The sequence below is a fragment of the Bactrocera neohumeralis genome, chromosome 4, assembly GCF_024586455.1.
Source record: "Bactrocera neohumeralis isolate Rockhampton chromosome 4, APGP_CSIRO_Bneo_wtdbg2-racon-allhic-juicebox.fasta_v2, whole genome shotgun sequence".
NCBI classification, from domain to species: Eukaryota; Metazoa; Arthropoda; class Insecta; order Diptera; family Tephritidae; genus Bactrocera; species Bactrocera neohumeralis.
The window spans coordinates 1,086,190-1,337,418 of record NC_065921.1 but is presented as its reverse complement, the minus strand read 5'-3'; the positions used below and the strand labels follow the sequence as shown (position 1 = coordinate 1,337,418).

The 251,229-nt window shown below is 40.7% G+C and overlaps 2 protein-coding genes across 3 annotated transcripts; one reads left to right on the top strand and one right to left on the bottom strand.

The window, feature by feature from the left end:
* The first annotated feature begins 11,821 nt into the window (after positions 1–11,821).
* On the top strand, positions 11,822–223,982 carry LOC126755419 (uncharacterized). The gene is given in 22 exon segments (XM_050467971.1): positions 11,822–12,143; positions 31,332–32,170; positions 50,675–50,782; positions 50,893–52,995; positions 58,262–58,453; positions 72,357–72,465; positions 72,724–72,829; positions 73,773–73,889; positions 74,769–75,014; positions 77,692–77,877; positions 78,164–78,289; positions 78,380–78,526; positions 166,257–166,402; positions 182,244–182,368; positions 182,460–182,615; positions 186,062–186,256; positions 189,052–189,384; positions 206,593–206,811; positions 210,352–210,485; positions 210,904–210,999; positions 215,295–215,489; positions 215,572–223,982. Coding segments are annotated over 19 exon segments (6,999 nt in total). The 5' UTR covers positions 11,822–12,143; positions 31,332–32,170; positions 50,675–50,782; positions 50,893–51,416; the 3' UTR covers positions 218,164–223,982.
* Positions 223,983–225,225: 1,243 nt separating this feature from the next.
* LOC126755422 (uncharacterized) lies at positions 225,226–250,926 on the bottom strand. Of its 2 annotated transcripts, none has more exons than XM_050467976.1 (5): positions 249,714–250,926; positions 234,316–234,773; positions 227,654–227,874; positions 227,032–227,579; positions 225,226–226,329 (listed from the first exon to the last, which is right to left on the bottom strand). In XM_050467976.1, the coding sequence occupies exons 1-5, from the start codon at positions 249,988–249,990 to the stop codon at positions 225,869–225,871; spliced, it is 1,965 nt and encodes a 654-aa protein (XP_050323933.1). In that variant the 5' UTR covers positions 249,991–250,926; the 3' UTR covers positions 225,226–225,868. The 2 variants fall into 2 exon arrangements, with proteins under 2 accessions (XP_050323933.1, XP_050323934.1); XM_050467977.1 differs by having other exon boundaries at positions 225,226–226,278; positions 249,714–250,924.
* Between the last annotated feature and the right edge of the window lie 303 nt (positions 250,927–251,229).

The following is a 251,229-nucleotide window of genomic DNA, read 5'->3' as shown; positions in this document are numbered from 1 at the left end:
ACTTTCTGCATTATTTAGAAATATTTTTTTATCTTTACTGCGATATTCGCGACATCTACACAAATATTTCGACAAATAGACGTACATCTCATACACATGCAGAAATAACGGCAGCATTGTAATTATCTCATTTGGATCCTTGGCCTCGCATGGCTCCTGTTCAGAGCGAATAAGCATTTCAATGACATCGTTAATGACTTGCCGAAGAAATCACAGCCGAGCTAACGTGTAAACAATGGCTAACATCTATTTATGCATGCCGAGGATTATCAAACTGCTGGTTTATAATTACTTAAAGCTCCTTAACTGTTAATTAGATAAAACATAAGTAATTGTGTGGGAATCCGTTATTATTCCCTACCATTGCTAATGTATAACGCTTGCAGTGTAATATACTGTTATTAAGTCATCACTGCGCATTAAGTCCGCCTGGACACGCTGCCACAGGATGAAACTTTCTTCTCTTCCTCTCCAATATAGGCGATGACATTACAAATTTCGTATGTTGTTAACTCAGTTTAATGTCACAAGTAGTGCTGCATTAAGGAGCTTTAAACTTTGCGTCTTAATTGCATACAAATATTTGAACTTTTCAAAAGCTATAAATACGTGACAGAGAAACGATGTTAAAAACGAGTTAGATATCAACACGCGAGTCGTGTATCGCTTGTCAAGTGTTTTAGTTCGGAGCGAATGATTGCGAGGTAAGAAAATTGAGGGTGGAATATCTGGAAATCTAAATTTTGGAGATCCACTTTCAATTATAATCCGTCAGTGAATGTCGGGGTCTGCTGCAAGGATGAAGTTGTCCAACCTAGAGCTATACATTTTGGAGATCCACTTTCAAATATATCATGATCCGTCAGTGAATGTGGGGGACTGCCACAAGGACGAAATTTTAAAACCTAGCTCACGAAAGCTTACTCAATTCCAGTGGAGCAAATCCAGTTACACGTTCTACTTAAGTCAGTAGTCCGATTGCCACTAATGCTACTTTCAACCTTCCTAATGCACATACTTACATACTGATGAGTCGCTTTACAACTCACATCCAGGTAGGTGTTCGTGGGAAAGTTTACTGCCAACAACGACGAAACCATTCATTATCATTAACTCAACTAGCGCCAAAAATAACCTTTTTCGAAGAACAGGCAGAGGTGTTGTGTTATATCAAGGACTTGCCAAGAAGTCGCTTTCATAAATTGTCGTTGTTGGTTCAGCGACGCATCACTATCACCACTGGCTGTGTGATTTTCTCAAGCACCTGCCTTCCCTTCCTCTATTCAACACTGTTTGCTCACCTCCCGCTTTTACGCCTGTGGTCATCTCTCGTCCTTTGTCACTTGACCCGCATGCTTGGCTGGCTGGTTGGTTGCTCTGTTCGGACAAATGCTCGCTCGCTCAACTAACCGGCCACTATGGCGACATGGCAATCAGCGTTGCGTGGCTGTTCACTTTGTTGCGCTGACGCTGAGACACGACTTGCATTTTGCAAGTGTACAAACGAATTGATTTACCTTACAGCCATCTCTACATAGCGCTCTTAACAGTGGGTAAGATGGTTTTAGAGGTTTCGAAAACTGAAATTTTAATGAATATTTTCCAAAAAGACTTTAGGCAATGCAATCCAATTGCTTTTCCGAATTGCTGTGTTCTCTATAGATTAGCAATGTCTTTACGATTGAAGTTGGACTCACCGGTATCGCCGGTATCTTATAAACTCCACGTAAGACCTAAATATTAGCTCGGCTATTCTGTTTTAAGAAGTATCTCCGAAACTCATTCACTGTGGCAACTTCGTCCCCGTTGCATTCGCTTATTTTCACTGCAGTGTAACGGTACTGCAGGTGTTTAGTACTTTCTTACGCTGACATCGCAGCAACACAGCGCACTAACTGTACAACTGCAGCTGTAAGCAACGAAGGGGGAACTAAATTGTAGTGTTTAACAAGTGAGTTAACCGGCACTGCCCTCCGTCGTGTTGATATTGCGAAGGGGTCTGCGAGCAGTTCGTGTGTTTGCGTTGTAATTATGGCGGCAATAACGGCGACATTAACAATGCAACAACAGCAGAAGCAACAAATCTGTAGTCTTTAATAATGTGTCATGGTATTGTTGTTGTGGAAGCTGCAAAAACAATCGAAAACCCGTGCACTTTGCGTGTTTTGTTTTTGTTGTGTTAATTTTTTGAGTTTTCTGCGTTCTTTTAAGGAGAACTCACGTTGCAAGGATGTTGTTGCTCTTGTTCTTGTGCATGCTCCTATCACCGCTTGCACCGACGACTGTACTTATTTTCGAGAGCTCCGCTTCGCTTCGTGGGCTGACGGCTTGTTGTCGTCGCTCGCTTTTAGTTGCTCTGGAAAATTTAATTTAATTGTTTTGCGCACTTTCTGATGGCGCGCCCATATGTGTGTGAGTGTGTGTGTGGGTGTGTGACTGCGCGTCAAATTAGTCAACATTTTAGTTTTATGAGAGTGCAATTATTATTAAATTAAATTTTACTGCAATGTCTGCAATTATTTTAGAAAGTGAAAGCAAATTACTGCTAAAACAACTCGCTTGCGACGATCTGCGGAAATTTCTATTTCAAAAATTAAATTCGCTGTTATTAATTTAGTAATTAATGGAAGGATGGTCAACGGAATGTTTTACCCAATTCACAAACAGGAGGACCCCACAATATGCGCCTTTTATAGTGGGGCAACAAACTGATTAGACCTTATCAGTGTAGCTTTAGACTTGGAAAATCAATTATCGATTAGATTTTCATCACGTGCCAATTCTTGGACACACCACCACTCCTTGTCGATTTGAAAGCCGTCTTCGACAGCACGAAGAGAAACTGCCACTATGCCGCTATTTATGCACTTGATATTTCCACAAAGCTTTTGGCCTCAACAATGGATAAGACAGTGAAGCAAATGGGTTTGGTGGTGAACGAGGGCAGGACGAAATATCTCCTGTCATCAAACAATCATCATCGCATTCGCGGCTTGGCTCGTACGGCACTGTTGATCGTCATAACTTTGAAGACATACATAATTTCGCCTATCTTGGAATCAGCACCAACAACAATATCAGTCTTGAGATCAACGCAAAATCACTCTTGCCAGCAGCGAAAAGAAGAAATGACTAGAACGCTGTTGTTAAGTCGGCTATAGCCTCGTAAGCGGTGTCTACACCACTAATGAAGAAAAAGAAGGTTATTAATTACTTTGCGGAACAATAAAACTATCAGCAACTGCTCAAATAGTCTCATTTCACGAGCTGCTAATAAATAACTTAGAAGTATCAAATTTAACTATAAAGAAGATGCAACGGGTTACACAAAACTTAGCCTAGACTACATCCACACCTACCTATCAAAAAACACCATTTGAATCTTCCTCCCGGTAATTTAATACCATATACTTATGCATATGTCAGTGAATATATGAAATATTTTAAGGGAATTATGAATATGTGATTTGGAGCTAAAAATTGATCAAAGCCTTTCACAACTCTCTCTGGCTCCACTGATATGATTAATGTCCATATAGGCGAATTTATGTAAATATTAGTTATAGTAAGAGATTTTATTCCGTAAAATTTTGTTTAATGGAAATTAAAAGATTATTTTCCGAATTTGTGACATTAGTAACCTCGAAGAGTGTACGCATGCCTTGAGCATCTTTGACTTCACGTCGAACACATTTTCTCAGTAACATTTACATTTCGAAATTTAAATCGAAATAACATATGTATACTATATACATATAATATGACTTAAGGTGAATATGTAATTTCATTTTAGTGAGCATTTGTTGCCACATCCACCCGCTTCTGCATCCAGCTTCAACCGAACCATGCAGCCATAACTTAGAGAAAGAGAGTAGAAAACACCAAACCAAACCGTAACCCATTAATCATAGAAGACAAGATGTGCCCATATTTTTAAACCTCGCGAACCGAACTGGATGCAATCTGTTTGCATGTCACGTGCCCAATCGCAGTGCTTTTATTGATTTTTGCAGATCTCGCGAATTATGTGTTTTTGATTGGCGATAAATGACAGCCATGTTCCATTGTTTACGCACGGAAGATTCAACTCGACGGCAGCTAAGCTCTTTAATAGCAATTTAATACATTTCAACTTCAAAAGGGTTAATCAGTTCTGAGGCTTCAATTATTTCAAACACATTCGTCAGTTGTTTGCAAGAAATCGGTATATTGATGGCAACGTAGAAGCTTTAGAAACCTTTTTGCACTTTTAGCAGAACAATTATAAATATATTCGCATTTAAATTTTTCGCCTGAATCTGCTGGATGGAGAACCGTTATTAAGTCGCTGTGTCATTAGTATTTAGTTTTATTGATTTTCGTTTTTTCGTAATTTAAAAACCATTAATAAAAACCCAGCAATTAAAGTTCTATTAATTTGGTGTGTCGCATTACACACACACCTGCACCCGTAGTACATACAAACTCATGGCAACATTCAAACACGCATTTTCTGGTTTGTTTTGCGGCGTGGCTCGAAAAATTATTTGCAAATAGTCGCTGGCAGCTTTAAGGGGGATTATGTTCATAGGTATTTGTGCACTGAATATATATTCGCGCTTTTTGGTCGTGTTTATGCGAAGTTGTGTCTGAAACAGAAGTTATTATGAGCAACTGCGAGTGAAATGCAAATGTTGAGGCGAATCACTGGGTGTTTCCAACAACTCAACAATTTTGCGATGCATTTCGCTTTTTAAATATTTCATTGTATTTAGCCGACTTAAGGCGAAATTAAAAGATAAAACTCGGACACGTAAAATTTCTCACAACAAAGGGATTGCAGGGAATATTTTTTTATGAAGAAGCAGCACATTTGTTTTAATTTTATTTTTAAAGTAAATTCATTCATTTTATTTGCCAGCCATCGCCAAAAACGAGGCATTTAAAGGTTCTTCAAGAGCTCAACACAAAGCTCAGTAAACAATACAGGAACCAGCGCGAAGGGAGGGGGGTGCAGACCAGTTTGTTGCTCGGACGCGCTTGGCCCTGAAATGAGGTTGAGCAGATAAATTAGTTCAGTAAATTATGTATGCATTTATGCAGCGGCAGCAGCGAGAGGCGTTGAAGGGGAAAAGTTAATGCGAGGAGATAATCACGCGCATTAAATATGCATATAGTTGAGAAGTGTAAATAAAAGTGACCAAAAACTCCAAGTAGAATATGTATGTGTGTATGTATTGCAGTGATCGCTCACAGTATTGTTTGTGGTGTAAATAAGTTTTTTTTTGCATTAAATTTGCGGGTTTTCGTTCGAACTGCAAGCATACCCACGAACAACACTGTGGCGCTGCTGCGCCCGGGCGTATGAGTTACTTCGCGAACAACGCAAGTTGCCACCCTAATTCGATTTGTTTGCCACAAGAATTTGCATAATTTCGCTGAAACTCAATTTCGTATGCACAAATGCATTTACCCTTTGAGTTTCAGCCTTTGTCATGCACATTTCCTTCCAAGCGAAACGAAAGCCCTTTTATTAACCAAAATTTAATTATTTTAATTGCTTGTTATCAAAGTATGTCTCACTATGTAGATCTGCATTTCTGAGAAAGAATTTTTTGTGTATTAGTTTGTAACTTCCTAACACAAAAAAGAGCACTGACTGCAGATGGAAATCGCGGATTGGTTACTCCGCTGTCAGCGGATGAATTAGCAGCTTGTCAAACCTTTAAGCAGTGAAATAGTCGAAAGCCGACAAAGCAAAGAATTCAAGTGGTAAGTAAACTGCGTCAGTCAACTCCAAAAAGCTTCTTGTGTGGGGCTGTAGCGAAGCGATAAAAGCACCGTAGCATCTTATGACGTGGCAATTGTGTAAGTCTGCGAGTGCGTATTGGTTACGTAAGGCATGTTTGCTTAGGCAGAGCACTCGGTGTGTTATCGAGGCAACTACATTCGTGCGAACTTCTTGGGCTGGACCTGCATAGCAAAGTGGCAGTCAATGGAAGCTGAAATTTCTCACACACACTCGTTGAGCCACTTCACTGGTACAACGACAGCAGTAATTACCGGAAAACAGCCCTCTTTGTCCATTTATTACTAACGCCTTCATTGGCTTGCTCTTGCGAATTTCTCATGCTGGGCACGTAGCAAGAAGCACTAGCCATCGAAGAGGTATGTATGGACGCATATATTTGGATAGCGAAGAATAAGCGGCTGGAGCAGCGATACGCTTCCGTCGCATTGTGGGCAAAGTAAATAATTTACTAAGCATTTAACAACGTCAACACATTCCAATCCAGTCGCGCAAATTCATAAACCTTTGCTGCCTGCGGTTCAGTTCCTTAGCCCGCTTGACTTACGGTTATTGTAGCAGCTGCTGGTGTGTGTGTGTATTTTGGTTTGTTGGCTCAACAGCTCGTCAGTCTCAGCTTGCTTTCCCACGCCAGCGCATTCCTCTCGAAATCGTCGACATTCCTTAACGGTAATCGGTTGTCTCGGGCGTGAGAAAATTGGCAAATAAAACTTTGGTTTCAACATCAATATTTATTGTGATGGCAATTTTCGGCATTTCAGTGTTGAGAAGCGGCCAACATACATAAACATCGTATGAAGGAGGGGAAATTGCACATATTCGAACTATTTTCACATCAGAGTGGTATTACATGTGGGTCAGTGGATTGATAAAAGAAAGCGAAAACGAAATTATAAAAGTTCGACAATCAATGTTAAACTGCAGACCCTTTACCTGCCAGCCCGATCGCCGATGAGGGTTTTAAGTTTGATAAATTAAATTTGTGGTTTTTACTGTCCTGAAAACGGTCCTGAAGTATATTCGATGAATATTGCCGAGTTGACAGCCCGGGTCAGCTCCGGTGACTTACACTTCACTCTCGTGGGAAGGAAAATTTGTCTTCGAATTTGAGGTTTGGTGGTTAAAGAAGTCTAGCGGAATATTTTTGTAGTATCTTTTAGATTACTTTTGTAATTTTAATTTCAGAAATCCCAAGGGGACAGCCAACATCGCCCGATAATGTTCCGATGACGTGCGCTGATAGCCGGAGCTGGTAATGCTGGTGTTGCACGCTCAGATACAAACACGTTTCGGGCATATTCACCTATATTTACGGATGTATGAATTTCTAAACGCATGCGCTGCACTCACCGAAGTGCTTAAGTTGCTGCAGCTCCTCACTCTTGAAGCACATATCTGTTTTGATGACAATGGGAGAAGGGTATGTCTGCTGAGGTGCTTTGTGGCAGTAGCATGCGTCGCTGTAGACACGAGAAACATAACTTTTGCCATCCGGAAGAATGTGGAGCGCCATTCACTGGATAAGTGGGTAAGTGTGTTGCGGCATTGTCAATGACCTCAGCGCCTGTGAACACTGTGCTATATAATTACGACATCTGTGCGCTCTTGAGCGTGCTTGTTCATGTGTCGTGTTCTGCTTTCATACCTGAAAGCATTCAAAGATATGCTTCGCATTATGGCAGCTTCGCGGGCAATGAATTGGATGAAGCGTTGCTTGGGGGGTGTCGCCAGTGAATGAGTTCAGCAATTTGGCTGTCAGAACTGTCGCCTCACTGCGCGCTTGTGTCGCCTTACTCTGCTCCCAGGCAATAACATTGAACGTAGCAAGCGCAGATAAGTGCGTTTGAAAATTAATGAAGGCAACAGTTCAGTTGATTTACTCTTGAGCGACGTTGGTACTGACGCATGAACTCACCAATAAGGGCGCCGTTTATTTTGTAGACACATGCAATCTATCTATCTTTCTATAAATTTACCGCGGTGTATGGAAAAACCTTTCAGCCTCAAAACGTTACACTTTAGATGTCAGGCAAAGTTTACAAAAATTTTACAAACTCTCGCTTAGAATATTTATTCTGGTAAAATAATCTTGGTTTTCCTTTTGAAAATCCGTGGATATTGGGTTTCGTAAACAGTTAATCATCACTAAATAACTGCGAGAGAAGCGCGGGTTCTTGGAAGATTACAATGCCCAACAAATATTAAGCGACCGCAAGTCGTTAGAAAATTGCATCGTCAAATCAGCTATCAGCTGCCCACACATTAGTAGAGGTTTGGCCAGGTTTAGGATACCTCTCAGCATTCAGTAGACCAACCCAGAAAGGAACTATTTTTTCCGGTAAGTCTAAAATACTTTTTCCGATTATAAAAGTAAAAAATAGATTAATTTTATTTTTTAATAAACTCCATTAAATATTACGACCTCTTCTTTAACGGAAATGACAAACACATCACAATATCGATCTAGAGGGTTTCCGACTTCTCGATTTTGCATTCGAAGTTGTCCCAATAGCTTGACTTTTCGGTCTTTAAGTTCATCGCTCAACACTTATGCCGCCATCATTAATAACGCACACGTCAAAACGCGCACTTACACATGCACACATTACCGAAAAATGTGTGTCTTCAGTCATTTCCGTTTTCATGGAACTTTTCACATTACTTCTGACGTGAAAACTCGCAACAGCACATACAGATACACGCACGAATTTACCTGTATATATAGAAGCGCTATGATATGCATGTATGCACGTGTTTACCGAAACATTAATGAGAATACTTATATGCCTCATTATCGAGGACGGTTATGAAAATGTTCAGGGGTCGTTGTGAATGCTTTACAAACATACACACCTGTGCTGGGGTGTGTGTGTGTGTTATAATTACGACATCATGACAGCTCATAATTTTATCATAAGGCGGTAGGAAACGAGATATGCATGTATGTGTGTCGGTTGGTGCGTAAGAATTCCTACAAGCACAAATGGGATCGATCGAGGCGACTGCACACACATAAGTGCTATGACAGCGCATGGAGAGGAAACTATTAGGTTGAACGAACAACGAACTTTTGGATCACACAGGTTTGTGTGTACGTGTGTATGAATTTTATGTCGTAAACAAGGTTCGAAGTTTACGGTTAATGAAACTGAAGTCAAATAGAGTTTTGCTTCTTTCCAAAAAGGTGATTTGGTGACTGGGAAGGATAGTGTTGCATAGGGAAACATTGGGGCTCCCCGCGCGGTAATTATACAGTAGCTTTTGAGTCCAACAGGGCAGGAATGAGACTTTTTCACACGAGAGTAACAAAAATGTGGAGAGAATTTCGAATTACTTATTAATATATGTACATAGCTTACACACGATGACTGCGACCCGATTTCGAAATGTTGTTGCTTAGATTAAGGCGAGCTTGGGGGAGTCAGAAAGCAATAATTAAAATCTTTTATTAATAACATATCCTCAAATATATGCTTTATACTAAGAACAAATTGCTTTATCGATTTCTCATATACATAACTATACTTGCACATGCCCGTGAGACATTCACAAAAGTTGACTATTAATTTATTTGTAAATTGCCTAAGATGTCCATTAATGTACAAGCAATATGGAGACCCCAGTTGGCTTGTGCTGAGAATTCACCAGCGTCACCTGAACAGTCTTTAAATATGCAAATGAATGCAATCAACGCTCAATGCATCCATTTAAAGGCAACACTGTCAGTGTCCACAGCAGGTATAGCGGTATTGAGCTGGCAGTGACGTATACGCAGCGTAGTCCACACACGGGAGATCGATTGTCTTGTGCAACCAACTGTGCCCCATTGCCTTGTCGGCCTTTGTGGATGGGCATTTGCATTTTAAATGCAGCAAATCGACTTCCGACCTCAATGCTAATATATCATGCTGATATCAATGTCCAAGCGAACAAATAAAATGCCACCAAAGGGGTGACACAGATTGTTTTGGCGCTCTGCTGTTGAACGGAAATGCAATTGTTGCGCCAGAAAGAGCCCTAGCTGCAGTGGCTTCCTATTGGTTGCTTATAATTCTCTCAAATTGGTCAATTTCAAAAAATGCGAAAGTCTATGAGCTATTTATTTATTTGGAAATTGAGGATGAGTTGGGATGAAACTTGGTTTTACCTCTCACACATTTCTCACGTGATTTAAAGTGTAATAAAACAAAGCAATTCCAATTTTCTCAATGCATTGAAATTCCTAAAGATTATAAAAAAGTAAATATATTTATAAAATATTCAGTATTTAAAAATGTTTCTTTGATTCTTTTGGTGAAATTTCATTACGAAATATTTCCGCTCTGTTGGCTTACCGATCCCGTAATGGACTAGTAAAACTGATCTATCAACAACTGTTTAGTTTTCTTTGACGAAGAGCTTCAGCGATGGACAAATGGCTTAAATATTTGTTTGGATTAAAACTTTTACTAGAACCATTCTGCTCAAAAATATTTTCGAAATCGCGGACGAAGCGATCTGCTTTCATATAAAACTGTATTTATTTTTATCGCCACTAAATTATAGTGCCCACACACAGCTTACTCACTTATTCCTCACACACATCAAGGCAAGCCTCACTTGCGTTTTCGAAGTAGCAAAGTAGAAAAGCAATTGTTCAAGTTCAATTAATTTGATTTGATTGACGGCGACACCACCACAGACCATTTACGCACATAAGTACACACATACATATATAAGCTTACACACACATGCGAACATTACTTTGCTAGAACTGGCATTGTTAGGTCGGCATATAACTCATACGCCATGGCGCACAACTTGAGTAAAAGAAAATAATAGTGTTTAATAAGCTAACAGCTTTCCATTAAGTTTCATTTGACTGGGACTTAACTATTCATTTACAACTACATATTCCTTTTTATGCATTTCCTACTAAAGCTTCTTATAGAAAAGCAACGGCTCTCAAAGGTGGCCTAATGTAGGACTTTGTTGTCATTTTGGGACAGTAATATTTCTGTCCAGGCATTGGAATAAATAATTTACGCATTGAGAGCCAATACAATTTTTTACTATTCTACAGGGTAGGGAACTGTATTTAGCATGTCTTCCGAAAATTTATGATATAATTGGTGCACTTTGTTGCTAACAAGCTCATCTGTTGTAAGCTGGTGTCATATTTATATATGCGAAAGTCTAGGTAAAGCAAAAAGTTTTATGTGCGAGTCATCCTTCCCTTAACTTGAGAAGAGAAAGACATTCGCAATTCATTTCTTATTGATATGTTAAATATAGAGTGACTAGTTCATGTTCGAGAAAACGGACATGGTTGCATTGTCTCAGCTCGTCACGCTGATCAGTTATACATACATATATATAACCCACAAATCTTCGACATTTTCTTCTGGGTGTTACAAACTTCCTAGCAAACTCAATATACGCCGTTCAGGGTCTTCCGATATTTACCTAATTAACAGCTATTTAAATTTCAACGCATAATCGGAAGTCGCCGAAAATTCGCATGGAAAAATTCTTGGTAAAGATACAATATTTTCCTAACATTTGGTCCACTGTGCCACCATAAATACTAACATATGCGTACTTAACCGTATAGATGAATGTTTATGGACATCCAGGTCTGAAGACGCAAGGGCATAGACACACATGAGCACAAATGTGTGCCATCGCATGAGCGCCCCAGTAACACAGAGACAGACAGTGTGGCCCAAAAGCACCCACTTCCCCCATTCAAAGCGAGAAACGTAAACAAGTGGGGAGCACGTTCGCTCTCTGAACGGGCGCGCACTCAGAGCCGCAGAGAGGCGACAACCACTTGCTTGATTCTGGCGACCGCCAGCTGATTTGCCCAGGCCCGCCGCATAGCTAGAGGGCCGGGCAGCACGAGCGGGAAACTGCAAGAATTTGCCGTTCACTCCGAAATCGACTCCGAAAGCGAGCACGACTGCCACAAGTGTCCGTGCGTGGCGTCGGTTGTGCTTGCCAGCGACTATTGCGCCGCCACCGGATTCTTGCGTTTAGTAGGGATTTCGACGCGTTACTGCACGGACGTATGTCGCGGCAGTTGGACGACGACGACGGTGACGACGCTGAGTAGTGAAAGAGACAGAATATATCAGAAGTTGTGCTGTTTTTCGTTTTTATGAAATTCACTCGGCCTCGTCTTTGACTTCGTCACAGCAGTCACATTTGAGCGCCAGTGTTAGTGACAGTTCGGTTGAATGTTGAACGTTGACGGTGGCGGCGAGGCTATGAGGTTGTGCTGTTGACATTTGGTATCGAGGCAGTAAACTGTGAAAGGGTACAAAGTCACAACGCGGCGAAGTCGTTAAAAGTAGAGTACAAATTAATCTAGCAAGTATGTATGCGTGCGCATGTGTGCGTGCGTTCGCCGTTTGTGGCCAAGTGTGTTCGTGTACGCGCGCGTTGAAGCGGCTAAAGGAATACGGGAAACCAGAAATATTTGAAGAATTCACAAAAAAATGCATTCGCGTTGCATTCAATGTTCGCGTTCGTGTTTCTTCTGCCCCCCCCCCCTCGCGTGCGAAGCAGTGACTCGTGCGTTGCGTGGCGGAAATAAGTGGAGTGAAATTGCATTGGCAGCGGCGGCGATGTTGTTGCATGTATGGCAATTTGATGAAGTATGCGGCATGTGGGAAGTGGCATATGCGGCCGGGGTTCACGTGTGCGCCCCTCTGTCCGCGCACGCCTGCCTCTGCACGAGATGGTGAACAGTAGCTAGAGTCTTTCCGATTCTTTATGACCTTTAACATGTTGCAGTGGCATTTGTTGCAATATTGTATTTACAGAACACGCATGTGTGGCACAAATCAAGTGGCAATGTGTGCAAATGTAATCGGAATAGTCGCACTGCGTGTGGAATGTACAAATATGCATTTTCATGTACGTAAATTTTAGGGCATTTATTATGCACTCACACACACGCACGCACGCACGAGTTAAAGTGCCCCTGTGTGTGCGCTTTTTAATGCCACAATCGCATGCAGCACGTACATGGCCAACATACTGCCGCATAAATATGTATTTGTGTGTGTGTACAGCAAGTGAGCTTGAAATGGCAAAGGAGCTGAGTGCCATTGCGTTAAATCCGAGCGCAGACGAAAAGCTGATTGAAATTGTAATTACAGGAAGAAGCTTATTCTGAATTTGCTTATAACTAAGAGCTGCAACGAAAATGGCGTCGTTTCAAGGGGCCAATGCTCAATGGCATACAATTGACTTAAGAGGCAAAAGAAAAGCCTTAATTCAAATGAGTGCGACTTGGTCTCTTCGAATGTGTATGAGGCTAAGGATAAAATTGCTGAGGTTCAACTGACTGTGACATTTGACACGAAAGTGACCTAACTTGTGCTTGAAAGTCAGAAGACTTGAGTTGGTACTGAAAAAACACTCTTCAAAGAGTGGCACACGTTTACACATTTATTTCCATTTATTATCAAAAAAAGCTAAAATAAATGCAGACATAGCAGGAAGGGCATACACTGCTCGAGGGTACTTTTCGGACTGAAATTCGGGTATTCACTGTTATAAATCTATATTTAAATTTTATAGTTTTCGCAAAGCAAAATCTTTTTCCAAATCACAGCTTTATTTGAAATGAATGACGGTTGCCGACCAAAATATTTGCTTATTTATTTATTAGTATAAATATAAAAAAAAATAAGTTGAAGTTTGATTAGAAATACGAAAAGACTTTTTCGACTACTCAATATGTTTTTTTTCCGAACCCCTTTGGACCACAGTAGTGCTGGGGGATATGAATAGACCTATCAAATAATCCTAGATACACTTTAAAAAGCGTTAACGGTATTTTTCCTGAAATAACCTTGAAGGGAACTAGCGAGTTCAGATTTCAGCAGTTATGTGTTGTGTTCCCTGTTAAAGAGCAGTAAAAAATGCAAACTCTCTTACGATTTCGAACTCAAAATGTTAAAAAAAAGTTCTTTATTCGATCCACACGCCGTCTGAAAAATGTCTTTGTCATAAAATGCATAAGAACGGCGAAAGAGAACAAAATAATTATTTTAATTTTAATTTGAAAAAAGAAAAAATCTGAGAAACTCAAAACTATCCGATAATATGTTTTTGAAATTGAGAACGGTGTGAATCGGTTAAGTTCCCACAAACATTAAATTTTAAATTGCCACACGCAATAAATAATCCAGAAAAGAAATGCTAAGAGCCATAGCAACCAACGGTTTATCAAGAAATCGCGAGCAGAACAATTTGTGACAGAAGACATTTTAATGAACAACAACAAAAATAATTGCTTGAAAATTTGTGTGACAATCAATTTTTCAGCTGCTCGGCAAAGCAATTGAACCAGAAGAGCCAATGGAAATTTGGAAATAAACGGACTTTCGCTATAAGCTCACATAAGTATGTATCTATGGCTGCATTTAGTTTGTGGAAAATGGATTAAGGGATATTTGTATTACTCTGAGCGTGATGCTGTGTTTTCGACGAAGCAACTATAAGCATAAAACTCGCAATATTCGACGAAACACCCCGTGTAGCTGTACATATGCAGGCGCGCTCACCTGTTGAAGCTGCTTGGGGCCTACTGTGGGTCAGTACCAGTCTCTTCGGTAAGTGGAAATCGCTTGTGTGTTTTTTATTGCTGCTTAATTAGTTTGTGATGATAAGCTATTCTGTTTAGGCCAACCGCAAATAAAAACGCTATGCAAATACAGTTCTGTATGTATGAAAGAACAAATGGCCGAGCAAATATTTTGAGAGATGGAAAACGTTCGCTCATAAAAAGTGAATCGCCCCACCTAAAGAGTTGATGATAAATGAATTTATATACATACATATATGCGTACCTACATAAACATATATACATACATATATAAAAATGTATATACATATGTATATATATATATATATATATATGAGTGTGTTGTGTGTACATACTATATGCATCGTTAGCCATGAATGTCAGCGCTACTGTAAACATAATAAATGGGCAGGGATCCATTAGCATTCCCTCAATCACTAAGCCAATGAGTCCCGCAGGCAGGGCGTGTACGTCATTTCAATGTTTCGAAACAAAAAAGAAGGCTTTTTTCTTGCTTTCCCTTGCTTATTTACTTTCGTATTGAGTTTTTCGTGTGTTGGCCTCTTTGCTTTTCTATGAAAAAATTGCTTACATTTGTGAAATTATGCTAATTACTCGTGAACAGCGGTTGCACGAGGCATATGAGCACCGAAAGGCTTCTTATTTAAATATTTAGATTTTCGCGCAGAAGTAATATTTTACCAGACGTAACTTAACATTTTCTTCTAAAAGAAAAAAATAAATGAAAAAGGCTATATTCTTGAAGATTGAGGTTTTCTTTCTACATATATGCTTATATGATATAATATAAACATGCTCTTCCATTTTGTGTGGCTTTCCAAGCTCTGTTTTAATCCAAATTCAAAAGGAATGCCTATTCTTGTATGCACCGAACCTTAAATACTGTATGTCAATAATATTGAGCAATATATGAAACTATGTTGCCTACATTTAGGCGCATTTATAATATGCTGGGGATAAAAACTTCGAAGTGAAATAAATATATATTTTTTTGCGCTGAAACAAAACGTATTATATGCTCCATACAAAATCGGCCTGATAATATTATCGGCGATCTGCTGATAGTAGGTTCGTTCTTGTTGGTTGTGTTATCTACACATAAAACTTTAATGGACGCTGTTATCACTCATATTACAAATAAAACTATCAACATCGGTAAAAGCGTTTGAACACATTGCATGCCTTAATCTGTAGATGAAGTTGATATGACCGCATCACATCAGTGTTGGATCGCAACCATAATCATAGTAGCCTTATCAATAACGAAGTGTATGCAGGAATGCCTGATTCCTCGTCATTGAAATTGGTGTAAAATTCTCTAATTAAACGCAATGAAGTGAGAGCCATGCCGAATGAAAATCGGATGAAAAAGAAACTTCACTCCAATTACAATCTTGTCAGATTGGTCTGTAGCGTTTGATGTGCACACTCCGCAGATTATTCGTCGAGCAGCAGTCAGAACTTCCATTCCACAAGGATATCCTTGCAATTCGCATCACGTTCCTTGGTGGAATCAACGTCTTGCATTGAACAAGACGGCGAAGTTGAATCGCAGCTGGAATGTAAGTGGAATTTTTTTATTAGTCCTTACTACCCTTCCGCTCTTTTCTTATTTACCTTATGTGCTCGCTTAATTCCGAAAGAAAAGCGCTGTTATTTTGCCTTTCAGAATTTTTATTATGTTCATTAAAAGGAATACTTTAGTATGGAAGAAATGCATGTCGCACAACTCCACCGACCCACCGACCCTTATGTTGGTATTGACATTACAATGGCTTGGAGGCCAATGACCGCGTGGCCCAAAACGGCACAACAGAATGCAATGAACCGAGCAAAGCGAACTGGGTGATCCGTGAGGCGGTGCAATGACAGATTTCCCCCTTCAATGCCATCATATCACGCAGAGTATCTCAGTGCAGGGCGCCCTTTTGTTAGACTCAAGTTTTCTTTATTGATTTTATATTTATTGTGTTGGCTTAATGTGCGTTGCTAAGGCAAAGCGGTGTTGCTCTTTTAAATCACAGCTTTTATTCTCCATCGCAAGGGTCGCCAATTCATTTGTTCGTGCGCTCCATTTGTCCTTCACCTCAAAATGTGGAAAAAGGTTCACTCAAGTCTCAAAATAATTGACTTGACTGTGAGGTCAGGGAGAATTCAAAAGAATTCGGCACTACAAGGTGCGTGGAACGTTGACAATATTTCATTACAGTTCAGCCACATCTAAATTCCGTCATTAAGTGGGTATTCAATGAATGGAGTTTTGGTCATTTTTGATATTTCTAGCATTTTGTGAGAAGGAAATCAAACAGTATATTTCTCAAATATTTTCATAAAATGATTGGTAACTTTTAGTGATGAAAACGGATCTTCAGGAATGAAAAAAATACTAAGGAGCCAAAATGATATGAAATTCATTTATCTTTGCCTTTTCTTTCAAGTTGTTGTTGCCATTCACACTTTAAAGAATGTCGCCTTCCTTGACATTTGATAAACTTGAACCTATAAATTCGGTACTGATTTTACGGTAAACAGATTTAAAAAACTATAAAGGTGTTTCGAGATTTTCAAAGGCAGATTAGCGAATTGGCGTGCAAATTTATGCGACCGCCTCTACATCAGATAAAATATAACAGCGTTGTGATAATCTTTGAAAGTGGAAAGCGGAAAGGAAATATAAGACCAATGCAGCATGCATAGCTTTAGGCGTTTAGCACTTAAGAGCCGTCCATACCGCACCGCTGTGTCGAAGAGGTGCCACTGTGAACAATGAACGTGAATACGCCGTGCAGCTAATCCTGCCGCCAATTTGCGGTGCACGTGCACAAGTGCGAAAAACACGAAAAGCACGAACCAGCGAACAGGCGAGGCATTGATGGAAAGCGCGCCCAAAACTATGCAACTTAAACTAAGCTACAAATGTCTTCATATATAAGCCTCTACGGCCCGGTGTTTCGCCGTTGCTACGGGTGTGGTCCGAGGGGTGGTGGCATAAGCACAAGAAAACTGAAAGCGCACTGAGGGCAAATTACTAAAAATAAAGGCATGAAAGGAAAGAGAGCAAAATAAAACAGTGTTAACTACAGAAACAACAACAAAAGCGTTCATTTATGTTAGATGAGTGTTGCGACATAGAAAAAGAGCACAACAAAAGGCAACAATGTAGTTACGTATACCTGGGGTAAGCGTGTAGCGCATTCATTGTAGTACTCTGTGGGCTGGCAGCGTTTCCTTTCTGTCTCGTCTGGTTTCTTGCACTTTGCAATTGTGCTTTCCTTTCGCTGCTCCCACCATTCATCAACCAAATTAGGTCGAAAATTGGCATTGCCCGCACTGCCATCGTCAAAGTGCCACCGGATGACCGGTGGTCAGAGAGGAGAGTGATTTGAGCAATGCATGAATGAGGTACGAAAAACGCTGTTAAAACGCCGCTGAACTGCGGTCACTTCAACGAGGGGGGACGGGTGGACAATGGTAGGTGCTTAGCTATTCCGGTGGGGGAGAGATAAGTATTGTATTTTTAGACCTTCAAATACAATGTGTATGCACTTGTATGTATGTTGCATGCAGTGGCGCTATAAGGTCATCGCATTGTCGAATTGCAAATAAAGAGAGGGAGAATTCTAATTTCTTGAATTGTCCAACTGAGTTTATTGTTCGCAAAATTGATTTGAATTGTGGAATTGTACTCTTGTTTACAAAAATAGAAATTGAAACAAAAAAATTAAAGAAATATTAAATTTGTAGATATCAGCAAATACCGTTATAAAATATGGTACTTTGTTCTAAAAAAGTCATGAACAAACTTCTAAGAGGAGTAGAAGCTGTGCGTTTTGGGTTTCCGGGTTGTTGATTCCACCAATATCGTGATTTTGCTCCTGGTGGAGCTGTTAGAAGTTACCGTAGTGCGGATGAGGCTGGTGAGACTACATATATTCCGCCACTTTTCTCAGCTATATATCTTTCCTCCATGTTTTCAGCAGGGCCGCAGGGCACCACAGTATGCCAACTGAGCTTTTTCGCATTGCCGTGTTGAGAGCAATGAATAACATGCATATAATATACGCAGCCGGGGACAAGTATGCACCGATTGTTTCCCAGTCGAGGCTCATAAAATTGCTAAAGATTAATGACCAGTCTGCATTTAAGCGACATAAGTTGAGGTTAAATCGAAGTGTTTTATTACCCTGCAGAGGTGCCTCCGAACATTTCAAAATAGTGGGAAGGGAAACCGCTGTCCAGGCACCATTGTTTGCCACTTTGCCATTAAATGGTCATAAAATTCGACCTGAGCGATAATGTTATGCAAATATCCTTTGAAAGCGAGGACGGTGGCTTGAGTAAGGTGCTCAGTGTGCCCGTTCATACAGCGCTAGTTACGTATTTGTCCATGTGGACAGTATGTTGCGAAGATTTGTACTCTGATCCGTAGCACGTAAGCTGACAAATGACCCAAAAAGCAGACATCAATGCTCAACAGCGAGCCGAGGGCGATTAGTGGTCGTAAATGCAGTAGCCGAAAGCAGCGGCAGAGGCATGAACAGGAAGAAAGGGGTGGGGCCAGCAGCCGCTTAGCACAGTTTCGACAGACTGGTGACAATTGGTGGCTAATTCTATTATTCAGCTTAGCCGCAGACTCAATTGTATTCCCGCACAACAACAACTGCTTGAGCATCCTTTACAGTGCCGTTGGTGGTGAAACTGTTGCCACGTCAATTATTCTTTTGGTAAGATGCGAGGAACACAAAGAATACAAAGAATTAGTTAAGTTATTTCGGAGAAATTTCAGCGAACTCGTTGTTTTTGCTTTAATTACTTTTGCAGCTAAGCCAAAAGTTTCTGCGGCTAAGCGATTTGCGTGCGGTCAGTGGCAGCTGTCAATACACAGTGGTTGCTATTATTGTTGCCACACACAAAACACATCTGCTCGTGAAGGCAGTCAGTGTCAGCGACCGCAGCGTGCCTTCAGGGAGACACGACAAAGACACAGTCGAATTAGCAGCCAGCTCTCGCCTTCCGCCTCGTGCGCCCATTTACTCGTCGTACATATGTAATTGCTTAATGAAGCGCGGATTTTCTTGTTCCAGCAGGCGGTCGCTGTGGGGAAGAAAATGCAGTGGCACGCGATTTGCGATTTTTATACGGAATCATTAGGACTTTCAGAGGAAATGTTAATGAATTTGAACGACGCCGTTAATGCGATTATAATCACAGTACGGTCGTACGATCATGATGAATTATGGGATTGCTTATGTAAAGATAACTGTTATGGTTATTATGGTAATTATTGTGCTTTCAGCAAAAAGATAAAACAATTGATGATAAGCACAAACTACACGAAGTGTAAGGACTCTGACTTCTTCACGAAGAATTTTGCGAATTCCAAATACGAAAACCTCGAGAAAAGCATTTTTAATACAGCACTGGTTTGCTCACCACGTGGTTTATTGTTGATGTGGAGGGAAAGATGTCATCGGAACTCATATCTTCTATTTTGCTGCCTTAGACATCACCACGCGTTTATAGCCGAAAGCACACAACAGCCTCGGGCGAGTTTATCCGAGGCTGTTAATTCTTTTTCATTGGAGGCGTTTTTACGTGGCGGGTACTAAACCAAGCGCACATTCTCGGGAGGAATGGTTCGCCTTCTCAGTTTATATCGCCTTCAAACGGATGTTCTTTGGCTAACCAGAGGGTACTCGGTCTTAGACCGGAAGTCGTGAGCTGCTTGACCCATGTGTAAAAGAATCGTTTTTGGCCACTCCCAAGTACATGGCACTCAGAGAACTTTCCTCACTTGCGTGAACTTCTACACATGACTCCATATTCCATCAGGACTCATACGGCTCAACAATTTAATGGTGTGTTACATCAAAAATACATCTGACCATTGTCTTCCTGCTTACGAATCATTTATTACGATTGCAAATGGCAGCCATTTACGTGGAAGTGCATCTCGGTATTTTTTGACAAAATGCTTTGCGAAAATAAGTTTTTGAAAATTTCCAGAAACTTCAAAATTCCTTATCTTATGCTTTAGGGTAGAAACCCGAATCGGAATCTTAGCAGCGGAAGTTTTTTAAATTCAATATGTGTTTTTACGCATAGTAGTCATGTGACCTTATTTGAGCATGCACACTGTTGTGAAATGGCCTTGCAATAACTAAAATTTATTTTGTTTTCATTCAAATCGTTGATAGGCCTTAGAGCCTACTGAAGCTAATTTCAACAAGCTTTCCGCTGGTGAGCCTTATTTATTTGTGTAATACCTTCTTAGTTAAATGGAGTATGCTGTTGGGCAACCCAAGAGGGTAGACAGTTAAATGCCGACACCTATTGCACCACTAATCCCACACATTTCGCACGTAAATTAGTTATTCAAGGTTATTTACGGTCGGTGCGTGTGTGTGGATACAATCCGCTTCAATTTATGTTTAAGTAAGGGGGTACAGTACGGAATGTGGCTCCCTCCTCATAGGGAACCTGATGATGTTTTTATGCCCAACTGGATATAATTTATGATATACGAGCACAATGCTCGCTAACGGGACAACAATCTTCCGAGAACCTCGCATTTGCATTGCAGTTGTAATTCACTATCGCGAGGAAGATAATGTGCTTTTATTACCGTTATAACTGTTCAAATGAGTGTAATTGTTGCTTCTGTCATTTTAATAGCGCACAGTTACACGTTAAATTTACTTTTAATTACCGCCATAGGCTATAACGGACCTGCCGCAGGTAAGCGCCATTATTTCGGGAGTTGGGGCCCATTTTGTTGTGTTTAGGTACATAAAAATGGGGTCCACAACTATCAGCTGTGTCGGAGGTAATAAATTACATTTCTATGTCCCAGCTTGAAAGTGTTGAATAGCAGAGCTTCAAGAATGGAAAAAAATCTAAATATAAATCAAGAGTAAAGGGTTGGCGTTTTTAGAGATCTTGTTTTTTTCTACTTTATTCTTCGTTTTTTTCCCTCATTCCCTTCTGCGCATAATCCATCGAAACAATTGCTCAGTGACATCTTGAATCGAATCATTACTATTTGGCGTTGACTACAGGGTTGGCAACCCCCTGAGGGTGCAATTAGCAACAAAGGGGGGCCCACAGGTCTATGCCTTTGAGGCGAATAAATTTGCCACTTAACAAAGCTTTTAACGATTACTTTTGCGTGTTCGTGCGTACGGTGCTGCCGATGTCAGTGACGCTTATGAATACTGCTAGATCGGTGTGTTGACAAACTGAGCTCCACTTGGCTCCCCTCACATTATTACACTTTTGGCTTTTTCCAAAGTTCATGTGTACAGTTAAATGCACAAACTCTCCCGATGCGAGCGACTTGCATTAAATGTGCTGGTTGGCTTTTGCATGCCGTAAAGGAAACTTTCATGAATAAACTACGAAGTTGTCTGTTTCATGCGTTTGACAGGAATGTTATTGCAAGACATTGATACAGGCAAGCCATATATATATTATTACTTATACATATGCACATAAGTGATAGGTCGTCGTTTCATTGGGTGGCGAAACTCGTTAATTTCAACAATTATTTTATGTACAACGGTAATTAAAACTACAACATCAAGTGTGTGCCTTGTGCGACTGATTATCACTCATTCTGTCACTTTTCTCCAGTGAGTATGTCAGTAGTCCTGCAAGTTAGTCCACAAATGCAATACATGGTATATAAGCCCTTATGTTTGTCTCATATATTTATGGAAGGGGTCGACATTGTATGCCCTGCAGTGCGCTCCCGATGGGATCGTAAAAATGTCACTTCCTTTTGTTAGACTTTATTAAAGTTTCAGCAACTGCAAAGCAACAACCCACAACTCTAATGTGCTCGTGCATGTGTGTGCGTGTTTGTGTGTGTGAGTAATAAATAATGAATGCTGCTAGATAATTAAGTATGAGACCGTCTGGTATGTTTTATCGCCGCCGTGTTAACGGGAATTACAATTTTGTTATGCAAATTAAGTTGACACCACAAATAAACCGGTTAATTAAAGATATTGGCTGTTTGGACTGATTACATCGCATTAATTAACTTTATTAATAAAATACATTAAAAGAGTCATAATACAAAGAGTTGAAGAACCGCAGAAAGCCTCAAAGGGCAGCAAAGAAGAGTAAAACTTTGCGAAAGAGTTTGACACGCAAAACTTTGAAGTCACATGATCTAAGGCATTTCATAATTAAAACCAACATAATTACCTAATTTTTGAGTGCCAACACCCCTGTCTGTTAGTGCGAGGGTCGTGAAATTATCATAGTGAAAACATCACACAGAATTGTCCGTTAAAAATAGATGACGTACAAGCAGCTGTCAACAGTTGAACGGAGAATTGAAATGTCATAAGTTGACAAGGGCAAAACAAGAGAGAGTGACAGGGGTCCAAAATGAAACAGAAATAACATCGATAATAAAGAGATGAAACTCGAAGCGCCAGGAAGTGTGCTTTTAAACAGAAATCCAAAATTATTTAATTGCCAATGTACGCTGTTACTGTGTGAGCAATGGCTCTTTATGTTATGGGAAGGTCAAAAGTATTTTAGAAGGACAATATCAAAGAACTGGGCATAAATGCAGTCACTTGTTGTTTTTTGTCTGAACGATATGTACCTTGTATATAAATTGCAATCCTCATGTCAGTCTCATGCTGATTTTTATTAGCAGACTGGAGGTGAAAACCGGCTAGAAAATCCTGTTTCGCCTCTAATAATCTAAAAGTAAGCCGTTTTTCCCCCTCTAGTGTCCGAATAAAGACCTGTAAGTAACAGAGTTATTGTGTTCTGGGATCTCACAGCTTTTCCATATTATTGGATATGTACTGGTGATTACTGACAGGGTTGATCCGGAAAGTAATAGGACTGAGACGATTTAAAAAAATGTATGGAGCCAATCGATACTTTACAACCCTTCAAAATAGGCTTCTTCTGCGTCGATGCGGCGCTGATTGCCAAGCATTGAAGGCGTCACGGAAGGAATACTAGGGGGAATAGCCTTGAGAGCCGAGGTGCACGCTGCTTGGATCCCATCTGTCGTCTCAAAATGCTTGCCATTCGTCGACCTTCTCAGGCAAGGAAACAAATAAAAAACCCGGGGGCCCACATCTGAGCTGTAGGGCGGCTGCGGAAGCATTGGTCGGTGCTCGCACGGAAGAAAATCAGTCCTATTACTTTCCGGACAAACCCTGTAAGTGTTAAATGAGTTGAAGTTAAAAAGTACTCCAATATCTAATTCTTCTTGATCTGCTGTTCAGTGGAGTTCTTTTAATATTGTAACTCTGAAACAATTTCGATCTCGCACCACCTTTTTATAACGGACGCTTTATTTGAGGTAACGAACAATAAATTGGTTTTCTTGTTTTGAAGAAAGTAGAAGTGCCACAAGTCTAATCCCAACCCTTTACTCTTTTCTTCACTTTCTCCCTACAGTAGTAATTTGTTTGTATGTCGGCTGTGAGCTGTCCGTCACCCGCATTGATCGGTTGTACCATAAATGCTTTGATTTCGCCCCTGCGGTGTTCATTGCCTTGCCCGATGGGTGTTGTTGTTTTCGTACGCACCGACCCGAGCACTTGGGTGGCCATTTCATTAACTTTTCGGTATTGTTATGCACTGCCCCGAAATAATACGAAAAAAACGTATTTTAAACATAGAAAGAAATGCCAATGCCAGGCGGGCGGCGATTGCGTCAATGCCAAGCGCCCAATTATGGAAGCGTGCCTCTGATGGTTATTTGTTTCTGGTGTGCCTTTATGTTGTGGCATATACTTTCGCACTTGAGTGTGCGCACGTTTGGGTGGCATTGACGTGTACGGGGGCCAAAAGAAAAGAATCGTAATTTAAAGACGCTTTATTTGAATCAATCAGTCAAATCCAAATAAATTGAGTGCTGTTTACAAAACGGTGTATTTTACGGAACAAATTTCCACCAAAATAGTTTAGACGGTAGCACACAACCTCATTTTACACCTCATTAAACACACCACCGTGAGCTCTGAAATTTTTCTTTATTTCTCTTGCTTTTTCGACCGATTTCGGTGGCATCCAGTTGTGCAACATGAAAGTGTACAAAATGCTAAAATTGTGGCATTAATTCAAGGGCAATTGTTTATGATTAGAAATTCTTGGCTAGTCCGTTAAGTCAATATGCAGCAGAGCAGACCTACAACTAATCTTAATCAATTTTAGCACCGAGTGCTGTGTGTTTATATGTTAGTGTTGTATTTACATAAGTTCGCTCGTTTTAGTTGTGGCACAAACAGAATGAGCAGTAAAATCTAAACTGTAATTACCATAATTCTTTGGCTAATATAAACAGTGGTGGCCGCAGACCCATTTGCTCTGTGGTGGAATTTAAATATTCCCATGTTATTGTTGTTTACCGCGAAGAAAATGTTTACGCGGAATTGTGTTTTATCTGAAATACGCGGTAAAGCAAAAACTATTCATGCGCTATAGCGGGTCATGGGTTTCTTGCCAATATATCCACTAATAGTCGGTTTGGAATAACAAATTAGGAGCTAATTGCTGTTTGCTTTGTACAATACCTTAATGGATGCTGTAATTTGGAATTTCTTTGAACAATTGTAAATATGTCTGGCACACAAAAACACGGCAATTAAAAGAATATACCGCGAGAATCGTCTTATTGATGGACGGCGCTTATGGAAATTTTTTTTAAATTTCGTGGGCGATCCTAACAGGGATTTCACTTAAACAGCCTAGAACATCGGTCCGTTGTGGTACCTAAAAACTCTTATGTACTGTATCATAAGATATGTATATAGAAATCCACACATTTTCTTGATCCTCTCACAAGTTTGTTGAGACTGGTAATATCAGATGCGGCTCTGTCTTCCGGTTCGTCCAAGGAAATATTATCGAGATGTTTCAGCCTCAGTCTTTTAAAGACTGGATAATAGAAGTCAAAGTGCATGAATGTTTCCACCTCACCCTCCTCCGTCCAACTTTGACAACTAGCATTCGAAAAAATTTCAAGCCTTACCGCATGAATGCCTATTAAGATCTTAAGGAGGCCTACCATTGCGGCAAGATGAACTTTTCTCAGGGAAAGTAGGTCGGTAGACCTATTGCGTTCTACTCGAGATCAAAAGAGTCTGCTAAGTGCAAGCAAGATTCATTGGTCCAGTGCTATAACGAAAGACGCCAATGAGGATCCAACTCCGTCCCATTCCGATGTGAACGGGACTGGCTTCACTGCTTAGCTCATTGCTTTTGCCTTTGCGGGCACCCGGTCTGATGATGAAGTAGCTTGATGCTATTTTTAGTGAGGACAGACACTCCTGGACTAGCTTTGAATGCACAATTTGGCCGATCTGCTGTCGGAGTATATGCTCACCTCCCTAAAAGAAGCTGTACTTCATAGGTATACGTCTACCTGCTAGCCACTTCTGCCTGAAAATACTACAGTGGTCCGGTAGCCGAAAGCTAAGATTGACTGAGACCTGCGTACAGAAAACTCCCCCTCCAACCTCCATCCGTGAAAAAGCTTACTGCTCCTCATCTCCACCGATTTTTCCCCATACACATATCCCTCGCCGGAATGTGAGCAGTGAATAAGCCTTTGTCCTTACAGTTCAGTGATCCAATTTTGCAGAGATGCAATTAAAGAAGGATACAATTTCGACATGTTCTTATTTGGAACCCTTTATACTCGTATACTTCGAATTTTATATTGATTATTAGACATTTTTAGTAATACCTTCAAAATAGGCGGGTGCATGCCCATAATTGCTCTTGTGGAAATGTTCCTTAGTTCTTTCAGCGTATTTATTGTGTAGCAATCATTTGAATATGACGTGCGATGGGTGCGTTTCGAAATTAGCAAAAATACTCTCTGGGTGACTAGTTCTATATTTTGTCTCTTTTGTGATATCTCTTTCGTATAAAAATCAAGCCCAAGGTGGCCTCATTTACCAATAGCTGAGAGCCCACCATTATTTCAATGTGAAAATGAAAAGTTCTTATCCACACAAAGCATACTCCTGGTGGCCTGTTGCAGTGCCATACTGCCACACTGCCGCACTGCCAAGTGGCACGGCCGCTTTGTTACTTAAGCCATTTGTATTGAAGGCTTAAACGCATTTGCTCGAAGGTTAAAAAGCTGCGGTGGCACATTGTGACACTTAAAGCCAACATTGTTGTTGTGGCGGCTAGTGTCTTGCAACATTACTTGGTGGCTATAAAGGCCACCATGCTGTCGCATGTTGTCGCTTGTTGCAAGTTAGTTATGTCTATGCAACGTAATAAGTGTTGACTTTTATGTGCTGCCACACTGTGGAATGCTGTGAATAAATATGTTGCAACTTGTGTTGCTAATGAAAATAATATTTTTCAACAATACAATGGTGCGCGCGGGTGCCCGCAAGTGCTGTGCCGAAGGTGTTGGCGGTAAGTAACGAGCATAATGCAACTAGAAGTAGCTACACCCATAAAGCTGCCGACACAAGGGCAGCGCGGCGAATGAGCAGGAAGTGCAATACGGAAGGAATAAAAATATAAATAAAAGTTATAGCAGGGTAAAATGTGGTCCTTGCAGTTGTTGTAGTTGTTGTGGATGTGCCAACTGCCATGAAGTTGCTAAGAAATATCTCTTACAATACGTTTTGTGGCATGCAACATGCAGAAATGTAATAACAAGATGCACATAGATTTATGGCGCAATGACGGTAGCTTCAACTGAATTGTTTCTTCTTCTTCTCACGCTTCTTCTTCTCATGCTTCTTCTGCTCAATGCTGATAAATCAGGAATAAGTTCTCGCAGTTTTATTGGAAAAATTCCTTTGGTGGCAAAAGTTTATGTATTTACAGCTCTAATGGCGACAGAAGGGTACAATTCTATTTCAGGGTCCAGAATCTGGGTAAAAGACGCTCTCCGTTGGACTGTACCAATTACTAGCTATGCTTTGGGATTGAAGTTGGATACTGATTTAGTGAATATTTAGGATTTGTAAACTATTTCTTTTACTTGCAAAGGCAGAGTAAAGGAAAATATTCTTCCTAACATAACGATTTGTACGACAAATTCATTTTAAATACATAAGATCTCTTACAAAATGTTCTGGGCGACACAAATTTTCGACGTTGCAGCATTGTAGCTAATTCATTCCTATTTATTGCATTATTTAGGAAGCCTTAATGCCCGAGCAGAAGATTTGCTTATTATTAGGAAACATATGTATCTAACGCCCCGAAAGAAAAAAATTTATAATAGAGTCAGGCGGAAAAGAAATGGCGGAACTGAAAATATGTGCTTAAAATTCACATTATTTACCAAACCCTTTTTATCATTTAATAGTCCGATTCTGCTTACCATTTTACTTACCGAAAAGAGCAGATGTAAATTAAAAGCGCTTGAGATTCAGGTAGATTACCCGGTTCTTTACTAAAATTTTGTATCAGCCGAGCTGCGGTCTGTTAGTTCAATAATGCTTAGTTTTGTGATTTAAATCCGTGGGTGTGATTTTAAGGGTTCAGAGTTGCAGAGATCGTACCAGCTGCTATCATGGTCAACACAATAGGTATGGTTTCCCTAGAGGGTATATTAAAAATTTATGGTTTATTTAAACTTTAAGTATTTTGCATTATGTAGATGACATTTCATTGTTTCGCTGTCAGTAGGAGAGGGCAATGAAAACATGAATAAATGAGCGCATATTTTCTACACACTCGTACAATATATAACTGCATATGAATATATAAGTACATTTATGAGTAATGATAAATTCCTGCCTTGGTTGTCTGCAAAATGTCGACAACATACTTTATACAATTTATTCGATTGTATTTTCTGTTTTTGCTAGCTTTTCCCTTTATCTTGATTTGTTGCTCAGGTGGCTTAGATAAAATGATATGCAAATGACACGGCCGATTTTTGAGTACTGACTGAGTGGGGACTTTTCAAGTTCGAGGCACTTGTGTGGATAACTCAAAGTTATGTTTGGCAATGCCTAGGGCCTTTTATTTTTAAATTTCTATAGCTCACAGGCATTTTATGGCAACGCTTTGACATTAGACTCGTATTCCTCAGAATTGAACACTGTACAAAAGTGCCCATTGCGAAGAAGTTCTAACTCTCATTGGCGAAGTAGTACGAACTTCTAAACCTGATTTCCCATGAAATTCGCGTTTTCTTGTATTTATCTCGTAAATGATAAACTTGTAGGAAATTTTAAAAAATCTATGAAAATTCCGTACAGCCTTACTTAAGAAGCAGAATATCTCGAGAAGTTTTAATGATAGCTATTTTGTGTTCGGGACCTTTCTTGTAGAAAATAAAATTTAAATGAACCTAAAACATAAATTTCCTACTAGGAGGTATTGTCTGTTTGATTCGGTCGAAAAAAATCAAAAAATTGAAAAACTGCCGGTGTTTTAAAAAATTTTTGAATTTCGGCTGAAATTTTGGTCATTTATGGCCTGCCTAAAATCAATTTTTGCTTAGAACTTGTAGGTCATTGTATGTAGAGGTAGTATATACAGAACATCCAGAAAAATTCTGATAGCAATCGCTCAAGTAAATTTGAAAAATGTAGTTTTGAGAAAAAGGATAGAAAGGAAACTCAAAAACTATAACTCAAAGATAATTTGAGATATCGATTTGAAATGTTATTTTTAAAAGTATACCATATCAAATGAAAAAATTAGAAAAAAGCAGTCGATTCTTTTTTTATTTTACACCAGGTGTTCACCTTAATGCAGAATCTCAAACGAAGCTTTAATTTTAAACTAATATCATTCCATATATCAATTTCTTAATTTTTTCTTTTCTATGAGTGTTACCCATTGTAACCCTTTCATTGTTTTATATTTCAGATACGATTTGCTCTTTTCCAATCGTCCCAAAGTACGAGCGAGTGACAGAAACATCGCTGCCAAGGCGAAGGCGAACGCACAGCTAAGACTATGATTCTAAAAATAGTCCCAGAAGCAAACGACAACCATGAGTACAACAAACAAACAAACAACAACACTAAAAGCAAAATGACAATAACAAAACAGAAGACGCCGGCAACAACAACGGGAGAGATAATGATGGAGAGAGCACTTGAAAAGTGTTGAAGAGAATTGCAACCACAACAATAACAAGTACACATGAAAAAGCAAGTCAATAATGCATAATGGGAATTGGATGATTGAATTTGAGTGCGCGGCTAAGAAATATGCGGCAAATGCGACAATTCGCGAAAAACAGCTGCTTTGCGGAGTGAAGGCGCCCAGAGAGTGCTGGCTAAATATAGGCCAGGCGCACGTTGCGACAGTCGTTAATGCGCGATTCGGTTGGTTGTGACATCAAAAGCAACAACAACAACAAAGCGAAAAAACTACAACCAACCAAGTGCCAACAAGAATTACTAAAATAAACGCTCGAAGACGCTTTGAGTTAATTATGTGACGTCATAGTGACGAGCGAGTGCAACGTCACAAGCGTCAAGGCGTCAAAGCAAAGTCAAAAGCCATAGGAAATCATAAACACATAAGCAAGGCATGAGAATGAGACGGCGAAGCTTACTACTTCGCCCGCAGTGGCCGCTACCCCTGTTGCACATAATGCTGCATGTCTGCACATATGTGTGTGTCAGCACCCGCGGAGGGGGTGGTACCAAGGTGGTGCAGTCAAAAATCTTGTGAGAGCAAAAACTGACAACAGTGAAATAAGAAATCGACAGCTGCGCGCCCAGATAATCTCAGTAAACCGACCCGAAGTGCAAATTTCAATAAGCACTTACTCATATACAGCGATATACATGTGTGTGTGTGCGTGTGTTTGCTGTTTGCGTGCTTTTGCGGGAAATTGAGAAAATTGTCAACGAAAATTGTCAAAATGCTTTTCAACTGGCTCAGTCTAATTTCGCTGCTGAGATCACTTGGAACGAACGAACGAGCGAACGCGACCAGCGCGAATGAGCTGCGACAACAATAACAAACAAAAACAAAAACATAAAATAAATAATAATAACCAAAGTGAGGTAGCGGAGATAGCAACGCGGCACGGGTCTTGAATCGAAAAGAGTTTTTCCTTCACACAACCGTTATTTGTGGTGAAAATTGATAAAAAAAATGTTGAGGATATGCTTTGGTGAATTTCACAAAAGTAATCAATGGTCTTTGACTGGTTGAGAAAAAAAGTCAATTGACAAATTGTTATATAAATCAGCCGAAAAGTTAAGAAAAACTCACTGCAAGCTATTTTAAGGAAGTGGCTCGGTGCAAAGTGGAAAATGTGAAGAATTTATTATTTTCTGACTAAACTTATTGAAAAGTGAAAATTTTTCCTCGGCGGGTAACGCTACTCTTATAAATAATGGTTTATTAAAATTAAGACTGGAAAAAGCTAATGTGTATAAGAAATCTGAAATATTAAGTGAAATAATGCTCGGGAATAAGAAGATCTTGTTTGCATATATTTTTTTCCTGTAATTTATTCCTTCAATGTCAGGGACAGACCTGTTAAATGAGTTCAGGCACTATTAATTACTTTGCTTTTGGATTTCTTCAGCTTTAGTAAAGAAGTGTAGGTAACTGGGAATTGCTGGCTTTCTTAGAGGGCAAATATTTACAAAATTGGTATTTTAAAGCTGTAAATTAGTTGCTTTATTTTTGAAATTCACCCATCGAAGTCTCCGGACCTAAATTAGCAGCTTTTATACTGAATATCACCAGGTTTACAGATTCTGTAGAAAATATTGTTACTCCGTAAATTTTTGGTAGGCTTTTGCGGGAATGATCTCCAAAGATATCACCCCGCAAGATTGCAGTCTGCTCTTTTGGACTTCATGAGCGCTACTCCCTCTGCATAGCCACGCAAAACGACCAACCGCACAGCCTTTAGCAATGGGCTCCCACGATTCCGCGCGCACCGCGAACGCGTCAATGAGCTGCTGAAGTGCTAAAGACATTTTTTATGCCTTTCACTAGCGTAAAAGGTGAAAATTGCTGAAATTTTCGTTTTGCGAAAAATAAGAATTTTTCAAAGTCAACGAGAGAAGAGCAGAAAGTGCTTTTCAGAAAAAAAAGAAAAAATAGAAATTAAAATAAATAAGTGTGAAAAATGTGAGTGCAAAATTAAGATGGACTAAAAATTTGCCAAGCATTAAAAAGCGCGTTGAGTGGCGAGCAGTATTTCGTTTTCGACGCAACTTTGAGTTTGTGTTTTGTGTATGTTTTGCAAATAAATCAACTTGAAGTGTATGATAAGTGTTGGCAGGCAGACAACAACAACAACAAAAGCAAAAGCCGTTGTACCAAGTCGACAGCGTCCTTTGCGGCGGAACGTGTGTGCAAGCGTGTGTGTGGGGCAGCGGCAGCCGGCAGCGGCGCTAGCAGTGGATCCAGACGCCAGGCACTTAAGCAGCGAGACGAATGTGCAGAAGATGGCAATAAATCAATGGAAGTAGGAAGCGCAAAAGCGAAAAGTGGTTAGTGTTGTGAAAATAGTTTCGGAAAGCAAAAATACGACATTGGTATTCGAAATACCGTTACATAAAAAGTTAGAAAACGACGAGCGAAATATAAATTATTTGATTAACTCGCTCCGTGCGCTTCGTCTTCTTCCTTAACTCCCTCCTCTGCTGGCCGCCCAGCGCTTTGTTGGCGTACGTGTGTTTGTCGCCTAAATGTGTCGCTCAGCTGTCTGCTCCACAAGAACAACAAGAACAACAACAACAAATACATACGAAATCATCTGCCACTGCGACATTGACGTCAGCTCCGCGAAAGTCGTGCAGTTTTAAAAAAACATTTCACTGGATTAAATGGTGAGTGAGCGCTTTGTTTGTGCACGGGGGGGACGCAAGGGGAAAGCAGCAATGCTTAAGAAAATGTGTGGACGATTTGTTGGTAAAGCAGCGGACTCTGGGGAATTATACAGCACTGTGTGGTGAAACATTGGAAACTAATAAATTATATATTTCTCCGCTTTATATATGTGTGTATGTGTGTTTGAGTGTTTGTGTGCAGTTTGCTGGTTATTGTCACTTACAGCTGTCGCCGCTGACAGAAATGGCTATTTAATACATAAAACGAAGATAGGGACGCCTGGTCCCTTCATGCACATGTGTGTGTGTGTGTGTGTTTATTGAAAAGTAATTCATGCTTCTGGGTTCATTTAACTTTCACAACTAAATTTATGTTTGTATTGCACGCCCAGCATCTTCTTTATGCTTTATTTACTGTGGGCTTTCCTACAACAGAAATTCGAAATTAAATTTGTTTTGCTGTGCTCAAAAGGGGTGAGAGGGGTGAGAGGGGTTCCTTGGGTAATTTAGTAGCAAACTTTTATATAAGTAATCGAGGCTGTTGTCTAAAAAATAGAAACATTTCAAGTTTCGGACGGGTTTGCATTATTGATGAGTTCATGTGGAAATTGAGGTTATTTATCTGATTTATTATTCCAGAGAAAAGGTAACCCCAATTAAATAAGTGTTTTTCTTTTTTTGTTCTATTTTTCAAGTCTTCAAACTTACACTGTACAATCTGAAATGAATTGGTTGAATCCCGTCGGCCACCGCTTCAGTCGAAGTGCGTTTTCTTTAAAGAATCACAAGATTTTTTAGTGCGTTTCTGTGACGGTTTTCCCTTTCTGCGTAAATATACTTTGCAACCTGTTAGGATTTATGCATTCAACCATTCCTTTGCAAAATTGCAAATATTCTCCGTTACTATTTCTTTTTTTTATATATACTAACAGCTGTGATTTCACGCCTCTACATCGCCCCAACCATTAACTAGCGTCGGCAATGAGAGCTGATCAAATCATCACTGGAAAGAGGCATATAAAAATGTCGTAAACTTTTCTCGTAAAAGAGTTGTAAAATGTTAAATTTATTTCTAAATAATGCAGATACTCGTACATAACGGTGCTCCATTTTGTCAATTTCATTTTATATTCCTTTTTGATATTTCAAACTAATTGATATCTATTATCGTACTATCATTAAATATTTAATCCAAAAAGCAGTCTTGTCTGCCACATAAATATGATCAATCAAATATCTCTTCATTTTGAAAGATGCTTGATTCCCTAGGAATTGGCTCTCCTCCTAAGCCGTGTTATAAATTATCCAATGTCTGTTTCCAATGAAATCAAATGCTGTAAGACGTAAAATTTTCTGCCGATATTTAAGAGCCACCTTAATGTGTTTCCAATTCTATATGCTCCAAATTGCCTTCATACACAAATTTGTCGCTAAAAATTTATTAGACACACATTCACACAGCAAAGTATACTAAAGTGCCTATAAATACGTGCTCATGCATTTTGCACCTCTTCATGCAATGGCTTTATGCATGCCAGTCGCATGCACACACTCACTATCGTTGAGGCATTTCCATACCGCAAATTAGCCACCTGGGCGTATGAGTAATATTTGTGTGACAAATACTTTGATTCTCGCGGATTGACGCTTGATGACGCATTCGAGTGCATATTGCTGAAATAACCAATCAGAGAGAATGATAATGGCGGCATTAAGTCACTATTCCGAAACAATTTCACGCAAACCTGTGGAAGTCTTTGGCGTTTAGTCTATTACATAATACATTGGGCTTATCGATTGAATATCGATTATTATCGACTATTTCGGGTGTTGAGGTGAATTTAGTAAAATCTAAGAAACTTTTTTTAGTAAGAATCAACATGTCTACCTCTTTTCCATGGTAAAATGTAATAACTTTTGGTTTTTTGTTTACACTCCTATCTCCTCACATGCATAGAGGCACGTGATGTGCGAGTTCACATCCACGAGAATACGAAATAAATACCACTCACGGCAACTTTCAGAGCACTCGGAGAATGTTTGCTGTTTTGAGTAGATAAGTTAACATTTCTAATTCGTGGGAAAGCGTTGTGGTAGAACTATGTTTGCCTTCCGATATAACTGCGGTGGCCTCTGCTGTGCTGTGTGGGCAACTGGAATTAAAAGTTGGCAGGGGTGGCTTCAACTTGGCTTCAAAATGCGCAAAAATTGCGGTTAGTGGTCGAGACAAAACTGATAAATATTTTTGTTTTTATATAGTGTAACGGAACATATTTCTCAACAGGCGTTGCAGGTGAATGCTCATTTATAAAATCAACTACTTGTTAATGAAGCTCAAGTTTCCTACATTTTTCGCCCAATTTCTCAACTAATTCTGTGGATCGTGGAACTGCTGCATCTAAATCTGAATATAGAAGTTTCAAGGCTCCCCAAACTATCTCTAAAGCCTTTTCCAAATACTTATAATATGAAATTAAAAAACCAAGTGGACTTGCGTTTTACGACGCCAGATTCGAAACTAGTTTTTAGATTTAATCTCATTTGATGTGGACGTAGTAAGAACATAATGGGATTTCTTTGGATTACTTCAGTTTGAAGTGTTTAGATGGTGAGGTGACTTAACCACTACAGTACCTATTTCTCCATTAGGCCGGCTTCAGATCTGTTCTAATTCCTTCCCAGAAATCGAAAGGCGCCTTTTCAGAATAAATTCGAACCAAGGGATAATTCTGTAGTTGTGAACGATGTGCTTCAGAACGAAATTTGGCATTTTTACAAATGTACGGAATTCAATATCATTGTCACGGCAACAAATCACTAGTTCTAACTCAAGGGCAATGTTGGCAACAAGAGCATTGTAAAATTCGAAAAGTGCATTGTGTTTTCGAACATTTTTCTCATTTGATGCATGTTCTTGTTACAGTTGTTGGTGTTCACAAAAACAAAAATAAATTAACGCAGAATTTAACAAAGACGATGTAAATATGCACATATAATACACGATGCTTACAAGTCTCACAATACTATATACATTCAACCAAAAATATAGGCCTGTTTTAGTCAAAAATTCTGAAAAGCTAAAATAATACTGAAATATCCGAATAACATATTGGGTAGTCGCAAAAGTCTTTTCGTATTTTGTCAATAAACATCGTTGCAGTCGTATATCTCCAGTGCCACCAATCACATTGTGTCACACCATATAAGTGAAGTTTACGGAGACGATGGTGTATCAGTTCGTGTAATACAACAATGGTTCGCTAGCTTTCGTTCTAGAAATTTCGATGCGAAAGATGCACCTCGCTCTGGTCGACCTATCGTTGGAAAAGTCGATGAAATTATGGAAAATATTGACCAGGACCGCCACATAAGCAGCCATGACTTCGCTAAGGAACTTAACGTTCACCATTAAACGGGTTTGAACCATTTAAAACAGGCTGGCGACAAAAATAATCTCGTTGTTTGGTTACCACATGAATTCTTTGTGAAAATATTAATGGACCGAATTATCATCTCCAATTCTTTGCTGAAACGAAATGAAATCGAATAATTTCTGAAGTGAATGGTAACAGCAGACGAAAATTAGATCAAATACGACCATAATGTGCGAAACAGATCATGGTCCAAGCGTGCTGAAGCTCAACAAATGTTCTCAAAGCCTGGATTAACGTCTCGAAAGGTTATGCTGAGTAAATGGTGGGGTTGGAAGGGCATCCTCCACTATGAGCTGCCCCAGCCTGGTCGAAAGATTGATTCTACATTTTATATAGCCCTGACCTTGCACCATCGGTTTATGGGTTGTTCTCAGGACAGTTAAGTCTATTTAGACGGAAGACAACCCAGTCGAGAATTATCAACGTGGCAGCAATCAAAATTATTTGTAATAATACAACAACATGAGAAACTAAAAGAATATGCGGAAATTTATGTTTTTTCCATTTGCCTTTACTTTTTTGACCTCAGATGTCGATCTTTGTTTTCCAGGCTCGCAGATAATAAAACTTTTAAATTAAATTTTTGTAGTATCGAGAAATCAATTATGAAACATAACTGCAAATACAGAACAGAAATTCATGTATTTATGTATACTCATATAAGCGCTTGGCCCGGCGACAACATCAATTATTAAGCACATACAATGTGTTCGCCGCCAGTGTACGAGACATAAACGTGCGCAATGCCAGCGTGGACATGAGGAGAAAGCAAATTACACTGCATTATTAATGATGTGATGTGCGTCAATGCAGAAGAAGGCTGGCTGTCTTCAATATTTGTACAATCAATAGCAACTGAGCTACAAGCAGACAATGAAAACCTCATTGTTGACATTGTTATTATTGTGTTTGTTGTTGTTAAACATTTTGCTGCTCATTTCCTCACGCCATCGGATTTTGTGATTGTTTTTCTGTAGCTGAGTGCGTGTGAAGTCGTCGCTGGCACTTGTGGTGTCCAATCGACCAATCGAAGCTCGCAGCAGGTACAGGATAAATACTTGTTATATAAGTAAATACGTGTAAAGGAGAACATGTGAATGTTATGGTGGTGTGTCTTTTTGTCACAGCTTCGATATCTCGTCAATATGTGTTTAATAGCGACGGGGTCTTGCAATTTCAAAGCGCACCGAAATGTTTAACAGCAATTTTCTTTGTTTAAAGTCTTGTTGTTTGCTGCGTACACGAATATTTCAGTAATTTATGATTGTAGCACTCCCTAGTACCATAGCGCGAAGAAGAGTCGAAAGCATTCATCGAATTTCCTGGCTGCCCATTCACCGCCAAGAAACGGCGAGACGAAGCTCTTGCCAAATCACTTGCCCTCTTGCCAAAAATGCGACCGACCCGCACAGCAGTGCGGAAAGTCCCAAGAAGAGCCAATACAATTTAACAATCGACATGCCGCACTCACTTAAACATATTTGTGCGAGTGCAGAAGGCGAAGAGAAATATGCAAAACCAAAGCGGACGCCAAAAGTCTGAAATTATGGCGGCCTTTCAAGTGCATTGCCAAGGTCCACAAGCGCTTACACATGTAAGTGAGCACATAAGAGCCTTACAAATTAGGCGCACGCGAGTGCGGGTACTTGCGGTTGAATGAATGACTGGGAGGCGCGCCATGGCTCATGCCAAAGAAATTCAGCCTTGTTTCCCGTTTTATTGCCATTGGTGCTAAGCAGTTCTAAGGCAATTCGTTAATAAATGTTCGCGTTGAGTGTTGGTTTGTGCGCTGCGTGGCCCATGGCTGCATTCAAGCATGTTGTAAGATATTTTTGTTATGTGCAAAATGTCGGTGCGACGCCGAATTTGGCGTTCTTGGCGCGCTTCATGGCGTGCGACTAGTTTCTTTGTCTTGCTTTCTGTATTGTTTGCGAATGCGAGCGAGTGAGTTTCCTCCAAGGAGAGTTGGAACAATATTATTCATGACCAAGCATATCAATAATGATTTCCACATTTTATGATTATCTAATAATTACATTTGATAGCTTAAGCATGCAATTGACTTGAAGAGTGTTACGAGAATAGTATTTAGTTATTATACTGAGGACGTAAGTACCAGCGGCATATAAACCACGGTTCCACAACTCTTTGATAAAAAGTTCGTGCTAAAAGCGGTGACAATTTCATTTCCAAAATCCGAAAAAGCTCCGAACTGCCGTGCGCCTTTAAACTCCTCGAAAGGAGCGAAAAGTCGCCAATTTCATCAAATCATCAAATCCGATGGATGACATGTGATGGCTGTGTATGTGTGGGGATTGTGATATCGTAAAAAATGCTTTTCGTTCGCTTGCGCGCCATTAAAATTCGCAGAACGTATTTGTATTAAAATGTTGTGGCCGTGATTCGCAAACACCCGTTCACTGTTTAAGTGAAACTGCATGAAAAAATACTCGCAGACTGAAGCTGATGGCAAAAAGCGACTTTTTCATGTGATACTTTATCGATGCTGTCACTGTAGGAGTAATTGGGGATGACGCTTGACAAACACGATGATAAGTGCAGTCTCATAACGGAACTGCAGCGTCACACAGCCACCCACTTCCCCACATACGCTTCGTTGCCTGCTTCTGTCCTGGTTGCAGCTGCCGGCGTGTCAAGGTAGCTTCATCTCTCTCTGTGTGTGTGTCTGTGAGTGGCTGTAATTTTTATTCTGCCCTCACTTTTTTGTATCTCAATCCCCTGGCGTCGACTTTGCACCAGTTACTTTTATCTGCAATGTCTTTATTGTATTTGTTAACTGCTGATTCTGAAAGGTCTGAGCTTGACTTGTCAATTTGCATTTCATGTTTGTTTTTGTTTCTGTTGTACTGAATTCTGCCTGACTGGCAGCGCAGGCGAGAGAGACCGGAGCCTTAAACTGAATCAGTAGAGTGGCGGACAAAGTTCGAGGGAAGAAAATGCGAGTTTTAAGTGCGAGTACCTAATTCTTCTAATTCACTGTTTTGCCGCTTTTCAACATACGCATAAGCCGTTATAATCGCAACGTTAAATGCGTGCGTCCCTCCCCTCTCACAATTATTTTCCGTGTGGTTTAATAAAAAGGAAGATCAGAGGATCAGAGTCTCTTCAAGGCTTAAAGAAACCACAAAGCTATGCAATTCGCCAAGAATGCCTGGCACATTTGTTGCTGTAAAAATATGACAGCATTAAACTTTGCACTTAGTTGTCCTTAAGTGTGGGTCTCTGTATTTGTGCTTGTAAACAAATTCTTTGTTCTTGCCTTTTGAAACCTTTTCCGTTTCCAAGTGGTAGTAAGTCACTCCTTCAACGAATACTGGTTAAGACTTTTGAGGTTTTTAATTTTGTTAATGTCTCGAAGTTTATTCACAGCGAAAACTTTTCCGTTCATCATCCGACCTGAATGTGGAACTAATTTGGCGTGAAATTATTCGCATTACGCACTTTGCCGCATTGAAATAATGAGAGTTGACTAAGAACTTTAACGGGTGTAATTGAAGTAAATTAATTACAGTTGATGCATTATTTTTGAAAAAGGTTATTCTTTCTTTAAATAGACAAAATGAAATAACCATTTCATAGGTTACCCAACGAAGCCGAGCCGAGCGTATTTTACCATTTATGCAACACGGAAATTGGGCTTTGAGCATCCAATCTGCGGATACTCTAAGTTTTCTTGACTCTCTTCCACAAAGAATTGATGAATTAGTGCTTCGATGCAGTATAACTCCGAATTAATCAAATATTACAGAATTTACAATTTTTCTCTCACAACATGTGCTTCTTTCACTTATAATTTATCTTAGCTACACTATTTTTGTCTTCATATTTCTTCTATTAAAAATTTGATGAGTAATCACCAAAGGCATGTATTGCCAATTTTGTGCAAACTCTCGACTTCCTAGGCACATAATTCTCTCAGCGAGCGCTGAGGCGGAGCAGAAGAAAATTGTGGCGGAGTTCAAAAGGCATTCATGTTACACATACGAAATTGCATGGGGATATTGAGACTGAACGTTGGTTGTACTTGCAACATTGTCGATAAAAGATAAGGCAACTAGAATTAAACAGTTATGCATGGGTCTCTGTAGAGTTCAAGTATTATTATAAGAGATTCTTGGCTCAGCGTTGAGATATTTCCTAGTGCCTATAACCAGCTGATTTTATTGTTGCATATTTATATTTGACTATTTCTAGGTGATATATATGTTTCTTGTGCTACTCTTCTGCTTTGGTTTCGCTCGCCAGTGTTCTTGCCATATCTTTTGCCAAATAAATACCAGCCAAATGGCGAATATGTGAAAAGAGGCTCAGGTCTCAGAAAGCCATTTTCGGTTGTAAGTGCAGCAATAAAAGACGCTCAACCCTCAAACCTTGTTCCGACAGCCTAACCTCAAGGCAAGATAGGCACAATTTTGCATACGAGCTCGTATTGCAATCAACGGTCTGTGCGCTTATGAATATTGCAATGCAGTAACAGCGTGAGGATAAAGGGTCATATGTTGCATGCAACACACATTCTTTGCCCGCTTCCTTAAGTGCGTGTGTGTATGTAGTTACACTTGTTTTTGGCAGAATCAAAGCGGATGCATGATTTGCATGAAATGCTCTTGGACTTGGCGAAGTGAAATGTGGCAGCGGTGCTCATGTGAGTGTACATATGTGTGCGTGTGGTGCGCCACTGAAATGAGTAAGCATCTTTGGCTTACGGCCAGTTGTGCGCGCATTCGTGTAAACAGCGAACATCATTGCCCAACCCCTGTCCTCCCCCCCGCCCATCGTTGGCTTTGCACCGCCAGCGATACCTTGATTGCGCCACAGCATGGCAGAGGCCAACGGCGATGAATAACTGAATTGTTTGTATTTGTAATTGATTTGTACACAAACAAGCGGGAAGAAACCACTTGTGGCGGGATGCCCCCGCTCCTCTAGCGCAAAAGCGCAAAAGCGCAACGCCACTAACGCTGAGACATTGCCACGGCCGTGTGCATTGCCACTGCCACGCCAGCGAGCGCGCCGTGAAGCGATGCGTGGCGAGCAGGCGATGAGACAGTCGCGCGGCCCAGGGCCTCTGTCGGCGAGCGCGTGCATTTTGCTGTGCGACTGCAGTACACTCATGCGGCCACGTGTGGCATCCTGCTGGCTTACAAATATTTCGAATTAAACGCACTTAACACATACCTAATGACGGAAATTTATGCAGGCATTTATTTGTTTGTTCATTTGTTCACGCGAATTAATCAGCGCAAATATTTATTTATCCATTTTCACTCGTTTATTCTTGTTTACCCATGAATGTAGATGCCCGCGTGCGGTGTGTGTGTGTGTTAAATCATTTGCTTTACTCTATCGTCGCTGAGAGCGTCGGCGTTTAATTTATATTCATTTGCGGGAATTTTATATCGCCAAGCGAAAAAAAGCTTTTGATGCGCAAATCAATTTTAATTTATTTAATTAATTTATGGCATTGCCAGGCTCGATATTTCGTTAAATATGCAAAACGTACGGGTAACACATACACACACTTACACACACATATGTATATGAGCAATGAAATGAGCTATAAAATGTGTTTTCAATTACATTCGAGCGAATACCTTAGTGCATTGCTGGAGTGAAAAGGTTGAATGAGCTAAATTTGCAGATTAATTTGTCAGCATTTATAAATATAAATATAAAACTTTGTATTTAATGCTCTAATATTGGGGTCGTCGAAAAAGTCTTTTCGTATTTTGTTCATAGATGTCCTTCCAACGCTGGAAGGTATGTGTTATATCATATAGTGTTGGAAAGGTGAGACTTTACGCTTCATTTAACCAAAAAAACTTAAATTCGAAGAAGTAGAAAAAAGTTACAGTTGTTCAAAAATGAGTGGAAATAATGCAGAAATTCGCAATATTTTGAATTTTTTGTATAAAAAAGGAAGAATGCCACGCAAGCCACCAATGAAATTTGTGAAGTTTACGGAGACGATGCTGTATTAGTACGTGTAGCACAACAATGGTTCGCTCGCTTCCGTTCTGGAAATTTTGAAATTTCGATTTACACTGATGGAATATTTTCTCTAGCGGAAAAATGGCAAAAAGTGGTAAAACTAATTAATTCTGTAAAATTCAGATAAACTCAAAATAATTTTTATTCTACAAAGCTTTTGACATCATCGAATAACCTTAAAGTACATATATAGTATATCGCATATAAGCGATTCGATTCAGCCATGTCTGTCTATTTGCACCATATGTACGCAAAGCACTTCTTTAGTTGTTCAAATATCGATCTGAACTGCGGATATCGGACCATACAAAGTGACCGATATAAATCAAGATCTTTGTAAAGAAATATTTTTTTTACAAGAGATCTTCACGAATTTTGGCATCGAATATTTTCTGGGGCAATATAGCTGTCATACAAACTGATAAAATTAAGTTCTAGTAGGGAAGGCGTTTTTGTTTGACAAAGTTTTTTGCCAAACTCGGCACGGAGTATAGACCAAGGTAACGGTAAAATCTTGTTCAGTTGAGATCTTCTTCTTTACTGCTTACTCAGTCCAAAGTAGCACCTGTTGGCAAGAGATATTCTGCGTTGGATTTCGAGGCTGACGTTGTTGTTGGTGTTAATGCTGTTTCCAAGATAGACGAAGATATCTACAACTTAACCCTAGTCGAGCAAGTCTAGTCGCGAGTACTGTTTGTTTGATGACAGGATATATTTCGTCTTGCTTTCGTTCACTGTCAGATCCATTTGCTTTGCTTTCTTCTCCAGTCTGGAGAAAGCAGAACTAACGGCGCGGTTGGCCAATATTATCAATATCATCGGCGTACGCCAGCAGCTCGAATTATTTTCTCCAGCAGCAGGCTGAAGAAGTCGCACGATAGGGAGCCGCCTTGTCTGAAACCTCGTTTGGTATCGAACGGTTCGGAGAGGTCGTTCCCGACCCTGGCGGAGCTTTTGGTATTGCTCAACGTCAGTTTACACAGCCGTATTAGTTTTGTGAGTGATTAGATGGAATCACTATAGCATAAAGCTGCCTGGCAAACCGGTCGATCAAAATCAAGATACATATCTTGCCCCTTCATGCTATAAGAAATGCACCTGTGAAGCGTATATTAATTGCGGCGCAAGTGAAGTTGCTGTTTTTTTGTTTTATTTACGAACACACATTTATTTTTACTGTAGTCGAAAAAATCTTTTTATATTTTGTTTTGGAATTTGATTAGAAATACGAAAAGACTTTTCCGACTACCAATATTTTGCTTACCATTCTATCCTGAATATGATTATTCAGTCTGACGATAGCAAATAACCAGAATTCCACCGAAATTTGGAACGAGTTGCAGCATTTACTTTTCTAGTTTTCGCTCTCTTCGTCGCTCTTGTTCCCTCTTCTTTGCAGATCGGTCGGCCATTGCACTTCACAAGTTACGCAAAGTTAAATCCATACAAATCTGAGCATTTTGTTCCCAATCCCACTGACGTCCACGTCCATTCATTCCATTCATTGCCACAGACGTCCTTTGTGCTATGCAAAACGACTTATTTAATTGACTTATCTGCTTCTCACCCCTCACACCTCACACTACCAAATTCATTTCCGAATTTATTTACTCGCCTTTAAACGCCCAAACGACATTTTAATGGCAACGAATCGCCAATCTCCTGCAATGTCGCACTCATTCGACCACTAAATCATTCATTCCTGCATCCATTAATTCATTTATCTGCAACTGCGTGGGCACGGCCACCACCCCGCACCCCCCGCACCGCTCTCATCACTCTGCCCGCTCGCACATATTAAACTTGAAACATTTCGAATTTGAACAGCTGCTCAGAATTATTTTCCGACAGTTGCTGCCACAGCTGTCCACTTGCAGTGTTTGTTGTTTGCCACCAGTTCAGTTGTTGTTGTGTTAGGCGAGCGCCTTGCTGTTGTTGCTGGCTGGCGAAAATTTTATTTCAACCGGCACTTTGTAGTCAACACAAAGTTTTCTCCCACTTTGTCTTCTGACAAACTCCTCGTGTACTTTTTTTATTAATATATGTACATATTTATATATGTGTGTGTGTGCTGTTGTCTCGTCTGGTTGTGCGAAATTGCCGTCCGATTTGCCGCCCATTTGCAGCAACTACAAGCTTAATTTGTGGTCACAGCTCGCTCATACATGCGTACCCTCGAGCGGGCGGGGAAAGTGCTGGCCGAGTAGTTTGGTCCAAAGTAAACTTGCTACTTGGCAAATTGTGTGAAGTTTTCACAAACTTTCCGTTGAAGTTTCGTTGCGATTGACATGAGCCACTCGTCATTTTCTAAGTTATTTTCAAAAAATGTTTTTTTGGTGAGATTTTATCCTCTTTGGGCAACGGTTTGTACGGTGTTTCAAGTTAACTTGTCCTCGAGTGTTTTTCTTGCTAAGAACTCTTTTTGACTTGCTACTTACTTGTCCAGTTCTTCGGGTGCGGTTTCTCTAATGACGTTTTAATTGTCTTCTAAGCTTCTCCTGATTGGTGGGAATACTTGCAGGAGGGCATTATAGCATTTCGATGAAACATTCAGGTCAAAGGTAAATTGATAACTGAAATGTGTAAATGGTGGAGCAAAAGCGAACTGATTCCACTATTTATATGCATGAAAGGAAGGTAAATTTCCAAAGTTTATACAGCAATTTAGCAAGTAAGCAGCTTTGCAATCGATTTACTATCCCGTCATTGAAAGGAGGAAGAAGAAAGACTCCACCGTAGACGTGATAAAGCAGAGCGAAGTTTACTTACAAAATACTACCAACTACCATAAGCTTAGGTATTCTTCGGTTATTAAAATCACATTTTTATTTTTTTTTTATAAAAGCCGGCTGCGAAAATGTATCTCTTACTTGCTTATCGAAACGAAAGCTGCAGTTGGTCGTCGAAATAAAGACATATGTATGTACATACATATATACCAACATAAGCTCAATTATTTAAGAGGGCTGGTGGAACACACGTTCTCGTATTCGCACATATTGTTTCCACTTTGTTATTTCTTCATTTAGGCAAGTACTGTGAAAAGCGCGCTTGCTAAGGCCACGTTGAAGCGCGTCAATTTCAAAGGAGCGAGTAAAAGCTCTCAAACTACTGTGAAAATATTTCCCTTTGCAAATATGAGTGTGTTTAGTTGCTATTGTTGCAGTTGTGGATTTTGTCCCATCATCCCGTTGTTGTATACCTTTGACGGTCGGAATGTTGGCATGACTGCAGCCATTTCCTGTTTTCATATCCGCCGGGCATGAACCACTGCCACACACACACACACACACTCACCTACTCGTACTCAAATATAGTGGAGTGAATAAGCGAATTTCAACATAACACTGATTTGGGCCCACGTCTCCCACAGAAAAGTAGGACGATATGACCAAAGATATCTTTTATGAGCGACTGGAGTGCACTTATGAAAACCGCCACGTTATAAAAATTGTGCTAGCCGACTTTAACGACAGGATGGGCAAAGAAGACATCTGAGGTACAGCAGCTAGAAAATTCAGCCTCCGTGCCAAAACTTATCAAAATCGGTTAAGGCTATCGACTTTGGATGGGCTTGAAATATAGTTGTCTGTAGTACCAGAATCCTACACAAGAAAACTCATCAAGGCACTTGGCTGTCTTCGAATCGAAGAGTTCGAAAGCAGATTGATCATGTTATGATACCACATAAAAGGCAAAAGAACAGCTGGTACGATGAGGACTGCCGTGTCGCAGCGGAGAGAAAGCAGACTGCCTAACTCGTAACGTTACAATCGACCATAACACGAGCGGCGTGCGCTAGATGCGCTAGATACCTGCAGACAAAAAAAAACAAATATGCCGAAATGCGTGAGCATAAAGAGCTTAAGAAGCTGGCCGACAGGGCTTATGCTACAAAATTCTTCGAAAAGATGCGGTGACTAACGGAAGGTTTCAAGATCGCAGCATACTCTTGTAGGAACCAAAGTGGTGATCTAACAGCTGCATTACCGGCCGAGCTATTCAAATACGATTACAAAGAACCGACAAGGTGCATGCATCAGCTTCTTTGCAAGATATGGTCTGACAAAGCATGCCCGAAGGTTGGAAGCTAAGTATGCTCTGCCCAATCCACAAAAAAGGCGACTCCACAATTTGCGCTAATTACCGTGAGATAAGCCTTCTTAATATCGCATACAAAGTCTTATCGAAGGTGTGCGAAAGATTGAAGCCCACCGACGGCGATAGACGTTTTGTTTGCCACATCTTGTAAGCTTACTCAAGTTGTTTATTTATATTGTACCTGATGTCACGAATTGCTATTTGCCAATGAAATTAAGCGGACGACAATGACCGAGAAGAATTTATAAATTTCGTCACGTTTGTTACCGTTAATGATATTAACATAAACACACAATTTTTGGGAACCTGCCATGAGAGCTTTGGGGTTTGTAAGTGCGTCGTTGTTATAATTTCCTGGCCACTCTTTAAATGAAATAACACTGTGTTCAACGAACTGAAAGAATGCCTCCAACAATGCACGCAAACATACACACGCATTACTTGTCACATATATGAGACAGTTGGCAGTTCTAACAAACTTCTGCAATAAAGGCAAACGACTACCTTCTTGCCCACATTATTGGCTTTTCAGGCCAGCCAAATATTTCGCAAACAAATATAGCCTAACATCACCATCCGGATAAGGTGTGTAGGGGCGTATGAGGGACCTACCTGCGATGATTGCTTGCGTACACAAGTGAATAGGCTGCGGAGGAGATGGAAAAGCTCTTATTTCCGGACTTCAATAGTTCGTGTTTACCTTTGCGTTCTTCCGATTAACCCATAAGTTAGCCCAGTGGTAAATTGTTGCCGGTCCTTGCGTTGACTGAATTAAGGTACACATTTCAATAGCGGTTTCCGGATAACCCGAAAAATTCAGTGTGAAGACTTTTTGTTGTAATTTTCAAATATAGATAAAATGCCTCTCTGAATATTGTACGCTCCACCAGCTAACTCCAAAACTTCACTTGTTTGATTAAAAAACTGGAGGCTAACATTGAAGTATTTTTAATGGTTAAAACAAGTTTTTATTTCATTTACCATTTGAAGTGTTTATAAATGTTGTTTGTTTGGTTTGACCTTTTTTTATTGCTAGAAAATATAAGAAACTTCACTTAATTCCTGGTTTTTAATAAAACTTGTATTGCTCGCCTTCACCATAAATGTAAAATTGTACTGACGACGACTGGGTTCTCATGCTACTCACATGTCGAACTGGCACGAGAGCTAGAGCGTACCTTTTTCTGTCCGCAACACGAGCAACACGAGCAACACGAGCGCACTTGCCTTCGTAAGAGCTTTCAATTATGATTGCAAAGCAAATAACAATTTGCTCCATATCCTTGTCTCTGGAAGTAGTTTGGACTTGTTATTTCCCTTTCGCATAAAAGATACAAACATTTACATGCATAATATTGTGTAAACAATTTTGAAATGTTTTCCAGCGCAGAAATTGCGCAACTAGAAGGATATCAATAAAGCGAAGCTAAAATGTGGCAATAGAAAGGCAGTTCAGAACGTCCCTCCGTGGGGAGGGGGTATGTATGTGAGCTCACCGAATGTAGTTTGCATAAGATAAATAATTGATTTCCCTTTTTAGGTAAGTGGTAGGTGTAAACGCTTGGGGTATTTGAAGAGGGGAGTGCAAGTGTGCGCAGAGTACCTAGAATGTCAGGTATATGCTGAAGCTACCCAATTTGATTGTCATTTGTAAAATTTTGTTTCAATTTGAAATTGAGTTGAAATTTCAAGTCCTCATTTGCGATGCGAATGAGCTTGCTATTGCAACCGTTACACCCCCCACTCCCATAAACATCAAATTCAACACACTTTGCGCAATTAAAATGTCATTTTCGAGGATTGCTAATTCGGCTGAAGCGTACTCTGAATGGCGCAGGTGTAGATTAGTGTCAGGTTTTCGCGAGCCTTCAAAGCCTCTAAATTCAAGAATTATAGTAGAAGAGATATCTTTCAGCTTGCGATAATTACCTTCATAGTTGTTGTAATGAAAGCGGCGTGGACTTAAATCGCAATTAGTTTTCTTCCCTAATTTGCTAATATAATAACCGAAAGTCTGTACGCACTGTTTCCAAGGGGCTAACAGGCTGCGGCTGCCTTAAGTGGCATTACAGATTCTTGTGCTGTGATTATAGAGAAGGAAGCGAGATGAGAACTAAACCTAAGAAAAGTGGTGTTCGAAAGACTTGAAGGCAGTGATTTGATGTTTTTCTGGATTTTGGTAAAATGTTGCTCTCAATTGTCACTTGCTTTTGAAGGTTGAGAATATTGATTATTGAGTGAAGTTTTATTCATAAAACCCTGCTAAAAGTAGTTTTGTAATTTTTCTGCGTTAGTTATTAAGTAACTGTGGCAAGTTTCTCGAGAAAGTATAAACAAAAAAAAAACAATTTTGGTGTTTTGGAATTGACAGTAGAGCGCGCTTGGCATAAAAACGAGTCTTTGGTCTTATGAACTTGCAAAAGGTGTGATCGAATATTCTCAATCAAACGGGTCTACCCGTTTCAATATTGATTGATGCCCAACAAAAAAAAAAAAAACATAAAATTTCACTCTTTTTTTGTTTTTTCGAGTTTTATTATGCGCAAGTGTACCACAGGAGTGTAATAAACTGAACAATCCAAACCCGAATAACGCACAGCTAAGAGTCCAGTAAAGAATTTAGGAAATTGAAGAATAATTTTATTTGCAGTGCAATTTGTCCAGAGTTTGTTGTAATTTCCACAAACGGTGGGAAGTGATGCGGCCACAAAATAAGTCAAAAAGCTCACAGTCAACCAGAGGCTCGACCGGCCACGATGTCCACGAAATACTTTCGAATGTTCGCACTGCTGCGGCAATATTCTTGGTTGGGTAACGGGTAGTACAGAAACTTATTGAATACAAATTTAATTAAAGTTAAGAGAAAATACAAGTTTAAACGAATTTACATATTATTGAATCAAGCTGGGGCCCTTAAATATCCCTTCTTCAAAACAGTGGCTATTTGGGTTTCTTCATTATTCTCACTAATATCTCATTTAAGGATTAATAGACCTAACATTTCTGGATTAAAAAGGATTGTTGCACTCATTTGGCCAAATGAAAAAGTTTTCGAACCAACCTATGCACCCATGAACAAAAGTTGGATACGCTTTAGTCGTTGAAGCACTTTTGTGTTAAAAAATTATATCACGGACAGAAAGCAAGCGAGATTGGAAGTAGCACGGTCTGCGAAAACCGAAAGTAAATTAAGACAAAAGCGAAATTTTGCACACGAAGAGCAGCCTGTTATCCAGCCGACGTCCAAAAAGTCTTTAATAAGGCTACTATGTTTATAGATATGTGTGTATGTGTGAATAAATGTGCGTGTGCGTAGGTGTAGTGTGTAATGCTTTAATGTAATGAAATTTTGTACTTAATAAAACTTGCGGTAAAAGTTACCGTTATTGCAAATAACCCACAAAAAGGTGAAAGTGAAATAGCGAAGGAAAGCCGACGCAAAGGTTATACCACAGCATCTCTCCATATAATTGGATTACTCTAGCAAAAGTTGAAGGATATTGAGCCCTTACCTAGAAGATGGTGGCTTAAGTTCGAAATTGACTTATATTGATCAGTTGGGAAAGCTCACACTTACTTGGGAGTCCAATATCTGCGTACAGTGAAACTAGTCTTCATGCACAGAAGTCAATAAGCTGATATAATTTGAATGAAAACAAAAAGAGGCTTACTTCGGTTGCACCGAATTAAAATACTCTTCACAAATAGAAAGGACTCCTTACAAGTACTTGATTTGTCATTTTAAATGGCAGCTACTTATGTATATGCTGTAGTGGCTCGATCTAAACAATTGCTTTAGACATTGCACTGTTTCCTTGGATAATAATTCGAAGTCAAATATGTTTGATGAGATATCTCGTTAAATGAAAACAATTCTAAACAACCGATGTTGGGAATTACGACAAATAGCCAAATTCTTGCAGAGAAGTTTGCAGATTGATATCTCGAAAGCTGAGTCTTCGATGCTCATTTTGCAGCATCTTAACTTAGAGTGGCAATCCTTGAAGGTTGCTTTTTCTGTGACAGTGACCAGAAAATCGCCATCAAACCAAGTTTTTTCTTCAACTGTATTTTTTCCCTTCAAAAAGCAATATTTTATCAACACGCGAAGTTTTTTTTTTTTTTAATTTTCCTTTTCACAATAACGAAAGCTGCTTCACCAAATGATGTATTTCACAAACTAATCATCCGACAGCTGTCATGTCTATACACGCGAGTTTGGAAGATTAGGGCTAACTAAAAATCATAAGGATGTAAATCTTGTAGCGCCATCTATTTGTCGTGTCGGGGACATTTCAATTAACTCGTTAATAAGAAAGAAAATTAGATAACAATGCTCTATTCCTATTTTGGTGACCATATACTGTATCTGGCACGTACCGGAATGAAATTTGCTGCCAGGTATGAGATACATAAAAGTTGAGCAAATTGTGCGCGACGCCTAAATGGATTCGCAAAAGTTTTATGCTTTGGTTTTGTTTTCGTTACACTTTGTTGTCTCGGTTATTAGCTGGCTTGGCACTGGGGGCTCATCATCCAGCAAAAGGCACTTTTGCCGTTGTGCCGGCAAATACTGCAAATGCTCAGTCGACACGCATACACCGTTACAAATTGGCGGCTATCTAATGAAACAAGCTGAAATTACCAGCGGAAATGTGTTCTAATGGGAAGCTAAGCGCCAGCGTATGCTTCACGACGATTCTGTTCAGCATGTTTTGGCTTATTTAAGACACTGGCAAATCTGTTGAGTCTCTCACCTTCGCTTGGGGAATAAACGCCTCGCAACCAAAAACCAAACTATTTACCAAATTATTGAATTCTTTCTTATTTATAGCTATGAATTTTTTAATTAAAGTATTGAAATTAAGTAACAATTATAATTGAGTTAATTATGCTTAATAAATTTTGTATTCTGCTAAAAAGAAATCTAATTATTCTCAGTATTTTCTTCTTGCAGATATCGATCAATATGCCACGCGCTAAATGACGACGACACCTTTAAACGACGGATAGCGCGGGATGTATCAGTTTTGTTTGTGATATTTGCTTTCCCTGAGTTAAAGACGTACGTTAAGCTTAAGCGAGATTGTCGTAGACACCTATCTACATATTTTGTTAAATGAGTGTGGATTCACATTTATTCTTTATACCGTCTCTATATATTCACTTTTATAGATGTTGTGATTTATCTGATTTTTTTATTTGAAAAAGTCTTAAGTTGAAATTTCAAAAAACAAATTTTGAGTTTAGCGGTTTTTGAGAGCAAAAACCAAAACGAAAAAAGACAAGAAAAGAAACTACGAAGACCAGAACAACAATAATATAGACACTGTATAAGTAATTTAACATTAAAAAATTTGCATAAGTAAATAATCAATACGAAAGATAATTTTAAAATAAAATATAACTATAACAATACAGAATTATGTAACTAATAGAATATACAAAGAAAATAGGCTTTAATAACCTGAGAACGTAAGAGCAAAGTGATAACTATATATAGCATACTTTAAAGAAATATCCACCAAAACATCCCATCGAGCATATAAAAGACAAAAATCTTCAACTAAATCTGCCCAAAAGTGTTCCCTTAAGCTCTTGTCCGTCCAGATATCAGCAGCAGCAACTCAATCGCAACTGTAGAGGCGGAGAGTGTGTGAGATTCGCGGAGTCACCATGTCACATGGGGGCGGCCAGGAATGTTTGTGATATTTCCAGCTGATGAACTCATTTTGATGACATATGGTCCCGCCATACCACGTCTAGCACCACGACCAACACTCGACTGTCTGCGTGAACCCGAAGTGCCAATAGAAATACCACCAAGATCATTGCCACCGCCGTTACCATCGGCAATCGCCACCACCACTGATACAAACAAATCAACAACTAACAACAGGGCCGTAACCGCGGTTGCCACAAACAGCAGTAGAACTGCCGCCAGTCAAGGTGTTAACAGTAGTAACGTCAGCAGCGCCAACACCACTGTACCAGCACACAACTCGTCTGCGTCGCGGACCTTGAATAGCGGCGCGTCCGCCGCTGCGCCAGTCTTCACCACCGCCTTCACCTACGATCCCAGCCAACCAGCCCAACCCACTTCACAGCAAGCCGCCGCGAACTCCCTACCGCCAACGCCAACTCGTCGCAACTCACGCACATCGCGCATATCCCTGACACATTCGGCTTCGGCCGTGCCTACACCGGACGCAGCCACCTCCAAGCGTTCGAGTGTGCGTAGCAACAGAAGCAATCGCAGTGCACACCAACAGACGCCGCCGTCACCGACGCAACTGCAACATCAGCAGCAATTGTTGCTCTTGCAGCAGAAACAACAACAAGATTACCAACATCAGCAACTACTTCTACAACAACAACAACAGCAGGAGGAACAGTTATTGCGACACTTGCAAATTCAGAAGCATAACAGTATTTCCAAACGACTCAACAACTCAGCCACAACCAGCCAAATGCAGAACGATGCGACAGACAGCTCGCGTTCGATGCAGGGCCGTCAAGGTGGGCCAAGACCCACGCTCGAGCGCAGTACAGCTATACGCGGCACCACACCGCAACGTGGTCCTACGCCGCAGCGCGGAGCGACACCACAGCTCAGCTATGAGACGGAACAATTGGATGAATATGCGGGCGCCACATCACTTGGAGGGGGTGGTGGACAACTGATTAGTGCGCGCGACCGTAGTCCAAGCGTATTTCTCGAACCACCTTCGCCCGATCCAACACAGATTATTTATGGCCCAGGCTGGGGTCGACCGATGTCACCGATGGATCTGCCACCAGAACCGCGGCCTAAGTCCCCTACGCCAAGCAAATCGTCTCGTTTGCGTCCAAAATTACACCTGCCTTTGGGCAGACTAGGACGTTCTACCTCAACCGATCAGCGCGAATCGAATCGCTTGAAGGAAGATCTACAACTACTTGTCGATAACCCAGTCTTTAATTGCGAAAATTTGCGACAACGCAATTTCGATGCGTTCTTCGAGTCGGGAGAACCGAAGTATAAGTTGCAGCCGATGACGCCGAACTCGGCTCCTACCGGATCTCTATCGAGTGCCAGCAGTCAGTATTCGCCGCAAATAGATGGGCGTAGCACAAAGAGTGCCAGTGGAGGCGGTGGTGGGGGCGGTCTGTTTGCACCCACTCCAAATGAGGGCAAGACGGCGATGAACTCGCGATCACGTTCCACCGAGCAACCAGTGTCACCGAACCGCGAAAGACGTGCGGCGTCCGTTAGTAGTGGTGTTGTGCCCCAGAAAGGTGACAGGTGCCTTCAAAACACACATTCTTTTACAATAACTAATCATATTAAGATTTACAGTTTTGCAGTTCAAGAGGCTTTTCTAAAATAAAATAAAAAATAAAAATAAATAAATAAATTGAAATCAGAGACCGATCATTGTCAATCAAAAGAGATTGCTGAATTAATAGTTTGAAACAGTTAAAGAGAATGAACTGCGTGCATCAAAAAGATTTGAACGAAATTCGGAACGACTTGAACCTAACCTCAAAATTTGTTACTCTTTATTGCTTTATTTAATTAACCGCTAAATTAGTCTAACTTTGATTTGCTTTTTTGTTTGGTGTTGTTGTTGTTTTTTGCCCCACTAATGCAATGCTTTGACAAAAAAACAAGGTTGCCACATACCAAATGGAAGCGTATTCTTCAAAGAATACCGAAATGCTTTTAATGGGAGTGGGAATGAGAGGGTGGTATAGAATGACTCTGCGGAACCGCTTTTATGTAGCGTAAAGTTTTCATATAAATTACTCATAAAGGCAGGAAGAAAAGTGCGCAATGATAATATTTTGAGAACTGTTTTATGGTTAGACCTAACCTTCAAAGCAATCTGTTGAAGTTCTCAGCTGTTGCGCAAATGTCTTCTGGGGTACAGAAATTCGAGTTAATCATTTGGGGATTTTGATCACGGCTAAGTGAATATTCCTCGAGCTCTGTGCCGAGCGAACCAACCATTCGTAAGGTTAAGTTGAATTTTGCAAGCGACCCTCTCTGGGTTATAAATTAATGCCAAATACTCTTTGTGTAGTTTTTCGTAAATGAGTCTCCAAATATGAACCCGGGGCTGTAGTATGCAGTTTTTAGGAGCTGTCCACATTTTTCTAAAATATTTATTTTAGTTACTTTTATCAGAATTTTAGAGGTCTTACTAAAAGAGTACCAAGTTAGGGGTCTACAAATTTCTCATGGTTTGGGGACTTGTCACTGAGAACCAATGTCGTTGCTATTGTATTCTATAATTAGTGCCTTGCGTCACACAAGTGGAGTTATTTAGTATTGTTGTTGTTGCTTTCGTAATTCGCGCCGACTGTGCACAACAAAGCACACATGTCAAACACAAATGCCAACGCATGTACTTACATATGCACAAAGTCCCCTTTACGCTCCGTTGGGGGCCACAAAAGCGCTGTTACATTTTATTTGCGTTGCTATTGTTGTTGTTGCAGTCGACCTGCAGCTGTGTTATGTACCTGTGCGGCATGTTATGCGCGCATTTTTCACAATGTTTACACTTTGTTCGGTACATACACGAGGGCCAACGAAAGGTACGTGACGAGACTCCGGGGGCTGCCACCCCCCCTTGAACACCCGCTTCCATGGCAAAAACATTGCTTGCACCAATGCAATTCGGTATTAAAGGCAGCGAGGTTGCAGGAGCACGCGCATGCAACATGTAGACAATACAACAGCAACAACGAGAAGCAAAAACAATAGTAATAACAGTACAAACAACAAAAGAAATTGAATTCGTTCAAATGAATTTTCATTGCAGTGACTTTCTGCGGCGACTGACTTGGTCCCGAAGCGCGAAGCATGCGAATGCAACAACAATATGACAATATAAAATAAAATTAACCGAGCAAAGTGTGAGTAGAATATGGCAAGTTGGTTGAAAATAACGCCAAAACTATTCAGCATAACTGCCGCGCTTGGCTACGGAGCGACTCGGGCGCCAACTTTAGTGGCAATACTGCCTGACACATCCGCTGAGAGCGTGTCACATGGCTCGGCCAGTTGCTGTAGCTAACTGTTGTTGCGTGCTTAAAAACTTCGGCGCAAAGTGAATTGCAATTGTCGTCTCGCACAACCCCCGTGTCCTTCCGCCATTCCGAAGTTAAGATGCAATGGATCCCTCTTAGGGGTTGCCTATTGCTGCAGAGGTAGTTTTTCGCTGCCATTGGTCTCTGAAGGAAAATTGTTCGTGATATTCCTTTAGGCGCACAGCATGTATTCGAAAATAAGATAACTATCCGATTTTAAGTAAATATGTATACAGAGATTTTTCAGAAATGTTGCTTCTAATGTTCTTAAAATCTGTGAGTTTACTTAATCAGCGGTTCCACTCCAGCTCAGCTCTTGCTTACATGCTTAAGGTGGTAATATTATATTTTCATAGAAATCTCGTATTCACAATTCCATGCCTCAAATACAGTGGAAAATATCGAATTAATGTCAGTGTATTTGACAGCGGGTTGCTCCCCGCGAAGGAAGCCAAGTAGTGTGGGGATAAAGGTAATAGTTTCACATTTCATTGACGTAAATCCCAACAGCTTTCGCTGATAATTATCAATAATTGCAATTAATTAAGAAGCGTTGTATCGAACATTGTGGCATTTCGCATTTTTAGAAAGTTCTATGGCGTCATAAAATATAATAATGCTGAGGCTCATCGCACATTTTCCATTTTGATAGAAAAGTATCCAATTTTCAATTATGTAGCATATCCCTAGGCTTCGCAAAATATTTGGTGCTCAAATCGCTCACAGAGTTGCATGGTAACCATTTCCGTTTTTTTGTAGGCATTAACGGTTAAGAACTTAAAACTTTTTTGCTTCACGAAAGCAATTTATGGAAAATCAACGTATTAGTTGGAACTAAGCAGAAGAGTAGAAGAGTTTAGAGAAGCTGAATTTAAAGGAATTGGATGACGCAAATTATTTATTTTCGTTTCCCAGTTTTTTGTGCCAAGACCTTTATTAATTGTAATATTTTTTGATCTGCTAATTAATTCAAAAATCCTTATCGACTTTTTTGGAGTCGCCGGAAAAAACTTATATATTTCTGAAATAAACTAATTAAAACTCCGTTTTTTATCTTTTATATATTAAAATTACAATGAATTTTTGGAAGTTTATTTTACGAATTTCAAACACGGGTTAAATTTGGACATTTATTTTATTTATTTTATTTATTTATAATAATTCATATAACAAAAAGAGTTTTATTATATAAATACATAAACGCAGCACTGGCTACGAGGCCTTCAGCCGTCTTGTAATTATAACTAGGTGAAAAATTCTAATTGCTAAGGGTTAGTAAAGATGTAATTTGCTTAAATATATTTTAACAAATCGTTGGTTTTTAAAAATCTATATACAATCATCACGTTTTTTTCTGAAGGTTCACTTAGTAGTTTTATGAGATCAATGTTGCCAGAGTTGTGGGCTGTTGAGTGAAGCATCGGACAGAGTGTGAGTAAGTGTTTGATAGTAGCGGTGTCCTCGCAAAGGGGGCAAATGGATGGGCTTTTACCCGATAGTAAATGGGCGTGTGTTATGATAGTGTGTCCAATCCTTAATCGAGTATATGTCTTCATTGCGCTAGTTGGAACTGTTGACGAGTAGATTATACGATTTCTGGCTGGGTTTATGACCGCGTAGTGATGTTTAAATGTTTTCCATTCGCTTGCGTTTTTTTGATGCCTTTTGTGCTTAATAAGGTTAAGAATGTCTTGCTTGGATGAGACGTAGTATGTTAAGGCAGGAGTCCTGGCTACATTTTTCGCAGCGAGGTCTGCGAAGTGGTTGCCTGTAATACCAGCATGGCCAGGGATCCACATTACTTGGATTTTCTGAGGGGTACCAATGACCGCGTCTATGATTACTTCTATTATGGGATTGCGATTGGAAGGAGACGTTATTGCAGACATACACGATTTGCTGTCTGTACAGATGAGGAACTTTCCTTTAGTCTTTTTTGCGTAATTAACTGCATGAAGGATAGTTTAGGGAAGAAGCCAATTGCAAATAATTTCTCCTGTGACAGTGACAACTGCTAACGAAGTGGAATCGGTGGACTTGGAGCCATCCGTAAACAATAACTTCCAGCCATTATTTGTGTAATTAGATTCCAGTTCAGCAAAGGTTTGTTGAAAGACTTCGTTTGGTGTGTTTTGCTTGGACAAAAACATAAGCTTATTCTGTAGTATTTTATCATTGATCAGACAGGGAGGATGTCGAGTGGTGAATTTGCGTGTTGCGTTACGGACATTTATTTGGACATTTATTTGCCACAAATCCATAGAAAAGCCAAGGCGGAATCTTTCGCATACATTTTTGATTTCGATTTTAAAAATTCATCAGTTAACGCTTCAATACGCGAGTGGGAAATCGCACCCTAAACACGCCTCGCCGCCGCGAGTTCATTCATACTCTTCCTTATTCGTAGCTGGCATTTCCCCCGCGGCTGTGGCAGTTATGTCTGTGAACGCATGCGTTTGTGCATTTTAAATTGCGGACGGTTGTTTACCTTCGACATTACGAATTCATAACAAAATTAGAAGGAGCATGGTAAGCTTGTTTGTATACATATTTAGACTTTAAACCGTCGGATGCGGCATTGAGTGGCGTTGCCGTTCTGCGCTTGATAATTGTCCTTAGCGTCTGCTTAGCTGTGCTTCGGTTTTTGCATACTCTTCCTCTCTACACTCCGACAGGCTGTTTGCTTCAGATTGACAGCTGTAAACAAGCATAAGAACCTCAATTGAGGCATTCATGAATAATTGATGAGGTACAGCAATGCTCCCTTTGAGAGGCACTCGAAGGAAAGGAAGGGCCGAGCCAGTAGTAGCAATTATCTTCGGCACACGGGCCGTCACAGCTGATTGCCCTGCCATGAAGGTCATTTGCTCCAAATCACACTGTTGGGGTGCGACTCCACGCTTTAATCCGAATAAATAAAATAGAAAATGAAGTGCGTTCGATAGTGCTAAAAAAGACTCCAAAAGTAGTCACAGTAGAAGCCACCGCCTTTACGAGAAGCGAGGTGTTTCCGCAGGTAATAAAACTCCTAGTTTTTGACTAGAAAATGCTGGTTCACCTAAAGAGTCGAAAGTATTGACCATTACATGAATTCTGCTCCTAAAAATCGTTTTCAAATATTCTCCTATGAATATTGATTTGAAATATTTTCATCTATACCACAACGCATGATTTTAGTTTTTAAGTTTTTGCGCATGATTTAGCTTTGTTGCATGGTTTATATGTGTGTTCCTTAATAAGCTTAATTTATTAAAATACAATTTCTTAGTTTAAGTACAATTTCCATTTTATTTTCTGTTTTTGGTTTAGTTTTCGTTTTTAACGCTCAGAAGCACCAATTCTCTCACTAATATATTGAAATTTTTTACTCCTTTCGCTCTCTCTACACACTGAAATGGCTCAACCACCTTCGCTTCAAACTTCACTCGACATACTCAACATCCACCGGGACTTCGGGTGCCAGCAGATTCTTCAACAAAATCTTCAAGTGGTCGAAAAAGTCGTAGATTCTTTGGGTGGAGGGGGCCACGCAGTGGTTCCCTTGGCCCGCGGGCCGGAATGGCTTCCTACAATGGGGTGCTAAAGGATTACGGACACAGCAGTTTGAATGAGGCTTTCAAATCCCAAAATAATGTCAACTTTAAGTTAATCAAAACAGGTGAGTCACACAGAAATACATTTCGGTTTTCATCCATTTAGCCAATTTGTAACTGACTGTAAATAATTATTTGTAATGTAAAGGTTGAAGAGTGAAATGGTTCGTCTCTGTACCTAAACAGAGAGTATTAAGTAGTGTTCGAGATAAGTTTTTATATTAATATCATACGAGTGTTTCGTTCTGAAGAAGCCAGGGTTTTTCTAAGCTTCAAAGTGACTCCAACATATTGACGAATTTAGCCTTGTCCAATGCAGTCCCTTTACTAGCTTCTGTTACTTGGTGTTTAATATTTTTGATATACGATGTGACTATCAGCTATTGTGATCTGATAAGATAAGCTGCGCGCAAATAAATTTCGATAATCAAGTGTTTTATTATTATTTTTTTGTTTCGATAATTTATGCGCAGTTCTCACTGTGTGCTTGCGTGTGCGTCTCATCGTAGGCTATCCCAAACCGAACTGTCAAACCACACTTTGCCCATGTCAATTGCGATACATTCGCTGCCTCAGTAGAAAGTTTATTCCCTCCGCTGCTGTGTTGCCAAAGACCCATGTGGCCACAGTCGCGACGAGGCAATTACAAAGCGGTGGCAAAGCTCAAAATGGCCTGAATACCCCGAGGCGAGTCACAGCTTTACGAGCGGATATTGTGCTTTAGCACGTCAATTATAGAATTCGGTCGCCGGTCTCCATGTTTGCCCACTTCCGCGAGTTTAAATACATAATATGTATATAATTTGTAAATGTGTGGACGATTGGAGGGATTTTGGGAGCAGCATCAGTTTTGGAGCTCAATAAAATCTGCACAAAATCTGCAAGCATAAGAAATAGTGTGTGAAATTAGCAAGCGCTGTAACGAGTGTGGCAGACGTTGAATGTATGAATCCGAACTTTGAGTAAGAAAAACTTTTCTTGGAAATACTTTTAAGATATTCGTTCGTTTTGTTATATATAAATGTTGCTGCCGTCTATAATAGAGGTTTGGTATATTTCACAGTCAGTTTTTGAGTTGAAATAGATTAGTTTAGGCCCTTAGTAATGCCAGATGGGAGTTCAGTTTAGTTTGACGTGAAGTATATGTCAACAGCATGTCGACGCTTTTTGCGAACTTTAAGAGCTATGTCTAGGTTTCGTATTTCGTCTAGTCCCTTGAACTCCGAAACTCATAGATACTTAAGGCGAGTTCTAGATAGTCCTGGACGCAGGAATAAGCGGTGTTCTAGCGTCTCTCTCATGCCAACTTCACTGCATTTTTTGCATGTTTTTTCATTATTTGCGCCCCTCCGGTTCGCATGTGATGCCAGTAGGTTGTGACCTGTCAAGAGGCCAACAGCCGTCTGGCAGCCCTTTCGACGTAAGTAAAAAGCAAAAGTTTTCCTGCGTAGCTTTTGCTAATGATCTTGGCGATCCTGCACGTATTTAAGGCGTTCCATCTCGCTCTGATCCCCCTGTCAGCCCTTTCGGAAATTTCATTGTTTATCATATGTAGCCGCTTTTCTATTCAAAACTTATTGAATAAGTTTCGAAAACAATTATTTAGTTGAAATTACTAGTTTTTTTAAATTTGTTTAGACTTTTTGCAGCGACAAACTTCAAATGTAGCAATTCATTGTAGTCTTTAATACTGACACTAGATAGCTAAACATTAGCATATGTCTTATCTTGATATGATTTCAATTTTTTTTCAGATTTTCACTGAAAAATGAAAAAAACATTCCATTCGATATTTCACTCAAAAGTAAACATTAGAAGCAACCCATGGGCTAGCATTACTGAGTTTTCCGGGGTGCATAAATTCGAAATAGGTCACACTTCTTTACAATCAATTCCATATTCTACCAGCGCCCACCTTGTATATTTTGGATTAGAGAGTACTCACTTGAATACGCGTCTGCATTTTTCGACGTGTTGGGGTTTTTGGAAATTTTATTTCTCGCTTGCGCCGCGCACTTTGCTATTGCTTTTGACTGCTGTAATTGAATGTAACCCAGATAGGGCTGCACGTATGTAAATTATACCGTATGTGTATGTATGTGTGTGCAATATGTATGTTTGTCTGTTTGCCGGCGGGTTCGTCAGTGTCTGTAAATGACAAATTACAAGGTTTTGCTTTCGAAATTGTGTCGCTTGGCACAAAGGGGACTTCACGTCAGACAACCCTTTCGACAAAATGTAACTACGGGCTCCATTTGCATTAGCTGGTATACTATATATGTATGTTTGGATATACGATATACTATAAACACTATAGAGAAGTGGAAGCTATATCCCTGTTATGTAAGTAACGGCACGTATTGACTACAATGTTAGTGAGTAAATATGTACTTTTATAAATGTGTGTGTAACTTTTGATTGCCATCGATTTATCGCTCTCTTTATTGTTATTATTTATTGTTGTTGTAGTTGTTTAGCCTTCATAACACAGTAAAAGCAAGCGCATCGGGTATTTTCGATCATAAATCAACTCGAGAGTAGAGAGCAAACTATAAAAGAGCACAAAGTGACTGGAATCCTGCGGGGAAAAATCAAATTCGTCAAAAGAAATCTGATTTCTAACTGGAATTTCTTGCTTGAAAGTTAACTAGTTGGCAAAAGATATGTCCTGCAACAACTACGCAGCTTTTTGTTAGTGTGTTTTCGCCGGATCCGCTAGCATATCTATAATCAGTGGTTCCATTGACTGGATTCAGCGTGAATTCTTTGCCAATTAGGGAAAAATACGAAAATATAGTCGTCTATTCGGGCGCATAGTATGTGAATATGTGCCGTGGTTACAACAAAAACTGTACATAATTTGACATTTGTTTCGTTAGATATTTGTGTCTGTTTGTAACATAATAGCAGTTAGGAGGGATTTCGAGGGATTACGTGGCATTATCTGTTGACAATGCAGACACGGGGGAGGGCAGACTACCACATTTGTATAACGGGAACCACATATACTACCATAATACATAGTACGTCATATGAAATTAGCGCTTTATTGTTTTTGATAATCGGTTTATGTACTCATTGTGCGCTGTGTGCCTGTAGGAAATCGAACATACTATACAAACCCCTGCAGCAAACCGCTTCACTTTGTTTTAGCCATTGATCAATGGTGATTGTACGAGTATCGCCTTCACTTTCTGTTAGTTAACCGATTCAACTATTGCAAACATTTTTTAATTATTATTTTATTATTTATTTTTTCAGTTTTCCAACTAACCAAGCCCCAGAGGTATACCTTGAATATTATACAAGAAGTGGCTAGTTCTTAAAACAAATGTTTCTTTGAAAATTTCGTCTGCATATGATTTGTACACACTATAGAAAATGTTTATGTGAGAAAAATAAAAACAAAATAAGAACAAAACTGTGTAGTCTCTGATTTAGTTACTATAAGAAAAGCGAAGTACTTACCAAATGAAGTTTAGTAGAGCCTAGAAGATTTTTCGTTTTTGTATACAAAAATGTTAGACGCTTGTTTGTTTTCATTGATCGGAAACTGTGACTGAGACCAGTTCTTGGCGAACTCCAGCGTTTTTAGCCACTACACAGTGGCGGCCTTCAATATGAACTGCCACTATCGCCATTCAAAAATGATAATTTTACCACTACACTATTGCTAATGAACATCTATTAATTATAGCTTCTCTTTGAAGCCCTTTTATGAGCTGCGAATAGAGAAAAAGCGCCGCCTAATTATGCATTCAGCGCCAAAGTGTGGGCGAAATCTTCAATTAAACTATTAAGTGCTTGTTATTAAAAGTTTTTAGTTTGAAAAGCACTTATGCCACTTTTTTAGCCGGCCGCGTTAAAAAAAAATTTGAGAGAGTCTTCCAACGGCTTCTAACAGCGGCGCATCAATGGAGATGGGAGAAAGAAATAAGCGGCAAAAACATGAGAATTAAAAGGTAAACTTTCTATGTCAGTTGCACTGAGTATACGTATGGAGAGCTAACGATTCGAATGCTCAATCAGGCAACGCCGATAATGATGCGCTTTTTATTGACCTTTGAAAACGAGCGAGAAGAGCCGTTCGCGTGTAAAGTGAGGAAAAACTTTTTGCCCATTTATTTTTAACGAACAGTGGAAATTTTTAATGAAGAGTTTGCGAAACGTGTAAAGAAAGTGGCGCAGGAAAAGATGAGAAACGGCGAAAAATATGAGAGCGGTGAGCAGCAGCGGCTTTCAAGTGTCGTAACGAAAGGCAATGTTGACATTTTAATTGAACGCTCCGCCGATCCGAGGGTTTTATTCCTTTACTTCAGTGCAGTTTGCTTTTCCACTTTCATTATCCCGTTCAAAGAACAACAGTAACGGTCAATATTGATATTTGGTTAGCGGCTGTTTGAGCATTTGAGCAAAAAGTGATTAGCAGAAGATTGAAGCGGTCGGCACAAAAAGGCTGTTAAATTGCAATGTCGTTGTGTAAGATTTGAGAAAATTAATAAAACAACAGTTAGATGTCCTAAAAAGGAGGTAGTCTCTTTTGACAGAATATTTAATTTGGGTTTCAGGCGAACCTCTCGTTATTCGAATTATTGCCACACACAATTTCTGGCATTTTGCGTGAGGAATTTTAGGCTCTGTCCAATTTTAAGAAAATTTATATTTTATTGAAGTAATAAGGAATGATGGATTCGATACTTCATTGAAATAAAAATGTTTTTTTTTTATGTTAGGAATCCAAAGAATTTTCGATTCCTTTTGTTGGGGTTTTGGAAGTCGATTTGTTATATGCTGCTTCTAAACATATTTTTGATATCGCATCGAGTTTTACATATGAAAAATATGAGATGTTAGGAAAGAGTTAGACATTCTAAGTTCAGTTCGTCCAACTTTCCATGTAAAAGTTGTAGCTATGGAGGCATCTGTGCGCTGCTGCTTATTCAGACATCCTTACGAATCAGGGGTTAGTTTCGCCAACGGATAATGTGAAGTCGGAATTTTAACCACAGAAGTTTAGAGGTTAATGAAAATTACAGAATAAATTGGCGCTGGAGATGTGTATATAAGCCCATTGCAGCATCACAGGGAATTGACCTAGACACTGGACTACATTACTGCACTTCAAAGTGACGTTTGCTCTACGATGTTGGACTTCGCGGTATATAAATTATAAAAATATGTGTGTATGTATGTGATTGTCTGTGTTCGCTAAGGCGCACTTATCGCCGCTTGGTTGTGGCTCTTCTGACTTATTACAAGCAACAATGTCGGTGTTCAGCGTGCACTACTTGAAATACCGTTAAGCGAGTACACCATACGTTATAGCTTCTCAAATGATAAGCGTACTCACATCGAGCACATAACGCCGTCGATTCGATTGCAGCTGAAAGCTGCAAGGTCAGCGGGGACTTTTTATCGCTGCGCCAATAGTGACAGGAGAGCCATAAAATGCGTTTAAAGTACAATAAAGCGAGCTCAACTTCACCGCAAACTGCACTAAAAGATGTGCCAATGAGGCGCGTGCTACTGACGCCACAGCCACACCAACAACAACAGCAAAGGTGACAGTTAAAGCGATTGCCGATGACACTCCGAGTGCTGAACGTCAAGAAAAGCGACGCATCCGTCAACCGGGAAGATCCGAATGGCTGCATTTGCACGTGACAGCATGTCAAAAGTGGCGCGTGGTAAGCGCATAAAGGTGAGGCGGCTCGAGGTCGAGTGGCGCGCACTTAATGGCTTTGCAATAAAAATCAAACGTTGCGCCGGAGCTGCTGTGCAATATAGACAGAGCAGATAAGCTTGGCTATGTGTGTGTGTGTGCCTCTGGTAAGTATCAGCACGTTTAAGTGAAATGCGAAGATCGACCAGAGCAAACCGTTAGATGACATAACAATATTTACTTTTAATACAAATAAATGTCGTGTGCGCAAATGATAGCTTAAGAATTTAACGGTTGCTATTTCCCACGTCTCCTTCTTCTCTTTTTGTTCTAAGTTCCTTACTGCATAACGCCGTGTTTTACCTTCGAATTGCTAGCCTTTATTGGCGCTTAGGACAAAGTTTCATGTCATACAGAAACCTCTGGCGAAGAATATAAAGCTTTTTTGAATCGAAGAGAGCTTCAAAAATGTTTAAGACAAGAGAGACATGAAATATATTTGCCCCTGGTATCCAGATCTCCAAAGCAGAGGTTTCAATTGTTGAATGAACAGTTAGAGAATACTCTATTCTTTTAAATGATCTGAAAAGATGATGACCTTGAATTTCAATTTAACACTGCAAAAAAGCTAAAAGCTTTTATTTCACAGCCTACCTTTAGGCGTAAGGGCCGAAATGAATTTTGATAATATGATTAGCCGACATTTGTGTGGAAATTCCTGCGATTGTTGAGCAAGCACTCACAGGGTGCAAGAAGAATGCGAGAAATTCAATCACAACGTGAAGTATGTGAGGGTATATTTGTATATGTATATCCATTACAAGCTGTTATTTTTGGCCAGCGGCAATATAAAATTCAATTAACTCACCGCTACGGTTTTCGAAGGGACAGGCCACGGCCAACCAACGGCCGTCCATTGAAAACATCCCACTCACACACCCACTTCTTCATTCAAAGGGCATGCACACACCCAAACACAGGCACAAAAAGGCACACAAATACGGTTTCTGACAGACAGTCGTGAGATATTTTTACTTAGTGAAAGGACTCATTGAATTTATCGGCTGTTCGCCACAATGGCCTGCCATAACTGGCAAATTTGCACGCGCTGCGGCCGCCGGAGCAGAATGTGAGGGGTATATATGTATGTAAAGCACTGCAGTTGTGTGAGTATTAAATGCAGAAGAAATCAAATTGTGAATATTTCGGGATGAAGATATCGAGGCGCAGCTGAGCCATAGATAAAGCAGAAGAAAACTCAATTTCCGTTTAAGCTTCAATTTTGCCCAACAGCCCTCCATAAAAGTGTATACGATTGTGTATGTGCATACACATACATTCAAACAGCATGCTCATAATAAGTGGTCTAGTTGAGATTCAACGCAAGTCGGAAAGGCCAGATCACTTCTTATTAATTGGTAGTAGAAGAATGATGTGCAGATGTATCTAAGATTTCTGATTTTAATTGTGGCATATCAATAAGAATGACGACCTCCAGAAATAAACACAGTGGCTACATACAGCTTTAGGGGCGCCTCATATTTCATCCAGATCTCGGATTCGGGCGAATGTTCGAAGCTTAAGACGACGCTATCGCATTGCATGGTTTTAGTTCTTTGATTGCTCGATGTAAAAACATTTTTTAGTAGTTTCAAACCTCAATACAAGACAAACTGCGAGAAAAAACTAGCTCATTTATCGCTCAATCTTTGGTAGTCGAAAAAGTCTTTTCGTATTTCTAATCAAACTTCAACTTATTTTTTTATATTTATAATGAATTTTAATGAGCCAAACATTTACCATTTTGTTCGACCACTTTTTGCAATTTTTTCCGCTAGGGACATTATTCCATCAGTGTAAAACGTTTCTGATTTTTCGGCGAAAAATTGCGACAAATAATTTTCACAGACTTCTCTTGAAGCCAACTTTACTCCATTAAGGAAGTTCTGCATTGACCGAAACAAATATAAGTCCGATGTTGCAAGGTCAGTGCTATATGGTGAATGCATCAAAACTTCCCAGCAAAGCTCTTCCAGTTTTTGCTCTTCGCTTCGTTTCACAAAGAATCGGAGATGATAATTCGGTCCATTAAATTTTTCACAGACAATTGTATGGTACCCAAACAACGAGATTATTTTTGTCGCCAGCCTGTTTTAAATGGTTCAAACCCGTTTAATGATGAACGTTAAGTTCCTTAGTGATGTCATAGCTGCTTATGTGACGGTCCCGGTCAATCTTTTCCATAATTTCATCGAGTTTTCAACGATAGGTCGACCAGAGCGAGGTGCGTGTTTCACATCGAAATTTCCAGAATGGAAGTGAGCGAACCATTTTTGTGCTACACGATCTGATACAGCATCGTCTCCTTGACTTCACAAATTTCTATTTTGGCGTGCGTGGCATTCTTCCCCTTTTTGACATAATGTGATTGGTAGCACTGGAGATATACGACTGCAACGACATCTATTGACAAACTACGAAAATACTTTTTCGACTAGTCAATATATAGATACAGGTTAATAAAAAAGAGTTCTTCTTTATTCACGTTACGTGAAATTGCTCAAAATCGATAGCAGTTTCGCCTTCCGGGTTGCATTACACCACCAATTTTTCGCACAGGGCACTCGTGTCACATGACGTTAGCTCTCAGAGAGATTGCTTGAGGCTATTTGTAAGCAAAAGTGCAATGCGCCCGGACGAGCGTGGGAGTCAAGATTAGTTTTTAGGATAAACACACTCACACTCACACATACACCCACTCGTGTGTGTGGAGGGAAGTGCGCACATAAACACAACATCCGCCTGCATTCAAAACGAATAACGGATGCGAAAATCAAACTCACAACAGCAAAAAATATAGTCCAATAAGCAATCGATTCGGGCAGGAAATGGCGGGCATTAAAATATTCATACGTGAAATAGTGGAAATCAAATGCCATCGAAGTCGCTTGAGGGGAACAGAAAACTGCGATTTTATTAATTTTGCAAACTTTTTATTTACATTACCCAAAGCCATCGACGCATTCCATACGTTAATAATCGATGATAGCAAAATCAAGTAAAACTGATGTGGAAAGACGTCACTGCCCAGGCAGCGCGGATGTGGCGCGTGCAGACGTTGCACGCTGAAAGGAAGATAAATGGCTGCCACAGATTTGATTGAGCGACCGAACTCAGAGTTTTCATTAGCAACTACAAATAAAGCGCTGCGGATTGGTCCCTTTCGCTTGCACGGAGATATATTACGCTGCAGCGCTTTTCCTTCAATTCAGCTGTGAGCGAAAGTGCTCAAAGGCAAAGCAAATCACTTTGGACAGCGAGCGAGTTCACAAACAACTACACACACACACACCTCTTAACGGTGTGTCAGACATCCGTCTTACCTGTCACCTCTGTGCAGATTTTGTGTAGATTTGCAGCATGCAACAACGCTCATGTCACGCGCCACAGAATTGATAATATGCGGAACAATGGCCATGTCTCATCAATTTCATTTCGATTTCGCTTTGTTTGGGCAATCGCATCTCTCATTTGTTGTATTGAATTACATTGACTGCGGGCATTGAGTTGTTATGAAATTTATTACTTCCTGCGGCACAATGCCGCATAATGCACGAATGCCTCTGAAGACAACTTATTGAGGGGAAATATTTTGTATCTTCTTTTGCAATAATATCAAAATCAATTTAAGTTTCCTCTGCTTCGGTATTTAGTTTCAACATTTTTCTCTTTGTGCAAATGTCCGCACAAAAGTTAGTTGCAACTGAAAAGTTGAAAGAAGGCAAATTGTAGCAAGGAAATAGAGATTTTGTTCGTGCATGTAAAAGTAGCATTGAATTTGGTGGCAACTTCTTTTTAAAGCAATCACCAATAAAAAAGTTTCTATACAAGAACTTTATTTTTACGCACGCTTTATATGACAGCTATATGCTATAGTCGTCCGATCTGTAAAAATTTAGTCAGAAATTGTAGCATTGCTTTGGCTAATAACCCGTGCAAATATCTCCTCAAAAGAAGTTATTTTCCATACATCGACATCATTCTGATCGGTCAGTTTGAATGGCAGCTGTATGCTATAGTTGCAGGATATCTTCGGTGCTGACAAATGACCAGTTTCTTCTTCTTACGCTGTTATAGCCGAGTTTACAACAGATTGCCTTTTCGCTGTTTCCTTCTCCACCTGGTTTTTCCAACGGTGTGGAGGGTTCCCTCATCTTTGTTCCCCCGGCGAGTACTGCGTCGAATACTTTCAGAGCTGAAGTGTTTTTGTCCATTCGGACGACATGACTTATCCAGCGCAGCCGCTGTCTCTTAATTTGCTGAACTATGTCAATGTCGTCGTGAATCTCATACAGCTCCTCGTTCCATCGAATGCGATATTCGGCGTGGCCAACGCGCAAAGGACCATAAATCTTTCGCAGAACCTTTCTCCCGAAAACTCGTAACGGGACGGGAATAATGAGTGACTTATAGAGATTGGTCTTCGTTCGTCTAGAGAGACTTTACTTCTCAATTGCCAACTCCGTCCGCAGCAGCACCTGTTGGCAAGAACGATTCTATGACTGTCAATGGCGACGTGGAAGCCAAATCGCGACTGCGGCGACTGTTTGTTTGATGACATGAGATACTTTGTCTTGCCCTCGTTTACTACAAGACCAATGATATCGATATCAACGGCTTCGCTAGTAGCTGTACATTCTTATAGAAGGTCGTACCAGCTCGATTAAGCTCTGCAACTCGAATTATTTTCTCTAAGAGCAGATTGAAGAAGTCGCACGAAAGGGAGTCGCCTTGTCTGAAGCCTCGTTTGGCATCGAAGCTCAGAGAGGTCCTTCCTGTTCCTGACGAAGCTTTTGGTATTGCTGATCATCTTCTTGGGGAAAGAAAAAACGTATGCACAACTTCGGACTGATATAAATATGACTCGCTAAATAACAGTTTCCTTTCTGTTCAGTTCAATTGAGTTCTCCTCCTGTCCATTAGTAAGCTCGCTACTTCTAGCCGGAGATGTTTTTTAAGTGCTTGCACATTTACTCGTACTCATATGCATGTATAGAATGTATGTGAGTGAGTTGACTCCAACCAGTACCAGCCCGAGGTGTGCGAGCGTGCCAAAAGCGTAATAAATGAAATACTTTGGATGTAAGTAATGAACTCCAAGGCTAACAAAGAAGGAAAACGCTCTATCAATATTTCATGTGAGCATCTTTGCATTATTAATTTGACAGTTGAAAATCGTTTTGGTATTGCATTTGCACTAGACAACTTGATATTCAATTTGTTTTTGGCATTAGGGCGGTTCACTTATATTGAGAGAATTAAGAAGAATATTGCAAACGGAATTGTATATGGTAAAACTTTAAGGTTTTCTTTAAATTGGAAACTTGGTCACTGATCCGCGGGATCCTTCTTTTGAGACAAATGAATTTTGATCAGATTGACCTCATAGCCTGCCGAGGTAGTTGAGAATCCGTACATAATATGTTCATGTTCATAATATGTGAACGAAAACAAATATTTCTGATTTAGCAAGGAAACTTTCCAAAGGGAAAATATATGTTACGCATACGCAGTGGAGCTCCACTCGTGGGTGTCAAGCTGGGTATTGGCTGTTTAAAAAAAGTGAAGAATTTTGATTATACATAATATAAGTTATATTAGAATTTTTGACATAATCAAAAGTTTGCTCTTCGTATTACCTATATATGGTACATACAGCACATATAGTAAGTTGTTCTATTAACTTAGAATATGTGTTGCTCGAACGATTTCGATTTTCGAATGCCACCCTATTTCTCAAAACTTTAATGGCAAAGTTCAAGTGCTCGCACCATTCGAGAGTCAGATATACATCTGTTGCTCAATGATGCATATCATCTACAGTAGGTGAATGTTTGTGTGCGCAGGCACTTGTGCTGGGCTGGGGCGCTCACAAAATTATGACATCGATTTGTTTATGGCACTGTATTGCTGTCTTCATTTTGCCGTAACTTTTACAACATTTATGCAAAATTCATATGCCACTCAAATGCAGCCGAAGAAGCGAGCGAAGGAGGATATTTGATGCTAAGAACCTTCGAACCCTTGTGGGCTGATCTGGTTACTTTCAGGGTTGTATCTTAAGATGTTGTGTTGCTGGCATAAACGTTTAAATAAGGTTTTTAGTGGTGAGACGCAAGGCATGAGACACCTTTATTGGTTGCATCAAGTTGCGTGGTCAACACCGGTGTTGCTAAGAGATAATAGCAAACTGACAGGGTGTCAAAAATTTGTGAGCTAACAGTCAATTACTTAATAAGATGCAATGAAGCTCACAGAAGATGAGCACAAATCTGTTTACCTTACTCATTCCGATCCAAGTGCGCTTAAGATATTTATTGCTTATGGACTTTTAGTACGACAAGTCGACGAGTGTACGCTGTTTAGAGTAGTTTGCAGTTATTGCAGAAAGCCATTTACTAAGCCATTTTGCACTGTACTTTCTTGCACACATACATATATACATACAAAACCATAAGCTCCGCACAGTTAAATTCAATTTTGTTGAAAATAATTCCCAAGAAAAACAAAATGAAACTTATTTTAGGTGTGGGGCATTTGGCTCTTTAAAGGCACATATTTTGAGGAGGAGGAGTGGGTGTAGAACTAAAAATTTCTTTAATTCTAATTTTTGAAAAATGCTGAATGTTTGCTCATGCGAAATTGGCAATTAATAATACAAATATTTTTTGTAAGGCTGGTGTGTATTCTTTAAAAATGGAGTTAAAGTTTGTTGGCAGTGTAAATCTCAATTTTAAGTCACACATGCACAATGATTTAAAGACTACTCTTAGCTTTAAAAAAGTTTTTGATTTTGTATTTTTATTTTTTACTTTTTTTTATTTCTATAAAAGTTTACTCTTTTGCAAGGCATTTACTAATGTGCACTTCGATTACTAGTCGATTGGTTTAGAGAAATCTTCAGCTTCGAAAAATCACATATAAATAAAGCATTATTAGTATTTCTTCGCTGTAGCTATTACTAGTAAGGAAATATTTCAGCATCTGCTGCACTCAACATCCAGGCTATTCAGGGTGCTATCGCACCAAAATCTCACTCGAAAGCCTGCTGTGCTCTTACAAATATTATTTATTGCCAGTACAAATACAAGTATCGCAAAGCGGAAGTGCAAAGCTTCAGTTCAGTGCAACGTCCAAATATCCATTCTCCATCGTTCTGCTGCCTCAGCTTGAAAACTTTCAACGCCACGCGCGTCAACATAACAACCCATAAATACAAACTAATATTTACGCTCTTATTACCAGCTTTCAATACGACAATCCACTTCTCCCACTTGCTTGTCGCCCATTCGTCTATTCGCCCGTCCACTTAAACGCTGAGCACAATCAAATAAAGCCACTTCAAAATCAACCGTAATTCAATTTAGCACGGCAATGCGATTGTTTGTCTGCTATGTGAGAGTGAGAGTAATCGCTGATGCTCGTCACTTCAAGTGCATGCCCTGAGGAAAATGCTGGGGCTGTGCGGAGAAATCGTGATGCAAAGGGCAAAGCACAATAAAAATGATCGCGGCTAGTCATTTCGATACGTCACGTTGCAAGCATAGACCAACCGGGGTCTGGAATAGTCCTCTCTGGACCTTGCCCTCCAGAGCAGTTGATTATAGTTATCAGATTGTTGTCTAAATTCTGTAAATTTCGCAGATCTTTGCAGTGATCTTCGAATACCAGTGCTGAACACAACATTTATTCCTTTGTGGCACCCAAGGACCCGTCGTTTAAATTTCCCCACACTTATTCCGGATTTATGAATAATTTATTTAAGGAACAAAAACAATCGCGCTTTATTAACGGCATTTGCAACTTTTGACATTCGGTTAGCCCGTAAAGCGCGCCACAACGGGCATGAGTGTGTGTATTTTACACGTCGTGGTGTCGGCTGATTTCAGTCTGCCGCAGAGTTGATCAAATTCAATTCGAAACTTTTAATAGCCTACTAAAGCCTCGGAGCTCGCAAAGTCGGCGAGTTTGCTGGCACGTGCGTCCGCAAGTTCAAATTCCCTACAGCCAAGTGCGGCGCAAAAACAAAGCGCAGTGTCTTCCATCGTTTTATCTAAACACTCGAATCCGCTTGAGAAAAGCGACGGTGCAGCCACACAGACCGCCGCCGGCTTGTGGGTTTGTAGGTGAAAGCCGGCTGTCGTGTTGCAGATTAAGTTGTATTTGCAGTTGGCATTTATGGAAAATATAAATATTTATTTTGTAACGCTGATTTTTAATGCTAATAATCTGCTCTTTACTTGCAGTATCTGATTTCACCGAAACCCTCTCCCATTTATACGAGGAACATGCAACTGCCCTACAATCTTTAGTCTCCAATTTTCGTAAAAAGAATGCAGAACTTCGCAAAGAAAGGTAAGTGCTGTGGATTAAGTACTCGATCTTCAACAAGCGCCGAGTGCCCCGGTTAACTATTGGTGGATAATATTGTGTTATTAAATTTTAAGCCTTGGGTGACGAGAGTTTGTAGGTTTGGTAATTATTTGGCATTTAGTCTTCACGGAAGAGGACAACGACATGCTGGTAATGGGTCATACGAAACATTGTGTGTAACTGTTTATTTTTGCTGTTGATTTTCTCTGTTGTTTTTCCTTCGTCTCCTTCTCTTTGCAGACCCGCCTGCCATCAGGCAATTTTCCAAGCATGGGAAACATTCCTACAGGAGGTCGAAACCGATTCTCAGGCATCAAACGATGTGGCCAACGTGCTTTCGCGTCAGGTGAGTCCCGTTAAAAGCTAACAAGGCGTAAAGTGAAATTTATCTTTGCAACTGCTGTTGTGGTGGCGATAATAAGCACGCGTTGCTTCATTACCGCTGAAATAATATTAGCGTTCTGTGCCAGCCCAGATGGGTCCGTGTATTTGCGTGTTGGTAATGTGCAGGTTTCAGTACTGACCACAACCGCAGCCGCCCCGGTGAGTTGATCAAATGCGCCCGCGATGACCACTGACAACTCAACTGACTCCGAGTGATACCATATTATATAAATGTCGGTGAATATGTGAGATATCTTCTTGAAATTATGTGAGCTTATTTACTGGAAAATAAAACTGTTTGGTGTCAAACGTGCATGAAATGAGAAAATCCTACGCCTCACTCCATTTTTGTACTGGATAGCGTCGTCATGGTTGTCTTTATAAAACTCTTGAAATCGGTGAGACCATCTGATCTTTGACTGCACTTGAGCTTGGTGCTTCCTGACTTAAGATATCTTCCACCCCCAGCGAAGAATAATCTTTTCGTGCCCTAAGTTGTAGTTATTGTCGTCTTCGTGGGTTGATGCCAATGATCAAATAGTTTTATTCATAATGTTTTCTTGACATTATCGTTGAATTTTCTGCAAGTCGTCTTAAACTGTTGCAAGTTGCGCATACGCCGTGTCGAACTGGATTCCTGATATATTCTTCAATTTGTTGCTCTGAATAACATTTAGAAGGTATGTCTGCAAGTGGCAACAAAGTAAACACCACCGTTGGGACTTCAAATAAAAACTGCTGCTGCCACACCTTGCCTCACAGCTGCAATTTCAATTATGCTCAAAAGCAATTATCTCTTCATCCACGGATGAAGCGAAGCGAGAGCGCATTTTCTTTAATAATCAAGGGCCTGCAGCAGATGCTAATTATTTTTGTTTAAATTTAACTCTCGCTTCTTCTTGCAGGTGTCACGTCCAATGCTCGATAAATCCTTTCATCGTAAAGTTCAAAGTCGGAAAATTTTCACACACAGGGAGTCTTTTGAGACTATTATCGCAAAGACTGAAGAGAAGCTTTCGAAGGTGAGTATAAGAAACAAAACAGGGGAAAAAATGCGTGCACGGAACCAAGTTGAAGTACGAAAATGCAAAATGTCAAAAAATTTAAATATTAAAGTGAGGAGGAAGGGCGAGGCGGTTGAGCGAGAAATCAATAAACAAGAGAAAAACATATGCATTCCGCAATGTCCTTATGCGGCGCTGGAATATTCATGAGCGCAATGCACTCGCCATTCCAGCTTATAAATATGCATGTCGGAATGCACTAACACGGACGTATGTGAACCGTTATGTTGGGTGGCGAGGTGCTTACCTGCATGCAGTACTCGCGTCAGGCGCTCATCACGTGTTGCAGGATGCTGTTGGGCTTTGCTTCGCCTTTTCCAACTTTATACTTGCATCTTGAGCTGGTTTAAAAGAAAGAACAAACAAAAAGCTTAAAAACGCCCGAAGCAGACAACCGGTGCAAAGGCCTTTCAGAAGAGCTCACCTCCATGTGGAAGCATGTCTCCCCCTTATGACTTTGCTTTTCAGCTCAAGATGACTTACAGCGCATTTACCGCGGTAGCAGACAGGACCAGGGTAGACCATACTATGGCGGGTAAAAAGAAAAGTGGATGGCAAGTCCCAACATTTTAAGTCTAAAATTGTCAAGAAACAATGCAATGTTGGTGCTGAACTCAGAAGGTGCAATAGGCAGTATCAATAACCGGAACGATTTAAGTTGAAAAGAGTTAAGAAAGCGCTAATTGTATTCTACTTCCCAGCTTTCGACCTTCCTTTACACAAAACGAAATTGCTCCTTTGCACTGTCCTCCTCAATTTACATGATTACATTGTCTGCTCAACCGTTAAATGACATTTTCTGTTGTTTTTGTTGTTTGTTGTGCGCTCTCGTTGCAGTGTCGTTTGGATTACAAACAGTGTTACATGTCGCATCGTCAAAATCCCACACCACTCTCACTCACCGAATACATAGACGCACACAATGCGTACGTGCAACAGTTGCATGCCACCAATGCCATGCTGGAGACCTACCATTGTGACACGGTGCCGCAGTTGATGCAAGAACTGGAGGAGATACACAATGATTTATGCGGTATTATCGCCGAATCGATACAACAGGGTGCCGATGTCATTGCCAACAAGGTGAGTTGCCGTTTCGGGTTTGTATGCACTTGCTTGTGTTTGTGTGTGGTTATGTGGCACTTGAAGCATTAAAAAATTGTTATTTTTTGTTTTTCACATACATTTTTGTTCCTTTTTCTAGTAAATAAATTTTGTCTGGTGGCATTTTTAAATACATTAGTTAGCATTGAAATGGAAGACGCGTCTACAAGATACTGGAATTCCCACAAAATGTGCTAATCTAATAATGAAAACTCGGAAAATCGCCAAATTTGGGCGCACCGTAGCTAAAATACCCTTCATAAGTGTATTTCATACAGTTTAAAAGGGTATAGATAGGACTTTATCTTGATTGTGATCGGTCAATTTAAGCGACAGCTGTAAGCTCCCAATGTCGGATCTGATTAAATTGTACGGAGATGGTAGCGCAGTCTTCAAAAATAATTTATATAAAAAAATCGTGTAAAAAAAAAAGTTTTCCTTACAAGATCTTGATTTCGATCAGCCAGTTTGCATATTAACACATTTTTAACGTTTAGAATGGCTTAGTGTCTTACCTTGAGAGCGACAACAAAAACGAGTGTTGGTCTTACTTAACAAACCAAGAAAGTCGCATCAGACTTCCAGATTGAGAAAAAATTAATTAGGTATTGGATAGTCGAAAAAATCTTTTCGTATTTCCAATAAAACTTCAACTTCTTTTTTTATTTATAATGAACTTTAATGAACCAAATTTGTACTATTTTGAGCGACCACTTTTTGCCATTGTTCCGCTAGAAACATTATTCCATTAGTGGCTCGGTGAAAAACCGCGAAAAGTAATTTTCACAGGCTTCTCTTGAAGCCAACTTTACGCCATTGAGGGAGTTTTGCATTGTCCGAAACAAATGGTAGTCCGATGGTGCAAGCTCAGGGCTTTATGGTGGATGCGTCAAAATTCCCAGCCAAACTTTCCAAGTGTTTGCCGAGTCATGAAAAATGTGTGTGGTCTACGAGGTGTGTTTAAAAAGTATCGCGAATTTTGTGTTTTTTTCAAAAATTATTTTTTTATTCATGAATATCTATTTTGTCCCCTTCAAAGTAATCCCCATGAGATATTATACACTTGTGCCAACGGTTTTTCCAATCTTCGAAGCACTTCAAAAAATCATTTTTTTTATCTTCTTCAGCTCCTCCTTCGATGCCGTCTTTATCTCGTCAAGAGAAGCGTCAGTTTAGGAAACAAGAAAAAGTCACAGAGGCCAGATCTGGGGAATATGGTGGCTGCGGCATCATTAGTGTGTTGTTTTGGCCAAAAAGTCGCGCACAAGCAACGATGTGTGAGCAGGGGCGTTATCGTGGTGCAAAAGCCAATTTTTGTTCTGCTTCTCGGCCTTCTGAGAACATTTTGTACCACCGATAAACGTTGCTTCGGTCCAAGGTAGCTTCTCCGTATGCCACAGTCAACATTCGGAATGCATCCGCGAACTGAATTTCGTTTTTCACACAAAATTTGATACAGGTTCTTTGATCCATTTTTTTGAATAGGTAAAAATCGAAGACGAACCAATACACGTGCAAGCAAAGCAGCTGTCAACAATTAAATGAACATTCAAAATGGTCGAGCTTGTCGGCATAAGTGAGAGACATGAGTACCAACATAACGCCATAAAAAATTCGAAATTCGAATATACGTAACCCGCGAAAATTCAAAATTCGCGATACTTTTTGAACACACCTCGTATGTAGCGTTGTCCTGATGGAAACGAAGCCCTTTCTGCGGATCAGCTCTGACCGTTTTTTTCGATTGCTTGCTTCAATCTCATCAGTTGTTGACAGTAAAATGTAGAATCAATCGTTCAACCAGGTTCGAGGAACTCATTGCGAATGATTTCTTTCCAATCGCACCAAACACTCAGTATAACCTTTCGATACTTTTTCGACTAACCAATAATTATCACCTAAGTGCTGAGATTTTTATTCGCATATATTTTCCGTTATAATTGGAATTGAAATTGTTAGATGAAATTTATGCAGATTGTTTTTCAAAATATTTTAACCAAACAATTGAGTTACATTTTCGTATTCGGAGGCATTTGTGGGTGCGTTAGTATTGTGTAAAGGTCAGCGCTGATTTGCTGCACACAATGGTCATGAATAAATTGTTGGAAGGAACAATTGCGTAACACACACATTCTCAGAGAAATTTTCGATTAAAATTGAAATTCGCATGCGGCTTCGGAGGTGAAATACAAGCCGTCCACGTGTATGTGTGTCTGCATGAATGCGTGTGTGTGTGCAAGTGCAACTGTTGCGTTGCGTGCGTGCGGCGGTCTGGCCACTATCAACACAAACGGCGGTTTGCACAAGTTATTGGCTTGAGCGATACCTGGTTGACCATTAATAACAACAATAACAGCAATGACAACAATGAAGACGGGTCAATTGTAATAATATTATTGTGGCCGCAATAATAAAATGAGAAAACAAGCAAACAAGCAAACAATGTGCAGTTAAATGGAATCGTTATGAATTCCAATTTAATTACTAGCGTTATTCCATTACAAGTGCACACACACACACATGCAAATGCAAATACACATATTTACATTTCGGTTTTACTTTTTTGAAGCTCAGCGTCACTGTAATGTAGTCAACTGTCGGGAAGTTCAGTTGAAGCGTGTTGCCTCACTTATTTGCTTTCGAAATTTCTTTACAGGCATCGGATCAAGCGAAGCGCTACGGCTCTCTCACCGCGCAGTGCGGCGCCGTGTCGCCGTTGCAGGACCTCACGAGCTTCGTACGCATTCTGCCGCCGCTGCCCACGCAGGTGCAAAAAGTTCCTAAGCGCATGTTTGCGCCGCCGCAGCTGCCGGCCGAAGTCGAGGATAACGGTGATTTTAATGTAAGCGAACGAGACCAAATACAGTTACCTCCCACAATGATATGAATTAACTCAATTGATTGACAGTTCTCTTTTTAAGTAAAAAATTAACACAGCCTAAAGAAGAAAGCTTTAGTTCTTTTAATTTAATTTTACAGTTTTGAACATTTTTGTTCCGAAACATTTCTTATCGCTTTTTGTCCGAAATGGCTGTTAGACTTCATTTTAATTTTTTACTTTAGCGGTTGTTTTTCGGTATTTTGTGTTGTAACTATGTATGCTTATCTACTTGATTTGGTTTCAACAGGAAATGGCTCCGGTGATGCGCAACGAGCTGGTCTTCGATCGCCATTCGACGCTGTCGTTGCGCCCAGCCCTGGAATCGTTGAAGCGGGAGGCGCATGAGCTGGAAATGCAAATACGTCTTTTACAGGTATTTGTACCGTTACTCCAGTACAAAGATTAAGTGAAGTTAACGAGATCTCTCTCTCTCTTTCTTTCTCTCTCTATCTCTCCCCTCAAGGATACCGTGGACGGCTTGAATCGCACGCAGCAGCGTGGCATTGAGGGACAACTGTACAACAAGGTCAATGAGTTGCAGGAGGAGCTCTCTTTGAAGAAATTTGATTTGCGTGCTAAGCAGTTGCACTTCGCTGCCATCAAAGCACAGGTAAGTGGACCAAGCTAAAGATCGTTTTTAAGAAGAAAGCTCGCCCAAAGAAATATTGCATAGCAACTTGCATGTATGTTTACAACAACACCCAAGATGGTCGTGAGACCATTATTCAGAAATTTTTACTGTTATTCGTTTAATATATTTCGTTTAAATATCTGAGAACCATTTTTTCATTAATTTATCAAATGTTAATGTTGCTGTTTTTTGGAATCGCACATAGATTTTTTCGTATGGCCAATATTATTTTCGAAGTTGAGCTTTGAAAGCATTAAATATTTTAGTACTTGTGTTCTATAAGCTTTTGTTATAAGAATACCTATTTTATACTTGATTTATAGTTAGTTCTTACTCTTAATGTGTCTATTAATTGAAAAGAAACTTTGGTGCTATGTAAGCTTAGTATGAAAAGCTTTGTCTATGTAAGCACAGAGAAACTTGTAACTACGTCCAGTAATGTTATTACAGTCGTAAACTTTTTAAGCTTTCTTCAGTTTGCTGTAGCATCAACATAAATGCAGCTTACTGTTTTCGTATCCTTTTTGCCGCTTAAGTGGAGAGCTTGCAAAGCTGTTAAAGCTTTTAAAGCTGTCAAAGCTTCTACGGCACCTTAAGCAACAGGTTACCTAAAGTCTTCACAAAACTTTTTCCTTTATATTGTTATTGAAAGCTCAACAAGCTTTCTTAGCAGAATTTTCTGCATGAAGTTCATGCAAATGGAAGTGACATTGACCTACTTATCGAGATGAGTATACAAGTGAAAGTCTTTGCTACATGTGCATGGGTTTGTGTGATGCTTTGCGAACAGCTGTCACACTGACATTTGCAACTTCGCAGCTGAGCATACGACCGACTGCCGCAGTGCGCATGTGACCTACTCATCCTTCAGTCGCCGCTTAAATGTTTCGCAGAGTCTCTTCCACTTACCTAGCATTGCTCCAGCTGTCACTTGCGACTCCCGTTAATGTCAGTCAAGTGGCGAGCGAACGAACGCGAGGTCGTTTCTGCATTTAAGTACAATAGCGAAGCGGAGAGCAAAGGAGCGAGAATCGTTGCGGATTGAAGACGAAAATAGTAACAAAAATAAACCAGACGCGCCGCTAAATATGCCAGACTGTGATTGAAGCTAAAGGTGATTTAATAAAGAAAATCCGAGCGATTCAAAGCAAAGTGATTACGTGAAAGTGAGATAGTTATGGAGTCAAATCGGGTTAAGGCGGATTTCTCCATCCACGTTTGGCCAGTTTAAGAGTGGCCTGCAAAACAATGTGTCTCGAAATATATCGGTATATATTCGGAAAGTGTGCTACCCACGTGGGATGGCAGTTAAGGGGTGTATCCTAAGTTTTTCTAATCGAATTTGTAAACAAAAACATATTAGTGTATAACCTGAAAAGAAAAAGGAAACGAATAACGGGAATGCAGTAGATGAGTGGTGAACAGTTAAAAATAAGACAGCAATCGACCCTTTCTCTTCCTCCCACACCCGCACTTCCTCCACTTTGTACAGTGTTTATAAATAGATAGCTGCACAAGGCACAAGCGAGAGTCAGAATGAGAATGTGAAGACAGAAAGTGTGAAAATTACTAGCAAGGTACAATAACTTCAAAAATAACTCTCTTCATTAAAATTCGCAGAGCTTTGCGAGGTTTTGTGTTCCCATTTTGTGATGGGGCACTAAAAAAATTATGAAGTCATAACGATTGTGCGAGGCAATGCAAGAAGTGTCAAAGTCGAGTATTAAAAACGCCAAAACGCCTGTCACTTGGTGCAGAGCGCAGTGAAGTGAAATGAGGCGAAGTGAAGCGAAGGGGCGAGCATAAACGCCCAAAAAAGAGTTGCGAAAAGAGTGGGAGAGCGAAAGCAAAACACTCTGCAACACACAGAGCGAGCGGCACAACAGGGAGAGCGCCTTAGTTGCTGTCACACCAACAAGAAAGCTGGTCGTGTTGCGCCGAACAGTGTGCCATGCAAACACAAAGTGGTCTTTGAAGACGGAAAAGCCCGAATCGAAATGCAGTCCTGCTACTTGTAAAGCTATTTCATGTAACCCAACATATAAAAGCGAAAGGCCTTACAGACCACACAGTCAGTCACGTGCTTCGACAATTCGAGTGTATATCGAACGGAAAACGGTTAACGGTAAATCGCTACTCGCTTGCGTGCCACACAAGCTGTTGGTCTACGCCTACGCTAAAGCCGCCAAACGCCTAAAGCAGTGCATCCGTGATTCGGGAGAACTATTTCTGATACCGTGCGCGTATGGGTGTTTTGTGAATGAAACACTTCCGCGCCGCCGTTGCCGTCTGTGGCCGCCGAACTAGCCGTTGCTTAGCCAATCGTGTCCGTGCGACCAATGCGTGTCGTAGCGTTTGTTCTTCAGTCTGCTATTAGACGCGTATCACCTTCGCATAATTCGATGAAATCCGTTACTAAGTGTTTGCGGTAAAACAGTGCGTGCCTTCTCAAGCACGAGTGTGCCTTGGGGCATTCTTCGAAGTTCTTCTATAGTTTTGCGTGATGGCAAGTGCAAGCAAAAGCCGCGTGATATTTTTGTGACAAAAAAAAAAACAAAACAAAAAACATTTTGTGTAATGAGCATCAAACGTGTAAATAAACTTAGCTAGGAAGTTGTGTTAAATAGTAGTAGCAAATAAAAAAATAGAGAAAACAAAAAAAATGAATAAAATTAATAATTTTATGTAACAAACTCCCCAACTTCTATGGTAATTATGAATAAACTGAAAGCAACAAAACAAATCCTCAAAAAATAAAAGGAGTACCCTTCGAAAATTGGTCTTTCGAAGACAAATTGCTTGAACTCTTAGCACTCATTTGGTTACATGTGTACCGACGGCTGGGGTTTCGCCGATTTTCTCTTCATATTTCAGTGGGTTTAACATATCAAGCCAGCCTGGGTAGACAAAACATTTAAAGAGACGTAGCTTAGGGTCCCATTATTGCATGAAAAATCTGAGGATATGCTCATAATTTCTTTATGAAATATCTAAAGTTGGAGAAAAGGTTTCTTCCAGCGAAAATGTTGGACTGTCCCAACAAAGATTCGGTTGGCCTCATTTTAGCTCGTTGACGCGAGTTTATTTCATAAATATGTGAGGTGGGGGTTTCAGATTTTTTTTAATATAAATCAGGCTGTGAGCTGAGCATAGCTTCTGAAAGGCCTGAGTGCTTAAAAACTTAATCTACTAACCCTTTGGAACTTCCTCAAAGCATTAAGGCATTACTTTGATATTTTTTACAGAAAAAAAACTAAAAAAAATTACAACAATAAAAAAATAATAATATTAGTGATGAACTAAAAAATCAAGTAACGTTTAAGAATAATCTCTAGTGTATTTTTAAGTGATTCATTAAGTGCGACTTCCAACAAATTGCAAAAGAGCATAAATAAGTAATAAGAAATCTGCAAAAAAAAATAAGTAAGTTGTGATATCGTCGAAGAATAGTTTAAAAATCCCACAAACATTTCCTCAGTGAAGCTGAAAAGTTCAAAGTTGATATTTACGAAATTTAAGTAGTCTTTACTGACTTATGTAAGTAAAACGTTTTTCCACTAGTGAATTTTTCACTCAACTCACAAGTACTTTCACCGAAACTCTCTTGCTATACCCACTTCAACTACTAATGCTGTGCTATTTGTATGGTAGCCGCCAGAAATTATTTCCGCAATGTACTGCAGCAACTAACTATTCAAGCTAAGACTCGCCACATCTGCTGTAAATTAACTGTAAACTAACTGTAGTGACACACGCTAATTCATTATTATTTCGATTTTCATTTATCACTTGGCTTACTAACATCTTCACTGATTTTTTTTATTCCAAAGTCAAAAACTAATCTGTAAAGAAAAAGCATTGAAGCTAAAGCTAATGACCGTTGCTAATGAATGTCCTGGAACACTTAGCCTTTAGATTTGCAATGAGGTCAACGAGGTACATATATAGACAATTGGAAGGCTTACGTCTGTGTCTAATAAACATAAAAATGAGAAGTAAAATCTCACTCAAAAGTGTTTTCAACGAAAAATTGTGATTATTGACTATGAACAAATCGAAACTTTTGAATTATTTAAAGGTCTAGTGCAAAACCGTTTAAGGGGTTACATGGGTTTCCGCGAGGAAAAACGGCTAATTTTTGATATTTTTTCTTTATATAAAAAATGAAATATTCAGAAGTCGGTCATGAAGACGTAATTTTCAGCAATTTGACAGCAGAACTTCTTGCAGGATCATCAAAAGCAAAAAGAAAAAATGTTTTAATTAACATAGAAAACATAGTATGTATTGTACGAGGAAAAAACAAGAAACGTAAAAATTTTATTTTTGGCAGACGTTTTTACGGAAAAAAACTTCGTTCAAGACCTTGTAAATTATATCTTGAAAACCGGTGTAAAGCTTTTTTAAGATCGTTTAGTAGTTCGGGAAAAGTCTTGTCAACCGACTTTGAAAACATAGTTTCGAGAAAAATGCTTTTAAACTTTTTTTGACTATATAGCTGACCTTGACCGCGCAACTTTTCAAGACTGTATCTCCAAAACTATTTCTCGGATCAACTTGAGAATTAAGGAAAACATTCTAGAGATGTTCAAGAATTCAATAGGATAACCAAAAATAAGTTTTTTGAAGCCGCGAAACCCACGTAACTCCTTCATTTAATTCCTATCACCTGAACGTCTGTTGTTTGGTAGATAATGAAAGACGTAACTGGTCAATTGTGGAATGGAATGTCTATATTCCTATTCCTTCCCAATCGCTGCGATCCTGCAGAAGACTCCTTACCAAGTCAAACTTAATGTGAAATTTTAAATCGAACTTTGAAGAAATTAAATATAATCCCTAATCCGTCTTTTTTTCAAGAACAGCTTAGAGTTTATTTATTCATAAAATGACATTTGATTTGTCAAGCACAAATATATCTGTTTCCGCACACATAAAGCAGCTTTCAAACATTTACGCACACATGGACTTAACTGTATATACTATATATTAAATAAGCGAGTGTAGAAATTCGATATAATCGCATTAATCTAAAAAAGAGTTGTTCAATAAGAAAAAGTGTAAATATGTATTATATAAATGTATGTATGTATTGCACTGAAATCAGCCAAACTAAGTGTAACTGAAAATAAAATTATGAAATTGGAAAATAAAGTAGAAGAACAATTCCGAGAATTCGCAACTAAACCGTTATTACAAACCTAATAAGAATTAAGTCTACTGAGCACGCTCATTCTTTATTCAATTCAGATAACTTGAGCAGATACAAACATATTGATTAAGAGCTAACGAAACACGCACAAAGCACACTTTTATGAAGTAGTGGCATTTACAACAAAAACAAAACTATCAATAAGTTGAAAAGTTCATAGCTAATGTTAGTAGGAAAATATTGAAAATTGAAAATAAAAAAAAAATTAATAATAAGGTAAGAATTTGAAATAAAATGTGTTGAAAACTACGAGCCTTAAGTAAAGCAGTAAAAATAATTAAGAAAACAACGAAACATAAAATGAAAAACCAAAAAGTTGCTCAAGCAAAATAGCCGTGAAATAATTAAGCAGTAGAATTAATTATAAAATTGTATAGAATTTGAAAATATACAAACACAATATATGTATGTAGTTCGTTGTCAGAAAAAATAAAAATTTTGAATTAAAAAATTTCTAATAATAAATGAAGAATAACACGTCACCATAAACGTCGTCAACACTTAATCGCAAAAACAGCTCTTATCGTTCGCTTTAACTTTGATTCCTTTCCGTCGCCGCCGCCGCCGTCGTCGTCTCCGTCACCATGCGCGTAATCGTGTTAAAGAAAAACCGCAGCAATAAACGCGGCACGCCCACAACCGCACCGACCGCACGTGAACTTCCCAAAAAGTCACTCGCCAAAGTAAGAAAATTCAGCACCAATTCGTTGTTGTTGTTGTCGTTGTTTTAAAACACCAAAAGCAAAACCAGCAAATATTTCTTTATTTTTACTTGTTGTTCGTTGTTGAGCATAAAAAACAAAAACAAAAACATATAATACAATTTATTGAAGGAAGAAGAAGAAGAAGAGAAAAATAGAAATATTTTACACACTGCATCCAAATGCAATCAATTTTTGAGGTGAGGTACAACAAAATGTAATTGAAACCCGATTGTAGCCAGCCACTGCACCGCTGCTCCATTGCCGAGGGACCCCAGATTGGCCAAGCCGGAATCGCGCTTAGAAGCCGTAGACGATAGCACGAGAGTTGAGCGTCAAGCGCCGTGAACAGAAAACTAAGAGCCGCAGTCGCCATTCCGCCAAACTTGCGTTAACGCAGATCCTTTGATGTGATGTGCCCCAAGACGTAAACCCTGTGAGGCACGTAGAGTCCACAAATCTAACTATCTCTGTCTCACTCTCTCTCTCTCTCTCTTAGCACGCTCATACAACAAATACCATAGATGATAGTCGTAAAATATAATGAAATAAAATAGTTGCAGCGCATTTGAGTTTTTCTAGCCAATTTGATAATTAATTAGCGGATGCTGCATGCAAATTAGTTGAATTAATTTACATTTTTTAGAGCAACTAGAACGCCCCACTCTCACTAGCGTAGCGACCCCGGAAATGCCAGTAGTTTAATGCGGAAATGCTGCGAAAATACATTTATAGCAACTGTTGTGTGTTCATTAATTAGATATCAATAAGGAAATTAATTGGAAATTCAAATTGGTGCAAGTCCACACACAAAATTTCAAATACAAAAAAATGAAAAGCAATCGAAATGAGATATTTGCATTGTTGCAAGCGCGAGATTTTCGTTTTGCAACTGACTGCATTGTTACATTTACCGTTAAGTGTTCTATCTAACCACTGGCTTGCATAGTGCTTACATAATTACGGAAAGTGTGTTAAAAAGAATTTTGATAAAATGAAAATAACCACACATTTTGCGTTGCGAAAATGACTGTTGTTTTTTGAGTAGCGGCAACGAGTTGTTGTAATGCGCGTTACTAACTCAGAAATTGGTTGTAGTGGGATGCCAAAACAGAAACAAAAACAAAAAAAATTACATTGAGTTTCGTGTTAAATAAAGTTTGTACATAGTGATCCTGGTTCTTTCTGTTCCTTTGTATATATGTATATATGTATGTTTGTAGATTTGTAGCAATTGCAGTTTGCCTCTGTAGCACTCGAACCGAAATTTCGGAATTTTACTATGTATATAACACGCTTTTTAGACATCTCAACTTATATGTATCTTTTACTGTTATCGTTTGTTTATGGTTCTCTCACGAAAAATATTTCATTTTATTATATTTAAGTAATTACTTTACGAAGAACACTTTTTAGTGGAGTTAACAGCTCCATTTCGAAATAAGACTTTCATTATTAGTATGTAAGTATTTTTATGCTTTGAAAACGGAGATTTCCCTAGTTTTTGCGGAAACGTTGCCTTGCTGTGTAAGGCGTGTATTTTTATGGTTAAACACCTTGTAATATGGACCTTGAGAAATGGGACTATAATTTCTCAAGGTTAGACTACTATAGACTTCTCCGGATGAGAATACACTCCAGTCGTGAATAGAGAAAATTTTGAGTAAGAGAGCATCTTCTGCAGTGACTTCAATGTCATGATACGTGTACAGCAATGCCAGGCCGATCAATCTATCTTGAAGCATGATGGTACTCAGCCACGTTTTCATGCGGCGAAGTGTCGAAAAAGAGCGTTCAGAGCAGAATATGCGAAGAAAACTATGAATTATGGGGTATAGGTCTACATCACAGTTCTTCAACGTTTTCAATGCACTAGTCAGTAACTTGTTGTCCTTTGACGTTTGCTTTTGCCCCGAATGGCTCTGCCAGTGATCAAATTCACCTTTGAACTTCAAACGTAGCACGACGTTGTCATTATCCAAAAGGCCTTTCAATCTATCTATGAAGCAGTCAATAAGATTTTCCATTTCTTTGATTTTGAAAGCATATTCTTTTTCTGGAAGTAGCAAACTCAACTCCGCGATGTCTGAATTTGGTATCCCCGCAAAACTAATTCGGCTGTGTAAACTGACGTTGAGCAACACCAAAAGCTCCGTCAGGATCGGGAAGGACTTCTCCGAGCCGTTCGATACCAAACGAGGCGACTCCCTATCGTGCGACTTCTTCAACCTGCCGCTGGAGAAAATAATTCGAGCTGCAGAACTGAATCGAGCAGGTACAATGTTTTATAAGAATGTACAGATGCTGGCGTATGCCGATGATATTGATAATATTGGCCAACCGCGCCGTTAGTTCTGCTTTCTCCAGACTGGACAAAAAAGCAAAGTAAATGCAAGGTAAGACGTAAAATATTTCCTGTCATCAAACAAGCAGTCGTCGTACTCGCGGCTTGGTTCTCATGTCTATAAGTCACTCATAATTCCCGTTCTGCTATATGGTGGACGATGACAACAACTGATGAGTCGACGTTGCGAGTTTTCGAGAGAAAAGTTCTGCGAAAGATTTATGGTCCTTTGCGCGTTGGCCACGGCGAATACCGCATTCGATGGAACGATAAGATGTTTGAGATATATGACGACATAGATTGACATAGTTCAGCGAATTAAAAGACAGCGGCTACGCTGGCTAGGTCACTGAGACTCGGTAGTATTCTTCGCAAGTTCTCACGCGGAAATGTTCGCGTTTTGTTTGTCGGGCGGATGCAAAAAGCAACCATACATATGGATAACCAGGCAACACAGCTGGTCTTGTCGACGCCACTTATTAATTCCAGCGTAGTTAAACATTGCAGAAATGCTTTAAGCTCAGGGCAGATGGAAGTCTATAACCAACTGCAAAATAACGAAGCAGTTAGGGCCCAAGTATGATAAGACAACAACCAAGGACTTATAACTTAACAGGAATAGTATTTTCAGATTTTCAGTCTTACGTCTACTATAACGAGGCATTGGCCGTTTGAAGAACACGCGCTAAAAATGTGTCTGCCCTATAACAATATTTGCTGCAAGCTAGAAGGAATAAGGGAAACAGTTTTCCACGCTCTCTGTGAACGCGCAGCTTTAACACAAACCGAGACATAATACTTGAAACCCATAAGGCACCAAACCTTGAATCACGGTCTCCAAAAAGCATAGAGGACATATGTAAATAGTTTGATTGTGTGCACCAAATGGCTTAACCGAAAAGATGAAACGAGGTAGCAAGACGATGGTTTAACGCTAATTACAAACACATCAATTGTATTTCTAAGGAGCCATATAATGGGCTACATAAATATACAGACCATATCTAAAGTAAGGAAGGAAGGGACATTTTCATTAAGAGTAAGCAACAAAAGCTTAGATTGCCTAAAGCATTAGCTTCGGATTTTAAAGTGTCTGACGGTCCTTCCTTCTGGAAAAGTACAAATTTCTGGTGGTCAGAGAGTTTAAAATAATTAATAATTAAGTAGTTTTTTGGAGCTTATGGCTAGTGGGTGAGTGACCACTAATGAGATCAGATGTTACAAAACGATGTGGAGGCAGATTATGCAATTTTTTGGCTATACGAACTCATATATTTTAATGCGGGATCAGGCTGCAATCGTGAGTGGATTTTGTGTGCCACAATAGTACTACAATGGATATTTATTCCGAACTACCTTTAAACGTACTTGGAATGAGCTCAAAAAATATCAGTTTTTCTAAACTTTTTAAATCTTATCTTCCTTGATTTCCAGGTTTCTGACTTACTTTTTCTGTAAATATAAAGCAAGCCTTCAAAGTAGTTTCTCCTTGATATGGTTTGCAAAGTTTATGATGGCAATATTGTTTTCGCAAGCTCACCAACTATGCCAAAAGTTAACACAATTTCGGAAAATAAATATTTTTTGCTTGCAGCTCCAATTTTGCTAAAATATTATGGCCCTCTGCACATAAGTATCGCTTAACTTAATTAAATTGCAGAGAGCAAACATCAACTTTGAAAAAATAGCCACAGCCACTTCGCAAGCTCACATCCAAAGCTTGTGAATACAGATTGCTTAGCACAGCAGCAAACATGAGTATCTGTTCGAAATTACTTTAAAATTAAATTAAATGCGAGAATCTGCCGATTTCAATAAAATGAAACCAAACCAGCATTCTCTCGCCACACGGAAATTTCCAAAGCTCAACTGTGGGCCAGCAAAGTTGGGAATTTCGTTTCAGTTCGGTTTAGATGGCTTTCCGATGTAATAATGTAAATGGAATTGAAATTTTTAGATGCCACAAAATGTGTCTGCTTCCCATCAGCGTTGCCACTTCGAGTGGCTTTTCGACCCCATCGCTCTGCAGCTGTAATCACTCTTAGCTCGCTCGGCAATAAACTCGACCAAGAAACAGGCCACACTCGGCGTCGGTCAGCTGCGCCTCAGAGCAATTTTAATTGAGCTTAATGCGGCATGGCATTGAAATTTGGCAAACGACTTTTTCACTTCACTTGGCTTCCGGCATTTGTCCCGGATCTGTTGAAATCTGCTTACGATTATTCACCCCAAGTGTCAAGTAAAGTTCCGAAATATTAAAATTGCACAAACACACCATATTTACGACCTCAAATGAAGCGAGACGAAGTGAAGTGGGTAGAACTAATGAACAAAGAAAAATTGGAAATTGATATTTCTAATCAAAATATATGTATGGGGAATCAGGAAATTGTCTCGCAGTCGCATCAGAGCCTTGGTGAAGTGACAGGATACTTGGAAAGAAGTTTAGAGTTTATTAGAAAATACTTAAAGCGAAACAAGTACGTGTGAAAGCAAGTAGGGTCTTGATTAGAAGCTGCTCTGCGCCTAGCCATCGCCTGTCCTCGCCTTGTGCTAAGAAGTCAAAGTCTGTGACAACCCTGGTGTGAATGGATGTGGCAGAATATCGTCGTTAGAAAAGCAATCTTCAAATGGAACACTTTAAGTGCACTTAAGCACAGCACTTCCAATCAAGCTGAAACAGATTCTTAGTTAAAATACTTTCGAGTGTTTATGCAAGACGACCACTTTATGTGGCAGAAAGATTGTTAAGTGTGTGTGTGTATGTACTGGTCCAACATTGAGTGGCAGCGAATAAGTAAATTAGAGCGCCAACGACATAGACCGTGTGTAGCCGAGCATCGCTTAGACAAATGTTTTAGTAGTGGTAGTAATATACTAAGGTATACATACGTGTGTGTGTCGTGAGATGTATCTTTTATGTATAATAAATGAAAATAACTTAATTGTAGAATTAAAATTTAAAACAGAAACATTAAATTGTTATTGTGGTAATATTGGGTAGTCGAAAATTCTTTTCGTATTTCTAATTAAATTTCAACTTAATTTTTTTATATTTATAATGAACTTTAATGAACCAAATATGTACCATTTTGGTCAACCACTTCTCGCCATTCTTCCGCTAGAGACATTATTCCATCAGTGTAAAACTTTTCTGGTTTTCAGCCAAGCTCTCTCAGTTTTCGCTGAGTCATCGAAGATGTGTGTGGTCTAGCGTTGCCCTGGTGGAAGACGAAGCCCTTTCTGTTGGTCAGTTCTGGCCTTTTTCTCGTTTGCTTGCTTCAATATCATCAGTTGCTGACAGTAAAATGTAGAATCAATCGTTTGACCAGACTGCAGCGGCTCATTGTGGATGATTCCTTTCCAATCCCACCAAACACTCAGCATAACCTTTCGAGGCGTCAATCCTGGCTTTGCGACCATTATTGTCGTATTTGATCCACTTGTCGTCTCCCGTTATCATTCCTTTCGGAAATGGTTCGATCTCATTTCGTTTCAGCAAAGAATCGCAGATATTAATTTGGTGCATTCAATTTTTCACAGACAATTCATGTGAGCTTATTATATATTGAGCCTTTTTTTCAAAACCATTTGATGATGATGACTTAAGTTCCTTGACTGCTCATGTGACGGTTCTGGTCAATCTTTTTCATAATTTCATCGAAAAAAAATCCAGCGCTCCATTTCTTTTTACGCTTCATATCTGCCAAACATTTATGGTTGACCGATAGGGCAGCTAGTAGTGGCAGAGTCAACCAAGCACAGTCGAATCTGACAACTTCTGATCTGTGAGAGGCCAGCGGGTACCCAATTATAGTTGGCACAGTTGCAACGACTCACTGTCACCGATAAAAAAGGGTTAATTTGAAATTTATTGCCATGTGGGGGGGCTGTATAGCAATGTACCGGCTTCAAACACACACATACACACAACTGTGTCCGCATAAGGCTGTAGAATGAAGAATATTTTTTGTAGCAGTCAGTATGTAGTCAGCATCCCTATAAGGAAAAGCCAGACGGAGCTAATTTGTACTGCTTCTAGTGCACTTGTGTTATTTTGGGGGGATTTTTCCTGCACCCGTAATAGTTACTGCCTACATAAGTTTGGCTCGCTGCATGAAGCTGCTGCTTTGCGCTAATTTTGCGTATTTTAATTCACCAATAATTTCCTGCAAGTGTGTTGAGCCACATAGCTGATACGCTCGAACGGCCCGAAGCAGACAGCGTGTCGCCTGAGCACACACACGCGCGGCGAGGCTGCTGCCCCACGACCCAGCGAGCTGGGCGGCAAATCCGTAGCAACAAGCGGTGACATTGCGTGGGTGCGTCGCTGCGAAATCTGAGCTCGCCCGCCCTCTTATACGCTGCTAGATAACTGTTTGCTTGTATGCATCCAAATATGTAGGCGTATGTGTGTGAGCTTGTTTTGTATCAGTTTGCTTGCCACGCCACGTAAATTACAATTTTTGCGCTGCTGGCGTGGTGCCCTTGAATTTTTATGCATCCTCTGCTGTAAAGGCACGCTCGCACTCAACGCTCGTGTATGTGTGTGTAGGCAGGCACGTGCGTGTGTGTGCACTTGAAAACATCCTTCACAGACGATGTGACACACTAGTGGCACTCATTCAACTCGAAAGGGTTGTAACTGTAACAAATGGGCGAACGCAACTGTTTCTAGGCACATGTTCGCGTGTGTGTGTGTGTGTAGGATCGTAGGGCAAAAACAATGCAAGTGAGTTTTGTTTAAAAAAGCATCTTAGTTGAGTGGTAATTGAGGTTGAGCGCCCTGGTAGACCCGGAGGCTGTACGGCGCTGCCCATGTGCTGCCTCAATGAATTGGAATTTTCTCATCAGTTTGCCCTTCACACACACCTACACACACGCACATAGTCCTCTTTTTTTATCGTCTCTTTTCATACATTTGCTGATGCCCTTCGGTAACAGGTCTGAATTTTGTGCCCAAAGTATTACTATTTTTTAGCTTCCTCTCTCTTTACCCCTTTCGCTTTGCCACTGGGTAGTCTTGCTGTCCAAAAGTGTCACCAAAAAGAGTGGCCATCCGGCTTTCCACACTCACCCGCACGCAGTTTCGTTCAGTGCGCACCAGTTCGCTACGCACAATTTGTTATTGTCGCTGTTATTGCTGTTATTACTGGTAGCAGTTGTTGTTGTTTGTTGTTTATTGTTGCTCTTGCTATTGCTTGAGTCATAAAAGCCATTTGACAGGCGGTTAAATATTTAAAACTTGTTGCGTGTGTCGTTCATTTTCTGGCTCAGAGGCATTTCTGCGAAAAGGAGACAGACTGGGAGCATGAGGACCCACACGTGTGAAGGAAGTGGAGGAGAGCACATTTTTTAACATTCTTTGTAGTTTTATGCAATTCTTTTCTTTCCGAAAACGTACAGTGCCTTATACAAAGGTACAAATTAGGTCCATCTGGACTTTTTTCGAAGTGGTAATACGGAAACCTCTGTTAATCCATAAGAGTATAGCCAAACACTTTTTGTGAGATTAATTTGGGCTTAGTCTGAAGTTTTTATTTTTCGAAAAGTTTACACGTTGATCTGTTTAAGCCTACCAGTCTTGCGGTTTGTTTTTACTAAACCTTGGCCTTTCAATCTTTTTGTGAACACACACACTCGCATGCGCTTTGTGCCTTTCGAGCTACTCTGTGATGGTGTCTTTTGTTTCGGCTTGTAAGGGACATTATTATTGAGTGACAAAGGTCTTTGCAACAATAACAACAACACATTTTGTTGACATCTCAAGTTTGTTCACTTAATTGCTTTTAATTTGTGGATAATTGAGGCTTAGGCGCAGTTAAGTGACAGCTTGTCATCATTAATAAAAGGATTCCAAAGCTTTTTGGGGCGCTGCACTTATTATCGGGAGTAGAAAAAGTGTTTGAGATTTTTTAGATGCTTTTTCTCAAATCAGCAGCAGCCTTCTGCAAGCAACATTCATTTCTAGTAGACGAAGAACTGTATTAAAAAACATATATCAACAACAAAACATCAATCAATAGATGTGTATACTCTGCAAGTAATTTTTTCACCTGTCCCGTTGTCGAAACTTAAACTCTCGCTCAAGCGTTGAAAAGATTCTTTACTGCAATATTGTTTTTATACTATACTGACTTACTAACTGTTTAGTGCTTTGCTTTAAACACCTTTATTCGTCAATATGGAATTAGCTTTCAAGCTTTGTAGATCGTCTTTTGCTTGTAATAATTATTTGAGTTTGTGTGAGCTAACCCTAAACACTTTGAAATCGAGAGCAGAGCCCAAGAGCAGAGTCAAAGGGCACTTTCGTTTTGCTCCGGTTGCCAAAAGGCAAACTATTAAGGAAGCGATCTTGTTGCGCTCACGCATGCTTATCACAGTGCCTAAATTTGAAAATTTTTCTGAGCTGTTTTACATTACAAGACATGACATGATAACCTTGCGGCCGGAGTGGCTGCCACTGCCAGATATTCACAGAAGAGCCTCAAGGCTTCCACCGACAGCTGTGAGTGGATACAACATTTGCTCGCTTGTACATATTTATGCAAAAACCCGTTTGTATAGGCAAATGCTTATCATCTGTGCGAAAGAGTGCAGTTTAATTCAAATTTCTTGCCTCGATTCCACTGTTAATATTGTGGCTTTAGCGTCAGAGAAGCAAAGCATTTGCTGGGCCGCTATTTAAACGGTTTTAGTAAAGAAACTGAAGGAGTTATTATTGAAATATGTTTCCGCATAAAACTGCTTTCTGCTCTTAATGTGCTCTGAGTAGTTGTGCATTCAACGCCGGAAAGCGAACCGTAGAAAACCGAAGCAACGGTGGAGATTTTGACAGGGCAAAAGTTGCCTTAGACATGTGTAATTACAAATGGGTTTATAAATATTAATTAAGCAGTTTGCTATTACCGCAATAAACCTCACTCGAGTCATTGTTAGACTAGGGTAGATAATTTTTATAAGCACAAAGCACATGGGAAACCAAGATAAAATATTAAAGAAAATGTGGTTTACGGCGATATGAATTCTCTCTAAGAAGAAAGTTATATGGAAAAGTTGGAGGCATAAAAAAAAAATTTAAGACTTACGTATCAAAAAATTTTCACATAACCTCAAAACTTATGCGAACAATTCAAGTTCTAGAGTTTCATCTTGTACGAAAAGTTTTTCAAATTTTCAATCTAAAATTCCCACGCCAAGCTATAGGTTAGTCGAAAAAGCTTTTTCGTATTTGAAACAAAACTTCAACTTATTTTTTTATATTTGTAATGAACTTAATGAACCAAATATATACCAGTTTGGTCGACCATTTTTTGCCATTTTTCCGCTAGAGACATTAGTTTCTCGGCGAAAAACTGCGACGAGTAATTTTCCCAGGTTTCTCCTGAAGCCAACGTTAGTCTATTAAGGGAGTTCTGCATTGACCGAAACAAGGTGCTAGGTCAGTGCTATATGGAGAATGCATCAAAACTTCCCAGCCAAACTCTACCAGTTTTTGCAGAGTCATCAAAGATGTGCGTAGTCTAACGTTGTCCTGATGGAAGACGAAGCCTTTTCTCTTGATCAGTTCTGGCCATTGTTTTCAATTGCTTATAACAACCTCATCAGTTGTTGACAGTAAAATGTAGAATCAATCGTTCGACCAGGCTGGAGCAGCTCATAGTTAATGATGACTTTCCAATTCCTTCAAACATTCAGCATAACCTTTCGAGGCGTAAATACTGGCTTTGCGACCATTTGTTGAGCTTCACCACGCTTGAACCATGCTCTTTTTCGCACATTGTTGTTGTATTTGATCCATTTTTCGTCTCCTGTTACCGTTAGCTTCAGAAATGGTCCGATTTCATTTCGTTTAAGCAAAGAATCGCAGATGTTAATTCGGTCCATTCAATTTTTCACAGACAATTCATGTGGTATCCAAACAACGAGAATCTTCAGCTTAAAATGGTTCAAAACAGTTATATGGTGAATGTTTTATTCCCTAAGTGATGTCAATGCTGCTTATGTGATGGCCCTGGTCAATATTTTCCATAATTTTATCGGCTTTTTTCAACGATAAGTCGGCAGAGCGAGGTGCATCTTTCACAACGAAATTTCCAGAACGGAAGCGAACGAACCGTTGTTGTGCTACACGAACTAATACAGCATCGTCTCCGCAAATTTCACAATTCTGTTGAAGGGAGCTTGGTCCAAAGGCAGCTGAAATCGGCGCATTATTACACCACCCTCCATGAAACGTAACAATATCATGGCAAACGGCTTATCGTAAAAAATCAATCAACAGAATTTGTTGAATGTTTTCTTTTATGCACATAATTCGCAGTTCCAGCCGAAACTGGCACTACCATACTCGAGTGTTTGGTGCAGATGATTGTTGCTTGCTCTAAATAACAAATTTCCAGTTGGAGACATTTGTTTGGTGTTTGGTGTAGCATTAATCGGTGAGCGTTTGAGTAAGTGGCAGTTGTATTGCTTGTCTGAGTTGTCAACATCGATTACCGCACAGCTGTGCTCCCAGCTGGAAGCGGGCCAGTGAAATTTGCATGTATGACCGTTATGTTAACAGTGACTTCAACAAGCAGCGAACACGGCAAGCCCACTCCCACAAACACTTCCAAGCAAGCCACAACTGCGCGTTGCGAAGGCGCACAATTCCATCTGCCACAATCTGCGGCGCACTGCCGTTGCCTCCCCCTCGGCCAGCTGGCTGGGCGCACACAAGCCGCGTGCATTCAATGGCTACATAAATATTAATTTAAAATACAATGTGCCGACGCTCAGCAGGCACACACTTTAATTGTTGTTGGTGTGTGTTGCAGCATACCGCAACGGCGGCTCGGGCGGGGGCGTAATTTATTGTCATTCAGAGGCACAAACACCGCAAACTGCCGGTACTCCACTTTGGTGCGTGTGCGTGTGTGCGACCGTTTGTTTACATTTGGCTTAAAACATGAAAATTTGTATGCTTTTACAGTTGCACACACAAATGCGCGCGTGTGTGTGTGTGCGTGCAGCTGTTTCCGCCTTGCAGCGGCTGTGGGCGTGTGTTGGAGGGCGTTCGTTTAAATATTGACTCGGTTTGTAGGCAAAGGTGTCGCCTGCGGTCTGGTATTACTATTTTTGTTTGCTGTTGTTATTATTGTTATTGAAACTGGAGGCCATGCGGTTATCCGCCGTGTGGTTGTGTGTGTGTGCGGACATGCAAATAATCTGCTTCTGATTATTCCGTCACGAGGATGTTTGCCTGGCGAAATTGAAATATAAATCTTGCAATAAAATAAGACAAGGCAAAGGGTGAAGAGTGAAGCAACGGAATTTGGGCAGCCGTGCCAACAACAATGAAATGTCTAAAGATAACGGTACTTGCCGGCAAACAAAATATTCAGTGATGTGTTAGGATTGAAGAGAGTCGTTTCGGAGGGAACGAAGGGAAACAAGATGGCAAGGCGCTGCTAAATTCAGAATACCAATCGATTGATTCCATCCGAAATGTTTAACAACGAATAGAAATATCATCGCAATTTCCTTAAATATCACATTGATATCTTCTTTATACTACAAAAACATATAAATTCTAAATTTAATAATTTTAAATGGTTTATGTAGGGAAAACGTTCACAAACGTATTGCCCAAATCAAGCTATGACAATTTCTCAACTTTCCGTTAATTTGTGGATTCCACCTCAAAAGAAATGGTTGGTTGGCAAGAATGAGTCAAGCCAATTTTTAATACTCGATTTTGATGTGAGGCATTTTTCATCGACCAGAACAAATGCTAGCCTGAAGAGGCAAGGTCTGGGCTATAGGAAAGAAGGAGTGCGATTTCCCAGCCGCTGTTTCCCATATAACTTTCAAATGGTCTTGCAACATGAGTGCAGGCATTATCACGATGCAAAATTATTGACTTGCCCATTTAATTCGAAAAGTTGTAACCTTCCTTGTCAATAATTTCACACGGTTGCTCATAATAACTGCAGCATGATCCCGGGATGTTACAAAGTATTATCTTACATCGAAGATATACGAATTTTCCGCTGATTTGGCTAGTTAGCCAGGTCTCACATATGGGTTGTTTTGCGTTTAGAGTTGTAGTAATGGATACATTTTCTATCACCAGTCACAATCTGACGCAAAAGCGATTCCTGATTTTACCGTTAAAGTAATATTCTTGACATGCAAAACTGCTGTTCAAAGAATGCTTGTTCCAACTCGCGTGAAACCCGATTTCCTTGCTTTGAGTGTAATCGTCTATCTTTAAGCCTGTTGAAATAGCTGCTTGAGTGACTTTCAAAGATCTTGCGAGCTCGTTCTTCTTCTATTTTGACACTTGTTTTGCCGCCCTGAACGTTCTTCGCCTTCGAAGCCAAAATCAACTTTTTTAAATTATGCAAACCATGATGGCAAGTGACATGTTCGCCAGGCGAGCTTACGTTCACCATAAACTACCACGAAAATGCAAATATTTTCGTCTTAGCTTTTCTTCGTATTAAAGTAATAACGACGAACTTAAAGCAGAAACATATTTTCAAGTACAAAGTTGGAGATTTTGATTGAAAAAAAATATTGTTGTTTACGCTTCTTCGGAATATTGGGACAATGGATTAATAAATCTCTTCCCAAACCGTACGAATATAATTCTAATATATTTTGTGAGAAGAAGCATTGTTTTGGTGTGTGGCACTTAACAAACCTCGTATTCGTAGAGTACTTGAAGAAAGAGTTTATATTTAGATGGCCTTAAAGACGCAAGGTAAATCGAGTTCCAAAGCTAGGGTTGTCATAAATCACATGTCGACAGAATATTATCTTTTGACACTCACTAATGCCAGCCTTTGGAATAAAGCTTCACACTCGAAGCACTTGAATCGCCTTAGTCAGAAAGCTTAACTGTTTGCATTATCCAAAAAAGGAGCTGTGCGGCATTGGAAATGAAAAGGGACGGTTTCAGGCGCCTGACAACACTGCCAGTTGTGGCATGATGCCTGTTGACGGCTGTCAACTAACGGCTCATGGTATTTGGCCTTTGCTTGGCCAGTGGTCTGAGAGACTTAGTTGCAAGTACTCACACAAAGCCTAATATGTCCACAACACACATTCACACTCACATGTACACGGTGGACACAAATCGAGTTTAAGCAAAAAAGCCGACAGTGTGACTCAGGTGGAATATGAAGTGACGTGACGGAGAGTAGAGCGAGGCTGCTGCTTTGTGTTCAAGCGCTTACATGTGTATGTGTGAGGATAAACGTGCCGCTGAAGAGCTATTTCCAAGCCGAAGTGTGCGAGTTGGCAGCAGCAGGTTTGTCGTGTGAACATTAGCTAGGCTGTGCTTGGAATAGTAAATACAGAGCGGAGCAGCCGAGTTGTGTTTGGACAAAATAACAATGAGTGTCGTGCAAAAAGAGCACAGACCGGCAGGTAACAGCTGCCGAAAGAAATCACATGTTTCCTCTTCTTTACTTTGCGACATTTAATTGAATTTTGTGGGAAAATTAAATGCGGTTTCTAGTTTCATGGAACCCCTACCTGCGCTTACCCAGTGGCTTCCTGAATTAGCCTTGTTATTTTCGTTGACTTTCTTTAAAGTTGAATCAAATAAACTTTCATAATTATGACCCGACATCAGTCTTTTTACATTAGCTTCGCTTGTTGGTCTATTGATATTCCTTCATTCTGTTCCCCGACCTCTGAGCTATTTGCGCTCCATCAACATTTCACTGCCCAATTATGACAGTGACAACAACGCTCCAACTCCGAGTTATGTTTTTATTTGCGCTTTCAACGCTCACTTATCATCGTATTGTAAATAGCAGTCCCACTGACGGAGCAATGTTAAACTGAAAGCAAATAAAGCCCGTCATGCATTTGCGCCAACAACGGCTTAAGCCTCCACCGACAACAGTCAACCGCTCGATGCCGGCAGTTGGCCGGCTCTGCCACAGTCGAGATGACGTTTTGGCAATGGCGTGCAATCCTCGGATGCTGTTGTTGCTGCTGTTCCGTTATATTCCGTGCGATTGCTTCTCGCTCTGTCGGGGCAATGTTGATGGACGTATATCCTCTGAAAATCCATTTATAGCTTTATTAATTGCGACTTGTATGTGCTTGAATGCAGCTGAAGCACGGCCCAGGGCAGCTGTGTTGTAAGGGGAGGCACGCAACCGCAGGCATACTCCCGTAAATACCAGCGGGATCCTGCAACTATGTGGCAACTCCATGTGTTCAAGTGGGACGTGGCATGCTGCAGAGGGCAGTGTGGCACTGGTCATCACGTGATTTCAATGAGCATCGGATAAGCCGTTATCAGCAGAAAATTCATAAAATTCGAGTGTAGCATTGGCATTAAGACCTCAACTCCTCACTGAACATTAATAGCAATGAGCTTTATTGAAAGTCAAATACACTGCATCTTTATTTGAGAAATTTATTTGGATCTGACTCTACAAAAATTATATTTTCCGGCGAATATTGGGAAAAGCCTTAACTTTATTTTAATTGAATGATCTTAGGCACATTAACTATCTCTGTCTACAGGGTGATTCACAAGAGTATCTCATTTTTAACAGTAGCCACCTTTCCGTTCCAACTGTTCTTCGGACATCTTTCTTTTTTTGATACTTCTCCTTTATTGATGCCGATCAAATTAAATTATTTTTCAGTGCTTGCGGCAGTGTTCTTTCAATATCTTCCTCTCCCTTCACAACCTGCCCTAAAAAGAGCAACCAATGAATCTAAATCAATCCGCAATTATGCACCGTTAATAACCCGCGCTTCCGACGGCGAAAATCGCGGCCGAAACTGTGACACGGAGACTATCATTAGAGCTCGTCAGCCCAGATGGATGCCCAGCAGAGCGCCGTTGTTTTTGTTGTGCATGCTGCGCTTTTATTATGAAATTTTTTAATTAATATTCATAATTCCTCGCCGCGGCCCGCCCCGCCGCGCCGAGTGCTGATTGGCAGCTTTTGAAATCTTTGTCAGCGATTTTTAATTGCATTAATGCACTAATAACGGCTCCGCCGACGATGGCCGACCAAATTTAGCGCAACAGCTCGAGTTTTATTTGGCCCGAATTTTTTCCTGTAGCAACTATTCAAGCAATATATTGAAACTAGCGGTTTTTTAGCAGACAGCGAGTAATGACGCTTTCATGCTGAGCTTCCATCGACTTGTTTGGCTGTAAATTGCAGTCATAAAAGTCCGTACAATGAAAGTTTACCTGCGCGCCAACAATTGACTCGCAAAATTCGACGTCAAAAGAGTGAAAAATGTTTTAATTAAAATTTAATTAAGTCGTTTGAGTTGCATGCAGTAAAGTGAGACCGAAAGTTGTGTCAGTCAACGCCGTTACACGAGCGAAAGCAGTTTGTTGTTGCGGTGGCGGGGGGTTTGGCAGCTGGACGGGCGGATACGAGATTCACACGGAGTCAGAAACCCTGGCAAGTGAGCAAAAGCAGCCGTTGCAAAGAGTGTAGCATCTTCCGCTCACTTACTACACATGTTTGTGTGTGTATTGGTAGGTGGTGCTTTAGAAATATTTTGCTGAGCAAAATTGATGAGCCATTTTAAATGCAAAAGAACATTGAAAAGAGCTGTTTTTTTACACTGAAATTATCCAGTTAGAAAATTGAAATCGGCACACAAAAGAAAAGTAAATTTTAAACTACCACAATGGATTACTAAGTCACCTCTATTGCCTAGTTCACACACCCTGTCAAATTTTATGTTAGTATGTAAATCAGTAGTGCTAAGTTAGGTTGGGTTAAGAGGTCTGTCATAATCTCTCTTTCACTTGTACAGCTTCGAAAGCCGCTTCGTTGTAGTACCTATAAACTCCTATATATTGGATCATAAGACCCTTCATATCTAATAAGAGTTCTGAGCTTATTACACATTTTTTAAGACGGTTAATATCATTTCTGATTTGTCTTCTGGTTCGTCGAAAGTAAGATTATGGAAATGTTTCAGCCTCGGTCTTGCAAGGGGGGATGTTGCCCCCTCACCCTCTTTCATACAACTTTGACAACTAGAGTCCAAGAATTTAAACCTTACCACATGAATGCCTATGGGACAGTGTCTGGTAAGAAATCAGTAAACTTCAGTAGATCTATTGCGTTCTACACTAGGCCAGAAGGATCTTGCAGTCGCAAGCAGCTGGCCGTTGACCAATCAATAGTGCCGCTCGGACTAGTTTTTGAAATCTGAAAATAGTGTCCATTATATCTAAGCTAAAATTTGTCGTGTCTTCCTCGTTACTGGTTTCAACAAATCAACTCACCAGTGCCGCATTACACATCAAAAAGTTCAATCTCTACCACCCCCTAGTTGTCTGGGGTCGAAAAGAGGGGCTACTCAGATCTTCAGAATTTGACTCCCGTGGACTTGTTTTTGCATGAAGATTTGAAAGGTAAAGTTTAAGCCAGAAATCTGAGGACCTTTGACCAACTGATGGCAAACTTTGGTGCCGAAATCATCATCCGAAGTTGTCGAAAGAGTGAAAGCTGCGACCAATAACGGTAGTATTTCCAAGGTTGTCCAAATGGGTTATAAACCGTGTTCCAGAAGAAATGTAGTTAAGACCTCCGTTGGCCGGTGCGTAATTGAACAATAATTCCCCGATAGTTTACCAACGCACCTTTGAAGAATTGCACTTGAATTGCAGTTTTCATAATGAATGTCAAGCTCGCCGCGGTTTTCGGCTCACGCCACCAATTAAAAATAACGAAGTTTCTACTTCACAGTTCGCGCGATCCACTAATTGACGAAGTACAAGTGAATTTGTCATAAAAGCATTCCCTTTTTTTGTGCCAAACTGCTCATTCACTACTCTCGTTTCCTTTTCATGCACTCTCCAGCAAAGTTCGGAGGAATAAACGTGGGTAGAGTGCGCCAACAAAAGTTCCGTTTGTATTTTCGTCCCCAAATGATGCGATAATTAAAAGTCAAAAAGGCAGTACAACTGCAGAAAGACAGAAAGAAGTTCAAAAGTAAGCGCAAAAACGCAACCGCGTTGACCTTTGCCGAAAAGTTTTTGACACAAAGGTGACTGGCAGTTGTTCCACAAGTGAAAGTCAGAAATACGCTGTATTTGTAATCCTTCTATGTATTTGGAGTAGTGGAACTGCTGTTGAAAGTGTTAGATGAGTCTTAGTTTTATAAGTCTATCGCCATTTTTTAACTTTTTCTCAAATTTTGGGGCCTAGAGCAGGGCTTGGGTTGTATTTTAGCTAGTGAAGGCGTGTTGCTGCCGCTGCTGCCAGTTAACTTCCTTAAAAGGTAAGGATTTTATATCAGTTGCTCATACGCACGGGCGCTTCGAGGGATAACCGATGCAACGGTTAGATAGGTGAATCTACTATTAAATCAAAATCGGGAGGAATTAAATTTCGGTGGAACCAAAACAGTAATTGTCGATTCTATTGGGATTAAAAAGATGTATAAGCGCCAACAATGTAACAGACGTTTCCTGAATTTTTAATTGACAAAATCTATACATTTCATTTAGTGTTTGATACGCAAGAGCGGCAACAAACGAGCGCTGCAAGTCCCAAATGTGTTGTAATTCAAATCCATACTTGACATGTTTGCATTAACAAGTTGTCACAAAAGCCGCAAACATGTCGACATTCTGCTCATTGCTGGCGGAAGCCTGACAGGCCGACAGGCATGGCTTAGCATTCAATCAACAACACCGCAACAACAACACCAGCGATAGGACGCATGGGAGCTGGATGTGGCATTGACATCGATAAACAGAGAGACACGTCGGAACCAAAACCCACTGGGCACAAAGTACAAGTCGGGCATTCCAAGCACAAGCGCCCCCTCAAACACACACGCATACACGCACAGATGCGTATAAGTACAGCAGATACGCAGGCGTAAATGAATGCCAGGCCGAGGCGACACGGTGCCGCTTATTGGGAATATGTATGCAGTGTGTGTGCAAACGGAACTGCATTTGCCAAGTGGCATACACACGCACACACGCCCCACATCGAATCGACTAAGTAACCGTGTGTTGGGGCTGTGAACTCAAATGCAAATTTGATGATATGCCAGCCAGTGCAGGATGAAGAGCAAGTGCCGGCGCTGCTGTCGTTGCAACATGCGCGTGGAAGCTGTGTAGAAAATGCAAATCGCACTTAGTGACGCCAAAAGCCAGTGGGCAGCCAAACTGCCGCTAATTCGATTGAAAAAGTCCCCGAAAGTTTTTCTGCTCACTGCCTGCCATTTAGTCGTTGTCAAATGTTCATTGATTTACGCAGCGAACTCCCGATTGGCCACTGGGGGTGAGTGCCGCTTGCCAAACGTGCGCTCCGTGGCTCGCAGCCTGGTGGCTTGGGTCGAATTAGCGCCCATCAGAGCAGGCTTTAGCGATTTGCCGAGCGCTCTCATACACACACAAGCACACACATTGAGAGCTGTTGAGTTAGTTTATGCTCACATGCTCATTCACGGGCTCATTTAATGCGCTTCAGCTAATAATTTATGTAAAATACTATCCATAAAGGCAATAAAAATTCATGAGCGCTGCACACAAAGCATAGAATGGCACACACACATACAGGCACACATGTCTTTGCAGTAGGGATATGCATGTAGGGACTCATAATTGACTGTGTGTAACGGTGCATAACGGTTGAGCGTGTGGACGGTGAAAGAGTCAATGAATTTTTAATATTAATTCCTCGTATCCCGCCGTTCGGTGGTCAAATATGGGGTTATAACAGGGTGTTCGGCAGTGTATAGAAATAGATCTAACTGTAAATGAAAGGGTAGATCCGCGACGGAAACAAGATTTATGTGTTAAAGATCAATTACTGTTTAGAGCGGCACTTTAGCTGTGGCAAGTCAGTATGGAACGCTTTCTAATTTATTTTTTATTGTTACCTAAGGAGAAATGTGATTTAAATCTTCCTCGCTTTGCGGTAAAATTATGCAATACGATGGGTTTCAAAGTTAGTCAAAAGTCAGTAGGTATGGTGTTGAAAAGACGGCTGCTAAAGGCTCTTGGGCAGCAGTTAAGTAAAAACACAATTACTAAAAGCAACTGCTGAAGCTCGATAATTCTCAAACTAGCATGGCTAAACTCAGCTGTCGTTTAAAAATTTGGTTTAACTGATTATATGGGGTAGTCGAAAAAGTCTTTTCGTATTTCTAATGAAATTTCAAATTATTTTTTATATTTATACCAGTATTATTAATAAATAAACAAATATGTACCATTTTGGTCGACCACTTTTTGCCATTTTTTGGCTAGAGAAATTATTCCATCAGTGTAAAACTTTCAACAGTGAAAATCGAAATTTCGAAATTTCCAGAACGGAAGCGAGCGAACCATTGTTGTGCTACATGTACTGATACAGCATCGTCTCCGTAAACTGCACAAATTTCTTTAGTGGATTGCGTGGCATTCTTCCGTTTTTATACAAAAATTTCAAAATATAACGAATTTTTTCATTATTTTCACTAATTTTTAAACAGCTGTAACATTTTTTCAACTTCCCGGAATTTAATTTTTTTTTTGGTGAAAAGAAGCTTAAAATCTCACCTTTACAACACTATACGAGTATGATATGACACATTGTGATCGGTAACACTGGCGATATACGATTGTACCTGCATCTATTGACAAATTACGAAAAGACTTTTTCGACTACCCTATATTTTTTACCTTTATTATACCCTGAACAGGGTATATTAAGTTTTCCACGAAGTTTGTAGCAACCAGAAGGAAGCGTCAGAGACCCTAAAAGTATAAATATAAATGACCAGTAAGTTGAGCTGAATCGATTTAACCATGTCCGTCTGTCTGTCTGTCCGTCTGTCCGTATATATACGAACTAGTCCCTCAGTTTTTAAGATATAGTTTTGAAATTTTGCAAACGTAATTTTCTCTTCAAGAAGCTGCTCGTTTGTCGTAACTCCCGTTATCGGACCACTATAACATATAGCTGCCATACAAACTGAACGATCGGAATCAAGTTCATGTATGGAAAACTTTCACATTTGACAATATATCTTCACAAAAGTTGGCACAGGTTATGATCTAAGGCAACAATGTAATATACAGGGAAATTGTTCAGATCGGCATACTATAGCATATACATAGCTTCCATACAAACTGAACACATAGTTACTAAAATAAATGCATCTGTAAAGGGTATATTAGCTTCGGTGCAGCCGAATTTAACGTTTTTTCTTATTTATTTACACTTCGCAAACGAAGTTTCAGTTATTGCTTCAGCTGGAATTTCATCTTATGCCCTCGACAGCCTTCTAGTTTGAAGAAAAGCTTCTATGCAATAACAAAGCTTCATAATAATTATGTATTTTCACTTTCTTGCTGGTGTTTATGGGATTTACATGCACGAGTGCAGTGATTGACAGCCCGGTGATACGCGGCGTATACGTATCCTTGGACGACTCCCCTGCAACAGGCAGAGTCTGCCTCATTTCATTCACAATGTCACATCATTCAGTTCGATTCAGCTAAATCCCACCCTCACATCGACTTAACTCTGTTTTATTTACCATCGTTGGCTTACAAACACATACACACACATATGCATACGTACAATGGTTTCGCAAGCATCTTTGTGGCGGTCTGTGTGTGTTTGTGATTACGCCATTCTTCCGATGAGCACACACATCGTTGGAATATTTGAACACTCAATGAGTTGGCTCGTAAATGGATGCGAGTGAGTGTGTGTGTGTGTGCTGCTATGCAAAAGTACCATTATTTGACTGGCACTTATTGTTCTCAAGCGAGAGGCAAAAATTTCTGCTCAACGCGCTGCCTGTGCTGCTCCCATATTTGCTTGACTTTTTTTGATTACACTACACACACCCACACACACCCACACACACGCACACAATACCATGTCTACATGCTGTTTATTCACCCAACTATTTATGTACTTGCATGTCGGTGGCGGCGGCCTTTGTGTATTTTCTTCTCGTTATTTGCCTTTTATTGTTGACGTTTATGCTGCAAATAAGATTTATGGTTCAATTTATTATGGCAATAAATTTGTTAAAACGCGAAACAGCAAAGGGAAGCGGCAACGCACCGACTGAAGCGTGAGTGATGCGTCTGCTGGCTGGTGGCGCGTTGGTGGCATGCACTATTCGCACCCATATCAGCGAGCAATAAGCCAATAAGTGAGCGTACAATTATGAACTTCCTGCTGATGTGTTGTTGTTGTTGTTCTCAGTTAATTGCTGCGATATTCTCGTAAAACTGTTTTACTACTGCTGATTGTGACATGAGGCGCCATGCGAAAGCGGATTGCTTTTAAAGTGCTTGCATCACATCATTGAGTGGCAATTTCTATTTTGAGTTTTCCATTGAATTTTGTGCTATAAAAAATTTGAAATGGTGATAGATAGAGTTTTCTTGTTATCCTCTTCATGCTTTATGTGAAACATTTTTGTACTGCAAAAGTCCAAAATTAAACCCAGTTTTATAAACGCTTTGAGAAATCGAACTTGTCGCCGCGCTGAATGGAGTGGAATAGGTGAAGAATGAAAAGCCGTCGATGCGTTTTTCTTAGACACTGTGTTACAACAACAAAAAGACTAACAACAAAACTCCTATGATGATGTTCTCTGGAGTAATAAACAATCATTTTCGTTCATTATTATTCCTGACCAGTCGATTTCGTAAGCCAATCGAGTTTTGTGCTGTTTTATACAGCCAGAGCCTTAAAGAGGGACCCGGAATCTTTCACCAAACGTTTGAGCTACTCTTCCGCGTCATATATTTTTTGACAATTTTTACATTTTTACGCTTCGTTGATCCTGTTGACCCATTTCAGCAGAGTGTATGTAAAACAGAGATCAGTATGCTGCATAAATTCCTTACACATGTAAAATTTTAATGCTCTGCGAGTTAACAAGTGGAGGGACAACATTTACTTTTTGTTAGCGACAATTAAAATGGCAAAATGTGCACGACCTCGCTGGCATATGCACACACCCTACGTAAACACGAAGGGGGAGCCGATTCGAAAACGAGAAATGTTTCAAGCAATAAAGACATTTCCCGAAACGCCACAAAAGCAGAGCAAGAAAAACGGACACGGCCGAAATGACCAACCAGCGCACTGTATATATGTATGTGTTTGTGTGTATGTGAATGAACTGTGGCAGGGTGCTTCGGGGGACGGTAGGTGGCAGTGGCAAGCACTTCCTGCTGTCAAGCCGTGAATGTTGTGCAAACTTTTGGAAATCTGCAAAGCAAAATGTTTAATGCAAGCCGACAGTGTGTTCGTACGTACACGTATAACGGTAAACAATGTCGTTATTCGCACGTGTGCGTGCGCATGCGGAGCTCACGCAAACAACACATATGTTGCTGGCAATAAGATGCAACAGCGTGTGCTACACCGACCTAAGCGCAAGCGGGCCATACGCTACACGCTCACACAGACAAACTCAGATACAGTATGTAAAAGCATGTTTTGTATAGCACACCCTATATGTACATATGTACTCTGCTGAGGGAAGAAACTGGTCCGGAAAATACTAGTTTACTACTACATCTTTCGGCCTGACTTCGAATTATTTAGAAAACGTCACTTTTATTCTTCTTTCAAAACTTCACCCTGTATTGATCAGATGCCATTAAGAAATTCCTCGATTTCTGGAATTGTTGAAGTTGGGACGGACGTGGATGTGTGTTTGCATGAAACCAGGTGCACAACAGTACTATGCAAATTGATGGTATCTCCTCTCCCGCCAGTTGCTGATATATTAAATTTGGCTTGGAAGCCGAGACAAGCTCCGCTTCAAATGAGATGCAGCGGCCCAGGGTTCATATGGCCTTAATATGTAAATTCAAATACTTTAGTTCGGTGTCTCTCGTGATATATGCAAGCCTGCCTTTATTTGTATGTGCGTGTGTGTATTTCTGACTTGCATTTGCGTTTCAAATTACCCCCTCGCCACCCAGCTGGTCAGTACTGTGACATTTTAACGGCCAACAAGCTTTTGCACTTCTCGTCTCTCTCGTGCTTCTTTGTACATACGAGTATGTCTGCATGTATGTGTGAGTATGCAAATGTGTGCATGTGTGTGTGTTTGTGTGCGCAGCTGTTACACTGGCCACATTTGCGACACGTAACGTATTGCCAGCTGCCAACCTTAATGCACCCGCAAAGACTGGCCGCAACTTTTGTTGCTTCTCCAGCGCACAGTCCACTTATTGCCTTTATTGCTGCTGGCACTTTGACAACAATTCCTGTGGCTTAACTTGCCCAACGTTCTGTAGCAAGCACACGTCAACTTGCTGTTGTTGTTGCGCCCCTCTTATTTACCGTTCAACGTACAACGTTCATCGTTCCATTTGGTGTTTACTATTAAAGCCTCAACTGATGCCGCGACGCCGATGAGGCAGCGCAATGTTTTTATTCGACCATACATTGGAACCAAAGCTTTCCCGGGGAAGTGGAATTCATTTGAATTTTATTGGAAGGGCGTTTGGAAAGACCAAGCCAATGTACATTGTGGCTTGGCACGGGTGAAATGACTTGCCAATTTAAAAGTTTGTTGGCTGGCAATCGGCCCACGCCCTTAAATAAATGAGTCATTTGTCAAATTTGTGGGAAGACATTGAAAGATTAGGGGAATTATGAGCAATGACTTTTGAGTTTGACGTTAGTTTCTATATTCGGAATTTGCTTCACCCGATTCTTTATGCAGCCTTTTGAGGTCCACACCGTCGGGAAATTTGATTAATTTTACTAGCTATAAACTGTTTTGACAGAAATCCCAGTTTTTTTACTTCGAATTTAACGATTTTCGTATCCTTTTTCGAAGTTCCTCAAATTGGTCCTGGCAAGATTCTCAGAAAATTGTTTGGGAACCTAAAAGTACTTTGTTTTCTGAAAACCAGATAACTATGTACCAAATCGGATTGTCGGAAAATAAGCGCAAACAGTCTTCTGCAATTTGGTCTGCACGCCACGCCGCGCGCCTTTACTAGCGCAGTTTTGCACGGCGCGTAGTCTGTGTCAAGCTTAACAAAATATTTAGTGTCCTTAGTTCCCTTAGTACCTCCACCGAATCCCGATTTTAATCAGGCACTCAATTGCTGCGCTGAGCGCACTCACTTCAATCGCTTGAACGTCTGCTTCCTGTGCGCCACGTGGTTCGCTGTCGCCTCGCTTGTCATTCAACTGAAAAATTGTCAATGCAATTTCTGGATGCTGCCGACGCGCAGCATGCAGCAGCCAGCTTGCCTGCCAGCCGGGGCGCACAATCAAGACATCATCAATGTCAACCTAAAAATGTCCTCGCACTTTACATGCTCTCGCTCCTATCCCCTCCCTGTTACTGGCGCACACTTTGCTCACACTCGCTTTATCCGGCGAATTTTCGCTGACATTTTCCATTTCCATTAGATAAGGAATTCGTATTATTTGTTATTCTAACCTGTCAGTGGCAGCGCGCAAACGCTTCGCGAGGCGTCGCAGCTGCTGCTTCTCCGCGCAGCGAAATCAGTTCGATATGCGCCGTCATTTGCCCTTGCCTTCTGCATTATTGATGTTAGCTGGAGCAATCAGCGGGAAGCACAAGCGTTCGTGGCGCTCAGGAGCGTTCAGTAGCAGTAGCAAATTCACTGTCGCTTGCACACTGGGTCACCAGTAATTTGTCAGCGATGATTGGCAAGATTATGTGCAGATTCTTGTGTGGCAACAAAGTAAGGACCCTTCAGTTGGCTTGTATTATTGGAAAAATTTACTTCTTTTAGATTGGTTCTAAGAGCTCATAAAAATAAATATTTTTCGTCACTTGAGGATTTGGGCTCTACCACGTTTGACCAAATGGCGCTGATGGTGCTAACCCATAGCTGAACTATGGCAGAGACGTAAAATGAATACCGAAACGCTCCTCAACTATTGTGGATTATTCTGGGTGTGCAACCATCGTAGATGGAGCAAATATCGTGATCTACGAAGATGTGCTCGACCACTTCGCTATGCTTCGAGGATATTTGATCGAGTCCACATGGATTCGCACCGACATCCACCGGTTTCCCCAACTCAAATGTCTTCCACAAGGACAATGCGGCTATTGCACCAGAGCTTCTGTTTTGACGTTCATAACTTTCGCTGTAAATGCTGTTATGAGCTCCCGTACAAAACCCTGTGACCTTGTAATATCATTAGCAATTCCAAGTGATTTTTCGCAAAATCAATTGCATACGTGTGCAAAACAATCTGCCGTCACTCTTCGGCTGCAACATGCAAGTCAACAGGCCATGTCTGTGGCATATTATCAACAATTTTCGCAGCTTTCGAGGCACGCTCGCCGCCCAGACGAGTTGCGTGTTGCAAATTTAGCTTCACGTTGCATTAAGTGCGAGGCAAGCAGTGGTTGTTGTTGTTGGTAAACTTTCTGTTACACTCAGCATTCCTCATGCCGCGCCAAAGGGGCAGAGGAAGGCGAAGGGAGGGGGGCGGGTATATGCAATTACATGCTGCAGGTGCAGAAAACTTTTCGCACGCGAGTGTGCCGGAATTCAGTTGGAGCAACGCATTCGTGCACCGCATACATGTGTGCGTTCGCGGAAAATAATTTTGTTGTTAAGTGAAACAAATGTCAGTTTATTGAAGAGAGAAAGAGCGTGAACTTACGGCGGCTGCTTTGCCATGAATTGTGCATCAGGACGTCAAGGCGAAAGCGACGAAATGTGAAGGGTGCGGGTGGTTACTCCAATGACAGCTGGTTTGGTTGGGTGTTCGTGTTTCCAGTCATAATTACACTGAAGAAAGAATTTTTTGAAATTAATAATAAGTCATTTAATTCAAGAAAAGTCAAGCCGGTTTGAAGTGCTTGTGGGTGTGTGCGCCTTGAAACATTTCAGTAGTGAATAACACAAGCTCAGCCAATCTATATTTAGTTGCTTATTTTTGATTTCTTTTTTTCTTCCTCTTCTTCACATCATTTGGACGTGGCTGGGCTTCCCTGCTAATCCTCGGGGGCATCGCTTTATTGACCTTTCGCCCGTCTCGCATTGCTGAGCTGTGGCTTTCGCGCCATTCATTCGACCGCCTGTGGTTTCTGCGGATATCGGCTGCCCACACGCCCACACGCTCGCACTGCTCGCCCAATCGCACCCACATCGCGTTTTATATTTTTAATCTTGGCAATATTTTCGATTTCTTTGATGTTGATTTTGCGATTTCCTCTTTTCTGCTTCCTTTTGCTCTGCTCTTATCTCTCTGTTCATCTCTTCTAATGTACATACATATGTATATTTGACCCTTGGCTAAATTCATCTTCAAATATGACTGGGATATACATATGTATGTATATGTTCGCGGTTTTCGAAGGGAATTTAGTTTGCCTGCGAGTTTAGCTTTAGGGTTTTCTTTACTGGGGCGGAGATAATATTTCAGAAGCTAAACCTAATAATAGATATAAAGTAATCAATAATTATATGTTTGGTTATTCTGAAGGTGTTCTTAGTTTCCAACAAGACCGCCTCTATTCCTGACTGAATATTTTCAGAGCTCAAAAATTCGCAGGCGTTCAGATTAGAGTTAATTAGATTTGCCATTATGTTTTACGCCATTTAATGTTATAGTTATTTACATTCGCCGATTTGTCAATATTTTTCAGATTTTTGCTCTTGAATATTTAGGGATCTACAACTCAGGTTTCTCTTCTAAATGTCTGTTTGGGCATGATTAGAGACCTTTGAAGCTTTAGCCTGCTCTGTGAGACGAGATTTTACTTTCTAACACACTAATAAGATGTATTAGTAAGAGTAATTCTGCGTTAGATCCCGTAGTTGTGCTAACCAGTATGTTGGATGAATATATAGTACTTCGTCGTATCCTTTTTTACGACCATTAATGTGGCTATTTGTCCAATTTGGAGAAGCCGGAGTGAATGGATAAAGTTTCGCTACATAAACGAATGGATTATTTACTATTCGACAAAGAATTATCCTCTTTAAAAGTTGGTTTAATGCGAAAAAGCTCTTTTTCGAAACTAATCAGCACTCTTGATCTAAGTACAATGTACTTAGCACCTCTTACGAGAGAAATTTCCTTAATATTGTAATGCGGCAGCTTGGAAAATGTCGCACAATCTCACCGTCCCCACTCCCGCTCAATCAACACTTAACTCAATTTCATCTTACAAGAGTCTTGAACAGCATTTGCTTGAAGGTATTGCATGACACTATCACTTGCTAATGTAACTGAATTTTTGCGTAAATTAATGAAGCGAGCTTTGTCTCACGCAGAACCACTTTGTGGCGGTGTGCGTGTGCCATCTGCAATTATGCGGTCATCTCCGATATCAGGACTCAATAGCTATCAAAGAGATGATGAACGGTGTGTGTTGTATGTGTGATATGGATGCGCTAGTAGTTGTTTGGTTATGTGCGGCTCTACTAATTGAATGAACAATGGAAAATTTCTTTCACACACACACTTATACATATATCAGTTAGAAAATGCTCTATTTTTGGCTGTGTGTGCGCTTCTCATAAGCTTTGTGGGCAATCTTACGTTAGATATATTTTCTTTTTGTGGGAAAGTCACTCTCGAACTGCTTAAGACTTTCTTACCGTTTTCATTGGACGTATCTGCTTGAGGTTTCTCCCTAGTATGGTCATTGCTTTTCTGCGGCTGGTTTGACCTTTTCTCCGCGGGCGTCTTTTTCTATATTCCTTTTCAAACACTTCAAAATCTTAAACTGGCTCGTTTCTTTGTAACAGGATTCCACTACTCATCAAGACTTCGGCAACTTGGCATATGAATTCGTGCAAGTTCATCATACGGCATTTTCACTGGCAGTTTACAGCCAGGAATTCTGTTTCGTCGAACTGTTCCCAATACGTAAATTCCTTGAGTGCGCAAATAAGCCAATAATGAGAGACTAGTGTAGTAGTTGTCCAAAAAATACAATGATTGACGAAACATGGCACAGTGCGGCTCAAACAAGCTGCAACATTAGATGACACCCTTAAGTTAGGTTAATTTTTAAGTGGATAGCTTTCGTTCCCTGAGTAAATTTCAAAATTGTAGCAAAGCCAATAACAATTTGTAGGCCCAAGGGTGGGGCTTGTCTGGCATATACTGCTTTAAAAAATACACCTGATGGTTCCTCATCAGATTATGAAAGAAACTTCAATTTTTCAAATCTCTAGACTAGAATACCCCTTAACGAGCAGATTAAGAGTTATACTTATGTAGATATCATATTCTCCCAAAAGCCCGAATTTTCACATATATTTTATATTCAATTAATGAATGTGCGCATTTAATTAATTTTGTGCATTGACCGTTATAAAAAATTCGCCTGCTTTGATAACTTTTTAAGCCTTTAATTCTCTCACTTTCGAACAGCTTTGCTCTCCAAATCAGAGATTAAATTGTGCATTTATTTTTGACGATTTAATCTTTCAAAGCTTTTGGGTGTGAGTGTGTGTGCCTTTTACTTGCTCATAGAATGTTTTTTTGTGCAACACATGAAAATTGCAACATTTTAATGCGATCAAGCTTGAAATGCAAATACAGTTATTTCATTTATCCATATTATTCTTTATTAGGTTTCGAATGTATTTATACCCATCTATATTACTTTCGTAAATATATTTAATTTTGTTGTCAAATCGATCTGCGCTAAAATCAATTTCGTATATTTCTGCTATAGCGTATGTGTGTGTGTGGTCAAAGTTAGGCCAAACTCCGAAAACTGTACTTTCAGCTGTGGTGAATATGCAAATGAAATGCATCTGTGAGTGCTTTATTGCATTTGGACGCTTAGAAATTATGGCTGGCCGGTTGACTCCATTTGCATTCGCTTACAGTTCGATACATTGGCTTGCCAGCCACCGCCTGCGCCCGCCTCCGGTGCTCCCGCTGCGCTAAATTAGCTTCGCATTTAAATATAATGCGACTTAATTCAAATCGGCGTTGAAATTTATTCAAATCTGTTAGTAACTGTTCGCAAGAGCAGGGAATTAAGTGAGCGGTACATTTGTGGCACTTTTGCTTATCCAAAAATGTTGCAAGTATAAACTCTAATAGTAAAATATTTATATTTTTGATTTGTTGAACAGCGTTTCCATTTGAAAACTTTCCGAAATCTATATCAAAAGGTAAATTCCGCTCACTTTTCTGCTTGTTCGCTGTAGCTTGTTAAAAATAAAAGAGTCCGCTTTAATATTTGAGTTCCTCAAAATGTTTTCACTGCCTGCTCCATCGAGTGAACAACTGCCGTAACGGTGAAACTGTGCGCTGACGAAGAGGAATTAAACCAACAATCCCCAAAGAGTAAACAATGCAGCTGCCAACACCTGCACGGGCCTCCTTCCCCCTCCCTGCTTCGCCCTGCATCATTTACCGTGATGCATTAGCATGCTTGGGCTGGCATTATTCGTCGCGTTCGCTCAACTACATTGTCGCAAGTGCCGAAATTCATCCGGAACTTCAAAAAAAAAAAAAATAGGAAAACTTTCTGACAACATTAACAAGTTCCTTTACTCTTGTGTAAGTACTCGCCTCACTTTATTGCCGCGCTCGGTCTATTTTGGGCTCGGTCTCCACACACCCCGGCGCCTGCGAGTGTGCTCGTCGTGCTATTTGTGTGCTGTCAAACTCAAACAACAACAAAAGTATAGAGTGTCATAGAAATATTAGAAACTTTGCTGGCAGTCTGTTGCAATAATGCAAAACAATGTTGTTTGCATAGAGAACTACTGCCGCTAAAGTTATTGTTGTTGTTGTTGATAGTTGTACTGGTACTATTGCTGTTGGCTCTATTGTTGTCAACGCTGTCACTGCAAATCGGCATCGCTATACTCACTCCGCTGCACCACAGTTTTCTCTTGTTGGTTTGGTTTGGTTGTTGTTGTTGTAAGTGAGTGGCAAGTGCCCGTTGTGTTTGTTGTAGTGCTTAAAAGCGATTATTATTATGCAAATAGTTTTGTATTTTAGAGAATTTAATAATGAAACTACAGCGCTCGGCGGTGTAAATAAGTCGATTGGAATAATGTGTGGCGCTCACACACACACACGCACACTTCTCCATATACTTAAATATATTGGGGCATGCTTCATTGCACTGCGGCATTCAAGGCAGTTGCTTTCTGTTGATTAAATCAATAAATCTTGAGATTGTTGCGAAATTGGCAACCAAAGATTCATTTCTTCATCGAAACGAAAAGAAAGAAAGAAAAATAATGGATCAATATCTAGTGCTCGGGTTTAGTGTTAGATATAGTGGACGCTTCTTTTGCATATCACTTGAATTGCAGCTGCAACTATTGGTCTATGGCCATATTCGTGCGCTTTGCCAAGAGATGGTGTAACTTGATTATTATTCCACTTTTTCAATATTCCGAAGATGTGCTGGAAAGCGTCTTTTTCAATATATTTATGGTAATTTATTTGAAGCGTAAACATCAATAATTTATTTAATTCAAATATATCGCACTTTGTGCCTGAAAAAAATGTTTTTTGTCGGAAGTTCTTCTTCGACACTAAAATATGAAGAAAACCTCTGCCAGAAGTTTTCGTATTTTGGTGGAAGTTTACGGTGAACACGGTCTCCTGGCGAACGTGTCAAAGTGGTTTGCATGAAAGAGTGGTGATTTTGGCTTGGAAGACGACGAACGTCCCGGGCGGTCAAATAAGTTTAAAAGAACTGGAAGCATTACTCAATAAGGATTGTTGCCAAACAGAAAAGATCTCGCAGGACCTTTGAAAATTACTCAAGCAGCCTTTTGTTTAACAGAAAACGAATCCAAAAATTATATATGAGACCTGGCGAACCAACCAAATAAATGGCTATATCTGATGGAATCAAAAAGGCGTGCCGTGATAGGAACAACCGGGTGAAACTATTAAAGAGGAACGTTCCCGAAAACATCTCATCAAGTTGATGCGTGCAATTGCCAAGAAAAGCCCGGAATCGTGATTAGAGACAATGCAATAATTTACATCACAGCAACGCCGAACCGGCGAACCGATACTATCTGCAAAAACTGTTAGGAAGTTTTGCTTCATCCATCTTACCATACAGACACTTGTGCCTGACTGCCATTTGTTTTGGTGTTGTTGATATTGTTTTAGGCCCAAGAAACGTGCTGTTTCGACGGGGTCGGACCAAAGGGAGAGGGGTGTCAGATAAGTGGGGTTGGAAGGGCATGCAAAGAGATGGCCATGTTCTGCGAAAGCACGCCAGCAGGAACTGCCTAGTGAGGAGTTCATTATGCTCCTTAACTGGGAGCATATGGGTCTCACTATGCAGGTAATCGATAGGAGACTTCAAGAGGCATACTGTCCTAGTCCGGAGTGCAGTATCCTGACAGGTCTGAAGCTTCTTCGTGTGCGTTCCATTATATCCAGGCGACCATATTGGTGCGGCTTAGTTAAGGACGGCCGGCCGATTGCCTTGTAAGTTGCCAGCAACGATTCTTTGTCCTTTCCCCATGTGCTGCCGGCTAGCGTCTTGAGGATTTTGTTGCGGCTCTGTACTTTGGCGATAATTGCGGTCGTATGAGGAGTGAAGGAGCATAGGCTATCAAAAGTTACACCTAAAATTTTGGGATTATTGACAGTCGGAATCTTGACGCCATCAACTGTAATATTAAGATCAAGTCTGTACTCCTTCGATCAGTTTGTAAATATGGTCGCTAGGGATTTAGTGGTGTATTAAGTTCCGTGCAGAGAAGACGCGGAAAGGTCGGACTGTGTTAAAGTTCAACGCTTCTAGGATCGTTCTCTCACAGGGTGGTTTCTGGTTAAGGCCACGAACTATCTGGGCGTTTGTGACGCTAAGCACTGTGGTCGACGCAGATGTCCACACTGGAATACGATTCACATCAGCATAGGGTAAAATAGGTTGAGTTTGAAGGATGAGTTTTTGCCACAAAGAAACATGTGGGACAATTAATTTTTCTGTCGGAAACACTCGTGTTCGTTTTGCTCAATTACACATTTTTAACAACTATGTTACCAGATTAAGTTTTTAGTCATCGCTCTGGGAGCGATAGTGTTTCGAGAATTTATCAGTCAGCACGTTAAAAGTCTCTAGAATTCCACTAACTTCCAACTTTAATTAGAATTAAACTTGAATTAGAATTCATGCTAGAATTCTAGGAAATAAAGAATAATCGCATCGAAAATTGGCCGAAGAAGTCGGTCATGGACTCGAACAACGCAGTTTTGGAAAACGATGAGAAAATTGAAATAAATGGCAGTTGACTCTCGTGTTTAATGCTTAATGCAACGCTGAGTGAATATGCTGAGAAACAACAAAGAGACAAGACAGCGCGCAAGCAGCACAAAAATTGAAAAGTAATGGCTTCGGATAAGGACCAGAGCGGGGCAATGTTGCCGGGGAAAGGAAAATGCGAACGGAAAATGCTAGTGAACATTAAAAGGAAGTAAACAGCGCCAACAAAAAAGAAGCGGCAGAAACTTTACAAAGCACTACAAATATCGCGTGGAAGAAAGAAGAGAAAAAGTGCAGACCCGAAAGAGGACAAGTGGCGGCGAGTACAAGCATGAAGCTACATAAATACATCTGTACAACGGTGAAGAACAGTTGCGCAAGTTGTACAGAGACCAAACTTCGACGGTGTAACTTTGCAAGAAAGCCGGTGGATGAGATGTAGAGGGCGCAGAAGAAAAAGGGAAAGAGCGGGGATATAAAACAAAAGACGCAGCTGATCGGTGGCATGGGCAAGACTTCTTGCAACGTGCCATGTATGCATTGCTTTATTTTGAGTGTGTGTGGTACACATGTACAACCCGTTACACATGCGATGTGTGCGGTTTGTACTGCGGATTGTTTATCAGCTGTGTGTCCGGTGTGTGTGTGTGATGCGCGATGTGTTGGTGCATGCAACACGCTTTTGGGCCACTATTATTTCATTAAGCTGGAGCTTAGCACACGTTCATCGGTGCAAAGTGTGTTTATTCTCGGCGCGCCATGAACCGGAATGGGGTTATATCCCGCAGGACGGCTAGCAGTACGCCACAAGCACACACACACTCATGTGAAACGTGATAAACGGTTTTAATTGTGGCATGCACAACAAGCTTCGCGGAAACATGGCGGAGAACTTACTATTCTCAAACCGGTTCTGGCAGTGGTTAGTTTAGGACCAGTATTGAGCCGCATGCCTTAATAAGCTGAAAATGCAACAATGTGGAGTGATCTAATAACGGGTTAAACTATGTTTCGATGAGGCATTAGCCGAGGTGCTAATGTATTGAGATCACTCAGGGCTCAGTTTCATTCTAACTTAGAATCCAAGTCCAATAATATTAAGCCTCTAGTTTGGTCGCATCGTTCTTTGTCCACTTTGGAGATCTTAAGAGCGCGCCAATATCTGTCATTAAGTTCTGGCTGTCAGATAGCCTCTTCCATGCAACTAGTCGCAAAGGAACTTGTTTGCATTTTAACCCTCATTCTACCTGCCCGTGAGTGTGTATGTGTGAGTCATTTGTGGAGCACTTCTGAATGCCGCTAAGCCATAAGCACTTCCGACATTAAAACAAGCCAAATTAAAAGGGCTTCCCTCTTCACCAGCTTAACTCATACAATTGGATTGAGCGCTATGCTTGTGTGGGTGAGCGCTGATGCGACTGTGTGTAGTTGTAATCAACTTAAATGCACACAAATGTAAGCCATGTTTTGTGCGGAATAAATCGTATGAACGAATATGCAAGAGATCTTTCCACATGCCGGTGCAACAACGTGCCATAGGCGTTTCGCTGTGTGCTTGGCCCAGCTTCGTCGTCTCGTGCTGCCACCTTGAGATTTCTTGGGAGTCTGCAGCCAGGCATACAACTGTAATAAGCCCAGTCCAGGATGTGAACCTACGAACCAACGTGCTGTTGTGCTACACTCGGCCACCCGACTTCGGCTCGCTTTAGAATTTCTAACATTCAAATGCGAGGATGCGAGGCAGTTTTCACAACGCCAAAGGTCCTAAACTATATCTTGATATATATACTATATCTGTGTATATGTGTGTGTGTGTTGTTTGCTCTGTACACGGAATATTCAAGCTGTTGCCGTCAACTTAAACAAAAGTTGCCATTGCAAAAGATATATGTGTGTCGGTGTGTCAAGTGAGTTGAGCCCGCATGGAGCGCCTCGGCTCGAAATTAATTAAAATGTTATATTTAAGCCGTCGCTAACTGTGTTCCTCATTCAACAGCTTCCACTTTGTTTACTTCTCACTTCCAATTAACTCTGAGATATTATTCTCAGTAGTGTTATTGTTGTTGTTGCGCTATAATGCGAATAGTTGTGAAATCTCACTTAGCAGAGTGAATTTGCCGTGCACCGAAATATCCGACAAGGAAGTATTCCTTGCGCCCATCTTTGAGACTTTGGGCGGAGTGAACTGAGGGCCGGGCATCAGCAAGTCAAATTAGAAAGCTTGAAAGTTTGACTGCCATTTTCTAAAGAAATCAATATGCGGCAATTAAAAAGTTTTTTATTATTTTTGTTCTCTGGCAACATGTTGCTACAGAGTATACTAGAATAGTTTTGTTCTCCTAACGGTTGTTGGCATCACTTAGAGGTAATCAAGTCAGATATAAGGTCATATATTGGATAGTGGAAAAAGCATTTTCGCATTTCTGATCAAACTTCAACTTATTTATTTTATATTCATAATGAACTTTAATGGACCAAATATGTACCATTTTGGTCGACCACTTTTTGCTATTTTTCCGCCAGAGACATTATTCCATCAGTGTATAACTTTTCAGGTTTCTCGGCGAAAAACTGCGACAAGTAAATTTCACGGGTTTCGCTTGACCTACCACGTGTAGTCCGAAGGTGCAAGTTCAGGGCTATATGGTGGATGCATCAAAACTTCCCAGTGGTCTAGCGTTGTTCTGATGGAAGACGAAGTTTTTGTGTTGATAAATTCCGTTCCTGTGGTTCGATTGCTTGCTTCAATCTCATCTGTTGTGGACATCGAGCTTTATTTTGTAACCAGCATTTTTTAAATGGTTTAACACCATTCAATGATGAATGTTAAGTTCCTTAGCGATGTCATTGCTGCTTATGTGACGGTTTTGGTCAATCTTTTGCATAATTGCATCGACTTTTTCAACGATAGGTCGACCAGAGCGAGGAGTATTTTTCACATCGAAAGTTCCAGAACGGAAGCGAGCGGACCATTCTTGTGCTACGCGAACTGATACAGCGTCGTCTCCGTAAACTTCGCAAATTTCATTGATGGCATGCGTGGCATTCTTCCTTTTTTATACAAAAATTTCAAAATATTGGGATTCTCTGCATTATTTTCACTCATTTTTGAACAGCTGTAACTTTTTTCAATTTCCCCGAATTAAAGTTTTTTTTTGGTCAAATAAAGCTTTAAGTCTCAGCTTTCCAATACCACATAGTATGACACAATGTGATTGGAAGTACTGAAAATACACGACTGCAACAATATCTATTGACACAATACCAAAAAACTTCGATTACTCAATATATGTATCGCTCTTTTCGCAATCTAGGTGCTCCCTGAACCAGGGAAAAGCTCTCGTATAGTGAAAATGTGCAGAACGGAGGAGGGTAGAAATAAAGAAGCTTGGGGAGGCATTTCAAAAATTCGTTTTCTCTAATAAATATGTATGAATTTGAAGTGAGTAGACTAGCCAATAGCTCAAAAAAAGCTTGAGGAAGTTTGAAACCGAAGCAAGAAGGTAAAAAACTTTATTTGTTTAATATAATATGTAATTCATATGTGACATTAAGGTATGTAGGAGAAGGAATAAACAAAGCTTCACTTCCACTTCAAGTATTTGCACTAGAAACATTCATCACTTACTTTAATCCTCAACTCTTAAGTGCCACAAGTTCCACTGTGAACGCAAGCATGGAGCAAGCACCAGCCAAGCATGAAACGAAGGCTCATTCGCTTACGTAATAAGTGATGTGATGTGCAATTTCGCATGACAATTGCTATCCAATCAACGCCGAATACATGAATATCCTTGCCACTCACAGACCCATAGCACATATAAAGCATATACATACATATATGCTATATGTCTATATACATATATAGTATATATTCATGCGATTCATTTCTATTATTTTTCGCATATTATTATTATTATCAGTATTGTTATTGTTATTGTTATTGTTATTATTGTGTTCGTAGTGGAAAGTTGTGTATTTGTATTTATGCTTTGTTGGAACTGCCCTCTCATCCAGCGCACTTAGTCATATTTGGAATAACTGTAAAGCATTTGAGTGAATTTGTTATGCAATATTTCTTGGAGCTTGCCGCTTGAAGCTTCGCACTTTGCGTTTATTCAGAAGTTTCTCACACAGTCTTATAGTGCCGTTACTCATATTTCATCTTTAATATACCTTCCTCTCTCTCTTTTCAGGTAAGTGAGCATACCGTATTTCTATTGTAGTTGTGGCAAGAACCACCGACGACTTAAGTCAGCGCATACAACAACAACAATGTTAGCGACTCGCAAGAAAGATGACGGCTTAAGGACGCACACATTGAAAGGAAAGCATTAGCACCAGCGCCTGCGAGTACGCCGCCTCAAATACTAGAGCGCCGTTGCATATGTATTGTATATATGTATAAATATGTATATGCATAAGCACATAGATAAAAATTTAGGTAGAACATGGAGACATATTTGCATTCTTTAGTAAAGTGGAGGCGAAACACACTTAAGTGTTTCGTGAGCAAGGACAGTGCGAGGCCTTAAAGTATGCCAAGCTATGCGGTAAGGTCTGCTGCCTTTAACTAGCAGCAAGGACAAGAGTCTATAACGGTGAAATTGCCGGGTCGACGGGTGAGTTTGTGGCAAGCGAAAAACCTTTCGCACCTGACGCCCAAAATTCCACACCTAACTCCGAAGTGCCGATGTGCGGACACACACATACACATACTCCGCTAATACGGCTGTCAATGTACTTTCTTATTATTGTTGTTGTTGTTCCTCATGATATTGCGTGCCGTGTTAATGCGACTCTGCTGTGACATTACCCGGCACTCGTGGGATTTTCCAAATACTTGTTTATCGGTTCGTCATTTTGGGGCTCGCACACACACATACAGACACAGATATACATATGCAAATGTGTTCCGTGTGAATTTTTCGACTTTTTGCGCTCTCTTTTTGCTTTTTTCTTGCTTTACGGCTTATTATTGTGGCACAATTTGGCATGACAACGGCATTTGTTTATCACTTAGCCACACGAACGTCCACCGCGGCGCCTAGCCCCCCGCAGGACTCTGTCGGAATTTGCTTATTTTCACTTCACACATATTCCGCCTCACATTAAGGCATTTTTGTAAGTTTCTATGTGTTTGTGTTTGGTGATTCTTCTGATTTCCCTGTTGGCCGCATTAGATCCACATTTATTTCACATTTGCCGAGCTGACGATGTTGACTCAAGGTCGTCGTACTAAATTGTCAGCGCGCTGCCTCCCGCCCACTCACCCACGGAGCATAGAGCACGGAACAAATACCTCACTCGCTCATTCCGTGCAATGACAAACCATTAATTTTATGGATTTTAATTATACTTAGATCTACAAAAACATATCTGCTCACACACATACACACACACACATATATTTATTTACATGTGTGAATATGTACACACTTGAGGGCCTGCATATTTTATATGGCTTGCGCTAATGGAATTAGGCGAATGCGATTTTGATTGGCGTGATTGATGAATGTCCCGGTGTAATGGCGAGCAGCGCTGATATTGATCCTATTCTCGAGCGCTCGGGTGGTTGACCAGCGTGCGGCAATTTGGTGCAATTAACATGTCAAATAAACGCAAGCCCACGATTAAACAACCAAGCGGAGAGAAAGTGCTAAACGTGTAGAGGTGATTTGATACTGACAAGGGTTCCGAAGCGCAAAGGCGTTGGGAAGGGCAGGATTCAAAAAACTGGATACAGTAGCAATGACTTATTGTATGATTAGTTACTGCTATTGCTTTGAATAAAAAGAATCTCTTTGGGCGCTGATATTAGCCGCCAAACGTGTGTCTACCTGAAGTGGAATTTTTTTCGTTGTGATAAGAAAATTATTAATTTCTCGAGTAAAAAGCAAAAAAATTACTTCAAATCAGTTATCAATTCTCTCACTGAGAAGAAATGCCGGTTTTTGGACCTTGCAGATAGATTGGTGTGTTTGTTTATGTTAATTACTTTGCTAATTTGTTTAATGTTTCACTAAGGAGTACGCGTTTATCAAAGCATTTTGCAAGTTACCTTCCAATATTTCAAGAAAATTTATTGGTATATCCTCAATCGTTATAATTGGATGTTATTTCTTTAGGGAACGAATAAAATAGGCGTATTTCGCTAATATAGAAGAACACCATTTTTTTGACAGCTGCTGAATCGTCGTGTTGGCACCAAAGGGATAGCAGAGGAGATCAACACTCCTTATGGATCGACTCAACATATTTTTGTTATTGTTTTATTTTGGGTAATTGAAAATTTCGCTTATTATTGCCGTATTCGATCAAATTTTCGCCTCCTTTTACCATTCGCTTCAAAAATGATTCGATTTCATTTCGTTTCACAGACAATTCATGTGGTACCCAAACGTCGAGCTTCTCTTCGTAGTCAGCCTTTTTCAAATGGTATGACACAATGTGGTTGGTAGCACTGGAGATATATGACTGCAACGACATATATTGACAAAATATGAAAAGACTTTTTCGACTAAACAATATATGAGGCCTGTCATTGTCAGTTTCAACTAAAGGACCTTATAAAGTTGTGACATGATTGTTATTATCTTTTTGTCAACCCGAACGAGAGTATTTGCCTCTCTATGTTTTAATACCTATGGGGAACGTGTCGTGGGTTCATTGACTCAATACACAAAATTCATAAGATAAAGAGACGAACTGTTTGCGACGTAATTAAACCGCTGCCATCCAAAAGGGGGTACAAATCAAGGTTTATATGAATAGTCCGGATGAAATTTGATTTTCAGTGTATATAAGCAAGTCATTGCTTTAATCCAAATTGGCTCCTGTAGTGCAAAGATACATTTTGCACATGCGGTTGTAAACATTAAAGTATAATTCTTGACACTAAGTGAGCAGCGACTTTTATCGGGATTTACCGAATTTAAATAAATGAATCCAAAAGTGCAGTAATTTCTCGCTTAAAACCTTAAAGTCATAAGCCTACCGCGAAGCAGCTAGAAGAGAAGTCAATAACAACGCGTTTTGAATATTTAGCCCACATTCCCACCCCTTGGATCCAAGCTTCAGCGTAGGAGCAGCTAAGCGGCAATTCAAAAGCGCTCATCCGCTTGCTTACCACATTCAAAGCACACATCTACTACGTGTACGCCGACCGAGGCTGAGAACCCATTGCCAACGTTCCTTTTAGAATTACAGCTCTTCGCTCGCTAGTTTGCCGGCTCGTTAGCTCGCTTTGCTAAGCCTTTGTGTGCTCGTTGATTTATCGGCCATCTCGACAGCCATCCAAGCCCTTTCTCTATTATTTTACCCATTCACTTGCCACGTCTCGACGCTCCTCCTGCTACACGCTCCCACACACACACACTTGCAGAATGCGCAGTCATTGCCATTGCCATTGATGCCGCCTTTGATTGCTCGAACGAAGAGCTGTTAGGTGAAATCAAAAATCTAAGGATCACTCGAGCGCGCAAAAAAAATACCAAAAAGTTAAAAACAACAACAAATGCAGAGGGCAACAAAAAGGATGTGCACTCCGTGCTTTCCTCTGCGTCCATGTGGCCTAACAGACAGATAATAAGATTGTGTGGGATGCTGGGATAACCATCCGAAGTGGGCACTAATCCTAGCTGCCGCTGCCACACTGTCGCAGCCACGCCACGAGTTCAACGGCAGCGCCGAATGCAACTGGTCCTTTGTTGTTGTTGCAGCCACTTTGCTAAGTTCAACTATTGTTCGGCTCAAAAGGTTGTTGTCAGTTTGTACCCGCATTGAGCTGCCGTTGACGGCATTTGTTGCAAGCGGCTTTTGTTGGCTGAAAGGCCAAGTGGTTGAGTGCTGTGAATTTTCTTGCTGCTGCTAATACGCTAAATTGTTACTATTAACTTATTATCCTCCTCTGCGGCTCGACGAGCTGGCGTGCATTTGGTAAAGCCCAGCTCTCTCGGAAGGCCACCAATACCAATTCCTTCTCGTTAATCCCTTTGACAATGCCAAATATATGTAGAAACATTGATTTGGATTTGGTTGTGTCACTCTTGGAGGTAACTGTTGATTTAAATTTGCACTTCAGTTATTTATATAATTCTTAATTGAAGTTTACTTGAATGTTTCGTTATTTGAAAATATCTTCTTTTTAACTGGCATAATTTCTAACATCACACAATAAAACAAATTGTGCTCGCGAGCAATAAAACTCATGTTCTTTGACTTCTAATATCAATATCATAATAAATATGAGGAAAATTTATTCTATTTTTCACAACCTCACACCGAAACGCCGAGCCAGCCTTAGCACTCGTGCGCCCACGGGTATTGCAAGCGATACTTCCCCTCCATTCGAGGAGGCCACAAATCCACATGTCGTAAGAAGTCCTTGACGCAAGTTTAGAATATCAGCGCTCGGAAAATTCCTAAGCTTACAAAAAAGCGGTTTGCTGTGGAAAAGTATGCGTATTTGAATACGCGCGTTCAATTTCGCCTACATCCATGCAATTCAGGATTCAATTTACAGAAATCATCTGCACACATGTGCTCAGAGCTGTGCGGGAGATGGGTGTGCCTCTCAAGGGTGAGTGGGTTCGCTTGCACGCCCAACTTGTTCACATTTTCGCACTTCAGTCGACTGTTGAATGAATGGCTTGACTTTGAAGCTGTGCGAAAGCGTTGTCAGCAGCGTGGAGGCGCCGAAATGTATGCGAAAGTGCATGGATACGAGCCAGCTCGTGCCGCAAGGGCAGGCGATGAGTCGTTTGCCACCACAACTGCAGCTCAGAAACCGCAATCGCACCAGAACCGCAAAGTTGGCACCGAAAGCACGACACAAACACACATTTACCAGCCGATTTTCTCGAGGCGTTGTCATAATTTCGGAGCTTTTGGAAGTACTAGATTCACTTACTGGTCGATTTTGTGGCTGTTACCGTTGCGTTGCCCACGTGTACTCAGAGTCAATATTCCTCTGGCTTTCTGAATAATATGAGACATGTGTATGTATCTATGCGGGTTAGTTGGGTACATGATGGTCAAGCGTCTCGACTTCTAACATAGTACTCTGAGAAGTATTCAGTGCCTAAGTGCTTTTGATACAATCTATCAAAACCCTTCAAACATAGTGAGTCGAATATCAAAGATGCTTCGCTCAATTTCATTTCAAATTATTGAGTCGCGGACCAATTCTTTCCAACGTTTTCTTTTATTATACTTGATCTTCAGTAAAAGAACTGTTGTAGTTTTTGTCATTGTAGATTAAATCTGTTTCTCCACGTTTTGCATTTATTGATCTAACCTATTTCCGGCCGCACTTAGATCCACTGCTTTGAATTCATTCAAACTTTATATTCTGCTTGGTATGAAAAAAACTCAATGTTTTAAATTTTTTGAGATTTTTTAAATTAAGCAGTTTAGCCAAATCGACCATCAGCCGAAAACGATACTTACTAAAGTGAAACGTTTATTTTGTTCAATTTTTCAATTTTACATTACATTTTATTTACAATAAAAGATAGATACATGTCATAAGTAAGTTTTGAAAAACTTTTCTTGAAAGTTCAATATCTTATCTTTATATTGCTTGGAATTGATTGAAGCACAAAACATGTAGAGCGACATCGCATTTTGTGCATTTATATGACGAATGGTTGTGACCATTTTGACAACGACGAGGCTTCTCTAATTTGTTAATGTCATGTCTAACTTTGTCTTAACGAACACTCTCCAGAGCGGCGTCTTTGGATTTTCGAACAGCTGTTGACTGTGAAGTCGACGTCACCGAAGACGGCATCGACGGTTTTGCCATTCGAAGCAAACATTCTGCAACGCAAGTATGGAACTGTAATTGATTCAATGGTTCTATTTTTCGTGCAATACATCTTTCGGTGGTGAGTGACATTCCCTTTTCATATTTGACGAGAGCACGATGAATTTTCCAAGCGTTCACCATTGCAAATCATTTGTTATCAGTGGCAAATACCACGTTTTTCCTCGAACGCGAATTCGATAATTGTTCATGGCATTATCAAGGAGATCAACACCACCCACTCGATTATTGTGTGCTCTTACGATGTGTGGCATATCAACATAATATTTCTTGCCGCCTTTCCATCGCTTCACACGATGCAGTGGTTCAATTGCCTCATGATTCGATGCAATGGTCACAACAGAATTGTCGTTCCATACCATATTTGCTGTAAAGTTTTTCCATTTTGTCAATATCCTTGTTCACCGGAAGCTCGCGAGAGAATTTACTCCTTTTTGCTTTAGTCCATTTTGGTTCGAACAGATTGACTTGTTTTCTGCTACGTTTGGATGTCACAGGCGAACTTGAACTAGATTCAAATTCAGTAGATGTTCCTCCGTCTCGTCGCAATCGGCTGACGCATTCGGATTGTCTTCATTGTAGCGCAACGTAGTTCAATGTTCCCTGCTATTTCGTGAGGTACAAACGCACTTCCATCGCTGAGTATTTGCTCCTCTTCATCGATATTTTTTCACTTACTGCATCTGTACTTTCCGGAGGCAAGACCACTAAGTCGACTGTATCTGCATGGAGAATGCGATTTGCGATTTCATGATCGACGTGCCCCATAATCTCCTCAATCTCTCTTCGACTAAGGTATCTTTTGCGAAACATTTTAAAGAGAAAACTGTAAATTTCACAGTCAATTTTTTACTCAAGAACGGAATACCTTACTACCGCACAGCAGGGAACATACCTACGAATTTCACTGGAAGACCTGCTCAGGCTCGTGGACAACAACCGACTAACTACCTGCCTGGAAGGGTCTCTTTTTATATTCGTGACCTAGGAAGCTTGTGGAAAATTCTATTCTAGAAATAACTGGAAAGAAAGCTCTTGAATGTTCCATGAAGTGGAAGAAGTATTTTGTCGATTTTTTCATTTTCTGCAATGTAATTACGAAAAACTGTATGAAGTGTAAGACGCTTTGTCCTCCATGTTTTTCATTACGATACTTCCTGCGTCTACTTGTTTGAGAAAGAACTCAGTAATCAACATTTTAACAAAGCAATTTTCTGTTAAATTGAAAATGTATTCATGGCCATCATTCATTTGGAACATTGGAGTTCACAAGACACAGAAATAGTGAAGTGGAAATATTTGTCGTATCGTTTTCGGCTGGTGGTCGATTTATCAACCAGTTAATTTTTCAAGGAATGTTCATTTTATACTACAACCGATCTGCTGAAAATACATTCTGCGTGAAGTATGCGACAAACACTACAATTTATAGGAAAGTTTATTTTTTTTCAAAAATTTTCTTATTTTTCCCGATTTTTTTTTAAAAATGTGGAAAAATGGGTCTTCCGAAGATCCGAAAAAATAAAAAAAAATAATTAATTAGTAAAAGAAAATTTGTATCAAGATCAGAAAGATGCAAGATGACATACAATTCTTGCCTTCAGGACATATCTGGTTAATTTTCGACTCGGCGATTTTCCAAAGTTGCTGGTTGAAAAATCGACCATTAGCTGTAAATGGGTTAAGGAGTATGATCCGCAATTTCAGCCTCGAAATCCAACGCAGAATCACGCTAGCTAGGTCATGTCGTATGGATGAAAACTTGGAGAAAACTTCGGCTACCGTTCAGTACCCGCTGGTGGAAGCAAAGGTAGAGGAGTGAAGCTCTGTCGAAGAGATGAGGTGGAGAAGGACCTGGATGAAATGGTATCTCTAATGGGCGCCACCTTGCGAAAAGAAAAATCACTGGCGCGCTATTGTTAACTCCGCTATAACCAGGTAAGCGGTGCCTACGCCAGTAAAGAAGAAGATTGCTCAATTTCACTGGAGATTTGAATTTATATCAAATGTGGAAGCGTGTGCTCGCTTTGAGGCTTTGTGCATGCACTTCTGTTGTTGAGAATAGTGTGCTAAGATCCACGAGCAGCAGATGACACGTTTAAGGTGGAAAGAAAGGGTGGCACACGAAAGCGGGCACAACTCGCTCATGATGAAACGCTTCATCAGCTGAGCGATTTACTTTTATCCGATTTCCTTTCACGGTTTCCTTTGGCTCTGCGCGACGTTTTGGAGTGGAAACACCGCTTGGCAAGCGTTTTTCGACATCCTGGCGCCGCCGAATGAAGTGCTGCGCCCTCGTGCTGCACCACTCATAAATAAGTAAATACATATTGTATGCAGTGGATCATCTCTCGCGCTTTTCTTCAGTTGAGCACTTGTTTGTTGTGTACTTTGTTTTGCTGCTTTTGTCCTCCCTTGTATCTTATTTACATTTTGGCGCTCTTCTGCAGGGCGAACAGGTATTATACATATGTGACCTTCCGCGCCAGCGACACTCTCCAAATGCGAGCATAACGGCACAACAGAGCATTGTTTTATTTCCCTTTGTTGTTGGTGTTGTTGTTTTCACCGGCTTAAGTTCAGCACTCGCTGTGCCCTATTGCTGTGGCACTACCTCGAATTAAGTAACACTAAATTCGCAATTATTCTGTACTCGCTCTTCCCGCGCCCTTTGACCGCCCCACACGGCAAGTATTGAGTTGGAAATCCCTTGCAATTAGTTTTATATGCACTCGGCGGACCCGGCACCGACCCCGCTCGGCGCTCAGCTGCGAGTGGCAAAGACACAAGTTTTCAATTTCGTTTTGTTTCCATTGTTCGCCTGAAATTTTCATAAGCCGAAAACTCGGCTCACGAGCAGAAACTAAGTGAAGGGTGAAGGTAGTCTCTCGTAGACGTGGTAGCTTTCATTTCACATGCGAAGTGGAGGAGGGGTAGGAGTTGAAAACTATGCGGAAAGCGTTGCATATGTTCGAAAACTGCCGAGGCTTCGCTTCGTTGCCTCTTTGCTTCGCAAAATTCGATAATTCTTTGACAGTTTTCTGCAGCTGTCAGCTCGGCGTATTGGCACTGATAGAGGCGTTGTTGCTGGCTGCCGCAGTTGTTGCCACTGTTTTATTTTATTTATACTCACATTGCTTTGTTGTTGCTGTTGTTGTTGATGTCCTATTTTGCTATCAAATTCTCTTGACATTCTGACGGGTTTCGGCGAAAGTTTCGTGGCTCTCAGGTACCACGTGACATATAGACCTCGTTCGTCATTCCGAAAGTTTTGTTTTTGTTTACGAGGAAAATATGTCATATTCAATTATAACAATGACACGTCGAAAGGTTTGCGAAATAAGAATCTGAGGTAAAATTTCTTAAGAATAACTGTACATATTTCCTTTTAAACAAATACTGAAAACTAAAAATTTCTTCCTTCTTCTTTCGTCTCTCACAGTCAACACATTCCTCCTAAGAGCTTTTATAAAAGTTCTCTTATTTCCCGTTATTTGTGCATTTACATATGTCTCGCTTTGGTTTCAATTACTTCCCACCTCCTCTGGCACTGGATCGAACTGAGCTGAGTCATTAAATGTATGTAAATCTGACACTTGTAATATACACTTGGTATTGATTTGTAATTTACTCGCTCGTCCTCCAATTCCCGTTACACATGTTCTTTTCTCTATTTTTTGTTTTGTTTTTTGCTCATTTTGTATGGCTTTCGAGACATGCCGGCATGAGATTACAATTTAACGATTGCACTCAGTGCTAATGAGACCATTGTGATTCAATGGCTGTGGAGAAGCCTAAAGTGGATTTAATGCCGGCTAAGTGCAGTCTAAACGGCAAAGCGATTGCTAAAAGCTCGTTGAAAACGATACCGGGGAATAATGGTACCCATTTGTCAGGCGTCAAGCATTTCTCTGAGAAAAGGAGAAGTGTGTGTGTGCCACACAAAAACAAGGGAGTGAGGTAAGAAATACGATGGACGTCGCCTATTTCATTCGCGAAAAATCTAAGTTCCGTGCCCCACTGAAACATGAGCGTTATACTAGGCATGTAGCGAATTATTTACGAAAATTATCCATTTTTAGATACCTGATCCTGATTAAAAAAATATACCTGATCTCGTAATGATGGCCTTGAAGACTACACCTATATCTCCAAGAGTGTCAGAGTTGAAAAGGGCAGAAGATAAGATTTATTTTATTCAATAAATATGCTTTTTAGTAATTCCGCCTCTCTTCACATTCACCTATAACTTTCCCTACCTCACATTTGAAGCCAAACTCAAACTAATTTACCAATTCGGGGGCATTATGCGTTCAAACTGGTTTTGAATGTATGTTGTTCTTGCAAAAATTAATTGCATTATTTCATTGGTTTAATTATTTCTCTACTCTCGCAACATAGTGCACAAGGGTACAATAGAATAAATGTGTCGAAAGAAAATTAGCTGAAATACTTGCATTGATTCTAATTTAGTCCTTCACTTCATCTGATAGCGAATGTTGAATTTACTTTCACGCTCCGTTAAGTTACATCAGGTTAGGTTCAGAGGTCGATCCTAAGAGCGATCTAACTTGGATATCTTAGATTGCCGATCCGTTTTGTTACTTAAAACTCCTAAAAAACTGAATTATAAGTCCTTTACGGATCGGCAAAGCGCTTTGAGCTTATCATAAGTTTGTTGGGGTGGCTAATATATGTTTCCTCTGGTTTACTAAAGGTAGGAGATGGAAATGTCGGGATGTTTCCACTGTTTCCTTCTTCATACAACTTTGACAACTAGAAGGATCTCACAGTCGCCTACTAAGTGCGCGAGAGGTCTATTGGCACATTGATAGAACGCAAGACGCCAATGGAGACCCAACTCGGTCCCATTCCGATGTCAGGGGGCAAGGAGTACCATCTTGCTAGCTCATCGGTTGCTAGCGATCTCGTTGTAACCAAGCCTAAACGAGTGTGATGCTAAGTAGCTTGATGTTTGATGAGGACAGACACTCCTTGACTAAGTTTGAGCACACAATTAGCGAGCTTCGCGCTAGTTTGCCGCTCTGTTGTAGGAGTGATTAGTGGTTACTTGTGCCTGAAAAACACTACAGTGGCTCGGTAGTCTAAGCCTAGATTGACGGAAACTTCCTTCTGGAATACTCCAATTTTAACCTTCCTTCCTTCCTAGCTTTGATCCTTCCGAGAAAAAGTTCAAGCGTCTCGTCAGAGAAAAAACCGCCACAAGTGCCCTCTGCGGCGCATTTATCCAAGTTTTCAGGAATGCAGTTGAAGGAGAAAAGTCCTTGTTTAGACCTCTTCATATACCCAGTTTCATTGAGCCTTGGTGCACATTTCGCAGCAATACACGGCCGACAATGTCAACGGGTGTTATTTCTTAAATCGCATTAGCGCACTCTTTGGACTCGTTCAACATTTATATCCAGTGTAACCTTTTTCTCCACCAGATGAAGACACCATAGAACATTATTGCTTTGACTGCGATTTCATATAGCGAAATCTCTACCTTTGGTGTGAGTCCGAGCCTTTTCCTATAGCACCTCTATGGCAATAAAAGGCAACCGATGCCTTGATTCTCACCTCAATATTTGCTCTCCATGAAAGCTCTCTAACAAGGATAGAGTTAGCTCCTGGAAATTGTGAGAACAACCAATGTGCGGCTGCATCCGAATGTAGCCGCTCCTTACTTTGACATCAGTATTTTTAAATTTGAAAAGTAATTACCCTGAAATGCATTATAATTAAGTGGTCAAGTGCTTACATGGCACATATAACTGTTAAATTCGCTCGAAATCTACATAAATTTCACATTTAGACAAATTAACTGCAAAATGCAAATGCTGATAAATTATTAACTGTCAAAGGCAAGCACATATACCCACACATAGGCTTTGGGGAGAGTGTGCTCCGGTCACGTGCTTATTTATGCGTAAAAGCTGAGCATGAATTATTGCAATTTGTGAGTGTTGACTGTTGCAATTATGAGCCCATTACCGTTATTATCAATACAAAGCGGGCATTCGTATATATATATATGTGTTGGACGCATATACATATATGCCCTGCCTAATATATACCTTATGTACTTACATATACATATATATGATTGGGAATCTTCTTTTATCGCCGCCTTCATTTTCTATCAACAAGCAAGCTGTCTTTATTTCCCAAACACGTATTTGAAACTATCCATAATTATATGCGATTTTGATAAATTTTGGACAATTTCTAAATTCTACTAAGAACTCACTTGCAATGGGCTGAACAATGTGTAAGTTTTCTTGTCGATCTGTAACTTAGGTCCCAGATCATGTACTGGCCTAACTTGAACTTTTCTCTACTCTGTAAATATGTATTTTTCTTTACATACTTTACTTTGAGAGACTCTCTTGCTCACTTTTACAAATTTAGTGGTTCGCGGAACCCACAATGTGACAGCTCTAAGTATTTTTGATTTCAGAGTTGCTTGTCGTTTTACAAGACAAAAGGCGATGATAAGTTTCACAGCAATTTGCTCTGCTGAAGTTCTGTGGTGGCTGTGAGCCGATGTCACCCTCACTCCTAGCGCCACCAACTGGTGGAGGCAGTAACTAATATGAATGCAAATATGATTTGGAAAAGAATTCAAAGAGTCTGCTGCAGATTTGCAACTAATTCATAATTCACAAAAACATTTTTGAAGAGCGAGTGCTTGCTAACTTTTGGTGCCTTTTTGCTGGTTGAGTGGGTGGAACAGCACTTCTTGTTGCTTTGGACGATGTTGTCCGATCACACTCGCACACACAAACATTCCGAAGACACATCGGCACAAGCATGGCCAGTGGAGCACCCGAAAACTTTGCCAACAGTCATATTCACTTGAAGGCGAGTCGCTGGGGACAAGAACCCAGCTGACTTACGGTCTTAACACCCATATCTAAATATTTTCGTTCTCACTGCTTTCTTCAACTCACTTCCAAGAAACTTAACGACTTTTGGCTGGCAGCAAGAAGCGCCGCAACATTCACCGCCTGAGCGCACACACACCTACATCCTTGTGTCTGCTTATCGACAGAAGATAGTCTGCGTACCGGCGCTAGACTTCATTTACTGCAGCGGCTTTTTCTCCGGCGTTCGGCGAAATTTCATTAGTTCTTTTCGCGAAACTTTGCTATGCTCAGCATGCCGAGCAGGTTTTGCTCATTTCTAACGGTATTTTTTATGACATTATGAAAATTTGCGTTTTCCGGCCGCAGACAAAGGACGGCAGTGAGAAGCATGTCCGCTTAAGAGACAAATGGGGAAAAGTATTTGCGCGTGAAGGGGGAAGTGTAAAGCCAGCAGCGTTCAAAATTTAAAATTCACCAAAGTCTACAGATATAATAATCGTATTTCAGCAACGCTTAGAATTCGCGAAGAACCAAATGGCGCTAAGCTCCAGCAAATGCGCTTAGCCCTAGCGAGATGTATGTGTGTGTGTGTGGGCGGCTCTGTCTGCGGATTATTAAATTGTACATAACTTGGGTAAATATGTCTGTCTGTGGTGTGTAGGTGTAAGACCATGTTGAAATTTTATTAGACCGCGCGTGCTCGTTCGCATCCTCCAAGTAATCGCACCGTTATATGTGTGTATGTGTTTGTGTTTGACAAGGAAGGAATGCTTCGCTAAATGCTGCTGAATCAACTTCAAAGGCGCAGCCGAAAATGAGCACAGCAGCCTGCAGATTGAGTGCAGTTATGTGCGACTCAACAGCCTTCCGCGAAGTGCAAGGAATTGGAAACTCAAGCCGTAAATTCGAGGTTACCTGGGCCTTAATTGCTTTTGATTGCTCACCCACACTGGCGCCCATCCCCGCGCGCGCACCCAACAACAACTGCTTAAAGATTTCGGCAGATTTGTCAGATGTTCAGCGGAAAGATCTCAAAGCCTTTCACTTTGGTGGAACTTGAAGATTTGCTGGTTTATTAAATAATAATGATTATCTTTTGTGTATTCGGAGTGAGTTCTGTAGGCAAATATTTTCGGTTCCGAACCGTTACTCGTATACTTAAATCAAAGACTTGCTTATGAAAGGAGCTCAGGACTCAAGATATTTAAGCCAGGCTTTGGATCCTAAAGACTTAAACTCTTGCTTTGAATCATTTGTTGAATCCGAAAATTATCTATAAGTAGACTATTAGAGGGAGCTTAATCCTCTAATGCTCAGCTCAGCTGGATTCAAAAGCGTTGAGTTGTAATCAATTTTGCGAGTTGAAACAAAAGCTCGATTGCTTTCTTTCGCTCAAACATTGCTATTTAAATCATTGAATAAACCTTGCGGTCGTCCCACTTAGTCCTTGTGCTTTCTTTCTCCAATCAATTTCCACAGATTTATACCATCTCCCTTAATCCCCGCCTTCTTTTCCAATTAACGAACTTTCACATTCGACTGACAGCAGAAATGCCACATATTTCATTATTCCCCTGCTTTTTATTTTATTTTACTGTTACTGCACAGCCACTCACACACATAGCTGGCGTAAGCACATTCAGTTATAATATAGATAAGTTCGAATTTATCTCGTTCCCTTGTGTGTGGTCCTGCCTCGGCGGCGCTCTGTACAATAATTAACAATCCCGCCATTTATCTAGTCAACCGCTGCCCTTCAGCGACAACAAACGAGCAACAACATCCACAGGAAGAGCGACTCAATGGCATGCATTAGTATGACATATGTATGCGGGCGCCCTCACACGGCCCCACACAGCCCCCCACCTCACCGCACAGCAGCACATACCGATATGCAATTTATTAACACAAATTGTAACTGTTCTGCCGGTTGTTGTGGTTGTTGTTGCTGCCGATATCCTCACGACACAATATTCCTAACAACACGAGCGAAAGCAAGGCGAAATTAGGACGGGGAGGGAGGAGAGGCGGAGAATGAAGTCAACACATCACGAAATAAAGAACACGAAAAAACAAAGCTGGAACGGTTGGCACATTCGCTCATCCTTCTGGGCGCCCCCCACACAATAGCACACAGAGCACAATGCAATCAGAGCCAACAGCTGCGGTCGGTCGTTTGAGGGGCCATGTGGAGGGCTCGGCGTGGTGTTGCGCTTAAAAAGTCGCACAATGGACCGATTTTCGCCGTTACTTTTTGCTGTTGTGTTTCTTTTTGTCTCTGTGTTGTGGCTGTATTGTTTTGCTTTGACTTTTGTGCTTCTCCCATACACTTGGACACCCGGCGGCGTTGAGCTTTGCAAGCAGCTCGGCACCAGCATCGATGAGTTGGCGGTTTTGGTCGCGAACGAGCGGCGGGTTTGGAGGCATGGAGCAGCGCTTGCAGCGTCGACGTGCTCATACGTTAGCATTCTTGTTGTTGTTGTTGTTACATAACACACCCACCATCTATTGGGAATTAAAGAGTGTCATAAAACAGTGTCGAATTCAGTGAGTTTATCAGCACAACTGGACCTGTTGGGACGCGCTGTTCGCTCGCTTCCCCCTTACTTCGCCGGTCCGCGTTTAGATCTCTGCATTGTGGCGCGGCTGATAGCCGGTGCTCAGGCGAGCTTCTCCAACCGCATATTTAACAAGGGATAGTGTGTGAGTGAGCAGATAGCGGTACATTGTGCGCCCACGGAGGCTCCAATGCTCCCGCCGCACTAGCTGCAGAAGCGCTTTGAAGGTGTGACGTGCTCACATACCGTTGTCTGAGGTTACAGGAGCGCTGGGGTATAGTATGTGTAGGAGCTCCAACACTTTCGTGGAAATATTTAACGCTGCGCTAACAATAGTCATCGAAATGAAAAAAAAGAATAAAAAATTACGATTGTGTGTGTGTGTGGTCTATTCGGTGGACGATGCTCGCAATCGGGTGCATCTGCATTGGAAATTAATTAAAATCCGTTTTTCTTCTGAGAATTTATGACGCTTCAATTTGGCAGTTTAATGGCGAGTTTTACAAGTAATAATGACAAATGGTGTTTATTGAGAGGAACGGAGAATGCAGCTGAAGCGTAATGAACAATGCTTATGAATGCGGTATAAATTTCAGTTTTTATCGAATTCTGAGAGCTGACCCAAAGCGCTGATGAGCTCTTGTTATAGGGCATTATGGTTTTTGAGCGAAGCTCATGAATTCATTCAAAACGCGGATGACTGGAGGAATCAGCGAATTTTTCGCTATTTATGGTGCAAACACTCAGCGCTTCATCAAAACTCAGTGTGATGCAGGCTTGATTGTTAGACTCACTTAAAGCAACATAACTGTAATTAATATACAGGGTTTGCCCGAAAAGTAATAGGACTTTCTTCCGCCCGGTTGTACTTCGAAACGTGCGCGCACCGATTAGATTCGGTAGAGGACGTTCTTAGCTAACGAACGAGCAGCTGGTCAGTTGTCTCCGAGCACCTGGAGAGTCAGGAGAAACTTTCTATGAGTGGTGGAAGCCGAAAATGCAGCGTTCGTTAGAGCAGAGATACGCGATTAAATTCTGTGTGAAACTCGGTAAATCTGCGACGGAGACGTTTGATCTGATCAAACAGGCTTACTCAGATGTTGCATTAGCAAGAAGTGATGTGTTTCGGTGGCACCAGGTCAACGCAAAGAGGCAATCTTCCGAGTGGCTCACGTCGGTGTTATTGATAACAGTTTTATTGAACTTCCCTTAGTTGAACTCTTCAACTTCTGGTATTGATGCAAGCTTCTTAAATTATACCACAACATATTCTCTTGTTGTTGAATGCCATTTTAGCTGCGACTATTTTCTATAGTCTAGATAACTACATTGCAGTTCCGGGAATGTGCACTTCAAGCGGCATTTAAGGTAATTGCTTCTCGTGGAACCATTTGTCTGGTCTTTCCAACTTTGTGTGTTTCCATGTCTCAAAATCTGGGATTCGCTCCAAGTTTCTTTGGCGCGGCAAGGAAAAATCAATTGTCTAAGCCAAGCTTGTGCGAACGCTTTCAGGCGTTGCAAGTAGACACCTTCAATTGCCGCCGCTTCCGGCACTTGCAGACTTCAGTCGATAAGTGTTTGCCGCATTTAACTGTGTCCTCTCGCCTGCTTACGCACTTGAAGAACTTAACTCAGAGCCGACGGCGATTACACGGCAGCCGACAACTCGCACATGCAGCCGGCTCTTGGCCATCCAGGCGGCTTGAGTTGTGTGCGTCGTGAGTGGGTAATGGGCTTAAGGAAAGGAGCTTACAAGTCAAACGTAACGAAGGTATTGGGGTTTGTGGTGGGACCACAGGCGCTAAGGGGCAGCTGGTAAGTTGGTAAGTGTCTGTGTGGCGAGAAGTGAGGCAATTTGTTGCTCACAATTTTCGTACTTTTTCGCAACAACAACCACATACAGTAGAGGCAAGAATTTCCCAGACTCCCATGAACGAGTACCTGCCGCATGTGTCACTTATCACAAGGCTTGTGCATGTGTGCCGTTAGTTACAGCAAAATGGCAACAATAAAAGTGCAGGCACACACAGCACACACATCTCGTTGCGGTCGGCATATTTTGCGTAGTTGCAGTTCATCCAAGTGCAAGTTGCATGCAACAACACTTGCTCGATTTCAATTGTTGTTGGCATTGTTGTTAGCGATGCATTAAGCAACTATTTAAGTGCATATGCCTGTTGGCAGCGCGCAGGTGTGCTTGTGTCGGTGTGTGTGTGTGTGTGTGTGTGTGTGTGCCATGGAGTGACTGGTGAAATTATTTGCGCATTATTGCCACAAAAATAGAAGTGAGCTGGTATTTTTGAGCAGGATGCGATGTTCTAATGCATTTTTGAAGTATTTGCCGGCTGCCAGTGGCTGTGTGGCGTCACCATATTTATGTGGAAGCCTTCGCTCGTGGGTGGAAATATGTTTAGCGACTGCTGAACTTTCGGTTAGACGCCAAATCCAACGAAACCGTAAATTGTGTTGAACGAAAATAGTGTTGTATGAGTCCCCCGAAGCACTTGTTGTTGTCTGTTTATCATGGGTTTGCTTTATATGGCTTGAACTAAGACAGAGCGGAGTTGGCTTGGATCAGTCTCACAACAGGATGTTTCTTAAGGGTAATATTGCGCAAGCCAGCTTGAAATTGTTCACAAATCTCACATAAAAACTCAAAATAAGTCTATTGTAAAACCTTCTTGAATAATTGGTAACGTGAGCAATATTTCCAAATATATTGCAAGTGAAGTTTTCCAAAAAATTCTCTTAATTCTTTAGAACAGAATTTTTTTGTTTTCCAATCAAAACCTCTTAGTAAATTATTCTCGAAATTGATTTCCAACTAATGCAAGTTCAAATTCTCCTCTTCCATGAGCACATAATCACTCTAGAATTGAACGCAGTCTTCAGCTTTCAGTAACATTGTTCATTTTCAAAAACACTTTATGTATACCCCTCCTATGTGTTCGTGTAAATCTTTACGTATCTCTATCAGATCCGTTGGGGTTGTATGACTTCTTGATTTCGCCTGGAATTTTACAAAATGCTGATATTTAAGCTATGTTGCTGCCCCTTAATGTTGTAGACCATGTCGACCAACATTTGGCCGAATTAAGGCTATTTCTCTATCTGCTTCGCCCTTCCTCCGGCTGACATAAGCTGCAGCCATTCGCTCTTTAATCTTCGTTAATATGTCAAGTGGTTTGTCAGCTAGTTTTTCTCATCCGCCAAGGTTTGTAAGCCATAAATCATAGAAGGGTTAATGCTAGGTCAACAAACAACCCATTTGATTGGTGAACGTCAACAGAATGTGCCCCTCTGACCCCTCCTTGATCCAACTCTAGTTAATATACTCAAATTGTCTAAAACGAAGCACCGCAACCCTGTTTCTGCTTGGCCCCTATAACAACGACACACACATACACACATATACTATTGACCCACAAACACCAGTAGATACATCCACATGGACAGCAATAACTTAATGCCGTTAATGCGCTTTGGAACTTAATATCTTAAATGCTCAAATAGCGTAAACATGTCTCGCTCACATTTCGCAATTAGTGAGGCCCTAAGTCAACAACTCGGGGCGGCAGCTGCAGCAACAGGAAGCCGACGCGCACTGTGTGTGCGTGTGCGCGTTTGTGTTGGTGGCAGGCGGTGCGACGACTCTATTCGACTCTGCAGGCATTGGCGGAGGGAGCGGCCGCTGGAATGTCTTTATTACACATTTAGTCATTTCATTGCCCGCCTCGCCGACCAATCACACCTGCACTGCCTCTGGAATGTGCCCTCAACCCGCACCCCCTCGCACTTTCGCACTGTGCATTTCGGCTCGGTCCAAGCCCGCTTGTCTTGTACTCGGCACTCGGCAAGCTCGTTGAAATTCGCATACAGGTTGCGGACATATCTATTTAAATATGTACCTCGAGTCGATGGTATTTACTACTTAGCCAACACAAGCGCAAACGAATGAAGGACGTTCCGTTTGTGGCTTCTGAAGAGAAGGGGGTGGCAAGAGACTTGAGGAAATCGCCAAAAAAGTAAAGGAAAAAGAGCAGTGCGCAGCAGGGAGGGCAGTTGACTCAAGTAGTTTAAGACAGAATTCGAAATGCACACACCCTCGCACTCATACATGCACACAAGTGCAACTGTAAGTGTAACAAAGGTTGTTGGTGTGCTCAGAAAATGCGAACAATGTTTGACAGTGATTAATGAATTTTTTGGGGCAGGTCCACAAGCTAGAAACAGTCGCAGACTTAGCCACACACACACACCACACATCCTGCATGCAGACACTTTTTCACAGATGGCAATAAATGCAGATAAGCGAGCCGTTCGTACTCCCTCCGAGAAACCTCCCTCCCTCGGCAAATACATTATGTTGTTTTTTGAACTCACCCGAAGGCAATGCAGGAATGCGCATGTAAATATGGGACTTCAAGAAACTGCTGCTGAGTCCAATGCATTTATGGTGTTTTCCGTGCACTCACATAACTCAAATGGCGTTGGGCGATGCTTGGTTTATCAAAGACGACGAAGAAACAATTTCAAATCCAATATTTTCCACTTTTTCTTTCAAAATTGAAATCAATAAAATTAAGATTTTAACTTCAGCACTCACCCAGGCTCTTAAAAGTTGTTATAAATAGTCATGACTTAATAAATTAAACAATTTTATTTAAAGCGAAAATAACACAACATGCAGCCACCACTTGAAGAAATCTTGGAAATTTGTCGTTCTCTACAGTGATTAGTATATAAGAAAGTTTGTCATAAAAACACTTTATTTGGATCATATAGTTTGTTTGAGTTATATGTTATAGCGATCCGATATCAACGGTTCCCGTAAAAGAGTACCTTTATGTGAAGACACGGATGTGTGCAAAATTTCAGATCGATATATCAAAAAATGTGGGAACGGTTCTCCTATATACAAAAAAGCGAACATACCAACGGACCAACGGACCGATAGAGGGACATGGCTAAATCGATGAAATATATTGGGTAGTCGAAAAAGTATTTTAGTATTTTGTCAATAGATGTCGTTACAGTCATACAAGTACATCTCCAGTGCTACCAATCACATTGTGCCATACCATACGAGTACAGTGTTGGAAAGGTGAGACTTTAAGCTTAATTCATTTTGAAATTTTTGTATTAAAAAGGGAAGAATGCCACACAAGCCACCAATGTAATTTGTGAAGTTTACGGAGACGATGCTGTAACAGTTCTTGTAGCACAGCAATGGTTCACTCGCTTCCACCGCTAAGGATCTTTACATTCATCATCAAACGGTTTTGAACCATTTAAAAAAGGCTGGCTGCAAAAAGAAGCTCGATGTTTGGGTACAACATGAATTGTCTGCGAAAAATTTAATGGTCCGAATTAATATCTGAGATTCTTTGCTGAAACGAAATGAAATCGAACCATTTCTGAAGAGAATGGTAACAGAAGACGAAAAGTGGATCAAATACGTCAATAATGTGCTTGTACCAGCGTGGTAAAGGTTGACAAATGGTCGCAAAGCCTGGATTGACGCCTCGAAATGTTCTGCTGAGGGTTTGGTGGAATTGGAAAGGAATCATCCACTATGAGCTGCTGCAGCCTGGTCGAAGGATTGATTCTACATTTGCCTGTCAACAACTGCTGAAATTGAAACAAGCAATCGAAAAAACGGTCAGAACTGATCAAGAGAAAGGGCTTCGTCTTCCATCAGGACCACGCTAGACCATGCACTTTGATGACTCGGCAAAAACTGAGAGAGCTTGGCTGGGAAGTCCTGATGCATCCACCATATAACTCTGATCTTGCACCATCGGACCACCATTTGTTTCGGTCAATGCAGAACTTCTTTAATGGAGTAAAGTTGGCGTCAAGAGAGCCTATGAAAATTACTTGTCGCAGTTTTTCGTCCAGTAACCAGAAAAGTTTTACATTGATGGAATGGTGCATTAAGGTTCATTATAAATATAAAAAAATAAATTGAAGTTTGATTAGAAATGCGAAAAAACTTTTTCGACAACACGATATGTTGTTGTAGCTCCAGTGAAGTGCTGATCAACCAGCTGCAGAATATTTGTTTGTCCTCAGCTTAGTGCTGTTGTTCATGTTTTTGGTTGTGGTGGCGCCTGCATGTGCTTTGTGGACGAATTAATCGAATCTGTTGGCTCATTTGGTTTTTGGTAATTCGTCAACAAGCGAAGTTTCTATACATGGCACTGATTTATATACATATGTATATATATAGGAGTGAATGTGTCTGCTGCTGCGCTCTGTTTTTCGTGAGTTGCAGTTAACACGTGTTGTCGAGGATTAAGTCCTTTTGGTCTGATGTTTGCCACCACATTTATGTTGGATTATTCACTTAATGCCTGCAATATTCAGTTTCAACTTTTCACACATGACCTGCACATGAAGTAAGCCTGCCGAATTGAAGCGAGAGTTCAGTTTAAAGTTGATGCAATTTTATTATCAAATCAGAAGTGACACAAAGCAAAAGCCGACAAAAGACTGTCAGCCTTAATAACTGTTAACAAAGGTGACCGACGGTAATGTCCTTTTCCTCTTCTTCCTTATCCTTTTCTATGCCATGGTCTAAGTACATTTGATGTACTTGTGTTCGTAACGGCTCTTCAAGCAGCACTTGACTGCACGAAAATCTCTCATCCGCCATGTCCATGTGCCTAATACCCTTACCTGAGTGTCGTAGTGTTTGTAGACCTTGTAAAAATGCCTCAAGTATCCAATCTGCAGCACACTTTCACACTTTGGCCGACACGCACCGACTATGGTGCCAAACATCGTGTGCCCCCGGCCATATGAATGCCTGCGTGTATATAAATATATAAACTTAACACTTTCACTCCGATACGTACTCGTACATATGTTTATAGTTTGGGTGTTCCATTTGTTCAGGTGATTGTGAAGCATGCTGAGCTAGAAGAGATCGCCAAAGCCACGATACACACCCAAACGTAATATTTCGATTATAAACAAGTCTTTCAGATAAAAATAATTTAATTTTTTTTCTAGTATTCTAGGGCAAACATTAAATAAGCACCATTGTCAGCTGACTAATTTGATTTTGTCGCATTCCGCCTCATTAAAGCGCAGTCACCATGGCCGCGCCGAGTACCACCAACCAAGAACCCTTAGCGAAATGGAAAATAAAGCCAGAGATTCTGGTATGGCTTACACTTCGCAATTCTCTTCTCATAGACCACCACCACCTCGAATTGAAGACAAATCGGATATCTTTATTGACAATGGTGATCAAAATCTTCGTATCCAATTTAAGTAAACTCAATGGTGTTGCCACTAAGCCATTATTTATAGACTTGTAACTACTCTATTTACCTACCTAGCTAGCGTTGGAGCTCAGGAAAGGCACCAAAAATTCTAAAGCTCGGATTAAGTGTGGCTCTCTCTTCCACTTTAAACGAGTGAAGTTCACTGTGGGATTACTGAAGAATTATGCGCTTATAAGTACTATATATAAATATATGTGTATGTGTAGAAGTCACTGTTCGAAAATGAACTTTTACACATACAGATACATGTAAACGGTAATGACATTTTAACATAAAACACGGACTTCAGTGGCCACTCACCAAAGCCCTTGCCACCAACATCCTCTTCCTTTAAACGTGACGCGGCCGCTGCGTGCTTGGCAATATTGAGTGTTGCTCTGAGTTGCTCTGAGTTTCGTGCATATTTTTACTTCACTTGCCGCGCTCGTGCCACGTTCATGCCTTCTCGCGCAGCCCCCACCGAGTTCCTCTGGCGGACATTTGCACGTTCGCCGCTAAAGTGCCATCGTCCCAGCCATTTGTTGGATCATTTCTGCCGACCTGTTCGGACTTCGCATTTGTTGCAGTTCCAGAGCACTTGTTGTTTTTGCTGACACTCTGTTACATCATTTTTCCAACTTACGTGACTTCGAGATAATTCAGCAGCGATTCGTGGCAGCCAGTCCGTGCGAGCGTGCGCATATGTGCGTGCGTTTGTGTGTCATTCGAGCAGCAATTTGCATACACGGGCGCCGGGCGGAGTTTACAGTTAAATGCTGATTTGAGTGGAAACAGCAGGTAAATGTTGTAACCGATTTCCCTTCGGATTTGCCACATTTCAATGCAAACACACACTTACGTACACTCATCTATACATGTGAGTGCTTGTGTGTGTTTGAAATTTTAAATTTTTCATCAGTGTGCTGTTACTATTTTTAGCGTGCCGCCCACTGCCCTCCCCACCCCCCACTTTATTGCACAGTCATTTGCTAATGCGAACATTTATTTCACTTCTGCTCGGTTGCTCATACGCCATGGCGCGTCAGTGGCGGGGCTGCCGCAGATTGGTTTAGCCGCTTGAATGATATTTGATGATGAAATGTTGTAGGAGTGCAAGAGCGAACCTGTGTCCCGTTATTATTTATCATTCACTCCCTCTGCACACACACACACATACATATATCGACCTGTGCGGCCACAAAATTTGCATTTTGGCGTTGCATGCATCAAATTTTCTAAAAACGAATCAAGCCTCGCATTCGAGTTTGCAGTGCGTGTTTGAATTGGGTTTAGTTAAATTCATCGATTGGCCATTATGCAAATAATTCGATTGAAGTGCCTACATAAATATTAACGGTATGCGATTGAATTTAAACGCGAATGTTTGGGGCAGCAGTTGCCGCAGTTCACTATAAACTGTAAATATCTGCTCTGTTGCAATTTTACCGGTATTATATTGGGTAAGCGAAAAAGTCTTTTCGTATTTCTAATCAAACTTAAACGTATTTTTTTTTATTTATAATGAACTTTAATGAACTTTCTCGGCAAAAAACTACGACAAGTATTTTTAACAAACTTGTCTTGAAGCGAACTGTACTCCATCAAGGGAGCTCTGCATTGGTCGAAATAAATGGTAGTCCGATGTTGCAAGGTCAGGGCTATATGGTGGATGCATCAAAACATCCCAGCCAAGCTCTCTCAGTTTTTGCCGAGTCATCAAAGTGCTGGTCTAGCGTGGTCCTGATGGAAGACGAAGCCCTTTCTCTTGATCAGTTCTGACCGTTTTTTCAATTGCTTGCTTCAATTTCAGCAGTTGTTGACAGGCAAATCTAGAATCAATCCTTCGACCAGGCTGCAGCAGCTCATAGTGGATGATTCCTTTCCAATTCCACACAAAGCTCAGCATAACCTTTCGAGGCGTAAATACTGGCTTTGCGACTATTTGTTGAGCTTCACCACGCTCTGACCATGATCTTTTTCGCACATTATTGACGTATTTGATCCACTTTTCGTTTGCGTCAGTGAAATGGCGATTTCAGTGAACCATGTTAATTGTCCATTCAATTCTTGCTACACGATCGCAGATGTTAACTACCCAAACACCGAGCGGATAAATGCTAAGTTCCATAGCGATGTCATGGCTGCTTAATATCAATATTTTCCATAAGTCTTTTTCCGTATGCACCTTTCACACAAATTTCATTGGTACGGAACTGATGCGCGGCATTTTCATTGGTGGCTTGTGTCATTCTTTTTTATACAAAAATTTTAAAATATAGCGAATTTCTTCATTATTTTCACTCGTTTTTGAGCAGCTGTAACTTTCTTCGACGTCCCCAGATTTAATTTGTTTTTGGTTAAGTGAGGATTAAAATTTGACACAATGTGATTGGTATCACTGGAGATATACGACTGCAACGACATCTACAGACAAAATACGAAAATACTTTTTCGACTTCTGCTTTTTCTTTACTGGTGTAGACACCGCTTACGCGATTATAGCCGAGTTAACAACAGCGCGCCAGTTGTTTTCTTTTTTCGCTACGTGGCGCCAATTGGATATTCCAAGCGAAGCCAGGTTTCTCCACCTGGTCCTTTCAACGGAGTGGAGGTCTTCCTCTTCCTCTGCTTCCCCCGCCGCATACTGCGTCGAACACTTCAGAGCTGGAGTGTTTTCGTCCATTCGGACAACATGACCTAGCCAGCGTAGCCACTGTCTTTTAATTTGCTGAACTCTGTCAATCGTATAACTCGAACAGCTCATCGTTCCATCGAAAAGCCTCTGCACCATATAGCAGCACGGGAGTAATGAGTGACTTATATAGTTTGGGTTTTGTTCATCGAGAGAAGACTAAATATAATCTCGATAAATTGTGTGGTCTGTTTGCGTACTTTTGTTAAAATTTTTATGTAAAACTTCAAGTGCAGTTGAAATTCGTTGAGGCAAGCGTTCATATTGCCCAATATTTACTTCTATATGCACGTATGCGCATAGTTATGTACCCCAGAGTTTATGGAAGCTGAAAAATAGCCAATATTTTAAAATTGAAAATAGATTTGAGCTGCTGCTGGGCGAAATAAACTTAAACTACGAGTCCTATTCGTCAAATTTAATTGTTAATGCTTGAGGAAGCGAGGAATAAAATAATTCATGAAAACATCTGCTTCCTCTTGCCCTGGGCTCTTCTTTCTCTCTACATTTTAAACTATCGTAGAACTCGATATTTCAATGAGCGCTGCGCTGGCAGGTATTCGCCCTCGCTTCTGCCCCTCACCTCTTAAAAACTGACTCAAACGTTTGTAGGCACCATTGCCAAGCGCACTGCCAAGTATACTTGTGTGTGTGTGTGGGTGGCGATTCACTTGTATGAACTTGCACGTGTGTATGTGTGTGCTGGAGACTCTCTCCATTTCATATTTTCCAAATTTGACAATTTCGTGCATTTTTCAAATATTCAGAGCAGCACAAGAGAGATAAAGTTATGCAATTACTCACACACACAGTCGCAGAGTAGGCGGCATAACGGTGCGCCTGCAGCTGGAATGAGAAAATGAAAAATAAATGCGAAATAAAATGTCTACAGTTGAATATCTGCAACAAGGTAAGTATGAGTCTACTGCGATAACGGAGTGTGTGCTGTTGCTATTATTGTGGACTACAATACCGTTAAATAAGTAAATGCATGAAAAATGCAGGAGTGCATGTAAGCGGAATGCATCTCTGTATTATGCCAAAATACTCATGTGCAAGGGGGTTTCCATGCTAGAGAGCGCACAATTAAAGTTCTTGAAGTGAGTGCCAATCATTTGGAATGACTTCTGTGAAAAACATACTATACTATGTGTATATATGTACATATACTATGGATTCGCAGCACTGTGTGCTAAAGCCTTGAGTTCCTTCCACGAGGAGGAATTTATTTACTGTGATTTTGAGGTCTTTCTAGCCAACAGCCTCCTTCAAATAAATAGTGACCTTTATATAAACAGTGATCCACTTAGAGGCTCCCAAAACACAGAAATTTAATGTGTAATTTTTATTATCATTCGAAGGCATTTACTTTTTTAAGATTATCTATCTCAAATGTTGGCTGCGGCTACTCTCAGATGGTCCATCCATTGAGTTCGAGCATTTCGACTGGTATCTGACGAATGACAACTGTTTTGCTTGCTCCAAGACCCGAATTGAAGCGGGATTGCCCGCATAGACTTTAGACTTTACATATCCCCTCAGGGAAAACTCTATCGTTGTGATATCACACGATCTTGGTGGCCAAGCGACCGACCCAAAACGTGAAATTATCTGCTCACCGAAGTATTCTCTCAATAAATCCATTGATTGATACAATGTGTGAGAAGTGTCGCAGTATTGTTGAAACTAGATGTCACCGCGATCACAAGCTTCAATTTCAGGCATCAAATAGTCGGTTATCATGGCGCAATAGCGATCGCCATTGACGATTACGTTCTCACCGACATCATTCTTGAAGAAATATGAGCCGATGATTCCACCGGCCCACATACCACACTGTTGTTTTTCCTGGATCAAATGGCAACTCTTGAATTTCTTCAGGTTGCTCTTCGCCTCAAATGCGGCAGTTTTGCTTATTTACGTATCCATTGAGGAAAAAATTGGCCTCATCACTGAACAAAATGTGGCTCGAAAAAGTCGGATCTTCTTGAAACTTTTCAAGAGCCCCTACTGCGAAGCGATGTCGCTTGGGAAGGTATAGAGCGGCTTCAGTTCTTGGACAAGCTGTATTTTGTACGCTTTCAATTTAAGATCTCGACATTAAATGTGTCTCTGTCGTTTCATACATTAGTCCGAGTTGCTGGGAACAGTGGCGAATCGATTCTCCATGGTCTTCGTGTACAATCACAGCTGCTATATTTCCTTCACTGAGAGCTGGACAAAGTCTATTCGGTCAAATATTATCCAGTAATGAAGACTGGGTCTTAAGATGGGTTATGGTGTTGCGAATAGTAAACTTAGTACGGTGATTATGCTGACCATAAGCTTTGTCTATGGATAATAAAACTGTTCATTTTTCAATTTGTCGTATGTACTTATATGCCCATATATTTTATATGAGATTTCTCAAAGAGTCGAGCTTCTCATCAAACTTTCTATCACCCTGAACCCGGCAACAGCTCTTTAGAAAATTCTATTTATAAACTGGAATTCTGAATTGATCCAATGAGATCTGCGTGTCCTAAGGAGTTAAAGGCAGACATTGTAAGGCTCGAAATATACGTCTTCTGCCTCAAAAGCACTAAGGTTTGGCGTTGGAAAGAATAGAGTGGCTGAATCTTTTATGTGCTTACATACACACTAAGCCAGCCGAATGTAAGAGCCCATAACTTCCATGGCGGTTGTCGTGGTGTGCAAGCGCATGGAAACACGAGCATAAGCAAGCACTCGAACATGAGTGAACGCGAATGCCGAGCAAACAGTAATCGCGGCGCACACACAAGCGCATACACAGGCGCATTTGCGCATTACGAGGCTGGCTTGAGCCTGCTATGGAGCCGCATAAATAGCAGCGAGCAGAGTCTACTTAAATGCGGCCGCTATTGTGTGCCTAACGGGCCAAAAACGCGCCCGATATTTGGATGTGGCTGCTCATGTGTACATGTGAGCCATATATGTGTGTGTGTTGCGGGGGAATAAGCCGTTACACGCGTGCCTATCTATATGTGCTGGCATCGAGAGTGTTTGCACAGTGACATGTTCTTGGCTAAGTGCTCAACTTTATGCAAATTATATGCTCACACACACACGCACGCCGCGCGTTTAAGTGCGTGCGCATATGCACACAATCACGAGCGTGTAAGTGGGGTTATTGCAAGCGCATGAGTCAAGTAATTAAGTGCTTATATTATGGATGAGTTGTGGCCGTTAGGTAGCTGCTTCCGAATCGCCCGCCATAAAGTGACTAAGTGCAGTCGAAAAGCTCCCGACTATGGAATTTTCCATGGAAATCACAATGCACGTGTCTGTATGTGTGCGAGTGTGTGTGTGAGATTGTGAATGTGTGAGTCCGCGAGCATTTTAGTAGGCGCATTTAATTAAAACGTCATGTCACGGCGCATTTAGAGTGATGTGGCAGCGCAATTATGTGGCGGCAGCCACTTAAGCTTGGCAGTCGGCAAGCTCCTATAGAAGTCAGCGGCTTAGCGCATAGAGCGTGAACATTTCTGGTTATAATTATTTAAGTGGGCCGACAGAGAAGTTGCTCAGGCATTGTGCTGCTAGCCCATACATATGCATATCTAAGAGAGTTTAAACTGCGGCCTCGCCCGTTCATCGGTAGTTGCCACAGAGAGCTTAAATTCTGCTACCAGCACCGAATACCGAATTGTGCAAAGCACAATTTGGGCAAGCTTCAACTTTTCAACTATTTATCAAGCGAATGCCATTGACAGAAGAGCTGGCGTTTCAGCCGCCGTAAGCTTAGTAATAATAGACACAGTCCCGGCGACTACACCCATGTTGACCAAAAGTCCTTCTCTTTATTTGCACTCATTTCTTTTTAGTGTAAATACTGGCTTTGCTCTTCACTCACTTCTCTGGGTTCCCATTCCATTTCTGACCACTTTCGTTGGCCATTTCAGTTCGTAAATAATAAAGTGACGGCTATTCACCCTTTTCGAAAAGAAATACAATTTTTCTTCAAAGCCTATTAGGGCACACACTCTTGCACGTCGTGTTTTCTGAGCAATTGTGTGCTTAAGTGTTGGTGCCTTAAAGGCTAAAGCTGGTCAGAAGTGACACATAAATTTATGGAGAGCAATAAATGACAAAACGGTACGAGCGTTAAACGTTTCAAAAGGCAAAAAAATGCACAGCTCAAATGTAAGCCTTGAACTTGATTACTTTTTTATTCCGAAGTAATCCCAAGTCCTTATCGTCCCTTAGCATTTTAAGTTGTTAGTGTAATTTTTGCGGTCAGTTTAGGGATTTTGCTCACAGAGAATTCAAAAAGGGCTCGCAGTGCCTGATTTGAAAGCTCTCGAAGTAGTTTTGTCATACGGCGACAGTAAGGCTGCCAAAAGGGCGCATTTCTGGCAAAGTGTTTTTTACTGCGAACATTTATATGTCCGAACGGTTTTATTTCATTACAAGCTTTAGCTGAGCAGCTTTGGTGGCGAACTGCTGGGCACTTTGAAAACCAAACATTGAGTTCGCTTGATAATAGCGGCAAATGTTGGATTAGATCCCGCTGAATATCTGCTTTCTTATATTCGCCTTCAACAACAACTTCTGTCTTTATAATGTAACGGAATAAATAAAACACAGTATTTTCCTTCAAGCCCACCTACACATATTTTCTTGCACAGGCAAGTTTGTCCCTCCCTGCAACACTTACGGTTGCCTTGCTTCTGTGGCAGCCGTAGCCTCATTTGTGCGGATCACTCATACGCCGTGGCGCTTTTCATTCGTGCAAATATTGTCATAATTAATTTATGGCTTGTAATTGGGTCAAAAAATGTGCATGCAAATGCAAGTGGCATGTCATAATTTTAATGCAGTGCAAAGACAACAACAAGAACAACAAGAGCGCGAACATTGAAAACCTCAGCAACAAAAGTGGTGAACGCGGGCAGCGAACATGTCGACGGCATCCACTTGAGTGCTTTGCGTTGCCGCCGTGCATTACAATCAACGGACTGGGAACAGAAGGCGTTGAAAGCGAGCAACAAGCAAGCACTAATGGCGTGATTTACGTGCCACAAACTACATTTTTTAACTAACGAGCGCAGCCAGTGGGCACATTAATCACGGCGCTTGATAAAAAGGTGCCGCCGGGCCCACAACATATGCTCGCGAAAATGCTCAAATGCTCAAATGCAGCATTGCAGCAGTGGGGCGGGTGCTGCTGTTGGTCGTTGGCTGGCGGTTAGGGGCATGCCTACGTCGCCACAGTCAGGCCAAATTAAATTACATTTCGAACACATGCACTCTGAACGCGCTATGAATATGTAGTGTGGTGTATGTGTGAGCGCTTATCGTACACTTCTATCGCATTATGAACACGCGTCCAAAGCGCAAAAAGCAGGCATTTCCCTTATCGAACAAACAGGCCTCGTATTTGCAGGCAAATGAGGCAGCCACACACACACACACACGTACATACATGCATTTGGCTGCAGTCTTTCATTTCATTTGCTTGAAATCGAATGATTTATGGGCGCAAAAATGCCCCGTCCGTCGTTTGCCCCATTGGAGAGCGCCAATTTGCAGGCGTTTATTATTATGGCATTCCCATTTATTTGTTCATTTGCCAGCGCGTCGGCGTGGATGCCAAAATGGAGCCTTTACTACTCATTAGCAGTCGGGAGTGCAATACTACGTGACATTGGTTTCACAAGCACGTCTGATGCAAGGTTATTAGTGTGATTAGATATTGGAAGGCTTCCCCTGTTGCCCTAAGGCCCAAGCTTCGTTTGGACTTCTATAAATAGACATTAAATCGAACTTAACGGTTTCCTTGTAGAGGAACTTTACATAAAAGTGATCGAACGTATTGACAACTGGTTACATAACTCCCATTTATATGTCTGTTTGTATATCTATGTGGCCATATCTCGTCACGTGTGAGTTAAAAAGCGTTTTGCTTCAAAATGAGAATATCACAAATATTTTACGCAGTGCCTTGAACGTTTAATTAAGATTATCATCGCTCTCCGGCGAATGGAGTGAGGGCGCGTTGTCCCCGCAGACGGCCATCCGCCTGCACTTTGGCAAAAGCCGCGGGGTGCGCTGAAGAGTGCAATTCCCCTTATCTTTCTGCTCGACTATTGGCAAGCGCTCATACACATATGGTACAGGGGAGACAGGGGCGGGGTGCGCGCCGCAAGCACTGCTGAAACAATGGCAATCAGCAAGAAACTGACAGAAGCAATAATAAGTTCCATAAATATGTAAGTGGTCGTCTGTGCGGTCTCCTCTTGTCCCAACGCCTTGCATTATGCTTGTGTTTTTCTTTTTACAACAACAATTGCTATGAAAAGCTGCGAATGAACGAAACGAGGGACGAAATATGGGCAAGAGGTGTGTGTGTGGCACAGATGGCACAGATAATGGCCCATGACACACGAGCGCAGAGGAAAGCTGCTTAGCTGCCTCTCGGCGTCATTGGCGATGGCATTGTGGCTGCGTGAAAACAAAACCATAAAGCGGAAAAATAAACTGTAAACATGAGTAAAACGCCGGCATTCAAGTGTCGCCGCCAGTTCGGCTGAGTTGGTCAGCGCGCTGTTTTTATTATTATTGTTGCACAGCTGATTACAGTTGGCTGCGGGGATGGGGATATTGTGGAAGCAAAGTGAAAGCGTAACGATATTTGTGGTGATCAGCAGAAGCTACGGAAAATATGTGAGGGACCGGGGGAGGAAGCTTTCTCCTTTTGGTTGATTATCAGCTCTCTGATTCTCACTTAGAATATTTGAACTGCGATCAGGTTGGTTAATAAATGTTAGCAAAAGAAAAGAATGGAGCATCTTTTACACATCTTCAAATGTTCCCTTGTAACCAGAATGTGTTAGTTAATAATCTCTCCCTCTACTCTTCGTAAATATTTCATACATTTTTATTGTTAATTCCTCTTATATGGCTGGTTGGTCGAGACTCGCTTCCACACTTCCCACGACAATCGGGTCCGGGTAACCGGAACGATCCCGGATTTTTAACCAGACAAGGACTGTCAACGCGATCAGTCATCGCACACGCGACTAGGCATCCACGTCACTGTTTACAGTCATAACTTCGAAGTCGTAGATAATTTCGTCTATCTTGGAACCAGCATCAGCACCAGCAACAACGCCAGCCTCGAAATCCAACGCATAATATCTGTTGCCAACATTTGCTACTTCGGACTGAGTAGGCAATTGAGAAGTGAAGTGCTCTCTCGACGAACAAAAACAAAACTCTATAAGTCACTCATTATTCCCGTTTTGCCATATGGTGCAGAGGCAAGGACGATAACAATATCTGACGAGTCGACGTTACGAGTTTTCGAGAGAAAGGTTCTGCGAAAGATTTAGTCCTTTGCGCTTTGGCCACGGCAAATATCGCATTCGATGGAACAATGAGCTGTATGAGATATACGACGAGATTGACATATGTAGTTCAGCGAATTTAGGTCATGTCGTACGAATGGATGAAAACACTCCAGCCCTGAAAGTATTCGACGTAGTACCCGCCGGGGGAAACAGAAGAAGAGGAAGACCTCCACTTCGTTGGAGAGACCAGGTGGAGAAGGACCTGTCTTCGCTTGGAATCTACAATTGGCGTCACGTAGCGAAAAGAAGAAACGACTGGCGCGCTGTAGATAACTCGACTATAACGGCGTAAGCGGTGTCTACGCCAGTAAAGAAGAAGAAGTCCTGTCAACTCGGCACCATTCCTCGAAGCTACTTCAGGTATGTCTTCTGCCGGTACAACGACAACAACGACATACTATCTTTTATTTTGTAGTTATCTGCTGCTTCTTCTTTACATATTTTTGGAGGCTGAAAATAGTGAAAAGTGCTTGCCGCCCTTAGGGGAATCCACAGTTTCAACTTTTGCCGCAGGCGAGCAACCGCACTTGTAAATGGACGTGTATAAAATGAATATCGTTACACTTTCATGTATCAATGCGAACCCGCGTGGTGTAAACGCAGTGAGTGCCGCTAACAACTTGTCCACCTTCCTGCCTCTAGTCGTTGTGCACCCTCCAACAGAAACTGCATGTTGCAATTGCTGCGCAGCTGGCCTTCTTTGGGCCCATCTTCTAGAGCGTGCAGCATCTTAACCCACTTTGTGCGCGCTCTCCCCCACTCCCCGCGCAATATTTCGCGCAAAAATTTATTTGGTTCAGACTCACCAGTCTCTTTAGTTGCTTTGTTTTGCAACACTTTCGCTAAACTTGTGCTATAATTTCAAGGCGAGTGCGATTCGTGCCAAGGGGGAGGCGAGCGGGGTTCGCAGCAGTGGATGCTGGCGGCTGGGGTTCTGCGAACGCCGCTGAAAGCAACTGTAAATTCAATCGCTGCGCGGACGCCAACACGACGCAATGAATGAATGAAACTTAATGCATGAATGCAACACAACAACAACAGCAGCAGCGGCAGCGTTGGAATAATAGCAAAAAATAAACACTCCGAACACAACAAAGACATGCTAAATACATGTTGCGCCATGTTGTTGTACACGGCAAGCGAAAATGAACACGAAAGTGATAAAACAACACAACAACAACAACAACAAATGCCAGCCATTAACTTTGCGTCAAGTGAACTTATTGTGCCGCCTCGAACTAAGCCAGCCCCCGCCTCAGCGAGTCCATTATTACAAGTACAATAAAATAAAGCGCGAATATACTTCTCTCTGCCTCTGTGTGTGTGTGTGTGAGTGAGTATATTTTACGTGCAGTTATAAGTGCATTTATTTTGTATGGCAACCGTTGAAAAATATGTGGAGCGTAAAATTTTTTTGTTACTTCCACCACACATCCTTACTTACATATATACACATATGTTGTGTATATATGTATATACATATGTGATGTGCCTAAAGGGGGCAGCGAATAAGGCGCCGAAGAATGCGAGGCAGGCTGCAGTACTCGAAAGTGCATTAAAGTTTCCATTTGCCTGAAAGGGCGCCAGAGGCCGGTTCGCTCGACTGGTCGATAGCTTCTCCTTTTCCGCACCCCACCACAGACATTCGCACACATTCATACGCAAGGGCGTTGCAAGGCGAGAGCTCATACAGGCAAGTTTCTTTCGGGTGGTGGGAGGCGGTCGGCGCAATATGGCAGTCGGCAGCCAATGCTGGCGCAGGCGATTCCTTGGTTGGCGGAAATATGGATTTTTAGGCGTATGTCAAGCCGGCAGGCCGCAAGCCGACAAGTAGCCACTCGAGTTCCTTTATTTGCTTTCGATTGTGGAAAGTACTTTGACATTTGTACATAAGTTTGGGTGGGTTTTTGGTAATCGGTTTTGTAGGCGAAACGGTTACACATTTAAAAGTGAAGGCAATCGCACAAGCAGTTCTTAGCAACGACAGCAATTGCTTTTTGCGAACGTTTGAGCTGCAAAAATTTCCTGTTTGATAGAACTTAGAGTTTTCCTCGAACCAGTGGGGTATGTGGTGGGTTACAAGGTAATAAAAAGTAACACCACAGCAGAGAGATGGAGGAAAGTAGCACTGTTGAATGAGCAGCTCTGCTCTGCCAGACTGTTTCACTAAGTCCTGCTTTGACTGCAACCATTTCGCCTTACCAGCCAGCACTGGCTCAACATAACCTAATACTTGTGTGTGTGTGATTGTACTTGTGTGCGCTCAGAAGGCAAACAAACTTTCATTAACCCATATGTGTTCTAACAGTTATTGGCTCACACCTACTGGAATGCTGAAGAGAGGCGGCGTCAGCACGAAGGCAACACACATAGCAACACCAACACTAATGCATGCTGGTCCAACGCGATGTATGCAAACAAAAAGAGACCAAACTGGCGTCGACATAGAAATGTGAACTGAAATCTGATTAAAATTTTAACACCATGCGAACAACGAAAGCGCCAGCAGGAAGAGCTTTGGATTCTGTAATGTGCTGATGGCTCCATGGCTGCACAAATAGTTGGCTTGAAGGGCGATGTGCCGCAAATCGGCAGCTGCAATCGACTTAATGCAACCGCACGGTCGCTGCAAGTACTGATAAGGGCTCGGTGAGCTGGCGAGGAATTTCGGTTCAATTGGCACTTTTAGCGCCACACGTGTGCCAAACTGTTGTTGTTGTTGTTGTTGTGATCGTGTGTGCTCTAAGTAGCACTGCTATCTGCAAGCATTAATTGAAATTGGGATAACTAACGGTTATTGCCGACAGCGCCAAAATAAAGAAATACCAAAATTTATTCGAAATGCAATTTAGTCGGAAAATACCGACGACTTTCACACTTAAGCTGCTTTGTATTACTTAGGAGCACCGCTTGCAGAGAGCAGGGATCAGCAGTAATCCTTTCCAATAATAAAATATTTAAATTAGCGAACGAGTGCTGCTATGGTTCTGGTCCTGGCTTTTCCAACGGGGTGCGTTCGTGATGACGAGACCGCACGCAATGCTGAGCAACATGCCAACTCACTTTCACAGAGAATCCAGGTCAACCCGACGTTTGAGTGACTTGTAACATTTCGCAATAATTTTTCTGTTTCCGTTTCTGGGTTTGTTTCTGTTTCTGTTTCGCCTCGGCACTACAATTGCATATTCATAACCGGGATTAACTTATAATCACAATAATCAAGTGTCTGTATAGCTGCTCAGCTTTTAATCCGCCTGATTGCTTGTACGCCAACAACCGAGCGCATCGAGCGCCACCTGAAGCCCACCCACACTAGCACACTGCCTTGGTGCACCCACACACACGCACACATGCCATCACTTCATCACTTTCAACCGCCCACCGATGCACCGATTAACTGCTCCTGACCCACTTGGCCACTGGCACATGGTGTATGGGTGAGTTGGAGTATGAATGTGTTGGTGTCGGTGTGCGTTGGTGTGCAAGTATGTGATTATGCATATGGAAAGCCGATTGCGGATCAAAATATTGTTTTAGTTGCCACATGTGGCAGCTTTTCAACCTATACATGGACGAGTAAACACACACTCACACATACATGCATGCTGTTGCTAATGCTTGCATGTGTGCTCTTTTACATTCGCTTCATTCGACTCGAAGTTGGCAGGAAGGAATGCTCGGAAAGTTTTACGTGCAGATTAAAACATGCAAGTGCACCAATAGGAAGTGCAACACATAATACACGCCATACACCGACACACTCACATTCGCACAAACTCAAACAGTGCCGCTGCCAGGGCAAGGAGCGGCGGGGCGGGAGGGGACTGCAATGAAAATAAATGTTGCTATTACACTTCACTGCAAGTCAAACAAATTTTACACATATTTGCCATACAAAACACATAAAAGAACAAAAAAAAACAAGAAAAACAACAGCTGCAGCAAGTATGTAAAAGCATTGCAAATCAGCAGTTGCACTCGAATGCATCAATTTGACTTGGCAATCGGTCTGTGTTCACGCTCGACTCGCTGCACATGACACACAAATAAATACTCGCATCGAGCACGGAGCGAGAGGGAACCTCTGCGCAAAATGACAATACCTGAAAGGACCAATGAGCAAGCAATTTAACTGGTATTTGGAGTAACCAAAGCATAGGTTACCATAGACTTTAAAGTGGCATTGAGAGCTTTAAATTATCGGCTCCATAAGAGAAAACGCACAATAAATCTGCACGGCAGGAGAACACCAGCACAGTTCGAGCTATTCGTTGTCGTTTAGAAATAAAAATAAAAATTTTTGATTTGGAAAATAATTTTGCTGTTATAAAGTTTCAAAAACGTTTGTTAACTCAATCCTCACGAGTTAGTCAAGGTCGCCGCCTGAGCAACCGATTTTCCCACTGGGCATTGCTGCGTCCCCACGATGTGCCATATAAAAGTGCATGTTAATTACACGCCATGTCGGGCAAAGTGGCCTCAGCAGCGATGACAGGGACAACGAAGTCAAACGCAAAGGAGAATAAAAGTTCTTAGAAAAATATGTAATAAATTTATTTTAATTAGTGGAGCGTGAAATTGAATTGTCAGAGCAAATGTATTGGCGCCTCAGCGAACCAATGCTTGCTTCAAAACTAGCTTAATTGGGCTGAGAGGGGGGTTCAATGCTCAAGTTGTTTGTGAACAACACGGTCGCGCGGCTGCTCAACAAGCTCTTGAGAGCATAGAGAGAAATTAGATTTAAATTTCGAAATGCTAAAAAGGCTCTTCTCACACTTTCTTTTTGTCTTCCCTATAGACTTTTGGCATATTTCTAAATTTTTGTAAGCGAAGGCATTTATGACCAAAGTCATAACGCCACATCGGATGGCCTCGCATACCGCTATATTTCCACACACTAGTGTACATCGTGCACCTATCAATGTAACTGCCTACAAATGAGTCCAGAGTGTAATTAGTGCAGAGTGGAAATTAAAATAAAACTAAATTTCATTTCACATCACTTCCATTAGATCCACTTGCGATGCTGACTGACTGACAGGCACTGTGCTGACGAACCGTTCATTTTTATGCCTAGCAACAGTGACAAGTGGGTGCTGCCACATTAGTCCGTAAAGAGCAGCGGCAGTCTGGCGCGCGCCTGCCACTGATTGCCGCCGACAGAAGCCAACAATGATGAGCTGCAATAACGGTGACAGCCATAATCATTATGCATGCATGAGCTTGTAGTCGCAAGCGAGCGAGAGTAATCAAAATCACGAGCACTGAAAGTTTAAATAAGCGCAAAACAGCGAATAGGAAACACGCAACAACAAACAATAAGAGCCACGTTTATTCGATGGCATCAGCGGCGCTGCGAACGGTGACGGCTGATCGGCGAAATGGCTGACAAAAGCGCGCTAATAACGGTAACGACAATAGCTGTGCCGACAAGCTCACAGCTGACAAACTGACAAGCTGACGTTGAAGCGCTGTTAGTGTCATAACAAATGTCTGTCACTGCGCCCGTGTGATGCATTAAAAACTGTTTGCTGTCACATGAATCCGCGCACATAAATAACGGTAAATAAGAAATGAAATCGCATTTAATCGCTTTGACGTAATGCAGCGTAAGCGCGCGCGTCTAAAAGCGCCCGAACTTTGTATTTCTATATGAAAAGCATAAAATGGTTAGCTGCCAACATAAAAGTGTCATGGAAGGACCTGCCATCAACCTGTGGGGGCCAGCCGGCGGTTTGTCGCTGCCACTCGCGCCGTAACAACCCGAACGAATCACCCAGCGTCCAGGAAATCATTCAACTGCGCGCATCAGTCACCTGCCCCCTGACCTACATGCATAAATACAAATGCAACTGGGGAAACTATAACGGTTTCTTTATTTATTTGATATTTTCCTGTTACACTCTGTCCTGCGTCCCTTCACCCCTTCGCTAAGCAAATTTGTGCGGGGTCCAAATGGCTTTCTGGGAGCTATCTACCGAGGTACTAACACACCCACGGCTACGGTCCCTTTTAGCCTTGTTTTATTGTTTACCTTCTGGATTTTATTGCAAAGTTAACGGTCTCATGTTCACTCACATTTGATAATGTCTGTATACAACACACACACAGGCATACATGTAGGTGGGTTAAAGGATCTAGTGGGACGAAAGAGTAGTCAAAGTGAAACGGTAAAATATCAACAAAGGCAATTCGTATAAAGTTGGTAATAAATGAACGTGAAGGCGCTCTAACGTTGGCTGCGCTTGCTCCAATGCAAACACAGGTCTCCCCGCATCTGTGTGTGTGTGTGTGTGTGTGTGCGGCAGATTAAGTTGTAAAAGCAACAAAAGGCTGTGCAACTAAGTTTCTCATAAATATGGCTGGCGGAAGAGGAGACCAGGGCGAGCGGCCGCCTTAAAGCGAAAACGAACGAGGCGAGAACAGCTGACGGTATTGAAAAGCATTTTAAGCAAAACACTAATTAAACGAAAGACTCCGAGAGATTCACATAAAATGTAAGCTTACAACAGAAAATGCTAAAATTAAATGCAAAAGACTTCGAATGAGGCACCAAGCCTACATTTTTCTGTGGTATATGCTGCAAGAGTCTGTCAACAGCCTGGCCTGACTATTTGCTTTCTTTTTGTTGCCTGAAGAGAAAAGAAACTGTCCCAAGTTTTCTGGAGTGATTTTTGATTCTAGAAAAAAAAAATATTTTCACGGCAAATCTTTATTATCACCTTCAAACTAGGCAACGTTTGAGTATATACGAACATTCCAAGGGTTAAACCATTTTTCCATTTCCTTGTTGTTATGCCTTGGCTGGAATGGTCTTCAGTGGCTTCAGTGGCTTCAGCGACTTTTGGGTTTTTTCGTTTTGAGACAGTTTCGACGTCTTATTCATAAAACCACATCAAGTAATCAGTAATGATGCATTCGATGAATATCACTTCTGCAGCAGTGTTGATAAGCATCTCGACCTCTACTCGACGTGGTTTTTCAAGTCTAGCATTAGCACGCTTCATACCAAAAACATTAACCTTCAACCCCAAACCATTAACAGAAAAGTGTTGTGTCGATCCATAAGAGATGATGGGATGCTTTTCTCTCTCTGCTGATAACACTGCGTTCTTCAAGAATTCTTTCTTTAATTTCTGCGTTACCGTCATTAAGATTGTTGGACTACATGCATGAGGCAAGTTTCCGGTGATTTCCCGTTCTTCACTGAATGCTTTGAGACATTGATATTCTTGTATTTGTGATAAAGTAGACTACCCGAAACAATTATGTCTTTATATATATATATATAGACAAAGGTTTAATCAATGCGAGAAAATTAAAAAAAATATATTGGTTAGGTTTTCTCGCGTAATTTAAATGGAACAGTCCAAATCGATAGTGATCGGATGGTAAAACGCTCAATTTGTTTCAAAAAGTTTAATTTGTACCGGCTGGATTAAAATTCGCAGTCACTTCAACCATTTTCACGAAGGCTCCTTATTAGAAGATTAATTCCACATCAGCTGAAGTAACAGATCGATTTTGGTATAGAACATGATTTCGGAACCACTTTGTCTTGCTCAAAGGAAATAATTATTGATTAAAGTCGGCTTTTCTTAATACAAATATATAATAATTTCACAGATAGCAAATTTTTTCAATGCCAAATGAGGCGAATGAAGAAGTTTTCATTACGGTAATTTTCTCGCGATACTTAAGAGCGATTTTCTAAACTGAAATGCAATAGACGAAAGCAGTTGTGGATTTCCGAAGCAATTTCTTAACTGGAAACTGGAGGCAACGTCCATTTGTTTAATTTAAGATAATACATTGTGCCGGCGCATCTCATAATAATCCAGTCATTACCAGAAAATTCACAGCGCAGTCGTAAGCATAAAATTATCTTCGCCTTAATTTATTCATTATGCACACACCACCCCCACCACGCACACACCCACACACACACGTACGAGTACGGCGCAAACGCTTATTCATTGCATCCATCGCATAATTTCCTTCATTAAACCGCAGCGTTATGGCGGCGCAATCGCACACACACACAAACAAATGCACAGAGATGGCTGGTTGTGCCGCCTTCCAGGAGCCACAGGCGACAATAAATAATAACTAGGCCGGCACTGTAACGCGAAGATACGAAGTTTTCCTAGCCGGCAACATAACTAACATATTATGCGCCCACAACATGCATGTGTGTGTGTGTGTGTGTGTGTGTGTGTGGGGAGGGCGTAAGAGCGTTGGAGGCGTGGGACTATCAAGGAGCTGCAAGGTAAATTAATTCCGAAAATTAATACACAAAAGCAATATGAGCAACAACGGTTGCCACGAGCTACAGCTCCAGTCGTTAAGGATATTCAGAGCACGGGTCTGCAGAAACTGGCGACAATGCCCGAATCTGACTGGCAGTCAGTCGGAAAAGTAATTAGATATTCTAGATGTGTGCATGTGTATGCACTACTTAAATATTCATCTAATATGCAGGTACACACGCGTCTCCCATCTCAAATGCGCAGCTGACAAGCGGCCTGAGAACCATGCTAGGCACTCGTGGAGCTGTGGCATGTGAGTGAAAAGCCTCAGCCAAAATGCAATCACAAATGTGGCAGTTCACTTAAGGAGCATGGAGCATTTTAATGCCACATACGATTGGTGCTGTGAATAGCCGGGAAAGCTAAACTGAATTTCAGATGGCAATAAAATGAAGGAATAGTGAGAGAACGAAGTATGCGTCGTCTAAAACTATAATTATTTGAAAATATCTGCAAGATTTTTTAACAATTCCCTCAAAAAGTGCGCTGGCTATCAGCGTGTTCACTTGGCTGTTTTTCTGGAGCCTCTTAACATGAATATCTGCGTGTTTAATATGCTTCTTCCATACCGGTGGATAGACGATTTATGTGTAGTTGGACAATTCGTCTTTCTACTTCAGTTTACATTCGAAGAGGAGAGGCAATGAAATCGCGTTCTGAATCTTTAAAGCTCAAGCAAATATTCCTATTAGTCGGCAAGCAACCCCTTTCTGCTTTTCGAAAGCAAAAATTCAAGCCTTATCGGCCGCGGTTGATTAAAGCACCTAAAAACATAATTTCCAATTCATTTTATTTGACATTTATTGCCTTCGCGATTAAACTCGCCACTGCCATCAGTCCGCCACCACCGACAGGTGGACCCGATGAACCATGCTGTGGTGTAGTGTGGTGGAGTTCAGTGCTAGTTAAATATTAATTAAATTGAGTGGCGCGTGGCTTTGACACTTGTCGACTAATTGCAACAAATGAGCTGCCTAATGCCACAAAAACATGTCGTTTGCGGCGACATGGTCACCGGCTGCCAGTGCGAGATCCTGTTAATATTAAAATAAATTTAATTTATTTAATTAATTAAGTTGACACGACAAGTGCAACAGTGTTAATATTTAAGTGCATACAAGTAAAGGCGCATGTTGCAACATCCAGCTGACACTTGCAACTGACGGCGCATGAATATTTAGTGAATATCTGTAATCAAAATTTAATCATGTTTCCAATTAACCGGAGAAATATGTTCATGCATGTGTGTGAGTGTGTGTGTGGTGGTATATGTGGGCGCCACGGTCGAAATGTTACTCATACGCCACGCACGCCAATTAAGTTTATCAGCGCATTTTCCACATCGTAAGCATCGCATTTGTGAAACGCACGACGCAGGGAAGGCACCAAGGGGCGGTGGCGTGTGAGATGTGTGCCGAGGCAAGAAATGAATGGCGCGCCATAAAAACATAACGCAGCGCCTAATTGCGGCAATTAAGCCGACATCATGAATGCAAATTATGTCGTAAGCTCGCATAAAAACCGTGGTTGAGGCGCTACAACAACGGCAACAGCAAGTAAAGTCAACAAAATTCCAGCAAAAGGACGGCGGTGGTGAATGCAGGGTGTTAGACAAGCCCTTGCGCTCTCCCTCCGCACTGACTCTGCGCGCAACGCCGCAGGCAATGCGTAGCCTGAGTGAAGGAAAACCAAATAAAAATTGGGCAGAAACGCTAATCGCATTACTCGGCATTCGTAAATACTTCTGTGTGGCTAGATATCAGCGTCTGTGAATTTCTGCTCACATTTCCATATTTATTGTGTGGGTGTGTCGGCGCGCCTTTGTCTACATACACAGCTGCGCGTAAATCGCTCGGCTTAATTTGCTGCGAAGATAAGCGTCTTTAGCTGTGCAGTCGAGCAGCAAACGCGAAGGTAAACTTTCGTCGTGCAGCCGCGCGGCGCCTCAGACTGTTCGAGCAGACTGCACAATTGTTTTCGCGGCTTGCTTTCCTTTTATGGCTCTAAGGCATCTCTTCGAGCGCTCTTTTGCGCGTGTGAGTGTGTGGATGTTTGTGAGCGAAAACTTTTACTTCTAATGTTTGTGGGAAGCACATAACAACAGCCATTAAACGCCGACAAGCACAATGAAGTCGCGGCATCCGGCACCGCAAATATCGCTTTAGACACAACAACAAAAGTACTTTGCTTACATTTTGAGGTATTTTTATTGACTTCATAATCATAAGATTTGGGTATGAAATTTAATAGAATTGAAGGTCGCATTTTTCATAGCGATTTTTCACTTCTTTCAGAGGCCATAAACCATTACGGGCCTTTATTTGGAATACGAGGTAGTTTGAGATCCTGCATCAATAGTTGCGTGTGCAGCGCCAAACTAACACGATACAACAAAGCCTCGATGAGTGTCAACACTATCTCTAGCAGCTATTTGAGGTTAGGCACTTGCTAGAAGCACCAACAATTCAGTGAATTTGAAAAGCGCTTTAACAGTCGGCAATGGCAGTAATTCCTGCTCAGTATGAGAGTGATCGAACACGCTCAACAATTTCATGAAGCTCACACTCACTCATTCACCGGCGCACACCTAGCAGCCGCATGAACGACACTCCCATACACAAACACAAAATCCATGCAGTGCAAACCATACACTGGTGATTGCGACATTTGCAGTTGATTGAATTCGTAATGTAACCAAATTATTTTCACTTGACCACCTTTTCAATTTCCGTGCGCAAAAATGCTCACTGCGGTGAAGCTCGTAAGCGGGCGAGCAGCCACCGGTCGCACCATGGAGCTCGCATGGAGGCGTCGTTGTGTTCAGTGCGGGGCACGAAGCCGGTGCGGTCGGGAATGGTGTGGAATGTGATGAAATTTACCACACGAATAGACAATCGAATGCATTCACATGGAAGGGCATTGAATTTGAGTGTTGTGGTTAGATGGCATCTGGCTGGCTGAATGGCTGGGGGGCGGGTTCTGGCGAATTTCCAGTATTTGCTGAGCAACTCAAATGAGGCTATGTCAGCAAGCACCGAGCCCAAAAAGAGGGCACAAAATGATTTAGGTGGGAGAATTTTACAGCATTGACAACAGTGAACATAGAAAAGCATTGGAAAGTTTAGTACCTCCAACGTTTGTTTCGAAGATTTCGCCTATAAAAAGTGACGGACATCCAGCTACTGACTAACTCCTGGTAAATTTTCGAGCCATTCCAGGCTGTCAAGAAAAACTGAAAATATTAAAAGAGCGTTGTTTTTCGAATTCTAGCACGAAAAATAAAGCTATCTAATATCAGCTCCGTTGAGCAGTATTCACCTTAAAGGCAGAGCTGTCGTCGGCGCTGTAAATATGTGCGTATAAGCGCAAGCCAATTAATGGTAATGTGGTGTGATTTAAGTGCCGTAAAAACTTACAGGCTATAAGACGCTCTGCTGCGCTTCGCTTCTCCTCCAGCGCCTGCGGTTCTTCAATGATTTTGACTTTTTTTTTTGTCTGACATGTTCGCCTGTTTGCCAGGTGTGCCGAGCCCGTGCCTTCTATTGTGAAATGCGCCACTAAATATTCGTCAGTCGGGCAGTTTGCTACTTCCGTTCATTTTCATCAGCCGTCTGCTGTCATTTCTGTTGTCATGTGCCGGATCCCCTTAGTCGTGTTTCCACGACCTCACGCCGCTGTCAGATGGGTTTCCAAGCTCTGTTTTGCGGACGAAGTGTATTATAAATTTTATTTCCTTTCAAATTATTTCACAGTTATTTTTCTGCGCTCACTCAGCCGTCAACTCGGCGGCAGGATATTAAACGCTGTGTTGATGCATCATGAAAACTGGCGCATATATTAAATATTGTACAACAATTGAGGGCAGCCATAGAGTTTTCAACTCAAATGAATAATTTTCGGTTGGATCGCGATCATCACTGATTCATATGGCGATTCCTCATGTGTATAAGTGGTAGAATTTGTTGCATTATTAACGGGGCCGTGTGTAAAAAAAAGTTGGGCGAAAACTAACGGACATTTTAAGGTGGAGCTGGAATAGAAAAGTAACTAGCGATACTAATTTCAGAAGAGATTATGGAAATTAAAGCTTGTGTTTGTCAGAGTCTGAACGTATGATTGTCAGTCGAGTTCTGGCTACTTAACATCATACCCAAGAGATACCAAACGATCTGGGTTACAAAAAAAAACTACCTCATTCAAACCTTCTCTGGAAGAAGTGTTGCTCAGTGTGCAAAACTCGTTATTAGGTGTTGCTGTTGGTTTATTAAAAAATACATGACTATCCTTACTACTTACTATACTTAAGGAAATTAATTGGATATTTTTCTCTTTTACTTGCAGAAAGATTTGTACGTGAGCAAAGTTGATCCGGGTTCGCCACGCGCCGAGCGTAAACTTTCAGCCGCGACCGCGCCATCGATGAAAACAAAGTGGCTGAAAGCATTTAGAAGCCTAAAGCCGGCTTCCGGTTCAGCACCCGCCGATAGGTGAGTTTAATTAGCGATTTCTCTCTCTCTCTCTAAATGCCTCACAAATTCGTCTCGCAAGCACTCTGAGAGAGCAAGAGCGAAAGCACTGACTTTCCTCACGTGTATTCCTAGATTAAATTAGACTGCATTACAGTGCTACATAATAATATAAGGAAGATACATATATGTATATATAAATTTTGTATTTATATGTAGTTAAGACTTGTGAATTTATACTTAGAAATAGGAATACTTAAGTAGGTCTATGAAGTATGAATTTTGAACACTTAAGTATGTAGTGTGGTCGAAAAAGTCCTTTCGTATTTTGTCAATAGATGTCGTTGTAGTCTAGTCCAGTGCTATAAATCACATTGTGTCATGCCTATAGTGTTGAAAAGGTGAGATTTTAAGCTTCATTTGATCAAAAAATAACTACAAATAGGAAATGAAGTTTGCTTAGAAATACGAGAAGACTTTTTCGACTACCCAATATAGGTAAAGGATGCTCTCTTCATATTTATTATTTCGAGCGATAAGTTCGAAACTTTGCCGTGAAGCGGCTCCCCACTCCGAATCCATAGCTAGATAGTCACGCGCACAGCTACAGCAGTGAAACAGTTAAATGAGTAACTGCAAGAATCAAAGCGGTGCCTGCAACAAACTTTGCTCGCTTGGTTGCTCGTTAAAAATGAACTAAGCCCACAAAATAGATAAAAATTGTCTACTCTGTAGAAAAATTGGAAATTATTCAGGCAGCTGCATATTTCAGTAGTTTACCGAGTGAAAATTGCTGTCTAAAAGTTTGTGGCACAGAGCTGCAACATCAGCAGCAGCGGCCGCAGCCGCAGCCGGCACACACTCGAGCACAGGGAGGCGCGGGGCGTCCGAGCACACTTGCATTTCACACTAAATGATTTCCCCAAACGGCCGATGAGCACTCGCACTGATTGCGGCCGTTTGGCGCCGCGTCAGGGAATTTCATGCCAGCTTCATAACGGGACGCAAACAAAAAAATAAAAATGAAAATAAAAGTGGAAATAAAAACAGCAAATGTTACATGAAAATAGAAATGCCGCAAAAAATTGAAAAATTCATATGCTTCACACAAATACCGAGCTGCACACAGCCCCCCCCCCCCACACACACATCCAAGTGCATTGAAACTCTCTCATTTGCGAAATTTTGCGCTTACACATCAAGTTGGGCCTTGGAAGGGAAAACAGGAAGAAGCTGTGACGGCATATCGATAGTCGGATAGACGGGACGCCACCAACCAATACGGACAGCGGCAGAGGGCACACTCACACAGACATATAAGGCATGCGGCTTGTGTCTGTCGGTTATGTGTATTTACTGAGTCGTAAGCAGAAGCTGCTTTGCCTTATGTAATCATTGAAATGTGAAATTTGCAATGGAAAATTATTATTTTTCAGCGCCGCCGCCAACACCACTGTCGCCATCGCGATCCATTGACGAGTGTGTTCGTGGGCGCATTGAACGCCGGAAAGTATGCCAAGCGGTGCGGTGCGACGACCGGTACTAGAGTGTGTGCGTGTCGTCTTGCCTGTGCTGACCACGAAATGCCGCCTCCTCATTGAGCACGTCAAGTATTAGTGCCGCAGCCCGCGTGGCCGAGAGATTACCGCTTCAAAGCAAACAAATCAAAGCGAAATAGACCATGTGGCACATGTGATTTCAGGGCGCAGGAAAAAAGTAAAATGCTCAATGGAAGCGATGATTGGCGCTGCGCAGCGGAACATGCTGCTTTTGTGTCGAGTGCATTCGGTTTGCTGCGCTGTCCTGTCAAGCGGCATCAGCAGCTATCTGCAACAATAAAAACCAGCTGTGTTGGCGCCAACTCTGCGACGCTGGCAGATGCTAATATGTGGCAAAATGTGAAAAATATTGAAATCACCTTGAGTGTTACAAGCATAGGCACTCACACCCACGCAGATAAGCAGTTGCCTATCACTCGCATTGTTGTTGTTATTCCTGTTTTCACTTTGCAAATTCCTGCTTATTGCAATTGCACACGGCGCTCTGCGGGTTTGCCATTTAATCCGCGGCGCTGTAAATATTTAATGCAGGGCCACTCCTCCCGCTGCCTGCCTGTGACACATGCCATCAATTGCTCGGCACCCCGTCTGATGGCAGCGAGCGCTAGAGCGGGAGGACAGCCGCCAGCAGGCGAAACTCGGCGAATGTTGGGGAAATGTTGCAAATATTACATTTAACTAATGAGTAGTTCAATGCGGTTGCTTTGCCGCCTCGCCGCCACGCCGCCACGCCGCAGTGCCAAATGAGAAGCGTGCGGTTGTTTGTGGCAGTATCACTTTGGCGATTGAAATTCAAATAAGTTTGTTTTGCGCACTTCCCAGCAAGTGACGGGTGTGCGGAGAGCTTTTCACTTTGGCAAAAAAATTGCTTGGCAACTCTGGCCCGCATCTGACCTTTGTCTGTCCGTCCCCACAGCCGTGCAGTGTTTTGCTTCTGCTTTTGCGGTTCAACCGACCGCAGCTTTCAGGTTTTCAGCAATTTTTACTTTTTTTGTGATTCGGAAGCAAGTTGGCAAGCGTTTGCTCGGGCATCTGCAGGACATAAGTCCTTTATCATTATCGATTGCTTGGCTATGAGATATACACAAAATTGATGCATTTCTGCTTTGGGCATGTGATGGTTGCGGCAGTTTTCAAATCAAAGCAGGTCTCTCGACCCCGAAGAGACGCCGCAACTTACTTACATGCATTAGTTGGCTTCTTGCCTCAGATAATAATAATTGGTCTGTTTTTTACTAAGAGCCATGTGAGCTAGTGGTAGAAGCGGTCGGGTGCATTTGCTATCTTCGGACCTTCAGCCAAAGCGCTTGGCGTGTGCCCACTTACAGCAGGTAAACAACGGAACAAAAGGAATGAGGAGAGAGTTGCTTTGAATTTCGAACTTCCGGAAATATATTTCTGGAAAAATTACTAGAAAGAAATTATGCAAGTTTTTATGGGTGATAAATTCGACCGGGGAATTTCGGGCATTCCGCAAGGGCAAGGCCACAAATACCGCAGGAAAGCTAACATATGCCATCATCTGAAAGCCCTGAAAACGCGGTGCCCACGATTCGCCAAAATCAGCGATTTTTTTGCATGAATGAAACTCGCGTGTCGCGTGTTTTCTATTTTTCAGCGGAAAAACATTAAACAGTACAAAGCTTTGCTCGTTTTCCCCCAAAAGTGTGTGTGGTCGAGTGCCTCGGAACTAAGTACATGACCATTTCACACACACACACACATCCACACAAGTGTGGCATGGCCAATGTTGTTTTTGCTGGTTGAAATTCACGCGAACAATTGACTAAATCAGCTACCCGCGTGCGGTTTAAGGTCAAGCAACGGCGCTGCGCCGTAAATACGCTTCGCGTTGGGCCGCGGCTCTGTGGCGAGCGCGCGAAATGTTACGTGTACGACAGGAAAGCCCGGCAAAACCCAAGTGACAAATTGCCTTGCGTGTCACATTGCATGCATAAGTAAGTGCCGTGTTGTTGTGGCTTAAATTTACAACAACATGCGAAACCTTGCTTTTGCACACATTAGGGTGTGCTTCGCTTGCTCCAACAAATCATTACATAATGTCTTGGTGTGAAATCAGGAGCTTTTTTGTGCTGGAAATCTTTTTAACTTGCAAAGTTACACTTCTTGCCGAATGTGATTACGCCTCACGGAGTCCGCATTCAGGAAATTTATATAAGTCTACTTGGGGCACTTAGAAGGCGCCGCCCTAACGAGCCAAATATATACAGTGGGACCTGATGTGTGACGATTTGGTGATTATGGCTTGAGGCCACAACTCACACGCCACTCGTCGCCTTCGTATACCGGGGGCATGCAGATATGTATGTGTAGGAATCGTGTGAGAGGTCAGCTAATAAAGCAGCAACCATTGCATTCACTTAAGTACCGTTAGCTAATTGACTTATTTGTGTACTTTCACTTTTAATTACGGTTTATTAGTGGCACTGAGTTGAGTGGATCGGTGTAATCGCGAAATGTTCGCAACGGCAGATTTGCCACTAAGCTCTGCTAAAACAACCAAATAATAAAGCAACAATAAATAGCACAGCAATTAAGTGCATACGTGTGTAATTAGGGTGCTGCGAGTGCAGCGCTGCTTGCCGAGCAATTGTTTCGCGCTGAGCGAGCGAGCCTCATTTGCGTTCACACTTTATCGAAGCGGTCTGTGTTTGACTGCAAACTCAAAATAACATATTCCACTTATTCTAAATAATAAATAAAATTATTAGCAAATTTAATGGATTCGGAGAGTATCGTGTTGAAACAGTAAATATTGCGAAGTAATTTTGAATTTTGAGCATAAACATAATCTAACTGAATTAGAGACGGTTGATATTTATTATGAAGTTCGCTATTTCTTAAATTGATTTTTGATTTTTTGAGCGTTCTTGAAACAATTCATTTCTCCACTTATACAATTAGGGGTTTTTGATATTTTGCTTAATCAATTAAACCCCGGATAATCAGCTCTTAGAAAAATTAGATTCTTAGACAAAAGTTTCCGCTCTAGACAAAAGATCCAGATGATTTTTCCACAAAGCCATTCCTTTAGAAGTTACACGCAGTATAAGTTATTTATTATTATGGCTTTAGCATTCCTACAAGTGATGTATGCATTCTGTGTTGCTCACACGCCATGGAATACTATACAATTACGGTACATTTAATGCATAACTTTAACTGCGTATAATATCTAAAGGAAAGTTCGTTTCAAATACATCATCCAGACCTTTTTTATACTCTTGCAACCAGTTGCTACAGATCATTATATGTTTGTTCACCTAACGGTTGTACGTATTACCTAAAACTAATCGAGGTGGATATAGGGTTATATACAAATATATATGAATGATCAGGGTGACGAGAAAAATCCGGTTGACTGTCTGTCTATCCGTCCGTCCGTCCGTCCGAGCAAGCTGTAACTTGAGTAAAAATTGAGATATCTTGATGAAACTTGGTAATCGGACCACTGCCACGCCCACAAATCACCAATAACCGAAAACATATAAAGTGCCATAACTAAGTAGTATATATTTTATATATATTTATTCTATAATTTAGTACAGAGCAACGCAGTAGCAAGGAGCACCTGGAGGACACAAGTTTTGAAAAAGAGGGCGTGGTCTCGGCTTCTAAAAAGTTTAATATGTATATATCCCCACCGCCCACTTTTTGACGAAATACCATATCTCAAGATCCGACTGAATGATTTCGACAAAATTTGGTATATTGTATTTTTCTGTGTCACGTTGTGAAAATGAGCGAAATCGGACAATAAGCACGCCTATTTCCCACATAGCACAACTTTAATTTTCACTTGATTCGTTTAGTTTTCAGTACGCAAATCAAGAAGCAATTAATATAACGGGATAAAACTTTGCCCTAATAATGCCTTTAGTGTGTGCCACCTTATGAGCAATAATTGTTTAAATCCAATAAAAATTGTTCAAGCCCCTAGCCACCGAATATTTAAACCCCAGTACCCATAGTTGAACTTTGATCGAAAACATCGGTCAATGTGTGATATATGTAACTGAAATTAGGGGATAATTTTTCTTTTATAATGGTATGTCTGTATGCCAAAAACCAATACTTCCCTTAGCCCCATTTACGTAAAATACAGATTTTCGAACTTCCGTGCGACTTTGTACCGCATATATCGGCCAATATGTGAGTTATCTCAATGGAAATAAGAGAGCGTGTATTACACATAACAGTGTATGTTTTTGGCAAAAATAGACAGATTTGAGCGAAAACTTGGCCTAGCCCCTATATAACTAATATCAGGTTTTTCGAACATCCAGCTGACTTCACTCTATGTGATTGGTTTTACACCATAAAGTATTTCCCCGGCTTTGATTTTTGCAAGTTGCAAGAGTATAAAATGTTCGGTTGCGCCCGAACTTAGCCCTTCCTTACTTGTTGTTTTATAATTTTATTTTTAAAAAGCCGTAAATTTATGCGAACGATCTTATATTGAAAATATGGTAAAAGTGGTAAAAGTGGTCGGTTTTGAGTGGAAAAAACTGAAACTGCAGAAAGTGTTATTTCAAAAAAATTAACTTCGAAAATAATGGACACTGTAATATTTTTAACAAGAGCTTTCAACTAGAAAATATAAATTTCCATAACATTCGGTTAGCAATAAGCTACTCAAATAAAATTATGGTTAGCAGTTAAGCAATAAATTTAAAATATTATTTAAAATAATAATTTTAGAATATTTCGTAAAGTATCTGTAGCCATATTGTTAGCATATTTTACAAGCACTTACTATATTATTAAGCAAATAAAACTATTTTATTATATACAATAAATTTAATTGCCAATGACTTATACTTTTATTGCGCAATTAATTCACAATTAATTCAACACATCGAATAATCCAATTATTTTGTTGCATACATTTTGCCATTGCCTTAACCGAACCGCAAATCAAAACAAAACTCAACAAAAACGTTTCTGAAATAATTTTGTCATGCGAAATCACACAAAATTCCAAAAATCAAAACAATCAAACCAAATATACATACGGCAAATCGTTAATTGCAAAATCTCTGCACCCAGTCAACCACGTCCAAATCAAATGTATCACGCCGTCTCAACTGTCTTAACCTTAAGGTAATGAAACAAACAAACAAAATATTTGAAATGCATCATTTTCCAGAGTTTTCGTTGGCGAAGTAGGAAGCTACTCTGTAACCTATTGCAAGTATCATTTCCGTTACCTTGACGTTCGCACCACTGCATCAATCATACACCTGTGTGTGTGTCTGTGTGTGAGATGCACTCATAACGCATGCTCCCGGAAAATTGGTTGAAAAATCCTTGAAACTCCCACGATCATATATTCCGCTTAAAATTCCAAATTCGATCACCGTTTTGTAAATATGTATGTCTGAGTGTGCGAGTGGTCACTTCTCTCCCGTCCCCTAAACATTTCCTCTTAAGCTTAAGTATTTGTTGTTGCTGCATAATCATGTGTTCCGTCTAATGTCCCGAATTGTTCCCACCTTTTCACATGTGTATACGAAAATGCATTTCCACACACACGGATCGAAGTTATTTACCGTTGCAAATCCACTCATAGTTTACCTTAGAAAATCAGTAGCTCCAGTAGACTCCTCCGAAATGTTGAACCGAGTAAATATAGTTTTTGAAATAATTCAATTGAAATGAAAAACTCCTTTTTGATCCATTGTTGCCTTCATTATTGCTTATGTAAATAAACATAATCAAAATCGGCCTATATAGTTTAATGTACATATAATATATAAGTAAAGGTGGCTGCATGTTTGATTAGCGGCGACGCATAATCCATTCGCGTCACGTTCGGCTAACAAAATTACACTCTTAATTGAACACGTCGCTGAGTTCTGCTTGCAAATTTACTTGAACACATTTCCGCCAGTTATGAGAGCAAATAAGAGAGAGACAAAATATTTGCAGGAAGTTGTATTTACAGTTTTTTTCGAACTTAAGGTAGAGTGTCTGACCCACAATTTAGGAGCTAATATTAATATCAGGAGCTCACATTTGTAGAAGCTTCTTTCCTGCCTTCTTGAAATTTTTTAGTCTTGTTTTCAGTTGAAACAATTTGGGATTTTTGGAAATCTATTTTCGGCACTTTTCAACTAATACTACAACTTACGAAATATACATACTTGTATACTTAACGAGTTTTGCATTAACCAAATTTTATTTGGCATACTCTCCGAAGTTCATGCAGCGAAATTACTTTGAGCTCACAGGTAATGCCTCCTGCCTAAAGGTGCCCTCAAACAGAGGCAGAGCCTTACGGCAAGCATCGCCTTTTTCATCATTATTTCATTCCCTTTTTCTCCCTCTTATGCTATTTGTTTAGAAGAGCAAGTCAATGAACCAAAAGCCCGAAAGTGGTGAGCGCATTTTCAAAATATATTCGGTGTCTTTCTTATTTGTTGTAATGCTTTGGAGCAGACTAAACAACTCCATAAAGTTTTCAATTCGGAGTCAGACACCAAACCGTTAGCGAAAGTGGGGAAAGACGGATTATCCAACATGTTGAATTGCAAACATAAATATTAAGTTCCGTACGAGTGAGGGGGGGTGAGGGCACGGTCAACGAGACATTCACGGAAATTGGTGAGCGAACATCGGAGCGCGCCACCAGTTTCGAAAGACAAAGCAAAAGGCAAATATGAAAAAGTGGCACAGAGTTGGTGGCACTTAAAAGTTGGACTCGGTCGAGCGAGCGCAGGCGGGGTGGGCGACACGGCAGAAGAATGAAGAAGTACCGAAGCCAAGGAGCAAAAGTAAATCACAAAAGTTTTCGCATTTCCCGAAAAAGTTTTCAAAATCTTTCTCTCCGTTTTTTTGTTTATTCGCCTGCACGCGGGCATACACACACACATGCATATATAGATGCATACATATGTACACATGTGAGTTTTCGTTTGCTTTTTACTCGACTCGGCTTGAGTTGTCTGTTTGTTTGCCTCAAGCAAATACGAGCAATATGAGCACATACATGTGTACGAAAACAACAACAAACAGCGAACAAACAAAGAACTGAATTTGGAAATATATTTTGCTTGCTTAAAGGATTTATGCGCATAGATGCTGCATAAATCGCAGATGGCTTCTCATTTTGGGCCCACATATTCAATAGAATGAAAAATTAATATTACGAGCTGTAAGGGGATATTTGCAGTAAATCTTTCAAGCAGAAGCTCCACAACAAGCAGAGAAACGCTTCACTTGCCCTTCATTCGCGTTGGAAAGCCAATATTTTTAAACTTGAATATACCATTGTCCGTAGTCCTTTCAGATCAGACACATCTGTTTGTCATTCTTTTAACCGTCCCGAGGAGCTGAGGGTCCCACTTACATTTGTCTGCTTGCTTTTGCCAATCGGGAGTCTATGCAATGATCAGGGTCAAGATGTGGACTCGACCAAACTCGAATCACTTAATTATCCTTTAGATCCCTTAGATCAACTTTTACTGACTTTGCAAACGCTAAAGTCAATCGTAGTGTGAAGAAGCAAGATAAGTTCGAAATATTCAAGCCAACAGAGACAAAAACTGGTCATATAAATTCTTATATTTAAATGCACACAACTAACTGTAGTTGTTAATACATGCCTCCTAGCGCCCATACCGCCGTAAATCTCTAGTTTATATAAACATCTAGTCCATTTCCACTCCGCCTCCTGCCAACAACGTGTGAATTCTTCTGAATTGAAAATAGTAAAACATCCAGCATTTAGTTCCTTTCGGTTTTGATTCGTCCACGAAGTTTGTATGTATGTAGACTTTGTAGTTTGGTCGGTAGTTGTACATAAAACAAAAACCACAAGTATGTTTGTAATGTTGGAATTTATCTCCTACACTATAGTTAGACACACATTAACAGTTACCCATTTATCAACTAAAGCGATTTATTAAAAATGTAAAAATATTTCAGTAGAAATGCAACCACGCCCTAACCTTGCGTCTCCTTCCCCCCTCCAATATCTCCAACGAAGAGCTTCTCCTCCTCCACCACACCCACCTCTTGTACATATTATCCTTGTGTATATTTTTGTTTAGCCAACATTTAGATGAGCAGATTTGCCAATGCTGAACTATTTCGTATTTCTCTTGAATTTTTCATAGCCAGGGCTCATGTACAACTCATGTTTGTCGGTAGTACGTGTGTGCTAACCGACGTCACGAGCGTCGCTTGTTTCTTAAATCTTACATTTTACTTTAGAATTCCATAGGAATTTGCTATAATTATATTGGAATCTCTCTTATAAGCATATACTATAACTGTAATTCCTTCATTGAATTTACTTCATTTTTCGCATTTTCATTCAAAACATTTTGCAAGTTTATTTAAGTCCTTTACGTTTTCGCTTTTGAGTTTCTTGAAGTTTTGCTTTTATTATTTGGACGTGGAAGCTTGGTCACAATCTGATCGGGTTTTCGCCCAAAAGTGACTAGTATTCGAGAACAAGAAGAAAGCAGCGAGAAGTTGTTCTGTGCTTAAGCAAGACGATAGTTTTCTTTTGGGTAGACAGTCCGGGCTGCTAACGAAAGATTTCTGCATTGCACGAAGTTCTAGATTCTGATTCAATCGTGGTAAGCTTGTGTTCTCGGGGCTCTGCATTCTTTTAATCAATTGATTGGATGGCATTTCACTAGTAAGCCTCAAGTGTAAACAATGCAAAGTTGAAGTTTAACCGAAAATATACTTCGTTAGTTTCCTTAAGAAGCTCTGCATTACAAAGGAATTTATTGAAGACCATTCTAAATGCAACAGATCGATTTTATTAACATAAAGAATACAAAAAATCACTTTAGCTCGTTGTGTTAAAATGCAACATTCAAACATTTCCGCCATTTAAAGGAGCTTAGATCACTGTCTTTTAACACAGAGGCACGAGAATCCAAGAAATAATGCTCAAACTTTTTGAAACAAATGACTTCCTTGAACAGTTGGGTGCTTAAATGTCGCAAATTTTCATTTCACTCACTCTAAAGCTCATTAAAAGTGTTGAGTCTTTATCCTTACAATGGCAAGTGAGAGCTGCAGATAAAATACAGAGTAAATACTGAAAATGCTGGATAACAAGACGCGCATGAATGGCCGAATAAACAGGCTGCAAGCCAGGCAGACATCAAAACAACATATGCCTCACACATATAAACAAACAATCTTATACAAATGTATGTTGTATGCACATATGTTTGGCCGGCTGAAAGTGTGTGTGTTTGCCTGGCATTTGGCAAATAAAACGTAATAAATTTAGAAGCGCACAGAATTTGCGTAAACATTGAGTTATTTCAGTATTGTAGATGTGTGTGTTGGTGTGCAAATGGTCCGCTCCGTTCATAAATGCCATTAATTACTGTTATAAAGAGAGCAAAATATAGCCCTTAGACTAATTTTCTATGAGGATGAAGTTCCAAGAAGACAACAAATTTAAGTTTTCCATTTGTCGGCCAGTCCAACAAACTGACTAGTTGCGGACTAGAACGTGCTCACATCAAGTCCCGCCATTTTTCGCTGGGTAAATGAGTTTGTAAACACGCATTTGGCAGCGTTTGTTTCAGTTTATTCATATTTCGTTGCCGAAGCTCCAATTCAACGAGCAAACAATGCAATGCAAACATCAACAATGAAAGTATAAACAACAGCAACAACAACAACAATTAGCAGTACTGTCGGCGGAATAGACAACTCGTTCGCAGACGATGACCGAGCGCACGTCAACTCACATACACATGCATACGTGTGTCTCGCGTGTTTTTCATGTGTGTGTGTGTGCGCAATCGGCTGCAATCGAGCTGGCGTAGGCATTTAGACACGCGCTTTGTGAATGGAGAGCGGCGAATAAACAAAGCGGCGGACAAGGCGCATCTAACTAGATAAAAACTACAGTTATGAATTTGCAACAACACAAAAGCAACAACAACAGCGTATACATGAAATGAAAATTGCGGTAACAATGCAAATGAAGAAGACATCAGACAATAACAACAAAAGCGCGCAACAATTACAATAATAATACAGCAACAAAAACACCAACAACAGCGTTACGGTGCCGACAATGAGCAGCACAAAGCCCAGTGGCAACAATAACAACAACAAAAGCAGCAATGGAAAGCGTGTCAGCAACGGAAGGACGCGTATGTGTACTTGTGTGCGTGCGAGTGAGTGTCTGCAGTAATGCAGAATGAATAAACTGCGTTCGAAATTGGTTGCGTATACGCCACGGTGCACGGAGCGTAAAATGCCAGCAAATTAATGATAAGCAAGCGCACGTGCACATGCACAGACATGCACAGACAAGCGCAGCGCGTATGCAGGCGTGTTTGTGCAATAAATATTGCTTTACGCACACATTTACACAGCGCAAATAACACGAGCGGCAGTGCATGTGAGTGTGTGTGCGAGCATTATGGTTAAATAAATTGTTATTGCTCATGTAAGCGGAAGCGTATGAAAGTAATTGGCAATGAAAACAAGATCTTCTGGGTGTTGAGCGAAAGTGAAATGAAATATTTTTTACACTTCGCTGCGGCGATACAGTTATGCCCGAGGATGGGCGCGTGTGCGTGTGGGCGGATGGGAAAATGAGCAGATATTTGCATTTTTCATCTCATTTTGAAGAGATATTAAATTCAGAAATCTCCGTTGCAATATTCTCGTAAAAAATGTGTAATATGGAAAACAGTTATTCGACAGTTGTTCAGCACCAAAGTGTAAGCTAATGGTGCAAAATTAATTTGTTTCAATTGAATTAATTACCAGTTCAATTATGTTGTGTCACTTGTGTAACAACTGCCATTTGCAATTGACAACTGCCTCGGATAATGAATTAATCAATTTAAGCAGTTTTTTGTTATAGCATGATGAGCGAAAACTTAAAACCAATAAATAAATATAATTTTCAAATAAACTTTCAAATAACTTATGCCGCTAAAGCCCCCCAAGCGAGGACCAATTGCATTTATTTCTTGATTATTTTACTTAAAAATAACGGTCTCGAAAAGATTTATCTCAAATAAAGATTTAAAGATGCATTTTAAGCTAGAATTAAAGAAACTATTTTTTTTTTATTTTTTGAGGTTTAACTATTCCTGTTTACGTTTGTTGTCTTGTTGGAAAATCCAAGGAATTGATCACAACAATGTTTCGAAGCGATCGCCGTTCATCTTACGATTGATAAAAATCAATTCAATTGTTCCATAAAACGTGATGGCATTCCACACCATGACTCCACCTTCTTGGCTGTGGTGGTGACTTAAAAATTGTGATAATTGTATTGAAATCCATCAGGGCCTTCTAAATATAAACGTTTTTCATCAGCAAAGACAACTGAACGCCAATCATTAAGTCGAGTGCCATATTGAGCAGTCCACGTCATCTATTCTTTCGTGAACCGAAGCCGTTTTTCTTTGAGTAATTCATTCAGAGAGGGGGTTTTCTTGATTTTTAGACGCTTTAGATGTTCAGCATTTTTGATTGTACGCTGAACAGTTGAAAGGCTTACTTTTACTCCGACTAATTCCTCAATCTTAGCAGCAGGAAAAAAGTAAAAGTAAAGTAATAAAGTAGTAAAATTTGAAGTAATTCTAGCAGTTTTGTGTACTGAGTGTTCAAATTTTTTTATCTTTCAAAATGTGTGCCATTTGCCTCTGGATCCTTTAAATATCTATCAATGGTTCTGGAGCTGCGTTTTATCTGTTTAGTAATGTTTTGATTGGATAGCTCTTAAGAGTGTCTATTTTTTCTAGTCTACTTTTTCACGTTCCAATAAGCTCTGAATAGTAGCTTTTCACATTTTTACTTTAAATGCAGTACGAAAACAATTTATTTGTTTACTTTTAGTTCTTTCTCAATAAAAAACTGCACTTGTTTACGCAAGACAAAAAAAGTAAAATGCGTCTGTTTCAATGACCAACCGATTGCCATAGACATTTCTGGAATCTTCGAATATACAGTTATTTTTTCGCAAATCAACCAACTTTGATCAAATAATTTACAGACAGGATTCAAACTTTAATAATAAAAGCATTATTTAAAAACAACGTTGGTGCGTCTAACCTAAGTCCAGCATTGTATCCTAAAATTTACATTTTCTTACATTCAAAACAGTGGTAAGAATTGTTCAGCAAATTTGTTATTTCGATAAGAAAATTGTCCAACATTTCCGTAGTTCCAGACAAAGTGATATTATTCTAGCTTAAAAATATTTTTTTTTTATTTCCAATTGCTAGGCGCGCTGAAATCGTGGGTATGGTCATGTGACCATTTGTGTAGATTTTCCCCAAGTTTATGAGATGTTAATTTTTTTTATTATTTCCGGTATTCTTGTAATGTTCATACATGACTTATAGAAAAATGGATAGTACAGTGAAGAACTGCTTTTCTTTACGACTTTTAAAACCTGCAATTTATGCCACTAGACCGGAATACCCCCTTAAGAGTTCGGGTATTTTTTAGGTAGCCAATGCTATATTGACTGGATCCTCTTATTCGCTAGTTAGTAATCCATTCCCCTTAAGCTACTGATTTCATTTGCTGTCCTTAAACATTTTATTGTCACATCTCTTGGAAATTTCAAAAGATTATAAACTAAAGCAATCAACTTCGAAATCAGATGGTTTGAATTTTTATTTTGTGCATATATGGCAATATTGGTAAAAGCATTGCAGCGTCAAGCCGATAAAATCAGCGCTGAGCATGCACAATGCCTTAGTAAACACATATTTTCACACACACATTTACGTACATACATGTATGTGAGGCGCAGTACGCTGACTTGCAAAGTCAATAACACGCACATACATAAGCAAATACACACACGAATGTCTTGATCTGTTGCCACTTGCACTTTTTTACATACGTGGATATGTGCGCGTGTGTGTGTGAGCGCAGATAGGCAATCAGTAATTGGATATTGTCCGTTAACATGACACGCAAACATATCGCTGGCACACACACGCACACATACAAGTAAATGACATTTCGCATTCACCGATGCACTTACATGCTTTCGGGAAGCATACGAGCGCGCTGCTCCGCGGACGGGCGTCGGTGGCAGCGGTGACTTCGGTGGCAAACACACGCACACTGGCCACATTTCAACTTTACTTTTTTCCACTCGCTGGCCAATTTGTCAGTTTAACAATTATCATTGCCACTGTTGTTGCTGCAACCGATAGCGTTGTTGTTTTTGTTGCTGCCATTTCTGTGACAGTTTTCAAGCTGCTGCAACTGCTTCATTTTCATTTCGCGCTGCTTCTCTTTGCAGCATTTTTTGCGCTGCGACGTGTTATTGTTTACAACTCTCATATTGTTGTTGCCATTTGCCACTTTCGCTTAATTCAATATATTGTCTGTGTGTATGTGTGTGATTGGCTCTTATTTTCTCGCTCATCCGTTATTTTAAATCCCCATTCATTTTGCAAGCTAATTGATCGATCGTCCTGTGACCGACAGTCACCGCAAAAACGCTGAGCATAAACTCGATGCGCGCTTCAGTTCACATGTGTGTCATAGCGTATACGTAACGGAGCACACAAAATTTATAACTTCAAGTCCTTACCGTTTATGAAAGTAAAACAAGTATTTTCGATGGATTTCATAACGGGAGTTCTGAAGGCGCTTACTTTGGCAAACTCAGTATCCTCAGTGCGTCTTTCGGGGCTTCGGGGGATCAATTGTGCCTAGTGGTGATCGTAACCGTGAAATGGAATATAAATTTTTTATTTGTTTATTATTATGTTATGAGAGATGGAAATTTAGTTTGAAGTACGTTTCTGACTTCATGGGGAGTTTGTACTGAGGAGCAAACATAATTAAATATTGCGGCTTAGCCCGAAGGCCAATTTTTGGGTTGCAGGGTAATGATGTTCGAAGAATGACGTAATAAAATCGTTGAAGATGAATCAATTTTCGGTTGTTTTCAAGTTTCCAACTGAAAATGAGAAATAGAGAAAAATTAAATACTACTCGATTTTGTACTTGTAATCATGGAATGTGAGAGTCCCTTTTGAGCCTCAATTGTTTTTAAATTCTACATCAATTTCGACTTCATTATATGTTGCTCTCGATTGGTATTGCTCAAATGTTTTCCTCTAAGCAAAACTTATGTACATATTTAATTGAGTTTTTCATAGTTTTTGTCTTCATTTCCTCTTACTTGTTTATCGTTTTATTCATACTCATTTGTCCAGTCGTCTGCGAGATCCATATTTTTAGACTATATGCTATATATTCACTAATGCTGCTTCCATTCTCTTGTGATTTGCTCGACAATTTAGGCGCAATGGAGCCGCCGGCTCGTCCTCACAGCCGCTGCGTCCCAACGAGGATGGCAGCCACCACCTGCAGGAGTACACCTACAAGAAGATAACCGCCTGCGATGTCTGCTCACAAATACTAAGAGGTAAGCCATTGCGCATGCGCACTCATAAAACTACCGTTAATTATGCTAAGGCACACATTAACGATCTGAAATAAAATTTGTTTGCCCGCAGGCCACACACGTCAGGGACTACGCTGCCGCATTTGCAAACTGAACGCTCATGGCGACTGCGCATCTCAACTGCCGCGCTGTCAGCCGAAGCAGAAGCTACTGCGGCGACAGAAGAGCACTTCGGAGCTGGAGAACCGCGCCGATGTCGAGGAAGAAAGTGAGTTCTGAACGTTGCCAATGTTGATTGCCGACACCTCCACTGATATGTTGCACTAATATTTGCTTAACCATAGCGGGGCTAATTAAAGGGCGGTTTGTTGTTGTACGAAAAAACAGTGCATTTGTGAATGATTTGACAAAAGCTGTTACAACAATAACAACTAAACGAGCAAGAAAGAAAGTAACGAGCTTATGCTCAGTTGGGGTCCTCGAGTCAGAAGGCGAATAATATCCCAGCTAATAGGCGGCGCGGTTTCCTCTTGAAGGTTTAGGGCTGTATGACATAGAGCTTCATAGTGTGTTTCCTGATTTCTTCAGCTATTTGCCAATACATTATTTACACAAAACAACAATTTTTCGTTTTTTCTAAAACTTTTCAACGTCTTTAATCTTTTGATTTCTTTTCGTTATTTAAATCGGCAATTTATTTATTTATTTTTTTTGAAACTATAACTCTTTTTTCCAATTCTTCTTAATTCTAATCTTAATTATAGCTTAGTTTCTGAAATTAGAAAAAATCTATCAAAATTTGTTAGAAACTCTACTACTTAGCTAAGTGCCCTCACACGGTATCGTAAACCCACCTTTATGTTACTCTTCCCATTATGTGTGTACATCGAATTGTAGGTTAGAATTACGCGTAAACAACAAAAATGTGTAGCCATCAACACTTAATGAGCTGACTCATACATGTTCGCAACGACTAATGATAAGTCCATCACCAATCTAATAATAACTTTTTTCTATTTATCAGTTAACTAAGTACTTCAAGTACTTCGTACACTAAATTCTCATATCTCTTACACCCGTAGATCAGATTTTAGGAACCAAACCCGAGACTTAAATATTAGTTTTCGAAAATCACTTTTTCTGGGAGGTGTAGGAGACTAGGCAACTCAGGTGTAGGGACTAACAAACAAAGATTCCAGCAACATTATGTTTATATATAAATTTTATGTGTCACGTGGTTTGTCCGCGATGGACTCCTTAAGTACTGAACCGATTTGAGGAAAATTTAGCACACTATGTCCAGTTCGAACCAACCTAGAAGATAAGATAGCAAAAACAATTAAAAAAAAAATTATAAAAAATACAGTGAAAGCTCCATTAAATGGACGCTACATTAAGCGGACAACTCTGTTAACTGGGCATAAAGGCTGGACCACAAGTGTTTGGAGGTACTCCAATATCAAAACGCGAAGAACTTGCGCTTAGGTTCCCGCATCTTTTATCTGAAAGAAGAATTACCACCGAGTGCAACCAAAATCCTTTCCGAACTCACATAGATTCACTGTACAAGAAACTTGCAATCTGATTTATCAAGTTCATACTCATTTGAATATTTGCACAGGCGAATCTTTAATCGAAAGAAACTCAAGTCCTCAATTGCATTTGACATATTTCCCATCGTTGCATACTTATGAAATTTGCATCGCTTTCCACTAACGAAACGCGCTCCGCTCTCTGCGAGGCTTTCCCTTCAATTTGCATTGTCATATGCCGACAATATTTACCGTTACATCGGCTCAACAGCCAGCATGGCAAACGAAAGAAAGAAAATCAAACCGAAAAATATGAATTTCTAAGGCATTGTCTTGCAGTAGAGAAGCGAAAGCAAGTGATTTCTCTCACTGTTTACCCAGCCACATGTACTTGCTACAAGAAACAATTGGAATACAATCTGTTCTGCTTTATTTTTCTTCCAAAGACAACTTTGAGCAATTGCAATTTCTTATTGCAACATTATTTGCTTTGCCCCCGTCGCACCTCCGCTTTGTTATGTACTTTTGATGCAGCTTCCTCGCCTTCCTTTCGCCCTTTCTTATTTGCATTATAATTGTAAAAGAGGAGGCTGGCCTATGAATTCTCCCCGCAGAAAACACGTTCAAGTGCCGGATTGATTGCTGAGCATTTGCCCATGCAATGGACGGCGCCGGTGGGAGAAGGGATGGCGTGTGGAGCATTCAGTTGGCAAAAGCTCATTTCCATCGAATTCTTTTTGAGCGCCTTCTTGCCTCCATCGCTGTTGATTTACTTTGTTCAAGTGCCATTAAAGAAATTGCATTGCCCACACTCAGAGCGGTAGAATTGTGGAAGACGCTAGAAGAAATAGATTTAAGACAAGAACAACGCCAGTAACATAATGTTTCTTTTGAGTTTTCAGTATGAGAAACGTTTTCCTTTAAGAACATATTTTATGGAAATATTACTTGTAAGTCTAGAGGCCTTTAATCTAAGCAAATATGCGATTCAAGAGACGCTTTGTGTTAAGCAGAGAGCAGGCTGGAGCAGCGGCCACAAAAGCGGCTTTGATTCAACTTTGATTGAGTTTCGTTGCAGTCCTTGTCGAATCGCCAATTGGATGCTCAAACACCTCCCTTCAACCATTTCACACTCGACACACTTAAGTTAAGCTAGAAAATGCTCTTCACTATGCAGTACATAGATATACTTGCATATGTTAGGTGAGTTTTGGCAATTTGGCGGTGTGAGTTCTGATGAGCAGACAAATCAATTGTGACAATCTGATTTGCTGCTGATTGACACTTTTGTGCGCTTGGCAGCACGGCAGCCATGCAACACACGCAACTAAGTTTCCTTTTGAGCAAAAAGCGGAAACGAAGAGGGAATCTTAGAGCTCAAACTGCTCGGCCAAGAAGTTGCAGCGCACTTGGCAGCCAATTGCAGCAGAAACACTTGAATGAAAGCGCAGAGACAACACACGTTCAAGAAATATTTTACTCGGAGTCACTGCGCTGCCAAACTAACTGTAAATACTAAGGGAGAAAATGTTGAAATTTGATTCCGAGAAAAGTCGAAAGTCGCGCGTTTGTAGGAGCGAATTTAGAGTTCAAGGAAATTCTTGCACAAATATATATATCTTACATTTATACGCCAAACATACACTTGCATTTTTGTCTCGTTTCTTATTCTGATTTATATTTTCGATTGAACTGATTCCAAATCTCATGCACGACCTGATTTCTTAGAAAATAAAAAAACACAATTTTTTTCATAAACTTAATATTGGAAAGCAAAACAAAAAACGAATGATTTAAGCGATCTGCCGAAAGAACGTGGCACTCGGTTTCTTTGAAGCAATTTGATGGCGAACCGAATGAGCTTTCGGACTCATTAAGATAAAAGGCGAATAAAAATTATTAACGATTTTATTTGTTTAATATTTATGATAATTTATATTCGAATAACTGTTAAACAACAATAAAATTAAATTAATTTTAGGTATTAAAATATAAAAATATTTGCTTTTGTTGTGTGTGAATGTTGAGTAAATGGCGACACTTAAATCGTTCGTAATCCTCCCGGCAAATTGCCTCTCATACACTCCATATCAGACGGGTGACATTTCCGTTGCAAAAATACTCAGAATAACCCGTGTGAAACCAAATTAAGTACAAAATTCCATCAATTGCAATATTCAAGGGCCGGCTGAGGAGGGTATAAGGGCGCCAACGCCGCCACCGCCACTCGCGCTACAATCAAAGCCACCGCAGCAACAACAGCAAACACTGGCCGACGAAGAGAACGCGTTGCCGGCGTCGCCCAATGCAAATCAAACAATCGGAAATCGAAAATTCCGCCAGAAAGTGCCGTTCATCGATCGCATCGCGCAATTAGGTATACGAAAGAAAATCAGCAGTTAAAAACACAAAGACAAAAACAAAAAAATTAGATGATTACACAACAGCAAAGTTTAACGAGCATAAAACGAGAAGAATACTTTATCGTAGAAATTATTATTGCAGAGTAATTTGCTTTGTTTTGATTGCGTACATCCGTAGGTGCTGCATACACACACACACACAAACATAATCGATTGGCTCGCTGAATGACAAACACCCAAATTATGACCAAAGTCACACCCAAGTATCGCTATATATAAATACATATATATACTATATAATCGTATATTTCAATAAATATTCATCGGTTGTAATCGTGCAAATGTGCTCGCACACCAGAAACACGAAGTAGCAACGAAAGCAAAGGGCTACAGTAAAGTGCAAAAATGCAACCGTGTGCTTGCTTTAGTTGGCGCATATTTATCTATATATATAAGCATATGTTCATTATATAATTTGAAGTTTATGTTTAAATGTTTGGCCATTGCTTTCGAGCTTTAGTTTTAGTTTCCAAATTGATAGCTAATCCAATAGTTCTGGTACAAATTGAATAAAGTCTAGTCTACTGTGTTGCTTAGATTGGCATAGCATGTCTTATTGAAATTAATCATCGCCAGTACGTCATCCAAATATTATTCAAATTGCGCTCATACCACCAACTCATCTCATAATCATGGCACTCTGGCCAGACATACAAATGTATATCTATGCCTATATACTCGTAGTTACCACACGACGCCGCTCAGTGGAAAAGCAGCCACCAGCGATCGGTAGTTAGCTGAGCAGCTGACTGATCTAACGGTCTCGAGGTCGATTACAATGCTTTATGAACAGCCAAATTAATTTACTACATTTAGATTATAATTGAGTAACTAATTTTTGCCTTCGCACTGGCGGCTACTCGACTAACGATCAGCTGTTATACTTGCTTGTGTTCTTCATTTTGTATTTTTTCTAATGATTAAAAATGAGCAGCTGTTAGATATTTTGTCAATGTACACAACCAAATCCATAAGCCTGGACAACAACCCGCAAAGTGGAACTCCAGTTTCAACTCGAGTTGAATTCAATTAAGATTTAATGTAGTAAAATACGGCTTTTATTTTTTATGGCAAATCGATCTAAATTAGCGTTTTAATCGAGCAAAGGCCGGTTAATTGCTCAATTAGCTACTGTACAAAGAGACTATTATTTGTATTGCTGCCCAATTCGAAAGAGACGCGTTACTAATGTGAAATCGAGCTTCTTTTTGCAGAATTTTTTCAATTGGCTTCAAAAGCTTTGGACAGCTTTTTCCACCACAAAAGACACCGTGAAATTAAAGCAGTTATACCAATGACGTAAGAAAATAATACCGGCTGTCTTCTCTGCTGGGTGCTGCGCCAATATTTTTTCTTTTGTTTTTACATTTAAAAAGAAGGCATTGAGTTATTTTCACTAATTTTATTGTTGTTTAATTACATAAAACACAACAACGACATGCAAACACAAACACGGAACACAAACAGAATCGAAAAAGTCGAAAACTCGCCGAGCTGAAAACCGAAACCCATCAAAGCACTTTTACTTTTGGCGCCGACTGTGGTATTTGTGAAAAGTTTTTTCATTCGATCAAAGAAATGCAAAAGTGTTTTGGTTCGTCGGTTCGTTCAGTACACCAACACAATCTTAGGAGCACTCTGCCAGGCACAAGTTCTGTAGCGTTTTCAGTAGTTGATCATTAGAAGTGTTTCTTACTTGCTAGCATTACTTTTATCATAATGACGTAGAACAATTCCATGTAGCTGATCGAGAGAGAAAAGATGAGAGCGCTGAAGTAGAGTACTCTGATCATAAGAACTATAAAGAAACTAATCCAACTTGCCTCCTGATTTAAACTCACTTCTATGCCATAAGTCCGGTTACAATTTTCGCGATGTCCCTGTTTATATTAACCTACCTACGAATATTTAAATCTAATCATAAAAACGTAAATTTCATTAGCGGATGTAAATAAAAAACATGGGTCATGGTTACTGAGGACATATATTTCCTTACTTTTTCTAAGAAATTAATGATCACAATAGTCATGGTATCACGATAGTATGACTCTTCTTCTTAAAAACTGAATAGCAATCGGTTTCTCAAATTTCATATTTTATGATGATTTTTATGAAGATTATTGTTTGACATCTTTGCTTGTTATAATCTTAGAAGGTTTTAGAGATCACCAAATATTATTAGAATCTTTTGAGAATTCATAGAAGGGACATATGTCATATATTATCAATACTCTCTTTGGTATCTTTAAGCTAAGTATGAATATCTAATACAATTTACAGCAAACTATTCCTCAATCCGCATTCAATTACTCGAAATTTTATGTGTTTGAAAAATTTGTTAAGAATGAGCAAAATTAGTGTTTATAATTTTAATCGATCGTGAGTCAAATTCTTCATAAACCCCTCATACAATTTTTATTTGTATATCACAAACGACGTCTTATTTGGGCAAAACTGACACTGAACTGAAAAACTCATCAAAAATCCTACAAATATCTACTGGACCAACGCTAATTGGCAATCGACACCATGCTCGCTTCATTTCTGACGTCTAAAATGTGAACCACTACAATCACAAAATTAAAACCCAACTTACGAATTGGCCACGCCCATCCCACTTCGTGCCGAAACTTGACGAACCAACAATTTGCAAAATTTCCAAACATGTCTCGAACAGAGTTCACAGATATTGATCAAATCTATCGCGTACTCAAACAAACCGGCGAACTTAAGTCCGCGAATATTGCAGCGTCCACGACGGGAACCGGCGTAGTAGCCGCCAGCGCCGACAAATCCGTCCAAGGTGGCAGCAAAACGGATGGACCCGACATACAGATCGTTAATGTGCCCGACTATCCGGAACGTACCGGCATCATCGGCGGTCCGGGCAGCAGCAGCAGTACGGGTGGGCTCTCCGCGATAGCAGCCACGGCCGTGGCGGCGGCGCAGCGCGCTGGACGGGGCGTGCGGCCGCCGCCGGTGCCGGTGCCGATACTTGGTGTGCAGTTGCAGCAGCAGGAGCTGGCGCAGCAACGCAGCGGTGGATTGCCGGTGCCGCAGCAAGATGTCTCGAGCAGTTCAGGTCCGCCATGTTTAATTCCTACCATGATTGCTCTATTTCAGTTCACCTACCTCCTCTCACCACAAATTTTTTACTTTGAAGACATCTTGTGTCACTTTCACCAAACGTTCGATGCAGATTTACACACTTTACATCACTTTTGTTCAGCGATAAATCACACGTTTTAGAAAAAAATACTTTCCTCCTACTTACTTACTTACTTACTTCCGAAGCATCTGCAGAATGCGTTGAGATTTCCTTAATCTCGAGTTAGCTCCTCCATGCACCCCCCTGTGTCACGTGTGAACAATTTTTCGTTTTATTTATACCATCGTGCCGTTTTCTTTCAATTTCTCTGCAATTAGAGGCTTGTAAAATATTAGTTTACTCTCTTTTTGCTGTGTCTTCCGCTTGTCTCATTTCTTTTTTCTCTCTCTCTCTCTCTGTCCCCTAGTTTGCTCGTTTGTATTTGTATCAGTTATCAGTTTCCTCATTATATTTGTATACACTGCCGTTTTTCAAAGTCCTGCAAATCCTGTTTTATCCAGTGTTACTTTTAAATTTTTTATTGTAGCTCTTATTTTGATGATTCTCGTTACGTTTGTAGCGGTTTTGTTTACATTCTATTTGTAGTGATTTTCAAACAATTCATTTTCCCCTTCAAAACAGAATTGACTTACTTTGTAAGCTTTTTGCAACCGCAGAGTAAAGCCTACATCTTTGAAATGCGTTCATAGAAATGCGTTCCGTCGACACAGCCCACGCAAGCTGTAAAGCTCTTGTGGCTTTCCAGTCTACAAACTACCCAAAAACTGCTAGCACACAATGCCACTCGTCATAACTCCTGCCACTCAACATGCCGCCCGCCATCATTCACAGCTCACTTCTTCACTTCTCAAGAACTACACCAATATAATACTAAAACCCATTACAGCCACTATCCAATACTCAAACCCAAATATCACCAGCAACAACAATCCGAGTTCCACACCTTAAACATGCTTACAAAGCCTTCTGTTTCCATATGATTTCTGTGGTCTGTTTGGTTTCCATTCTGATTCATGTTTATTTTTCCACTTGACTCATGCTTCCATTCTCGTCATACAATATTAATCAACCAAAGTAGCCAATACTCGAACCGCTTTTATTGCTAGATGCTTAGTACTGCATACATAGTATATATGTATTATAGTAGCTGCGCATTTTGCTGAAGGTTTTGCGCAAAAACAATATTCTCTATTTATGCACTTTCTTGCGAATGACTTTGCGCTTTGCCGCCGCTTTGTTAGCAAAAATTAAAAGTATTTAAAGGATCAATATTTATCAGTGTTGACTTTGCTACATGCATACATAGAAATATAGACAAAACGTGTGATTGCCATTCTGCTTAATAATATAATGTATGAAATAATATTATTTATAAGAATAATCAAGTAAAACATTTCGCTTAGTGACAGTGATTGCTTACCTTACATACACACATTGACCTAATAATTACATAATTTATAATATTTGAATGGTATAGCAAATAGATCATGGACTTTTTGGTAAATGCGTCCGTAGTGCAGTTGTTAGAAAACCTCAGAATGATTTCGATACAATTTTTCCTAGAAGCCCTTTCACTTTATTTCAATGATTATATTTAATTTTTGGCGTTGATTTTATAATCAGGATCAAGTTTTTTAAATTGCCACAATGAAAATGCTTAAAGCTGAACCCAAGGTGTGCCTAAACAGAAAAGGGACCACGGTTTCCATCATAAGTAACACAAAGAAGGTCCACCCCAGTGAATCTTCCTTTAAGCTAATCTGTTGTAATTAGCGCTTGATTTTGCTTTTGAGGCAGCAACTGCAGTTGTTTCGACATTTTTGTAAAGAAAACTGTTGGAAGAAATCGTAGTAATCACCTTTTAATGAAGTATATATAATATACATATATATAGCATCGCGCTTTGACGTGTGCGTTAATGCGTTAATGCGTTCGAACATAGTCCACAAATACAATTGGCTCACCACTACCGCAGTAAGTGACGCCTTGGTGCTGCAAAAGGAGCATTGCATGCTTCAAGCGCACTAACGTTGTAAAATTAAACAAAACAGAAAGCAGCCCTGCTGCTTAACCAACGGGAATGAAGTAATTAGAGCGTTTAACGCATATGTGTTGAAAGCAGGAAAGAAATCCTTTAATTGGCTTCGCCGGTTTCGTTGCAGCAAGAACAAGAAGAAGAAGAAAAATCGGGGCGCGCGGCAGCTGCATAAATTCAAAAATGGAGTAGAACGAGGGAAACACTTAATTTACGGTTCACCATTTCAATGCAATTCGCTAAGGGGCTTCTGCGAAGGCAACTAGGAGACTCCGCCATTCATCCACCATGCACTAAAGGGGCATATCGCCAATAAGCGCCTGCATTAACCTGCGCTACACAGCGTGCGTATGTTTTTCCGGAGAGCTTTGTGGCTGCTTCGCTTAGCGGTTGCGTTGAATGGCGAATGGCTGTGAAAGCTGTTGCAAATTAAACGACTTTGAAGACGCACGTGGCCGGCGCTTGCGGTCGCTGAAATATGTGAAATATAGGCATCCACAAAACTGCACACGTTGACGTTGCATATGCGCTTTTGTGGGGACCGAAGCGAAATAAGTCCAAATGTTGCCGCCAGTATTTATTTGCGCAAATTGCTTGCAGGAAACACACACACGTTTCATGTGCGCGCAAGACCTTAAGCAAAGGCGGCCACAATACGTTTCGCATGCGGATATGAGGCTGCATGTGCGCCCCTTCCACAGGAGCCCACAATGCTTCGCCAAGCGATGCTGCAAGTCCGCCAGACTGCTTTGCACCTTATTTGCAACGCGGGGCACGTATGTGGAAGGCGGTCCATAAAACATCGCCTAAATGCAGGCGTTTAAAGCGAAAAAATATTGCGTTGACAGCGTCGCCATGCCTCGCGTGCATTTTTATTACCTTCTTCCATTGAGGAATGTAGTTTGAACTGCAGCGCAGCATACACACATAAATATTTCATGCCATGTAACGCCTACGTTCGCCAACGTAGGCAAACCACATGAAAGGCGATGTTGCTAATGCCTCGCGGGCGCTTTCTGGCCGTTTGTATGGTAACGCTGCTGGGGCGCTGACGTGAGGACCCGACTGACGGACAGGACGCAAAGAAATGTAACGATTAATAGACCACGTTGTCGCCGCAAGTCGAGGGACGATGGAAGGATTGAACGTCGGTTGATTGTATTTTTCGAGCTTTTTTTGAGCCGTTTCTTGGAAAGACCTTCTTTGGCGGCGTAGACTTGCACGACTGCGATAATATTTTGGCCATCAATCCTTGCATTCATATATTCACACTCCGATTCATGGCTCGTGGCCAATCCTGAGTGAACTGCAACAATTTGTCTGCATCTCTCTTCCATGAGTGCATTTGCTTTTCAGCCAACGTGAGTTAAACATTAGACACACACACTCAGATAAAAACGGTAGTACAAATTTAGTTTTGATTAAATATTAAAAAGTGAATTTCAAGCATTCCGGGTCTCGCCTTAAACCTGTGTTATTACCTTTACAACAACAACAGCTGCACCTAATTAGTGTAACTCAAGCACGGCGTACCATCATCTGAGCACTCCCTCCCTGGCTGGAAATAAATTATGGCCCATAAAAGGGAAATTGCATTTCTGTTCGCCGGCGGCCCGCGTTATCGGCGCGCTGCCATAGTTGTCACAGCCGTTATTAAACTTGCACCTGCCTGCCAAATAGTTAGTAAATGAGCGGCAAAAGCGATGCGAGTTGCTGATATGTCGCACATTACGAGGCTGCAACAACGGCCATGCAACAACTGTAAACTTGTGTTTTACTGCCGAGGGCAGAGCATGGCGTAGCAGCGCACAGCGCCACAGCGCCACAGCGTGTAACAAGGAAACTTCTCGGCCGCAACTGTAAAACTTTTGATAAGGCCGCCATTGTTAAGGTGAGCGCGATAGCTGCAGCGGCCCAGGAATGCATCGCCGCCGCCGCCGCCGCCAGTTGGTTGCAAGTTGTAACTTGCCACATAAACAGTGGGCGTCGCGAACTACAGTAATAAAATTCCGCTGATAAAAATGCTTTGTGGCAGTAAAAGTAATTGCAACACTGTGCACGGCCAACAGCCTTGACTATGGGAGGGCGCGTGGAAGCGAAAGGCATTACGCGGAACGAGTAATAAATGCCTTCGCGCAGTAATCAAAGCCAGTTACCCGACTTACCTCCAAGAGCCAATGCGACACAAAGGCGGCTGGGGAATAGGCGCCAGAGCACGTGTGGTGCCGAATGGGTAAATGTGAGAAAATTAATTTGTTGCACGTGAAAACTTAACAGCGGCCTCTCAAAAGTTTCCTCCGAGTGAGATGCCATCAAATATACTTTTACTGATTCGAAAATTTTATAGTTAACAAGAATGGAGAAAGCTATCGGTGGTGGCCTATACAAATAAACGGTAATAGAACGGTTAATAAATTTATTGTATTATGCCTCGTGACCTCCTTTAATTTGTACTGAACAGTGTGTTATGGTACATTGTCTCTTGAACCGATGTGCTAAAACAGGGAGGATCGATAAAGTGGTCGTTGTGACCAGACTTAAGCCGGGATACTGAATACCTTTGCTTTTTCATCAACGGAGGTTAGGTTTAAAATGTCATTTTGACACTTGAAGTATACACCTAATGTGGATATTGTTTCCTAAGTGATATTCATACCGGTCGAAGCACGTTTCCACATGAGGCTGATGCCTGCCGATTATGGTCGTTGAGTTCAACTTTTCTCATTCATTTGAGCAAGGAAATATTTTGAACTCTTCATCACCGCACTATACATCGAGCGCCCCGCATGTGGCATGCAACGGTGCTCGTTGTAATGTCTCTTTATGCGCACTTCGCTGCCATTAAGTCACAGTTGTTGCGGAGTTCGCGGTTTACTGAGCACTGGCGATTAGAGACAAGCGGACGAGAGTTGTTGCGTCCCTGACCGTTTCCAGCACCGTGTCCGACAACAAAAATAGGACACCAGCCAAATTTCAGTCGTCTGGCCACCGCAGCTTCACAGCTCCGACAATGTTCGCAACAATGGCAGTGGCCACAGCAATAACAACAAGGACAACTTGTCTAATAACGAAAGCCATAACATTGGCTAGCGACAATGGCGTCGCGGCCGTAATTTTCCAGTCAAGTGCGTCGCTGGTACTTGGCCAGCACCACCCCAACCACTTCAGTCCGTCGTCCCGTCGCCATTTCCCTCCAACCAAGGCTCATCCATTACGTCGCTGCACCTAAGGAGGTGGCACTCGCTGCTTTGTGGCTGGACATGATTTTAGCGGCGCCATCAGTTTGCGTTGTTGTTGTTATTGCTACTAACGGTGCTGCTAAATTTGTCGCCGCCATTGTTGTTGTTGCCAATATACTTGATGTTTCTTGGCTGTGCGTCGTCAGCGTCGGCATATTTGGCCTCCTCCTCCCCTGCCAACCGTTCTCACGCTTCTCTTGGCATTAGTAGCATTTTCATCATTTTCTTTGCGGCAACGCAGGGAATTTTAGGCACTCCGTCCGTGCGATTGTTGGTGCGTTTGTGCACTTCATAATGCCACTCTCGAGTTTATGACGTGCTTGCGCCGCACTTTCGCACCACTTTAGTGCCACTTCTGTACAAAATTCATTTCCGCTCCTTATTACATACAACAACACACGTTCGCGCGCACACACGAAGTGCTTTCGTGTGGTTTATTTTTATGGGATAGTGTACTTAACCACACAAAGGAAAGACATACCTAGAAGGACGCTTGAAGACGGGCATTAGGGCGGTCATTCTCGAGCCAAGATGGCGCTCTTTTGTGGGCGAGTCCCGCTTTGCCACATAGCTGCACACAGCTCTGCCAATTTTAGTAGAAAACTTTCTGTTCTTCTTCTGTATGTCTACCCTCACGCGCACACAGAAACTTAGCGCTGACAAGTGGTTTAACTCACCCTCAAACGAGGGGACAATAAAATTTCTAATATCGCAAATTCAATTCGCCATAAAGGATATGCGAGCATAAAAATTGTCAATGAATATCGGCAAATGGAAAAGTGATTTCGCTTCGCTCCAACGATAAATGGATTTGCGGAAAAGTCAATTGTGTTTACAGCGCAATTGGGAATCTAGTCTATGAGTGTTATTGCGCGAAATGAGCTGGAAATGCCAACTCACATATGTGCACTCACGCACATATATAAATGGAAGTATGTATGTACCTCAATATGAGTTTGGCGAAAAACAAATTATGATATCGAGATTTGAAAGGTTTTTGACGGCAAATTTCGCTTTCTGCTCCTTTTCAGAAGAAATTTTAGTAACAGTTCAGTTTCAAGCATTTTTGAGGCGAATTTTATTTTGATTTTTGTACTTATCCACCAGTACTTCTCCTTCTTGCTACTATCTTGCTATCTTCATTACGATTTCATAGTTGTCCTAAACATTTTCGGCAAAAACTAGTGCTTAGCATTAACATATTGTGTAGTCAAAGAAGTCTTTCGTATTTCCAATAAAATTTTAACTTATTTTTTTATATTTATAATAATAAATAAATTATTTTTTTGACAAAATACGAAAAACTTTTTCGACTAACCAATATTTAACAAAATTTCTATTTCTGTTTTAGCTGCATGGCATTGTTTATTAGTTGAAAAGTTAAAAACTAGCTTAACAATTTCACAAATTCAGTTCACTGCACTTAAGTTTTTTGCGAATTCTACTAAGTTTTGTCTAAATTTTCGTTTGTTTTTGTTTTAACTGCTCTGAGAGATTACTTTTGATGCATACACTGTGCAACAAATTCTTTGCCACTGAACGCTGATTTTTGGTGCTATTAATTGATCAGGTGAATCAGAGTAGAAAGCAGCGATTTGTATTTGACACCAAAATTATATTTTTTATTTGGATTCGGAAACGAAAAATGGTATGATTTTCTGAAATCACAAAAATGAAAAGCTACGGAGTTTTGGTAATACATTTGTATAAAAAAATTAATGGAATGAGAAGTGTAATGATTGTTATCCGAAAAGAATCATAATTAGGCAAGCAATATTTGAACGCCATCAATAAGCTCACCTTTCCAACTTTTGCACTTATCTTTAGCAAAATTAAGAGAATTTAAGAGTTTTCGCATAATTTACTAACCAATGTCACCCTTTCTGTCGCACTTTTCCTTTTCCCCATATTTTCTCTTTCTTTCGCCAAACTTGCCAAACGAAACAAACCGCCACGATCACCAACAAACCCCAAACTGACCTGCCCACTTTGACTATTTCACCAACCGCCCGAAAACTCTGCTAAACAAAATGACACATTAGACTACCGCTTGTCCCTGGGCAACGCCGCCGCCATGCAAATGCCACCGCCCCCCTCGATGGCGAGTCTGCCGACGTCGGCGTACATCAGCGGTGGCATCGGCATCAACTACTACACCGCGACGCAGCTGCCGTCGGCGACGCTCAAGAACAACGTGCTGGCATACCAACAGCAGCAACAACAGCTATTACAACAACAACTACTACAACAGCAGGCACAGTCACTGCCACAGTCGGGCCCTGCAGCAGGCGCCGCAGTGGCAGCACCAGCAGCGGCATCGTCGCATCAACCAACGGCACAGCAACCGATAACGGCCGATTCGGGCATGCGGCGTCGGCTATTCGCCGGCTTTCGTCCGCTTTCGGGGTTCGGACGTCTGCGTTCGCGCTCCTCGCAGCATCGTTCGATATCATTGCCAGAAAGTAATTACAACAACTGCGCACCAACTGCTGCAACCACTTAAGAAACTGTCTAAGCCGTCTCACTTGCCTCACTCTGTGTGTTCTGCATCTCAGTTGTTGTGCTCATACTTGCCTACTTTTGTACTTAAGCACTTGTGTGCCTCTTTGGCAGCTCGCTCGTTGGCTGTCGGACTCTTTGTTTCGTTTATCCTCTACCTTTTATTTTCTCTTTATGTTGTCTTAATAGCTGTTTACTCCCTCTGTCTATTATTCTTTGCAATTTTATGTGGAATGATTCTGGATCTTATGAGGAATGTGTGGATCTAGGTTCCATAGTCAAAGTATGGCAGCACTGCACTGCACTGAGGCCAGTAGACACGATTTAACTGCTTCTTATTCACTAATTTACTGTTATCTTGATGCGTGCAATCTATCTAAGTGTGAATGGCGAAGGAACAAGAAAGCGGTTCCCAAACAGTGGGAACACTTCTCGATGTTTTTATGCAATATTAATTTTACACTGTACATATGTATACACATATTCTCTGAATGAAGCTATTATTTTCTATGATTGCCATTATTATAGTTTTTTCAACTTATATTTTGTAGAAAGTAATGACGTCATTGAATTCATTGCACCCTTTATGTTATATGATCATGCTGAGACAAAAAGAAATCAATCAGATCGAAGTAAGCGTTTTTATAGGGTCAGACAACTCATCCGTGTCTTGAATTGGTTTCTTTCGAGTTGAAAAATATTTCAATTTTAAAATAAGGTTACATTTTTTATAATCTCTTCTGATTTTTGGCCGCCGCGATCATGTTGCGATCACTTTTAGTCTTCATTTCGAAGTAAAATATGTATAGGACAACAACAAAGTACAAGAGGAATTGTTTGATAAATGAAACGTTTTTTAATTTACTCAATGAAAATCCTTGAAATTATTAGAAAATGTAAAAATTGTCGCCCTAGGATTGCGGACCGGGTTTAGAGCAGATCTCAGCACGAAACGCAGACACCTTATGATAGCGTGTCGCCAGCGTAATTTGCTCGTTAGTGTAAAGTGGAAGTCCAGTGACCACTTTCGAGTGAACGCAGAGCAGAAAATTTAAATTAATGCCAGAAGCTCACAGGCACCAGTCTGCACCACACAAACAACCACATATGGCAGGAGGCAGAAGGAGCTCCAAAAATTATAAAATTATTTGTACAACATTTCAAAAAAATAAGTGCGATTATTCTATCAAGTACACCCTGGAACATATCTCATTTAATTATATGAAAATATGCGCAAGCACACATATCCACACACACACATGCACTTAGAAATGGACAAGTAAATAAATGTGCTAAGCGCAGGGAAACTCGCGCAATTAAGAATTATGAAAATGCGATTCTAAAGCGGAGAATTTTTAGAACTCACCGTTATTCGCTTTAAGTGGTTGGCAGAGCGTATGAGTGCCATGTTTGAGTTAGTCGCAACGAGGCTCACCGGCGGAGCTTTCTACACCGAACACATGCTTGTCGCACTCTCGCTCACACACGCACACAATTTGTGGCCAACCTACCGCGTACAACTGCAATTAGTGGCAGAAAAATACCGGGAGAAATAGAATTTGCAGCGTTTTCGAATGGAATGCCTTTATGGGACGGCTGTGCAGACAGAGCTGTACTAATAGTTTTAATCTTACACCTCTTTCGGGACCACGCCCAGTAATGATCATCATACCAGACTTGCGCTCAGTACGCCTGCGTACTAAACCCTAACTCCGACTGCGGTTCACTGATCCTGGGGGACATTACTATTCGCTAATTCTTCTGTTTTCGCTACATTGTTACTTTCGTTTCTTCTCAATACCTGGAGAGTAGTTGTAGACCATATCTTTACTTTATTCCACACTCTCGGGAGTCACACGTCTTTGATAACCGTCTCTATGTCTGCTTTCTCTGCACCATATTTCGGGCAAGAAAAGAAACGGTGCTGCTCACTTCCGCTGCCAATACCGAAGTAAGTTTGTTCCGTTATCGTGACCGTATTTTTAGATACAAGTATATTCTCAGGAGTAGCTGTGTCCAGTCGGAAATTGCGTCATATAGTAGGCCATCTTGCCCTGCTTTCTCTTCAACCAGGCTTCCGCAGTTCAAATTAGCTTGTAGGTCCGTCCTTTCTGCCATGCCCAGTGCCTCTGCCACTCGCATATACTTTTCTGAATTTCTGCGTATCGCTTTTTTGTTGACTCTGGATTTTTCGTAAATTCTTCTGAGTTCTATTTTAGGCGGTATGATGTCCGCTAAGACCCTAAAGACCTGATGCGACAAAATATGGAATCCCCTGATAACCCTGTTTGCAGTTAACCTAGTCACAGATCTTGTTTTTTTGACGTATATTTTGTCCTGCATTCCTGCACCTCAAATTAATTATATGGGCACCGCACACATTAGCACCGACTGGATTACTTTAACCTTTGTGTGCAGAGGTACACGCCTAAGGGCATCTCCAGGAGAGATTTGACACCAAATGGAGTTCAATTCTTGAATTCGCCATTTAAGCAGCGAAATCGTTATTTTGTTGGACATTGCAGCTTAGTTAACTAGTTAACTTTTGTAAAGCTTTTGTAGTTACATGCTCGTAACTCAGTTTCGAAAAGAGTAACTAGTACATGACTAGTTCATTGCGGACTACTTGTCGCCAGTGTCCCCTCATAACGGGACTATTATTAATTAACGCGGATTACAAAAAGGCCCGCTTTTAAAGCACACACAGCCTGTTATATCTGCATACATATTTACAACAGTTTGGCACAGAAGTGCACTAAAACCGGATGCGGCTTTGCGGTCGCTAGACTCGTGGCCCTTCCTACAGCGAACTGAAAAGTGTTGCTTGTGTTTTGCGCTCCTCTTTTGAGTTCGTGTTCGCCTACTTGCGTCCTTGGCGTAATGTAAACAAGGCTTATAAAACAACCATATCATAACTTGTGGCAATAAAAGCCCTTAAGGGGTGAGGCGCCGTTGCCTTTGTTTTGCTGCTATTGTTTTCCTCTTTTCATTGAGGAGTTTTGTTCTTTTCTGTGCAACTGCCTGAGCGTGGGCACAAATTTATGAATTAATACACTCCTTTCGAACTTCACTGCCTTTCGCTACTTTTGCATTATGCTTTCCCATGTTTTGTTGGTGTTCCCTCTGCTAAGTGATTTTTTCATTTTAAAACTGCCAGCTGAACACACACACTTCCATTACATTTGCATGCGTACTTTTCTATACAAGTAAATAACTTACCAGCCATCCTTCACTGTTACTTTATGTATTTGAAGGCCAGTTACAGCGAGTATTTGCACGCATTAAAGACTGAACACAATCAGCCGTTTTTACTGACTGAAGGCCCGCAATGAAGACCGACGTTGTCGCCCCTCTTACAAAACCTGGCGTCGCAACGAAAGTTTCGAACACATTTTTAAGAATGTAACACCGCCGGTCACTCAAGGTCAAGGTGTCAGTACTTAAAATAAACTCTGTACTCTTTAAAGACCCAAGTAACGAGAAGCACAATTTTTCAAATTTGTTGGCCAAAGCAGACACTATGTGCCAAGGAGCGCAATTCAATACCCCAGAGTTCCGAGAGGCAGCGAACGCTCTAATTCAAACTCATCCGCAGTGTGCTCAGTTTGGATGAAGTTATCGGAAGTTCCGAAAGTTCAAAGAAGTATTTATGTTCCATCTTTATGTAAATAAACTCGCCGAAAGGAACACTCAACATCAACACCAAGAAAGTGAGCGCTCAAAGGGCACCACACTAACAAAAGCAAATCTGCGATAATAAAGCAGCTGGAAAGCGGGGCGAAAGCGAGGCGAAAGCGCAAAACGACGAAGAGGCGAGCATATTTAAAACTTTATTATGGCAGCCAAAAATAAACAGTTGATAAATCACGCGCAAGAGGCGTGTGAAGCCTGAGCCTTAGCTGAGCGCAGACGGAGCATTTGAATTATTTGCTGGCGCTTTGAGTGAAAAACTCGCTTCGTGCGCCCTTGAATTCCGCTGATTAATTTAATGTGAGTGCCACAATTAATTTCATTTAATGCAACGCTCCCGTCGCCCTCTTCGACTTTTATGGGAGAATGTGCGGAATTATTTCGAGCGCGATTTCCACGAATTAGCAATGAGAAACGTGTGTACACAAATGAGAAATGCAAAAGGAAAATCCCTGTAAATGGTAATAAATATGTGGCCGAGCGTCCTCTCTAGCCATCTGCAATACACTCATTTTCCGAAGCGCGTAGTCTGTAGCATTTTTTTTATATTTTTTGCTTGCCTTTTCTCCTCATGCTTTCTGCGTATTCCCGTCGTTTTTTGCTGGTCGTGTCTGTCCCCATTCCGTTGTTCCCGGCGAAGCGCTAACTCCGCCACAATCATTTCCGCTTCCGCAACTCGTTTCCTAAATACTTCCGTAATTTTATGCACCGAAATGCATATCCTCGTCGTCGGTGATTGTTTTCGTTTTCGTTATTGTTATTGTTTTTTTTTTGAAGCCAGCGAAACAAAAGACGCATTTCTATGAAGTTGGCGCAAAAAATCTATAACAACCTTGTTATTGTAGTGGTTGCAAACAGTGAAGCTTAAAGCGCCTAGCTTGTTAATGGCGGTAATCACCGGATTTCGCATATATAATTTCCACGAACAAAAGACTACTGCAAAGCGCCATATTCTCTTCCTTGAGTTTGTAAACATTTCTTAAATTTCGATAGCCAAATAAAGAAGGGAGAGTAGTTTGTTCTCTGCTTGCAACACCGTTGTTCTTTTTGATGAAGGAATATTATATCAGGGAAAATGCCTTCTAAAAGACTGCAATAACGTTTAAGAATAGGCTATAGTGATTCCTGCATAAACGCAATCGACCACCGGGGCGTATGAGCAACCTCAAGCAGGCCAACTGTTCTCTATTTTACTGTCCACTCTCCGGTTTTACTTTCTGTTTTACCGCTATTGACATTATTATAACTACCGCTATTATGACTAGTATTAAGTGATATTATCATTATTACCGTTATTTGCGCTAAAGCGTAGAGACGCGCCTACTCGTAAAAGCTACCAATGGCTGAGCGCACACTTTTACACTCGTGCAAATACGAAAACGTATACACACATACAAAAGTGCACATATGTGAGTGTGTGCTCGAAGAAAAGTTTTGGACACGCACGAATTTGGAAATGGTTTCGGTTTGCTTTTTTGTGAGCGATTTTCTGCCAAACTGCACATCCGTGTGTTCATGTTCATGCTTTTTTACTTCTCCTCTTCTTTTTGGCGTTTTTGCTGTAATTTTTCGCCTTGAGTGCGTGTATTTATTCCCGCTCATTGATTTTATTGCCGCTCGACGAATTTCTTGTGTTTGTTGCTTTCGCCATTGGCTTATTTTCACTGACACGCTGTCGCTTCGGGGCGTCAGTCACGCCGGCGGGCTTTCCCAACGTAGCGAGAACTCACGGCTATTTCGTGAACTTTTTGTTGTTGCTGTTTTTTATTTTTGGTTTGCTTTTAACACTGACTCACAGTTTTAGGCCACAAGTATTTCGGGAAATATTGATTTCTCGCCACAAATAGAATGTGTCTCGAATGATTTAATATCCAATTTGTTGAATTCAGCAGATAAGGTCGCGTTCATAATAATTTGTGAAGTTCAGTTTGGGGATTGTGGGAGGGGAAGTAAGTTCGATCTTTACAACAACTAATATGCATATATAGAGTCCATCACTACGTGTTTCCAATTGATATTCACTTTTGAAAATCGGAGTTTGGGTCGATAGAGTTTTGAAATTGCTGTTTCAGACCTTTACGTACATAAAACGAGGACACAGTAGTCTTAAGAAGGCACGGTTGTCTTTATGTTGGAATGTTTAAGCAAACTGATGCTATCTTAGCTAAAACAGAAACCCTTGAGCCTTCAACTAACAGCAACTAACAAACCACGCTTTTAAAAGAAGCTCCTCATCAAATCTAATAATGGATTACTAACACAAAGACATTCCTCGAGCAAAGCAAATGAGTCCTGGCAACTGCAATGAAAGCGTGCTTATTCGGACTAACCCAGCGACCACTAACCCTGAATGACAGAGAGAATTTTTTACTGATGCACTTTGCAAACAATCTCTTTAGTTGCAGGTACCAACCCAAGTCCAGCGCGCCCTCTCGGCGAACCGCTTATGCTGAATAAGAAAATCCTCAAGAACAGCCAAAGTGGCAGCAGCGAGCAAGCGCCCACGGACGTCTCCTCGCTGAGTGAACTTGCTTGCGCCAGCAGAGCCACGCCCTCGCTCAGCAGCAGAGGAGCCACGCCGGCGCCCAGTGAAAGCGGCAGAAGCGGCGGCAAAGCTGCCGCCAAAACAGCAAAGAAACGCGTTCAACTAAAGTGAGTTCTGAGAAGGGGACGCGGAAGAGTGCTAAAAGTGAAAGCAAACTCAAGACTCCCATCACTGCATCGTGAGTGGCACCGTTAAGCCGATTGCAGGATTTCGTTGAATTGGATTTGAAGTGAAGTGGAGCGGTCCATGCTCCCGGTCGCATCGTTTGATATTGTTTAGAACCTCTTTTGAATGCTATGTTTAGTTCTCGTAATATTATCTTAACTTTACGTCTAAAAGCCCAAGTGCATCCGCCCTTCTGACCTACCCTAATGAATGTTCAATGAACCTTTTAACCAAAATTTAAAGCCTCAGTGACAGCAATAATAACTAATAATACCTGTTAATTATAGTTTAGGATTAAGGGAGGACTACAGCCAGGAACACTGTGTAACCAATTCCGGCTAAATTTTTTTCAATAAAAAATCAATAGCTTAAAATAGTTTAAATGCGTCAGCTATTTCATAAATTTTGCTCGAAAAATCGGATGCTGAAATGAGTTTTGCTCTGCGTGTCTCATTACTTCTACTTCGTAGTTCCTTTTTGAAATGCCCGGGGATCTAGGATATGCATACTTAGTTCCAGTAAGCTTAAAGCTGAAAGCTTTTCAAATCATTTTTCGTGAAAAGCTCGCTTCGGCTGTCAATCGGTTTAGTTTTAATTTCATTCAATATATTACACAGTGTTCCATAAAATACTCAAATTGTTGTTGTATTGTTAATCTTAGTTAATTAAATGAAAATTGAAAAAGCTTTTAGGGAGATACGATTTCATAGTTGTACGGTATAATTGTTAGTCGATAGGTTAAGTACTGATGAAGTGGCTCAAATTAGAAGGGTGTAACTAATTACCGTTAACTACACCCGAGAGTATTCGGCAGCCAGGAATCATGCCATTTTTTCGCGAATCGCAAAAACCTTTTTAAGGATAATTCTCGTAATTAATTTATTGAATTTCTCACTCTATAATTTCGACCGGTTTTTGCTTTCCGTTACTTTTTCTGATTTAAAATACGAAATGTGACTGCATTCAGCGTGTCTTGGTTGTTGTTGTATTGAAAATTAAATATTAATCATTTATTGTTGTACTTTCCGTGTATTCCTACTAGATCTGATTTAAAGCGCTTAGTAAGCATTAATTTTGCTCGGCGGTGATTTCCGTAAGTCTCGTTAATTATCACGACTCAGTGCTTCATATAATTTAGTGATTTCGTATAATTTATTCAGCGCAACGGTGCTTTTGCCATCGCCATTGTTCCCACTCATCGTACTTTTAGTTGTGTTGTTGCTTGTTTACAGTGAATTTTTCAGTGTGTTAAACTTTAGAATAATTAAATTGCACAAATTATATATAATTAAGTGTTGTTGTAGTTGTATTGTGTTAGCAGCGTGTGTGTGTGTTGTATAAAAATTAAATAAAATATTGTTTATCAAACACATCTAAGGTAGACATTTGTTGTTGTTTTATTTGTTTTCTATTTATTTGCGCACAAATATTTTGCCAACATGTGGCAACTCGCCGAATGTAAAAAAAGTACTTTTTTCGATTTCACATTTGCATTATTATTTGTTTGTGGGCTCTGTGTGTTCAGTGCACGCGACAGCTAAATTATTCACACGAAGTGGCCAATTGCAACTCTGTCGCAGCGAACAGCGCCGATTGAGATGATTTATTCATGGCGCTTTAATAAATTAGTTTCATAGTTAATTGAGTTCGTAATTTTAAAAATAAAGGAGCTACTGTGGGCCATTCAGGCAAAGCGGGTCGTCACCGAACGCCGAAGAGCCTGGCATACAAACGGCACGGCACTAAGTAAATATTTGCCCGTTCTTTACACACGTGAGGGTCAAATGAAGGCTAAAGGCCAATTGTGTTGTTGGTGTAGTTAACGAATTTCGCTAGTAATAAAAAGGAAATATGTAAATATCTGAGCAAAATATGTGAAATAAAGGGATCGCGTATAGTTTCACAAACTTAAGAGGAAGGTGCTGAAGCAACGCTTAGATGAAAATCGTGTGCCCGTCTTTGTGTTTGTACTATTATGTTTTGTTTGTGTATTTTCTTTTCTAAAATTTAAACCATTCCACAGTTCCACCTTCCTGCAACCTGCAACCTGCAACCAAACATTTCGTTCTCTTGCAATTGTGTAGTGAAAGAGCGCCGAAATGGCGCCTGAGCGGCCTTTGAGTTATATATGTTAGTGCCTGAGTAGAAGTGCCCACCATAAAGCCTGCACGAAATGTCAATATTAAGCACAATTTAGACAGGCGGCCGCTAAAAGCAGAGCCGCAACGCCATGCACCCAGCACACGCCAACTTAGAGGCGCAACGGATGTGTAGACTTAAGCTTTTGTTTGTGTTCTTGCACGTTTTGTTCCTTCAAACACTTTACATACTTACTATAACGATAAACACGAAACACCCTTTATCCAGATTGAAACTTCCTTTTGAAAGTCAAATCAGAAATCGAAATTGCTCAACTCACAAAAGAGACTGCCAAGCTCCCCACACCCTCACAGATCTGCTCAGTGCACACACACAACTCACCCACACCGACACCGACACCGACACCGACATCGAATTGGAATTGAAGAGAAGAAAAGACTTTCCAACCGCTTTGCTCACTAAATGTTTCCTACTTTATTACCTAAGCATAATATTTAGCAATACTACTTACTTCCTAGTTGTTCCGATATTAGTTGTAAGTTGTTTGCATAGTTGAAATAATGGAAAATTAATGCATTTTTTCGAAACAAATTTTTCTTCAACATTTTTTGTGTTCCGAACCAATTCTAAATCTATTCATCATCAAATATTCATCAAACGACATGTTGTACAATAAAAAAAAACAACAACAACAACAACAATAATAAAACACAACGTCGCATTCGAATGGCTATCGTCGTATTATGCTTACAACAACAACAACAACAAAACTGAACTACCAAATTTCTCAATAATTTGACGCGATTTGACACGACCGCCTCCAACCGACACAACAACAAAAATAACAACCAACATCCGTCACGAATAAATTTATTGCACATCGCCAACAACAATAACAACAACAACAGCACCGCACTCGCCGCGTCGGCAAAAGCTGAATTTGCGCATGAAATCGCTGAGCTTGGACTCGCCGGAATCGACGGAACTGCACGGTCAAATTCGTCGGCGCCAGCAGCCGGTCATCGGCACAACAACAGTTGTTGGTGGCGGCAGTGTATATTACCACAGCGGATCCGGCGGGCACTTGGAGCACAACACACCGCCGTCGAACAATAGCCGTTTGCATTGTAAGTACACACCTGCGCCCTGGCGCACACACACACGCACACGCGACAGCCACACAGACACACATGTATATCTGAATGCCAAGTGCTTGCGAAATCAACAACACAAATTTAACTCCGACTGCACCAAATACGCCACCGAACCTAGAAAATTTGCAAACCGTACCCATTATGCGCCTTTGGTGGCCGAAAGGGGATTTCGAAGCACTGGTCCTTTACTTTTACTCACAATCTCCATTTAATAAGGATCAGTCATTATATTCTGCAGTCAAATCTCGAATATAGGTGAACAAGAAATTCAATTGCGGAGCCACAGAACAACAGCACCAGTAATAAATATAAGATCATAGTCAAATGGCTTCTTGGGATCATTGCCCCTTTTGTTTTTACAAATGTTGTGTTTGTTGTAAAACATGTTTTTGGTGCCAAACGGACAGAAATGAACTGATCTATGTACTACATGATTCTTTGATTTGTTCGGGGTTATTAAACATTCCCCAGAAAGTGTTTGTAATAGGATCCGATCTTATTCCGACATCAAATACTTTCTGTAATAGGTGAAATTACTCGAGATCATGATGCGCTCGCTCTTCCAGATATTGTTCTGATTTTCTTTTATGCTTGTTTCTAAAACTTTACCAGTTAAAAATCACTTTTCTGATCACTATTCCAAATCGGAGATGTAAAAAGTTCTTTAGTTGTGGAATTCGACCGAAATATAGGGCAGTCGAAAAAGTCTTTTCGTATTTTGTCAATAGATGTCGTTGCAGTCGTATATCTCCAGTGCTACCGACCACATTGTATCATACCATATGGTGTTGGAAAGGTGAGTTCGTGAAGCACAACAATGGTTTGCACGCTTCCGTTCTGGAAATTTCGGTGTGAAAGATACACCTCGCTGTGGTCGACCTATCGTCGAAAAAGTTGATGAAGTTATTAAAGAATATTGACCAGGATCGTCGCTAAGAAACTTAAATGTTCATTATCAAAAGGGTCTGAACCATTTAAAAAAGGCTGGTTACAAAATGAAGCTCGATGTCCACAACAGATGAGATTGAAGCAAGCAATCGAAAAAACGGCCAGAACTGATCAACAGAAAGTGTGTGTGTGCCATGGATGGCTTCGTCTTCCATCAGGACAACGCTAGACCACACACATCTTTGATGAGCTGGCAAAAACCGAAAGAGCTCGGCAAGGAAGTTTTGATGCATCCACCATAGAGCTCTGACCTTATTATTTGTTTCGGTCAATGCAGAACTTCCTTAATGGAGTAAATTTGGCTTAAAGAGAAGCCTGTGAAAATTACTTGTCGCAAGTGGTCGACCAAAATGGTACATATTCGGTTCAATAAAGTTCACTATATATATATATATATATATATCAAGAATGATAGAATACAAGTTTACGAAGACCGCCATTATGAAACGTCATAGTTACGTGTTGAGAAGAAGAAGAGTGAAAAACTGTCAAATGGCTTGCAAATTGTAAACAGAAAAGTAAACACTTTTGTAAATTCGCAAAATATTATTAATTCTTTCGATTTTAATGAAAAGTTTTAGTGAAGCGATTGAATATTGAATCATTTCTAAAGAAATATATCGGCCTATTGATAATAAAATTGTCTATTAAGTTGTGATTCAAATGGAGAAGACGTTTCTTGTGTTGTATATAAATATATATATTATGATAAAAGAATTGTAAAAAATTATTAATTTAGTATTAAATATATCATTTCTTTTGCAAAATAACACCCATTTTTTGGCAACTTTTAAATCGGCCGGAAAACTGAAAAAACTCATTTTCGATCCTTTAATTGCATAATAATTATTACAACAAGCCACTGCACATTTCATTTTAAAAAATTAATATATTTATGCTTAGAAATTTAAATAAATACAACAGTACATTTACACTGGTTTTCTTCATTTGAACAATTTCCACACATGCTACTCTATTTATTGTGGATGTGCCTAAAACTAATTATATACATACATATTTTCTCGCAACAATATTCTAAAAATTCCACTGAAATTTTTCCTGCAAAGACGAATGAATTAATATTATTTTGGGAATTTCAAAAAGTGTTTACTTTTCTGTTTACAATTTGTATGCATTTCTATGCTTGTTCGTCTCAACGCATAAGTGTGACGTCACGAAATTGTTGCACAATGTATTTGTTTTTGTAAGAATTGTCAAGAGCTAAACCGAAAAAAACTAACTGTAAACTAGTGTCGTAATCTTGTATTCTATCATTCTTGTATATATATATATATATATATATATATATATGTATATGTAGAGATGAATATATGTATAAGATGAAATTTGATTAGAAATACGAAAAGACTTTTTCGAAATATTAAGGCTTAATAGAAAGATGTGGCAACACTGGGGTCTAACGAACGTCGCAAGTACTCACACACATATATCCACATTTTGTGATGTCCGACATTCCAATACCATTTCACCAAATTTTATGCAGAAAAATCTGTAAATAATCTATGCAATACCGTTAGTCATTTGACATCTAGACAATTTTGCGAACACTTCGGCGATTGTAGTTGAACGTATTGAAATTATTTTGTTGCGTTCCTAGTTTGTTCGTTGGTAAATTACATATATAAAAAGTACTTATTATACAGTTATAACCGATCTAAGTAGCGTAAAGTATATAATATAGCAACATGTATGTACATACAGCTTAAGCGTTCCGTTGTTGCGTTGAGTTACATAATATATATGAAGTTGCAGTTGCGAAATAAAATTAATTTGAAAGCGTTCGCGCTGGTAGCTAGCGCTTTCTCGTTTATAAGTATACTATAAGTAATCATGTCGGTTTAATTGCACTTTTAATTTCGAATCGCTCATCTGTACATTCACGCCGCTCATTTTAATTGCAATCCAACTCAATTGCTTTCACACACACACACACACACAAAGCCCTTTCACCTTTGCTTACGCCACACAACACACGCCACACGAGACACATGTACACGAGTAACGGTGTATGCCGAAGGTAATTTGTTCTCAACTTTAAGTAGCATTGGCGCAAATAATTAGCGAATTGCAAAAACAGTTATTAGTTGCAAGCGAAATTGAATTAAATTGCTGAACAAAATTGAGTCTTTTGCACTTTGTGCGTGTGCCTTCGTTTAATTTCGCTTTATTTTCCTTTTCCTTTCGTTTTCTCTTTTTCTTCTTCTCTCTCTTTCAACAACTTTGCTGACTGCACGCCACGCCACTCCACAACCGCTTCGACATCCACACGCACACACACCCATCTCCGGCGCTGGCCGACACCTGCCAACGATTGCAACAACAACATCAACAACAACCCAACACACACACCCACTCACTTGCACCCACACACACGCACATATGGGCCCACAACATTTGCCACCCGCACACGCTCTGCTCGTTCGTCACACCGTCCACTCGTCCACCCGACAACTCGCCTCTCCCCTCCCCACGTTCCATATTCGCCCAACCACCCCCCGTCCATTTGAAACAAATTTAATGCAGCATTCAAACGTGCATTTACAGCGCCTTCCAGCCCCTCACACCAGGGCCGCAAGCTGCTGTATGCCACGCGCGGCATGCGCGGCGGCAGCGTCGACCTGCCGGACGAGATGGAGAAGTCGCAGTCGTCGGCGAGCACCTCGCCGTGCCCCTCACCTGTAAGGCAATTTCAGGTATTTCGTTTTCAGTTCGTTTCGTTTCGGTTTTCAGTTGCTCTTCAGTGTGATTGTCCATTTGTTCGGTAAATTGATGGCTCCGCAATGGGGGTATTCACATTGGCTGGCATGCGCTCCAAACATTCGTGCTGATTCATGATGTCAACTCGAGGAAGTTGATTACTTCGTCTGATTATCGGCCGATTGACAGTCATCGTGAATACCCCCATTCTGCTCTATATACCAGAGATGTATTCAATGGATTAACAAACAGTTTGTCACAAAAGTATTTGTTTCTTAACAATTACTGTTTGCTTTTGTTTTCCTCTTTGTATCTTTCTTTTATTTGAGTTTTGTTTGGTCAGAAACTGTGACGTAAGAAACACATTAATGTGATAACTTTTTAAATTCTTCTCGCCAGAAATCTCACCGCTTATTGCCAACGAATTTGTATGTGATTCTGTACAATTTCAAAGCGCGCCACGCTGATGAGTTAGACCTGAAGGCTGGTTACAAGGTAAGTGAGCCGTTCATTTTTCTATCTCCTGCTTCAAACTATTTCCATTTCATCTCCTTCCGTAGGGTGGGTAACCATCTGCTTATGATGCTATCACGATTTATTAGGGTTTTTGTCCTGCTCCAACAAACTGTGTATAGGCAGTGTCTCTCTTGCTACTTTATCCTCTTTCCTAAGTTTTTCCTTCTTAGCTTGTTGCGAGCCCACAGGCTGGGCTAGTTGGAACCGCTTCTACAGCGGGATTTTCTTTCATGATTCTATGAGCAGGCATTCAAATAATGTTTCCTTGCACCCAAGGGTCATAAAGGATTTAGTCTATAGGAAGAGTTTGTCTTGAATCCTGATACCCACGATGGAGTTTGATCTCTGGAATCTTATTTCCAATTTCTGTCCTAAAATGATCGTACACTTCGATCGACACTTATTAAGGGCTCCATGTGTCTAAATGATATAACTTTATCTATCCTAATTTAAATGTTTTTGTTAATATTGAAATTTCTGGAACTTGAATTTTTGTTAGTTAGTTGGCAGAGCTTTCCCCATGTTTTTAGATGGCTTATGGTCTCCGAGGCTTTACTTTGTCTCTCAAGGGATGATCACCGTGAGAACTTTAATATTTCGCCTCTGTCAAGATTAAACTCACGATCCACCTTGCAGTCACACCTTCGCACACTCGATTACGGATGATGCAGTAGTCTTCTTCTATACTGGCGTAGACACCACTACTCGGTTGTATCCAAGTTAACAACAGCGCGATGCAGTATCACCAGAAACAAATATTTCGCAGTTTTCGCGCATTTCATAAAATGTTCAGCTGACCGGTGGGGTATTAACAATTCTGCTTTTTCATCAAGCGCTTTAAATATCAACGAATATTAAAAAAACGGAAATAATTCGGTAGGTTGCAAATTGTAACGGTAGCTGCCTTATCAATAACGAATATGGAAACAAATTGCTCTGTCATAAATAAAGCTAACATGTTTTAATAAATTCACATGTGGCCGGGCGAAAGCATATTTCATTAAATGGATAAACACGGAGGCTTTTTGCCAAGGAAACCAATAAAAATTATTTCCGCGCGTTTTTCGACCTGGCTTTAGCTCAGATATTTGTAAGTTTATTTATGGCTTCAAATGCATTTATTCTGCGGCGCGCTGATTCAAGCCAATCATGAAATATTTAAAGCTGCGCAAAGCCCAAATGTTACATGCAACATTCAGATTTGCAGCTGCGCTAACGGCACATAACCCTGCGACCCACGGCTTTCCATATCGTCCACACAAACAAGAGAACATAAATCAATTAAAAAGCAGCAATTGTTCTGAAAAATCCCTATACGAGGGAAAGAAACAAGTTTCTCTTGCTTCATCACCGCAGGGCTTTCCTACTGGGATAGTTGCGATTTCCCGGGTGCCTATATATTAGCGAAAAATAAGCGAAACAAGGGCGAAATATTCGGTAAAACAATGAAGTGAGCAAAATACAAATCATGAAAAATTCAAAAATAAAAGAAAATGAAGCGAAAGCGGCATGAATTTAAAAATGATAGGCGGTTTGATACTTTAACGAAAAATACTTGCTTTAATGTGTAAAGAGAACCCGGACAAGTAGTTTCAACAAAAGCCAGATCTATACTCGTGTGCATATATATATAATATAGGAGCAAAAAATAGTAAGACTTTGTTCATAATTTTAAATTTCTTAATTTATTCTTCACAATCTATGTAGGGACTACAAAATTCCCAGTACACCTCTGCAAACATTTTTTCCAATCGTCGAAACAGTAATTAAAGTCAATTTGCCGAATAGCATTCAATGCCGTAGAGACTCACGTTTAATGTCTTCAATTGACTCAAAACGGTTTCCTCGAATTGGTCATTTGAGTTTGCCGAATAGCCAGAGGTCACAAGGTGCTAAATCGATCGAATATTTTGATTGAAAATTTGACAAAAATTTCATGAAGAAGTAATGCCGTAAGCGACCTTGCATTATCGTGGTGCAAAAACCAAGAGTTGTCGACCCATAATTCCGGCCTTTTTTCACGAATAGCTTCACACAAACGACGCATAACACTCAAATAGTATTCTTTGTTGACAGTTTGGCCGGTCGAAAGGAATCCGGAGTGCATCACACCTCGATAATCGAAAAAAACTGTCAACATAATCTTGGTCTTGTGGCCTGCTTTGACGTGGTTTTTCGAATTCGGCTCACCTTTGCCACGATACTCGTCCGATTGATCATCTGTTTCCAGGTCGTAGACATAGGTTCAAGACTCATCGCTAGTAGTAACACGTTTCATGACATCCTGGTAGACGGAAAGCATTGTTTCACAGACGATAATGCGACACTGTTTTTCAAGTTAAGTGATTTTGGAACCAATCGTGCATTCACTTTTCTTACACCCAAATGATCTTACAAAAGGATTTTCGCGGATCCTTCTGATATTCCAACGATGCCAATAAGATCTCTGACTGTTAATCGTCGATTCTGAAGACTCCTAATTATCCAAATTTTGTCCCTGGAGTATTTCGTTAGGTGCTTACCATAAACAATTCATAAAGTCTCGATACTAACTAACTAACAAAACGAGCTGTGCCCGCGCCAACACCTCCTGAAGTTTTGTAGAAAGGTGTAACATTGTATGGTACTCTCTCGGTATAGAAGCTCTGGAATTGAGTTTTTTCATTCAGATTTGCTTCGCAATAAAACAAATTAATTGTCCTTGCATTTCAAATATATATGTAGAATAGACTTCAAAAAATTAGTATACGAAACACTGTTACGATAGTCAGACCTCCTCTTCAGGTTAATTGTATCACTATTGAATCCGCCTGGTGATCCGCTGGTGATCAGATCAGACGATCTTTCAATATCATTGAACAACTAGAAAACTCGAACTTTTGCACCAAACAGCCTCTCTCACAGGGAATAAAGGAATGCTTAGCCAAAATCGATTGTCATCCATTTCTGTAGATTATCAATGTAATTCCACAAAAACAAATGTATGAAAAACAAACCAATGCAACAACAATAAAGGATGCCACTGTTAACAGAAATCTCGTTGTTTGTTTATTAAACGCCGTTGGAAACTTATTTGAGTGAAAACTGGTTGCTGCGCCCGACAGCAGCCGCCTCGCAACTCGCTGCTGGTTAATAAGGACGGAGAGGAATGTGAGAGAGTGCCGAACAGAAGGAAGATGTGAAAGCATAAACAGCAGAAACAAAGGCGAAATGAGGCGCCGCAACAAGGGGGCAACAAAACCGATGGACCAACAATAACAATAAGGACAGCATAACGGCGTCGAACATAGCGTAATAACACAAATCGATGAGCAAGTGCTTGCTGAAGGGCTAGAGAAATTCGTGATTCCGCGAACAAACGCAAACAACAACAACAAGCGAAAGGGAGAAGTGAATGCTGCTGCGATGATTGGAATTTTTAGGAGAGCCCTTGGCGCCACGTTGCAAAGCGATTCTGCCACCTTGGCGGGTAATTGCTGCAGCTGCGAAAAACTTCTTGTCCTCTTTATTGTTGTTGTTGTTGTGTGTAGTTGCTTCGGGCGCTTTTGATTAGAATTAAAGGCACGTCAATTAGATCGGTTGGCGATAAAAGCGTCCGTTTGCACTCACCTGCACACACACGTAAGCACATGCCGCCACTTACATATGTATGTGCGCCGCTGTTGCTGTGTTTATGTGCAGGTGTGGGTGTTCTAACGATTGATGGCTAATCGCTTCACTGGGCGCTCTTTAAACCGTCCGTTTGCGCTTCCGTGGAACTTCTCCGCTTTGTTTATTAACCTTTAACGCTAGCATGTGCGCACATGTGTGCGTGTGTGTGTCTGTGTTGCAGCACAAGTGGCTCAACAGCGAAGCTCTGCCATCTAGTGATTTCATAGAACTCTCAGGTGCCAAAGGCAGCTTTGCTTTGATGTTGATTTCAAATGTTTTCGCACTTAAACGAAGGATGCTGGCATTGAATTCGGTTCGGGGAGGAGAGGGAAATAACATAAAAATAAGAGAATTTTCAAGGCCTTATATTAATTGCTACAAGTGTGGATAGTTATCGAAACACTGAAATCCTTTTACATCCAAAGCGCCAAAACAAATAGATAGAAGGTGAAGTAGGAAAAGTCCTTGAGGCGAAACATATATAATATAATACCTTAAAGACAGTGCGGATTGAACAACATTCAATATATTTAAATTTACCAATGTGGGCTTTGTCATCCTCCGTTAGTGCATCTCCTTTTCGCTCTTTTACCACTTTGCGTATTTATTTATGTTTCTGGCAGGTCACCGTCATCGATACCTCGGACCCAGACTGGTGGCAGGGCAAATTGCTGGGCCGTGTCGGCTACTTCCCATCCAAATATTGTGTGCGTCTAAATGCCAACGAGAAGCCGTTACAGGTCACACATAATTTGCAAGTGTCCGATGGTGAGCGAGGGGAGAGTATGACGCTTTTACGAGATCAAATAGTTATTCAGGTAAACCTTTTCCATTTCTACCACTTAAGACAAATGAGATCTTGTTGGACTAATCCTTTGCTTTTCTTTTGCATCCTCGCAGACTGGCGACGAGGTCAACGGTATGGTGATGGTGCGCTCTGCAGACAATCGTCAGGGCTATTGCCCCGTTAAGTACCTGCAAGAGGTGTGACAGCCAAAAGAACCGCCAGTTGAACGTGACAAGCCGCAGAAGTCTTCGCTGTCATCAAAGCTTTTAGATAAAACGAAACGTAGAATAAGAATTGTAGTCTCTGAGAATGGTGGTAGTGGCGCAAGTTACAGTAACCTGGGTCGCGAACCCAGTGCACCGCCTGCCGAACACGGGATGAAGAATATAAACATCGATTACAATGACGACTATACTGGGGGCGCAGAAGAGGAGTACTATGGGGGTTTTGATGCGGCCACTGCCAGTAGTAGAAGTAAAAATGATAAAAATTGGGAGAACTGGGAGCGCATAAGGGAACAGAAATTGGAGAGAATGAAAAACATTTGCTTTGAAAGTTACCGTCAATCGAAACGAGATCGAATGCAACAAGCTAAACCGAAACCGAAACAACTTGACCCCACTTGGTATACAGATAATATATATTCTAATCGCTCCGAAGATCTTGAAGAGGACTATGTGCCGGAGTGTCTAAAATATGGAACATATCGTAAGCTTCGCAATATCCGCGAACAGGATGAGTTCTTTGTGGAGGATATTTTGGATGACGCTCCGCAAGATGTTGGTAGTAAGGGCAAGCGTGGTGAAGGGGAAGGCTCTTCCGGTTATGGATTACACCGTTCAATCAGTTGTAAGGAGTTTCAGTATCCAAAGTCACAGAGTTGTTATGTGATGAGTGGTGGCACGTCCTATGAAGGTGGTGGTACCACATCCATATTGAAGAAAACCAATGTGCCCAAATCGTATTCGTTCAGTGCCACGACGTCGAAGACGACACCCTTCGATGTGATGGACTACGAACTGCCGCAAACGGGCGCAACGCGCCGCGATAAACAAGAGGCCTTCCGCAAGTCCGCGGGCTACTACTGCAGCAGCAGCCTTGACGAGAGCACGCTAGTTTATGCGACTCACGAACCGCCGACGTCTACGCCGCCACCTCCGCCTGCGCCGCATTCATGTTGCGCGCGCGAACAATGTACCAGCGCCAATTGTCTACTTGACGAAATCTACCCGAGTTATACGGCGGCGGCCGGACGTCGTACATGGCGCAGCCGTGGCACGCCCGTGGGCATGTATAGCGCTGGCGCCAGCGGTGGTAGCAACAGGAACCTACATACCGCCTCCGCCTCCACCACAGCCGATTGGGTCGAAGAACGGGAACGCGGTAGCCAGCGTGTGGCAGCGGCCTCGCGCTACTCTATACACTCGGGACGTGGGCGCGATCATGAACGTGAACGCCACAGCGATCGTGAGTGTGAGCAGCCACCGCCGCCGCCACCAACGGTAGTATGCTGTTGTGCCGCCGATGACTATTGCTACCACCGCCAGCAACAGCGCCATATTGCCAGGTCGCGTTCGCGCCTACACTGTCCCGGCCACCACCCGGCAGCCGAAGAGGAGGAACACTTACACTGCCGCGCCATGGCCTACGACACCGATCTCGATCACTTCATTCGTGATGAACGAGAACGTCTGCTAATGCAAGACAAATTCTTAGACGAAGACGAGCGCTATCTATCCAATGCTGGACCAAGTTTACACTATGCAGCCCAATATAGGCGTCCAGCGCGTAGTAAGTCTCTATTAGAAGTACAACCACCTAGTCGTTATGATGATGACACGTGCTCGGACTCCACCGAAATGGACCTTGAAGACTTTAATGTAGACTTGGAAAAGTATTGGGCCGAATTGGATAAGCCACCAAGTCCCGTCGATTTAGATATGCAGCGTCGCAACATGCAAAGCAACCTGAAGGCGAAGAATGTCAGTGTGGGTTGCTATAACAACGGTCAGCCTATCGATATACACGATCGTGAGCAGGAACGAATGATGATAAAGAAATCCCTACTCGAGGGCATGCCCTCTCCGCCACAAGTGGAGTCGTCGGCGCCAGACGGCTCCTCAATACATCATGGCGCCAACAATTCAGGTGACTTTCATTTTTTTGAACAAGCTGGCTCGCCCCTCCACCGCGCATATAACTATGGCCACAAAGTGTACCCGGTCGCAGATAGCCTACCCTCATACAAATATAACAACTTCTACACAGATCACGAAGTACAGACCAAACAGCCAACCACCGGTGGACCTCACCCCTCCGCCGGTGGTCACTCAGCACTCAGTCTAATCAATAACATATTCTCCATCTACAAGCCAAACAAGTATTCAGCCCAAAACTGCCAAATGAACGTTGATACCAAACCCGAGCCGTGCAAGAAAATGAACGTCCCGACTAGCCGTCGCCCTCTAGGTGCGCCACATTCTGAGTACATGCACTCAATGAAGCGACCGATGTTGATTAGCACCGATCAGCCACAATTCAAAATCATACCCGAAAAAACGGGCCTAAAAATTACACCGCTCTACACGTATGAAGACTACATGGTCGAGAAACCACAATCGCGACATAAATTCGGTGGCATGACGCGACCGGTGGTGCCTCCGCACTGATGGTGCTGGACCTTTCCATGGTATGGCGGTTGTTAGGGACACCGAGGCTGAAAGGAGCTGTTGAAATGAACGTGAAGCTGAAATAGACCGATAAGTAAAGAAATAAAAATGAGGCGTGATAACGACGTAGAGTACGGAAGCGGCCAGGGAGGGAGTGTGTACTTTGTAAGGAGGCAAAAGAGACAGAGAAAATGCAACGGCGCTGGCGAAACGCACAAATAGCTATTTTTAGCGAAACATAAAGACAAAGCCGGAGGAACACGTATTTTTACCGTCACTTGAAGGCAGCCATACAACAATAAATACAAAAAGATCCGCACTCAGTCCCTACCCTTTGCTTGAATGTCGAAAAATTCATTTCCATCTCTGTTAGTAGTATCAACCATCAACGGCATCGTCAACAACATAATGCGAGTATTGACTTCGCGTCACCCTCATACTTACGAGACCGATGTGTATTCGTACATCGCCATCTTCAGCGATTTTAGAATGTTAACATTTCACAAATTTTCAGTTTCGGTTTCGGTTTCGGTTTAGTCAGCATCAAACAGCTCCATAGCAAGTTTTGAGAGTAAAGTAGTCTCCAATGGGGACTATGCAACGCCTGGTGTAACTTGGATGGCGTGAGTACAAACGTATTTGGGTCGAGTCAGCAACACTATACCAATGGAAAGTCATCAAATGAAATTGATGTGATAAAGTAAAAGACATAGAAAACTGTATATTATAGAATATATGTATGTAGTACAACCAAGAAGTACGAGAATATTTTCGAGGAGAAAGTAAGAAGAAGCGGCAGACAAACGTAGTTCAGTGAGAAGCAGCTTAGAAATGTTCGTGCGTAAACTTATTTATGTGCGTTGGAGCTGCCCCATTAAAATCGCATTTTGATCTCCAGGCATTAACGGTAATTATTTGAAAGCTTCCAGCAGAAATATGAACAACAGAGAGAAAATTTTGCGGGATTCTGAGTATTACCTTCGCTACATATTATTATTAGTGGTTGTTTAATTTCTGTTTGGTTCGTGGCTCAACCTCAGGGCCTATTTACTCAGAGCAAGGCGGCATCAGTTCAGCTCAGTCCACAGAGTTTTTCAAATACTTGAGAATAATACTGAGAGCTGATGACGTTGGTCATTAAGAAACAATATTATTCAACTGTTTTTCAGTGATTTTATTTTCAATTGAGCGGAATAGCACCTCTTCAGATGGAGTGGCCATTTCCCATAAATTTCTTATTTTTATTTGTCTGTTTTGAACATCTTTCTTCGCTCATTTCGTTCGTTTACTGTAATATTCTGGAAATCCCGATTTGAAGAAATTACTTACTAGAAATTCTGTTACTAAAAATGCGCTCTCGACGTTCTCTCAATCACAAAAACACAAAAAAAATAACAAAAACAAAACAAAAACTCAATTCGACAAGGAAGAAAAAAAGCAAAATAAAACAATAATTAAATATTGGTAAACAATCATAAGTATACACAAAGCAAAAATATATTTACACAACTATACAAGCATATTTAGAACGAAGCATCAATGAAAGCCGAAAAGTCGAAAAGCAAAAAGTCATATCCAAAATTCCTACTTAAAAAAGATACAAAACAAAGCAAATATATATCTACGAGTCGTATGTAACTGTATTTGGGTAAGTGCATTTGTAGTAGACGCTGCAACGGTAGAAGGCAGACCTTGATATGAACTTAGTCCGGAGTTTTGAAACACTTTTTGCAAAAGCAACAAATATTTATTGAAGCTAACGTACATAAAGTAATGAATATCAATTTTTTCCAATATAAATATATAAACGTTTATAAACTTTTCTATTTTTTATACCAAAAATGACAACAACAATTTGATAATGTTATTTTTTTGGAGACTTGCATACATTACCAAACACATTTTCCAATTACAAATACAATCTAATACAATTCGAAAACTAGGAATGCATTGGAACCGCGTGAGCGGACTGTTGAGCCCCTCGCCAAGCAGTTTGCATTACGAAATGGTATAAATATGAGAGAGCGGAGCTTTGAGTGTCAAAGCTTCATGAAAGCTCGACGTTCCACTGTGAAAGCTTAAACTTTTGAAGGATGAATCAATATTTATTGGAACAGTTATTCGAATGCAGCTCATAAGGGGACAATCGGATCAAATGGCAACGGCACTGCAATGCTATTGCTAATGGAAAGGCAACCGATTCTTGAAGAGCGCTTTGGAATAAAAGCAGCCGGAGCAAAGCCGTTTGTAGGCTAAGCATATGCAAAGTAGATGTTAGAAGAACTCGCAGCACTTAGAATCCTTAGCACAGCTGAATGTTAAATGTTAAACAAAGGAGGAATGAAGTGGAATATCGCTATATTTCGAACAAAACTGACAACTTAATGTTTACAACCAAAACACAAAGCGTAAATAAAAACAAAACTAAAATATTTTAGCTTAAGGAATCAGCAGAATAGCTTAAGGTTAAGGTTAAGCCCTTCTAGCGTGTAAGTAATTAGGTAAATGAAAATATTGAGAACCAAAAACGCATTTTAGCAAATCTTATTGCAAATCTAATTGCTGACATTGGAACGAAAACGATTAGAAACCAAACGATGAACTTAGTACTTAGAATTCGCTTTTTTATAGTGTATCCACGGGCCTTATTTTTCAGCAAGTAAAACAAACAACCAAAAACGAAAACAAAAACAAAAACTAAGAAACGCAATTTGTATGAAGACGAGCTGATCGCCAGCGAAGCGCATCCAAAGTAGATGTTGTTGTAATTTGATATAGACACACTCCCGGCATTTTAGATTTTTGCAGAGAGCGCGCGGAGTGTTAACTTACACCTTTACTCTTGTACAAATGTACAGTAATAAATTTAGGGTTTTGCTTGTAGACCCACTTGTGTATAAAATAAGCCCCCTTTTCATAAATTCATCGTAAGTTTTCTATTTTCAAAACTATTTGTGAAATTAATTGAGTAACGAATATGGTCCACATGATCCTAATAACCTTCAGAAAATTCCGTAAAAAACCCAAATCCTTAAGCTTATTAAGATATCTTCGTAAAACGTTGAACGCTTAAAGCCACAACACGCAGTTACGTTTCATGCATCCCTATCTTCTATTGAAGCACGAGTTCAGAGTTACTTTTTCTTCTTGCCAAAATTCGATGGCCGAGAGAGACCTAAAATATTTTTATTAAGCTTCCAATAATCTTCGAAAAACCCACGACAGCTTGAATTTATTTGAAAGCTATTATAGGCAATTTGGTTAAAATTTTTCGGAATTTAGCTTATGATGACCAAAGCCACTGAGGAAATGGATTATAATGGAACCAAACGCCATTTTCAAATCAAAACGTTACTGGTGGTTCAAAGAACTCAGTTAGCTCCACAAATTAGTTAGATTTCCTTATAGAAGTGCCGCTTGAGAATCTGCTCACTAAGTTGGGGAGACCCTGATTCGGCAAGTGAACAGTTATCCAAAGAACTCCGATACTCTTTTTGGTTTCCTATCCCCAAAAATGGAAATAAAATAAAAGTTCAGTCATGAATTAAACTGAAGAACGTTTCAAAATTAGAATTTTTTTGTCTGGTCATAACAGTCGATTAAAAATATTCTCATAACGTCTATCTTGTTATGTGTTTTACAGTTATTTATTTTGAAGAAGCCTCACAGTTAGTAAAGAGATTACGAGTTCACTTTCAATCCGTATTCAAATAGCATAAGTTAGCCATGAAGCCTACAAACTGGTAATGGAAAGTTTACTTTTAGTAAATTATATTATTTGGGGTGTTAAAATAGATGTTTAGGAGAAAATCATAGTTTAATGGATTTTATTATTCTCCCGTTAAAAAATCTCTAACTTCAAAAAACGACGAAAAGTCAGAGTTGAGAACCCAGTCAAGGCACATTTAAGTTATTAAGATTTTAGAATTTTGCGCATTTCATTCACAAAACTTTTCCTAGATCACTCCTTTCTTATGAAAATATACAAAATGATGTTGTTGTTGAATGTATGTATGTTTGTAATATATATAAATATAATAATAAAATTAAAGACAATTTTATGAACAAAGAAACAAATGAACGCCCAATTCTTATGAATGAAAAAATTTAAAACACATCGCACCTTGCGCGCCTGGCGACTGCCGCCCACTCGCCACCGGTGCACGGTGCATGGGGCAGCAGCAGCGGGCAGCAGGGAGCACCAGAATGTGAGGAAAATTAAATTTACTATGAAAATAGACGTGTGTGGACACGCGCTGCAATTGGCACTAGCAGACTAAATAGTAGTAGTTAAATTAAGAACAACAAATAGTACTTTGCGTAATTACTGAAATAATTAATAAATCTAGATTTAAGCAAGGCTAATGTAACAAAGACAAAATTATTAACAAATCATTTAGGTTTAAGTAAATCAAAACTTGGCCGTTTGCACAAACGGATGCAAGTTATTCAATGATAAAAAAAAACAAAAAACACAGTAAAAGAAATTAAGCCCAACATCAAAATTGCAATTTAAAGCCTTCGCCATCATATCTTGGAAAACTGCAGCGCCTAAAAGCAGACCACATTAATTTTATGTAAGCTTTCAGTAAGCCCTCGCGCTCCCAACCCAAACTGTATATGTACGAATTAGAGCTCTTGCAATTATTCGAATAACCTGAAAAACGAATATTCGAATATCCGGTTTGTAACCGTTCATATGAATATTAACCGATTAATTTCAAATAGTTGTTGCTCTGCTGCAAATATTTGTATAATTGAAAATTGCTTGAAATCTAAACAGCCTTTGATTTTCGCTTGATTTAAGTTTGTGAAAATTAAAATTCTGTCCATATGCACCACAAACTTTCTATAAATTTATATACGTGAAAAATTTGTAGAAGTTTAACGCTTACTATTCGAATAGCCGACATCGAACGGTTCATCGGAAAGTCGAAAATGTGCGGTTAGTCGAATAGACGACGGCTTACGATTATCCGGATACTGCAAACCGAATATTATTATGCGAATAATGACCTATCCAGTTAACTCGGTTAGTCGATCAGTCGAATACCAAGAGATCTGGTAAGAATGTACTCAGTTGACTTATGGATAAAAGTAAGTCGAGCCCTTGAACCTGAATTCTTGAAGCAAATTTTCAAACCCGCACAGAATGAAATTGATAACAATGGGCAACCAACCAATTTTAACTAAAAAATTATTTTTTATTATAAATAAAACACAAAAATATTTGCTAAAGCAGCGAAGATTATGTAAAAAAGAAAAAAAAAGGTCTTAAGAAGAGAGAAAAATGCCGATGAATGGTTGCAGCCACCAACGCTTGCGTCATTTCCGCATTTTTCCCAAAATACTTATTAAGTCGAGGGCACGAAATATAATAAAAAAAGTATTCGCATCCCCTCACCGTCACACATCATAAAGTACCTAACTTTTCTTGTTATTAATGAATATTCATATCATTGTTGCATGTCACATGACCATTTTTTCATTATTTCTTACTTACAAATTGAAGAAAGCAAACTATTTAGCTAAACACCCTGAAACTTGGTGGGGAAAGCCTCCAAATATCAAAGAACACAAACAAATTAATAATGAAATGAGCATTCTCTCATGCTGAGCAACTAGTATGTAAGTCCAAATGTGAAATCTATGTGTGTGCAAGAATCTTATGTGTACTTAATATTAAGTTATGGACGAAAAAACACTTAAATAATGAAATGGCATGCATTCGTAATTCATTTCTAATTAAATGTTGTATGGAACTGCAACACAATGGAAATAAAGTAAAACACACAGAGAAATTATTGAGAAAAAATTATGAATAATAATAAATGATGATAACAATTGCAAGCAAATATTTTGTGTTTCGGTGGGGCTTTCTATTCCTTTAGCCACCAGTGTGTTAGCGCCAACATCCGCCGGAAAGTATGCAAGGGCAACACAAAAGACGCGTCTTGTTTCTCCTACTTCATGATGTCATGGCTTTGGCGCAAAAAACGGTATATTTTCAAGACTTTTTTGTTATAAAATTAATTTTTTGTTATAAATGAAACAGTTTTTCAAGCCTTCTTCTATTCCCAAGATTCATATTTTACAAGATTTTGTGAAATTTTCAAAGGAAATTATTCAGAACTCGGCCGTAAGGACGTCATTTCGGCTGTTTTTTGGACAAAAGGTCCCTCCGAGCTGACAGAATTTGTTTCAAATAGCTCTAATTGAAGAAGAAAAAAGCTAGACAGGCAGGACAGTCTAAATTTTGCATCGAAAATCTGTGTAAAATTTCGTTAAGATCGGTTTCGAATTTCGTTTTCTACGTAGCTGGGCTCAAGCACGCAACTTTTATCCCCAAAACCATTACCCAATGTGCTTTGGTATGTGAAAACTGTTATCTTAAGCTAAAAGTTAAAACTTCGTGGATTTATGGAATTTGTGAAGAAATTTTAGTAAAAGATCGGCGTATGAAAAATATTTCCACACTGATCAGGTAAGTAGAAGACTCAATTTGATTTACATATCTTATTCTTCAATAATATGTCTCGCTAATTATTTGTTGGATATGTACCATCCTCCCAGGTCCTTCTGAAGGAAGTGCGAATCTAATAGACAAAAATGCTACTCCTCGGTACAAACTTTTTACGATCCCCGAAAATGAATTTAAGCGAATTTTTTGAAATTTTTATTTGTAAAAGTCATTTCGTATTATATTTATTCTTGTTGTTGATTTGTTGTTTTCCTACTAAGTATCTACTTTGCATTTATAATTTTGCTTACACGTCGAGATACGCTTTAACTTATATCACATTACAATAAATTAGTATTAGTTTTAAATTACAATTCTCCAGTATGCATATTAGCACTTAAACACATAAATACATACAGATATCAAGTTAACCCCTATTTAAAATAACTTAAACAAGTACACAACGATCTGCTCTCATTCTATGGACATTTGATACTACAACATAACCTAGATTATTTATACTCGCTCATTGTTGTGGTCGCGTTGTTTCAATCTGCTGTGGAAGAAACGAAAGATTAAAATATAAAGCGAAGTTTTAAGGGACGTCAAACAATAAAAAAATCGCAAGCAGCTGGAACTACGGAGCGTGAGCTTCTCAGGAGCTTTCGAGCTTTCCAAGCTTTATTTTACTTTTTCATTCTATAATTTCGTCTGCTTAATTGATATATGCATACTGCTTTCTTAAAATATGGATAAAAGCTTGCCTCAGATTTTTATTCTGCTAGGAAACTAAAGTTTGGTAGTCAAGTAACAACAAAACTATCCTTAACCGAAATTAATTTTTGTGTGCTTTCACCAAATCGTTCAATGATTTAGCTTCCTTGAAGCTTCCAGAGCTTTATATACTCTTCAGAGCTTCTAAACGGTTCTTTCTGGATCCCATGGTAGACATCATATTTACTTTTGGAAAGCAGGATTTCCTTGTAAGCACCTCATTTAGCTGACAGGGACACATATAAAAAAGTTTAATCAAATATTTAAAAGGCTTCGCTGCAAGATCAAAGTTTCGAGGGCACAACACATTCACAAAAAATATCCTTTCGAATTTCTAACCTAACAAATGAGCTCGCTAGTTGTCGTATAACTAAGTTAAATCTTAAATCGAACTAAAAAGTCAGTCGTTTTTTTGGAAAATCAGAAAAACTTCTTCTCTACGCTATAGTATTTAGTAATATTAGGCGACGTCGCTTTTCCAGGTACCACACGGGCTCTCAGTTGTCTTCAGTGCGCTTGCGAGCTGCACGTTGCACTCTCGAGCTGCACGCACGTTGTTGTAGAGCTAGCTGCTGGCGAGACGGACGCTGCCGCGGATGTTGTCGTTGCTGTTGCTGCCGAGGGCGCTGCAGCCCCATCTCCTCCGGCGGACATTGTCATCACTGTGCCATTTGGCGTTGTTACGGCGACGGCGGCTATTGTCGGCGGCATGAGCGCTGCAGCGCCCAGGGAGCTTAGCGTTGTGCTGGAAGCCGCCTTTTGATTGGGGAAGAGTACCGAGTAGGCGGGCGGCGGATCGAGCTCCTCGTAATTGGGTGGTGAGGCGCTGCCCGTCTGAAGATCACCGGCTGCGGCAGCCGCACTGCTCTGTAGCGCCGATTCACGTTCGTTTTGGGTCGCGTGCTGGGAGGCAGAGGCTGAAAGTGAACGGATGGTTTGAATGTGAAAGCTTAAGCGACAACAGCAAACTGGAAGGAAGGAAGGAAAGAAGGCGGAGGCGTAAGAATTGGGTCACCAATTTAAAACGTGGATGGATGGATGGATAGACGGATGGAAATGGAGATATGTGCAAATTTTCCCGGGACGAATTGAAAAGAGTTTCCGAAATCGAGGTTCGTGGGAGGTATACGGCATTTTTTAAATATATTCAAATGGTTTTAGTAAAAAGTAACGCATATTTTTCACATGTGAATTGTGCGTGGGTCGTCGTCCACAATTTTTAAATGTTGTTGTAGTTAGTTTTTGTGATTTTAGTTCGCGATGAAGTAGAATTTTCGAAATATTTACAGACCGATCAAGAACATTCGTTTCGTGTAGTGGTGTCAAGTATGTGAAAATGACGGAAATAGAACAATAAGAATGGATAATGAGTAAGTATTATAATTTAAGTGTTTATGTGGACCGTATTCGGATTTTTGTGGACGTTATTGTTTGGAGTGGAAGATGGTGTTCATAATAATGTAAAGCAGGAAAGCGATGTGGGTTTCATTCGGGGGTTAGTTCGTGTGCGTGTGTTTGTGGAATGCAGCGTGTTGTATATAGTTGTTATTGTATGAGATGATTAAGTTAAAAAAACCAAAATATAAAGAGAAAATTCATTACTCAAATGGAACAATCCACAGCTGCACAAAGCTAAACAAGCAAAAGCACCAAATTCCTCTAAAACTTACCCCAAAGTCCACAAATCAGCAAGGCGCCGCCACACAATAGCATGCCCAGCATGAGATAACCCCACGGCCCGTACTTCGAGAGATCCGAGTTGAGGCCAGATCGTGTCGAATTGCGACGGTGATGACCCCCAGAGCTTTCAGTGGTATTCGTGTCGACTTGCGCTGTGGTCGTTGTAGCGTTGCTCGCGCCTTTGCTTGTATCATTCGAACCGGACTGACCCGTTTGCTTCGAGTCCACTTTGCGCAATGTTGTGCTATTCGCGCTACCAGCAACACCCTCATTCGTAGACGCTGCATCCGCAGCCACGGTTGCGGTCGTCGTTGTCTCACCGCGTGTCGGCACATCGAAGGCAAATAAATTGCGGAAAACCTCCAAGGCAAAATGTTCGAAAATGTCGGTCTCCATGGCAGGTGGTATTGGCTCACCGTAGCGCCGGCGCTTCCAACACATATCATAGTCCTCATCGCTATCGTATTCATTGCTAACCGGGCAGTGCCGAATGCCGTCGCAGACGAGATCTTTAGAAATGCAGAGAATTGGTTCGTCACTGCAAAAAACCCGAGATTTATAAAAGATAAATATTAAAGATAATATTACGTTTATTTCTGGCAAATAACTTACCCGATTCTCAGGCATTGATGCTTCTTTTCACTGCGGCACTGCTCGCCCTTGCCCAAGGCGGTGACCATCAATTTCGAATGCAGCTTGTGGTGGCCGTGCTCCCAGACTATGCGCACGCGTCCATGAAACAGCCGAACGGGATCATCCATTTCCGGCGCTGTGTCCTCCAGCTGACAAGGGTCGAGTCGCCACTGCGGCGTGTGGAAGTCCAAAGAGCTGAACTGTATTCAAAACAGAACCAGAACAAAAACAAAAACAAATCAGCTTTATTATTATTCCAGACATTTGCTGTTGATTACAAGATGTCTGCGAAGGAATGCTTGTAATGCTTGGGAGAATAATTAAGTCGCATTGCTGCTGTTCGCAATTGAAAAATATTGCTAACCAAAATGGGCACGAAACATTCTCGGCGCACAACAATAAAAACGACGCCGAGCGACATGATTTCAATTAATTGCGAACGTGCTTTACATTAACAATAACATTCGCTTAAGTAAATTATAACAACATTAGAAGATATCGTTTGTTTTTGTTGTTCAGAGGAGAACTCGTTGTTCTGCTCACGGCAGCAGCATGTGCGTCGGCGGAGTCTCTATGTGGTCGCGACTAATCTGTAAATGGGCCAGAATATGTGGGATGATGAGATATTAGTAACAAATAGGGAGGGTTGACCTTCAGAACACGTTGTTTAGAAGTCTGAGGCGGGCCCTATCCCTAAGCGGTCTCTAGTTACAACATATCCTTAGTAATCGCAAGCCGACGAGTGTATTTCGGTCATGAAAAAGATCCATCTTCGTCAGACAGGTCACAGCGAAAGCGCCCTTTAGAAGAGTACTCTTCTAAGCGTCTTGGAAGTGCTTTATTTGTAACTATCTATGTATATGCATATTAATTGCTTTTGACTTCGGTTAGGTAGAAGTATTTCAGTCAAAAGTAATACTTTTATAATCAGGAAAGTAAATGCGCAGATCAACAAAAAACAACCGGATTTGGCGTTGAAATCACATTTCCATCAGAACATAAAGACGCTCACGCTCACGCCTACGCATGCTCCAGCGCCAGGGCGTGCGACTTGGAAATTGTCCAAGTGTTCGCTCACACACAATTTTGCGTGGCGATAAACTTTGCGATATTTATTTGAAGCTGCCAGCCTGAGCAATACCGCCAGTGGCGCGCGTGACACGAATATTCTCGTATGTATGCGTTATGTGTGTGAGTACGCAAACAATGTAAAATCAATAACGGTCGTTAAATATGCAATTCGGCAGAGAACAATTATTTTAAGGCCAATAGATCAAATAATTCAAATATTTGACTGCCCAATTCATGGCTTATTCATAGCACACATTCATACGAGAAGATACCCTGCAGGAAATCCTTCGATGAGTTCCAGATTCGTTAAGTTCTGAAGTACGCTTAACGTAACGATGAGATGAAAATGAGGACGCCCTGATATACGCCTGACAGAGTTTCGTTGAGTACTATGAGATGCTCAGGTCAAAAATGAGCTTTGGGCATTGAAGATGATGTATATCGTAATGTGTCTAATTAGTCCAGGACCGGAGCACCTTGGAGCTAGTTCGTTTTCCAGCTGTGGCGCTGCGGCGGTATATGGCGGTGTGTATATGTATAAGTGCGTGTTTATTTGTATGTATGAATTAATGTGCCACACCCAGCCGCCCACCAGTCGTGTGCCAGTGGAAACGAAGTTTCATTCACCGCATGCAAATGCCCAAGCCTGACACTTTGACTGCCCGAATCGCGAACAGCTCCCAAGCGTGCGCACACACCCACATGCCTGGCCCTCACCGGGGCGACACCCAGTTGCTTGCTGTACAAATTCAAACGCCACGCTTACTCTCGGCTGACGCATTGTTGCTGCCGCGCGCTGCTCGTTTAATTATATTTCAGTTGTCATATTTTATTGTTGTCATTTATTGCATCGTTTACTGTTCGTTTTGTGGCACTTGGGCAAATAACTAATGTTTTCACCGGAGACGCGGTTTATTTTTGGCTCTGTTCTACTTTTAGACTGCTTCTTCTTCTTTTTCGCCAAGCTCTCATATAAACATGTGTCTGTATGTATGTACGAATGTGTGCATTGAATTCAGCGTTTATGCTCACACTTCAAGGTTACCGCGTCCGCCGCCGCCCATATAGTTGCACCCGAAATAAAATAATACGGACGGACAACAGCGACGGATTGTCAAACCATATGGCTACGTGTCTGAAGGAAATAGTCTCCACAAGTATCAGCTGGAATAAACTCATTCAAGAGATGTGTCTCAAAGCGTTGATCGGATACGGATTATTCTCGAGGTAAAGCCCCAGGGCTGGAGTTAGAGAGATTTGCATACAGTTTAGCTCATTTACTTTAGGCCTGATGTCTGTAGTATAATGCTAATATGTTTCTAATATAACCTCTGACTTGCGTTGAATATTTTTTATGTAGAAGACTGGACAGCAAAGGGAAAGAGATGTAAGCAAATTATATAATGAATTTTGAAATCTTTGCACGAAATCCACCGACTCACAAGTTTTATTACTACAAGCAACAAGCTTCCGCCAATTGTGCAGAGCCCAACCGGACCCTGGAGCCAAGCTGCCGAAATTCATTCACTTATAAATCAAAAGTTATAATGTTTTTTACATTTGGTTGTTGTTGTTGTGGAGCAACATTTTACCAGAAAAACAAGCTGAGCTGTCGGAGTGGAAGATTCGCTTGCTGGTTTTTGTTTTGTAAGAAACCAGCCCTTGGCCACCTCAACGCTTGCCAACCTGGTCCGCCGGACGGTTGGCTAACGAACTGGTTGCCTCCGCGGATGAGTAAACAAAATATATGTGTTTTCTTGAATGGGAAGGCAGTAGCTGAGGCCATTGTATGGAAATGTATGTAAATAAGACTCGCAGCGCTTTCAAAAACAAAAGGTATTGGAATAAAGCCGTTTTGAATACGCTCGACAACGCTTCCTGCTTCATTCAAGCGAAAGTAACCATACCTACTAATGTACACTCATGAGATAACATACATATATTCATACATGTATATAAAATTATTTACTGAGAGGTTTCAACTTTGTTGGATATTTCGTTTAATGGCACAAATGTTTAATCACCATACGATAGTCGCATTTCTATGGAGTAGCATAGGTCCTGACGCTAGCGGTTATGAATGTGGGATTGCAGCAACTCTTCTTAGGAGCCGTACTTGAAAAAAATCAAACCCAATTTTCTCAATATATATTATTATTTGTCACTGCACTTTTGAAACAAAGCTATGCCCGCAAAATGGGGCTAACAGAACGAGAAAACTGCAGAAAATGCCTAGAGCGGGGCACAAGGGAAACAATGGAGCATCTCTTGTGTACTAATCCCGCATTGGCAAGACTATCCTTTAAGCATCTGGGTTCCGCACAGTATGATACACTGGAGGAGGTATCGACAGTGAGGCCGCAGAGTCTGTTAAAATTCGCGTCAAGCGCAGGCATCCTAAACGATGACTACATACTCTTCTTGGACTTAGCATGTGAATTCGATTTGGTATAGCATAGGACCAAACTAGTCTATGCGTGGCTTATTTGTCGACCAGATGAATCTAACCTAACTTATGTAACCAGCAGGTCTTGAGTACTAAGAAAGAAGTTCGAAATTCGTGAAAGTTTTACCTGCTTTAGGCAAAGAGAGAATAGACCAGTGGGGCTAGCTAATGAGATCCCAGTAGAGCAAATCGCATCACAACCAGAATTTCCAATCCTCTGATCTGGAACTATTAGCTTCCCTTGATTCATTCCGCAGAGTCTAGATTGGATTTGATTGTGAGTTTCTACCTGCCTGAATATTAGAGACGTCCAAAGACAACATGTGTTCAAGTAATGTGCGCTAGTGCGGGGCAGCTGAGTGTATGTATGTGTGCATCAAAACCTCAAATTTAAGAAAAGCTTTTAATTCATTCAATTTGTCTTTGCAATTATCTCGTTTCCAATAGTTCCATTGAAGGCCATCGGATTTTACCGCCGAATGAGACTCTGTTTCTTCAACCAAAAAGAACGAAAAAATAGAAGATTACAACTGTTTCGACGGTGAAGCGCCTCCAATTGCAAACTGCCAACTGTTGACTGGCGCTAAACTGAAGCAATTCAAGGTGAGAATGAGATCATTTTAATAATAATTTCCATTTCATTGTCCACGTCTGTCCATATATGTGCATCGTACATACCCACATATGTAAGCGCAATGAAAATACAAGCGAAGCAAACAAGAACATGCGACAAAGCGAAAGAAAAAATCTTAGCGAAGCGTTAACTTGGCGGAACATGTGTTGCTGGGTGTAATTAATGGAAAAAAATAAACAATAAAAATTATCGACTTTAGCAACAGCTACACAAGCTGGTCATGAAAATACAATATAAAGGGCCGACAAAAAAATTATAAAATGTTGGGATGCGAATTTGGATAATTGACTTTTCCAGTTATGAATTTGAAATGAAGTGGACGAAGAGTTTGCTTCCTAGAAAATTAGCTATTGAATCAGGTCACAGAAACTGTTTTGAAGCAATAGCCCACAACTGAGGCCAGAGAATCAAAAAATGGTCTGCAAGATATACAATTTTATATTAATTTGGATTGGAACCCTTTGCAACACGGGATGCTTATGCCGCTTATTCTGGTTCCATATATGTTTCCGTTCGATTACAGAACTCTCTTAGACACTTCAATGCTAAAATGAATTTTGTTACGAACTAAATGGGTGCATGTGGTCTCTGTTTATTCGCTGCCCTACTAAGTGAAGAAACCCCGAAATTTATATTATATTAGACTTGAGAAGCATACTCTCTTTCTCTGCCGATACGGTCCGGTTGTCTGCAGAAAGCGAATGACTTCCTTCCTAACCCTAATGCCATTAGAGCACGCAAGTGCAAACCGGAAGGTAAGCGGACAAGATCGGACAACACATTTGAGTTTAGAAAATCAACAAATTTTTGAATTTGAGAAAAAGAAACAAAAAACTGAAGCCGAAAATACATTAACGCACACACACATTCGAGTTTATGAATATGTGCTTGCACTGGCCCAAAGTGCGCCGGCGACATTAGATTCACCGTGATTCATCATTAGTGTCTACGTTTGGCCAACCACGCATGTGTAACCCAAAAGGTGAGCTACTCGTTGTCGGGCCGTCAACCAACTGACTGACTGACTGGGCAACTGAGTGCCAGCAGCAATGGTTGATGGCTGCCTGTGCACGAAACCGTGCGAAATTCATGTGCGCATGCGCAGAGTACAATAAGGCACACAAACATTTGTTGGAGTAAATAACACATACATGGGTTAGTACACTCACATACACACATCGTCCGCGCTTTCAGTTTCGACATGAAAATGAGATTATTTCACATTGAAACTGAAATCGGCTTAAAAGAAAAAACGCATTTGGCAATTTTCAAGTTATCGCATTACCACTCGCGCACACACACATGCGCACATACACACAGGTATAATCGCGGAGCAAACACGAAAGCCATAAGTGGAAATGTGAGCTTGCTAAAAATACACAATGCTCCTGCTTGAGGTTCTCACATTTTACTTAGATTTTTAATGAGATTGTTTATATAATATTCGTAGCAACTCGGCCAGTCTGACTTTAAGCGCAGTGCTGCGGAACTTGTTCGAAATACACATCTCCCAGCTGCGTACTTTGAAAGCAAAAAGAGTGAGAAAGACAAATTGGAAAATCAAATTAGTAACTCGCTAATTACTCGCAAATCAGTCGAGCCCAAAATACAGCACACAAATTGGGGGGGGTGACCAAAGCGGCGCCAGATTTAGCTCCGCGCCGAAGCCGTGTACGATTACGCTTATTTTTAGCGCAGCCGACACATGCTTTTCGGTAATGGAGTCTAATCATTCGGTGTTGAAGCAAAATATTTCAGTTAAAGACTCTAATTGGACACTTGCAGAAGCTGCGTCGTTCACAAAATTGCTGAGGGCGCTTGGCACCACCGACATTGTATGCTCCGACAAGAGTAACGAATGTGAGCTGTGGCCAAAGTCAGCGTTATGTCTGAGAGGCAGGGATCATCTTATTCTACGTAGTCTTGGCAAAAAGCTTTAATATTAATCCATTCCACAAAAGGGCCGTAGTCCATTACAAAATGGATGGTATGCGGTCTTGCCTTTTTAACCATTGTCCTAATGTGCGGAAAAGTATTAACTTATTTCTTTTAGAATGAATGAAGCTGGATCTCCTGTTCTGGTAAACTTGGAGCCAAAAGTTTTTAAAGCGAATCCCAGCACCTATTTTTTATTCACAATCTAAAGGTAAATAAGTGTAACTCAAAGCATACAGCTTTCTTGAACGGTTTTATTGCCCTTTGAAGATTGCTTACTAAAGCAAAATCGAACCAAAACAAAAGCAAAGAAAAAATATTAACTTTGGCTGCACCGAAGCTGTAATACCCTTCACAGGTGTATTTTTTATGGAATAAAATTAAAATATGACGAAAGTTATATGCTTTATGGGTCCATGCTGAACAATTTCGTAAGAGATTATAGTGGTTCCTAACATAATGATTTTTATAAAATTTTGTGAAGATATTTCGTCAAATTGAAATTCTTTAAAATAAATTAAAAATGCTAAGTAAAGCTAAAGACATAATACTCACAATCGACAGCGGACACGATCTCGTCGGCTTGGCTGACTTGCTAACGGATGCATTGATTTTGTCAATCAATGACGTCATGCCGCTGAGAGCAGGCATGCCACTGCCAGACGTTCCAGAGCTTGCATCCGTGCCATCAGCTTCTGCCGACGCTGTCGCTGCTGCTGTAACTGTGCCCGATGTTCCGCCGCTGCCGGTCGCCGGTCCTACAACACCGTCTGCGTTAGCTTTGGCCGTGACGCCATGACGATTGCGTCGTATCTTTGGTAAAATGAGGCGTACGATGAAGCCGTAGTTGGCGGGGGCGCTGAGGATGCGTGTGCACAGATGACGCTTCTCAGCTAAAACGCCGGGTGCAAATTCAAGTATTAGACTAGATTCCTTGCCGTCGCTCTCGATGTAATGCTCCTGCTGGACGCTGCAGATCTGCTCGAATTTTGGATTCGTTAGGAAATTGATGTCTGCAAAGGAAAAGAGGATGCATAAATGATAAGCTCATTATAACTGGAAAGATATCAGATAGGGGGTCTCATCAATAGATCGAAAAAAGCGGTTCTCAAGTTATTAGTTATTACTTTTGAAGGAGTTAGTGTGCTGGCAGAAAGACTGTTGGATGATGGTATAATGGTAATGGCAATGGCAATGGTAATGGGTCCAGTTGGACTTTCGAGGCGAACCGAATGACTTAAGAGCGAGTGTGTCAGTAACACGCTTTCCACAATTACCGCTACTCAAGAACTGTGTCAAATGATGCAATGCAACAGTCTTCATTCTCAGCTTGCGGTTTTGGTGCAGTTTGCTTTTGCGGCATTTTGTAACTTTTTCTTTTATTTGCAATTGCTTTTTTTTTTTTGCGATTTCACATGCAATTAGCTACGTCCGTCCGTTGACAGCAATTGCAAGTTAATCGATGGCGTATCAATAACGACTTGACAGCAAGCGCAAATACTTGTAACTCCATATGCATGTATGTGAGGGTGTTGTGAGTGTGTGTGTATGTGTATTGTTCGTACAAATATTTGTGGCTCTTAATTTAATTGAAAAGTGCACGAGGTGTGAAAATGCTTGCCGCATTTGCCCTAGGGGTGAGCACCGGCCACGCCCCACGCTGGGTGATAATTTTTTGATGATTTGTCCAAACAAATTCCATTCACTAACTTGCTTGTCTGTATGCCAATTAGGTGAGTAAATGCACTCCCTTAAAGAGCAACGAATTGCAACGCTTTTGCAAAGCTCCGAAACGACACGTGTGAACCTTATCACCTTAACCAACCTTGTCTTATGTCATACGGAATATAAAATATAGGGCACTCAAGGTCATAACACCCAACTAATCCCAGTATCGGCAGACGAATTCCAAACACTGCATAGCACAAACTCTTCGATTATTATAACCGAGCGCTTACTCTGTCGACTTCAAAAGAGCAATTTGAATGGGAAAAATATTTAATTCACCCTCCAAACTTGTTCCACACACTTTCCAATAATCTTCTGATGTGTTCATGCTTCGGGTGTGCTTTTCTGGAGGGCTTGGCGTGGACTTTGCTATTCTCATAACGTCTACCAGTAAAGTTCAGTTCAGTGTTTGTGAGTGCCTCCATACAATGCAAGCATTTGTACAAATATTTAGTCGAAATTGTGATAATTCATTTAGCAAACCCGCCACGGAACACCCTTAATGTAAACATGCTTTACCTTTTGGTTTTTTCTTACATAATTCAGTATTAACCGAGGTGAAAATGACAACTTTAGCGAGAAAAATAAACATGGAAATAAGCGCAAGTGTACCCGGTGATATATTTATAATATGAAGGGGTATGTTAAAAGAGCAAAGAGGGGAAAATTTTCCAATTAAAAGTGAAAGTTTATAATTTTCCGCAGCTGGTCGCTAATTGTAGAAATGTATGAAAATTAAACAGGAAAACTGGTGATAATCACTAATAAAATTGAGTCATTCTCCCACCTGCGATCGGCCTATTAGAGAGGGATTTACCAGAGAAAAACTTTACTTCAGTGTGTGTTTCAGTTAAAATTTATATCAACTCATATTCAAAGTTAGTTTTGTTAAAAATAATTTGTGTTAACTTGGAAATGAATGAATAATTGCTACACTTTAACCCAGAGACCTCCTTTTATAGCAATTGGGCGGCCGATCGCCAGTGCAATGGGGTCAGTTGGAAAACAATTCGAAAACGAAATAAATTATAAAAAATTTGCTTTTTAATTTTAAAATAATTTATTTAATTTTTATATCTGATATACAAGTTAGATATGAACAAATACATGTATATATGTAACTGAAAATCATGCCTGCGTGTGGGAAAATCTGAGCCAAGAAATATACAAATTCGGGGGAAGCTAAACGTCGAAAAAGCTTTTTCGTATTTTTAATCAAACTCTAACTTATTTCTTAATATATTTATAATGAACTTTAATGAATCGGATATGTACTATTTTGGTCGACCACTTTTTGCCATTTTTTCGCCAGAGACATTATTCCATCTCTGTAAAATTTCTCTGGTTTCTCGGCGATAAACTAATTTCCACAGGCTTCTCTTGAAGCCAACTTTACTTCAGGGAGATCTGCATTGACCGAAACAAATGATGGATGGTGCAAGGTCAGGGCTATATGATGAATGCATCAAAACTTCCCAGCCAAGCTTTCCCAGTTTTTGCCGAGTCATCAAAGATGTGTGTGGTCTAGCGTTGTCCTAATGGAGGACGAAGCCATCCATGGCACACACACACTTTCTGTTGATCAGTTCTGGCCATTTTTTCGATTGATTGCTTCAATATAATCACTTGTTGACACTAAAATGTAGAATCAATCGTTCGGCCAGGCTGGAGCAGCTCATAGTGGATGATTCCTTACCAATCCCACCAAACACTCAGCATAACCTTTCGAGGCCTCAATCCTGGCTTTCCGACCATTTGTTGAGCTTCACCACGTTTGGACCATGATCTTTTTCGCACATTATTGTCGTATTTTCGTCTTCTGTTATCATTCACTTCAGAAATGGTTCGATTTCATTTCGTTTCAGTAAAGAAGCGCAAATATTAATTTTGTACATTAAACTTTTCACAGACATTTCATGTGGTACTCAAATATCAAGCTTCTTTTTGTATCCAAACTTTTTTAAATGGTTCAAAACCGTTTGATGGTGAATTTTAAGCTCCTTAGCGATGGCATGGCGGCTTATGTGACGGTCCTTTTCAACGACAGGTCGACCAGAGCGATTGCTTAAACGCCAGATTCAGAAAAAAATGTTTAAAGATCTTATGAAGATCTCAAGAACATTTTTTCAAAAGATCCCATTCCTAAAACCCTTGAACTTAGAACAAAAAGAAAGTGAATAAAGGGAAACCATTCAAATGACAAACTCACGCATTCCGAATCTTTCAGTTTTAGCGTCATTAAGAAGTTAAGATACTATTTTAAAAATATATTAGAACCGCTTTACCAAATTAACTGTGATTGCTCCCCGCTTTTTCCTGCAGGGTGGGTGGTTACGCGCCTCTAAATGTGGCAAATTAAATAAATTAATAGGGCCTGTGCTCGAACAACACTCGCCGGAGTAGATTTTTAATTGGCGCGTATCCATCTACAACAACGTTTTCTCTACACACACACACATATACACGAATATAACATATATCTGGAGCCCCTTGATTGCAAGATTCCACAACTGCAATGATATTCGCCGCTCAAAATCGCGACCGCCTTGTTCCATTGTTTATTTTTTTCGCAATTTTTGCACGTTTGTTACTTTTGTTGTTGGTTCTCGGTTGCGCTTTTAATTGTGCGCTGCTTGGACGGATCGATGTCAAAGGTTGGAGTTAAGTAAATTAATCAAACCAGCACTCACGCAGTTAATTGCTTGAATGTCGAGTTCGGCCTTTCAATCACACAGATACACACGCACATACGTAGACCTAAACTTATACATGTGTACATAAATACAAAAATGCTGGGTGGCAAATCGGGAATGAGCGTCAACCTTTTCTAGTTTCAAAGCTGTTCAGTATTGTCTATTTGTGACCCGTGAAATGATTAAAGAGGAAAAAGTAAAACACAACAACAACGCATTATTAACAATTGCGCAATGCGGAGAGTTGCATACTCGTATTTCACATTTGCATATGCTTATTTGCTTACAATCATAAACTTGCCATATTTTCCAAGCGAAGTTTTCCTAATTAAATACTCAGGTTTCATGAGGTTGTTTGGCAGGGGTTTCCGCGGTTGAGTTAAATAAATTATATTTATGAAATCACTTGAACTTATGAGCAAATATTCACAGGGAAATATGAGTTTTCCTGATTTCGGTTTGTCGCAAGCGCGAGGAGTACGAGGAAGAGTAAAGATACTCGGATTCTCGAAGAGTATTACTGTGGAACAAGACCAGTATAAATTAAAGAGATTCGCATGATCAAGTGCTCGCTCTATTGGAGGGCGTACTCCCACAATTCGAAAACGCACTGTTTCCATTGCAGTGGGTTTGCATGATAAAATCCATATTTACAAGATACACCGCCAAGCAGAGAGTCTTAGATAAGTAGGCTTTGTTGCGCGCCGAAAATAGACCACGTAACGCATAAGGAGCTAATATCTGCTCTTCCATCTGGCACCTGGGACCTGCCACTATGACAGCGTGCCGCCTTGCCACCACACAACGCGGCGTGATCCCATGACACGCTGTGGCAAGTGCGAATATTAATATGCAATGCGCTCTAGTGGCGGCGCTGGCGAAGGCAATTTCTGCTCTCGACCGGGTCAGAAGCTATTAAACTTCCCCATGGAATGAAGCGCACCGCTAACGGCAAATGAAGTGCAGCAGCTGACACACATACGACAGCCGTCAGTCAATTTGCTCATTCACTCGTTCTTGCGGCACAATTGGCTGCATCCGCAACCATCTCATTAGCATTTGATTCCTTTTTGCTGGAGTTACTTCATTTGATTTTTTCTTTTCCTCTTATTTCTTGTTCTTCCCAGCTGAAATGTCTGTAATCTCATTATCTTTCCACTTCTTTTTGCTTTGTTGTGATTTCGCCATCAACTCGATTTGGACATTCATGAATTTATGACTGTGTCTCTGCGAGTGTGTGTGTGTTTGTGTATGCCATGCAGCCGTGTGTTGTAAATTATTCATTTGAGAACTCAACCCGGTGCTTTATTGTAGTTTTTGTTACTTTTGACTTATGCCATTCAACGTTTTCTGTGTCTCTTTGCGGTTTCTTAACTGTTGCAGTGTTTTTGCTGAATACTCATGCTAATTTCATTCTTTTTTCGGATTTCGGCTTTCGAATTTCGCCATTCACTCCTTTCTTTATTCATTCAAATTTCTATAATCTCGACAGTTGTTGTTGTTTTGCCGTTCGCTGCTTCATGTACATTTCACCGGTTTCCGTTAACCTTAAGTGGGTTGAAAGTGAGTCAGTTGCTACTAAGCCCTCCGCTGGCTTCTGGTTTATTAACCTTTTGACGCTGGCAAATTCGCCAAATAAATTTTCTTTTCATTTAATTAAATATGTGACATATATACATATAAGTAAGTATTAATATATATGTTATAAACATATGTATGTGTGTACCTTTAGTAAATAAGTGGGTCACACATTTATGTCTTGAACTCAACTGAGAAAATCATATTTTAGAACAAATAAAGAAAGCTGTCGCTAATAAACAGATATAGTTTCAGGTACTTTTCATGCGAATCCGATATTTTTAACTAACTTTGCACCATTTTTAAATCTAAGTAGGGTGATTAAGCACTGGATAATTCCTCCTAGCATAAAACTCAGTATTTGTGTATAGGAAACAAGGTTCGAAAACTATATACTCTTGGGTATTGGCGAATCGAGCAAGTGGATAACTCGACGGGAGTACCAAGATCCTCAACCTGTCGCTAACCACTCTTCAAATACCCGATGTGTGGAAAGTCGGAAAGTAGTCCAATACTGAAACCTGGGAAACCCTACAGCAAAGGGGAGTCCTATCGTCCGATAACGCTCCCCCAGTAGTGAAGAAATTTGGGACCTTGCTACTCCAGACTTTCACTCACCACCTGAGCCTAGCAAACCACCAGCATGGCTTCCGAAAAGTGCACAGTACCACCACAGCACTTAGCGTCATAAACGCCCAGATCGTTTTTTGCGAGAGAACGATCCCCGTAGTTGGGCAGGACATCGAAGAAAATACGCTCCCTCGAGAACTGAAGGGAGGACCATGCATGAACTACCTGAGCGGTCGTCTATCATCCGTACTATTTCGAGGAAAAAACTCTAAACTGAGAAGAATTAAACAAAGTAGTGTCCTCTCGCCGCTATTGTTTAACTTCTATATCTCGAAACTCCCGCAGCCATCAGAGGGAGTTTCTATAACCTCGAACGCTGATGATTGCACGATATTGACATCGGCCAATGGAATCAATGGCATCTGTTCAAAGCTAAGCGGCTATATCTTCGACTTTTCTCGCTTCCTCTCTGCACGGAACTTAATACTTTCCACCACTAAATCCACAGCGACTATACTTACGAACTGAAAGAAGGAGTCGATGGCATCAAGATTCCGACTGTCAATAATCCTAAGATTTTAGGTGTAACTTTTGACAGTCTGTGCTCCTTCACTCCAGAGTACAGAGCTGCAACAAAATCCCCAAGTCGCTAGCCGGCAGCACATGGGGAAAGGGCAAAGAAACGTTGTTGACAACATACAAGGCAATCGGCCGATCGGTCCTTAACTGCGCCGCACCAATATGGTCGTTCTGGATACTGTAGCAGGTTAAACTCCTACTTATCCAGGATAGACCCCGACATATCAAATATATCATATGTCCTGCATACAATAAGTCTCCGCATGACACTGGCCACCTCTTTGCATGCCCCACGAACTCCACTCATCTGACACGACTCTCCCTTTGATCCAACCTTGTCGAAACAGCACTTGTTTTGGGCATTCCTTTGAATGACGTCGACGACAACTTAGCTAATCCCTATCAATCTAACGGGGACTATGTACCCGCTAAAATAACAACAACACAGCAAGTGGATAAGGCAAATTCAGCTCCCTTTATACGACAAATAGTACTCTTTTGTTACGCAGACATGTGAATTAGGTACGAGTTCAGAGAGCCCAATTTATACATTAAAACAATCTCTAAAACTCAAAAGCCGTCCGCCTCGAGTGTGGTTCTTATGTTACCCCCTTTATCTGTATGACGTTAGATTCGTTTCCTAACTTTGAAATCTGTATTCTTTTAACAATTTGGAGTTAGACATATTCTCCAAAACAAGTGACCTTTGCGCATTCTCGTTGGAGGGCAGCACTCGTAAGTAGTTCAAGTTAAAATCTACACGCATGGCCAGAGCAATTATCGTTCGTAAGTACATACATACATATATACACACCGATTTGTGATTTTTATGTTTGTAAGTATGAATGGGGCGTGCAAAAGTACTCGGTGGATAAGTGACATCAAATAGACTCGCATAAGCGACAGATGTGTGTGTGTGTGTGTGCTCTGCCTGCGATCTTGTGAGTGGTGAAGCATGGAAGCAATCACAATCGGTTGATCGGATGGAAGTTTCTGATTCCATCAGAGCCATTAGTCATCTGAAGTCCATTTCAATAAACTCTCATAGAGTGTGATTGTGGAAAGGTGAATTTTGACTACTTCATAGTTGTGTGAGTTCGGTAAGTTTTTTTAACCACAAATAAAGTCAGAATACTGATAGAATAAGAGAGAGAATTGTTAGCAAGCGGATATTGAATACAACCTGATCGCAAGCAGTCCCCCTCTCCTTTAGCTAATTATTTTTGATTTCATTTTACATTGCGTTCGAAAAAATAGATTGGTTATGAAATTCCGACACACAACCTCAACCCTTTTGCCTTTTGTCGATAATTTCAACCGACACTTCATATAGTAAATATGTATACATATCTACGAGAGTATATCTGAGTGCAGTTCAGCAGTTGTTGCTATGCGCCTAAAGAGTCGAGGGCCAATTAGCAGGAACCGGTTTTTAATTGAACCACGAGTACCATGAGTACCGCGGAAAATAAAATTGTTGTTGTGCGTTGCAATTTTGTAAGTAATTCAACACAACTGGAGAACGCTTAACTGTTGGCTTCCAAAAAAGGTGAAAACTTCAATCAAATGCGTCTTTGGGAATCCCTTGGCCTCTACTCGGCCAATTGCTGAGTCACTCAAATCACTGATGTATGTATGTAAATCAGATTTAGTTTCCAAATCAATCCACCCATGCTTACATACTGATTCGCTCACATATGTACATATATTGGTTCTGGCCGGCTGCTGCTGTCCTCAGTTGGTTCTTGCCAACCTCTTGGTGGGTATTCATCTAGAAGTGTCTCGGCGGCGAATGTACTCATTAGACCCAATAAAAATAAAAACAAACAGCGCGTTGTTATAAAAAAAAATGGCGAAACGCGTTTAACTCACACGCTCACACAGACATTTGAATCTTTTTTTTTCAACGAAACCTGTTGTCCAGCTGAGCCACTCAAGTGGCGATCATCAAAAGAATAAATTAGAAAATCAAACAAAGCTTTGCCTGTTTTTTGGCACAGTAAATGCTGAGCGATCTTACAAGCTCAATATATATGTATAGATGTAGCTTCCATATACATACATACATATGTACGAGGCACATGTGATTAATGCGCGTTGTCTCTCGCGTTTTTGGCGCCTGTGTGGCGTGGAGACTATTTTCAGACTATGGAGAATGGTTTATGGACGCTTTTGAATTATAGGAATCACGTAGCGTTAAGTTAATGGAGTTTACCGTTCACAGTTGTTGAATCTTAAAAGTAGCAATGAGGAGATTTCACCAATATTTTTGAAAGCTATAAAGTAGTTATTACTGTAAAAGATTGGGATAATTTCAGCCGTGAAACAATAATTACTAAATTACTATTTATTAGCCATCCTAGAACTTTATGAATGCGTTTCATAATTTCGAAAATAAATAATAATAATCTCGAGGTAAAGAACGGTCGCAATCTCCGCTTCTCACATCTTTACCATCAACATACATATTGGGGAGTCGAAAAAGTATTTTCGTATTTTGTCAATAGATGTCGTTGCAGTCGTATATCTCCAGTGCTACCAATCACATTGTGTCATTGTGTCAAATATTGCTCAAAAATGAGTTGAAATAACGAAGAAATTCGCAATATTTTGAAATTTTTGTATAAAAAAGGAAAGAATGCCGTGTATTCGTGTAGCACAACAATAGTTCGCTCGCTTCTGTTCTGGAAATTTCGCTCTGATCGACCTTTCGTTGAAAAAGTCGTTGAATTTATGGAAAAGATTGACCAGGACCGTCACATAAGCAGCCATGACATCGATAAAGAACTTAACATTCATCATTAAACGGTTTTGAACCATTTAAAAATGGCTGGCTACAAAAAGAAGCTCGATGTTTGGGTACCACATGAGTTGTCATTTCTTGCAGGTATCGTTCACATATTGTCAAAGATATTCTAAGCCTTTACACAGTATATGACGAGATTTAGTTCTTTTTAATTGTAAAATAATTGAAATGTATTTGTTTGCGATAATCTTATCTTTTTCACACATCTGTACTTTCTGTGATCTACAAGGCGTTTAAGAGTACCTAATAACTCCGCGGTCAGATGTGTGTATGTATTATATAACGGCATCAGGGGCATACCCACATGTGGGCAGGTGTCTGTAGAGTCTACTTCAAAGCGTAGGCGCGCCTGAAAACATAAATACTTTTATTATTTATTTGAGCAACCAGCAACCTTAGAGACATTCAAGTGCGCACTTACACGTTCGCATGTGTGTGCGTGTGTAGGAGTGTGTCGCGGCTGCATTGCTCTGCAGACTACAATCCATGTAATTGCAGTTGCGTTGTTGTGTAGAATGCTTTCATTACCAAAACAAACAAAGTTGTTGTTAAAAGCACGAATTGGGTCAATTGTTGCAGTCGTAAAGGCCCGCTGAATAAATGACAAATAGGCAAACAAACAAACACAAACACATACACATACATATGATAGGCGCTCGTTTGTGCTGAGTGTGTGTAATTATGTGAAAAGTGTCAATTATGCCTGAACACATTTTTCATTCAGTTGTATACACACACACACATCACTCGCACACACACACACACACAGGTGCATAGACGCAGCCACACATGCTCGGCGGCACTTGTTTAATAGACGAGCGCATTGGAGCTATTTTCATCGCTTGACTTTTGAAGCATTAAGCAATTTCCCGACAAGGTTGCGGTTCAATTCATCACCATGACTACACATATACACACAGCGACACATATGGGCATATAGAAGTGTGTGTGTATGTGCTAATCTGTCTACACTTCACCGAATTACAGCTCACAACCGTCGTTTGCTGTTGCATTTGTTGTTGCTAGAACGTTTCGACTTTTGTTCACGAACAGTTTACTTAAAAAATGTAAATATTCGCTCGGTTAGCGATCATTAAGCCCGCAAATAGGCTGTGAAAATGTTGCATCTACATATACACACTGCCCCGCCAGCTCCAAAATGAGGTGCCAATTTTAGAGTTAGAAGCATTCAGTAAATAAATTACATAATTGATCGGTAGTTTTTCTCATTTCTGGGCTCAAACTATTACTTTCCATTGTGCCTACAACCAAACATACACACTTCAATATTTGTGCGCCTCTTTTGTGAAGTTAACTGTTCCATCCCTACAAACGCGGAACGTTGGCGCTTTGTGCACTCAACCTTTTAGCGCCTCCATTAGCTAGTCATGCACCGCTCGTCGTTTGGCCGGTGGGCCGTGTTCCGCGATATAATCGTTTGTTAGTTAAATGGGTTGAACAAACTCAGCCGCACTTTTGCCGGCGCTGACACACATTCCAAAGCTGACATATGTTTGTAAGCATGCGTATATGGTCGTCTACGAGAGCTCCCAACATTTTCAACCCAACTTTCTAGCAAAATACTGTACTTTCAAAGATACCAAATACCAAGAATTCTTCCCTCTCTTCAAACTCAATCTTCTTGGAGTAGTGAGTTACTTTCTCATTGTGGAAGCGAAGGATACCGGAGCATTAGAACTTTAGAGTGCACCTTTTCCCAGGTCTTAGAATGACAAACTTCCTCTTCTCTGAGATGATTTAAAAAAATGTATTGAATCAATCGTTACAATTCTTTTAAAACTTTCAAAATTGCGATGTCCAAGGATTGAAGACGTCATCGCCCTTTTCGACAAGGAAACAAAACGTCCTGGGTGGCCACATCTGGGCTGTAGGGCGGCTGCGGAAGCGTTGGCATGCGGTCTTGGTTAGGTAGCAGTTCACAAGAAATGCGGTGCGGTGCCGGAGCGCATCTGGGTAAGCCTGCTTGATCATATCAAACGTCTCTGTCGCAGATTTACCGAGTTTCACACAGAATTTAATCGCGAACCTCTGCTCTAACGAATGCTGGATTTTCGGCTGTTCTGTCTCTCCAGAGACAACACACCAGCCGCTCGTTCAGTAGCTGGGAACGCCCTCTACCGATACCAGTCGGTGCGCGCACGCTCCGAAGTAAAGTCGCAGCTGAAGAAAATCAGTCCTATTATTTTTCGGACAAACACTGTAGAATCATGTTTAAGCCATGTCTTTTATTAAACTAGAAGAAATGACTACAGCTGGGTCATTAGGCTAGTGGAACGCATCTCTAAAGTTAGAAAAAGGCTAATTCATAATCACAACTAAAACCGAAGACACGCAAACCGACTAATCCCACTTTGTGATGGGCTCAGCAAGTCCAGTTATAAATGACGACCATTTGCCCCTGACAGCGAACCAAGAGTTTGGCCGAGAATGGCATTTCTACGTAAGAAAAATTGGTAAAATAAGCCTCGGTGTGAGATTGTCAAACAGTTTGGACTTTGCTTTATATATTTGTATTATTTTTCTGTTTTCGCTATTTGCAACTAGCGACAAGCGACAAATATCTCGACCCGTCAACTTTCTAATAAAAGCAGTTAAACTCCTGTTAGCTGTCAGTGGCACAAATAAAGAGGAAGAAACGCTGCCAAAATGTATGAACGTGTAGTTCACACATATACACACACACACACACACACACCAAATAGTGGGCATTTATCAGCAAGATCTGAACCACTGAGCCACTGAGCCACCTCTGTGGGAAGTGACAGGTGCATGGCGTTAAAAATTCTCGACTTCGTGAGTGCGTCAAGCCGTGAAGTGTGCAAGTTGCACGCCACAAGCAACAACATGGTGCCCAGTTATCTTCGAGTGCAGTTAGCTAAGTAGCCATGCGACCGGCAACCGGAAAAACAATAATGAATAAATAATCTTGCCACGCAGCGACATAACGAACACCTTGCCCGACTAAACGAGGCGAGCAGACGGCTGCGGAGCGAACATTTACCGCTACGACTGCCGTTGCAATTATACATACAGACTGTTCTTTGCTGCCGCTTCGTGTTGCAAGAATATCGCTTTGGCAACGAGGTAACAACGGCAAAGATGCACGCAAGATGCTAACGGCAATAGCCACCGACACGGCTACCAACGGTACTCATAAATATGCAGCGATGTTGCCAAATACTATAAAATATGCGAGGGGTATGAGGAAACTGCCTTCGAGCTCCCAACTCCGAGCTGCGGTTATCGTAAAGTGAGATCAAACAGGCGTGCCGGAGTTGGCGCTCTAATGGACGCATAAATCAGTTGCGCATGCGCGTGGCACCACCGCACAGCGCTTCTGCTTTGGTGCTCTGTTCTGCCAGTGATACTTAAACACACACATACACATGAACACCATGAAGTAACAGTTACACTCGTTTATTTCGCAATTTATATCAATGCTTTGCACGCCACTGTATTCCACAGTCAAAATCAAAAGAACGGAAACGAGTTCGGTGGCAGTCAAAAGACCAGATCCATAATCCTAAATACGGAAGTTGCCAATCTATAAGTTATTTTGGACTTCTCTAAATAATTTAAAATATTCCTAGTACATTCCTTTCACTTCAGTACTAACTTTGAACCCAGAGGAGGAGTTCTGAATTATTGTCGAAGTCCACCACGCTTCTCAACCTCTTTAACCTCTAGCCAAGCCCCCGAAAGCAAAGGAGACTAAATTAATTAAGTATTTTCTTAATTATTTGCAAATAACTCTCCCGCAGGTGTTTCGCAAAGCTCATTTTCGAATATCATAGCTCCACCTCCTACTAGGCATTAATTAAGCGTAGCATTACAATTGATAAAACTGAATAAACTTATATAACTTGTAATTAGTGCACGTGAATAACTATTCAATTCCAATTCTGAGCTTCGCTTTTCAAGTTAAATTGCGAATTTCGAAAAGTCATTAATTATAAAGTTCAAGGCGAAAATGCGCTGCGCCTCTCATTCCCACTGGCTAATGCCTCTGAGCATGGAGCCTTGACCTCTAATGAAGAGCGTAGAAGACTCTGAGTCTAAATGTGGCTTTGATTATACCGTTAAAATAGGTTTATGAATTATTCCATTCTCTAAGCGGTCTTTAGCTTTCTTCCAATTTTCCAACCAGAACACCGCACCCAGTCGAACCGTTTGCCAAGATCGCGTTAATCAATTCGAAATTATTATATCTCCGCTCAAATGGGCGTGGAGATGAGGCATAGCTGTTATAAAAATCCGAAACCATACACCCTATATGAGCAATATGTGTGTGTGTGTGTGTTGGTAGCGAAGTCCAGCTAATTGAGTTCAATAGAAAGGTGCAATAAGTTTTTTTACTTTATTGTCGTGTTGTTGCTTCATTAATTGCATTTCACACGAATTGCCAATGGAATAATGTACATATGTATTTAGAAGATGATGAAGAAGAAGCATAACGACAGCGATTCTCAAGCTGCGCGCCCATGCCGTCTAATAATACCTCGAATGAATTATTCAAAAGAAATTCGGTGTTTGTGGAAAGGGGAGGGGCGGTGCAAGTGGGGAAGGTATAATGAATTAATAATTGCAATTACAGTAAATATTTAACCGTTCCAACGGCACTCACTCGTGCATAGCAGAAACGTGAACTGAGAAGTACGTAAGACAAGTTGCCGCAGACGTTGCAAGTTACGTCGGGGGCACACTTACGACCGCACATTATTTACATTATATGTTTGTATGAAGATGTGTGTGTAGATCGCTATATTGCCGATCTACGAACTTAAGTGCCGTTACAATTGGATGCAACTACACGACGAGCATTAGCAGAGCCAATGAATTTGATGTGCTGAGGAGCGCCTCTGCGCTTTGTAGAATGTCGATACTGAGCGGCTTCGCGACGCGCCCGGTTCACAACGAAACTCAGCTCTCTAATACATAGTTTAATACCCCATTTTTTGACGCGGACCCACGTTCATTTCTGAACCAACCTATTAAAACGGTATTTGGTCTTGGATTTCACGTGATGTTTGTGGTTTTCGGGCAAACACTTACATACACACTGAATAAGCGGTTAATGCTGGGCGAGTGAGAGTCTCGGAAGAGCGGAAGTGTCGAGGGGCTATACAATAGCAGACAGCTGATCGTTGGCGTCGCGGCCTCGAAGGTCAATACACTTTTCTCGAATGCAAATCAACTCAGGACACCACAGCTTCCCCGCGCTTTTCAACGCGGAAAAATCACATTTGCGTAATACTCAAAAGTAAACACTTGAGAAATGGCACGGTCTACGTTTGTATCGATATTCAATGGCGAAATTAATGCTCACTTGTCCGCTGCGAATTGGCGGTCAATTGCGGTCAATTCGTTGCTGTTGCTGCCCTTGTTGTCGTTGTTGTTTGCGACGTGTCGTTTGTTGTTGCCGTTGTCGGCGCTGCGTAATTGACAGCCTAGCATGGTGCGAACCGGTTGCGGAGACACACCAGCAGACACACCAACTTATGAGCAATATCAACCGAATAAACAAAATATTCCCAAGAAATCATAATTAAATTAGACAATAACTCTATAAGAAATATTCGCTAAAGGCTTTGGTTAACTTCTACAAGTGAAGGTCGAGGCTGACGCTTGATATACATATGTATGTATGTACAGAAATTCTTTTTTCCTTCTGAATACCTAAGCTTGCATAGATCAGACGTGGATGAAGGTGGCTTCACAGAGAAGTCGCTGCAAACTATGGTTGACTATTGACTATTGGCGAATTATGAGTTGAACACTTGCGCCCCAAATGAATCTGCTGGGGCGTTGAAGAAGCTATAGAGGCAGCAGTTCCTTTGGCCTGGCATCTGTTCCACTCTGGCCGTGCAAGACAAAGGCTATTTTTAATATTTGGTACATTTTCATATGTTTATAGGTTTGGGTGTATGTTTGCGTTAATAAATGTCTGCTTTTCTTGGAAATGCTATAAACACACTTACTCGAGTAAACGGCGGCCCCCTCCGCGCCAGCAAGCGCGCTGGCCATGGCCAACAATGACAAAAGGGCCATCATTGGAACACGAAGACTGGTCAAATTAGTTTTATTTCTCATTTCACCATCTGACATATTTCGCTGGTGTGTATCAATAACGCATTTATCGGTGGACTTATCGCTTGTGTGCTCGTCGACGCCGCTATTGCACACTCGGTTTTTGACAGCGCCGCTGTTGTTGGGATAGTCGCAGCTGTCGCTCAGCAGAAGACATGAAGTGACCATTTTGCTATTTATAAGCCTCTTTCGCGTTCACCTTGCTTATGTATGTTTGTATTGTTGTTGCTTCACCACTTCACTTTATTTTTTATCGATTACTTTGCTTTGTCACTGCTATTCTTCTGACTTTTTATCATGGATGCATCAGCATGCCGTAACACACGCCTAGGCTCAGCCGCTGGGCCCCTGTTTTCGTCTTTATTACTTTGTTAATTAATTAAAATTGCAAATTTTTAATTTAAAATTTTCGCAGCTAAACGCGTTTGCACGAATGCTTTCAAAGAGTTGGTACTTTTTGTTTTTTTTTTTAATATTTTCAATTTGAATCAAAAATGCAAAACTCGTCCGTGCAGTTGTTGTTGTGCTGGTTACTGTTAATTTGCATCGCCAATTTGAGTTTGGCAGCTTTTGCGTTGAATTTGCATTTTCTTGTTATCGCTTATTCCGAGCAAACACTATTTGACTATTCGAAAGAGCCAACAGCTTTCACACAATCCACTTCGAAAACACACACCGAAAGCGAGGCCCGCAATGGTCAAGATAAGCCGCTGACAAAAAAACTTCGAAAATCGCACAAAAATGTTCCAATTCGCACACAAATTAATTCTCATACACGCCCTAACGTTGAAAATAGGCGCCTCGCATAACAAAGATCTCTTTATCGTGTCATTTATGTAGATAATTTCGCGCTTTGAACAGTTACTGCCTTTTGCCGTATTGTAATTTGCTCATTTGCCGTGTGGCCAAAAAGCCATAATTTAATAACACAAGATTGCTTGGAAATTTTTCGGTCTGATTCGTTTCCAACCGTTAAAAGCCGGAATCGTGGTTGAGACGATTCGTCGTTGCTACGTTCGTCGTCAACGTGTTTCGCCTCCGCTCAACGTTCGCTCGCGCCGAATATCGGATTCCAACTGAGCTCACCTTAGCGACGATCACAAATGTTGGCCGTTTTCCATCGTGCCATATTACCAACAACTCGTAGACTCGTGTTCCTACTCGCACACTCACTCTTCGGTACATATGTAAGTATATATATGTTTCTGCTTGCAAATCCACAAAGGTAAATAAGTAATAAAATAAACTGCTGTACGATGCTATAGGTGTGCCTGTGTGTATATGCGTTCACAACCACAGTGCGACCGATTCTGTCTTGAACAACTTCATTATTTCCATCACGTTCGTACGAGTAAGTCATGTTTGGCCTCTTCCACGATAATGATATTGACAACGATCATCCCGCTT

Bases quoted from the DNA above. Each gene is read 5' to 3' on its own strand.
- LOC126755422 (XM_050467976.1), bottom strand. From the start codon at position 249,990: ATGGTCACTTCATGTCTTCTGCTGAGCGACAGCTGCGACTATCCCAAC. The intron at 227,875-234,315 runs GTGAGTATTATG...TTTTGAATACAG, and splicing joins GATCGTGTCCGCTGTCGATT to TTCAGCTCTTTGGACTTCCA. The intron at 226,330-227,031 runs GTAAGTTTTAGA...CCTTCCTTCCAG, and splicing joins GCTGATTTGTGGACTTTGGG to TTTGCTGTTGTCGCTTAAGC.